The 288,358-nt window shown below is 41.0% G+C and overlaps 1 protein-coding gene and 1 long non-coding RNA gene across 2 annotated transcripts; both read left to right on the top strand.

The window, feature by feature from the left end:
* Positions 1 to 99,347: 99,347 nt before the first annotated feature.
* LOC149168224 (uncharacterized) lies at positions 99,348 to 128,506 on the top strand. The gene is made up of 2 exons (XR_016259325.1): positions 99,348 to 99,681; positions 128,428 to 128,506. It is a non-coding gene; the product is annotated as an uncharacterized LOC149168224 (long non-coding RNA).
* Positions 128,507 to 129,479: 973 nt separating this feature from the next.
* On the top strand, positions 129,480 to 287,382 carry LOC149168223 (proteasome subunit beta type-3). The gene is made up of 6 exons (XM_089428167.1): positions 129,480 to 129,657; positions 129,977 to 130,084; positions 211,152 to 211,241; positions 251,770 to 251,854; positions 251,990 to 252,084; positions 286,956 to 287,382. The coding sequence occupies exons 1-6, from the start codon at positions 129,509 to 129,511 to the stop codon at positions 287,002 to 287,004; spliced, it is 576 nt and encodes a 191-aa protein (XP_089284293.1). The 5' UTR covers positions 129,480 to 129,508; the 3' UTR covers positions 287,005 to 287,382.
* The last annotated feature ends 976 nt before the right edge of the window (positions 287,383 to 288,358 follow it).

Here is a 288,358-nt window from a genome sequence, read left to right as displayed (position 1 = left end):
TCTTGATGAGCTGGTGAAGAAATCTAAATATAACCCTTGGATTGACTTGTGCCTAGTTGACTCAAGCCCTGCTCACATCAAAATGGTAGAATTTGGTCCATCTAAAACATTGAAAATCAACCCCTCGCTCTCATCCCATCAAGAAGAGAAGTTGTGCAACATGCTGAGAGAACACTTGGATGCTTTTTCCTAGAGCTATAAGGAAATGAAGGGAGTGCACCCTTCGATGTGTACTCACCACATCTACATCAAGGAAGGTTGCAAATTAGTGTGCCAACCTCAAAGGAGAATGAACCTAGCCCTAAAACACATAGTCAAAGAAGAACTACAGAAGTTTTTGGATGTAGGGTTCATTTACCCCATATTAGATAGTGAGTGGGTGTCTCCTCTAGTTTTGGTCCCAAAGAAGAATGGAAAATGGAGGATCTATGTGGATTACAGAGAGTTAAACAAAGCCCCTAAAAAGGACCATTTCCCTCTACCTTTCATTGATCAAGTCTTGGATAGCTTTGCAGGGAAGAAGTTCTTCCCTTTCCTGGATGGATTCAGTGGTTACAATAAGATACATATCATCCCATAGGACCAACATAAAACCACATTCACTTGTCCTTCAGATAACTTTGCTTTGAGGTTCCTTCCTTTTAGATTATTTAATGCCCCTAGCACTTTTCAAAGGGTAGTTCTCAGCATCTTTGTTGAGTTAGTCCATGATTCTGTAAAAATCTATATGGATGATTTCACTCCGTATGGGTTTGATTTCCTAGAGGCTCTCTCTAACTTAGGGAAAGTATTAAATAAGTGCATTGAAATGAACCTATCCCTTAGTCCTGAGAAGTGTGAGTTCTTGATGAATGCAAGGATTGTTCTAGGTCACTCAATATCCTAGGAAGGGCTACAAGTGGACCCAAATAAAATTGTTATCATAAAAAGGGTCCTACTCCTCAAAAGCAGAGGGATGTCAGGGGTTTCTTGGGATTAGAAGGATACTATAGGATGTTTATCAAATACTTCAGCGAAGTAGCCTGACCATTGTTTGGACTGTTGGCTAAGAACTCTTAATTTTTCTGGTCAGAAAGTTGTTAAGAGGCCCTAGAAATCTTGAAGGACAAGTTGATCATTGCACCCATACTACGGGGCCCAAATTGGGGTCTTCCTTTCCACATCCATGCTAATGCCTCTGACAAAGTTATAGGAGGAGCTCTAGGCTAGATAGATGACAAGTTTCCTTATGCCATTTACTTCATTAGCATAAAATCTGCCCAAGGTTGAATTAAACTACACTGTGACTGAAAAGGAGCTCCTAGTTGTTGTCCATTCCTTGAACAAATTTAGACACTACATCACTGGTTATCAGACCTTTGTGCATACTGACCATGCTTCTATCAAATATTTGATGAACAAGTCTGATGTGAATGCCATAATTATTAGATGGTTTCTTTTATTACAACAGTTTGATTTAACTATCATTGATAAGCCATGTAGGGAAAATATAGTTGTAGATTTTTTGTCTAGACTTGCTTTACCTGCAGGTGAGGAAGGAATGGTCGATGATCGGCTTCCATATGAGCATTTATTTTCTATTTCAGTTCTCTCTCCATGGTTTGATGTCATATCCAACTACCTAGTTGCTGCACAGTTCCCTCCAAATCTGCCATCCGAGGAAAAGAGCAGAATTGTGAGGAAGAGCACCCCATTCACTTGGATTGGGGGCAATCTATTCAAGATAAACCCAGATCAAATTTTGAGGAGATGTGTCATGGAGGAGGAAGTCTTTGACATCCTTCTAGCCTGTCATGATGGGCCTTGTGGAGGCCACTTTGCATCCAAGAGGACAACCTTCAAGGTACTGCAAGTTGGCTACTACTGGCCCACTCTCCACCAAGATGCAAGAAGATACACCAGTCGATGTGATCAGTGCTAGAGAATGGGGAAACCTACTCCCAAGGATGAAATGACTTGCGACCTCAGGTGGCTCTAGAGTCATTTGACAAGTGGGGCATAGATTTCATTGGGCCCATTGATCCACCATTAGGGCAGAAAAAGTACATAATTGTATGCACTGATTATTTAACAAAGTGGGATGAGACCAAGGTTGTCAAGGTAGCAACAGAAGAGAAATCGGTTGAGTTCTTAAGGGAAAATGTATTCTACAAGTTTGGGTACCCTATATAACTGGTCACCGACCAGGTAGCTCAATTCACATCATAATTAAATGATAATTTGTTGAGGCGACATAAGGTCAAACACAGGAAGTCAACTTCCTATCATCATGTTGATGGTGTTGGACCCGCCAACATTCAAGGGATCACCTCAATATGAAGTCCCAACTAGACCTCACATCGTTTGGTGTAGGAGTCCCATCCGGTATGATGGCCCGGTTGCCATTATCTTAGAGATTTTCATTAGCTTTTTTTGTTCATCACATGAGAGTGTTATGCTTGTAACTTCAAGAAAGCGAGGTGAGTATGCCTAGTGAGTGCGTAATGTAACTTTCTGTCTGGGTTCTCTTACTATGAGGGAGAGGGTAAAACTGAGCCTCTAGATGAGAGGTAGTAGTACCACCCAGGGAGAGACACATGCTAAAACAACAAGGGTCTGTCCAGTATCCAGCGGAATAGTCCACAGCGGATGCGGCAGTCATTAAACCTAAAGTGCAAGTGTTATAGACATTTTTGGGCATTGCAACCCCAATCAAACATGTCCATAAACCAAGGGCTCCTAAGTCCCTAAAAGTGTTGTTCCATACCCTAAAAGAACAAGGTCAGATGATTACATCATGTCCCAGAAGTTCTCCATGAAAAACTGCTCAGAACTGGTCAAAACTGGACCATCTCACCTGCTCCATGGTCAAAGTGTGATGCATCCCACCTAATGCACACGGGAGGTGCGATGCATACTGAAAAGCCCTTCTATTTGGTGCGATGGGAGAGAGTGGACAAATGGCAAAGACAGTTTGCGAGGTGGATGATCATGGAATCTTCCAGAAACTTCTCCTGTGACACTTGCCTCTCTGAATTCACCCAGGGATGAGTAAGAGGTCATCAATATCCAAGTGGAATCAAGAACTATCAGAGAGAGGACACTAAACAAAATCCCAGAAGCTGACTCACCCCCCCTGCAATCATCTATATATGGATCCCTCATCCCAGAGATCCAGAGGCTAGAATTTTGTATCTTGTAAGGAAGTGTTGTTGGTTTCTTGTTGGAATATCATAATGTTGGGTGATCTAAGCTTTTCATGAGGTGAAAGAAGGCTTTCATGCTGGAGGGTGACGCTGGGTCAGAACAATTGGTTGTAATCCTCTTTGCTTATTCTTGATATTAATAAAGCTATTCAAGTTTTCCTCCACATTCTTGTGTGTTTGATGATATATGCATTTGTGTGGTCAATATACATCTGGTCCTATATTGTTTATGATTGTAGATCTTTGTTCTTCGATAGTATTATGCTGCTTTGATTCCACGGGTGCTCTTTGAAGCTAGGTAGACGAAGGAGAGGCGGCAAGGATCTGTCAGAAGGGAGAGGAACCGAGCAAGGAACCAAGCGCAAGACTGAGGTTGGTGTCCTTCATTCCACTCTCATCTACTTCTCATAAAGGAAAACGAAAGTAGTTTTAGTTTGTTTGTTTCTAAGATAGCTACCAGTATTAATGGGACTAGCAGATCTGAGTGGACACTAGATTTCCCGATAACAAAATGGCGACTCCACTGGGGAGCGAATAGATTGTTTGTTTGTCTATATTTTTTTGTTTTATAAACTTACAGACGGAGCCTGAAGTCAAGCTAGCTAGCCTTCGAACTGCATTTTCTATGCAAATGCAAAGTAGATCAATGTTGCTTCAGTCTATCTCCAGGTTTTGTTTATAAACTGAACAATCGATTTGCAGACTTTCTAATTGCCCTAGTGGTGCCTCTAGTAACCTCATTAGATCAACCCTTGTGATTTCTGTTTGTTGTACATCATTTTCTCGGCCTAAATCCCTGAACTGAGCTACAAATTGTGACCAAGAGCCAAGTAAAGTCTCGTCCTAGTACCATCACACCCTCTCTTCAAGGAAACCAGTATGCATCGCACCTCCCATGTGCAGTAGGTGGGATGCATCCCTGTTTCCCTGTGTTATAGGTGCGATGATCAGAAAAGGCTAATTTTGCCTCCAGGTCTTGGTTTTTCTTCACTCTTTTCAGCTCTATTCTGGAGTTTTGTTGTCTGTGATCAGTATACCATTGTGGAAACCCCCTTCCTTTCCATCATTCCACCTCCATTGTGCAAAGAACTGTGAATGTTTTTATGTATTTTCCGCCATTTTCAGTTCTCTTTTGCAAAGTAGTAGCATAGTCATACTGTCATCTTTTGATTTGAAAGTGTCGCAAGTGTCGTTTTCAGTCAAAGAAAAGAATTCTATTGTTCTTGATGGTCGATTATATAGTTACTCTTGTATTTGATTTGAATTAGTAGTTTTTCAAGTGTCGAAAGCAGTTTTCAATTCAAAATAGTAAAGTGTCATCATTATCTTCCTTTCGTTTTTGAAGAGAAATCTGTTAGTACTGTCACTTTGAAAAGATAATTCAGATTTGTACTTAGCATTCTTCTTGTCATTCACACATTAAGAAAGCTGAAAACAAATACATGCATGTGCATTTGCATTTAGATTGCTTGTTGGTTTGATTTAGGACAGTGCATCTAGTGTGTGCTCTCTGCTCTATGTTGAAAGAATATCATCTCTCTTTCTTTAGTAGCTAGGATTTTCATTGCAAAAAGAAGACTAAACCATTGTTTATCATCTTAGATTGCATTTTGGGAATTGTACATCTACATCACGCGGTGAACCTAAAAGGAAAATTTCTTAAGAAAGATCAATTGTAAAATAAATTTAATGAACCTAAAAACGCTTTGGAACCTAACGTACAACATCTAGAAGTCTAGGCTAGAGACGTATTCTGGCGTCGTAAAGCCTGGCAACTGTCGCTTTCACTGTTGGTTGGATGATTCCTCCTCTTTCAGACGACAAGTGCCAGTACGGACTTGTGCTCCCATGTACCGTCGAGTATATATTGGGAGACCACAATAGTCTATATCCTTTATCCATAGGAAGCCGTGTCTGCCGCCCTATCAATCGCAATGCACTGAACACAGCATTCGGGAAGATTGACTGCCGTACCGTAAATAGTATTCTGCAATTTTGCGATTGGTTTGGTAATCCCTCTGTCTAGATTTCCAGAGTAGTCTCTTTCGTTCCTTTTCAGACTCATTAAAGGAAAAGTTCCATTTGAGAACTTGTCACTTCAAGCTCATTAAAAATCGAAGGCAACTAGAGTCATCTTTTGTTTTTTCTTGACTCTTAAAAATTGAAAAAACAAGTTGTGTCAAAGCGTCTAAAATTCATTTAATTCGGAAAAATTTTCTCCTTTATTTTCAGTTGATCGAGTAATCCGCAATCGTGGAAGATATTCAATTCAAACCACGTCATTCGCGGAGACTTACGAGTCAACCGTCTTTGTCCCCAGAATCAAAACTATTCCGGATAAAGCGAACTCGTTTAACTAGCTCAAAGTCCCCTGGTCGGGTTGGAACAAGTGTTCCGACACCCTCAGAGACTCCGGTTACTCCAAACATTTCTGGTACCCCTGCGTTTACAGAAGAAGTTCCGCAGCCACAAGAGGACAGCAGAACTAATCCTAGTGTGAAGGTAAACACTTCTATACGTGAACCGACTCCATCCATAGTTGATTCAGAAGGTGTTGTTCCCTAAACATTAGTCGCTACAGAATCTATACCTTCTTCAGCACCAGAAATATTTTATGGACCTGACAGTCTACCTCTTCCACCCGGTTTGATTGCTATAGAAGAGATTGTAGAGGATCCACCATCTAGTACTCCATCGCAATTTTGAGTAGGGGTCACTCTATATCCTTCTTCATCAGAAATTAGTCTACCGTTATCGGAAGTTCCTGTAGAATCACTAGGAAACCTTTTGGATAGACTAGATATGTCTGAACAACCGTCGACATCTAGGACTGTGTCATCTGACACAGCAGCGGCAGAACTTCCTGCTGCTACTCCAACAATGTTCGCCGGCATACCGTCTGTCGCAACTAGCTCTCAATCACTAGATGGGATCCATCCAGGGGTTGTTTCGACGGTATGGTCTGTTCCCGTTTGTTCGTCCGGAATAATATCTGGAATCTCTTATGTTGAGTCTCAGCAAATTGATCCTTCGCAATGTCAATTTGGGCAGTCCGGTCCTCAAAGGCAAATAATTCCCTTAAGCACCGGATTACCATCGTATGGGGGGAAATATGCCCTTTCATTTTCTCCTCCAGGAGGTCAAACATACGAGATTTCCCAACAAAATTAAGGTTATGCTGGAATTACATCCAGTGGTTGGATGCCAATACTGCCTCAACAACCAAGAGTTGTACACTCAATGCAATAAAGTATGCCTATGTCAAATATTCCCACTACACCAGCTATTGTGACGGTGTCGCAGTACAAGCGTTACCTGTTGTATGCCAACCTCAAGTCTCTCAGGTTGCAATCCAACAGCCACTTGTCCTTGCGACGCCACCACAATCATTGGTTAGTGGCTCCTTAACTGGAGTGACCCAAGCTCAAACGGGTACCATTACCCCTCATCTCGGTCAAACAGCCAATATTGGGCAACAGCACATGGTCTCACGACCATGGCTGGTGCAATATCAACAACCACAATTCCAACAAGTTTACCAAGGATCTGAGCACCAAGTCTTTGCAAGTAATGGGCGGCCGTTTATTCAAAACGGACAACATCAACCATTTCATAATGGTTATGCCCATCAACCTTATCAAAGTTATCAGCATCAAATGCACTATGCTAGTATGCAAAGACCCACTGCTCAGGCGATCCCATCTTATCCTAGGTATGCTTCGCTGAACCTGAATCAATAGTTGCCCTTCGTGGCAACTTTAGAGTTACCAGATCTAAACCGGCTAACAAACGATCCAATCGCTTATGCCCCTTGGTGGCCAGCGATTCCTCATAAACTTCCGTCAGATATTCCTAAATTTAATGGAAATCTGGGTGAAGACTCGTCGAATCATGTGATGACCTTTCACCTGTGGTGTTCATCTAACACTCTAAATGATGATTTGATCAAGCTTCGCCTTTTTCAGTGAACGTTAACTGGTCTGGCAGCAAAATGGTATATCGAATTGCCTAGAGCTTTGTTTGATAACTTCAGCACCCTAGCCACAACCTTTTTAACCCATTTTCAGTTACCCATAAGGTACGAAACGAGAACAGAGCTTCTTACCAATTTCAAGCAAACGACGGCCACTCACATATCCGATCATATTCATGAGTGGTGACGTCGTCGTAGAATGGTAAAAACATATGTTCCTGATCAGCTATTGGCTGAATGGTTTATTAAGTCGTTGTTACCTTCTATTACGGAAGATGTGTGTTATAGGAACAAGGTCAGCAAACCACAGCACTAAATATCAGTTCTCCACCTAAAAACACTCAAAAACAAGCTAATTCTGGATCATGTCAACTGCTCTACTGAGCACCTGCGCTGAAGGTCAAACTGCCTGTGTACCACCTGCGCTGGACCAGTCTTGCCTTGTGCTACTGGGGTTTCCTGTTGTTTCTTGCCCTGTTTTCACTCTTGTTTTTGTAACCTGTTACCAGTCAATGTACCTATCCGAAACCAACTGTCCTTGCCACTATTCCGCCTCGGTTGTATAAAGAAACTGTGTTTGTTCTTTGTGTATTTCTTATATCATTTACAGTTTCCCATAACGAAAGTGAACTAGTCTTGATGTGGCCTCTTAGATCTAGACCTGTGATAAAGTGTCGTTCTGATCTTAAGAGTTAGTTTATTTGCTGTTCATAGCTGATTGAGCTTTTGCTTTCGTCATATGGTTTGAATTTATATATTTCTAGTGTCGAAACAAGTAAATCTTAAGGTGTCTTTTGATTTTGGACAAGCTTGTTTGCTTTCACTTGAAATTGAATTCGAATTTATACAACAGCTTTCTTTTTGTATTGCACCAACATTAAGAAAGAGAAAAGAAATACCTGCATTGTGCATGTGCATTATAAGTTTGTATGTTGATTTAGGGAAAAGTGCATTAGTGTGTGCTCTTTGATCTGTGTGAAAAGATGATGTCTTTCTTTTCCCTCAGTAGTTAAGATTTTCATAAGTCGAAAAGATTGAAAAAGCTTGCTTCTCATCTTAGACTGCATTTAGGAATTTGTATCAAACGTCTCGTGGTGAACCTTGAAAGGCAAACTTTAAAAAGATCAACTTAAAATATACTAAATGAACCTAACAACGCTTTGAAACATAACGCAAACACATAGAGGTCTAAGCTAGAGACGTGTTCCGGCGTCGTTAAACGTGATATCTTAGCGTTGAGTGGTTGGGTGATTCCTCCACGGTGAAGCGATAAGTATCAATACGGACTTGTGCTCCCACGTACCGTCGCGTATATATTGGGAGACCCCTATAGGAACAAAGCCTTTATCCATAGGAAACCGTGTCGGCCGCCCTACTGATCGCAATGCAGTGAACACATCATTCACGAAGATCGACCACTCGTACCGTAAAACGTATTCTGTGGTTTTGCGAAAAGTTTGGCACACCCTCTGCCTAGAACTCCAGAGCAGTTTCTTTTGGCCTTTTTCAAACTCTATAACTGAAAAATTTCATCCGAGCATTTGTCACTTCGGGCTCGTTAAAACATCGAAGGAGACTAGAGTCATCTTTAGCTTTTTCTCGACTCTTTAAAAGTGAAAAAACAAGTTGTGTCTAAGCGTCGTTAAAATTTATTTTAAACGGGATAATCATCACCATTCCCTCGTTGATCTTCGAAGTTAGTCTTTTGGCATCGTAAGTTCTTGTAGAATCGCTAAGAAATCTTTTGGATAGACTAGATATGTCTGAACAACCGTCGACATCTAAGACTGTGTCATCCGACACAGCAGCAGCAGAACCTCCTGCTGCTACTCCAACGATGTTCGCTGGTATACCATCTGTCCCGGCAAATTGTCAACAACAAGCCGGAGTCCAATCAGGGACGACGACATGGTTAGTTCCTATTTCTTCATCCGGATTATCATCTGGTATTTCTTATGTTGAAACTCAACACATTGATCCAATGTGTCTTCAAAGGCCAATTTACCCTTTAAGTACTGGATTTCCACCATATGGAGGGCAGTATGCTCTTTCATTGTTTCCCCCCGGAGAACAACCATATGGGAGTTTACAACAAAGTTCAGGTCAAACTGGAATTACATCCAGCGGTTGGGTACCAATACTGCCTCAACAACCAGGGGTTGTATATTCAATGCAACCAGTACGCCCTGTGTCGAATATTACCACTACACCTGCTATGGTGAATGCGTCGCAAGTACAAGCGCTACCTGTTGTATGTCAACCCCAGGTTTCTCAGGTTGCAATACAACGGCCTCTTGTCTCAACGACTCAATCACAATCTCAGGGTAGTGCCTCCTTATCTGGAGCGACTCAGGCTCAAACAAGTATTGTGACTCCTCATCTTGGTCAATCATCCAGTATTGGTCAACAGCAAATGGTCCAACAACCAGAGCTGGTTCAATCTCAACAACTGCCATTCCAACAATCATATCAAGGACCTGAGCAACAAGTCTTTGTAAGTAATGGGCAACCATACTATAATGGTTATGCCCATCAACCTTGTCAAAGTTGCCAGCATTATGTTGGTTTGCAAAGACCCATTGCTCAGGCGATCCCATCTTATCCTGGGTATGCTTCGCCTAACCTGAATCAACAGTTGCCCTTTGTAGCAACTCTAGAATTACCAGATCTAAACCGGCTGACGAATGATCCAATTGCTTATGCCCCTTGGTGGCCAATGATTCCACATAAACTTCCGTCAGATATTCCTAAATTTAATGGAAATCCGGGTGAAGACCCGTCGAATCATGTGATGACATTCCATCTGTGGTGTTCATCAAACACCCTGAATGATGATTCGATAAGACTTCGCCTTTTTCAGAGGACGTTAACGGGTCCAGCGGCAAAATGGTACATTGAATTGCCTAGAGCTTCGTTCGACAACTTCAGTACCTTAGCCACAACCTTTTTAACCCATTTTCAATTACCGATAAGGTATGAAACGGGAACAGAACTCCTTACCAACTTCAAACAGACGACTGCCACCCACATATCTGATCATATACATGAGTGGCGACGTCGTCGTAGGATGGTAAAAACGTACGTTCCCGATCAGCTATTAGCTGAATGGTTTATCAAGTCATTACTTCCTGCCATCACGGAAGATGTGGCAAAGGGGGGGGTCGTAACGGAAGAGCAGGTTATCGCTCGTGCGCAATATCTAGACTTGGTCTATACTCAGTCCGGCACGCTCTACGACAAAATACCTGACGCCCCTAGACCGGAATTCTCAATTCCTCCTCCTCCTAAATCAAACAATGACTCTCACGCCGGCGATGGCGTGATTGGCAAGCACAAAATTTATAGTCAAAATGCAAATGAAGAACTTCTTGCCTCAGAAGTAAATGCCATGTCGACCGACAAAGGCAAACAACTGAAGCAACCAGGGGGCAAGAAGAAAAAGAAAGGGAGAAAAAGGAAACCCCCAGCAGGGTGTCATATATGCGATGAGGATCATTGGACGAAAGATTGTCCACACATAGCTGAAGTTAAGAAACTCTTTAAGAGTTCAAAAACCCCAGCAGTATTGACTGATCCGTTTCCTAATCCAGGTCAAAATCTGGTTGCTAATCGAAATGCTTCCCGATCCCAAGTGCTTATGTTGTCTACCTCAAAGCAACAGAATAATGCTTTGACAAGGAATAAAGATTACGGGAATCCAAAGCTGTCGAACAACAAGGTTAATGAACGACCTAGTAGTTCAACAACAACTTTGACCGAAGTTGTGCCACCCATCGTTCCTGAGCCAATGATAAAGTCGCCAAAGGGAGTAGTACACAAATCGACATTTAATCCTCACGCCAGAGCGGCACAGCATTATAATATAGTAGAAGACCTGGCCCAATCGCCGTCCGCTATGTCGACACTTGAGGTACCGCAAAATTGCCCCTCCCAAGAGCAAGCTTTATTATCAGCAATAGGTGGGATTGGCCCAATGGATTCCAATCTTGTGGCTTTTGATCATAAAGGATATGACCCTCAGTTACCAGCTCAACTAGCTTTCCTTATTCAAGTGAAAGTCCTCAACAAAACTGTTCATCGAACAATTATTGATGAGGGGGCATCTACATGTCTTATGTCGATGAGTTGCTGGAAAAATTTAGGCTCACCACCCTTGTCGAAATCATCAACGACGTTAAAAGCATTTGATGGACGATCATACACTCCATACGGGATTTTAAGTAACTTGCAAGTTGAACTGGGGGGCAAAACAGTAGGAATTGATGTTGAAGTAATTGATGGAAACCTCGATTACAACATCCTACTGGGAAGGCCCTGGATATATGCCATGGCCGCAGTTGTGTCGACCTACTTCAGGAAGATTGCATTTCCCTTTCAAGGAGGAATTACAGTCGTCGACCAACAAACTTTCCTCCCCGACAGTTCACAAGTTACGGGAAGCATTCCAATGATCCATGGAAGCAATCATTCGCTTCAAAATATTGGAGTAGGTCTCCTAAAAGACCCTGCCTTAATGGGTACTTTTTCCCTACCGCCTCCAAGTAATCTGGCGGAAGTGGCCACAGTGGAAACCTACAAAATGAAATCTTCTATATCTAATGGATTTGGAAGATTCCTAAACATTTTGTCAGCATGGATCATCGCCCTAATGGAAATACTGTAAATACAGTGGGCTCCGAGGACGGTTCTTATCTTGTGTCAACCTCGTTAAAAAATGAAACAAGGAGTCATGAGGATAGTTCTTTTACTGTGTCAACCTCATTTAAAAAAAAAAAAAGAAATGAAACAAACCCCCTTTCCAAATTTCAAAGGGAAACCTTCATTCCAACCACGAAGTTGAATGCAATGAAGCTTGGGGGGCATGCACCTCGATCTGCATTATTATGCTGGGGGCATGCAAACTTATCATCGAGCAGTTTTAACACATAGTTCATGCTCGTTAAAAAATAAACATAAGATTGAGCAGTGTTTTGGCGCATTCAAGCTCGTTAAATAAAAAATGAACCTATCCCGGTAAATAACCATTGTGATCGTAAATTTATTAGCCATAAAAAGCCTTGGTCGTGTTTGCACCTGCCACCTCCATTTCATTTGGCTGATCGTTCACCTCCATATGATTGTTTACCCATTTTGAGGAACAGCTGCGAAGAGTGATTTCACCTAGCCATCCTTGTGACACTGCCGTGATTGGAAAATTCCAACCTGTACCTGGAATCTGCTGCTATCCATGTTTATCACTCGTTCCTCAAAAGACGAGTCTTCTTTGAGCTCTTTTCAACTGACTCGTAAAATATGAAAAGTTTGCCGAGTTTTGGCCTTCCAGCTCGTTAAAGTGACCGGAAGAGCTATCCCTCCTCTAGATTTTAATCTTTTTGGACCTGAGGGATTATTGCACAAAAAGGTCGAGCGCTTGTTTTATTCGGCTCGTTAAAATTATCGAAAACTCATCCCTTCTGTATTGTTTTATACTTTTTCGGACTTAAGGGATTAGATGACGAAAAAGGAAGTTTGGAGTTAACTTTTTGTACCTTTTCAGACTCTCTAAAAATGAAAAGGACCGAGTTTTCCTTGTCGTTAGACTCGTTAAAATGATTAAATAGCGACAAACTTGTCTTTAGACCAGAACGAGTTTCCCTATCGCTAGGCTCGTTAAAACGTAGCGATGGGCTTGCCCGAAGGGCAGGTTATAGAACAAGCATATGTTATCCTCCTCAAGCTTGACAAAAATAAAGAGGTACTGGTCAGAAATGACTGGGGAAAAATTGGGAGAACCTCAAAGCTGTAATGGTAGCAAGTCGCTCTTGAACATGACACTTTGTCCTCCGTATCACATCGGGTTGGGTTGTTTCATTCACCGGTCTCATCACCATGGTCCTCGCCAAACCATCCACATTTGGGGTAATGTTATCGATCCATCACATCAGTGTCGTTATATGTTCAAGAGATGTTGTTCAGAAAGAGTCAACCGTGTCCCATCCACTGCCATACATTATCCTTCATCCACCCATGATCGCCACCCTGAATCATATTTCACAGATTGTTTTCACCTCCACTAAAATCATTAGCTCCGTTCCGTGTCACTGATGTGGGATTCATTAAGGCCCTCCTTTGACGGATCGCTTCTTGTCGACTTCAGCTCATTATCCAAGAAGTTGATCTAGGGACAAACCCCCCAGTACTTTGAAGCTTGCATGCCTCAATGGCAAGTTTCTCACTTCCGGCGACAAGTATACATTAATGACCTTCGACCAGAAGATTTTGCGTGGTGTTCGACGCCAAGTCCTTTATTCACACCACGTGAATTGTACTGCAGTACCTTGAGGGTCATTATCATTATCGGTGATTCCTCTCGCGCTTGTTAACGGTTTACATTATTGACCGGTAATCAAGCGATGTCTTTCCATGTTCGACTTCAGCGCAATTCTCACATAGATCGACTTGTACTTAGAGTGAAGATCGAACGAGTTTGAAGACCCCGGATCTAGTTTCATCCATCCGGGCTGCGATATATATTCAGGAAATATAAAGACATTTGATATGTACATCATTACAGCAGATGATCATCCTACTCAAAGGATGATAATTTCAGCAGAGAATTATCAGTCTACCATCAAACGATTGTCTGTTCTATGTACCAAAATGAATTTATAAAGCTGAGCATGGGAATGCCCGCCTCAGCTAGATCATGAAAGCAGAATGAAAAATAATGTATTGTATTGTATTTATTACAGGTCACCTCTCAGCGATTGAATGAACTTCGGATCCTCCTGATAAAGCATTTCACCCGATAAACGACCTCATACTTTAGGGGGCAACTGTTATAGACATTTTTGTGCCTTACAGCATGAAGCATGAAATGTCAATAATCTGAGGGATCCAAAGTCCCTAAACATGTTGTTCCTACCCCTAGAGGAACAAGGTCAGCAAACCACAGCACTAAATATCAGTTCTCCACCTAAAAACACTCAAAAACAAGCTAATTCTGGATCATGTCAACTGCTCCACTCTGTACCTGCGCTGAATGTCAAAAGCAATGAAGGCTACCTGCGCTGGGCGAGTTTGGCCAAGTGGCACAGTCATTCCTCAAGGTGTCAAATGCCCAGGAAGCTTCCAAAATGACACTTGGATCAGGGAATTCGCCTTGTGATGAGTAAGAGGATCTAGATCTCCAAGTGGAAGCAAGAACCTCCAAGTGGACTCAAGAACTGAAGAATAACTGAAGTGGGAGAGGACACTAGTCAGCTCCATGCCAAGCTCAAGCTGACTCATCCTTTCTCCAAATATCCTATATATAGAGCTCTCTCATGAGGTCTAAGGAGGCTGGAATCTTGTGAATGTAAGGAAGTGCTGTTGGTTTGTGCATAGAACTATTGGGTGATTTGCTTGAAGGAGGTGAAGAGGATATTTCTTTCTGCTGGGAGGTGTTGTTGGATTGGGCCTCTTATGGTTGTAACACTCTCAGAACTTTACTTCTTCCATTAATAAAGCATTTGAGGTTCTTCTATATGCATGTGTCTCAATGGTGAATTGTTATACTTGTGTATTTGATTTATTCTAATCCTTGAATCAGTTATGAATGTATGTTGCTTGTAGTTTTCCTTTCTTGCCCTTTTGCAGGATCTTTGTGTAGCTGGGCCAGTGAAAGAGCAAGGAGCTGGGAGCAAGCAGCAAAGAGGGAAGATTGGATCAATCATTAGCGGAAGATAACGGTTAGTGGATCTCTTTCTCCCCTCTCTTACATCTCATAAAGAAGTAATCTTGAATAGCTTTGATTTCGGTTGTTGCTGAGGTACTATCACCCTTAGAGTGGGATAGGGTCATTCCGTATTGGATACTTTTCCCAACAACAATGTGGCAAAGGGAGGAGTCGTCACTGAAGAGCAAGTAATTTCTCGTGCGCAATATCTAGACTTGATCTATACTCAGTCTGGCATGCTCTATGATAAAATCCCTGATGTGCCTAGACCAGAATTTTTTGTTCCTCCATCTCCTAAATCAAACAAAGACTCTCAAGCTGGGGACGGTGTGATAGGAACGACCAGCATGAAAGCCGTAAAGGCTAAGTCGAAGAAAGCCCGTACGGTTTCAGGTCAAAATGCAAATGAAGAACTTCTCGCCTCGGAAGTAAATGCCGTATCGACTGACAAAGGCAAAGAAACCAAGCAACCAGGAGGCAAGAAGAAAAATAAAGGGAAGAAGAAAAAACAGGAAGAGTCATCCCCTGAAAAATCTTCTGCAAACCCTTCTGGAGATAGGAAACCAAATCGTCCATGCCTAATATGTGATGAGGATCATTGGACAAGAGAGTGTCTGTATAAAGCTGAGCTTAGAAAATTCTTCAAGAATTCAAAAACCTCGGCAGTATTGACTGATCCGTTTCCAAATCCAGGAACAAATCTGGTTGCTAGTGACAATGCTTCCCCATCCCAAGTGCTAATGTTGTCGGTTTCAAAGCAGCAAAATGATGCTTTGATATCAACAAGGAATAAATATTACGGGAATCCACAGCTATCGAACAACAAGGCCAATGATCAACCCAGTAGTTCGACAACAACTTCGACCGAAGTTGTGCCACCCATCATTCCTGAACTAACGATAAAGCCGCCAAAGGGAGTAGTACACAAATCGACATTTAATCCTCGTGCCAGAGCAACACAACATTATAATATAGTGGAGGATCTGGCCCAATCGCCATCCGCTATGTCGACACTTGAGGTACTGCAAAATTTCCCCTCTCAAAAGCAGGCTTTATTATCAGCAATAGGTGGGATTGACCCAACGGATTCCAATCTTGTGTCCTTTAATCACAAAGGATATGACCCTCAGTTACTAGCTCAACTAGCTTTCCTCATTCAAGTGAAAGCCCTCAACAAAACTGTTCATCGAACAATTATTGATGAGGGGGCATCTACATGTATTATGTCGATGAGTTGCTGGAAAACTTTAGGATCTCCACCCTTGTCACGATCTTCGACAACATTAAAAGCATTTGATGGATGAACATACACCCCATACGGGATTTTAAGTAACTTGCAAGTCGAACTGGGGGGAAAAATAGTAGAAATAGATGTTGAAGTAATTGACGGAAACCTCGATTACAACATCCTACTGGGAAGGCCCTGGATTTATGCTATGGTTGCCGTTGTGTCGACCCACTTCAGAAAGATTGCATTTCCTTTTCAAGGAGGAATTACAATCGTCGACCAACAAACCTTTCTCCCCAATAGTTCACAAGTTATGAGAAGCATTCCGATGATCCACGGAAGCTCTCAGTCGCTTCAAAATATCGAAGTAGGCCTACTAAAAGACCCTACATTGATGGGTACTTTTTCCCTACCGCCTCCAAACAATCTGGCGGAAGTGGCAATGGTGGGAACCTGCAATATGATATCTTCTAGATTCAGAAGATTCCTGAACATTTTGTCAGCATGGATCATCGCCCTAATAGAAATATTGTAGCAATCAATTTTCTTGGCCTGGGGGGCAAACTCAAGTCAACACTCATCGAGTGTTTGGATAAATAGGTCTAAGGAATATGGCACCTCTTCAGATCCTTGGTCGCATGTACACTCTACAGACGAAGGAATCATTCAATTAATGATGATAGGAGAGGCACCATGGGAAGATTACCACCATCGTTCCCATCTTCCGGATTACCACGAAGATTATTCCAACAACCTTAATCATCCTTCAGTTTTTTATTTTCTATCAAATACTGTAAATACGGTGGATTATGAGGATAGTTCTTTTACTGTGTCAACCTCATTAAAAAATGAAACGACTCCCTTTCCAAATTGAGTCTTTGATTACGATCTCATAAAATCCAAGTCGAGTCTTTCGAAGATCTCGAAGGTAAACCTTCATTCCAACCACCGAGTTGAATGCAATGAAGCTTGGGGGGCATGCACCTCGATTTGCATTATTATGCTGGGGGCATGCAAACTTATCATGAGCAGTGTTACCACAAGGTTCAAGCTCGTTAAAAAATAAACCCACCATGAGCAGTGTTACCGCAGGGTTCAAGCTCGTTAAAAAATAAACCCGCCGCAAGCAGTGTTACCACAGGGTTCAAGCTCATTAAAAAATAAACCCGCCACGAGCAGTTTTTATGTGGAGTTCAAGCTCGTTAAAAATTAAACATAAGCAATGAGCAAACATTCCCCCAGAGTTTAAGCTCATTAAAAAATGAACCAATTTCCGGTAAATAACCATTGTGAATGCATTACCAACGGCTTTTGAGCCCTGGTCGTGTTCTTACCATCACCTCCACTCTGTTTTAGCCGATCATTCACCTCCATTTGATTGTTTACCCCTTTTGAGGAACAGCTGCGAAGAGTGATCCTGTTAGCCATCCTTGTGACACTGCCGTGATTGGAAAATTCCAAACCTTACCTGGAATCAGCTGCTACCCGAAATTATCACTCGTTCCTCAAAAACGAGTCTCCTTTAAGCTCTTTTCACCTGACTCGTAAAATATGAAAAGATTGTCGAGCGATTGGCCTCTCCAGCTCGTTAAAGTGACCAGAAGTGTTATCCCTCCTCTAGATTTTAATCTTTTTATACCTAAGGGATTATTACACAAAAAGATCGAGCGCTTGTCTTGTTCGGCTCGTTAAAATTACCGAAAATTCATCCCTTTCGTATTATTTTATACTTTTTCGGACTTAAGGGATTACATGACGAAAAAGGATTATTGGAGTTTCCTTTATGTCCCTTTCAGACTCTCTAAAATTGAAAAGGACCGAGTTATCTTTGTCGTTAAACTCGTTAAAACCGAATAGTGACAAACTTGTTCATACAGACAAGAACGAGTTTCACTGTCGCTAGGCTCGTTAAAACATAGCGACGGGTTTGCCCAAAGGGAAAATTATAGAACAAGCATATGTTATCCTCCTCAAGCTTGACAAAAATAAAGAGGTACTAGTCAGCAATGACTGGGGAAAAATTGGGAAGAAAACTTGAAGAAACTTTATTGGTAGCAAGTTGCTCTTGAACATGACACTTTCACTCCTCATCCGAGTCGAGTTGGGTTGTTCTGTTCACTGGTCATATCACCATTGGTCCATCACACCATCCACATTTGGGGTTAATGCTACCAATCCATCATGTTAGTGTCGCCGGTATGTTCAAGAGAAGTCGCTCAGAGAATTCACCTGTGTCTCATCCGCTGCAATACATTCACGCTCCATTCTTTCATGACCGCCACCCTGAACCCTATATCATCAGATTGTTTTCACCCCCAAAATCATTTACTCAGTTCTGTGTCGTAGATGTGGGATTCATTAAGGCCCTCCTACAGCTAGTCGCTTCTTGTCGACGTCAGCTCATTATCCAAGAAGTCGACTTAGGAACAGCCCCTTCAGTACTTTGAAGCTTGCATGCCTCAATGGCAAGTTTCTCACTTTCGGCAACAGGTTTACATCAATGGCCTTCGACCGAAAGATTTTGCGTGGTGTTCGACGCCAAGTCCCTTATTCACACCACGTGAATTGTATTATAGTAGCTTGAGGGTCGTCATCATTATCGGTGAATCCTCTCACGCCTGTTAACAGCTTACATCATTGGCTGGTAATCAGGCGATGTTTTTCCATGTTCGACTCCAGAACATCTTTCACATGGATCGACTTGTACTCCAAGTGAAGATTGAATGAGTTTGAAGACCCCGAATCTAGTTTCATCCATCCGGGCTGCGATATATTCACGAAAATAAAGACATCAAATGTACATTGTTGCTGCACAAATGATCATCCGAATCAAAGGATGATGACTCTATTAGAATCATCAGTCTCCCGCGCAGACGGTTGTTTGTCTTATTGCATGGAAATGAATTTATAAAGCTGAACATGGGAATGCCCGCCTCAGCTAGATCATGAAAAATATTATGAAGATAATGTATTGTATTGTATCTTATTACAGGTCGCCTTCCAGCTCGAAAAAGCTTTGGATCCTCATGATAAAGCATTTCACCCGACACCAAAGATTAACTGTTATAGACATTTTTGTGCCTTACAGCATGAAGCATGAAATGTCCATAATCTAAGGGATCCAAAGTCCCTAAACATGTTGTTCCTACCCCTAGGGGAACAAGGTCAGCAAACCACAGCAATCCAAACAAGTTCTCCACTGAAAATTACTCAAAAACAAGGCAATTCTGGATCATGTCAACTGCTCCACTGAGCATCTGCGCTGAATGTCAACTGCTCCATGGACCACCTGCGTTGAATGTCAACTCCAACAAAGGCTACCTGCGCTGAGCGAGTTTTGACATGTGGAAGTCTCATTCCTCAATGAGTCAATGCCCAGGAAGCTTCCAAAATGACACTTGGATCAAGGAATTCGACTGGTGATGAGTAAGAGGTTCTAGATCTCCAAGTGGAAGCAAGAACCTCCAAGTGGACTCAAGAACTGAAGAAGAACTGGAGTGGGAGAGGACACTAGTCACATCTCAGGCTGACTCATCCTCTCTCCAAACTCCTATATATGGATCTCTCTCCCATGAGATCCAGGGGGGCTGGAATCTTGTGAATGTAAAGAATTGCTGTTGGTTTGAGTTTAGAACTATTGGGTGATTTGCTTTGAAGGAGGTGAAGAGGAGATTTCTTTCTGCTGGGAAGGTGATGCTGGATTGGGCCTCTTATGGTTGTATCACTTCCTGAACCTTACTTCTTCCATTAATAAAGCATTTGAGGTTCTTCTATATGAATGTGTCTCAATGGTGTATGGTTATACTTGTGTATTTGATTTATTCTAATCCTTGAATCAATTATGAATGTATGCTTCTTGTAGTTTCCCTCTCTTGCCATTTTGCAGGATCTTGGTGTAGCTAGGCCAGTGAAAGAGCAAGGAGCTGGGGGCAAGCAGCAAGGAGAGAAGATTGGATCAACCATTAGCGAAAGACATCGGTTAGTGGATCTCTTTCTCCCCTCTTTTACATCTCATAAAGAAGTAATCTTAGATAGCTTTGCTTTGATTGTTGCTAAGGAACTATCACCCTTAGAGTGGGATAGGGTCATTCCGTATTGGATACTTTTCCCAACGACATTAACGACCTCATTCTTTAGGGGGCAACTGTTATAGACATTTTTGGGCACTGCAACCCCAATCAAACATGTCCATAAACCAAGGGCTCCTAAGTCCCTAAAAGTGTTGTTCCATACCCTAAAAGAACAAGGTCAGTTGATTACATCATCTCCCAGAAGTTCTCCATGAAAAACTGCTTAGAACTGGTCAAAACTGGACCATCTCACCTGCTCCATGGTCAAAGTGCGATGCATCCCACCTAATGCACATGGGAGGTGTGATACATACTAAAAAGCCCTTCTATGGGGTGCGATGGGCGAGAGTGGACAAATGGCAGAGACAGTTTGTGAGGTGGATGATCATGAAATCTTCCAGAAACTTCTCCTGTGACACTTGCCTCTCTGAATTCGCCCAGGGATGAGTAAGAGATCATCAATCTCCAAGTGGAATCAAGAACTATCAGAGAGGGACACTAATCAGAATCCCAGAAGCTAACTCATCCCCCTACAATCATCTATATATGGATCCCTCATCCCAGAGATCTAGAGGCTGGAATTTTGTATCTTGTAAGGAAGTGTTATTGGTTTCTTGTTGGAATATCATAGTGTTGGGTGATCTAAGCTTTTCATGAGGTGAAAGAAGGGCTTTCATGTTGGAGGGTGACGTTGGGTCAGAACAATTGGTTGTAATCCTCTTTGCTTATTCTTGGTATTAATAAAGCTATTCAAGTTTTCCTCCACATTCTTGTGTGTTTGATGATATATGCATTTGTGTGGTCAATATACATCTGGTCCTATATTGTTTATGATTTTCGATCTCTGTTCTTCGATAGTATTATGCTACTTTGATTCCACAGGTGCTCTTTGAAGCTGGGTAGACGAAGGAGAAGCGGCAAGGATCTGTCAGAAGGGAGAGGAGCCGAGCAAGGAACCAAGAGCAAGACTGAGGTTGGTGTCCTTCATTCCACTCTCATCTACTTCTCATAAAGGAAAATGAAAGTAGTTTTAGTTTGTTTGTTTCTAAGATAGCTACCAGTCTTAGTGGGACTAGCAGATCTGAGTGGACACTAGATTTCCCGATAACAGCAAGGTAAAACACGTACATTGTCTAGCGGAGTAGTCCACACAGGGGTGACGGTCGTTACAACCAAGGAAAACAAGAATGGTTTGTCTAATGTCTTACATAGTAGTCCACATGAGTAAGACAATAGTTATAAACAATACAACACATCTTCAACAGTGTAAGTACTAAAATAACTAAAGTAGTTCAACTATCTTAGTACATGTTAAGCAAACATGCATTACAAACGTTTGAAGAGTAGTCTGACAAACAATACAAAACATTCATGAAAACGTGTTGGCCTGAGACAGGCTTTTGAATAAAGAAAAAGTTCTAAGACACATTTGTACACCGTACATGATTAGCCCTGGTAGTGGGACATTGGAGCCACTCCTCACTCCTCAAAGAACAGACTACAAACTCTCAAGGCTATGTGGGAGGAGCCAAGATGAAAATTCCTTTGCTCATACAATGAGGGGGTATATATAGCCAAGGGGGGTACTTTACCCTTGTGACTCTTCGACTTCCCTCATGATTGTTTGACTTCTTATGAATTTTCGACTTACATGACTCTTCAACTTCATATGTGCGTCTCTTGGACTTTCATGATGCATTACATTTTATTACAACAAGTATGGCCCATAGTAGTGATGTGGTCGAGACAATTCATGACACAACTCGACACGAAACTGTTGATATGTATTGGCTGATTGTGGTGTCCATGTCAAGCCGCTAAGATGTTGAGTAATGGATGTTCTCTCGGTGTGTTGTGACTTCACCTCTGCATGGTAAAGTCTTTCAAGATATTCGATGGTCTTGGTCTGTGCTTAATGGTGCATGTGTATGTGTCCTTTTCGCTTGTTGCTCGATGTGCTTCGTACATTCATTCAACTACAAGAAAATATTCTAGCATGCGCTCCTTGTTCATCTCATTCATCATCGCGCCATGTTTCATCAATGTACATGTTCCTGCAATCACTTATGATGAGACGACATCAAATCCAAATATCTCTTAGTTTAGCATGATGCATTGTTTTATGTTTTGGGTGCCGGTGACCGGATGGGAGCACAAGGCATTGAAACTCTGCAGAGCACAACTTAGGCTGGGATGAGGGGCTCTGGAGCACTGTCGGGAAAAAATACGCAGATGTCACTGGGAGGCAGATTTGTGCAATCTAGGACAGCAGTGACAGCTGCAAGGTAGAACCCAGCCGAGCAAAACTGCGCAATTCCTGGCAGGAAGACAAGGCAGGGTGTCGAGAGTAGTTGTTGGGCCATTCTGCATAGTTTTCAAGATGAGGAATGGGCAGGTCATCCGGGGATCCATCTTGGAATCTTCGCATTTTCTCTGAGCAAGACAGAGTGGGCAGCATGAGGCACTAGCAGACATTTTTGTGCAATTTTCCAGAGCAAGGCTAGATCGCGTTGCGGTGAGATGCTGGTCACAATTGTACAGTTTTAAGGGATAGTGTCGGACAGGCAGTAGGGTTCTTCCCGACACAACTACGCAGTTTCCGATATGAGTGTAGAGCGGGGCAACAGGGAGAGTGCCAGTCAAAACTGCGTAATTTTCAGGGACATAGTAGAGTAAGCCAACAGGGGGGCATGCCAATCAGATCTGCACAATTTCTTGGAACAGTGCAGTGTCCGGCAGTAGAGGCCTTGCTCACATGATTATGTAGCTTTTGCAGAAAATGCAGGCAGGCAGTAGGGCATGTCTGTGCAGTTTTGGAGAGCAATGCAACTCGGGGTCATAATGCAGTTCAGGTTTCTGGTATGTTAGGGTCCTATAATAATAGGATTCATAATTTTGAATTGAATACGATTAGACTTGTAATACTATACATACTTTTTCTTTCTGCAAACGTTTTCCCATATTAAAAATAAAAAATGTAAAGAGGGTGAAGTCCTAAAAGAAAAATCAAAGGCCAAAAAAAAAGGATCAAAAAAAGAAAATAAAATATGAACCCCACCAAAAAGAGAAAAAAATACATTATGAAAGTGATCAAATTCAAATGCCACTACTTTTTAATTTGCTTTGCAAAATAAGATTGTGTGCAGCTTGTCAAAAATGCCACAATCCATGATGGTCAAATAGTTTAACCTTGATTCATTCATGCTTTAAATTTCATGCTGATAGATAGAGAATAAAGATCTAGCCAAATTGTTTAATCTTGGCAGATCAGTAGTTAGGTAGAGAATAATAATGAGCTCATTAGTTTAATCTGAGCCATTGGAAGTTATAAGATTAGAATTAGATAGTTTTCTTATCAAAGAAAAATAAATAAAGGGTCAGCAAGCTCAAATGCACCCAATAAATGAATAAAAAATGCTAGGGTAAATAAAGGGTAGGTAAAAGAGGTTTTGGAAGGCATAATGTTGCTAGCTCAAATGCACCTTCATCATCCTTAATCCTATGTTTCATGTGCAGGAGGAATGGTCAAAGAAAGAGGACATTCACAAAAGTCATATATTATTTTGGGTATTTACCCTAAAAAGTTCTATATAATTTTAGGCCTGAATAATAAAGCCCATTCACTAATTTCTCCTCATTTCACTAAACCCCTTACATGTCTAATTTATTAATTTCCCTTCATTACCCCTACATTACTTTTCATTCCCTAATATTTTTCCCCTCCTAAAAACCCTTATTCCTTTCAAAATTCCCTTCCCCTTTACTAAATCCCCTTGATAAATTTTAATTGAAGACTTATTTTATTTAAATTCAAGCCCCCCACTTCATAACTCCTTGAACCTCACAAAATCTTTGTATAAATTTAATACCCGCCGCATCACTTATCCCTGGGCCCCACCAATCAAATCCTCGACTCATCCCTCGCAACTCCACCACGCAATAACCCTATGATCACCCACCTCCATATCCAACGGCTCGCATCCCATATCGCGCGCTCTGGCGTCCAACCTTTAATATCCCAAAAGCACGTGAGATTAGCGATTTTACCTGCTTGTCTTTTTGCTACATGGTAGCCCCACGTTATATCACGTGCTCTGAAAAAATGCCACCCTACCACTCAAAAGCGGTGCGATGAACCATAATACCACCTCCTCGCGTAAGATGAAACCGCCATTATTCAAACTTAGCCTCGCGCACAAAGGTTAACCACTATTGGTTAAAAACCAAAAATCCAACCTTTCCATTCTTTTCACTGTTATTCTGTTGCAAAGAACCTCTATCGACCAATTCTAAAGCCCAGAAACTCTGCTCAATTGTTTTAACCCATTTATGACTAGAAGACGTTGTAGACTCTGATTTGAAGCAGCATAAAGACCATGGAAGCCTCAGAAAGCCTCCACTACCCCCAGAGAACCCTTCTGCATACCAAAGCTTCATTTTCCAGGTATTCCTGAAGGGCCAAAGGCCTGTACTTAAGCTTTGCACAACATTTCTAATAGGTTAATCAATTGAACTAATTAAAAGCCTTGCCGACCTAAAGAAATCCACTGTGCATCCAAAAAAACCTTCTGCAAACTATGTTCATCTTTTCACACTATTCAGAGGTCCTAAGTCTACTCCTTAAGCCATATAGAGATTAATTCAATAAAATAAACAAATCTATGGCTTCCCAAAGCATTCTAAATGCAAAACCTCTGAAAACTCCTCACCTCAATATTGACCACCTCCCATTGGCTGACAAAGATTTCTAGATCTAAGACACAGCCTCCCCTAGCCATCTATTAAAACTCCACTACTGGAGTAAAGATAAATTCCTCAACCAAAATGATGACATTCAGCTATGGGAATCAAATTTACCCAAATACTTGTTCCCACAGGTATACTAGTTCCCTAAAATCATCCACCTATGCAAACTTTGTTATATCCCAAGTCAAAGAGCCATAGTCTCTCCTAACCAGTAAATTTTGTTCACAATCACTATAGGGTCAATAAATGAAATGTTGCAGATCCAGCCAAAGCCTAATGAAACCCCATTTTCTATTGAAAACCTACTTGATTTGTACCTAAAGCTAGACCTTCCCAAGGGATCCCAAATTTTTTAGACTTTCCTCCTAGAAAAGGTCCAAGTTCCTACAAACAGCCCTCCATATTCTGCCACCATTTTCTCTGAGAAAGCCAGACAAATTGTAACCATGTTGTCTTGTATTCTAGGATATACCACTGATGAACATGTAGATGAGCCTATACTTGGTTTCCTTTCTATTTTTTGCCCAGGCAAGCCTCCAACTACAGTTTTCAATTTTTCCCAATTCCTAGCAGACATAATCCATGATCAATCGATCAGATTGCCAAATGAAAGAGTATTCAAATACTCTTCAGTATTATTCCATATGTTTCTATACTTCCAATCAGAAAGGTTTACAGTTAACATCCAAAAACTGGACACTAAGGGCCATCCTAGATCTGTTACCTTTTGGACACCCTTAATCCAAAAATATTCCATTGTTTTCAGCTACAAGGAGTTCATTGATTCATTTGTTCACTCAGTGGTTAACATGCTAAGCAGTAGTAATCAACCCAGGGTCAGTGATGAAATAAAGAAAGTTTTACAGTTGTGAAAACAAATCAAAATAGGAGACTGGTATTTATTCCAGAACGACAGTGAAATTAGGGTATATGGATGTCAACTCACTCCATATAAGTTGCCCAAATATCTCCCCATGAGGATATTTGCATTAGTATATCAGGAAGATCATAAATTCAGATGATGTGAATTTTCTATCAGCCAGGAAGAAAACACAGTTTAAAATAAAAATAAAAAAACTAGCTTGGTCCTTTTATCTGCATTAATAGGGAGGCTAGAGAGGAAGCAGAGAGATGTTTACAAGAGATGAAGTTCAGTGATATTTTTAAATGGTAGTATGATCCTTTGGGTTTCATAAACAAACTGAGACTCAAATTTAAATTGAGCCCTTTTATGCATGAGTCCAAGCTAGAGATTGAAAAATATTCCAACCAGTCAGAGTGGTTGGAAAACACCTTAATGGATATGGAGAAACAGATGGATACTAGTTCCATTCTACATACTCCAGCCCTACAGGACAAAAATGCAAAAAGGACTAGGGAAGAAGGTTCTTGCTCAAACAAAGATACAACAGATGATAAATTTGAAATTATGTACAGGAAGAAGCCCAAGCTAAATCCTGTAAATGAGCAAGAAGAGATAGTTGAGACAATTGAAATCATTGATACTGACACAGTGGTTAAAGAGAATATAGCTCCAACAGTTTCAGAGGAAACTCATCAGCCTTCAACCTCTAATACTCATATTATTCAAAATCAGCATAGTATTGAAGTCTCTTCATCAAGCAAACCAGTGGATAAAGAAAAAGACATAAAGGAGAAATATAAAGAAATCAAGTTGAGAAATGAAGCATTGAAAGTTGAAACCTATGCCCAAAATTTCAAACAGACTCCTAGTGATCAGAATAGGTTACTTTCAGCTTTTGACCTTAAAACAGGGAAAATGCAGATGACCTTTTTGCAGCCCACAATACAACATCCTAAGTCATCATCAGATTACAAAAAGACAGAATTTGAAGTTTTGGCCAAGAATTTTCATCCTATAGATCAAATTGAGTTTCATAAGCAAGTAGGAGAAATGGTATACTCAAATATGGCCAACAAAGCTATGAATGTACAAAAACTTCAAAATTCTCTAGAGAATATCACATCACAGTTTAAACTAGAGAAGGCATCCTCACAAGCGAAGGATGACAGAATTAAATCACTAGAAGACTTGGTTATTGAGATTGGCTATAATCTAAATGACATCAAGGCAGTAGAAAAGCTCATAAAAAAGAAGAATGAAGACATTGTTGCATTGAAGAAGCAGCTAAAATTGCCTCCTTCTGAACATCCACAGACCAAGGAAGTTCTAGAGAATCAAAGCCAAAAAGATGAGATGATGGACCTCATTCTTCAGTTAAATGCTCAATTAAAATAAATGGAAAATGAGATGGATAAGTTAGTGCAGGAGAAACAGGCCAGCATGGAAGCAGTTACTGTCACTACTATTCCTACAATTACTACAACAGTTCCTTCTACTTTGGCAACTTTAGTGGCCACAGTAGCCCCAGTAGCTACAACACTTCCCATTGCATCAGCAACTACATCAGCAGCAGCTCATCCTAGTGCTGAAGCAGGTAAATTAATCAAAGCTATGCAGGATATTTCCATCCAAACCAATGAAATAAATAGACTTAAGAAACAAATAAAAGGTCTAGAGGATGAAAAGAAGTTGGCACAAATCATGCATAAAAATGAAACACAGAAGTCAAACAGATTAACTGAGAGAATACAGAAGTTAGAGAAAGAATTGACATTGAAAGAACCACTTTCCCAAGCAAAGCAGTAGCTATGGGCCAATATCATTAACTCTGTTAATGATATTTGGCCTTCTATACAAGTGATATTTGAGCAAAATGATTTGGTCAAAGAAGTTGGTGAGGCAATTCAAAGGGTAAGAGCCAAACGTGGGAATAAGGCAGAAGAAGCCTCAAGAATAATCTAGTTCCTTAACTCAGAGAAAAAGTATGAATTGCAAGAGCTTGGAATAGCTTACATAACTGAGACCATACTAGAAGTAAAGAAGGTAATCACCAAGAGGAACTTGATGATACAACTTGAGGAGAAATGCCAAACAATGGAGCTAGCAATAGCCAGGTTTATGGTGAAATTTGATGCTTTGAGGCAGAAAGGTCTGCCTAATCCATTGGTGATTAATGACAGGTTGATGGCACATGAAGACTATGATAAGAAAATCAGAGAAGTGGCAAAGGAACAAGCCAACAATTCCTCCATGAAAGGGATTCCTACAGGAAAAGTGCTTTATCAGACTTTTGAGAACCTCTTTTACCTCCAGCATGAGGTAAAACATCTCTTTATAAACAAGCCTACTTTTGCAAAATACACAGAAACTGATGAAATCTACAGAAGAATGGTAAATATTAAATTACCAGATGCAGAGTCTTGGGAAAAGTTGAATGATTTACTATGAAGATGAAAGGTAAAACAGAGCAGTCAAGAGAAGTCAAGGTAAAACAGTAAAGAGTAACAGAGTTTAAAGATGAAAGAGTATCAGTAAAAGGCAGTATAAGAGACAGTGAGCGAGAAAGCAAACATCAAGGGAAAAAAGCCGCATAATATCAAAGAAAAGCAAAAAACAAACAATAAAAGAGGGACAGCTTGCAACAGTTACATATCTGCCTCTATCTTCTTGCATGAAGATATTTCTTTTTCCTTGAATAATGCCTAAAACAGTTTACGATATTTTGTAATAGTTTTTTGTATAAATACTTCATAATTTGAAGTATTAGGTGTGGATTGCTAAACATTTCTATAGCTATATTGATCTAAAACCTGAGGGTTTATTGTAACATTTTCAAGTCAACAGACTGGAATGAGTAATAAAGGCATTGCATTATAGGATTCATGCATTGGACCACTTCACTGAAGTATCTTTCATTTTTTAAATTGTTATTTTCTTAAGTATTTCACATACTTACATGTTTTCCAATTTGAATGAAATAACTGGAATGTTACTATAGAATTTGTTTAAGTACACTCTGTCTTGAACAATTATTCATTTTGAAGTTTTCTTCTAATATCCAGAGTAGGGAATTCTTCATTTCTCCCTAGTTTCAATTGACCTCTTTCATTTCCCTTATTATACAATTTTAGGAATCCTTAACTGCGCCTTGACCCCGATTGAAAACCATTTCACCCTTCAGCCTAAAATATCTAAATTTTCTCAGCTACCTTGTCCTGTGGACACTTCCTTTAGAACTTGATTCAGTCATGTTTTCTCAACATCTTGACTCCATAGCCCAATGGTAAAAATACATTCATCTATCCATCGAAATCAGTGATTCCACCACCAAATCAAATCAAAACCCAATGAAGCTTAAATAACTAGCCTAAAATCAATCAATTCAATAAAGTTAAATTATTAAGAGAGAGCCCTCTCTGAGCATTAGGAAGGCTAGATCCTGATCTCAAAAGTAGGTTGGTGGTTACCTCTATTATTTCTTTAAACACAACATGACAACCCTAGGGAAATTTTAGAGTGATAACACGGTAGACCAGAGGGAGGCTTGATGAGTGATCTTGCGGGAAGAGTCGATTGGATCAGACTTGGGGACAACTTCTGTGCAATTCTGGGAGACAATCAACTTGCTCACTTCTAGGATTGCGCAGTGCAGGCTACCCTGGAGGACAACCTTAAGATTTGCACAGTTTTGGGCAGCAGAAAAGGGTCACTAAGAGTTGAGAATGCATAGTGCAACTTAGTTAGGGTCTAGTTGAAGGAGGGTTGTCCAGTCAAAAGATTTTTAGGAAAAATGGTTAAGTGTGAGAGAAAGTGAACTTGTGCATAAATGACATTGTGATCACACACTTAGCAGGTCTTGATGACAAGACACCTCAAACCAACAAGACAAAAAATTTCTCAGTGAGACTATCTTAAAGGTTAAGAGCGACAAGTGTGACACTTGAGATAAGTATTCAAACGACCGTGATGACACTTGTGCGATAGTGCTTGCAACTTTGTGTGGAGTACGACTGATGTTCACAGAGTGAAAACAACTCATGCACACAAAGACAAACCTTCAAAATTGCCAAAACAAGATCGCAGGGATGACATAGCAATCAACATGCCAAAAGACAACCAGTGGTTGACTAAGAAAAAAGGGTTTAAAGACTCGACAAGAGCTCATGGAATTAGCCTAAGTGTTTGCAGCCATTAGGGGAGAAACCAAGGAAGGATCTAAAATTTGGATGCAGGCCAAAATTTTGGAGGGTGTTGCAAGCGCTACAACACTTGGAGACACACTATTTGAATACCAGCTTCTCTATTTCGGTTCATTTTCAGCACAGGACCTTGGCCTTTCAGGGAGTATTGTTTTGTTGTGTAGGTTACTTTGGCTTCCCCACTTACCCCATGTACATACATGGTTCACCTTGTACCAACTCAATCACACACATCAAAATTTTCAGCTAGATCACAATGCTTCAAAATTGAGAAGGGTAGTTTGGCTCGCGGGCTTAAGATTTTAAAAGTATAAGTTTTCATTTTTGGTGTTGTTCTGCTACCAGCAGGCTTAGATAGTACCCTGATGTAGTCATGCTGAAACACAAGCATTGCTCCACTGCTAGGGAGCCTGGTCAGTACCCCAGTGGAGTTTCCTGCTTCACCTCTCTACGCAGGAAGCCTTTCTCTTATTTCACCTTTGTAATTTTTTGAAAGAGAACTGTGCATAGGTGGTGGGCTCTAGTATTGTAGCAATAATGTTGCAACTCCTAGGACTCCCTTCTTTACTTTTATCAACCCGGTAGTTCGTAACAAACTTGGAAGCAACGGTGTTGTATGCACAAGTACTAGCTCTTGCCGCAGCTGTCACTTGGTCAGCTAGCACAACTCCGCTAGGGGCTTAAGCCAACTTTTATGAGATCTTAGAAGAAGCTTTTTAACTGATGGATGAAAGCTAACTCAAAGGAAGCTAATCTACTTGCGGAAAGAAACTGAAAGCCAAAAAGTAACGCAAACCCTAGCAAACCCTAATTCTACCAGCTAGTCCTACTGATGCAAAGGAGAGAATGCAAACTACTGGAAGGGATGCCATTACTTCTATGAAGGTAAAATACATGTGTCTAGACTACCTCTACCTGAAGAAAACATCTTTTTGTATTTTTGAATAAGTTATTAGAATTATCATGCATGTGCTTTTAACTGGCTTTTTACTGTGCAGGGGTGGATCAAGGAGGAGAAATGCTTGGAAAAGGTTGGGAAGGTTCAGAGAGGGTCTAAGGAGTCCCTAACACCCTTCTGGAGAGTTTCACAAAGTTTGGCTATCAAGAAACCTCATTTGTGAGCTTCTACAGGAAGTCTGCAGGGGTTCTACAGGATGTTCAGAGATTTCTACAGGATGTTCAGAAATTTCTACAGGATGTTTAAAAAGTGGATTTTAGAGGATGGGTGAGTGAGGGAAGATGCATGAATGGATAGGGAGGTAGGATAGGGGCCTGGAGTGACCCAGGGACTGGTGGATGGAGTGGTGAGAGGGTGTAGAAGGCTGACTTGGCTTAAAGAAGGCTAAGACAATGATGGAGCAAGAAGGTAGGGTTACGTGGGCAAAAGGACAACTGTGGGACGAGGAACCTAGCTAGGAGATGGAACAGCTGGCTCTGATGAAGCTTAGGTGGATGAGAGAGTGGTAGAGATGCCCTGCACGGTGTACATTTAACTGAATCAACAAAGCCTTACAAATAATCAAAGTCCTAGCTAATCTAATCTAACTGTCAATAAAACGAATGAACAACGGCTTTATTTGGAAAAAAAACCATGTACATCAATCATGCAAAGAAACATTTCAAAGATCTGAACCCATAACTAACTTCTGCAAATGAAAACAGTACACTAAGGATTGCATGGTCAAGCAAACTAGTGTTTTTGTTGGGGCAGCACTATTTCTTCAATTCCAGCCCCTGATCCAATAAGGATGAGGTGAAACTGAGAGTTTTTTTGACCCTTTTCTTGGAGCTTTTTTCCTGTTATTATCCTACCAATCTATTTTAAACATCTGAAGCAATTCTATTCATAAACAGTGACCTATTTAACCAACACAACTAAATCTGCCCAACAGAAATACGTTTCAAATGCATAAAAGGAAAACAACGATGCATAAGGGAAAGGTAACAGTACAAAAAGGAAGCCCTAGGCTCTCAGGTTGGGCCCAACCCTGAGAGCTATGGCTCCTATAGAAAACTCAGAGTTGATATAAAATCGGACTGCTTCTCATTATCAAAAAATAGTCATAAGTCAAGAGTTATGCCAAAATGGCTACAAGAGAACAAAGTAAAGCTAACAGCACTGTAGTGAAAAATATGCAATGGTTTCAAAAGTCCCTTGCGAAGGCTGAGGCCTTAACATTTATACACCACGAGGGCTGTAGCTGGCCTCCTAAACCTGTGAGACTTGGCTGTCCAAACTGTGAGTAGACAACCCCTTCAAAAATCTGCTTGGCTGCCTTCTAGATCTGGTTCTGGTGGCCTTTGGAGCTCGGAGTTGGGGGTGAAGATCTCAGGGAAGGGCTATTTAATGCCATAGACAACCCCCCTACAAATCCTCACCTCAAGCTTGGCTATCTTCTAGCCCATGATTGCTCGGTTTTTCTCCAACATGTGTCAAAAAACCTGAAATGAGCACGTGTTAGCCACCTAGGAAGAGTGACTACCCTTATTCGTACAAATGACATAAACATACTGAAAATAATGCATAAGCTATGAAAAATGAAGGATTGAACAAGGACTGAACAAGGATAATTAGGACAAATGAACCCAACAAGTTACCAAATTTGGGGCTCATCATCACCCCCCTGCTAAAAGGGTTGCTCATCCTCTGAGCAACTAGTCTAGCTCCTCGCCTTTCATTGCTTTAATCACCACCCTCACATCCCAGGCTTCTGAATTAGTATCCTCCTCACTTTAATGGAATCTGGCCTTCCTTTCCACCTCTTCCCACTGCTTATGCTCTTCTTCTTCTGTGCCTCTTTCTAACAATCCCAAAAGCAAAGGTGGACTTAGCTTGAGGCCTATACAGCGGGCCTGGAGGTTCTGCATAGACTTCTTGTAGAGAGGCACTCATGCCAAGGCCTCCCTCATTCTAGTTTTTCCTTTGGCTTGGGAGAGGTACCTAGGGTGGCCAGCACAGCTGCTGCCTCCCTAGCTAGAATTTCAGCCAATTTCTCCTTCTGTTGTCCTTTTTCCAGACTTCTTGTAGAAAGTCCTGTAGTGGCTGGTTTCTGGCTTCCTGTAGAAGCCGTTTTGAAACGTCCTGTAGAAATAGCCTTCTGGTTTCCTGTAGAAGAAGATGGCACCGTTTTAGCCTGCTTGGCTGAGGGTGCTTTTTCCTTTAGCTTGGCTGAGGCTACCTTAGGGGTGTCCTCACTGGCTTGGACTTCCTCAGTCCTTTCTACCCTACTCTGTAGTCTTTTCTCCCTGGGTGTTGGTGTAATTTTACCACCCCTTGTTTTGGAAGCTTGGCCTTTTTCTTGTGTTCCTTTCTATTCTTTCTTTGGTGTTTTTCCCGGGGTTTCTTGTCCTTTAGCTTTCTTCTCTGCCTGAGTGTGCTCCTTCTCCTCGCTGCTGGAGGAAGTGAGCTCCTCGGCCAAAATTCGGATGTCATCATCCTTAGACATATTCCGGAAAATTTCCCAGGAGAGAGGGACAGTGTAAGTGTGGAGTGCATCTTCCACGAGGAGCTTGATAAGCCCATGATCGGCTAGCTGGTCTGGTGTCCCCTCTCTCAGTTTGGTGGTACACTCAATCATGGATTGCAGGAGGAAGTAAGGAATGCTCAATTTATGTTCTGAGGGTAGGTCCATTTGGTGCCTGAGTTCTATGAGCAACCGAAAATGATAGCCATATACGATGCTAAATCGCCCCTCACACGTAACATACTTAATAATTTGGAGGCTGACTTCACTCCAGAACGGTTGTAGTCTAGTTCTTCGAACTCCATTCTTGTCCTCTGAAAATTGTTCCTCTGGCAAGAAGAACTCTTTTTTAGCTTTCTAACCCAATTTTCTCTCCTCCTTATCCCAGGGTACCCCCATCGGTAGATCAGTTACTCTGCTAATGAGCTGTGGGGTGAGTCTGAGGGTCAATCCTCTAAAGTTGACAACGGCCAATGTCTTTGACTTTGGCTTCAAGGACCTTAGTAATTCTTCTGTAATTTCGTCATCGTGACCTTGAAACTTGTCACAGAATGACATCGAGTGTGCACGGGAAAACAAGTCCACCACCTCAGGGGTTTCCCATAATTTCTTGGAGTCCGAAGGTTCTTTTCTAATGAACCCTCCCGGCATGGTAAAAAAACTATGTTTTTATTGTTCTGAACTTGCCTGCTTGTGTACAGAAGGAGAACTTCGGGATTTCTCTACACAGAGCGCAGAGCTACGTCTCCGTTATGCACACAGTCATATAAAGTTCACAATTTTTCACCGGTGAGCCTTGACAGTATCTCAATTTTTCTAGAGGAGGGATTTTAATTCAAGACCCTGGAGAAAATCTCGCATGCAGACTACGAAGACAATTCCATGCAGCGATAAGAAAACGGCTTTTGAATTCATAAACAAAATTGCATTCACATTTTCCCTACCCCCTCAACATGTCGAATTCACCACCTTTTGAATTATTTGCATGGGAAAGTTATGTTCAGGCCTACCTCACTAAGAATTGCCACCCTCGACGTGAACAGTCCAAGCTTCTTCGTAATGTCGGGCTCCCTGTAGCGCAGCTTCCTGTAGAAATCATGCACGGCTTCTGGAGGACGTTACGGTGGTTCTGGATGAGTCTGAGCAGCAGCAGGACGTTGGAACAGACCGAGAACTCGGGCTAACAACTTGTAGAGGAGGAGGATGCGTACTCGGCTGCAAAATGGTTGTGAGTGTAAATGACTGCAGTGTATCATAAGTTATTCAACTGGCTGATTTTGAATTGCTGTGGAATTCATGGCGTGGGGGTGAGCTGTCCCGATCGATCCATTGGCCGACGTCACAGCCATCATTCCTCGGCGTGTCCCTGACCGCCGAATTCTTCCCTCTGCATTCACCACCTCCATTCCTGTCATATTGTCGCTTCTCCCTGACTGGACACTTCCCACGTGTCAATTGCCCATCTTTTCGGCATAACCAAGCCCATTCGGATCCTATAAGGCCGTCTGACTGGTTGTGGTGGCCAGTTGAATGGCTACCAGACTTGTTCAAACTGTCCATTCTCACAGTCATGCACATTTAGAGTATAGCTTATGTAATTTGATGAAATAAGGTTAGGCACTTACCTGTGCGGCCGTGGACGTGGTTTTTTCAGGTTTCGAGATGAGGAATGCTGGATCTGCTTGCTGTTGCTTCATGCACGGGTGCTAGAGCTCCTTTTCATTGGCTACTGCTGGCTACGAGACCTTAAGACCCGATTTCCTGGTGGTGAATGCTGCATGCACCAGCTTCATGAGCTGCTGGTGTCTCCATGGTATGTGCTCCAGCCGGATCAGCTGCTACAGGATTCTTGTAGGACATCTTGTAGCCATTTCTCCTCCTGGGGTGCATGCTGAAATAAATGAGTCGTGTTCACAGGTGCAGGGTCCTGAGGTCGCCTTGACAGGTAAAGTGTGCGAGCCTCTGCATGCTTTATTTCCCACTTTAAAAAAAAAAATTATCTGAGAAAATAGGGTTCTGGTATGACTGTGCAGGTATATTCAACCAGATGGCAACAATGGTGGTGAAAGGAGGTGAAACAAGTGGAGGATGGAAGAAAAGAGTGGTTGCATGCCTCCTCAACAGACTTCAAGCTTCAAATCCTTCTCCATAATCGATCCTGGCCCGCCCAAAGGCTCTACATGATGTTTCCTGTAGAAATACAGAACTTCCTGTAGAAAGTCCTGTAGCTTCCTGTAGAAGGCTAAACCATGACCAGATTGTGTCCAAACCTTGGAAAAAATGAGTGTTCATGGAGGGAGTGTTTGTGAGGTTGCCTGGTAGCTTGGTAGGGACCCTTGTCCTTGAGTTGAGAGGCCTCCTTTTTGCATTGTGTTCCTGCAACCTGCAACAATTTCCAGAGATTAAACTTGTTTTTTTCTGTTTCTTCCTTCTTCTTCTTCTTTTTTTCTTTTCTTTTTTTTTTAAGAGACAGCAGGGGCGCCTCAATGATGTTTTCACCCCTACTATCTGCCTTGGGCGCCTCAGAGAGGTTTTCACCCGAGGATCTTTTTATTCCAATTCTTTTTTCAGAGAGATAGCAGGGGCGCCTCAATGAGGTTTTCACCCCTACCATCTGCCTTGGGCACCTCAGAAAGGTTTTCACCCAAGGATCTTTTTTATTGCATTTTTTTTTTTTTTTTTATTTATAATGGTGCTCAGGGTGTGCCCAAAACAGAGGCAGAACCCTTCTCTATGACCAGCACTGGTTTTTCCACAATTTTGATGAACTCTTGCCTTGAAAGAGGTTTCCTGTAGATCTTTAGTCGATGCCCATTGACGAGCATGGGGATGGATTCTTCATCAATGGTCCAGATAAGGACAGAACCATTGTCGTTACACTTCTCCACTGCATATGGTCCTAGCCATCTTGTCCTCAGCTTCCCCTTGAAATCCTTATGTCTGGAATCATACAGCAGCACCCAATCTCCCGGCTGGAATTGTTTGTTATTGAGGTGCCGGTCACGCCATATCTTCCTCTAAAGTTGAACCACTTCTGAGTGGAGGAGACCCTGCATTCGGTGTTCATCTAACCCATTCAGCTGCAATAACCTTTCTTGTTGAGCATGGCTAAGATCTAGGTCCAACTGAGCTGCCATCCTCAATGTGTTGTACTCAAACTCGATTGACAGCAAAGCTCTCTTCCCATAGACCAGCTCATAAGGTGTGAAACTGGTTGTGGTCTTCCAAGTGGTGTTGTAGGCCCAAGTGGCCTCAACCAGGTGATCTGCCCAATCCTTTCTGCTGCTGCTCACCACCTTAGTCAAAATCCCTTCTAATGGTCTATTGGTGACTTCCACCAGCCCATTTGCTTGAGGATGATATGGGGTGGAAGTCCTATGCTTGATCTTGTGATGAGCGAGCAAGTCTTCAATTAAGTTGGAGGTGAACTGGCTTCCTTGATCGATGACTAACTCTCTTGGGTAGCCAAATTTGTAGAAGATGTTTTCTCTTAAAAACTCAGCCACCTTTTCTTCTGTTGCTGCTTTGATTGCCTTGGTTTCCGCCCACTTTGTCAAATAGTCTATGCACACAATGATGTAAGACCTTTGCCTTGAAGGAGGGTTGATAGGACCCACAAAATCCATACCCCACTTCTCAAATGGCTCAAGAGTCACTTGAGGTTGGAGAGGCATTTCGTCCCTTGGAGTCAGTTTCCCCATCCTTTGGCATCGGTCACATTGGCTGATATATCTTCTGACATCTTGATGAAGAGTGGGCCAACAGTAGCATGCCTGTAGAATTTTGAAGGCAATCCTCTTGGCTGCAAAATGTCCTCCACAAGTCCCATCATGACAGGTTAGGAGGATGTCAAAGACTTCCTCCTCCCTTACACAATGCCTTAAGATCTGATCAGGGCCAAGTTTGAACAGGTTGCCCCCGATCCAAGTGAATGAGGCACTCTTCCTCACGACTCTGCTCTTCTCCTTTGAGGATAGATGCGGAGGGAATTGTGCTGAGACCAGATAGTTTGCTATATCAGCAAACCACGGAGAGAGTACTGAGATAGCAAATAGATGTTCATCTGGCATCTGGTCATCCACTGTTCCTTCTTCACCTGTAGGCAAATCCAATCTAGACAAGAAGTCAGCAACAACATTTTCTTTACCTGGTTTGTCAACGATAGTCAAATCAAACTGCTGCAACAAAAGTAACCATCTAATAATACGAGCATTCACATCAGGCTTATTCATTAAATATCTAATTGCAGCATGGTCAGTATGTACAAATGTTTGATAGCCAGTGATGTAGTGTCGGAACTTGTTCAGGGAATGGACCACGGCTAGGAACTCTTTCTCAGTTACAGTATAATTCATTTCTGCCTTGGATAAGTTTTTGCTGACAAAGTATATGGCATATGGAAGTTTTTCTTCAACTTGTCCTAAGGCTGCCCCTATGGCTTTGTTCGAGGCATCAATGTGGATGTGGAAAGGTAGGGCCCAGTTTGGGCCTCTCAAAATTGGGGCGGACACCAACTTATCCTTTATTTCATTCAGAACCCTCTGATAGTCTTTAGTCCATTTAAACTCAACATCTTTTGCTAAGAGGCCAAACAATGGCGAGGCTAGCTTACTGAAGTCTTTAATGAATCTTCTATAATATCCCGCTAAGCCTAAGAAACTTCTAACATCTCTTACCTTCTGAGGAGGTGGAACCTTTTTTATGATAGCAATTTTATTAGGATCCACCTGTAATCCTTGGCGAGAAATGGTATGACCTAACACAGTCCCTTCAGTCATCAGGAATTCACATTTTTCAGGGCTGAGGGACAGGTTCATCTCAATGCACTTGCTTAAAACTTTTCCCAGGTTGGACAAGGCTTCTTGGAAGCTAGACCCGTAAGGAGTAAAGTCATCCATATAGATTTCCACCGAATCATGAACCAACTCGGCAAAGATGCTCAATACAGCTCTCTGGAAAGTGGCAGGGGCATTGCATAGCCCAAAGGGAAGGACTCGGTAGGCAAAGGTACCCCATGGACAAGTGAAGGTGGTCTTATCTTGGTCCTCCGGGCTGATTTGGATCTGATTATACCCGCTGAACCCATCTAGGAAAGAGAAAAACTTCTTTCCTGCCAGTCCATCCAACACTTGATCTACGAAATGCAGAGGGAAGTGGTCTTTCTTGGTGGCTTTGTTCAGTTCTCTATAGTCCACACAGATTCTCCACTTCCCATTGTTATAGACATTTTTGTGCCTTACAGCATGAAGCATGAAATGTCGATAATCTAAGGGATCCAAAGTCCCTAAACATGTTGTTCCTACCCCTAGAGGAACAAGGTCAGCAAACCACAGCACTGAAAATCAGTTCTCCACCTGAAAACACTCAAAAACAAGCTAATTCTGGATCATGTCAACTGCTCCACTGAGCATCTGCACTGAATGTCAACTGCTCCACTCTGTACCTGCGCTGAATGTCAAAAGCAATGAAGGCTACCTGCGCTGGGCGAGATTGGCCAAGTGGCACAGTCATTCTGCAAGGTGTCAAATACCCAGGAAGCTTCCAAAATGACACTTGGATCAGGGAATTCGCCTTGTGATGAGTAAGAGGATCTAGATCTCCAAGTGGAAGCAAGAAACTCCAAGTGGACTCAAGAACTGAAGAATAACTGAAGTGGGAGAGGACACTAGTCAGCTTCATGCCAACCTCAAGCTGACTCATCCTTTCTCCAAAACTCCTATATATAGAGCTCTCTCATGAGGTCTAGGGAGGCTGGAATCTTGTGAATGTAAGGAAGTGCTGTTGGTTTGAGTATAGAACTATTGGGTGATTGCTTTGAAGGAGGTGAAGAGGAGATTTCTTTCTGCTGGGAGGTGTTGCTGGATTGGGCCTATTATGGTTGTAACACTCTCAGAACTTTACTTCTTCCATTAATAAAGCATTTGAGGTTCTTCTATATGCATGTGTCTTTGTGGCGTATTGATGCTTGTATATTTGATTTATTCTAATCCTTGAATCAATTATGGATGTATGCTTCTTGTAGTTTCCTTTTCTTGTGCTTTTGCAGGATCTTTGTGTAGCTGGGCCAGTGAAAGAGCAAGGAGTTGGTAGCAAGCAGCAAGGAGAGAAGATTGGATCAAACATTAGCGGAAGACAACGGTTAGTGGATCTCTTTCTCCCCTCTCTTACATCTCATAAAGAAGTAATCTTGAATAGCTTTGCATTCGGTTGTTGCTGAGGTACTATCACCCTTAGAGTGGGATAGGGTCATTCCGTATTGGATACTTTTCCCAACAACACCCATTTTTCTTGGGTACCAACACCAGAGGGGAAACCCATTCGCTGTCCGATATGGGGTAGATGAATCCTGCATCCAACAATTTTTGCACTTCTTCTTTAACAATGTCCTTAAGGGCTGGATTCATTCTCCTCTGAGGTTGCCTGACTGATTTGCATTCCTCCTTAATGTAAATATGATGGGTACAGATCGAGGGATGGATTCCTTTCATTTCCTTGTAGCTCCAGGCAAAAGCCTCCAAATGGTGGGTCAAGAGGCTACATAGCTCCTTTTCCTGAGAGGGAGAGAGAGAGGAGAGTATCTTTAAAGTTATTTCAGGGCCAAACTCCACATTCTTAACTCTGGGAGTGGTCGGATCATTCGCACATAGGTCCACTAAAGCATTAGCTTGGGTATCTTCCACCAACTCTTCCAAGGATAGTGCACCAGGGGGAGGATTTTGGATTAAGTTCTCAATCAAATCATCCTCGGTTTGAGGACCTCCCCTAGTGGCCTCTACTGTGCATAATGATGCAGAGTAGACCTCATCCTCTTCTCCTTCTTCCAACTAGAGGGGTAAGTCATGTTCTAGTAGAGGTTGGGCAGGAGGGTATAGGACCAACTATTTGGACATAGGCCCATTTTTTATGGTCATGCTTCCTGCTCGACAGCTGATGTAAGCATCCGTACTAGCCAGCCAAGGCCTTCCCAAAATGAGGGGATATCCCGTGAGTTTTGCCTTTGCCTGAAGGACCAAAAAGTCCACAGGGTACTCCCAGGAGTCAACAGATACCAAGACATCTTCCACAATCCCTTTGGGAGTCACGGTGGAGCGGTCTGCCAATTGCAGCACTGTCGAGGTCTTCCTTAAGGAACTCTAAAGGTTGAGCTTAAGCATGGTGTCCCTGGTCATCACATTAATGGCGGCCCATAGATCAATCAAGGTGTGGGGTATGATGGTGCCATTAATGTGGACATCAACTACAGGACTCCCAGGGTCCAAATACTTTGGACAGATTACTTGCCCCAACATGAGATAGGACAGTTGTCCTATGACATTGATGGTTGAGGCATCTCTCTTTCGCCTGCCTGGGTGCCTGAAACACTTCTCCTTAATCAATTTTTTGTATATCGGTACATCTTTTATGGCCTGGAGAAGTGGTATTTTCACACACAACTGCTTGAGTTCTCCCAGAAGCTCATTCTCTTCTGGGTTGGGTTGTGTGGTTACTGGGAGTCGCTCAGGAAAGGGTGGAATGGCTTGGGTTTCACTTTCCTGTTTCTCTTCCTCCTCCTCTAGGGGAGGAGGTTGGTGCTCTGGAAGGACCTTCCCAGATCGCAGGTTGATCTCCCGGATCTCCAGAGCATATGTAGGGCATGTTGTCTCCCCAGTATATACCTGCTGGGCCTGTCTGTTGTTGGGGTTCGGGTTCGGTTGAGCAGGCATCTGGGGTTGTCTTGGAGGAGCAGGAGGTAATGGTTGTGGTTGAGCTGTTGGTGGAGGCAAAATGGCGGGAGGAGTGTTGTACTGGGGCCTCCACCCCGGTTGAGGTGCATTCCACTGAGGTTGTGGCTAGGCATGTGAGTGAAACGAATGAGAAGGAGGTTGAGTATGGTATGGAGATGGATAAGACCACGGAGGAGGTGTAGACCAAGAAGGATGAGCAGGGGGCCCCAAGAAGGTATATGAGCGGATTGGTTGGGGTTATAATAAGCTTGGGATGTCCCTTGCATCCCCTGTTGGTAAGGTCTGGGTCCATGTGGCCTCCTCTGGTTGAGGAAGTAGAGAGGTTCAGTAGCCACCTCAGCCCCTAGATACATGGATTTAAATCCAAGCAAGGTAGGGCATTGGTTGGTGGGGTGATCTTCCTCACAACGAAACATACCTCTACTGAGTGCAATGGGCACTCATTCTTGGGATGCTTCCTCGTGCATCTAGGACAAAAAATGGCCAAAGCCCTCTCAGATTCCTCTTTCTTTTGCTGAATTCAGAAGGTATCAAGTTGCATGGCAATAGTCTATCTCATCTCACTCTTGAGGTCTTCCATCTGGTTAGCAAACTCATGCTTGGAGAAGGTGGTACTAGCTGAAAGATGATTCCCCCTACCTCTCTTCCGAGCCGCCCTAGAATGGTTTCTAAACATGATCTTTATGTCCTCATAAGGTAGTTGGTAGATGTCTCCTCCAGACAACATGTTAAGGGTGTCTAGAATGTCTTCAGGGACTCCTCGGAGCAGAACTAGCTTCAGAGATTCTGGGTCAAGTGTGCACCTGGCCCATTTATAACTGAGTTGGAACCTTTCCTCGTAGTCTTCTAAAGAATCATCGCTTCCCATGGTCATCCGAAAGATTTCTCCCTTAGTTTCCTTGGATCTACAGTAGTCCCAGTATTTGGTATTGAAAGCTTGCTGCATCTGAGCCCAAGTGTTGATACTGTTTCCAGGTAACCCCATGAACCAGCGTAATGATGCATCCTTGAGGGTAGAGGGAAAGAGTTTCAACTTTTGCTCATCCTCAGCATAGTCATAAGTTCGACAAAGGACAGCAAACTCAAACAGGAAGGTATCAGGGTCTTCAGTAGTCAATCCATGGAAGTGAGGTAAAGCGAAGGGGCTTATGTTTTTCATTTTCATGTCTCCATTGGTCTCTCGGATGGGAAAGGCACCTTCTATTCTCTCATCTTCTCTTCTACCGTTTCGGCTTTCAGCCATGCCTTCAGATGGAGTGTTCTCTAACTCTTCTTCTGTTATAGGATCATCGTATATCTCAAGAAGTTCACCTATAGGTTCTTCTGGCTCACTGTCACCAGAGAAGAGAGAAGGTTGACTCAGTGATGTGGTGGGGGTGTTGGGTAAGAATTTGCCAGTTTTATCTCTGTTCCTACGAGGCATGAAATGCAAAGGCTTTTGATTGCTTTTGTTTTTTTTTCTTTAGTACCTGCAAAACTAAAATAGATTGAACTGCAACTAACTATCTTGCTGAAATGAAAATGCGGAATTGAAATGAAAGCACGAAAGGACTAATCTATTTTGCTCAAATGAAATTGCAGGAATTAAATGCTAGTCTACGCTTGCTGAATTAAAACACTAATCTACGCTTCCAGAATTGAAATTTCGGAATTGAAATGCTAATATATGAAAGCAGGAAATATCTACTCTACTTTTGTGGAAATGAAATGAAATAAACTACTTAGCAGAAGGTTGTAGGAGAAAATAGAAGAAAAGCAACAATCACTAATACTCTGACGCTTCCCCGGCAACGGCGCCAAAAAGATGGTGGGCTCTAGTATTGCAGCAATAATGCTACAACTCCTAAGACTCCCTTCTTTACTTTTATCAACCTGGTAGTTCGTAACAAACTTGGAAGCGACGGTGTTGTATGCACAAGTACTAGCTCTTGTCGCAGCTGTCACTTGCTCAGTTGGCACAAGTCCGCTAGGGGCTTAAGCCAACTTCTATGAGCTCTTAGAAGAAGCTTTTTAACAAATGGATGAAAGCTAACTCAAAGGAAGCTAATCTACTTGTGGAAAGAAAATGAAAGCCAAAAAGTAACGCAAACCCTATCAAACCTAATTCTACCAAGTAACATGCAGTATCCACCGCCTCTGCCCAGAATTTCTGTCCTAACCTGGCACCACTGAGCATGCTTCTTGCTCTTTCCATCAACGTCTTGTTCATTCTTTCTGCGACTCCATTTTGCTAAGGTGTATATGGAGTAGTCTTCTACCGTGCTATACCACACTTCTTACAGAATTCTTCAAATTCCTTGCTGCAAAACTCTCCACCATTATCTGTCCTCAACACCTTTATTTTCTTCTCTGTCTGATTTTCCACCAGAGCCTTAAATTCTTTAAACCTGTCAAAGACTTCAGACTTCTTCTTAAGGAAATATATCCATGTATTCCTTGAGAAGTCATCGATAAATGATACATAGTACACAGAATTACCCAGTGATGGAACTTTCACAGGTCCAAACACATCACTGTGCACAAGCTCTAATATATGTTTCGCTCTCTTAGCACCAGAGGGGAAACTCACCCGATTCTACTTCCCATATACACAATTTTCACATAAATCAAAATCCAGAGAGCTATTACTCATACCTTCTACCATACCTTTACCATGAAGTATTTGAAGGCCCTTCTCTCCAATATGTCCAAGCCTTTGATGCCACAGCATGGTCTTCTCTCCAGAGACCACTAGATTTTCAGCTCCACTTTCAGGAACCACAGAACTATTGCACCCATCAACAACAGTGCTACCTTGCAGCTTGTACAGAGTTCTAGTCCGAACTGCCCACATCAATACCAGTGCTCCCCGAACCATCTTGCAGGTATCCTTCTCGAACACTGTTTTTTCACCTGCATCATCCAACTTGCTTACAGAAATCAGATTTCTGGCCAATGCAGGAATATGCAGAACACCCGGAAGTATTCTAACCCTTCCACCTTGCAACTTCAACTTTACTTTTCCGCGACCAATGATTCTAGCCTTCCTATCATCTCCTAAGAAGACATCACCACCATCGTATTTCTCATACTCGCAGAACCACTCTCTATGGGGAGTGAAGTGAAAGGATGCACCTGAGTCAATCAACTATGCCTCATGATCTACATGTGTACTTGAAGAAGCCAAGTACACATCCCCACCTTCATCTGAGGTGGTTTTCACCTCTGCAGAAGGAGCATCATCAGATCCCTTTCATTTATCAGGAGCTTTAGATTTACAGTCCCTTTTGAAGTGCCCTTCCTTTCCGCATTTCCAGCACACGACCTTTACAGTTTTCCTGGAGATTTAGATCTCCCTCTAGATTTAGATCTCCCACTCGATGACTTATTTTTGTTTCTATTCTGGTACTGTCCACGTACAGACAAGGCATCACCATTCTGGCTCTCCATATTTTTCCGTCTCATCTCCTCCGTCAGCAAGGCTGAGACTATTTCATCAAACTGCAAAGCAGTTGCATTGCTACCTATTGCAATAACCAGACTATCCCACGAATCTGGTAGAGAATGCAACAAACTGATGCACTTATCTTCATCTGAAATTTTAATATCAACAGACGCTAACTGACTTACCACAATATTAAATGCATTCAGATGCTCTATCACCGAGTCTCCATCTTTCATCCTCAGGTTATACAGCTTTTTCCACAGGAACAGTTTATTCACCAAAGACTTAGATTGGTACAAAGTCCCTAACTTGTCCCACAAAGCCTTCATCGTAGCTTCCCCTGATACGTTCAGCAATACTGAATCTGAGACACACAATCGTATTGTGCTCTTTGCCTTCCGATCCAACTTCTTCCATTCTTCATCGGTCACTCATGTTGGTTTAGTACATGGATCTACCGCGATTCGCTGATCTTTATCCACCAACATATCCTCCATCTTGAGTTTCCACAACTCAAAACTCTGACCATTGAACTTCTCGATCTCTATCTTTCTGCTGCTCACCATCTTCTTTCACCACCAGAATCGATCTCGCAGATCTCCCACTGAACAGGGTCTACCACAGGCCCGAGCGAAACCCCTCAACAACAAAGGCATCCCCTTGAAGCCAAAACATCTCTGATACCAAATGTAGGTTTTAACCCCGTACAGAAATTACCTGCATACGAATTCTAAATCACAGAAAAATAAACAATGCGAGAGCATAACACATAAAACACATATACACAGAGATTTTCCCCTGGATCCCAAAATCGGGACTACCAGCTTGATTTTTCATTATATTCCTTTCAATGTTACAATACATATTTATACATGCCGAAGCATCCAATACCATGGACCGAAAACCATAGGTAGGTTCGCCCAACCTAATATAAGGTCCAAAAAAAAATTTCCCAGGGCGCTGCCCCAGACCCCGTAGAGGGGGGCTACCCGCCCCCTCTAACCCCCCGGTTCACTACGTAGGTTAGTCGTGGAAAGAATATAACACAACCCAACATGCTTTTAACTGGCTTTTTACTGTGCAGGGGTGGATCAAGGAGGAAAAATGCTTGGAAAAGGTTGGGAAGGTTCAAAGAGGGTCTAAGGAGTCCCTAACACCCTTCTGGAGAGTTTCACAAAGTTTGGCTATCAAGAAACCTCATTTGTGAGCTTCTACAGGAAGTCTGCAGGGGTTCTACAGGATGTTCAGAGATTTCTACAGGATGTTCAGAAATTTCTACAGGATGTTTAAAAAGTGGATTTTAGAGGATGGGTGAGTGAGGGAAGATGCATGAATGGATAGGGAGGTAGGATAGGGGCCTGGAGTGACCCAGGGACTGGTGGATGGAGTGGTGAGAGGGTGTAGAAGGCTGACTTGGCTTAAAGAAGGCTAAGACAATGATGGAGCAAGAAGGTAGGGTTACGTGGGCAAAAGGACAGGTGTGAGATGAGGAACCTAGCTAGGAGATGGAACAGCTGGCCTTGATGAAGCTTAGGCGGATGAGAGAGTGGTAGAGATGCCCTGCACAGTGTACATTTAACCGAATCAACAAAGTCTTACAAATAATCAAAGTCCTAGCTAATCTAATCTAACTGTCAATAAAACGAATGAACAACAGCTTTATTTGGAAAAAAACCATGTACATCAATCATGCAAAGAAACATTTGAGAGATCTGAACCCATAACTAACTTCTGCAAATCAAAACAGTGCACTAAGGATTGCATGGTCAAGCAAACTAGTGTTTTTGTTGGGGCAGCACTGTTTCTTCAATTCCAGCCCCTGATCCAATAAGGATGAGCTGAAACTGAGAGTGTTGTTGACCCTTTTCTTGGAGCATTTTTCATGTTATTATCCTACCAATCTATTTTAAACATCTGAAGCAATTCTATTCATAAACAGTGACCTATTTAACCAACACAACTAAATCTGCCCAACAGAAATACGTTTCAAATGCATAAAAGGAAAACAACGATGCATAAGGGAAAGGTAACAGTACAAAAAGGAAGCCCTAGGCTCTCAGGTTGGGCCCAACCCTGAGAGCTATGGCTCTTATAGAAAACTCAGAGTTGATATAAAATCAAACTGCTTCTCATTGTAGGTTTTAACCCCGTACAGAAATTACCTGCATACGAATTCTAAATCACAGAAAAATAAACAATGCGAGAGCATAACACATAAAACACATATACATAGAGATTTTCCCCTGGATCCCAAAACCGGGACTACCAGCTTGATTTTTCATTATATTCCTTTCAATGTTACAATACATATTTATACATGTCGAAGCATGCAATACCATGGACCGAAAACCGTCGCGTCCAAAACCATGGGCCGAAAACCATAGGTAGGTTCGCCCAACCTAATATAGGGTCCAAAAAAAAATTTCCCGGGGCGCTGCCCCGGACCCCGTAGAGGGGGGCTGCCTGCCCCCCTCAAACCCCCCGAACAGGGGGGGCTGCCACCCCCCCTGCGCAATCGGCGCAACGAAGGGGGGCTCCACCGGTTCACTACGTAGGTTAGTCGTGGAAAGAATATAACACAACCCAACAATCTCCCACTTGTTGTTTTCTTTCCACAAGGGGCCACAGGAGAGCTTAGTCATTTTTCTAGCCCTGAAATGCCCATTGTTTCTCTACACCAAGGGAACTTCTCAGAGCTCACAGATTTTGTCAATGCATCTGCAGTATTCTTCAAAGTGTCCACCTTTACCAGCAACACCTTTTTGTCTTCTATCATATCCCTCACAAAGTGATACTAAACATCAATGTGCTTTGTCTTTGAATGATAAGCAGGGTTCTTTGCCAAGAAAATTGCACTTTGGTGTCACAGTCTATTCTTATAGCTCCCTGTACTAACCCCATACTTGAACACAATCTCTGCAACCAAATTGCTTCCTTGCTTGCATGAGTGGTTGCCATGTATTCTGCCTCTGTAGTTGATAGTGCCACTAGAATTGTTTCTTACTCATCCAAATGACTGCACCTCCAAATAGGTTAAACACATACCCACTTGTAGATCTTCTCTGTTCCAGATCTCCAGCCCAGTCTGCATCAACAAAGCCACGAATATCCAACACTCTGTCCAATCCTGGTCTTCCTTGTTAGCGCAAACCATAATTACTAGTGCCACGCAAATACCTGAAAACCCGCTTCACTGTTGTCCAGTGCTCCTTCCCTGGTTTTGACATAAACCTGCTCAATACTCCCACTGCATGTGCAATGTCTGGTCTAGTACAGACCATTGCATACATCAGGCTACCGACTGCACTCGCATATGGAACATGGAACATGTCCTCTTCCTCTTCTCATGTCTTGGGACACTGTTCAGCAGATAACCTCACACCTACAGGAATAGGAACCTTCACCGATTTACTATCCTGCATATTAAACCTTTGCAGTATTGTCTCGACATACTTCCTCTGGTTTAACCAGAGCTTCCTCTTTGCCCGATCTCTTTTAATTTCCATGCCCAAAATATAGTTTGCAGCACCAAGATCTTTCATGTCGAATTTGGAGGACAATTGGGTCTTCAAGTCCTGGATAATTTCTTTGTCATTTCCAACCAGCAACATATCATCCACATACAAGACCAGATAAATAACACAGTCACCAATTAATTTAAAATACACACAGTGATCTGCTTTGCTTCTGGTGAAGCCAAGTCCCCGTATAAATGTATCAAATTTCTGATACCACATCCTTGGTGACTGTTTTAACCCATACAAAGACTTCTTTAACTTGCATACCAGTTCTTTCTTACCCTTCACCGCAAAGCCTTCAGGTTGCTTCATGTAGATTTCCTCTTCCAAATCCTCGTGAAGAAATGTTGTCTTCACATCCATCTGTTCTACCTCAAAATCAAAAGCAGCAGAAATAGATAAAAGTAACCTAATAGAAATTACCTTGGCAACAGGAGAAAAAACATCACCAAAATCAATTCCCGACACCTGGGAATAACCTTTTGCTACCAACCAAGCTTTGTATTTCTCCACCTTCCCTTCTGCATTTGTCTTCTTTTTAAACACCCATTTGCTGCCAATGGGTTTCCTTCCAGGCGGCAACTCCACCAAATCCCAAGCCTCATTTTTGTGCAAAGATGCAATTTCATCAACCATGGCCTCTTTCCATAGTTTTCCATCCTCTGAATCTACTGCTTCCTTCATAGTTCTGGGATCATCATCAGTAACAGACAAAGCAAAATTTGAACAGAAAGCAGAAGGACTATACCTTTCTAGCTGCCTTCTTTCTCGAATTGATCTTCTCAGAGCCAGAGTTTGTGGCTCTTCATCTTCTGATTCCTCCTCTGTTGTAAAGTCTGATTCTTCCTCCTTTAGCTCAAACTCTATCTTCTCAGGTTTTTTGGTTGGACTTCATGTTTAATAACATCTTTCACCTCTCTGAACACCACATCTTGGCTGTACACAACCTTCCTTGTTACTGGGTTCCAAAGCTTATAACCCTTTAAACCATCCTTATACCCAATAAAGATGCACTTTTCAGATTTACTATCCAACTTGGTTCGTTTATCCTTTGGAACATGTACATATGCATCACATCCAAATACCCTCAGATGTGAAAGAGAGGGTTTCTTACCAGTCCATACTTCTTGTGGAGTCTTATCCTCCAACGCTGATGAAGGTGACCTGTTGACCAAGTAACATGCAGTATCCATTGCCTCTGCCCATAATTCTTGTCCTAACCTGGCACCACTGAGCATGCTTCTTGCCCTTTCCATCAACGTCTTGTTCATTCTTTCTGCGACTCCATTTTGCTGAGGTGTATATGGAGTAGTCTTCTACCGTGCTATACCACAATTCTTACAGAATTCTTCAAATTCCTTGCTGCAAAACTCTCCACCATTATCTGTCCTCGGCACCTTTATCTTCTTCTCTGTCCTATTTTCCACCAGAGCCTTAAATTCTTTAAACCTGTCAAAGACTTCAGATTTCTTCTTAAGGAAATATATCCATGTATTCCTTGAGAAGTCACCTAAAAATGATACATAGTACACAGACTTACCCAGTGATGGAACCTTCACAGGTCCAAACACATCACTGTGCACAAGCTCTAATATCTGTTTCGCCCTCTTAGCACCAGAGGGGAAACTCACCCGATTCTGCTTTCCATATACACAATTTTCACAGAAATCAAAATCCAGAGAGCTATTACTCATACCTTCTACCATACCTTTACCATGAAGTATTTAAAGGCCCTTCTCTCCAATATGTCCAAACCTTTGATGCCACAACATGGTCTTCTCTCCAGAGACCACTAGATTTTCAGCTCCACTTTCAGGAACTACAGAACTGTTGCACCCATCAACAACAGTGCTACCTTACAGCTTGTACAGAGTTCCAGTCCGAACTCTCTGCATCAATACTAGTGCTCCCCGAACCATCTTGCAGGTATCCTTCTCGAACACTGTTTTTACACCTGCATCATCCAACTTGCTTACAGAAATCAGATTTCTGGCCAATGCAGGAATATGCAGAACACCCGGAAGTGTTCTAACCTTTCCACCTTGCAACTTCAACTTTACTTTTCCGCGACCAATGATTCTAGCCTTCCTATCATCTCCTAAGAAGACATCACCACCATCGTATTTCTCATACTCACAGAACCACTCTCTATGGGGAGTGAAGTGAAAGGATGCACCTGAGTCAATCAACCATGCCTCATGATCTACATGTGTACTTGAAGAAGCCAAGTACACATCCCCACCTTCATCTGAGGTGGTTTTCACCTCTGCAGAAGGAGCATCATCTGATCCCTTTCCTTTATCAGGAGCTTTAGATTTACAGTCCCTTTTGAAGTGCCCTTCCTTTCCGCATTTCCAGCACACTACCTTTACAGGTTTTCCTGGAGATTTAGATCTCCCTCTAGATTTAGATCTCCCACTCGATGACTTATTTTTGTTTCTATTCTGGGACCGTCCTCGTACAGACAAGGCATCACCATTCTGGCTCTCCATATTTTTCCGTCTCATCTCCTCCGTCAGCAAGGCTGAGACTATTTCATCAAACTGCAAAGCAGTTGCATTGCTACCTATTGCAATAACCAGACTATCCCACGAATCTGGTAGAGAACACAACAAACTGATGCACTTATCTTCATCTGAAATTTTAATATCAACAGACGCTAACTGACTTACCACAGTATTAAATGCGTTCAGATGCTCTGTCACTGAGTCTCCATCTTTCATCCTCAGGTTATACAGCTTTTTTCGTAGGAACAGTTTATTCACCAGAGACTTAGATTGGTACAAAGTCCCTAACTTGTCCCACAAAGCCTTCGCCGTAGCTTCCCTTGATACATTCAGCAATACTGAATCTGAGACACACAATCATATTGTGCTCTTTGCCTTCCGATACAACTTCTTCCATTCTTCATCAGTCACTCCCGTTGGTTTAGTACCTGGATCTATTGCGATCCACTGATCTTTATCCACCAACAGATCCTCCATCTTGAGTTTCCACAACTCAAAACTCTGACCATTGAACTTCTCGATCTCTATCTTTCCGCTACTCGCCATTTTCTTTCACCACCAGAATCGATCTCACAGATCTCCCACTGAACAAGGTCTACCACAGGCCCGAGCGAAACCCCTCAGCAACAAAGGCGTCCCCTTGAAGCCAAAATAGCTCCGATACCAAATGTAGGTTTTAACCCCATACAGAAATTACCTGCATACAAATTCTAAATCACAGAAAAATAAACAATGCGAGAGCATAACACATATACACAGATATTTTCCCCTGGATCCCAAAACCGGGACTACCAGCTTGATTTTTCATTATATTCCTTTCAATGTTACAATACATATTTATACATGTCGAAGCATCCAATACCATGGACTGAAAACCATCACGTCCAAAACCATGGACCGAAAACCATAGTTAGGTTCACCCAACCTAATATAGGGTCCAAAAAAAAATTTCCCGGGGCGCTACCCCGGACCCCGTAGAGGGGGGCTACCTACCCCCCTCAAACCCCCTGGACAAGGGGGGCTGCCGCCCCCCCTGTGACCCCCCCGCTGCGCAATCGGTGCAACGAAGGGGGGGCTCTGCCCCCCCTCTAACCCCCCGGTTCACTACGTAGGTTAGTCGTGGAAAGAATATAACACAACCCAACACTCATTATCAAAAAATAGTCATAAGTCAAGAGTTATGCCAAAATGGCTACAAGAGAACAAAGTAAAGCTAACAGCACTGTAGTGCAAAATATGCAATGGTTTCAAAAGTCCCTTACGAAGGCTGAGGCCTTAACATTTATACACCATGAGGGCCCTAGTTGGCCTCCTAAATCTATGGGACTAAACTGTGAGTAGACAGCCCCTTCCAAAATCTGCTTGGCTACCTTCTAGATCCGGTTTTGGTGGCCTTTGGAGCTCGGAGTTGGGGGTGAAGATCCCGAGGAAGGGCTATTTAATGCCATAGACAACCCCCCTACGAATCCTCACCTCAAGCTTGGCTGTCTTCTAGCCCATGATTGCTCGGTTTTGCTCCAACATGTGTCAAAAAACCTGAAATGAGCACGTGTTAGCCACCTAGGAAGAGTGACTACCCTTATTCGTACAAATGACATAAACATACTGAAAATAATGCATAAGCTATGAAAAATGAAGGATTGAACCAGGACTGAACAAGGATAATTAGGCCAAATGAGCCCAACAAGTTACCAAATTTGGGGCTCATCAATAGGCACTTATTTATTTTTGGGCGAAAGAGGGATATCGACTTATTGAGAGCATTAGAGGTTATTCCTTCAGAGAAGCATGTAAGACCTATGATTTAGGTTTGCTCGCTTAGATTTTCCCCTTCCTTGTTTCTACTAGTTGGATAAGGTTGAACACACGTAGCATAAGACTAAGTATAGGCATGGGGTTTCCCAGTTTGGACACAGGTTCATGGTTTGGCCAGAGCTTCCCTTACAGACGAATCATATTTTTTGTCAAGACTTCATCGGCCAAAAGTTACAACCAAGCACAAAGAAGACGGACATAAGACTGGCCAAGCACTGCAATGTCACAAGACTCCTGAACTTCAACCACATACTTATTCAAAAGCGAGAACACAGTGCAAGACAACACTTATTTACAAAATGAAGTGGCAAGACATCAAAACAAAGCAAAGTGAACCGAAGCAAAAACAACAAAGCAAAACAACAGAAAAATAATAAACATGTTATGTACATAGGGATGGTGCGGCCCCAGATCACTGAAAATAACATTTTAAACCTTGGCCATTGACAGGGAGGTTGTCAATCCTCCCGTCAAGTGATTGTAAATGATACGTGTGTTGGCTAATTTTTTCGTGAACCGTGAAAGGACCAATCCATGGGGACTGAAAATTCGTATGTTTTCCTTTGCCTTCATGGGGTTTATCCCACTTCAAGACTTGGTCACCCATAGCGAAGCTGGAGTTCCCTGTAGACTTTCTGTCGAACCATCTCTTGATACGGTTATGGTGGAGTGAAAATTTTTATTTTGCTTTCACTTCCTGTAAGTATTGTGTCCATCCTACGTTGAACCAATTGACACGGCTTGCCTTGGGATTCTTGGGATAACTGGAGAGCAGGCAAGTAGATATTTGGTGGGAGGATGGCTTCTTTTCCATATACAAGGAAGTATGGAGATGTGTTTTGTCTTTGAGGTTTCTACGAGTTTCTTGATTCTGTAGTGTAGCTTCTGGATACATCACATTCAGTTTGTTTATAGTCAATTATTGAATCTCTGCATCCCTTCAAGAATGTGAGTTTAGTCTTCTTCTTCGTTAAGAGCAATCTGTGTTGCTCAAATCTGCGAACTTCTTTCAACATCCCCCTTCCGTATCGGGTGAGTATTTTGTCTTTGAGGTTTCTGCGAGTTTCTTGATTCTGTAGTGTAGCTTCCGGATACATCGTGTTCACTCAGTCAGCCCAAAGAGAATTCATTAGAGCGGAATGCCATTTTTGTTGTTCAGAGTAAATGGTATTTTTTTTTATGTAGATAAGCTTTTTGTTTGTAGATTTAGCAAGACCATTTCCCTGCAGGTAGTAGTTAGCTGAATGCTTAAGCACAATACCATATTGCAATGCAAAGTCATAAAGATTTAATGAAGAAAAGTAAGTTTCATTTTCAAAAACAAATGATACAAGAATGTCAAGCCTCAAAATGATGTTTTGTTGAAGGAAGCTGATGACTTCCTGGTCATTCACTTGTTTGAGCGGAACTGTTTCTATCTACCGTGTGAAGTCATTTGTAGCAGTCAGGATGTAGAGGTGCTTCTTTGATGAATGTGGGAATATTTCCCCAATGATGTCTAAGCCACACTGTTGGAATGGTTCGTCCACTACAACAGGCTGCAGCAGGGCTGCTAACCTTCGAGTTATGTCGGCGCATCACTGACAGACCGAGCACTTGCGGGCATAAGTGTGTGCATCCTTGAACAATGTGGGCCTGTAGAAATAAGCTCTCATGACTTTATTCGTTGTTGTGTTACCCGCGAAGGGACCCCCGACTGGTCTGTCATGTAGATTGTGTAACACTCTCTTTGAGTCTTGTGCATCCAGGCACCTAAGAAAAATTTCATTGTTGTGCTTTCTATAAAGCACTCTGTGCACCAACTAGTAAGATAAGTCTTTAAGTCAAAGTGCCCTCTTCTGCCACATGGAAAAGTGAGAGGGCATGGTGTCATGCTCAAGGTACTAGTGCACTTCTTTGTACCAAGGGTTGTCGTGGGAAGTGGGTGGTGCTCGCTCTACATTATACATATCAATTTCTTGCTCCCATCCAGTGAGCTCTTCTTCTTCCTTTTGTGCGTGTACCGCTTCTGCTGCAAGTCTACAGAGATCATGACCCTTGATAGTGTGAGCTAGCTTGATATCAATATCATATTCTTGTAGTCTTGACATCTAGTTTGCACATCTTTCACCCAGCTCTTGTTGAACAAGTAGTGATCTGATTATTGGGTGTGGCACAAAGACTATGTAATGGTTTTTCAGCAGGTAGGGTCTAAAGTGTTTCACCACCTTCTATAATACCTATGCATGCTTATCCATGATGGGATAGTTGAGCTCAGGGCCCTACATGCTTGCACTCAAGAAGGAGATGGGACATTCGTTGTTCATCTCATCCTTCTGAGTGAGCTCTGCAGCGGGTGAAGTGTCGAAAGCAAAAGTATAAAGCAAGAAATCCTTGTTGAAATCTGGGTTGTATAGCGTGGGTGCATCTGTTATCGCCTGCTTGATATGGGCCAACGCATCCTTTTCCTTCTTTCCCCAGATGTAGACAGCGTCCTTCTTGATCATATCTTGGATAGGTTTAAAAAGTTGTGCATAATCTGAGATGAAATTTCGCAGGAAGTTGATCTTCCCTAAGAAGGAATGCATAGCTTTCTTGTTCACTGGGTGAGGAATTTGCGTGATAATATGAACTTGGTCTGGATCAACCTTGAACCCACTCTTGGCGATGATATGCCCAAGGAGGTTCCCCTCAGACACTGCAAATACGCCCTTCTTGGGATTCGAGGATATACCGTACTTGCGACATCACTCAAAGATCTTCTTGAGATGGCACAGGAGGTATGACCACTTTCTAGAAAGAAAAAAAAATGTTACGTCATCAAGGTAGACCACCATGCTCTATTTGATGAGTCTATAGAAGGTGATGTCCACGACGCGCTAAAAAGTTGCACCTGCGTACGAGCCCAAATGGCATTCTTCGATAAGCGAACGTAGTCCACTTGGTATGGAATGTAGTTTTAATCCTGTCAGGTTCTGCTACCAGAACCTGGTTATATCCAGAAAAACCATCAAGAAGAGAAAACATTTATGCTCCAGATATTGTCTGCAATATGTGCTCCATAGACGACACTTGGTAGTTGTCTTTTATCCGAGACACGATTAAGATTTCATAAATCTACACACAGGCGGATCTCCCCAAACTTCTTCCTCACAGGAACTAAGTTTGAAACCCAAGTAGAATGACGAACCTTGTAAATGATCCGAGCATCCAACAACTTAGTCAATTCTTTTTGTATGAGGGGTTCAAGTGATGGATGGACTTTTCTGAGCTTCTGTTGAAATGGCTTGACCCCTTCTTTGATTGGAATGATGTGTTGGATTATTCACGTGTCATATGTTTTCAAGTCATCATATGTCCATGCGAATACATCACAGTATTATCTAAACAGTCGGACAAAGGCTTGCCACTCTTCCAGTGTGCAACATGTACCGAGATTCATGAACTTCGGATCTCTGTCTGTTCCCAAATTAATATGTTCGTGCATCAGTGTGGAACTATGGGTTTTATTGTTCTTGGGTCCCTTGAAGTGGTTTTGCAAGTCATATAACTTCTCGAGTGAAACCACGCCCTTGGGGATGAGGTTGTATTTACTGTCATCATTTATGTCTTACAGAGACTGCTTGTGCACGTCTTCATCTATCGTTGCATACTTGAAGACGTCATCATTGGCCATGAAATGCAGTATCTGCTCACCATCATAAAAAACATGAAAATAGTGACGTTGTCAGGGATAGATGGCTTATACAAAATTTGAACAGAAATTCTATCCCTAAGTGGTGTCATCCTAGCAACTCCATTTGCCAGAGCATCTGCAACTGCATTTTCTAGAGCATCTGCAGCTGCATTATGGATTATTGGTACAGAGATGATATTGAAAGCTTGGAAGTTAGATATAAGCCACCATACCTCTTGTTGGTAGCTCTTAAGATGGGGTGAAACACATTATATGGTGTTACGTACCTAAGGTACCACAATATCTAAATCACCTACCACTTTCAGCACCGTAACATTGAGGCTGATGGCTTTCTGTAAACCTAAAACGAGTGCTTCATATTCGGCAGTATTGTTCGTGCACTCGAACTCCAAGTGGCTTGAGACTAAGTGTTTCCTTTGCCTTGGGCCTACCAAAACACACTCAGCTCCATATCGATCCTGTGTTTTGGATCCATCAAAATACAAGGTCCACAAGCCATATGTACAAGGACTGCTTGTCACGTTAGTACTACTAACACTATAATTTGCTACTATTGTTACAATGTATTATACATGTTTCATTTCCATCAGTTGGGCAAGGAAGGAGACCCAACTATGTATTTGGTGGGGTGGGGCTCGGTTGTGCCAGATAACACCCCATTGTGTTTCCAAAAAGCAATTGCCGAACAGAAGTTCTGCGAAATCCAACAGTTCATTTTGACCATTTAAGGGAGTAATGTTATGCTTCATATATCTCTCTAACAACACCTGGATCTGGTTGTTTCACCCTTGGTACAGAATCCATAAGTGTGACCAGTCTATAGCAAAATATCCTTGCAACTTATTGGACCAGTCCTTGCTAAGTAATAAGCCATATGCTTCCACGATGTCCACGATCACAATGTTATTGCACTGGTGAACTCATCCGTCGAACGATAACCAGATGATCATATCACTTAGTTCACCAATGGTTGGTACACGTGTTTGGTCAAGTTGGATGATCTGTGCAGTTGTACTGCTCCATTGTGCACTGATCTATTTAGCGATGGAGGGTGGCATGACATTGGTTGATGCACCAGAGTCAACCAAACGGTTATGGACATTGAAGTTGAATATTTCAAAAGATAACAAAAATGGTGCGCAGAGCGATTTCGCTTCTTCCATGGGAAGTGCGTTGAGCACATGTGCGAGTGATTCAAGAGACTTGCTTGGTCCCTTGCTAAAAGAGGCAACATTGCCTGTGGAGGTTTTCCCCAGTGCGTGCAAAAGAATATCCCGCTGATCGTGAGCTTGGTTAGCTCGTACAGAGAAATGTTTACACAGGTCATCTTCATGTCTTCAACAATATTGTAATCCAAAGCAAGGAGACTCACCAAGGTGTATGGAGGGAGACTTGTGTTTGTACTGTCTGGTGGATTGTTTTGGAGTTTCCTACTCATGGACGTGTCTTTCGTTGTAGCTGTCTTCCCAGACTTGCTTTGTGTTTTCGTGTTGAGAAGGCTGGCGAATCAACTATTTTGAGCAGTTGTCTAAATTTTTCTTTCGGTATCTCAAACACAGTGGGAGCCCCTTGACTTCTTAAGTTGTATCGATTGTTCTAATTTGGGGGCTCCTTCTCGGTGGTTGTTTTCTTTTGGGCAACGTTAAGACATTGATACATGGTGATTACATTCCCAACACTTGGAGCTTCATCATATGCAGCAGCCTCTTCTTCATATTCATCCTCTGGTTGAACCTGCTCACTAGCTTTAAAATGATCAGTCAACCTTCAAGCCATATTGCTGATAACTCGGTTCCATTCTAGACAAGAGTTCTCTGAATGTCGTTCTTTGTGGATCGTGTAGCAGTGATACTTCATAATTTGGTCCATTTGGAACACAACATTGGAGCTCTGCGTAGATTTAGCCAGGTGGCTATTGCAGCTACCTGATGTCACATTCTTCCTTTGCGCAAATCTAGGAGGTTTGTTGCTCACATTTTTCTCAGTCGTCCGTTGCTTAAGTTAAGGTGCTTCGGTTGTCAAGGACTTGAGAAGACGAGTAAGGTTCTCAATTTCACTTGCTTCCTTTTCCTTTACCTTACTCACAGTAGTCTAAGACCTCATGCCTGTGTCTTTAGAGTCCTATTGATGGTGTTGGACCCGCCAACATGTCAGAGGATCTCCCTGGTAAGAATTCCCAACTAGACCTCAGACCATTTGGAGCAGGAGTCCCAGCAGTGGGTAGTAAAGTTATGCCTTGACTGTGATAGCATGCAAAGGCAAGCAAGATATCATTGTCAGAAGCAAGTGTGTGACCTTGCAGCGAGTCAAGAGAGATGCATGGGGAAGTTCTAACACACGAAGGGGGAAAGGAGTGTGTCCCTTAGAAGCCTATAATAGTACACAGCCTGAAAGGAACACACAAGTTGAATGACATCACAAGATGGAAAGCAGAATAGTCGACAATCCAAACTAATGAGTTAAACCAACAACACGCTTCAATCAAATTCATACAATCACGTACGGAATATTCCATACATAAATGCGTAACTTAAAACTACATACATTGCTAAAGTAACCAGAATAGTTGAACTACAATAACAACACATGCATGAAACGTGTTGGCTCTGTTATATTATATAAAGTGAAAGTTCCATCCACACATACAACCATGACAGCCACTAGCCCCATTAGTGGAACGTTACAGTCAAGACTGCCTGCTCCTCTAAAGATATGTACTCGCTCTGCATTATGGAGAAGCTAAGGCTTGTCACAATACTCTCCAAGCCCTTCTCTAAGCAATGCCTAACAAAAGCTTGGCTCCCCAAAAGCTTGTTCTATGAGTTATGAGGTTCTATTTATAACAAAGGGTGCGGTGACTCTTGACATTCCCCTTTGTGACTCTTGGACTACCCTTATGACTCTTCAACTTCATTACATAACTCTTTACATTACATATGAATGTTTTCATTCCACTAGTGACACTTGGAATTTCACCTTACATCATGTTTACAAAAATGATACATTTTCCACATATACCCATGTGGGACAAAATTGGCTTGAGTCAGCTAGATAAGACAACACTAAGACTTGGACGGCTATGGAAAGACCAACTCATCAACCTCCTCTCTGTGATCCTCGGTGACGAACTGATGCCATGCTTGGTAGTGCGCAATGGTTTTTGTATACTCTTTCATGATGTCCTTTTGGAAATGAACTCTTGCCTCCATTGCTTCTGGGTATACTAATTTGAAACCTCGGTCCAACTCGTCCTATAACATGTGCAACTTAGTCCTAAACAAGGCTGGACTGATGATGTACATCTACATTTTATCTAGACTAACTTGCAAATCTGCGCTGGGGGCCATGAGCATCAACTGATCAAAGTACGCGTCGATCTCTAGCCTGACTTGGTTCTTCTCTTTGGCCTCGGAGAGCGTACCAATTGACGGGGTGTCATACTTTCTCGCCACGACATCCAAACTCCTATACAATCATGCATACAAAGCCTGAACACTGGTGATGAGTGGCGAGAGTCCCTCATAGTTCTAGATCAAACTCAGGATGCATTCTTTGTTCAACTCTACTAGTGGCTTCATCATCTCATGTGAGTGAAGCGGGGCTCCCTTGTACCTCATTTTCCATGTCTGTACATGATCAAATGCGACATGTATATTTGTGAGTGTTCGCATTATTTTGATGCAGCACTGTTGATGACCATGTAAATGGAAAGTTGCCTTGTGCACAGTGACGAACCTGTCATACAGTCTCTGTGTGACTGTCTCAAGAGCCAGTACTTCAGTGAGTATGGCTTTCTACATCTTTGCTATGGCGGATCTTGTTGATTGTTCCTCCCTCTGCTTGGTTGATTGCAACTCCTTAGCCATGTGCTCATTTTCTGTTATCAATAACTTAACACTCGAGCTCGTGGCTTCATCATAGGCCTTTGTAGCATCAGCCAAGGTGGCTGGATGTCTTCATACATATGAAAAAATCACCTGTTCTTCAAAGTGCGCAAGTGATGCATGCTCATTCGGGGTGCATGCACTACGTGCTTGTACAACCCTGTGTTGTGACTCATCAAAGGCTATGTTGTACACCTTTGTTCCCAGATTGTCCTCAACGAGAATGATATCCCCTTGTTCATTCATGACTTGCTCTGCTGTTGGAGTTGTTGAATCCTATGGAGTGACCTCGATTTCTTTTTGCATGAGGTCGGTATCTTGATCTTATTCTGGCTGCTCCATCTCCATATCCATGTGTTCTACTATCAGATCATCCTGCAGAGCAAGTTCATATTCCTGCTGCTACTCACCCTTTTCCTCGTCCATTGTTGGTTCAGAGTCTTCAACTTGTATCGACGTAGTTTGCGCTATCTATGCGCCTTTCACTTCCTCCTGTTCCTGTTCCTTTTCCTATTCGTGCTCATGTTGCGCTTCGTTCTCTCTTATGCATATCTCTTATTCTTCTTTCAACTTCTGTTGGACTTCCTGCAACTTCCTTTATGCATCTTCCAGTATTTGATTCTCCCTCTTTCTTTGCGTTATCCTCTGGTCCTGTTGTTGCCTCTTTGCATCTATCTCCAGAGCTACCTTTTCCATAAGTAGGTCTTCGTTAAAGTTGTGGCCTTGCTCCGTCTCTCTGCTTTCGGCAATATTCCTCTTGTCTTTGTCTTACACAAGTTTGCTGCTAGTTGTTGCGGTTGTTGTTGCTTCCCGTGGTGCTACTTCCTTGAGTGATACTAGCCACTCTACTACTATGTTAAATAATTCATTGAGCCTAGAGGAGTTATAACAATATCACCATGGGTCTTCCTCTGGCCAATGACACACCTTGTGGATCCAAGAATAGTACCCTCTCGCACAATGGTCCCTGCATAAACCATGTGGATCGTGTGAATTGAAACTCTTGGTGCTGAACTTAAACTTCTTGAAGTCTTCGACCTCAGCATCTGCTTCTTTCAAACTCTTGATCATGTACAACCTAATTCGTACAGGAAGCATAGGCCATGGTGCCTTCTTCTTCCTATGCAATCCAGCTAACAACCTTGTCGAGATGTGGTACACAACCTCTGCATGACTAGCTTGTCCGTGGCAATCCTCGACAACGCTTGCGAAGCTTTCTTCGCGTTGTACATTCTGATGAAGGTGCTAATGGGTGAAGCGTACCAATCTGCAATGTTTAGCAACACCTCCATTGATGCCTGAGACATGCAAGGCAGATCTTGTTCAAATATCATCTTGTACACAGGGGCGATGAAATGGTCAGATATTCTAGCCATGACTCCTCGGTAGCTGCAGTCTGAGAGAAACTTGAAATATACATTCACAACACTCTCTGAAGGTGTCCATGCCCAACCCATGCTAAGAAACTGTTGACAGGCATAGATTGCATCGACCAAATAGGCAGATAAGAAGAAACTTCCTTGTTGATCCTTAAATGAACTTCGGGCATTGGATACATGCACTTTCATCTCAAGAGCCAACATGTCAGAGCAGTTGAAAGGTTTGCCTTCACTTGCCAGTTGATCCAACATAGCAACCCAACTCTGCAGGAAGGTCTCTATAATCGCTTGGCCATACAAGTGACATGCGAAGATTCCCAATAACTGGTAAGCCTTCCTGAGTGTCTTCATCATGTATATCTAGTTGGGTGTCATCCTGACCTTTGTTGGCTCCTTTACCCAACACTTAAAGATGTCTCTTGTATTCATGTTGTTGTTGGGAGTATAGAACGATGCATCCATCTTGCTCACCGACAATGGAAAATGATACATTTGTTGATAATCTTTCTTCTTAAAGGAAACAAGCTTTGCTTCACTGACACTGCTAGGTATCATCGTCTCAGGATTAGTGTGTGAGACAATCCAGTGGATCACATCTACGCATGGGAACACAGGGAACCTGCATGCAACCTTGTACAATCCTGACTTATGAATATTGATGTAGACCTGTTGGTCCTCTAGATTCTCCTCAAAGTTGCCTGATAAAATAATGTTGATGTCTTACCATGTGATCTTGATGTCTTTCTCGATGAACAAGTGTGTGTCTGTGTACACGGGCAAGCTCATAGACTCCTATTCAACCACATCCCCAGTACTTTTTTCAGTTGTGTCTTTTGATCCATCTCTCTTGGAGGCCATGATACCTGTACTGCTAAGAAGTTTCTCAAAAATCTATGGTACTTGGAGATAGAAAAGACACTCACGGCAAGAAAATGCCAGCTAAAAAGATAAGCAACTCGAGAAACATTCAGGAAACAAATTGGTGATTGTTGGGAAAGATTGCGCAACATTGACTACAGGAAGCTAGGAGACTGTCAGCTAGAACTACGCATTTTGCAGTCTCAATTGCCAATGAGGTTCACTGCTAACTGGATTTACGTAATGCACAGTGCAGTGAGGTTGACTCCTAACTGAAACTGTGTAATGCACAAAATAGTCAAGTTGGGTTGCTGGCTATAACTGTGCATTATGCAGTTCCAATGGCCAGGACTGGGCACTGCCTCCTAGGATTGCATGGAGCATAGCTGGGAGGTAGTGTGAGCAATTCCTGGGGGCAAGCCAGAGCCTTGACTGCCAGGAATGCGTAAAGCATGTTAGGAAAGACAAGATTTGGGCCAGGACAGCCTAGATCTGCCCAATGGAAACCTAAAAACATGAAGGACTAAGTGTGTGTGCGAAGATGGTGCAGATTTGAGTGAAATAGACATGCATGCAATTCAATCAAGTGGAGAAATCAGTCACACAACAAAACCAAGAAGCTCATGAAGCGATTCACCACAATGACAACTGTGAGTGCAGAAATATTGTTATGTGTGTGATACTATGGAAAGGTAATGAAAAACTTGAAACAATACTTCTATAAGATAAAATAATTGAAATGCCAGCGTTCGTTCAATAAAACCAAGGAAATAGCACTCATACAAGACGAAAACTAACAAGCGACAAAAAAGTGGTAAAAGGCATGAAAAGAAAAACTTACCTAGAAAAATTGCGCAACTGTGCCAACAGTTCCTAGATGCCTTGGGAATGCTAGAGCTTCAATATCAAATGTGAAGAATGAGCTTTGAGGCGTCGTTTAAATAAATTTGGTGAAATTAGGGTTTATGACGTGCATGCCACAAATCTAGGAAAAAGTGACACTTGGCGGGGAATTTCTAAAAATGACTTTGCATGTAACTTCTACTACTAAAAATAGATCCCTAAAATCTAGGGATTCTTTTTCACTTTTTGCTCTCTTTTTTCGGGAAAAGTTGCCCGGCATGCAAGGAAGGATTCATTTTTTGCTCTCTTTTTTTCAGGAAAAGTTGCCCGGCATGCAAGGAAGGATTACACAGTTCTGGAGGGAACTGGGCAACCTACCGCCACATGCGACGGAGAGCCACTAAGGGAAAACTTTTGCGTTGTTTCTGGGATGAGTGGCCCTGTCTGGCTGGCCATTTCTACACAATTTTCCAGAGTAGTGATGTTGGGCTGCTCTGCACATTTCCAGAGACCAATGCATTTGCCCTGTTTTGCGCAATTCTGGAGAACAGTGCAATTGGCCTAGGTTGCTCTGCGCATATCTGGAGAGAAGTGCAGCTAGCCAGTTCTATGCATTTTTGGAGGGCAATGAGGCTGGCTTGGCCTACTCTGCACAATTATGGAGAGCAGTGCCAGCTGGCTGGAACTGCACATTTTTGGAGAGCAATGCTAGCTCGCTGGAACTGCGCATTTTTAGAGAGTAGTGCCGCCTAGCCTGCTCTGCTCAATTTCCAGAGTAAGGTTGGCTGGCCTGCTCTGCGCAATTTCTGAGTGCATGGCAGCTACTCTGTGAAATGCCTAAGGGGAAGACGAGCTGCCCTTCAGAATGGCGCAGTTTTTCCCAACAACCGATTGACCAGATATGAAACAAGTGTTGGATGTGCTTGTGGTTGATTGACGGTACAAGTGAATGAACACAAGTTGTTAAACGACAAATGAAAACAAATAAACACAAGTAACTGATTAGTGCAGGATAACTGCGATGATTTCGAGGAAGGAGGCTCGAAAACGAAGTGAAGGCAAAATTTTGGAGGGTAGTTGTAGCTGCTACAAAATTCCTTAGCTGGTTCATCATCTACAATGACTCCAATAAAGCGTAGGTCTTTCTCCACATCAATTGCTTCTTGGCAATTTTCTAAAAGTGTTGGTTTCACAGCCCACTTGAAAAACTACGCAATACTAGTCGGCAGTGCAAACGTGTAGTAGTCAACTGTGATGGAATCATGAGATTTAATGTCTGTAGTGAACTTGTTCAATATACGGTTAAACCTCTGGTTAAAATCTTTCACTTTTTCTTTCTGCTCCATCTTGAGACTACCCAACTCTTTCAACAACATGGCAGGGGTTTTGTCCTCAACAAAATTCTCAAAGAAAATTCTCTTGAACATCCCCGAGTTCTGAATGGAGTTGACAAGAAGGCTATGGTACCATACATCTACTCTGCCATCCAAGGTACATGGAAACAGTCTACATGCAACATCATCATAACGTACCTCGAGTGTCTGCAGATGTAGGTAGAACGTGTCTAGATGGTCTTTTGCCTTCATTATTCTGTCAGGGTCATACTTCGTTAACAGCTTCTTTGTGTGTCCTGGTATATTGTGCAAGGCACCCGAGAGTGCCAATGGGTCCTATGTCATCCATTCCAGATTTTGATCAGCCATATTGTCCTCTTATTCATCTTCCTCCTCTTCTTTTGAATCTGACGGTTCAACCTCTGAATTTGTTGGTTTGTCTCCCCCTCCTCCACTACCTCCGTCGGAACCTGAGCCCAAGAGTAAGTTGTTAATTTCTTCTCCTTTTAGGAAAATAGGAGGTTCCTCTTCGTTCTCAACATCTTCTGCCAGCTCTTCAAGAGTGGTGAGCATTTTTTCTTCAATAGATGAGACTACCACTCCTGTGGGTGTAGTCTTTTGTTTCCTTACGAAGAGGGAAGAGTGTGTACTCCTGGAATTAGTCCAACGCATTTAGCAAACTAACAGATGATGGGACGGATAACACGAATGTGATGATATGAAATTTCCTGTTCGGGTCTGGGAGGTGAGGAGTAACCAACTTCAGAGTTGCACATGGGAGAGAGGGAGTTCGTGTTACTGCCTTGACCAGATGATGGATAAGTGGGGTTGAGAGGACATTCAGCCATAAACTACTGGCGACCCTCCTTCTAGCGCCAGAAATGTTGATGGTGCTGGACCCGCCAACATTCAGGGGATCTCCCCAGTATGAAGTCCCAACTAGACCTCACACCATTTGGTATAGGAGTCCCATCCAGTATGATGGCCCGGTTGCCATTATCTTAGAGTTTTGCCTTAGCTCTTTTTGTTCAGCACAAGAGAGTGTTATGCTTGTAACTTCAAGAAAGCAAGGTGAGTATGCTTGGTGAGTGCGTAATGTAACTTTGTGTATGGGTTCTCTTACTGTGAGGGAGAGGGTAAAACTCAGCCTCTAGATGAGAGTCAATAGTACCACCCAGGGAGAGACACATGCTAAAAAAACAAGGGTCTGTCTAGCATCCAGCGGAATAGTCCACAGTGGATGCGACAGTTGTTAAAACTGAAGTGCAAGGGAAAACACATACACCATCCAGTGGAGTAGTGCACATGGGGGTGACAGTCGTTAGAACGAAGGAAAACAAGAATGGTCTATCTAATTTTTGGCGGAGTAGTCCACACAGGCAAGACAGTAGTGATAAACAATACAACACATCTCCAACAATGTATGTACTAAAATTACCGAACTAGTTCAACTATCTTAGTACAGGTTAAGCAAACATGCATTACAAACGTTTAAAGAATAGTTTTACAAATGGATACAAAGCATGCATGAAAACATGTTGGCCTGAGACAGGCTTCTGAATTAAGCAAAAGTTTCAAGACACATCTGTACACCATACATCACTAGCCCCAGTAATGCGACATTGGAGCCACTCGTCGCTCCTCAAAGAATAGACTACAGACCCTCAAGGCAATGTGGAAGGAACCAAGGTGAAAAGTCCTTTGCTCATACAATGAGGGGGTATATATAGCCAAGGGAGGTACTTGACCCTTGTGACCCTTCGACTTCCCTCATGATTGTTTGACTTCCTATGAATTTTCGACTTACATGACTCTTCAACTTCATATGTGCGTCTCTTGGACTTTCACATTACATTACATTTGATTACAACAAGTATGGCCCATAGTAGTGATGTGGCCGAGACAACTCATGACACAACTCGACATGACACTGTTGACATGTATTGTCTGACTCTGGTGTCCATGTCAAGTTGCTATGCTCATGAGTGATGGATGTGCTCTCGGTGCGTTGTGTCTTCACCTCTGCATGGAAAAGTGTTGTGGGGTCTTCAATGGTCTTGGTCTTTGCTTGATGGTGCACGTGTATGTGTCCCTTTCACTTGCTACTCGATGTGCTTCGTACATTCGTTCAACTATGAGAAAGTCTTCTAGCATGCACTCCTTCTTTATCTTGTTCATTGTCGCGCCATGTTTCATCAATGTACCCGTTCCTGCAATCACTCATGACGAGACGACATCAAATCCAAAAATATCCTAGTCTAGAATGATGCATTGTTTTCCATTTCGGGTGTAGGTGACCGAGAGAGAGGAAAAGGCACTGAAATTGCACATAGCACAACTCAGGCGGGGATGAGAGGCTCTTGAGCACTGTCGCAAAAAACTGTGCAGATGTCACTAGGAGGTAGATTTACATCTGGGACAGCAGTGATAGCTGCAAGGTAGAACCCAGTTGGCCATAACTGTGCAGTTCCTGGGAGGAAGACAATGTAGGGTGTCAGGAGGAACTGTTGGGCTATTCTACATAGTTTTTAGGATGAGGAATGGGTAGGTAATCCGAGGGTCCAACTGGGAATCTGTGCAATTTCTCCGAGGAAGACAGAGAAGGCATCAAGAGTCACTGGCAGACATTTCTGCGTAGTTTTCCAAAGCAAGGTGAGATCGGGTTGTGGGGAGTTGTCGGTCACAACTACGCAGTTTTCAGGGACAGTGTCGGACATGCAGTAAAGGCCTTCCTGACACAATTACGTAGTTTCTAGTATGAGTGCACAGTGGGGTAGCAGGGAGAGTGCCAGTCAAAACTACACAATTTTCAAGGATAGAACAGAGTAAGCCATCAGGGGGGCCTGGCAGTCAGATCTGCATAATTTCATGGAATAGTGTAGTGCCAGCAGCAGAGGCCTGACTCACATGACTATGCAGTTTCTGCAAGCAGTGAAGGGCAGGCTACTAGGCATGTCTGCGTAGTTTTGGAGAGTAGTGTAACCCGGGGTCACGATGTAGTTCAAGTTTCTGGTAGGCCATAGGGAAGCTTGATGGGTGATTTTGCGGGAAGAAAGATCACATGACATTATGCATACATGACATTGTGATCACACACTTAGCATGACTCGACAACAAGACACCTCAAACCAACAAGAAAAACATGTGCTCAGTGAGACTATCTTAAAGTTAAGAGCGACAAGTGTGACACTTGAGATAGATCTTCGAACAACCATGACGACAATTGCGCGACAACACTTGCAACTTTGTGTGTGAGTATGACCAATGTTCACAGAGCGAAAAAAAATCATGCACACAAAGACCAACCTTCAAAATTGCCAAAACAAGATCACAAGTATGACATAGCAATCAACATGCCAAAAGACGACTGGTGGTCGATCAAGCAAAAAGGGTGTAAAGACTCGATAAGAGCTCATGGATTGAGCTCGAGTGTTTGCAACCATTAGGGGAAAAACCAAGGAAGGCTCCGAAATTTTGATGTAGGCCAAAATTTTGGAGGGTGTTGCAGCTGCTACAACACATCCCCAAGCCAATGGACAAGTAGAGGTCACTAACAGAGCATTGGAAGGCATCCTCACCAAGTTTGTGAGTGGCAGCAGAAAATATTGGGTTGATCAACTTGTGGAGGCTACTTGGGCCTATAATACAGCTTGGAAGACAACCACTGGCTTCACCTCTTATGACTTGGTCTATGGAAAGAAGGCTCTGCGCTCCATTTAGTTTGAATACAATACTTTGAGAATGGCAGCACGGTTGAATTTGGATGTTACAAAGACACAACAAGAGAGGTCGCTCCAGCTCCACGGTTTTGATGAATTCAGGATGTAGGCCCTCCTACACACTGAATTTATTTAAGTAGAGAGGAAGGTTTGGCATGACAAGAACATCAAGGAAAAGTTTTTTCAAGAAGGGGATTAGGCTCTGTTATATGACTCCATGTTCAAGGACTTCAAAGGAAAATTGATGATTAGGTGGCTCAACCCATATTTGATAGAGAAGTGCCATGACAATATGGCTGTTCAAATTAGGACCATTGATGAGGAAGGTATCCTCTTTCTTGTCAATGGATGCATATTGGAAGCATATAAAATACCTCTATCAAGCAAAGAGTTCATCAATACCATTAGTAAGGAAGTAAATGTGATTGGAAGTGTCTTAGCTTCCAGATCACCCAATTCTTGAAGATTTTTTTTAGTTTTGAAAAAGAAGAAGAAGGAAAAAAACAATAAGGGACCTAGGTGAAAACCTCTATGAGGCATCTGAGGCCAACTCTTGGGTTGAAAACCTCCTTGAGGCAGCCCAGGAGTGAAAAAAGGAAAATAAAAATATCCTTGGGTGAAAACCTCCTTTGAGGTGCCTAGGGCAGGTAGACAGGCTGAAAACCTCCTTTCGGGTAACCTGTGTGTCTTTCAAAAAAAAAAACCAAAAATGGCATGGGAGGGACCTCAAACCTTCCCACTAATAAATTATGTGATTTTGCAGGTTTTTTAAGGCAATAAAGGACTCAGAGTTATAGGGATAGCAATCCAAGTATCACCTCACTTCTTCCTCCATCCACTTCATCTCATTCATTCCTACCATGTCCCCATCACTCATTTCCACTTTCAGGCATCAAAAATCAATTTTTGAGCATTTTCTAGCTTGCTACAGGATGTCCTGTAGCTGCTATAGGAAGATCCTGTAGCACTATAGGATGTCCTGAAATGCTACAGGAAAGGGATCCTGATAGGAAAACAACTATGCATGCCTATTCTAGGTTAATTTTGGACCCTACACCTCACCATCTCTCACCCAACATCAAGTCATATCCATACCTACCTCTGTGTCCATAAAAAAACACAGGAAAATGTGAAAATTAAAATTAAAAAAAAAAAAAAGGAGATCTAGAGGACATGTCCTCATTGGCCTCAACCATCCACCATTCCATTTGAGCCTTCATCACCATCATCAACCCCTACACCACTACCCAACCTCCCTCTAGTAAAAAAATCAATAAAAAAATGAAGAAAAGGCAGCTACAGGGTTTCCTGTAGAAACCTGTGTCATCATTGCAACCAGCCTAAGCCTACACCCTCGTTCAAAACCAAAGTAAAAAGGAGATTCAACATCTCTCAAGTCCTTATTTCTCCTCACTAGAGCTCTAGAGAAACAGCAGTAGCAGGGATACACCAAGCACCTGCACACATAAAACAACAAGAAAACAACTACATAAGTAGGAGGAAATCAACAAAAAAAATGACCAAGGAGGAACACTTACCTGAGCAAGTAACACAACAAGCCATCGTCCAGCATGCATCGACCAAGAAAGGTAGGCACAAGTATGGCACCTCATCCAACTCTTACCCGAGTAACAATATGATAAAAATGTATGAATGTTGAAAAAGTTATTTTTATAAGCTAGAGGTGGCTAGTTAACTTGGCCACCCTTAGCTCGAGATCAAAAAGTGAACTCCCAGTCAGCATGCCATGTTGGAGTGTCAAATCAATGAGCATCAGTAAAAAAGGTGGTTGATTCAGTTATGTGAGAGTGGGTGATGATTATGAGGGAGAGTGCATGATCACCAACGGTGGGCCAACGGTCCCAATGAGGAAATCTTGTACCACTGCCAGCCAACACAACGCTCTATAAATCAACCATAAATAGCATAAATTCCAAAATTTCATGCACCAATTGTTCATTTCGAGATCAGAGAGACCAAGACCACCTTGGAAAGCCATCAGAGAAGCAAACCCTGTTTTGGCCACCCTACAGGAACAGAGCTACAGGAAGCACTGGAATTCCAAAAGAAGTCTACAAGGGGGTGCCTAGGGTCAAATTGTTCAGCAATTCTCATCATCCCAAACATCACAATGAAAAGTTAGTGACCGATCTCTCTTGTGTTCATGGTTTGATAACTAAAAAGAGACTCTATTTTCTCCTAGCAATTATAGTGGGCTTGAGATTTAGACAGAATTTGTGGGAATTAATATAATTTTGTGATATAGAACAAGGTATAAATTGTAGTCATCTCCCAAAATACTATAAACTCTTAGCCACCTTGAACTCATACTGAAGCTAGCTTACAAGACTTCCTGCATTTAGCTAACTAGAGAAGAGAAATGGGAGGGGGATTCAATAGAAGAGAACCCACATATACATCCATGATTCACCTACATCCCCCTGTGGTAGATATCTTTAGGAGGCATCACTAGTTGGGCTTCTTTGAGTTTCTCAGGGGGTATGGCGATGATATAACCCATGAGTGTTCCATGACACTCAACCCTCAAGCAAGAACAAGTGCTACTAATGTGGTGAGAGGGTTTTCAATTACAATCAATCTTGAGGTGATCAACAGAGTAACCACACTTCCTCAAGGGGTTTAATGGAGAAGGGAGGACAAGGCTAGCAACACCTTTGCTAAGAAAAACTTCTTCCTAGATGATGAAGAGCCAATTGAGGATAAAAATGGGGTCAGAAGGGAGAGACTTCCTTATCCTTGGGATGAGGTGAGATACCACATCCTCAAATACATTTCTTGTGAAGGAAGGCTCAGTGTATTCTATGGCTACCAATTCAAACTCCTCCATTATTTGATATTTGGAGAAGATTTACCCATAAACCAAAGACTCAGTGTGCCTTATTTCTTGTTGCAGTCAATGATAGACATGAGCTAGAAGGTACAAGAAGGGAAACACCAGTAATTGGCACATCATGGACTCATTAAACTAATACTAGAGGATGCCTTGAGCCAATTGAGAATTCTTTTCTCTAGTCCACATTTAGAGACATGGACAGAGAGGTTGTCCTTGAAATCCAAGCCCTTGAATATGGTGGGACCCCAACCTATAGTGATGAAGAGGAAGCAAGAGAAGAGGAAGAAGAAGAAGCAAAAAAAGAAGAAGAGGTAGGAATAGACAAAGAAGAAGAAGGAGAAGGAGAGGAAGAAGAAAAGGAAGAAGAGAAAGAAGAGGAGGAGGAGCAGAAGGCATAAACCAGCCTTGAGGAACATACCAGAGAAGGGGAGAAATATCCAAGATTGTCTCCTGAGCACATTGAAAAGGAGGTAGTTGTTGCCTTAAGCACACCCATCAAGTCTAAGGGAAAAAGATAGAGGCAAATTCCTCTCTGTTTTAAAACAAGAAGAAGCACTAGGATCAAGCAGGGGAAGCCACAAACACCTACAAGGACTCCCATACTAATTGAAGAGTCACCAAGCAAGCGGGAAGAGCCAGGTTCCTTGGGAATGAAGAGTGAGGAAGGCACATCACAACAAGCAACCCTAAAGGCTCCCATCACCTATGTTAGGAGGCTTGTCACCAGGTCAACATCAGCAAACCAAACCAAACCAAGACACCTGTGACCCTCTTACAGAAAGGAAAAACCCTGCTATAGTATCCTCAGACAGTGCTACAAGAAACACAAAAAAATCTACATGAAGGAAAACAAGGGCAGAGAGAAGGCAAGGGAGCAACACCACAGGTGGAGGAAGGGGCAGCTTCTCCAAAAGCATCTCAAGGATATTTTCCAGAGTTGCAGGAGCCTAGCCCACAACCAAATCTGAGTTCTTACTACAAGTTCATTGAGGGAAGCGGAGATACCATGGAAATTTTCAATCCCTCTCTTCTTTGAGCTTGAAAAAGAAAGTGCAAGAACACATCATTGGATGCAGACTACCAAGCCAAAGAAAGTAGAATATGTGGGCCATATGGAATAAAAATACTAGATATGAAAAGGGAGTTGAGTGAGTTGAGAGACATATACCACATCATGAGATCTCAATTACAGGCAGAAAACACATGGTTGAGGAGGCAGTTGCAGGAAAAGGAGAGCCAATTGGCCACCATGGCAAGCCTCTCCATGGAGGCACTTCAGTGCAGGATGCCATCCAAATCATATGCACTATACCTCAAGGATCAATGGTTGCAGTTTCAAATGAAGACATTAGCACAACAGGGGACCATGCCATTCCAAGACTATAGACAATTCATAGAGCTATGTGACAAGAGCACCTTGGAAGACAAGGCCAAAATATATGAATTTTGCCTACGCAACTTTGCCTTGACATATTTGAATGTGTGGAACCCCAATACCAAGTTGGGTGACTTGCAGTTGATGGCCCTTGCATCATAGATGTGTCATGAAAAGGCCAGGGTTGAGGAATTAAAGGGAATAATAGAGAAAGAGGAAAGAGAGCCCCTCTACATCATAGCAGAACAGATAAATTCCATGGTTGTCATTAGTAACCACAACATCATTTCCAATGATGCCCAACTTGCACCAAGATACTTGGCTACACAAGAATAGGCCATCTCCCATTTTGAGAACACTTTAAGATTGTTGGGGAGTGAAAGCCAGCAAGCATGCCAGAGGAGATGGAGCAACTTGCCACACTATCTAAGGATCAAAGAGTACTATTCCCCTGAGAGGTTGAGAAATACATTGGAAAGGGCCCCCCTGTATAAGAATTCCATGCAGAGACTAAAGATCAATTGGATTGGTTTGAAACTCAGTCCACCCTTGCTATTGGGTATATCATAAGGTAGGAAGGAAGAAGAGGAAAGAAAGCAGTGGGAAGAGATAGAGAAACATGTAGGGTTCTATCCTTAAGAAGAAACTCCATCAACAGAGGCTTGGGTGTCAGAGAGGCCACTAGAGCTATGAACGATATGGATATAGACTAAGTTTCTCAGAGGATGAGCAGCACCTTCAATAGGGCGTGACAATGAGGCTCATCAATAGGTAAACTATACAGGTTACAATGCCACTCTACAGCTTATTAAAATTAACTTTTCTCACATTTATTTACATATTTTGTTATATTTTGCTTAGTGAGAAGGGTAAAGGTGAGTTTCTATGTCGTGTGGCCTAATATGTATTAAATGTGGGAATTGGAGTAGTTTTGGGCTAATTTATGTGCAGGAACTCGAGGTGGACAAGCAAGAGATATTTTAGGAGATTGATCTCCCACCTTTACTCCTCAAATCATTCGAAGATTCCTCCACCATATCTCATCAACTCAGAGTTACTAGCAACCAAGCAAGCCAAGTTCATTGGCAGCCAAGCCAGTGACAGTAAAAGACAAGTTATTCTCGAGTTAGGGAGCCAAGTCTCCCTATTTTTTAGGAAGTTCTAGGTAGCTTTAGTTTGTATAAGTAAGAGAGTCAAGGGACTCATGAGGATTCGATTTTTTGATGTAGCCTAGAGGAAATTTGAGTTGAAACATTATGACTGTTATTTGCTATGTTGTATTTGACATTTTGATGATAATGAGAAATTCAACCTTGATCCAACACTAAGTTGACTTAGAAGGCTGAAGCTCTTGGGTTAGAGGGCCCAACCCTAGTAGCAGAAGTTCCACTTTTTGTATTTGTATTCTTAGGTTAAGATGATAGTTAACTGTTGAGATTATTTATTTTTTGTTTAGCTTAACAAGTATTTGAATGATTGCTTAATCTTGTTCCCATTAGTTTGAAGAAGTAGATCAGTGGTGTAGTAGTGAAGGAAAGTACTTCAGAAAAGCTTGTGACAATGGCCTCTTCCTCATCTCCCTTGTGGGATCATGATTAGAGGGCCCCACTCTAACAGCCCCAAAAACAGAGTTTGTCTTTTGGTCATTACATAGATTAGGTTCCATGCTTAAATAGATCATTGTTTATGATTTCTTGGAAGCACCTGCAATTTTTATTTTGTTTCTTAAGTTTTCCATAGCTTAGAAGGCATTCCATTCCATAGATCTAGCCATTAGCAATAGATAGATTAGCTTTCTCAAAATTCAACTCATCTTTTCCATGTTGGTATATAATGATGCATAGATGAAGAGGAAAATAGGTTTTGTCGCAGGGATTGTTGATCTACAGGGAGGAAATCATCCAACCAACTTCACCTAAGTCTTCTCCACCTTCTTCCAAGGCATACTACCCTATAGTTCGAATCTCTGTTTTGTAGCCACAGTGAACAACCACCTTGGGCAAATCCAAACTCCCTCGAGTGTTGGCCTTAGCCTTGGGTAATGTGCACCTTCCTTACACCTTCTTTCACTGTCATACATCTCTCCAACACCTTATTCCACTATTCTTGCCCTCCTAAATCTTGCAGCTAATTTCTTGTATAAAACCAGGACATTTTGTAGCAAACTAGGGCATCCTATAACAGTTCCTATAGCAGCTACATGATATCCTGTAGCAGCCTGTTTGACCTTGTTTGATCAGAAATGCTAGTTTGAGTATAGGTTAGGCCCTCATCTTGGATTCCATGCCTATAAGTGCCACCTGATACCATCTCTCCCATGCCTTCCCCCTTGCAAGATTAGATAACATAACATTTTCATTTCTTAATTTAGAAATTAAAAGACTATTCTTCTACAAATGCAACATGAAACAGTTAGTGCATGCATATAGGATCATAAGATGATAGAAAAACTTCCCATGTCCAATTAGTCCAAATAGCTAGATCATAAAATGCAAGGTTAGCTTAGTTCTTTTCTGCAAGTAATTTGTGTCATTTCCTAGCTAGATGGTTCATGGCATTTTCCATTCAGTAACTTTCATTTCCTAAATAGACAAGCATTTAATTTCATGTATTAGAACTAGCTTTACATTCACTGTCAGAGACTCCTTCTAGTCAATAGAAAACTGGTTTGAAAACCTAGTGGTCTATCACCCCAGTTGAGAAGTGACGTGAGTAGAATGTTGCATCTACTATGCATATAACACTGTCACTTCCAAGTTTGTATGAAACCCCAAGTTGATAAAGTAAAGTTGGTAGCCCTAGGAGTTGCAACATCTTTGCTGCAATGCTGAGGCTCATCAAGGTGGTTGAAAACAATTCAGGAACTCTGATTGGATGCTCCTGGGAATGTTACGTGTGAAGAAATGAAGGAAGAAATCATGGAATATGCAACCATGGTAAAGGCAATCAAAATCCAAAAGACCAAGAAGATTTGACTAGGATATCTCCATGTAAGATATGAAGACTCTGATGGAGTTTGAAAAAGAAAGAGACCCTTTAAAATATATATCTTTGGGAGATGTGTCGATATGTATGCGGGATGTTGATGTAAACTAAAACATGTCATGATGAAAGACCATCTAAAAGGTAATGTTGATTTTAATGTTCATTCATTTTTGAAAATCTGGATGGGTTTATGCAGGGCTGCCAAGGGAAGATCTATGGATGTCTTCCACCACCGACGCACATGTAGTAGGATGAAATATTCTTAAGTAAACATAGCACGAAGAAAGCAACATGGCATGAAGGAAGGAAAGCTATGGATTGATGCATCCCTTTTCGATTATGACATGGCTAACTCATGGATGAAAGTGATGAATGGTCGATGCCCTATGTAGAAGTCCCAAACATGAAGACTCCTAGATAACAAAAAGAAGTTCATGACATCATGAAGAGGAGTATTGTAACAGCCCTGGTTAAAAATTCATATAAAATATATAAATACCATGGATGATGGGACACTTATTCCAAGCTTAATGTTGGGCAAGACATCCTAGGGGGTGTTCATTTGGGTGTTTATGGCTAAGGAAATTAGCAAAGGCAATGACTATGGCTTTGGAAGGGAAAAATGACATTTTTGGCACATTTATTTATGAAAAGAATGGAAATTAGGAGAAAATGAAGTTGAAAGGTCACATGTTACATGTGAGGAGGAAAATGAAGGAAAATAATGGAAAATGGAGAAAATAGAGGCCTCAAGGCTTCTGAGGATCAGTTAGTAACCTTTTGTCAGTTGAGTTTTTTACCTCTCTCATTATTCTCTCTCTCTCTCTCATACTCTTGGACACTTAGAATTTTCTTGGATCATTTTGGCATTGGAGCAGGAAAGGCAATGAAGGCAAGAAGAAGCAAAGATCAAGCAGGGAAAGGCAAGACCAAACAACTACAATAGGCTTCATTGTAGGTATCAAGTTTCATGTGTAATTTCCTTGCTAGAGTTGGCATGCATGACATTGCATGTGGTTATTTTCTATCATGGCATGGGTTTTGCCAGGTGTAACAGTGTTTTCAACTTAGCCATGGTGTGATGGGGTTCTCATGTTTTGGTTGAGCTGGATTCGAAGTTGAGTGAGGTGGATCACCGAAATGATAGAACACATGGCCTAGTAACCCCTGAGCCAGACTATGGGTTGCGGTAAATCTGAATTTTTTGCTACCTCGAATGGCCTAGGAATCCTTGTCGGTGAATGGCAGGATATACGGTAAAGCCAAGAGGTGGTTTTGTCTCCGTTTGGCCTAGTAATCTCGGGTTTGGGATATGTGGTAAAGCCTAGAGAGTGGGTCTCGGTTTAGGGCCTAGTGATTCGGGTTTGGATTGTGGTAAAGCTTGAGAGACTAGGAGACATGAAAATTCCTCACGGTGTAGGTGGATAAATCCAGTGGAATCCATGCTTGTTTGGCCTAGTGATCGAGTGGAGATCACGGTAAAGCCTATTATGATGTGTTCATTGTGTTGGCCTAGTGATCCAAGATGGATTACAATAAAGCATGATTTCTGTTAATGGGGGTGAGGTGGTTTATGTTATAGACATTTTTGTGCCTTACAGCATTGAGCAGGAAATGTCCATAATCTAAGGGATCCAAAGTCCCTAAACATGTTGTTCCTACCCCTAGAGGAACAAGGCTAACAAACCACAACAATTCACAGAAGTTCTCCACCAGAAACTGCTCAAAAACAAGTCAATTCAGGATCATTTCAGTGGCTACACTAGCTGTTTGCGCTGAATGTCAAAGCCAACACTGGCTACCTGCGTTGAATGTCAAAAGGAACACTGGCTACCTGCGCTGAACGAGAGTGGACATGTGGCAAGCTCATTTCTCAAGGTGTCAAAACCCAGGAAGCTTCCAAAATGACACTTGCCTCAGGGAATTCGACTGGTGATGAGTAAGAGGTTCCAAATCTCCAAGTGGAAGCAAGAACCTCCAAGTGGAATCAAGAACTGACAGAGGGAGAGGACACTAGTCAGATCTCAAGCTGACTCATCCTCTCTCCAAACATCTATATATGGATCTCTCCTCCATGAGATCTAGAGGCTGGAATTTTGTTATTGCAAAGAATTGTTGTTGGTTTGAGATTGGAATCATTGGGTGCTTAATGCTTTGAAGGGGGTGAAGATAGGAATTCCATTTGATGGGAAGGAGATGCTGGATTGGAGCCCTCTGGGTTGTATCTCTTCCTGAACCTTGTTATTCATCAATAAAGCTATCTTGGTTTCTCCTATATACTGATGTGTCTTTGATGTATGATTGCATTAGTGTATTTGGTTTATTTCTAATCCTAAACTAGTTATGAATGTGAATATCTATCTTTGTGTAGTGTTCTTCTCTTGTCGCAAGTAGCTGTTCTCTTGTGATCTTGCAGGAACCCGTTGAAGCCGGACAAGCAAGAAGGCAAGTAGTTGTTCTCTTGTGATCTTGCATGAACCTGTTGAAGCTGGACGAGTGAGAGGGCAAGTAGCTGTGAACTCCCAAAGAGAAGAGAGACCGGATCGAGGGACAAACGGAAGACACCGGTAAGTCTATTTATCTCTCTTCTTTCACATTTCATAAAGGAAGAAACCAGAATAGCTGTCCTTGTTTGTTGCTAAGGCACTGTCACACCTTAGGTGGATAGGATCGTCCTGCATAGGCATTTTTCCCCACAACAAATTGGCGACTCCGCTGGGGAGATTTGTTTAGTCATTTTATTTGTGTTTCTATCATTGTTTGTTTCATAGACTCGACAGCAACAATCGAACTGCATCTGCTTTTCTCAGATGCAAAGTAGACAGTTGCTGCTTTGATCCAATCACTGGACTTGTCTATGATCTGAACAATGGACTCACAAATGATTTGATGATCCTTTGTGATAGATCTTAGTACCCCCTCAAAGCATCCCTTTGATTGTACCTTGCTTGTTGCTTTGATTTGGCCTGAAACAGTGAATTAAATAGCAATCTGTGACCCAGAACCTGTGAGAAACGAGAGTTTCTCCTTCAGCGCAGACCCAGTGAAGGGATTCTGCATTTCAACGCAGGTCCCGTGAAGGCTACCTGCGCTGAATGTCAAAACCCCTGTGTTGAGGTTGCGCTGAACCAGTTTGCCCTTGTGCAGCTGGGGTTCTCTGCTCTGTTTTGCCTTGTTTTGATCTCTGATTTTTGCAGCCTGTAACCAGCATAGGTACCAGTCTGATAACTCCTTTTCTCTGCTTAGATTCCGCCTCCTTTTGTACAAAAAGACTGTGAGTGTTTTTATGTGTTTGTGGCATCATTTGCAGTTTTCCTTTGCATGAGTGAAATAGTCATCCTGTAGCCCTTGATTCAGATCTGTTGATTGTGATCTTAGGAGAGAGTTCATTGGCTGTTTGCAGTTGATTATACATTTACTCTTGCTTATTGGTTTGAGTTTGTCTCTTTTAAGTGTCGAAACAAGTATTCATTTCGAAAATCGTTAAGTGTTGTAATCTCTTCTACCCTCTCTGATTTCGAAAAAAGTAAACTTGTTTGTACTTGTCATTTAAAATCAAATTCAAAGTTGTACAAAAAGCTTTCTTTGTAGGCATCAATACTAAGAAAGCGGAAAACAAACACCTGCATTGTGCATTTGCATCTTGATAGTTTGCATGATTGATTTAGGAAAAGTGCATTAGAGTGTGCTGATTGCTCTTTGAGAAAAGATGGTGTCTTTCTTTTCCCTTAGTAGCTAGGATTTTCAAAGTTGAAAAGATATAAAGCTTGCTTATCATCTTTAGACTGCATTTAGGAATTGTATCATACATCTCGTGGTGAACCTTGAAAGGCAAACTTCTAAAAAAATATCAACCTAAAATAAATTGAATGAACTTAACAACGCTTTGCAACATAACGCACAACATAGAGGTCTAGGCTAGAGACGTGTTCCGGCGTCGTTAAGCCTGGTGATTGTCGATCTCGTGGATGGTGGGTGATTCCTCCTGAGGGACGATAGCGCCAGTACGGATTGTGCTCCCACGTACCGTCGCGTATATATTGGGAGACCCCTATAGGCATAAAACCTTTATCCTTAGGAAGCCGTGTCGGCCGCCCTACTGATCGCAATGCACTGAACACAGCATTCAGGAAGATCGACCGCCCGTACCCTAAAAAGTATTCTACGGTTTTGCGAAAAGTTTGGCACACCCTCCGCCTAGAACTCCAGAGCAGTTCCTTTTGGCCTTTTTCAGACTCTATAACGGAAAAAATCCATCCGAGCATTTGTCACTTCGGGCTCGTTAAAACATCGAAGGAGACTAGAGTCATCTTTAGCTTTTTCTCGACTCTTTAAAATTGAAAAAGCAAGTTGTGTCTAAAGCGTCGTTAAAATTTATTTTAAACGGAACAATCACCCTTTATTCCTGCGTTGGTCTTTAGGTTGAAAAAATGGAGCACACCAACCAAGGAATTCCCCTTGGTGGAAATCCTAGTCCCTTCTCCTCTTGGGGAGATGTTGGTGCGCCCCATATGGCCACATTGTCACTTCCAGGACTGACAATTGGCCTGCCGGTCTGGCTCTTTTCAACCAATGTCGTTCAGAACACCACCATTCCTGAACAGTCGAGTCAACAGTTAGACCAGACCAGAGTCGCCCACCAGCCTTCTACTTCATCTAATTCTTCCTCTCCTCCTTCCTCTTCGCTTGACGGAACTGGTAAAACAAAAAACCAAGTTCCTAAGGAGAAGAAGAAAGAGAAGAAGAAGAAGGAGCCAAAAGCGACTGGGGGCAAACGAGTGTCGTCTGACAAAAATCCACACACAGCACTGACCAGGCCTAAATCGCCATGTGTCATATGCAAGGGAGACCACTTCCACAGAGATTGTCCCTGCATCCCTCGGATACTAAGGGACTGGTCTCCCCGTTTGCACAATTCGGTAGCATCAACCTCTGATAGCCATGTTGACTGCTCACCGTCGACTAGTGAAAGTGAAGTCCCAGGACAGAGAGGGAAAGCTAGATTTCCCTGTAAACTGTGTGAAGGCGACCATGCCATCCACCGTTGTCCCTTCTTAGACGAGGCTAAAAGAGTTCTGGAAGATCGCCCGATTTTACGAGTGCAACTTCCTCCTGGATATCAAAAACTCCTGCCAAGTCCTTCACTAGTTGAGAACCCGGCTGGCCCGCCCAGGTGGTCAGCCGAAGCACCTATCATTGAAGATGAACCGTCTGGATCCATGCCTGACGAAATTCAAAAGGTTGAGGCGGCAGTTGACCCGGTTTTGCCTTCAGAGGCTCTATCTTCAAATGATACCATCACAGAGGAGAATAAAGACGACACCGTCCAAATTCTCTTCATCAACACAGACTCCGACGAACAAGGGGGCAACTTGCCCATTCCTTTATCGCAGGAAGGAACTTCGTCAGAGTCATATCCGGCCATCTATTCGGTCCCACCACCAAGCAACCTAGTTGTCTCGTTCGACTGGAACCAACTAGGCAGACCCCGGTTGCCGGCAGACATACCATTCAGAATTATCGTTTAAATATACATAATGGTAATGGCTGGCACTATCATTGATGAGGGGGCATCTGTGAGTATCCTTTCCTCTATTGCTTGGAAAGCGCTTGGTTCGCCAGCGCTTTTGCCTGAAATGAAAAATCTATCAGGCTTTGATAAAGGAACCAGTCGACCTTTAGGGATCCTCCCCGATGTGCCTATAACATTGAAAGGGAAGACCGTTCAAATGAACGTGATGGTCATTCAAGGACCCTTGGATTATAACCTACTCCTTGGACGAGACTATATATATTGCATGGGAGCTATCGTCTCCTCACTCTTTAGAGTAATGTGTTTTCCGCATGAAGGAAGAGTGGTCAAGCTCGTGGACCAACTTTTGTTTCCCGGATCACGCATCGCAAATAGTCATTTACCATCCCTAAATGGTCTATTCACTCAAGAAATGTCTCAACCCACGGTCCGTCCTCCTGATGAGCGCGAGTAATCCGGGAGGATATGACCGGAACCCAGGGGGCATGCGTCCTGGTCTGCTTCGGCAGGAAAACTTTGGGTATAGGGTAGGTTTCCGCGAGAGAATATGACTAGTCCGTACCCCGTCCGTGGTTGGAAGAGGGGTTGTTCTGGAATAAGATTCTCTTGTCAAAGTTATGTGAGAGGGCGGGTCTCGTCACTCACCTTTGTTTATCTCGGTAGACATCGCCGAAGAAGTGTTTTGTTGAAAGAATAACAGAACAATCTTTGGGTAGCCTGAAAGAGGTAGGCCTCTCCCGGTAAAACAAATGTTTTATCTGCAAATTGAGGGGTAACCTTGAAATCGTACTTTATGCCTGGGGGCATGCAAACCTTTTGGAGTGCAAGCAAGGAGCGGCTATTTATTCTTTAAACCTGTAGGTCTAACCCTTTAAACTCGTAGGATTAGTCGTTTCCGAACTTGCATAACGAAAGGATGCGGGGCATAGCTTTGTAAGATGAAGCTCCATAAAAAATAGAATCTTAATGAGACATTCTTATCATATGACTGGGTAATCGAGCAGTTTTAGCACACAGTTCATGCTTGTTACAAAATAAACGCAAGATCCGAGCAGTTTTAGCACATAGTTCATGCTCGTTAAAAAATAAACATAAGGTCGAGCAAATGTTTCCACCCGCGTTTAAGCTCGTTAAAAAATGAACTACCCGGTAAATAACCACTGTGAATGTAATATCATCAGCCATTAAAGCCTTGGTCGTGTTTGCACCGTCACCTCCACTTTTCCATTGGCCGATCGTTCACCTCCATATGTTTGTTTACCCATTTTGAGGAACAGCTGCGAAGAGTGATTTCACCTAGCCATCCTTGTGACACTGCCGTGATTGGAAAATTCCAATCTGTACCTGGAATCAGCTGCTAACCCTGTTTATCACTCGTTCCTCAAAAGATGAGTCTTCTTTAAACTCTTTTCAACTGACTCGTAAAATATGAAAAGATTGCCGAGTCCTTGGCCTTCCAGCTCGTTAAAGGGACGGGAAGAGCTATCCCTCCTCTAGATTTTAATCTTTTTGGACCTGAGGGATTATTGCACAAAAAGATCGAGCGCTTGTTTTATTCGGCTCGTTAAAACTATCGAAAACTCATCCCTTCTGTATTGTTTTATACTTTTTCAGACTTAAGGGATTAGATGACGAAAAAGGACTTTTGGAGTTAACTTTATGTACCTTTTCAGACTCTCTAAAAATGAAAAGGACCGAGTTATCCTTGTCGTTAGACTCGTTAAAATCATTAAATAGCGACAAACTTGTCTTTAGACGAGAACGAGTTTCACTATCGCTAGGCTCGTTAAAACATAGCGATGGGCTTGCCTGAAGGGCAGGTTATAGAACAAGCATATGTTATCCTCCTCAAGCTTGACAAAAATAAAGAGGTACTAGTCAGCAATGACTGGGGAAAAATTGGGAGAAACTCAAGAAAACTTTGATGGTAGCAAGTCGCTCTTGAACATGACACTTTTCCTCCGTACCACAATCGGGTTGGGTTGTTTCATTCACCGGTCACATCCATGGTCTCGCCATACCATCCATATTTGGGGTAATGCTACCAATCCATTGCATCAGTGTCGCCATATGTTCAAGAGAAGTCGTTTAGAAAAAGTCAACCGTGTCCCATCCACTGCCATACATTATCCTTCATCCTTTCATGACCGCCACCCTGAATCATATGTCACAGATCGTTTTCACCTCCATCAAAATCATTAGCTCCGTTCCGTGTCAATGATGTGGGATTCATTAAGGCCCTCCTTTGACGGATCGCTTCTTGTCGACATCAGCTCATTATCCAAGAAGTTGATCTAGGAACAACCCCTTCAGTACTTTGAAGCTTGCATGCCTCAATGGCAAGTTTCTCACTTCCGGCGACAGGTATACATCAATGACCTTCGACCGAAAGATTTTGCGTGGTGTTCGACGCCAAGTCCTTTATTCACACCATGTGAATTGTACTGCAGTACCTTGAGGGTCATTATCATTATCGGTGATCCCTCTCGCGCTTGTTAACGGTTTACATCATTGACCGGTAATCAAGCGATGTCTTTCCATGTTCGACTTCAGAACATTTCTCACATGGATCGACTTGTACTTAGAGTGAAGATCGAACGAGTTTGAAGACCCCGGATCTAGTTTCATCCATCCGGGCTGCGATATATATTCAGGAAAGATAAAGACATTGACATGTACATCATTGCAGCAGATAATCATCCTACTCAAAGGATGATAATTTCATCAAAATTATCAGTCTACCACCAGACAATTGTCTGTTCTATGTACAGAAAAATGAATTTATAAAGCTGAGCATGGGAATGCCCGCCTCAGCTAGATCATGAAAGCAGTATGAAAAATAATGTATTGTATTGTGTCTTATTACAGGTCTCCTCTCAGCATTGGATGAACTTCGGATCCCCCTGATAAAGCATTTCACCCGATAAACAACCTCATACTTTAGGGGGCAACTGTTATAGACATTTTTGTGCCTTACAACATTGAGCACGAAATGTCCATAATCTAAGGGATCCAAAGTCCCTAAACATGTTGTTCCTACCCCTAGAGGAACAAGGCTAACAAACCACAGCAATTCACAGAAGTTCTCCACCAGAAACTGCTCAAAAACAAGTCAATTCAGGATCATTTCAGTGGCTACACTAGCTGTTTGCGCTGAATGTCAAAGCCAACACTGGCTACCTGCGTTGAATGTCAAAAGGAACACTGGCTACCTGCGCTGAACGAGAGTGGACATGTGGCAAGCTCATTTCTCAAGGTGTCAAAACCCAGGAAGCTTCCAAAATGACACTTGCCTCAGGGAATTCGACTGGTGATGAGTAAGAGGTTCCAAATCTCCAAGTGGAAGCAAGAACCTCCAAGTGGAATCAAGAACTGACAGAGGGAGAGGACACTAGTCAGATCTCAAGCTGACTCATCCTCTCTCCAAACATCTATATATGGATCTCTCCTCCATGAGATCTAGAGGCTGGAATTTTGTTATTGCAAAGAATTGTTGTTGGTTTGAGATTGGAATCATTGGGTGCTTAATGCTTTGAAGGGGGTGAAGATAGGAATTCCATTTGCTGGGAAGGAGATGCTGGATTGGAGCCCTCTGGGTTGTATCTCTTCCTGAACCTTGTTATTCATCAATAAAGCTATCTTGGTTTCTCCTATATACTGATGTGTCTTTGATGTATGATTGCATTAGTGTATTTGGTTTATTTCTAATCCTAAACTAGTTATGAATGTGAATATCTATCTTTGTGTAGTGTTCTTCTCTTGTCACAAGTAGCTGTTCTCTTGTGATCTTGCAGGAACCCATTGAAGCCGGACAAGCAATAAGGCAAGTAGTTGTTCTCTTGTGATCTTGCATGAACCTGTTGAAGCTGGGCGAGTGAGAGGGCAAGTAGCTGTGAACTCCCAAAGAGAAGAGAGACCGGATCAAGGGACAAACGGAAGACACCGGTAAGTCTATTTATCTCTCTTCTTTCACATTTCATAAAGGAAGAAACCAGAATAGCTATCCTTGTTTGTTGCTAAGGCACCGTCACACCTTAGGTGGATAGGATCGTCCTGCATAGGCATTTTTCCCCACAACAGTTTAGCCTCGGTATGCCCTGGTTGGTTCTTTTGGTTTGACTCCCACATTCATGCTTGGAATATGGCACAGGGGTTAATGGTTGAAGAAAGATTTGGCTCAACCATTCTATGGTCGGGTGGAACGTGGTAGTCCCATTTACGGTTGGTTTATTACATTCATTAATGAGAAATTCATTCCCTTGATTTCCATGTGCAAATGTATTGATGTATATGTGGATTTTCATGGCTGATCAGTTTATGGTAATTATGTTCCTATTATGATGGTTATATGTATATTTTATGACAACAACTATGTATGGCTCTCAGCTTGTTTTTACTTGTAAATGAATGGATAATGTATCTATGGACTCATAGATGATAACGCAACAAATGACATGAGTGAACAATGGTTCATAGTGGTTCTCAGATAAGTATGAGATCCCTATAGTTAATTATATTGTTTACACCTGTAGGTTACATGTTGATGATATGTTTGACGAAATGCCTGACATGGCTAGTAGGGGTCTGATAAAGGTCTTGTTCGACTTTTTGCTTTTGCATTAATATTTCCCTGTATGTATACTGATTTCAAGCTATCACTCCATTTTGGGTAGTGGCCTGAGATTTAGGCCTGAAAAAGTGGCTTAAATCTCGGGGTCGTTGGCACAAAACTGGCAAATTTGGTCCCTGGTTGCTCCCTCGCCCATAGCATGAGAGTGACTATGGCCTAAGAGATCCAAAACAATAATGGGACCCAGGGACAGGCTGTCTGAGTGGCTGATTTGTCTCCTGAGGGTTATGTTGATGATGTTGGATGATTATGTCTGATGTTTCCATCGATTCCACTTCCTTAAAGTCACATACGAGGTCAAATATGATCATAGTATCCTCTTGTCTCATGTTTACCTGGTTGGCATGGTTACTTGGGTCGATGTGGGAGGAGGGTGTTATAGAGTGGTATCAGAGCATGGTTCAACTCTCAAACTGGATGAGCGGTGTGTGTTGGTGAGTTGCATGTGTGTCTCTTATACTTGCATTTCATGTGCTTGTTGCATTTGGTTGATGATTGATTGGAGGAGGGTGTTATAGAGTGGTATTAGAGCATGGTTCAGTTCTCAGACTAGATGAGTGGTGTGTGTTGGTGAGTTGCATGTGTGTCTCTTATACTTGCATTTCACGTGCTTGTTGCATTTGGTTGATGATTGATTATGGCTGTAGTATGGTTATCGTGGAGTTTGATATTGATTTTGTGGAATGCATCTATCATGAGTATGTGACTAGTTGTATATGGTTATATGTCGCTTACATGTTGATTTTATGTTGCCTACTTACATAGTTGTATGTCAGGTTACATTCTTGAATATTTTGATTACATGTATTAATCTTTTAGGTTGATTACAAGAATTGATCGATTATGCTCGACTACATGTGTTTATGTGTATGTGTAGTTGATTATGCATTTTTTATGCATGTTGATGGTTGCATGTGAAAATGTGCACAATGGAGTAATGGTTGTTTTCATGCATGAGGTCATGGTTTGTGAAGTTGATATGGTCATGCATTGATGACTGGACTCTAGCTAGAATGATGTGTATATGGTTTGGTACTCATGTGTTATATGTCCATATGCAGTTGTTATGCATGTATGGTCTTGGTTATAGTATGCATGAATAGTAGGTCAAACATGCCTTGTGAAGTCATGGTATGAAAGTTAGGTCATCATGGTGCTATTGGTTGTTATGATGCTAATATGTTGGCTGAGATAGAGCAGGAGATGTGGATCATCATAATGAGGTTGCAACATTGGACTTTGGGGTAAGAGCAGATCGTCATACGTGTAATTAAGTTAGGGATTGTTATATGCATTAGGTTTATATACATTAGGGTTATGTATGCCTTTTGATGTTATGGTTACATTCATGATAGATGTTAGTTGATTAGTGTAGTTATAGGCACATGTGTCAGATAGTCAATAATGATAGTAACCCGTAGTTGTATGCATTGATATTGTTGTTTTATGTCAGATAACTTGATGATTAGGTTATATGTTGTTAATGAGCATGATATGTAACTTATTGTTGTTATATGCTATTAACTTGATGATTAGGGTTATTCCATTGAGATCTTGATGTTGTAATTTGGATTGGTCATATGCATGATGGTTATGTTCATTGCATTGAAGATCTTGATGTTATATGTATTGTGTTAACCTGGTTTGACCTATGCATATGGTTATGGTTGCGATATTTAGGTATGAGTCGACATATTTGTGATATGGTGTCGTACTAATCCAGACTGGTCGTACATATGTGATTGTTATGCATGAACGAAAAATGCTTATGAGCTTATGGTGTGGACATGTTAGTTAATTTATGTTTGAGTTGATATGTTGGGAAGTTATATCTTGCTAACTAGAGTGATTGTGTAGATAAGATAGCCTCCCCTTAGATACATTAAGTTATGAGTTTGCTTATGTCGTATATTTGGTTCTTGATTGTTTAATTATGTTGTCTAGTTGATTTATTTAACATGGTATGTTGCAAGTTGGTTCAATGTTTGATGAATTGCATAATATGAGTATGTGTTCAAATGATTTTGTTTTAAGATGATTGTACTAACACATATATGTTGAGACAATTGATATGTACTTGAGTATAGTGGTGACAGTTGTAGCATTATGTCTAAGGACTATGAGTTGACTATGGGTTATGACATGATTGTTTGTAAAAGTTGATTTCATATTGATAGATATGATTGTCTTAATATTTGGAACGTGTGGTTGACATGTGTGAGCAGTTGCTGGAAACATGCTTGGTATTAACATGACGAGGTAATAGTTGATGTGTTTATATAACTAACAATTGGGTGATGTGATAGTACATAGTAAACCTCGATTGCAACAATGTAAAAAGGTAAAGGAAATGAATTGGGCAAGAACTCCTTTGGTTATGTTTGGAAACCCTAATTCCAAATGAATGAGTGTTTTGCATGCATGAAGTCTTCTTAACCTTGATTTGTTTGAAATTATGTGGATATGTGCTATATTCATGGACATGTATTTGACAATAATATTAGCTAGTCTCTAGTTATAGGTGGATTTGTTGAGGGAATTGGAGTCTCTTGAGAGATGGCGTGGATGTGTTCAGTTGCAAGCAACATGTTTGGCACAACAAGGTAAGGTACCTAGTATATCATTATGTTAGTTTGCACTAACAATTATGTGTTTATGGCAATATGATGCAGGAGATTGCATGGCAAAGAGGCTGCCATGAAATCGTGAAGAAGGCTCGAGTTGAGCTTTCCTTTGGAATCACTGGAAACCATGGGGATTGAGTCATGATGTTTGTTGTTAGTCTTGTGTTGTTGGTCTTTTGTGATTTGCTTGTGCTTGATTTGTAGTTTTTATTATGTCTGGTGCATAGTTATGCCACTTTATTGTGGTGTTGTATCGTTATTGGTTTTCATGGTTTTATTCTTGTTTGTTTCTTGGCTTACTTTTTATGTTTCGAGTCTTGGGAATTGGTTTGGGGAAGAGGAAGAGTTGATGGAGCTCGGGGAAAGTTGTGTGGTACCCGATATGTAATGTAAGACACGGATGAGGCTCGGTGCATGAGTAAGTGCAGCGGAAGGTAAGACTATGACAATTGGTTGGACTGGCTGGGTCCATTGTGGTAAATGGATGGTGGTAGTAAAGTCATGAGAAAGGTAACCAAAAAGGTAAAGTAAATGGATATGAGGCATCAGATGCCTTGGCTATGTTGGGAACGACTATTCTTAATGTTGTGATGGATAAAGGGAGTTATCTTCACCTTGACCTTGATATCTAGTAATTGTGTTATGATTATGATTATGCTGATGTTTATATATGTATACATGTAGGTGTGTATGTATGTCATGTTTGACAGGGTTGTCATGGATCATGACTATTAACGCTAACATTTATATGTATATATGTGTGTGTGTGTGTTGTTTTATGACAGAACCATGATTGTTTTATGCTAATGTTTATATATATGCATGTATCTATGTATCCATGTCACTGTCTAACAGGGTTTTCAGGGATCTTCTTGTGGAGGAATGATTGCTTACGTAGACAAATGACATGAAGAGGTTCCTGGTCTTGTGAGGAATCAAGTGGAAGAATATTCATGACAAATATATGAGGTCAGTATCATGTGAATATGAATTTATATGCTTGTATTATGCCTATGTTTATGTTATGATAGGTAACACTGAAGGATACATTAGCGGAATGAAAACAACGCTATCTGCGGCATGCTAAGACAAGCATGGATAAGACACTAGAAGCATGTTTTCTTGGTAGAGTTAATGTGGTTTTGGATGTGTGGTACTAATGTTGTGCATATGTTGTACATGTTGCATTTGTGATGTTGTGTGCACGCGGAGTGGTGTATAGTTAGTGTGTGTACCTATTGTTTATGCAATGTTATGTACAAGGTATTAGTACAGATAATGTTGTATGTGTTATCACCAAAATAGGACCCTGATAGGCTGCTGATCAAACTATCTTAGTGTAACTATTTCAAACCAATCTTTTAGCTAAGGCTTAGCCTCCTCAGCCTGAGAGGGCTCTCTCAAAGGGTTAATGATTTTGATTAAAGAATAAGATAGATGGCTAACTCTATGGTTTGTGATTGTATATGTTTATAGGTTGAAAGATGAAGGTTGGCTACCATTGGGCTATGGAGTCAAAGTATGTTCAGTGCCACAGCAAGATCAGATTAACATGAAGTCAGGGCATAGAGAGTTTTTATACATCAACAAAACAAAGATACAATGCAAGGAAACACAATTTATAAATACATGAAGGAAGTTAGAGCATCATTGATGAGTTCTAAGTAACATGTATTCATACCACTGCAAGTAAGTGAAAGAGGAAATCCATGAGACAATAGGACATTAAAAACTCTCTTTGAATCCTGAGTAGTGAAGCCAAAACATTCTACCTAGCATGGAAGTCAAGGCATTATAGAGTTCAAGTGCAGAAATGCAAATATAAAACAATGAAACACATTTAGTTTATCTATGAAGGAAGTAAGAGCATCATTGATGAATTCTGAGTATCATAAGTAAACATCACTGCAATGTAAGTATTGGAAGATGCCATCAAAACATGAACATACAAGAACTCTTCATGAATCTTGGCTTGTCTAAGTAGAAATTCTGCATTAGGTTAAAAATATACACAGTCTGCACATAGAGCAGCAACTGAGCCAAAAAGTCTCCAACCCCTTGCTAATTCGACCTCTTGCTCTATATATAGCATTTACAACATGTATTCCTTCATCCCTCATCAAGAGAATTCGAATTTGCTATGAGTGACACCTATTCTAACCATAAAACAAACTATTAAATACAAATGACAACAAACTAGCAGTCCTAGAGTCCTAATACAATTAGGAGTACAACTCCTTGTTATGATTACAACAACCTTATCTAAACATTGAAAGCATTCTTTGACAGCTACAACCTCATGAAGTCGAATTTGATGAAGCCTCCCACGTTGTCACCTTATTGCTGATGACAAACCCTAGAAATTAGGGAACATGTTTCCTTGTTTTTAGGTTTAGGATCTTTGAAAATTAGCACGTGGGACAGAGCCTTTATCTTCTCATCCACGACATATTTTTCGAAACTGAAGGAGGTTTTTGTAGTCAATGATGTCTAGAACAAAAACCTCTCTTGGTTTTTTAAAAAACTTCTCCAGTTGTCCAGAATCTGTCCTTGAAAAACACGTGTAAAACAGGAAAAATTCGTTTTTTGAAATTAGGGTCTCAATGAAAGCTTAGTATCTCCCAACTGAAAACACTTATGAAGAAAGTGAAATAGGTTATTGTAGATGGAGAGTTTATGAAGAGAAACCTCCCTCATAATTCCAAAATAAGTTTTCCTGTAACCAGAAACTGATCTTGAAAAAGACTGCTAAAACCAGAAGACAAAACTGCACCTACAACAGTTTCGTAGCGCAAGTTTAACCATAAATTTCTCCCACCTCAGAACGAATTTGAAAAAAATGAAAGAGGTTTTTGTAGTTTAGTACATTGGGAATAAAAGGCTCTTTCAGTTTTCAAAATTGAGTTTTCAGTTGCTCAGAAAACCTTTTGGAAGTTGAATAGTAAAAACAGTTTTTCTGTTGAAACTGGCTGCTTCAGGGGTTTTGTAGCAAGCCCCATATTAGACGAAGCGTTTCTTTCACATATGGGCCATCATTTTGGTCATTAGCCAGGTATCTAAGTGCATAAGGAGAAGACATAACTCCATAACACTATTCTACCACTACTTTATCCCACTCATTTAAGGTGTTAGTTTACTACTTTCGTTATAGGCGAATTTTATATAGTGAAGGTCTTCATTCGTTAATTAGAAGGGCCGACTTCCCGGGGCTATTCAAAGAATTCCCTGGGGCCGGACCTCCCTGGACTTGCCTGGATATATCCATCGCAGCAGTCAGTAACCACTCTACCTCACCTAACGACTGCCTTAGTGTTCGCGCAACCAGGATACAATAAGGTACGATTAGTGACTCCCCCGACGCAGGAGGGCGAGGTACGGTTAGTGACTCGCCCCAAAAAGGGCGAGGGTGAGGGTGAGCCTGTCGAACTCTCGACCTATGGGAGAGGAATAATTGCTCACTCATTCATATGGGTACAAAAACTCCTAGTTCAGTGATTTCGTAGCACAAAACTAGTTTTTTACACTGTCTGCACTACGAAAACGTGGATTCGTAGCAAGTTTCAATTTTTTTTCAAAATGGCTAAACACATGACTTTCAAAACATGATATGAGATCCATAAAGTGTAAAACAAGGTTGTTGAGCGTTATTTGATGATGGAAAGGAGACTCTAACCCTATGACTTAGACTCTAAAAACCATAAAAGTGACTTAACCACCATCTAACATTATGACTTAGGAACAAATGTAAAATGTAAACCTTGACACAAGCTGGACACATGGAAATAATGTGTGATGTGGGACCAGTGCTGGGCACGAACGGAGTGTTGACCCTATTTGACCATACCAACAAGACTCTTTTATAGATCTTAGACACTAAAGCAACCATGGAAAGACTAGACCAAATCTAACACCAATCCTTTGGAATAGAACTAATGCTCCGAATTTAGAAATCATTTCTTAAGTGATAACAATATGAATGTTGCATATTTAGTGCTATGTACAGATCATGCTATGTACGTGTTGGATATGCAGTGCTATGTACATGTCGTGTTGTGGGCATGTCGTACATGTGTTTCTATGTACATATGGTGTGGTGTGCATGATTGTACAAGTGGTGATGTGTGCATGTGGTGCTATGTACAAGTTGTACAAGTGGCGCTATGTGCAGGTGGTGCTGTGTACATATCATGCATGTGGCGTTGTGTACATGTTGTGCAGGTGGTGTCGTGTACATGTGATGTTGTGCACACGTTGTGTAGGTGTTGCTTGGTACATGTGGCACTGGCATACGTGTGGCATCAAGCACATGTCGTACATGTTATGATGTGGGCGTGCGGTATTATGTATGTGCATTGTGTAGTCATAGTATCATGACATATGCATTCATTGTCTTGCACTCTATATACATATTTGTGTTGTGTTGTACACCGGCTGTAGGTGTATGCGTTGTATGTCAGGTGTGAATGAATGTATTGCATGGTGTGGTATGTCGTGTGTGGTTGTGGGATGTACACTATATATACATGCACATGGTTTAGGATAAGGAACTGGGCATTTGTTTGGTGTAGCAATTGATCTAGAGTGTGTACGGAATACACACAAAGGTGGAACTAAGGATTGATGAAAGGATAAGTATCAATATTTTATTTAGTTTTATTATGCATATGATCTATGATTCTGGTTTATGATGGTTACATGTGATTTATGATGCTGATATATGATCGTTGTGTTTTCAGCGAACCAAATGTGATATGTTTATACATGATGTTTTTATCAAACAATTAGTTTGACTTGTTGTTTCAAGAAGCAAACAAGATTGCAAGTGTACCCGATGAGCTACCAATGAGGTATGATGCAAATTTATTTCAATTTATTTTAAATCTAATGGAAGTTATGTGCTTGATATAGGAAGCATGAACATACCTGGTTGGATGGTCGAAATCAACTACAAGAGTTAGCAGTAGCAGTGAAAGAAATTGGAACATGCAACAATATGTTGGTAGAGTACTTCAGGAGCAGGGCCATTGTGGGACACTAGTACCCAATAGTGTCCATTGATTTCCATGAGCATGATATGACCGGTATGATGGTTTTAAGGCAGGGATATGCCTTGGTTTTTGTATCTTCCGATGTGAGGAAGCCTTGCCAAGGGATGGATTGTTGGAAGGTGAGTGATTGAATGGAAGGGGGTGACCAGATTTCCTAAGGGACTGTGTAGCAGAGAAGGGAAGGTCACAGATATATTGGTTTTGGTCATTAGCATTGCTAGATGGAATCATATACACATTGGGAGTGCGCCCTAGAACAATGAGCTGGTAATTGTTCACTAAGAGGACAAGTGGCGCAGGATTATAGCGCTGGACATTGGATGCAGTTTGACTGTGGCAGTGGATTCTAAACTTCTTGGGAAGGAGGTGAATCCTTGTACTACTTTTGAGGGTGGAGGTGTGATCCTCTGGATTCCCTTATTGATTGATATAGACATCATATCCTTTTATTTGTTGGTTTAGCAAATGTGCATATGTGTATATGTGGTAAATACCGTAATGAGTTGTGTTGCAAAGCTCTAGTAAGTGGTATGGTTGTTATCTTGTCATGTTGTAATGATGTTTTGCTTTGAGCATGCCATTCATTGTAAAAACTGTATCAAGCTATGTTATAAAGCTCCATGGGCAGTATGTTTTCTTTTCAACAGTCTTACCGAGGTATATGTGTGATTGAACACCGAGGACAGTGTCCCCCAAGGGAGAGGGTTCTGTAATAGCCCCGATTAAAAACTCATGTAAAATATATAAATACCACGGATGATGGGAAACTTATTCCAAGCTAAATGTTGGGCAAGATATTCTAGGGGGTGTTCATTTGGTTGTTTATGGCTAAAGAAATTGGCAAAGGCTAAGGCTTTGGAAAGGAAAAATGGCATTTTTGGCACATTTATTTACGAATAATGGAGATTAGGAGAAAAGGAAGGTGAAAGGTCACATGTTGCATGTGAGGAGGAAAATGAAGGAAAATAATGGAAAATGAAGAAAATAGAGGCCTCATTCATAAAAAAAGGCTTATAAGGATCAATTGGTAACCTTTTGTCAGTTGAGTTTTGGAGCTCTCTCGTTATTTTCTCTCTCTCTCATACTCTTGGACACTTCAAGTTTTCTTGGAGCATTTTGGCATTGGAACAAGAAAGGCAAAGAAGGAAGGAGGAAGCAAAGATCAAGTAGGGAAATGCAGGATCAAGTAGCTATAACATTCTTCATTGTAGGTATCAAGTTGAATGTGTATTTTCCTTGCTAGAGTTGGCATGCATGGCATTGCATGTGGTTCTTTTCTATCATGGCATGGGTTTTTCCAGGTGTAACTGTGTTTTCAACCTAGCCTTTCCATTTCCATATAGCCATGTTGTGATGGGGTTCTCATGTTTTAGTTGAGCTGGATTGCCGGATAGATTTGAAGCTGAGTGAGGTGGATCTCTGAAATGATAGAACACATGGCCTATTAACCCCTGAGCTGGACTGTGGGTTGCGGTAAAGCTGAATTGTGTTGCCTCAGATGGCCTAGGAATCCTTACTGGTGAATGGCAGGATATATGTAAAGCCAAGAGGTGGTTTGCTCTCCGTTGGTCCTAATAATCTTGGGTTTGGGATATGGAGTAAAGCCTGGAGAGTGGGTCTCGGTTTAGGGCCTAGTGATCTGGGGTTGGATTGCGGTAAAGCCTGAGAGACTAGGAGAGAGGAAAATTCCTCACGGTATAGGTGGAGAAATTCGGTGGCATCCATGCTTGTTTGGTCTAGTGATCAGGTGGAGATCACGATAAAGCCTATTATGATGCGTTCATTTTGTTGGCCTAGTGATCTGAGATGGATTACAGTAAAGCCTGATTTCTGTTGATGGGGGTGAGGTGGTTTAGCCTTGGTATGCCCTGGTTGGTTCTTTTGGTTTGAGTCCCACATTCATGCTTGGAATATGAAGTGAATGGTTAAAGAGAGATTTGGCTCAGCCATTCTATGGTTGGGTGGAACATGGTAGTCCCATTTACGGTTGGTTTATTGCATTCATTAATGAGAAATTCATTCCCTTGATTTCCATGTGAAAATGTATTGATGTATATGTGGATTTTGATGGCTCGTCAGTTTATGGTAATTCTGTTCCTATTATGCTAGTTATATGTATATTTTATGATAACAACTATGTATGGATCTCAGCATGTTTTTACTTGTAAATGAATGGATATTTTATCTATGGCCTCATAGATGATAATGCAAAAAATGACATGATTGAACAATGGTTCATAGCGATTCTCAGATAAGTATGAGATCCGTACACTTAATTATGTTGTTTACACCTGTAGGTTACATGTGTAATTCATCAATTAGAATCTCTATAAGAAGAATTTGTTTGGGTTTTCCTCTCAAAGAGTGAGAGGTTTTGGCCCTGGCTGATAGCCTATATTTTGTGTCTCTTGTCTCTTTATGGTTGATGCATTGGTAGTTGTTTGATGAATAAGAACACTAATAACCTAAGTAAAAGAAAATCCTATCTAAAAGAAGTAAAAATCACTCACAAGCAGTTACTGATAGAAGATAAATCACTTAATCTCTATGCACTAGATTTCTCAACAAAGCGTAGATGTCGTACATATATAATTGTTATGGTTTATCTCAAGCTCAAAACTTGGATACTCTTTAATGAAAGCAGATCACTCTCCCACACCCCACATAAATTTTACCTCGCATAGGTTAATTTTAACCGTCACAATAGATCACCATTTGCTCGCTTCTGGATTTGTATGCTTTCAATTTGCTAACGATGCCCTAAGGCTTTTGCTCGAGCAACATTCACACAAGTTAACCTTTAGAAGCATGGGTTCACCTATACATTACTTTTGGGTAGAAGCCTTCTTCTCTGGACAATATCTAGCTCAATGTGAACAACAAACTGTAGGAAGAGGTATAACCTGTAGGACATGCTACAACGGTGAACACAATTTGGGTTGTCTCTACTAATTGGTCACACAAGTTATCTCAACCAAAACTCCACTTTGGACCTTCCATCTATCATTATTCTCTATGTGGTCTCACGCAGTGAATCTGAGCACATTGTTTACTTGTCCTTGTCAACAAGAGAAGGGACATTGTTGTGATATCTATGCATTAAAGTAGGCAAATCTAGATGTAAAAATTACATTCAATGTAGTGCTTGAGTTTAGACGAATCACACATTTTCATCACAGCCTATAGGTGCCACCACTTCTCTGCATTGAGTGAGTATTTTTTTGATCTCCGCAGCTCAATATTAATTTGAGGTAAGCAATGATCAAGCAAGAGGTACACCATGCTTTGTTGGTGATTCCCGCCATATGCGATCAAGCAGCGGTCAAGCGAGAGGTGCACCATGCTTTGTGGTGATGCACGCCATCTGCAGATGAGAATTGACCAAAACTGGAGAAACCACACGAATAGGATGCACATCCAGGATAGATCACGCCGTCCAAATATTGTGAAGGGCCCTCCTCGCTCACACCCTGCAGTGCCTCACGAGGCCGCGGTATCTCCAGAAGAGCCAATTCCCAGGAGGAACCCTCCAACAAGCCCACCAGGGAAAAATCCAAACAAGGAAAGGCCCTCTAGTCTGAAATCGGACAAAGACATAGAAGAAACAACGAAGCAGTATGCCAAGGAAAATGAAGAAACCAACCACGTCAAATTTGAATAGGTGGGAGGAGGACTAAATTTAAGTTCATTGATTCATTGTAGTGAACAATGTCTGAATAGTGACAGCTCGCAAAGAGAACGCCTTCGATGTAAAAATAAAAAATAATAGGTTGTTGTTTATTATTTTTTTCTTTTTTCCCATTGTATTTTTGTTCTTTCTTCCATATTTATTTGTTTATATATGAGTTATATGGCAATTTCTTATGGTTAAGTTTTTACATGTGCTTTGCATTTAGGCGATGGAGCATCTGACAAACATAACAGTGACTATTCTAGTGCATTCCTATGAGCAAGATGAGCTTCTTTAATTTATAACCCTGACCACATGATATTTTTTTGTTTGTGTTTGCTTTCATCTTATAAAAGGAGAACTAAGATTTCATTCAAAACCTTGGTCGCACGAAAGGAAGGGAGGGTTAAGATTAAAAACCCTGAGTTTAAATGTTCAAAATTTTTAGTTGTATGCAATGGAGGATAAAAGCCGTCTGTCAAATGGTCAGAGGAGACGTCTTTAAAATGAGCGGTTTAAGATTGCTGTTTTAAGAACCAAGCCAATTCGTTGCTTTCATCTTCTAAAAGGAGAACTAAGATTTGATAGAAAACCCTAGTCACACGGAAGGAAGGAGGGTTAAGATTAAAAAGCGTAAGATTTTAAATGTTAAAAAATATTTAGTCGTATTCAATGGAGGATAAAAGCCATGTATCAAATGAGTGGTAAAAGCCATCTGTGAAATGGTCGGATGAGACGTCTTTGAAACGAGTGGCTTAAGATTGTTGTTCTAAGAACCAAGTCAAATCGTTGCTTTTCAAATCCGAAAACCAATTGATATGTTGTTGCATTTCATAGTTTCAAATCCGAAGCCAAATTGAAGTGTTGCGTTTCAAAGTTAAAGTTATAGTTTTGCTTATAAAAGAGTGCACCACTCAATAATGAAATATCCAAACTCAATAAGATCACTATCCATATCCACATAACTATTGCTCACAACTCGATCAATGAATGTTATTGTTGTTGTATTAATATTATGTTTGTATTGTCATTCCTATGTAGTTATGTCAATTAACATATTTTTAATGTGTTTTAAATTTTTGATAAAGGTAGATGGTGGATTGTGAGTCTCTTTACTTGTGATTCGAAATCATATCATAACATGAATGATGACCCATTTTCGATTCTGGAATACGACTGAATGTTTGAAATAATAGGTGACGTTGACCTTTAAATAAAAATCGCCATGGTTGGTAAACAACGTTAATGATCACTTCGATTATCCCATTTCATAAATCCCATCAAAACGTTCGGGTTGGGTTTGTGTGCGAGGGGATGATGTCTTCTATAGACTCTCCATCACAGGGTTACAAACAAACAAACATTTGGTACACAAACATAGTTTACATGGGTTTTTGCCTTGTTTTTGTCCATATTCAATCCACCCAACTTGTTTGGTTTATATTCAATCTACTCAACTTTTAGTTTAAATTAATTTAAATTAATTTATTGAGAGGAATAGTAATATATGAATGGGGGCTTTTGTGACTAGAATTTCTTTCTAATCCATCACATAAATAAATTATTTAAATTGTTTATGAGTTTAAGTTAATATGGTTCATCCCCAGGAATACAATATTAAAATTTTACTATAATTATTTTATTTATTTTCCATGAAATGTACAAAAAAATCACCTTTGAAAACTCAGCTTAAAGATAGATTATTTATTTATTTATTTTTTCTTTTTTTTGAGATTTGAGAAAATATAATTTAAAATACTAAATATCAATATTTCATCAATAATAATTATCTTGAGTTTCTTTATGATTATTAAATTCGTTTTTGATTAAAAATATAATTATTATTTTATTAAAATTTCATGAAAAAGTCAAATGATCACTATGAAACTTATGCCTAATTTTAAGGGTGTTTTTATTAGATGGGAGAAAATTGTAATTTCCTTGCTATCAAATTTTGTGTAAAGTTTGAATTTCTTTTAATAAAAAATATAATTTAAATAACAAAGTATCAAAATTTCATTAATAGTAATTATATTGTGTTTATTTTTAATTAAGAATATAATATTTAAATTTATTATAATTATTTTATTAAATTTTAATGAGAAAGCAAAAAAAATTCATTTATGGAAACTATGCTTAAAAATGGAATATCCTTCTATAATTATTATTAGAACTAATATAGATCTATCTTTTATCTTCGGATTTATCAAGAGGGATCAAATTTTTTAATCTGCATACCTTTTTTCAAATTTATATTTAAAAAATTAGTTTGCACCTTGAGAGATCGGTTGTCTTTTAACTCTTGATAAATAAGAAATTAAAATAAATTTATGCTCTTTTAACTCTTGATAAGTAAGAAATTAAGATAAATTTATGCTCGTTTTATCCTAACATATTTAAACATATATTTTATTTATTTCCAATTTTGGAAATGAATATTATGATAATTTTTTTTTTTTGGGGTCCAAAATGGGTTAACTCAGAAAATATATGGTTTATAGTAAGCAAGAAAACAGACAAAAGAAAGTTGCAATATACATCCCAATTGTTTCACATTGAAGTACTCTGAATTGAATATGAGGTTAGCTTGATTGTCGAAGTTGTAAAAGGCTTCGTATTTAAAAGTCTCGCGATATTATTTTCCAGCTTACATTATAATATGATCATAAGTGATAAAGAAGTTCCCTTTCTCAAAGAAAGTGAAAGCGGTCAGAGCGAAAGCATTTTATACGGGCAACAGATGTACGAACCAGGGTTTTATTCACCTTCAAATAGTGCAACACAACAAGGTCGGCTCCCCATTGCTAATTTACACATGCCCATCTGAGTTCTTGATTGCAGTTTGCTTTCTCAAGGTGCACATGTCATTGTATTTCTTTGGAATCGCATTGTTTTCTAATCTGGACAATAGTGTTGGGTAGAACGTATTTCCATGTTGGATTGAAAGCAAAAGAAAAATGTAGAAGTTTACTTATTCACTATATTTTGTTGGAGTTCTCTAATGAGGCGGAGGAATTGCAGGGCCAAAAGTGGCCGGAATCCAGGTAAAAAAATTTCAAAAAATCTTGTAAAGACAGTGTTTGAATCATGTTTTTTTTATGGTGGAAATGGATTCATCATCATCAAGAACGTCTAGGACGACCAAAATTTTGAAGTTTAACAACTATAACTTGGATTTACAAAAATCCTTACCGGATTTTCTCTAAATATAACCCGAATTTTCATAAATTTCCAGACAACTCCTCCACCTCGTTAGACTACACCCATTTTGTCTTACAAAACCTCCACATTTGATCCTATAAGTCATTGCATTGGCACGCCAAAAGCCTGAGCTTTGGGTGTCGTAGGAACTCTACTTTTGGTCCTGTAAATTAAGTCTTGCACCAGCCTTTGATAAGTGACCACCTTAAACCCTACGTCTAATTGTTGAAATCTGTGAACACCCCCCTTACCTGCCTCAATACCCTTTTATTTCTATTTCCTATTTGAGAGGTTTCTAAATTCCAGAGAAGATCTGCCCTACAAGCGGGTCAGATATGGCTTAGAACCTCTACCAAGGGGTATTTATTTCGTCAATGTCACCCAGGACTTGCCCTGGCACCATATGAATGGAAGAAGACCGTGTTAACACTTGAAATGAAACTGCTGGGTTTTGAATCTGGCTCATCATCGCTGCAAGCTTTCCAACATGTGCTAAACCACAGCCCGACGGGCTCCTAGTTATGCTTTGCTACTCTCCTAGTTATGTTTTGTTACATGTTTTTGATCTTAATTTTTTTTTCCTTAAACGCTTTCCGGAAGGCAATACCAGCACAAAATAGATATTTTGAAAATGGCATTTGAAAAAATAAGCAGAACAGGATGACATTTGTCCAGAAAATCAAAGTCTAATTTTCAAATTAAAAATAAGTCACTGCTTTAAATTCAAAATTTAAAATTCTCATTTCCCTCGATAAAACCATTTGCTTGTATACCTGATTTATTTCATTATTATCTACTTGTTGACATTCTATACAAAGGAGTCTAGGTTTTGGCACTTTATGGGCACCCTTTTTAAAGGGCGGGTAGGGTTTTTGCTTATGTTTTCTAGCTGTAGAGAACAGACGGCCTTATTCTTTGTAGCCTGCATTACATAGAAGTTTATGGCTATTTTGCTCTAGTTTATTGTGAAATATTATGCGTTGGCTTTCAGTTCCATCCTTATGTTGCATACCCTCAGGTTGATTCCTAGTTTGTTGATTTGCTTGCCTCTTGATATCCGTGAAGTTGATTAACTTGGATACTTAATCCCATTAGACATTCATTTTGCTCATTGTCTCTGAGTAGCCCTTCTTAGTTCTTAAAACCTTGTGGAATTATGTGCTTAGAGTCGAACTATGTGAAGACATAGATTCCTCGATATGATTTGGGCAATTAAGGTCCCCAAACCTCTCAAATTAAGAAGAATTAAAGAGCCATTTGGATTATTTCTGCCTGATATGTGTGAAGATTATTAGTTTTTGGTAGCATCGAATGTGCTCTAGCCATGAAAATTGGTGGAGAGGCTAAGGCACATGAGTTCTAAAGAACCTAGAAATCGTTTGGTAAAATTCCACTTGGATTGTATTTTATTAAAATAATTAATATTTTAAATGGGGTTTCTAAGTCTAAACTTAGGAAAATTAAAGTATTAATGGGTATTAATCAAAATATGGGTGAGAATGTTCTAGAAAGTAGATAAGTCAAGTTTTTAATCTTAGCCGTTGATTAGAGACTTAATCTTGGCCGTTGAAGTTTCAACGAAAAAAGTATAAGAAGGAGGCTTGGGGTTCATTTAGAAACATACACGAAGAGAACGAGTTACTTTGGAGTTCGATTTCTGGGGCTAGGAAGCTGAGAAATTCGAATTAGTGATCAATCTGCAGTAGAGGGGCAGGAATAGTTCGGGAATACTGGGCAGAGAGGCGGAGAGCCACTAGTGGAGGCAGCGCAACATCTAGAGGGGCTGACGCTGGGCCAGTCTGGGCCCACGTAGGCTTGACGTAGAGCCAGAAGGGCCAGTGCAGAGTAGAAGCTACCCTCATGCAGAAAGCAGGAAATTGCCTAGGAGCTGCCGGAACAGTGGGATAGGTTGACGCAGAAGCTCTAGGAGGCAGAAGAGACAATGTAGGGCTGGCGCAGAGCCTGTAAGGTTGACGCAGGGCCTACGCAGGGCCAGCGCAGAGATAGCCGGGGTTAGCCAAGTCTGCTGCCGGATCAGCTGGAAACTACCGGGTGTAGTGAGGTAATCTCACTCAGTTTTTCCGCCATTATATTTTTCTCTGTAACTAGATTGTCGTGAGGGCATCCAACATTGTATTCAGAACTACTGCTTAATAATAGAAAACCCTCAGAGCTGCTGCACTGGTTTTCCCGCATTGGGTTTTTCCGGGGACTATTTTGTCCAAAAATAATTGTGTACTATGTATCTTGTTCTTGGTTCAGTTTCTTGTTTGATGTAATCAAATTAAATTGGTGTAGGCTACAAAAGTAATTTACTTCAGTATTATTCAAAAAATAACTTGATAATGTATATTAAAATCAAGTAGGAGAAGTAAATTTCAGTTTTGCTGCAGTAGGGGTTCCTTGAGTGTAGGAAATTTCACATGGTATCAGAGCATTGATTTTGAAACAGGAAGCGCAGATCTAGCGTTGAGTAGAGAGGCTAAAAGCTGCATTTGGCAGCGATTCGAATCCCCTTGAAGGGATTGCGCAATCCTTGCCGGGAAGCAAAGATTTTGAGGAAATCTCTCTCTAAGAGAGTCGACAGAGGTACGATTTCCAGTTCGTGAGTTTGCAGAGGCAGAGGGAGTGATGCAGAGCCTCAGCGTAGTGCTTGAAGGGCACAGTTTCTGTCGGGGCAGAAATCCGTCGGAAAAGAGCGAAGACACATAGAAGGGGAATTTTCTCCTCAGAGGACTTTTCTCGCCAAAAGTCCGAATTCTTCACTTGTCGGACAACAAATCAGTGCTGAGTAGTGACTAGAGGAGTCAATTCAACATTTTGGGTGAGATGGCATCACATGGGCTCAAAGATCAGGACACGTTGGAAGGAGCTTCCAACTATGTCATATGGAAGACCAAAATCTTAGCTGTTCTGGAGGAGTACGATCTCGAAGCTTACGTCAAGAGTGTTGTGGTTGTTCCCACGGACAATGATAAGAAGAAGAAGTACAAGGCCAAGCAAGGGAAGGCGAAGAGGTTCATACTCGATAGAGTTCGAGATCATGTGGTCTCACACTTGCAGGGCAAAGATATAACTCGAAAAATGTGGGAAGCTTTGTTTTCACTGTATGAAGGTTCTTCCGAACAATAGAAGATGTACCTAGAACAAAAGTTGCAGTAGACATTGATGCAGAAGGGAGAAGGGGTTAACTCCTATCTTCAACGTCTTAAGGACACTAGAGACCAACTTGCTGCAGTGGGGTCTACTTCTCAGTCTACAGCGATGGTAAGGACGACCCTGAATGGAATCTCGGATGAATGGCAAGTCTTCGTCCAAAGTATATTGGGCAGGGAAAGACTACCTTCATGGGAGGAGATGTGGGCAACCCTTCAAAAGGAGGAATTAAGAGGGATCTGGTTAAGGTCAACCTCAATGGCAGCAGTGGGAGTGGCACGAAGACGAAGGAGGAGGAAGAGAGAACACATCTCTAGCATCAAAGGGACAACAAATGCAGAAGCGAAGGAGATTTCGAAGGTGAAATGTTTCAGATGTGGCGAGATGGGCCACTTTGCATCTCAGTGTCCTTTGAAGCAAAAGGATAAGGATGAGAAACATGATCCTAAGGCTGCTTCAGCAAAAATTGATGAAGATGAGTTTGCCATGAGTGCCCACGCATCTCCAGGAGGGAAATGGGGTGATATAGAACTATAGTCGGGAGGACTACATGTGGGCAGGACCCTTGAGGAACCCACCTCTTTGATGAATTCCTTGCTACGGGAGCTTGAGATTCAGCAATAACGAGATGGACTTAGTGTTAGATGATGCAGTGGATTGTTTGAAGAGACAGTTGCAGTAGCCTGAGACTAGAGACTGATCAGTGCAGAGCAAGGTTGGCAGCAATGTAGAAGTTAGCAACAACGCAGAAGATTCAGAGGGTCAGAGACTAGTAGCAGTCAGATTCCAACATTCACATGGTATTATGTTGAATACAATTAGTTCAGTAATTTTGGTTGTTTTTCAGTTGCTTCTCTTAGCAACCGAGCTGCAGTTCGAATGCAATGTTAGCAGTGGCAATGCTAGCAGCATCGCAGATGCAACATTTGAGAGGGAGCTGTAGTACAGATGCAACAGTGGCAATGGAAGTGGCATGTGTAGCAATACAGTAGCAACAACATGTAGTGGGACATTGTTGCTTATGCACTTTCCTCGCTAAGAGGGAGTGTTAGTTTATTACAGCATCCGAAGTGCTTTAGCCATGAAAATTGGTGGAGAGGCTAAGGCACATGAGTTCTAAAGAACCCAGAAACCGTTTGGTGGATGCCCTCCCGACAATCCAGTTACAGAGAAAACCCGAATTGTCACTGGATTGCTGGGAGGGCATCCAACATTGTATTTAGAATTACTGCTTAATAATAGAAAACTCGGATTGTAACTGGATTGCCGGGAGGGCATCCAACATTGTATTTAGAACTACTGGTTAATAATAGAAAACCCTTAGAGCTGCTGCATAGGTTTTCCCGCATTGGGTTTTTCCGGGGACTATTTTGTCCAAAAATAACTGTCCTATGTATCTTGTTCTTGGCTCAGTTTCTTGTTTCATGTAATCAAATTAAATTGGTGTAGACTGCAGAAGTAATTTACTTCAGTATTATTCATAAAATAACTTGATAATGTATATTAAAATCAAGTAGAAGTAAATTCAATTTTGCTGCAGTAGGGGTTCCTTGAGTGTAGGAACTTTCACAAAGATGCTCCCTAAATCTTACTCTGGAGCAAGAATTTTCTAGACACTGGCTGGCTTGGCATCCAGGTTATTGTACTGTGTTTGGACTACTTGACCGGATGACAATGCCACTATTTGGCATTACATATAGTGAACTTGTGTTTGAGAATGCCACTTTCTGGCTCTAACTGCATTCATTATCCACTGATGTTTTTCGGGTCAAATCTGTGGAGGACTGCCATAGTAGTGGGTTGATTCCTAACAGAGGGTTGGAGGCCCCAACACCTGTTGAGAAATTTGCTGCATAACATAAATAATTACCGAGAGGAATATATATAAGAAATAACTAGCAACAACCTTAAAGTTTAAACACACATGTTTATCTGGGAAAACCCCAAATCCGGGGAAAAACCTGATCATAATGAAATTTCATTATCCTTGGCCAAAACCCTGGCCAACCCGGCCAAGTGAGCCTTCACCGCTCACCTCAAGGCCCTTGCATTACAATGAAATCCTTCCAGCCTTTTATAGGCTCCATTACATATAATACCACGGGAAGAATACCATGGGTGCACAATACCATGTGCCCCAAAACCATCACTGTTTAACCTGGGCAACTTTTGACTCTATCTCGAGTCAAGTTTACCTAACAATTCCCCCCTTAAACTTGACTTGGGGTTCCTTGACTAACTCCAGCCAAACCTGCTAAATGAGACAATCCCGCTCACTCTAGCTCTTACCCCCTCAGAGTTTTTACCCAGGGTATTGTTAACTCGACATCCCCCCTATCACCTAGGTCTAACCCAGACTTTACTGGTGATCACCGAGGAGTACACATGCCTTATCAGGTCTTACAGTAGTATGCCCATTTACATGCAATAATTTTGACTTCATTAATTTTTTTTTTGTTTATTGTTGTTGCTATTCTACCCATCCTCAATTTGATTTGCTCAAAAACTTCTATAAAACTGCTTGAATTCCCATCCAACATCACTGTAGAATTATCATCTACCATGAATTCCTTCATTCCTGTGTCGATTTTGACTCTCATATTCTGTGCACAACCCATCATCACGTGCTCAAGAGACTCACCCCAACATTGGTCTGGCCTTGCGACAACTGAGGCTTCCAAAACCCTGGGATGACCATACAACACATTCTCCACCTCGACGCTGCTAATATTCTCCCTGCCGGAGATAATGATGTGCTTCGACCGGTCCTTGATTTCGATATATCCATCCGAGTGCTTTACCACCAGGTCGTCGGAGTGATACCACCCACCGCGGAAGCTCTCCCGGTTAGCCTCCGAGTTCCTGAGGTAGCCCTTCATCAACATTTCCCCTATGGTGATACCATCGGCTGAGATGGGCACCATGCTGTCCGGATTCTCCACATCCAGCCCCTCCAGCAAGACGTAGCACACACCCTGGCGGGACTTCAGTCTGGCTCGATCCTGCAGAGGGAGCAAGTCCCACTCATCCTTCTTTCCTCCTCCTCTATTGTCGATGCCTCAGCCATGGATTTCCTCTTTACGATTATCTCTTCAGTCGTTGCCCACTTGGCAACGACTTCCAATAGTGGACCAACAACATTTATACCACGAAAGCCTCCTCGACAACCGCTTGTTGGAAGCATCTTTCATCAGGGCATCACCGCCTCTCTTTTCTCTGGTCCTCGGAAATAGCCATCAGCAAATAAAGCACAACCCATTTGTTCTCAATGCAACCGGGTCTCGTGAGAGCTGAAAAACGCTTGTATAAATTAGCGAAAGTTAGGGCATCAGAGGATCTACCTTCGTTCACGAGCTGGCACTTAATGGCCTCTACCATGGTGACCTCATCGTTGGCAAGGGATGGTATTATCCGGCTCCCCACGATCCGCATTGCGTATTTGAATGCCCGCTCCGCCATCAGGTCACGGTTTCCATTTCTGCCACCACCCTTCGCAGGAAGGATTTGCAATACCAGCTCTCGCACCAAACCTGCCACTTGGTTTTCTTCCATTGCGATGTGAAACTATCAAAATGGTTTTGTTGAAGAGGCGCCCCGCTGTTCTGGACGCCACCAAAACCACCCCCAACACTTCATCTCATTTCTTCAGCGAGCCAGCATTCGAATGACACTGCCTTTTAGTTCCGACGTTCCTCAGCTATTTCTTGGATAGATCCTTCAACAGCGCCAAGAGTAACAACCAACGTTTTAACGAACACTGCCAGAGCAAGGCGATGGCATGCACCGTGGATATTCGAACTTGGCTCCGATACCAGTTGTTGAGAAATTTGCTGCATAACATAAATAATTACCGAGAGGAATATATATAAGAAATAACTAGCAACAACCATAAAGACACATGTTTATCTGGGAAAACCCCAAATCCGGGGAAAAACCCGATCATAATGAAATTTCATTATCCTTGGCCAAAACCCTGGCCAATCCGGCCAAGTGAGCCTTCACCACTCACCTCCAGGCCCTTGCATTACAATGAAATCCTTCCAGCCTTTTATAGGTTCCATTACATATAATACCACGGGAAGAATACCATGGGTGCACAATACCATGTGCCCCAAAACCATCACTGTTTAACCTGGGCAACTTTTGACTCTATCCCGAGTCAAATTTACCTAACAAAACCCAACTCATACAGCTGAAGACATCTACGATTTCTCATTTCACTTGTAGTCACTCATTGTTAATTTTTCTTTGTTTCTCTTTGTGCTCATTTTGTGGTCAATCTTTCTTCAGATGGGATTTCTTTGAATATCCATAAAGCTAGGATTTTAGTTGAGGGTTTACTCATTTTCATATAAATAAATTATGTTTACCCGTTTCGTTATAACTTACGATTTGGCATATTTTGTCTTCCTTATAACCTTAAAAATAGCGGTGTTTCAACTTATAATGTCAAATTCATAACCTGTGAGAGTAATCCTATCATATTTAAGGTTTGTTTACATAAGTATGGGTGGGTCAAAAAATCTTAGTGTCCCCCACATGCCTTTCCCACTCACCCTCTCAGAAACCCTACCTCAATTAATATTTGAGCTCAAATTCTGTTATATTTTTGCTGGCTTTTTTAATGAGTTATTGTAGGTAACCTATGGAATTGAACTTTGAGTTTCCCAACGAGTATTGAATTTGTGCATATTGCTGAATTGATCATAGTTTATACAGAATCTATTGGAGTAGTGGTAGGTAGATAGGCATTATGGACCGTGTGGACACAAATGGAAACAAAGATGCTTTGTCATAGTCAGTGTTTATATTATAAGGAATGAGTCATGACCATTCTCTGGAAATGGACTGGGAATAAATATGTGTAATATCTTGATATTTAAACAATTGAAATCCAGATCCAGGGTTGTGGGCCGCTGCAATACCACTAGGATTGATCCAGAAACTTAGGAACTGTCACCTGCAAGAACACACACATTGGATGCCTATCGTTGAAACTTGAAACTAATCAGGCACAATGCGGATGTAATCATTGATGAGATCATTTTGGATATAGAACTCAAACATCAGTTCTGTCAATTAAGGCAAAATAAAATCTACGCCCATGGATAAAAATGGATGAATAAGATCAAGTTCTCAATGATGGCCAAGTTTAGCTTTACATCTTTATAGCCAGAAAAATCTATTCCATTTTGGAGTGTGGAAATTGTGATGGAAAACAGACTTCAGAAGATTTTAGTGGATACAACAAACTTTTTTCAGTCTTATCATGTTTATTTTAGGATAACAATGGTATGTTCTATGCTTAGAGCAATTTTACTAAAATTTCTTTATTAGACTAATATCAATATCCAATTTAGCAATCACATCAACATGATAATAAAATGCAGCTAGAACATAAACAATAACAATAGAAGACTAGCCAAGACAAGAGGACACAAGATATGGCACCAACCAGGGACAAACCCCAATGTGGGGAAACCCTTGATCAATTCTTCTTATAGTTCTTCAAAAGTTCAGCAGAGAGAGAGAGTACAATGTATAATATTCACTTGTCCAATTACAGTGAAAATTTGATCAGTGAAACAACAGAAACAAAAAACCCTAACCAGAAAGTCTACATTAGTCAACAGGGCAGATTTCTTCCTCAATTCAGCGCGAACAAATCCAGTCAACTTTGGCCTCCAACGGCAAGTCTAATCAACCTAAAACAGTCTGAAAAACTCCTGTAAAAATTGGTCAACAAAAGTCAACTCTGCGGCTAGCCCTAGTGCAGCGAGCGTTGGTCAAACAGGAGGTCAAATTGCCTCGGTTCTTGTGCCTAGAACTGCGGCCTGCTAGAACAGAAATCCTCCACCCAAAACCACACCTAAAACAAGTCAATGCTTGGTCAATACAGTCAAAACAATCTTTGAAATTTTTGGTCAAATCTAGTCAACGCTTGGAATAGAAAACCCTTCCTTCCCTTCGCACGTGTGGAGAGCAGCTTCAGATTTTCGTACCCAATCAATGCAGGAGAGAGAAGATGAGTGAGTGAAGTGTGTCCAAATGGGGAGGAGGCGTCATGTATTTATAGCAAGGTTGCACGAAACAGGGAAACGGGTACGAGTTTCCAAAACGGGAAGCGATACGAAACGCGACCTCCCCAAATTTTGGAAATGGGGAAACGCGAATATATATATATATATATATATTAGGACATTTAAGAAATATGTGCAATCATAAAGCATATATGATACATTCTAATTTATTACATTATGATAAAATTGTCAATACTTAAATTTACATCACATTTACCCATGAATAATCATATAATGAAAATAGAAATATCCAAAATAAGCCATGAGAAATTTCTAATTTTTTGTTTCGTGCTTGATTGGGAGTCTCCTCCTACATAGTCGAATGACCTTAGTGCTCTTGATTAAATACAAGTTTCATACCCTAGTACCCTACATTCTCTTGATTATTGGGAGTCTCCCCTGCATAGAGGGCTTGGTTCTCTCGATTAAATACAAGTTCCATACCCTAGTACATGATAAAATCCAATGGAAACATTGCAATCCCCCCAATCCTGAAATCCTGAAAAACAGATAAGTTTGCTGGATTTAGAGTGAGATCTAAAATTCTACTTTCTCCATATGAAATCCAATGAGGGCGAAACCACTCTCAAACATCCTGAGTCATTTCATGGTAATGTTAAAAATTTAAGTAAAAGGATGAAAATGAAAAATAAAGGAGAATATCACTTTTACTTTAAGAATTTAACATTACCATGAACTGCATATCAACACTAGGGCAAAAGTTCACTTTTATAACTTTAGACAGGCATCTGGAAGCAACTAGAAGTCACTAGGCTAACGTAAGAATAGATTAGAAAACAAATAAGAAAAAAAAATAAAAAAAACACAAGTAAATGCTGAAACGTGGGTCGTATGGCCCTGAAACGCGTTTCAGGCCGTACTGGCCACGTTTCAGTTTCGTGAAACGTAGCAGTACGTTTCAGGGCCGTACCAAACGCGTTTCAGCGTTTCGTACTCGTTTCTGTACGGAAACGCCCTCCTACCCCACGTTTCCTGCAACATAGATTTATAGGCAAACGTTGAGGATGAATAGATGTGACTGTTGGGCTTCTGAGCATACATGAGTTTGCTGGCCGACCTTGAAAATTTGTCCATAATCAAAATAAATTCATAACTTCATTTGTACATGTTAGAATGGGATGATCTTTAGATCAATCCTACACTTCTTGGAGAGAGGAATCCAAGAAGAATATGAGTTGCCTCATATGAGCTATCCAATTTGAAGTTTGGCCCTAGTTGCCAAATTTAACACTCCCTCTCAACTAGGGAGAACTTCACCTGCACAACTGTTTGACAATCTTTACCATCACTGTCTCTGCTTTGCTGAACTACGAAGAAAGAAGAAATGATTGAGAATGTATCATACCATTCTCCACTGCCCTGAAGTCAGTCTCCACTTAAAGAAAGTGTGTCATACCACTCAACATCCTAGCATAGGGAGTACGATAGTACATGATGCGTCCATCAGTAGTACTATGGTCCCTATCCTCATTTCCTACTCATTGGCTAGATGAGAGGTACTTCCCACGAGTCCCAGACAACATGGGTAGGATGTGCCGGCAGGAGAAGGTGAACCACTCAACCTATGCCTATGTCACCATGGGGTATCACAGGGGAAGGTGAACCACTCACCCTGTACATCGCGCACCAATAAGGGAAGGTGAACCACTCACCCTATGGTCATTCATCGCTCCAATTAGTACCCCAAGCCCCCTAGAGCTCCTAGAGCTCAACATCCATCTCATATGGGACTCTCATAAGAGGTTCTCTCCACGCCTCCAAGTCGTTCACGGAAGGTCAAGAATTTGTCATTCGCCAGGGGCTTCGTAAGAATATCGACGACCTGATCATCAGTCCCATTGTGTTGGAGCCTCATTGCTCCTCATTGTACCATATCTCGGATAAAGTGGTACTTGATATCAATATGCTCGGAGCGGTCGTGAAACACGGGATTCTCAGAAAGACGAATCCTACCTTGGTTGTTGCAGAAGATCACGATGGTATCTAGAATATGTCCAAATGGCTCACTAAAGAGCTTTCTCAACCAAACAACGTCACAGGAGGCCAAACTATTAACAATGTATTCAGCCTCAGCGGTGCTCAAGGCAACCGACTTATGCTTCCTGTTCATCCATGATATCGAAGTAGCACCTAGAGAGAAGCAACATCCAGATGTGCTTTTACGATCCACCACACTGCCAACCCAGTCTGCATCAGAGTAACCATGGAGCCTCACATTCCTGACAGTGTATCTCAGTCCATAAGTGATTGTGCCCCGAAGATATCTCAAGAGATTCTTGGCAGAAATCCAATGTATGTGATGAGGTTCGACTATAAACTGGCTCAATGTATTCACTACAAACCATATGTCCGGACGAGAGTTCACCAAGAACATCAGGGCTCCCACGAGTTGACGATACTCAGAAGGATTTCCCAAATCGGGCTCAGCAGCACTTCAGCATAACTTCTTGAAGTTAAGTTACATCAGAGTAGTCACAGACTTGTAGTCCACCATCCCAAATCTTTCAAGTAACTTCATAGTATATTTTCCTTGAGAAAGGAAAATCTCACCTGGCTTTTACCAAACCTCCAAACCTACGAAGTAATGCATCAGTCCTAGGTCCTTCGTCTTGAATTCGAAAGCCAACTCTCTCTTACATTGATGACTAAGTGGGTCTGCACCTGTCAGAAAGAGATTGTCCACGTAGAGTACCAAGATGAGAGGTCTATCATTCTCAACCTTGAAGTAAAGGTTCGGATCAACTTCACTTCTTGTAAATCCCAACTTCATTAGATAGCTATCGATCCTCTCATACCAAGCCTGAGGTGCTCGCTTCAACCCATAGAGGGCTTTCTTCAACTTGCATACATGTGTTTGACGATCTTGAACTTTGAACCCCTCAAGTTGTTCTACATAGACTTCCTCCTTAAGTGAACCACGAAAGAAGGTAGTCTTGACATACATCCAGTGAAGATTCCATCCTTGCGAGGCAGCAAGGGCTATAATCGAATGGATGGTGGTGTAGCGATAAACTGGTGCAAATATCTCATCATAATCTACACCTTCTTTTTGAGAGAAGCCTTGAGCAACGAATTTGGCCTTGAACTTTTCAGCACTTCCATCAACTACATGCTTGATCTGGAAGAGCCATTTTGAGGTGACAACAAATTTGTCCTTGGGTCTAGGGACCACATCCTAGACATCATTCTTCATAATCGATTCATACTCTTCGTTCATTGCATCCTTCTGAAATTGGTGTTTGGCAGCTTCTTCGAATGTGCAAGGCTCAGATTGAACAATGGTGCTCATTGCAGTTAAGTACCTACTACCCTTGGTACCTATTCGGCGTCTTGCTTTCACGAAATGTCCCCCTTGGTGCAACATGTCTCTCGGCATCTTCGAGAGTCTCCCTAAGCAATGAGGGTCTCCTTTCCGCGGAGGAGGGCTCATGAGGGGGTGGAGCAGTGGGATCCATTGGTCCTTCAACATTGAGCATCTGCTCATCATGCGGTTCTCCCTGCTTATCAGAATCTGCTTCTTTGTCCTTCCTTGGAAGAGGAAGGTTACTAATCTTCCCAAGGAAAGCATCCTCATCGAAAGTGACATCATGACTTATCTCCACTTCTCTTTGACTAGGCACATAGATTCTATATGCCTTAGAAGTGTCACTGTAGCCCACAAATGTTCCTTTCTTCCCAGAAGCATCCAATTTGCTTCTCTTTTCTTTCGGCACATGAAAATATACGGAGCTACCAAAAATTCTAAAGTGAGAAACATCAAGTTTCTTACTGGTGAAAACTTCTTCGGGAGTCTTGGAGTCTATTGGGAGCGGGATCCTTCAAGGGCAGTTTTGGGGCTAAAAGCCCATGTTAAGTCAATTTTTGAATATAATTGTAAAGACTCTGCATTTTGTGGTCGCGGAGCGCGAAGGTGTTGTGTCAGAAAGAGTAGTCCGCCCTTAGTTTTGTAAAGTAAAGTCGGATGTAAGAGACCTACCCATGATCTGCGGACCATGGGATTGTATATAAAGAGCTAAGCTTTAAGTAGTTTATAAATCAAGGAATAGAATGGCAGATCATGTAATAGAGTGATAGCTCTGAAGAAGAAGTCTAAGTCTTGGGTCGTAGTGTAGATAGAGGCTTTGCAGCTGAGTGCGCAGAGGCCTAGGGTAAAAGTCCGCAACTGAGTGCGCAGACCCCTGCAACTGTGTGTGCAGGGTGGATAGAGTCTGTAAACAGTTGGAAGATATTAATAAAAGGAGTTATTCTGCAATTTCCGTGTCTTTGTTTAGTTAATGTGCTTGGATGTCTTATGTATGAATTTCCTTTATTATGCTTATATGACTCGCGAATGAATGCGATTACATTGAATAATTGAATGCAATTACGAATATTTGCTTATGCGGTGATAATTTTAAGTACTTGACAAGATAAGCAAATCACTTAGAATAATTGAGGAATCTGCACGGCACGCTGCCATAGCAGCGCGAAAGTACCTGAGCCACAGGTGAGGGTTGCGCGAAGGTCGATCGTGTACTTTCGCAAAGGTATTGAAGGCCGGAATAGAGGATTTGTCTTGCAAGCCCTAGAGCGAAATCACCTGCGCGAAGGCAGGGATAGAAGAAATCAAACGACATCACAACCATCTCAGGGTGCGGAAACTTGGTTCCTGCACCCCCCATATTACTTCCGGTGAGACTTCAGTCCGTGCTTTGCGGGCTGATGCCGAAAGGACCAGTATTGTAGGGATTTGTTTGGCTAATTACGCTGAACTTGGGTCAGCCCCCCTCAAGCCAACAAATGGTTCCGTTGCCGGGACCAGAATCTACATAAGAGATGTGTGATGTCATATCACTGGAACCGAACTAAGAAGGAGATTGGAGACTGGTTGGATAGAAAGATCCACGAATTCGCGGCACAAGAGAATAGAAACCCGCGACTGACAAAGGAACAGTGGTTGGACAGATACCTGTATACAAAGATCCATGAGATCTTTTTCTGCTCCTTTCTTATTGAGCTATACGAGTGGATCGTGAAGCTAGCAGATAGCCAAGGAAGGTGGAAACTTGATGGTCCTATCGTGTGGACCACAGAGCTAGTGCGAAGGTTGGAAGCATTAGAGGATAAGATCTCCCGTGCTGTTGATCATCGGCTCGATCGTGTCATAGGAGGATTTGTGACTGAATTAGCGGTCGACACCTCAGTCAGCTGCAGCGAGGCGGAGCGACGCTTTTTCAAAGGACCGCGAGGTAAGTACGTAAAATCTTTTGAATATCTGGATTAAAATGCTGTTGTGCGATTAACGGGTTATGTAGCTACCTTGATGTTCGGGACTACGCGAGGTGGAAAAACTTACAGGAACGAAGGAAAAAAGGGTTCGGAGTATAGTCCCTTGATTTCATCTCTGCGAGGTGATGAAGAAGGGATAGCGAAGGTTTCTTCGCGAAGTGCTATTTAGTTAATAAGACAAGGATTCCCGCGAATACCACCTCCGACTTCACCACCATCACCTCCAACTTCACCCATACCACCTCCACCTCCACCGCGGTTCAGTATGGCAAATATAGTGAAGTTGCCTTTGTTCAAAGGCTTGGGAAATGAGGACCCAGACCAATTCTGGTTCGTTGTGAGGGCTGTATGGGAAGCTCAAGGTGTTACAAATGATCATATAAAGAAGGCGACACTGGTTAGTGCTCTGCAAGATCGCGCGCTAACCTGGTATATTAAGTACTCTAACGATAACCCGAATGCTGGAGTAGCAGACATGTAGGCCTAAATTTGAGGCGTAGTCGACTGTGGGATTCAAAGAGATCGCGATGCAACTAGGCGAGATGCCTTGGGAATTAGATCAGAGGCCGAAATGTACAATCCGCGAAGCCAACATGAATTTGACAAATGGACAACATCGCGAATGGTTTGTGGCTTCGCTACTACCACACTTAAGGAGTGCGCTGTCATAGCAGAAGATAACCACTCAGGCAGAGGCCTTGAAGATTGCCATGAGACTACATGAAACTCCGATGCAAGATCCTAATCTAGGAGTTCAGCAAATCCATGTGTAGTTGAAGAATCTGTGCCTTGAGATGCAAAGTCTGAAGCAGGACAGGATGGTTTGACCAGAGGTACGCGAGGAGGTATGGTGCTTGAAATGCAAGAGTCAGGGTCATGACAAAGACCATTGCCCGGTCTTTGCAAACTATATTGTAGGAGGAGGACCGATGCCTTTAAGGCCAGAAGCTCAAGCAGGACCTAGCGCGGGGCTTGCATTATGGTGCGCTATCTGTTAGGTAGCCGGAAAACATGCCACGGATAACTGTCACTTGCTACAGAAGTTTGTACAGACACCGCAACAACTGTTCTGCAACTTTTGTAGGTCGATAGGGCACGATGAGCGTACTTGCAGGAGCTATGAACTGATGATGGATAGAACTCCCGCCTATAGGGTTCAGGCCGAAATGCGGCCCCTTGACCAGAACGCAGGAATGGCGCAGACAGGATTTCAGGGGCGCGAAAGAGGCCGAGGTGGAGGAGGACCTGGTAGAGGTCGAGGACAGTTGATTTGCTACAATTGCGGAGGACCAGGACATTATGCCCGCGATTGCACTAATCTGACGCGTCCGTCGTGCAAGTATTGCACATTGTTTGATCATGAAACGAAAGACTGTCCTACACTGATAGCTACGATACGTGACAAAGGGGCGCTACCACCTCTTTCGACTCAGAACCTGCAGATGATGAGGTCTGGGTCGCGCGAGGAAGATCCAAACGTAAATATAGTGCTTAAAAGTGGAATTGCGACAAGAGATGACAAGGGGAAACAACCAAAAGACAGTACATGGGTTCGCAAAGCCCTGGCAAAGGAGGCTGAGTTCGATTTGGAGTGCGCACGTGAAACCTTCATGGAAGCTAAGAAGAGCTTCGCTAAGGCCTCCACTTCAGGAAGCAAGGATAAGCCTGAGTAGGAGATGGACACCTCTATGCTCACAACTTTCTTGGAAACCTGTATGAAGTTACTGCGCGACAGTAAGGCTGTGAAAGGGTTACAAGAACTCATCAATAGATGCGTTGGAACCGCGCCAAGTAAGCCGCGCGTAGTACGAAAGATTGGCAAGCATAAAACAAGGACGGGACGGGAGATGGATCAGGTCATTTTGGACCTGGGGTCAGATGCAAATGTCCTACCAAAGCAGACTTGGGAGTGAATGGGGAGACCTGCGCCACAATGGTCTCCGATTCAGCTAAGGATGGTGAATCAGCAGAAGATCATCCCCATGGGGTGGCTGCAGGGGGTGACCGTGGATATTGAGGGAGCGAGTGCGCTGGCTGATTTTGAAGTAATAGAGATAGTGGATGATAGCAATCTTTATCGTGCACTCCTGGGAATTGACTAGGCTACTGATATGAACAGGGTAATCAATCTAAAGAAGTGAAATATGATCTTTGAGAAGAAATCGCTGCGTGTAATAGTACCCCTCAATCCTGCTAAAGGATCGCGCTATATTGAACCTGTCCGCGATTATGAGAGTGATGACGACCTGGACTGTATCTATAAGATAACAACGCGAGACCAAGATTGGGTGAATCCCACCGCGGATGGACGGATTACATGGGATCGCGAGAGTTCCTGCACTTCGGACTCCGACGAAGAAATAGAACACTGGCAGAATCGGTTACATGAAGTAACTACGTTGAATTGCAACATGATGACCCGATCACTGCGTTGTGTGTCGTCAGAGGTAAGAAATCTACCTACTTATGATGGTTTGAATGAGGTAGATATCTTTTTGGATGCATTTGAAAGGGAGGTACCAGAAAAGCAGCGCTTCTAGGCCTTGGACTGGGCACTGTGTGCTACGCTCGCAAGATGGTGGGGTACACACAAGGGAATCTTTGATGATTGGCACGAGTGTAGGAGGATGATGAGAACACGATTTGGGAAGCCTAAGATGCGACTAAAAGACAAGTATGATGGGTAGAATGATCCGTGCGCGCATATGGCCAAATGGACCCAGGCTTATGGAGAAAAGCCCCAACTTGAGTGGGTGCACCTATTTTGTCATACCCTGGATGTTGTCCCCACGAATTGGTATATAGAAATAGAGCTCCGCCATGGGACAGGCGAATGGGATATCCTACGCGAAGGATTCATGATGACATTCAGTTTTGAGGACGGGTTTGACAGTATTGATGAAGCGCTACAAGAAGTGAAAGAAACAATCTTTAGGATACCGCAGGATCCTTTAGACCTGATTCGACCTGAATGGGCTACTCAGCTGAGTCGCGCACTGGAATGTTATAATGTAACTGCTGAAGAAGAGGACGAGGATCCGCGGAAGATTAACATTCCAGAAACAGAAGGTCACCGTGAGGTTCAAGGGCCGCAGATTGAGAACCCTGATATAATTGCGCTGTTGAAAACGAAACAAGTAAACATTGGTATGGAGGCAAAACCCAAATTCGCGAAGATTGGAGACTACTGGGACGACGCGACGGTGGATAAGGTCACTGAACTGCTCCGCAAATACCAGGACTTATTCCCTACCAAGTTTACGGATCTGAAAGGAATAATCGGGGACCTAGGAATGATGAAGATCACGTTAAAGCCCGACGCGAAGCCAGTTAAGCAAAGGCCTTACTGTCTCAATCTGAAATATAAGGAGAAGGTCTGCTTAGAGCTAGACAAGATGCTTGCGGCAGGCATCATTGAGCTTGTGGAAGAATTTGATTGGGTTAGCCCAATGGCGATGCAAGAGAAGAAGCAGAAGGATGAGATAAGGATATGCGTGGATCTCAGAAAACTGAATGACGCTTGTTTGCATGATCCTTTCCCGACTCCGTTCACTGATGAAGTGTTGGACAATGTAGGCGGCCAGGAAACATATTCCTTCTCTAATGGGTTCTCTGGGTATCACCAAATCAAAATCGCGCCAGAGGATAGGAGCAAGACAACCTTCGCAATTGAGTGGGGTTGTTTTCAGTATATTGTAATGCCGTTTGGATTGAAGAATGTGCCTGCAATCTTCTCGCGCGTGGTTGTTGCGACATTCAAGGAATTTATTCATAAGTTTCTGGAGGTATATTTTGATGACTGGACTGTATTTGGGCTGGTTAAGCGCCATGTAGCAAGCTTGCGCCTGATGATGGATACCTGTCGAAGCTACTAGATCACGCTCAATCTCAAGAAGTGCCTGTCTTGTGTTCCATTTGGGAACCTATTGGGTCATGTGGTTTGCAGACAAGGACTGATGGTAGACCCCGCAAAGATCGCGGTGATACTGAACTTGGAAGCGCCGAGGAGTGTGAAACAGCTGCGCGCTACTCTGGTACATACGGGATATTGCAGAAAGTTTATCGAGGGATATGCCCAGATCACCGCGCCTATGGAAAAATTGTTGAAGAAGGACTCACGTTCTGCTGGAATGATGATTATAGGAAGAGCTTGGATATATTGAAAGAAAAAATGGTTACCGTGTCGATTCTAGTCTTCCCAGACTGGAAAAAAGAGTTTCACATACATGTCGACGCGTCATGTATAGTGCTGGGAGCAGTATGGACACAGGCTGGTGGAGAAGGATTGGACCATCCTATCGCATTCGCAAGCCGCAGATTATCCAAAGTAGAGAAGAACTATTCCACCACTGAGCGCGAGGGGCTAGCTATGGTGTATGCGCTCTAGAAGTATAGGCATTACTTGTTAGGAGGCCATTTTAAGATGTATACGGATCACTCCGCGCTAAAGTACCTAGTCAATAAGCCTGTGGTGGGGGGGAGAATCTGCAGATGGCTCTTATTGTTCCAGTAGTACGATTTTGAAGTTGTGAAGCCCGGACGATTGAACGCGGGACCAGACCATCTGTCGTGCATCGAAACAGGGGAGGAACCTACTAACTTGGAAGAAGGATTGCCTGACGTGCAGCTATTTGCAGTGTGTGTCACGGATGGTAATTTTGAGGATATAATACACTTCCTAACAATAGGAACTGCACTGGAAGGATACACTGTCCAACAAAAGAAGGAATTAGTGGTGCGTGCGGCCGATTTCTCTGTCATTGCTGGGCATCTATACAAGATGGGGACTGATGAGATATTGCGATGGTATGTACCCGAGTTTGAAAGAAGCAGCATCCTCGTAGACGCTCATGGGGGCATCGCGGGAGGATATTATGCAGGGAGAGCAACCGCACAGAAGATTCTACGCGCAGGGTTGTGGTGGCCAACCCTTCATCAGGATTCAAAAGCATATTGTAAGGCGTGTGATGTATGTCAAAGAACGGGTAGGCCATCACGGAGGGATGAAATGCCTTTGAATCCACAAATGACGTTGCAACCCTTTGAGAAGTGGGCGATAGATTTTGTAGGATCCATTCAGCCACAAGGAAAGACAGGAGCAAGGTACATTATCACTGCGACGGAGTATTTGACTTGCTGGGCAGAAGTGCAGCCGGTGAAGGATTGCACGAGCTCGACTGCCGCGAAATTCCTATTTGAGTAGCTACTGACGTGATTTGAATGTCTGAAGATCTTGATGAGTGATCGTGGTATGCACTTCCTAAATGAGACGATCAATGCACTAACGGAGGAATTTCAGGGATAGCACCATAAGAGCACACCTTATCACCCACAGGCTAACGGGACAGTGAAGGCATTCAACAAAGTGCTTGAAAACGCGCTGACCAAGGTTTGCAATGCTCAGCGAAGTGATTGGGACCTACACATACCTGCAGTACTGTGGGCTTATCAAACGACATGCAAGAAGTTGACTGGACAAACCCCTTTTAGGCTTGTCTATGGTGTGGAAGCAGTAATGCCTATGGAATACATCGTGCCTAGTCTGCGCATAGCAGCGCTCACAGGTATGATAGATCACAGAGCCCTGGAGGAGAGGCTCGCGCAGCTGGATGAGCTTGAAGAAGAAAGATTTTTGGCTGGATTTCACCAGCAGGTCCAAAAGCAGCGCGAAAAGGCATGGCATGATTGACACATCAAGCTGCGCACATTTAAGGTAAATGACTTGGTTTTGTTATATGATAGTAAGTTTGATAAATTTCCAGGGAAATTCAGGATGCACTGGTTAGGGCCTTATGTTATTAAGAAGATTACCGACAGAGGAGTAGTACAATTGGTCAAATTAAATGGAGAACCCTTCCTAGGAAAGGTGAATGGTAGTCGCTTGAAGCCATACACTGGCGGTTTGACCATGTGACTAAATGAAAGTAGCACAGTCTTAGCGCTCTAGGCAGCTGAAAGGAGGCGCGGGACTATAAACTACACTGCCCGGGTTGGGGAGCTGCACGATTGGAAGATGGTGCGAAGCAAGGACGTGTCACTAGGTCCGCGACAACGTGGAGGGAGCTGCGCTACCGAGGGAGAAATCGCGCAGGTCGGTCAGAAAGTGATTGTTAAAGTCACTGTTCATGAAAAGACAACAGAAGTGAGGCCAAATGGAGCGGGCGATTGACATTTAAGACGAAATTTATGGCTTAGATCCTTGAAAATTTGTTGCCAATCTAGCATTAATGAACCGATTTTGGGGGGAATGGTCGGATTTGAATTCAAAATGCCCTATAAATTACAAGTGGCTGTCCAGCGAAAAACACTTGGCATTTTGAGTATTCAGCGGTTGAGCTCTCAAGCGCCTATGAATCGTGAGAAATACGAGCTTTTGATAGTTTCTGGGGTATTTGCGACTTTGCTGGCGGACACATAGGAATTCTTGCGGAAGATCATGTCAGCGCCCCCAGAAGTTATCAATACACAAGTAGTAGAGGAGCCGACATAGGAAATGGAGAGAGAGGCCGAAGTAGCTGCCTCGGAAGTGGCCAAAGTATTAGCGGAGGTCCCTAAATCTCCGAGAACGCCGAGACCGAAGCCAACCCCAACCAAGGAGACCATGAAAGACAAGAAGGGCAAGCAGCTTGCCATATTGGTGCACGCGTCGCTAAGACGAAACCCACCAAAGCCCACTACCCAGGAGAAAGGCAAGGCTATAAACCTAGAAGTAGAAGAGGAGGATATCGAAGACATCCCCATGGACGATGAGGATGTGGGAGTGGAAATAGAGGAGGTTGAAGCCTAGGGTGCGGACCCTATTACACGGTTGCCGGAGTATGTCCCTCCGCGCAAGCCTAAGTCCAAGGTCCCAAAGGACATTGATGAAAGTAAGACTCCCCTGCAAACCCCTCTGCTACCGGATGAAATCGCTTTTGATGGTCCACGTTTGGCACGAGTGCCGATATTGAAGCTCGAAGACTGGGACTTGGTGGACCACGAGAAGTTCCCGCACCTAGTGACTGAACAGCTGATGTGCTGCATCATAGACACGAATACGGGGATGAATGCATTGGAGCCGCGGAAGTGGCTCAGGGGAGTAGAGAAGGCAGGATTACTCAACCTGCTCTGGGTGCCGCACTATAACCACACCCCCGTGATAGTTTTGGTCATCAAGCAGCTACTGTGCTTGGTGCATGATGGGTGTCTGTGGCTGGAGGAGCCGATACCCATCACTGATATGTTGATTCAAAGAATAACGCGCATGCCGTATACAGGCGAAAATCTAGCTATGATCTTTAGCGGTAAGGGTGGTGAGCAGGTGCTCGCAGAATCAATGAAAGAGAAGTTCAAACTGGTGAAGAAGCCGCGCGAGTATGCTATCTCCAACATCTGCGACCCCGCTGTGAAAGTGGCAACGTAGGAAGGTGATGCGGAAGTGCCGCACCGATGAGGTGCTGGCGCCTGTCGTCACGCTCGCACAACAGTGCGCGGAAGGAGTCCAGTTTAACTGGTCGGACTACCTTCGCGGAGAGTTCCTGGCGAACTGCCGCGAAGCGCAAGAGCAAAGCAAGACCTTCCACTATGCGTGGCTCTTGCTATCGATCGTGCTGGTAGCGTGGGAGCTACCAGAGGAGAGCCAATTCCCCTCGGTCGCGCCAGACCTTCCTGAAGCAGTGAAGTACGCTTTGCTGTGGGCGACCAAGGACGCGGAGCGCGTTCGGGACAACAAGATCTTCTGGATCTTGATGGAAATGAATATCAGGATGGCTATCAATCGCAAGTCGCGATTGTCGCCCACAGTATATGCTAACCTGCAAAGCTATGTTGAGTTTAAAGCTGATTTCCATCGGATATCAATCAGGGTGTGGAAGGACCCTACGTAGAAGTGGTACAATTTGCCGTACCTAGCCACAGATGATGCCATTGATGCGGTGCTTGATAAATGGCCAGCAGAGTGGCGCACTACCACGGACTTGGCAGTGGGTGGAAGCAAGTCCGCCGCACAGAAGAAGGAAGAGGCGAAGTTGAAGATGGCGCAGCTGGTCGAGAAGAGGAAAAAGGAGGCCGCTGAGAAGGCTTAGACGAAACAGACAGAAAAGGAGGTAGGAAAACAGACAGGTGGCACAGAGCGGGGCTTTGACAAAGGCGCGCGGTCGCCTTCACCTGAGACTGAAGAGGAGGACACAGAGCAGCACGGCGCGGACCCTCAAGAGACGTCCGCCCGCATTAAGCGCCCAAGAGAGTTGGAGAAGGGAGGGTCCAAAAAGAAATCCAAGGCAACCAAGACCTCGCTGGACCCTATCACATTGACGGAGGGCGACTTATATGACATCAGTGACACAGTCAGAGATGTCACCGCGGAGGCCCTACAACAATTTGAAAAGCAGCAGTAGATCATCCTAGGGGCCATCCAGACCGGGCTGCAGGAGTTGCAGACCCGCGCGTCGCAAGCTGGTACGCTGTCCACCAGCTTGGCTATCGACACGTTAGAGGTTGCCGATATGCTGTGCACGAAGGCTTCCAGTGCGATAGTGCTGCTAGATGGAGCACTGACCATGGAAAATGAGGCTGACAGGCCCACTGTCAGCGCCTTGAAGGGAGTTGGACTAAACCTGGCAGCGCTTCCATGCGAAGCACTCCACCTCTTGCAGGATGGAGTAATTGCAGAGCTAAGGGCCTGTGAGCACTGCGCCCTCCAGGTGATCAGTGAACAGAAGATAAACAACGAGCAGATGGCCCTACAGAGGAATGCTGCCATCGCCGCTGAGGTCGAGGCGACCAGCCAGAGCAAGAAGATCATACAAGTCGTGGAGGAGGCATGCAAAATGGTCCCAGAGTTGGCCATTCCGGAGGAGGAGCCAATTGAGGTCCGCATTTGCAAATTGGCCACAGGGGTGCGCGACACTCGGACAAAGATGGCGCGGGTTCAGTTGGAGTTGAACCTACAGATTACAGAGCTCCAGTTGAGGGCCCAGCCTTCAACACCACCAGAGGTAAAGGAACAACGGGCGGTCGCTGTCACAGAAGCAGTCGCGACGGTGGAGAGTGCAGTAGCAGACTGCACACAGTTGTTTGAACAATCGTTTGAGGTCTTGACCAACTTGCAGGAGGACCCAAACATCCAGAGGCTAGAGACGAAAGCGCGCGAACTCCAACAACGCTATGATGAAGTTAAGGGCACAACGCGAACCGTCGCGCTGACACAAAGGTTAGCTAAGCTGTAGGAAGCCAAGCAGCTGAAGGAACAGGTGGACGCAGCGCTGCACAAGGAAGCAGTGCTGAAGGCGCGACTAAAGCCCTGGCTGGAGGAAGCTTACGCAGTCACATGAAACATTGAAGGCAAGCTTGTGACTCTGCAAGCGATGCAACAACAACTTCAGGTTGACAGCGCAGGGGCAGTAACCAAGAAAACAGTTGAAGATGCGAAGCAGGCAGCAGCTCAGTGCATGGCCGAAGTTGCGGTCATCAGGGTCGAGCTGGACGGGCTTCGTGCAAAGATCTCTGCGCCTACCGAGTGACTCGAGGGCGAGTCATGATGTTTGTGTTGGGGGCCTGTTGGGAGCGGGATCCCCCAAGGGCAGTTTTGGGGCTAAAAGCCCATGTTAAGTCAATTTTTGTAATATAATTGTAAAGACTCCGCATTTTGTGGTTGTAGAGCGCGAAGGTGTTATGTGTCAAAAAGGGTAGTCCGCCCTTAGTTTTGTAAAGTAAAGTCGGCTGTAAGAGACCTACCCATGGTCCGCAGACCATGGGATTGTATAAAAAGAGCTAAGCTCTAAGTAGTTTATAAATCAAGGAATAGAATGGCAGATCATGTAATAGAGTGATAGTTTTGGAGAAGAAGTCTAAGTCTTGGGTCGTAGTGTAGATAGAGGCTCTGCAGCTGAGTGCATAGAGGCCTAGGGTAGAACTCAGCACCTGAGTGCGCGGACCCCTGCAGTGGTGTGCGCAGAGTGGACAAAGTTTGTAAACACTTGGAAGATATTAATAAAAGGAGTTATTCTGCAATTTATGTGTCTTTGTTATGTTAATGTGCTTGGATGTCTTATGTATGAATTTCCTTTATTATGCTTATATGATGCGCGAATGAATGCGATTACATTGAATAATTGAATGCAATTACGAATATCAGTTTACGTGGTGATAATTTTAAGTATTTGACAAGATAAACAAATCACTTAGAATAATTGAGGAATCTGCATGGCACGCTGCCATAGCAGCGCGAAAGTACCTGAGCCACAGGTGAGGGCTGCGCGAAGGTCGATCGTGTACTTTCCCGAAGGTATTGAAGGCCGGAATAGAGAATTTGTCTTGCAAGCCCTAGAGCGAAACCACCTGCGCGAAGGCAGGGATAGAAGAAATCAAACGACATCACAACCATCTCAGGGTGCGAAAACTTGGTTCCAGCACCCCCCCATACTGTTTCGGTGAGACTTCAGTCCGCGCTTTGTGCGCTGATGCCAAAAGGGCCAGTAGTGTAGGGATTTGTTTGGCTAATTAACGCTGAACTTGGGTCAGGTCCCCTCAAGCCAACATAGTCCAACGCTTGATGAGGGCATCTATTTTGAACATACGTGACTGTGTTTGCAGCTTTGGCCCATAAGAACTTCGGAAGGCTTTGATCATGAAGCATGGCATAGATGGCTTCTACGACAGTACGATTCTTCCTTTCAACAACACCATTTTGCTCAGGAGTATATGCGGTAGTAGTCTCCCTCTTAATGCCAACTTCTCTACAATAATTTTTGATCTCATTTGATTCATATTCAGTTCCATTATCGGTCCTCAATATTTTGATCTTCTTCCCAGTCTGATTTTCAGCCAAAGCTTTGAAAGAACAAAACCATGAGAATACTTCGTCCTTCTTCTTCAAGAAATATATCCATGTCTTGTGAGATAAATCATCTATAAAGGTTGCATAATATAAGTATCCTCCCAATGAGTTCACGGGCATTGCACCAGATATATTAGAATGAATCAATTGAAATATGTCAGTAGTCTTGCTATCACTTGAGGGGAATGGTCCCCTTGTATGCTTTCCTTCGGCACACTCCTAACAAACACCTTCACATTCTATTTTAAATTCGGGCATACCTATCACCATCTTCCTTGCATCGGGTAGAACCTTATAATGTAGATGAGCAAACCTCTGGTGCCATAATTAAGATTGAAGTGATGTGTTGCAAGACATAGCTCCCAATGGGCTTCCTCCAATTTTATTTAGGCTATCAACCCTGAAGCCAAGTGTAAATGCATCTTTGAAATTTTTATTCCACACACATACCTTTCCATCGATGAATGCCACCTTGAATCCTTTGTCCTCCATCGTCGCGATAGACACCAGGTTCTTCTTTAGATTGGGTACGTATAGTACTTGTAGATGAATGGTGTTACCTTGATTAAATTAAAGAGTAACATTCCCAACTCCCTTCACGGGATAGGTGGCATTGTCCCCATGGATAATTTCCAAATTTGTATCCTCTTCAATCAGATTTGAAAGAGCTTCCTTATATCCAGTGAAGTGTCTTGAGGCACCCGATCAATCAACCAATTTCCCAAAGTGTCTGGAGGAGATGCAGTAGAAACGACAGATATAAGATAGAATTCTTTTTGCTTGTTATCAACAACATTATATTCATCATACCTGGTGTTTCTTGATCTCTTGGGAGGGTGACCATTTCCTTGATGAGAAACGAAAGCTTTCCTTTTTCCTTGATTGTTGGATCTGCCATTCCTTTGATTGTTGTTGCCCTTGAAATAGTTGTTGTTGTGGCTGTCATTATCATGAGGCGTATCCCTTCTATTAGGACACGCCCTAGCAAAGTGACCAAACTTGTTGCAAATGAAGCATCTTCCCTTCCTTCAATTTTTGAAACCCGACCTTCCTTGACATTGCTTCTTTGAATATGCAGTGTTTTTCTTTTTAGCATGAGCGGAGAATGCAGTAGGATCATTCCTATTTGAAGGCATATCTAGTTCCATCATCCTTGTTTCTTCTTGAGAGCATCTAGTCAGCAATTCTTCAAAACCTGGAATCCTATCGTTATTAAGAATAGTAGTGTTGAACACGTGCTATTCACGACAGAGTCCTCCAAGGGCAATGAGGGTAAGCCCCCTATCAACAATAGCTTCTCCAATAGAAAGAAGATCATTTTTTATCTCAGTAATCCTCAAGAAGTAAGATTGAATATCTTCATTTCTTCCTTTCTTTATATCCTTCAGCTTATTCTTGAGGAAAATAATTTGATTTGCATTGCTAGATTTGAACATGCCAACCAACTTGTCATATATCTCCTTTGAAGTGTTCAAATCGGAAATGTAAGCAACTAAATGCTTATGAATAGAATCCCTGATGATCTTCTTGGCTTTGACTTCACCCTTCTTGTACTTGGTCTTAGCAGTAGCCAATGCATTAGAAGGAGGTTCTGAAATCTTTCCTTGCACATAATCCATCACATCTTGCTCTTCTAATGTCAAATCAAGAGACATCTTCCATGCATGATAATCAGACTTATCATGAAGCTTATCATTAGACTTGAAGTAGGATGTGGAAGCCATTGAATCTTGTCTTTGATCAGTGATTGCTCTTCTCGCTCTTGCTTGGGCTTTGTCTTCACTTCAGCGTTGATACCATGTTAACGTTAGGATAACAATGGTATGTTCTATGCTTAGAGCAATTTTACTTCAATTTCTTTATTAGCCCAATATCAATATTTAGTTTAGCAATCACATCAACATGATAGTAAAACGCAGATAGAACATAAACAATAATAGTAGAAGACTAGCCAAGACAAGAGGACACAAGATATGGCACCAGCCGGGACAAACCCCAATGTGGGGAAACCCTTGATCAATTCTTCTTATAATTCTTCAAAAGTTCAGCAGACAGAGAGAGTACAATGTATAATATTCACTTGTCCAATTACAGTGAAAATCTGTTCAGTCAAATAGCAGAAACAGAAAAGCCTAACCAAAAAGTCAACACTGGTCAACAGGGCAGATTTCTTCCTTAATTCAGCTTGGACAAATACAGTCAACTTCGGCCTCCAACAGCAAGTCTAATCAGCCCAAAACAGTCCAAAAAAGTCCAGTCAAAACTGGTCAACAAAAGTCAACTCTGTGGCCAGCCCTAGTACAGTCAACGCTGGTCAAACAGGAGGTCAGATTGCCTCGGTTCTTGTGCCCAGAACTGTGGCCTGCTAGAACAGAAATCCTCCACCCAAAACCACACCTAAAACAGGTCAATGCTTGGTCAACACAGTCAAAACAGCCTCTGAAATTTTCGGTCAAATCTGGTCAACGCTTGGAACCGAAAACCCACCCTTGCCTTTGCACATGTGGAGAGCAGCTTCAGATTTTCGTACCCAATCAATGAAGGAGAGAGAAGATGAGTGAGTGAAGTGTGTCCAAATGAGGAGGAGGCATCATGTATTTATAGGCAAACGTTGAGGATGAATAGATGTGACTGTTGGGCTTCTGAGCCTACATGAGTTTGCTGGCCGACCTTGACAATTTGTCCATAATCAAAATAAATTCATAACTTCATTTGTACATGTCAGAATGGAATGATCTTTAGATCAATCCTACACCTCTTGGAGAGAGGAATCCAAGAAAAATATGAGCTGCCTCATATGAGTTGTCCAATGTGAAGTTTGGCCCTAGTTGCCAAATTTAACATATCAGCGATCTGTCCTGTAAAATAGAGGTGGATTCTCTGCCTTTGTAGTAGATTGGTGAGAATAGTTTGGGTGTTTACAACACGAAATATCAGAATGTCATTATTATCTCATGGAAGGCACTTGGTTTTCATGCTATACTTGTATGTTGCATGCCTGTAGGGCTCTTATACCATAAAGTTTGTTTTTCTCACATCTGTTGTGCTTTTTTCTTCAGAATAACTTCATTAATATACAAAGAAACCTAGCTGCAGCTTGGGGAGACAGACCCAGTTCTCTACACCCTCTACATCTGTCTCAGCAATGTCGGTAAGCTCTCAGCTTAGCAAAAACAAAAGTTTTCACCAAATTTGGAGTTATTAATGTTTGGGGCTATGGATATTTAAATGGTTAAAATATTATTGTTTATAACATTGATGCTATCCGTAGTTGGAAATTTAGATTAACTCAGTAATCTTGTTTTGTTCTGGGACACGCATTCTTGGTTTCATTTTTATGGTTTAGTCAAGTTTTATAAAGAAATTTATCGTTTTGAGGGTTCAGTTTGGAGACTTGAGAATGTGAATGTTGTTTATTTCTGCTGCTCTGACACTGAAGTGTCATAGATCAATTTATTTGAGTTTGAAGTTTGCAACTCTGCATAATGTTAAGAATCTTTTTGCTTGATTGAGGTAATGAATTCAAGCATTTGGGTTCGATTAATTCAGTAATCTTGTTTTGTTCTGGGACACGCATTCTTGGTTTCATTTTTATGGTTTAGTCAAGTTTTATAAAGAAGTTTATCGTTTTGAGGGTTCAGTTTGGAGACTTGAGAATGTGAATGTTGTTTATTTCTTCTGCTCTGACATTGAAGTGTCATAGATCAATTTCTTTGAGTTTGAAGTTTGCAACTTTGCATAATGTTAAGAACTTTTTTTGCTGGACTGAGGTAAAGAATTCACGCATTTGGGTTCTTTATTATTGTTCTACAGGGAAAAACTTGCCTTCTGCTTGTTCCTTTCTGGGGGTTTTAAGTCTTAAGCTGATTCAGTATAGTTGTGGATTTTCTGGACATTTTGGGGTTTTTTTGTTTTTTGCTTTTTGTTTTTGCCTTTTTTAATGAATTTCATTTTTCCTCTCTTCTCCTCGTGTGAAATTTTTACGTAGTTTTTGAGTGTTTAAAAGTGTAGAAGTAAGGTGAAAGTTTTTTTTTCCATGTGTGTTTGGAATCACTCCAATGTATGGATCACTAAAAGATCTGCAAATTATTAATTGTGTTTCCACAGATATTTGAATATAATGGAAGTGCTTTGGTGGCTATGGTTGGGAAAAACTGCTTTGCCATTGCCAGTGATCGCCGTTTAGGTGTGCAACTGCAAACAATAGCTACTGATTTTCAACGCATTTTCAAGATTCATGATAAGCTATATGTGGGTCTTTCTGGATTGGCCACAGATGTGCAGACTTTGTAAGATTTCTGCCAATATGTAAGACTTAGATAAATGAATATGCTTCTTTCTGATCTCTATTATTTTGTAAATTTTTGTCTATAAAGGGGCATCCCTTCAATTTCAAGATAAGGAAAAATTTCAAAAATGTAAATAAATTGATAAACATATGTTCACCTTGCATATCATGATGCGTGTTGGCTCACCACAAGGACATCCTTGCTGGCTGGACCATATACAGTGGTGATTGAGATGATAAGGCATGAATGCTGAGATTTGCAAGTGGATTGTGTGACATTCATATCGTGGATCAGCTTGAGTATCTTGTTTACTTTACAGGTACCAAAGATTTGCTTTTCGCCACAAGCTTTATCAGCTGCGTGAGGAAAGAAATATGAGGCCAGAAACTTTTGCAAGTCTTGTTTCTGCGTTACTTTATGAAAAGAGGTGGGTAGACTGCTTCAATATCCTGTATATTATATTTGCCGGTGTCATATTTAGTAATGAGTCCAATTTGGTGAGTCTCGTCACTCTATACACAAAATTGCACAGGACACAATGATGTGTGAAAGAAGTTTACCACAGCCTCACCTCAGTTTGAAAGCTTTCTATGTTTTTCGTTAACTGTATTATAATCTATGAAAAAATACTGTTTTCATATTTAGTCATTAGTCCAATTAGGTTGAACTCTCATCACCCTCAGATAAAAAAATCACAGATCAGAATGCCATGGGGCTCAAAGAAGTTTACCAGAAGTTCACCTCAGTTTGGGAGTCTGCTGTGTTTTTTGTTAAATGGGTTGCAATCTATGAGAAAATAATTGCTGTTAAGTTTGAATAATGTTGATTTTTTTGTAAAGGAAAGGTGAAGCTAAGGTTCTTAACTTCTTTATAATTTTTTCAAACATATCAAAAAGTTACTCATGTATTTACACGGATAGAAAATTAAATAATCTCCTCACATTTAACAAAATCCAGCTCTTGAGTTCATGTGCAGCGAAATGGCTGCTGAATGATAAATATACAGTTGATAGTTTTCTTTTTCACTAGATGTGTTTTCAAGAAGTCCAGAAGAGGGCTTCAATTGTATCATGACATCTATATTGTTGTGACGAGTTGACAGCCATAAGAGGACTATTGCTCCTACTTTCTCAGATCACTTTGAGAGGATCATATTGCATGTTTCGAGTTGCTGCAATTTTATGACATCAGTTCCTTCATTGAAATACATGAATTTCTGCGTGCACCCTGTTATACTCGTTTAACTTTCCTTGCTAAAGCTTTTTATGGAAGTTATAGTTGCTTACAGGAGAATCCTGAGAAAATTAAAAAGAATATCAATTAAGATTTCAGTTCCTCTGGCATCAATGTTCCCTTCCTTTATGCAAATCCTTGTTTTTTAATTTACAAATTACAGCTCAAATCTATGCCTGTCACAGTCTGTTCCGTTTCACACGTCAAGCAATGAATGTTAGAACTAGAACCCAGAGCTCTTTTTGCTGTACTAACAACAGATGTGGTAGAATGCTTTAGTTTTACAAAGGGTATCATCCAAGCTGAGTTTGCTGTCCATCATTTACATTTGGAGAGCATTTTTGGACTTGTTTTCTCCTTTCATAGGATCTGCACTTTGGAGGACTTTGCTTTTGGATGAGGTAGATAAGGAGATATCCTTATCTTGCTATTTCATTTTCCAATAAGATTGCCTTCCTAGACCTTTTTGGACGAAGATGACGTTGGTTCTTAGAGGCCACTTTGTTTGTTCATTCCATGGACATTTCTATAAAATGTCTCCCTCCTTCCATGTTTAGCTTTTCTTGGTTTCTAGAGATACTAACTGTTAAGCAAACTCCTTGGCCTTAGATCCTATTGGTGGCAGGTTTATGAGTCAGTAGACATCCTGTCGCTAGGTTGATAGATTTTCGACCTCCATGTGAGCTTAGAGCTGGTCCCACTCCTTATAGAGCATTGCTCATTGGATCCAATTGATCAACGAGACTTCCATCGTGAGTTTCATCTCCTTTGCCTCAAATGTTATGAGAGATGGTTCTTTTTGCTCCATAGCTACTCATAGGATCATCTAGCAATGCCCCCTCAAAGTTGTTAGGAATTGGACAAGGTGGAGAAACAATAGGTACAAATAAGATAAATATATTTTTATAAATTTAAAAAATAGGACTTATATAAAATATTTTTTTTTTCAATAATATAATTTAGATATTTAATACTTATATAAAATAATTGATTTATAATACTTATAAATATAACTAATCTAATAGATCAACTGTTTTTAAAGTTGCTATATATATGTTATAATTGCAATGAATTAAGAATTGTACATATGCATTAATCACTTGTTACTTACATATACTGTTTGAGGATGATAGGGGGTGGATTTTCTGTGCTTGATGTGATGCTGCTCCATGGTAAGCTCTATTTGTCACCTCCACCTGCTCATTTGTTTGAGGATGGTAGGGGGTGGATTTTCTGTTCATGATGTGATGCTGCTCCATGAACTCGTCAATCAAATTAGAGGTGAACTGAGCTCTTTGATTAGTGACAAGCTCCCTTGGGAATCAAAATTTATAGAAGATGTTCTCCCTTAAGAACTCTGCCACCTTTTGCTTTGTTGCTGCCTTAACTGTTTTCACCTCAGCTCACTTTGTCAAATAATCAGTGCATAAAATGATGCATCTCTTTTGTCCGGATGGGGGATCAATTGGTCCAATGAAATCCATGCCCCACTTCTAAAATGGCCCAAGAGTCACTTAGGGATGTAGTGGCATTTCATCCTTTGGTGTAGGCTTACCCATCCTTTGGCATTCATCACATCTAGCGGTGTACCTCCTGGTATCTTGGTGTAGAGTAGGCCAATAGTATCATGTTTGGAGAATTTTGAAGGCTGTCCTCTTGGCAGCAAAATGGCCCCACAAGGTCCATCATGGCATGTTGAGAGGATGTCAAAGACCTCATCTTCCCTCACACACCTCAAAATCTGATTAGGTCCCAATCTGAAAAGGTTGCCCCCAATCCTAGTGTAAGGGGCACTTTTTTTTTTGACTATTCTGCTCTTTTCTTTGGAGGAGAGGTTAGGAGGAAATCTCCCAACAACCAAGAAGTTTGCTATGTCAGCGAACCAAGGAGATAGCAATGAAATGGCGAAGAGGTGCTCATCAGGGAGCTGATCATCTATCATCTTTTCATTTTCTGCAGGCAATGCTCGTCTAGACAAAAATTCTGCAACCGCATTTTCTTTTCATGGCTTGTCAACAATTGTTAGATCAATCTGCTGTAACAACAACAACCATCTAATGATCCTAACATTGACATCAGGTTTGTTCATTAAATATTTAATGGCTGCATGATCAACATGTACAAAAACTTGGTACCCAGTGATGTAATGTCTAAACTTGTTAAAGGAGTGTACAATAGGTAAGAGCTCTTTCTCCGTAACAATGTAGTTGGGTTCAACTTTGGATGGATTCTTACTGATAAAATATATGGCATAGGGCGACTTACCTTCCACTTGTCCCAAAGCTGCTCTTACAACCTTGTTGGATGCATCTGTGTGGATGTGAAAAGGCAAGGCCCAATTTGGACCTCTAAAAATTGGTGTAGTGGTCAACTTCTCCTTCAGCGCTTCAAATGCTTCTTGACACTTTTCTGTCCAACAAAAATCAGAATCCTTGGTTAACAATCCAAACAAAGGTGAGGCCATCTTAATAAATTCCTTGATAAATCTCCTATAATATCTAGCTAGTCCTAAGAAACTTCTAACATTCCTTTGTTTATGAGGGATGGACCCTTTTGATAATGACAATCTTGTTAAGGTTAACTTGGATCCCTTCCTTAGAGAGGAAGTGACCTAGGGCAATCTTGGCATTCATAAAAATTTCACACTTTTCTGGACTTAGTGAGAGATTCATTTCAATGCACTTCTTTAAAACTTTACACAGGTTGGAGAGAGCTTCCTGGAAATCATTCCCATAAGGAGTGAAGTCATCCATATAAATTTTAATTGTATCATGAACAAGATTAGCAAAAATACTCAACGCTACCCTTTGGAAGGTAGTAGGGGCATTGCACAAGCCAAAGGGAAGGACTCTATAGGCAAAGGTCCCCCATGGACATGTGAAGGTGGTCTTATCCTGATCCTCAGGGTTGATCTAGATTTGATTATACCCACTAAAACCATCCAAGAATGAAAATAACTTTTTCCCTGCGAGAGCATCGAAAACTTGATCAATGAAAGGCAAGAGAAAATGATCTTTCTTTGTAGCCTTATTAAGTTCCCTATAGTCAACACAGATTCTCCACTTCCCATTCTTCTTGGGTACTATAACAAGAGGAGACACCCACTCACTATTTGAAATGGGATAAATGAATCTTGCATCCAATAACTTCTGCAGTTCTTCTTTCACAATGTCTTTAAGGGTAGGGTTCATTCTCCTCTGGGGTTGGCACACATGTTTACATCCTTCTTTAATGTAAATGTGATGGGTACAAATTGAGGGATGCACCCCTTTCATCTCTTTATAGTCCCAAGCAAAAGCATCAAGATGTTTCCTTAACATAGTGAGCAGTTGCTCTTGCTTTACTGAGAGGGAAGGATTGATTTTCAGGGTTTTAGATGGACTGATTTCCACAATCTTAGCATGACCTTGATCAGAGCCAACAATGAATAATTCTGCCCTTGGGTTGTTCTGAGGTTGCCTTAAGTATTCCTCTACTAGCTCATCATTTGGCATGGCAGCATGAGGTTGGTTTTGTAGAACGTCATCAATAAGGTCATCCTCATCTAGTTGTCTGCTTCCTACACTGGTTTCTAATGTACAGACTGGGTAGGGAGATGATTGATGAAAATCTTCTTCTTCTAACTCTACCCACATAGGGAAATCATGCTCAACAAGGGGTTGAGCAGGGGGGTTTAATACAAGCTGCTTTGTATGCTGCCCATTTTTAATTGTCATGTTTCCGACCCTACAACTGATGTAAGCATCAACAGTAGTAAATCAAAGTCTCCCGAAAATGAGAGGATATCCATTAAACTTGGTTTTGGGTTGGAGTATAAGGAAATCTGTGGGGTACTCCCAGGAATCAATGGAGACCATAACATCCTCAATAACACCCTTAGGGGCTACTGTGGATCTGTCTGCAAGTTGAAACACTGTGGTGGTTTTCCTCAAGGCTCCTTGGAGGTTGAGCTTCAACATAGTTTCCCTGGTCATGACATTGATTGCAGCCCCAAGGTCAATCAGTGTGTTGGGGACTACAATATTGTTAATATGCACATCCACTACTGGGCTACTAGGATCCAAATAATTTGGGGAGATGACCTTCCCAAGCATTAGATCAGCGAACTGCCCAACAACATTAGATTAGTCTCTTTTTCTTCTTCGAAGCCTCTTGAAACACTCTTCCCTAATAAGCTTGTTATAGATGGGGACATCTTTGATGGCCTAAAGAAGGGGTATTTTAACACACAAGTTCTTCAATTCTCCCAGAAGTTTAGACTCTTCTGGGGTGTGCTGCTTAGGTTGGACCAACCTTTTAGGATAGGAAGGTATATTGGCTCTTGGACACTGTCTTCCTTCTCCTCTTCAAGATCTTCAGATGGAGAAGGTGGGTGAGCATTTGGAAGTACCTTCTTAGACCTAAGGTTGATTTCCTGGATCTCCATAGCATAGGCAGGATAGGATGTTTCCCCACTATAGACCTATTAGACCTATTTGTTGTCCGGGTTCAAATTGGTTTGGACAGGCATCCGAGGTTGCTTGGGTGGATTATTGTGGGGTAGCTGTGGTCGAGGTGGAGCAGGAGGCATTAAAGCAAGTGGTTGGGTTTCCTGAGGCTTCCATCCTTGTGATGGGTTGCTCCATTGAGGAGGGTAAGACCAAGGCGTAGGCGCAAACCAAGGTGACCTGGTTGGAGGATACCAAGGCTAAAAAGGTGCACTCTGGTTTGGATTGAAAGAAGAGTAGTGCACACCTTGCTAATATTGCCAAGAACCTTGTGGTCTTCTCTGATTGACAAAACAAAGCTGCACCAAGCCACCCTCTGCTCCTTGATATTGTTGATTTTTGTGTAGCTTGGGAGGTACTCCAAGCCCTAGTGGCCGAGGTTTGGAGGGCAAAGCGCCACAAGTAGGCTTGTGGGCTTGGAACCCAAGCATGGGGTTTTGCACCCATTGGGATTTGGGCCACAACCATGATGAATTTGAGCATGAGAAAATTTGAGGTCATAGAGCTTGGCGTGCCAATTCCAATGCTTTGAAAATCACCCAAATAATATCTCTAGAACTTGAGTTATGAATTTTTGAAGTTGATAATTAATTAATGGACAGTCCAGTCATGTAGGCTTGAAGTGAATTGATCCAAGAGACGTGTCCCTTCATCAATTCGTGGAGCCTTCTTTATGTGTATATATAGAGGTGGATTGGAGTCATTCTAATCATCCAAAAGTGCAACACAAACATAATAGAACAACTCGTCGGAGAGGAAAGAGATCCTTGTTTTGGTCGCAGCTAGGAGAAAGGGATAGCAAGGGCAGAGAGGATTGTTTAGGGCTCGTTTTAGGGTGATTGAGCAGCTGTTGGATGACCGAGAAGCTAGATTGAAGGCCGGAACTAGGCGCTGTCTGTGTGTCTGTTTGTGGGCAGAAAGAGGTAAGGCAAGGTTGTTTTGGAGGGTTGTTAGGGTGCCGCAGAGATCTGTGGTAGGCCGCAGGCCTAGCCACTCCATAACAGGGTTGCGTGGAGGCTAGAGGGGCTGCAAAGTGCCCATAACAACAATACGTTTGTGGAGGAGCCTTTTGTGCCTAGGCCACAACAAAAGGGAGCTGTTTGGTGACTTGGTTAAGGGCTGTTGCAGCATGTGGGTGCCCTAATCAGTCACAATTAGGAACAACAACAAAGCAGACTTGAAGCAACAGTTTCTGTGGTGTGTTGGGTCATAGTTCATCGGATTTGGATTAATCTACATTGCAGTTTGTTGGGAGCCATTTGTTGGAGTTGCCTTGGGCATGAAGGAACTCAAACTAGGAGCAAATCCCGTTATGGAGTTATGTAGGTGTCCTAGTGTGGACATAGTTGTTGTAGCCCGTGGAAGCCAAGGAGGTAGCACTGACGTGGCATGTTAGAAGCCCTAACCAATGGGTAGTTTCATAGTGAAGTTTGCAACCTAGATTTGTGCAATAGCTCCTCTATTGCAGAGCAAAGGGCGGATGTGGAGAAGTCTGTGGGCAGCCATGTGTATGGGTCTACTAGGTGTGAGGATGCCCTAACTAGGTGTAGATGCTACAACGTGGACTTGGTCACTCGTGGACTGTTGGAGGGAAACATGAGAGTGGACCAAGTGTGAACGTGGATTGGGCACTTATGGTTTGCTGGAGGACAACGTGATAGAGTCCAAGTTGGAGCCCGTTGAGCAATACCTTGATGGACAAAGGTAGTTGCGAGAGAGGCAATTGTTGAGCTTAAGGGTCTGATCAACCAGGAGCGGTTTGTGGAGCCTGAGACTTGTGTGTGGGGAAGGACTTCTACAATAGATGATGGGCAGTCCTCCTAGCCCGTGTTCATTGTTGGAGATGGACATCTTGCAGTGGTAGGTGGCAGCGCTCGTGCCCTATGTTGGTCTTCATCAGAGCAGCGCAGGAAGACCATAATGGGCTGAAGTACTTGAGTAGTTGAGGAGCAATAGTGGGCAGATTGAGGGTTGTTCACAAGTGGAGATGTGAACAAGTCGACATGAGTCTCGATGTGTTGTGCCCTTGATGGACTGAGGCACAACTAGAGAGCAGATTGACAGCCGAGGTTTAGTGGTCAGATGGACTTGGAGCATTGTTAGAGGCAGGAGCTGTAGATTGGGAGCCGAAGGACTGGGCAGGTACAGGGTACAATCAAGAGGAGCTGAGAGAGCATATGACAACCAGATGGTCAAAGTATCTTGTTGAGGGTAGATTGGTTGTTAATGTACTGACACCAAGCCCCAATTTGTATCTTGTACTAGTGGATGTATGAGGGCCATTATCCATGGTACGAGAGTCCTAGATTGTTGTATTATATGTTGTTTAATATAACGAAGTTGGGTTGAAAATTGTAAAAAGTTGTCTATATTCAGTGCATGTGTGATTTAGTGCTGTTTATATTCCATTGTGCAAAGTAGTATCATTGAGATTCTTGGTTTGGTAGCGTCAGAGATTTTAAGATTCTATATTAGACCGAAGATCGTGGAAATTTAACATGGTATCAGAGCGTGTCTGAGCTACTTTGAGGGGCAATGAATCAGAGTGTGCACAACGAAGCAACTCAGAGGGAGTTGTGGGTGTCTGGATCATGGAGCAGAGGGTTCAATTGAAGACATGGAGATGTGGTCTCGATAGACTACATGATGAGATGGCCCAGGAGTTCTGGTGGATTGGTGGTGAACCTGGTGCACTTGAGTATGTTGTGTGGCGGTTTGTAGATCGTGGACTTCCTATGTCTTGTCATGGATGGTTGAGATAGCTGGAGGGTTTCTTTGGCATGGATGAGATCAGGTTGATCGAGATGGCTTCATGTGATGGACTGGATATTGGCAGGCTAGAATCTTGATCGAATCGTGATATTTCATATCCGAGATTGTTGGGATTTGCCTGTGTGGTATTTGATCCAGGAGGATGAATGCTTGCAGGATTGAGCCAGTGGAGATCATGTAGGCTCAGAGGGAGTTTAGCCTCTAGAGGAAGAAACCCTATGAAGGTTTGGGATCTTCAGGTTCGAATGTGATGAGGCAGAGGCAATATTGAGATTTTCGGATTCATTCTACAGGGTATGCTGCAGTGATGGATGCCAGATGAGCTAGTGTCCTTGGATGATGATGGTTACTTCGTAGTCTTGGAAGTACCTCCCTCACTAAGAGGGAGTGTTGATTTTTGTGTAGCTTGGGAGGTACTCCAAGCCCTAGTGTCCGAGGTTTGGAGGGAAAAGCGCCACAAGTACGCTTGTGGGCTTGGAACCCAAGCCTGGGGTTTTGCACCCATCAGGATTTGGGCCAAAACCATGATGAGTTTGAGCATGAGAAAATTTGAGGTGATAGAGCTTGGCGTGTTGATTCAACGCTTCGCAAATCACCCAAATCGGAGCTTTAGAACTTGAGTTATGAACTTTTGAAGTTGACAATTAATTAGTGTATAGTCAAGTCATGTAGGCTTGAAGTGAATTCGTTCAAGGGACACGTCCCTTCATCAATTCGTGGAGTCCTCCTTATGTGTATATATAGATGGAGTGGAGTCATTCTAATCATCCAAAAGTGCAACACAAACACAATAGAACAACCCGTTGGAGAGGAGAGAGATCCCGGTTTTGGCCGCAGCTAGGAGAAAGGGACAACGAGGGTAGAGAGGACTATTTAGTGCTCATTTCAGGGTGACCGAGTTGCTGTTCGATGGCTGAGAAGTTGGATTGAAGGCTGAAACTAGGAGGAGCTATCTGCGGGTCTATTTGTGGGCAGAAAGAGGTAAGGCAAGGTTGTTTTGGAGGGTTGTTAGGGTACTGCAAATATCTGTGGTAGGCCGTAGGCCTAGCCACTCCAAAATAAGGTTGTGGAGGCCAGAGGGGCTGCAAAGTGCCGAGAACAACAATACGTTTGTGGAGGAGCCTTCCTTGCCTAAGCCGCAACAAAGGGGAGTTGTTTGGTGACTTGGTTAAGGGATGTTGCAGCATGTGGGTGCCCTAACCAGTCACAACAACAAAGCAAACTTGAAGCAACAATTTGTGTGGTGTGTTGGGTCATAGTCTTGACTGGATTTGGATCATTCTACATTGCAGTTTGTTGGGAGCTATTTGTTGGAGTTGCCTTGGGCATGAAAGAACTCAAACTAGGAGCAAATCCCGCTATGGAGTGATGTAGGTGTCTTAGTGTGGACAAAGTTGTTGCAGCCTTTGGAAGCCGAGGAGGTAGGACTGATGTGGCATGTTAGAAGTCCTAACTGATGGGAAATTTCATAGTGAAGTTTGGAGCCTAGATTTGTGCAATAGCTCCTTTATTGCAGAGCAAAGGGCGGATATGGAGAAATCTGTGGGCAACCATGCGTAAGGGTCTCCTAGGTGTGAGGATGCCCTAATTAGGTGCAGATGCTAGAACGTGGACTTGGTCACTCATGGACTTTTGGAGGGCAGCGTGAGAGTGGACCAAGTGTGAATGTGGTTTGGGCACTTATGGGCTGTTGGAGGACAAAGTGATAGTGTCCAAGTTGGAGCCCGGTGAGCAGCACCTTGATGGATGAAGGTAGTTGCGAGAGAGGTAGTTGTTGAGCTTAAAGGTCTGATCAACCAGGAGCAGTTTGTGGAATCCGAGACGTGTGTGTGGAGGAATTCTACAACGAATGATGGGAAATCCCCTAGCCTGTGTTCATTGTGGGAGATGGATATCTTGCGGTGATAGGTGGCAACCCTCCATGCCCTATGTTGGTCTTCATCGGAGCAACACGGGAAGACCATAGTGGGATGAAGTCCCTTAGTAGCTAAGGAGCAACAGTGGGCAAATTGAGAGTTGTTCACAAGTGGAGATGTGAACAACTCGACATGAGCCTCGATGTGTTGTGCCCTTGATGGACTAAGGCACAACTAGAGAGCAAATTGACCGCCGAGGTTCAGTGGCCAGATGGACTAGGAGCATTGTTAGATGCAGGAGCTACAGATCGAGAGCCGAAGGACCTGATAGTCAGCCCCAATTTGTATCTTGTACTAGTGGATGTATGAGGGCCATTATCCCTAGTACGGGAGCCCTAGATTGTTGTATTATATGTTGTTTAATATAACGAAGTTGGGTTGAAAATTGTAAAAAGTTGTCTATATTATGTGCATGTGTGATTTACTGTTGTTTATATTCTGTTGTGCAAAGTAGTATCGTTGAGATTCTTGGTTTGGTAGCGTTAGAGATTTTAAGATTCTATCCTAAACCCAAGATCGTGGAAATTCAATAGATATACCATCCTCAAACCTGGAAGAGAGCAACATTTGTCAGTTTCATGGTCCTCTCCACAAATAGAGCAAAATTCTATGACATTCAGTGGGAACTCATTTCTGGGGTGCCTCTAAGGCAAAAGATAGCTAGTGCCCTTTCTACCCCCTCTTGCTTCTTTTTAATCTGCATGGTATCCATTTGTAAGGCAAAGGTATGCAACATTTCAATCTTGAAATCTTCTAGCATGTTCGCTATTTCATGTTTCATAACTGAGGTAGAGGGAGAAGAATTTACCAGGCCTTGACTAGATCTACCTCTCTTCCTTGCAGCCCTAGAATGATTTTTAGATACTCTCTTGATGTCTTCATAAGTCCGCTGGTAAATGTCTCCACCAGACAACATATTAAGGGTCTCCATTAAATCCTCTCTAATCCCCTGGAGAAGTACAAGCTTCAGTGACTCTGGTTCAAGGGTGCAATTAGCTCTTCTGTACTTGAGTTGGAACCTTTCTTCATAATCCTCTAAGGATTTATCATCAAATCCTCTCTAATCCCCTGGAGAAATACAAGCTTCAGTGGCTCTGGTTCAAGGGTGCAATTAGCTCTTCAGTACTTGAGTTGGAACCTTTCTTCATAATCCTCTAAGGATTTATCTAGTCCTAGCCTCTAGGGTCATCTTGAAGATCTCCTATTTTGTGTCCTCGGATCTACAATAATCCCTGTATTTCTGATTGAAAGCTTGCTACATTTAACCTAAAGTGGTGATGCTTCCTCCTTCCAAACTCAAGAACCAACGCAAGGCTACTTAAAGGGTTCTCTAATTTCTTTGTGGTCAGAGTAGAAGGTTCACAGTGACCAAATAAGAGTGATGGTTGATTGCTTGTAAGAGTGGAGGTTGTTGGAAAAAATTTCCCCAAGTTATCCCTAACCTTGTGAGGCATGAAAAAAATATGTTTTTTTTGTGGGTTTCTTCTCTTTTTTTTCTTTCTAGATAGACAAAGTCTGATGAAAAAAAATCTTTTTGTTTTTTAGGGAATAAAATGAAAAGGGAAAGGAAATCAAAGCATAATCAACACATACTTTGACACCTCCTCGACAACAATGCCAAAAGTGATAAGCTTTGGTATTGCAACAAGAATGCTGCAAATCCCAGGGCTATCAACTTTAATTGTCAACTCGGGGTTCATACAGACTTAAAGAGGTGACAATGCTATATGCACAATAAGCTAAATTCTACTTAAGTTGCTCTGAGACAGTTGTTCTGTTAATTTTAGATAACAATGGTATGTTCTATGCTTAGCACATTTTACTTCAATGTTCCATTAGCAACCTAATGACAATTTCAAATAATTTCCAGTAGCAATCACATTAACCATTAATCACATTGACAGTAAATGCAGATAGAACATAAAACATATGCAGAAGACAAGCCAAGACATGAGGACACCAAATTTGACGAATGCCAGGGAAAAACTCGTTGATCAAATCTTCTTATTATTATTCAATAGTTCAGCAGAGAGAGAGAGTACAAAAATCAATTTCACTTGCCCAATACACAGTGAAATTAGCCCTGTCAAATTCTACAATCAACTGCAGTCAAACTTCAGCCCTAACCAGAGAATCAACGCTAGTCAAAACAGTAACAATCCTTCTCCAATGCAGCACGACCTTCCTTGGGCAAACTCAGCCTAAACAGGAGGTCAAATGTAGCCCAAAACAACTCAGTCAAACTCGGTCAAAGGAGAGATAAAATCTGCTGTAATTTTCTACGGTCAAACAGAAGTCAACATAGGTCAACATGCCCAGAAAATCTCGGTTTAGTGCCAGTCAATGCGGCCTCCCAAAATCGGAATTTTGACCCTCAAAACGTAGTCAAACAAAGTGAAGAACCCTTCGGTCAACGTTGGTCTGAAGTCTGAAATTTTTGGCTTGTAATCTGTTCGAGAAACTCGTCCTTCATCCACTCGTGTGAGAGAGAGAGAGATGATCCCCAAGATATATGAACTAATCTGAGTAGGAGAGAGAAGAATTGATGAGTGAGTGATGTTCAAATGAGGTGAGAGGTCACTCCTATTTATACAATTCATTGAGAATGAAAGGACACATCTATTGGGCTTCTTGAGCCTACATTACGCTGAGGTCGACTTGAATAATTTGCACATGTGAGTGAATAAATTCAAAATTTCACTTCTGCTCGTTCGAATGAGATGATCTTTATATCAGACTTGGACCTCTCGAAAAGAGGAATCCAATGCAATAATCATCTCGATCATATGAGCTGTCCTAAGGTGGAATTTGGCCCTAGTTGCCAATTTTAACACTTCCTCTCAACTAGGGAGAATTCCACCTGCCAATCCATCTGTCATCATCATGCCATCCTGTCATCATGTACCATCTCTGTCACCATTGCTCTGCGCTGCGGAACCATGAAGTAATAATGAAGAAGAAGTGACCGAGAGTGAGTCATAAGACCTTATCACTCCCCACTGACACAAGTTAGTCCTTGATCCCAGATCACGTTGTTGAACACCATGCATCCTATTCATAGGGAGTACAACAGTACACGATGCGTCCATCAATAGTGCTATGGCCCCTAAACCACTTTTCCCAACTCATTGGCTAGATGAGAGGTACTTCCCATGAGTCCTAGACTCCATGGGTAGGATGTGTGCCGGGGCACCGACAAGAGAAGGTGAAACACTCATCTTGCTCATATGCCATAGGAGAAGGTGAACCACTCATCCTCTGCATATGTCAATCGTAGGGGAAGGTGAACAACTCACCCTACACACATGTCAATCATCATGGGGTATCACAGGGGAAGGTGAACCACTCACCCTATACATAGCGCACCACTAGGGGAAGGTGAACCACTCACCCTATGGTCGCTCATAGCTCTAAGAAGTACCCCAAGCCCCCAAGAGCTCTTAGAGCTTAGTGTCCAACTCATGTGGGACCCTCATAGGAGGGTCTTTCCATGATTCCAAGTCTCTCTCGGAAGGTTAAGAATTTGACCTTCCCCAAGGACTTCGTGAGAATATCTGCGATTTGCTCATCAAAGATATTGATGCAGACCCCAAAGAGAAGCAACACGTAGACATGCTTTTATGATCCACCACACTACCAACCTAGTTAGCATCTGTATATCCATGTAGTCTCAAATCCCTGATAGTGTATCTCAGTCCATAGTGGATTGTGCCCCGAAGATATCTCAAAAGATTCTTAGCAGCAATCCAATGAATGTGAAGAGGTTCGACCATAAATTGACTTAACGTGTTCACAACTAAGCATATGTCAGGACGCGAGTTTACCAAGAACATCAGGGCCCCCACAAGTTGACGATACTCGGAAGGGTTCACTAATTGAGGCCCAACAACACTTCCACATAGCTTCTTGAAGTTGAGTTCAATCGGAGTAGACATAGACTTGCAATCCACCATCCCACATCTCTCAAGCAACTTCACAGTGTATTTTCCTTGAGAAAGGAAAATCTCACCTGGATTTTGCCAGACCTCCAACCCTAGGAAATAGTGCATCAATCCTATGTCCTTCATCTCGAATTCGGATGCCAACTTCCTCTTGCATTGATGAATGAGAGGATCATCACTTGTCAGAAAGAGATCATCCACATAAAGGACCAAAATGAGAGGCCTGTCCTTTTCAACCTTGAAGTATAAGTTCGGGTCAACATCGCTCCTTGTAAATCCCAGCTTCATAAGATAGCTATCAATCCTCTCATACCAAGCCCTGGGGCTTACTTCAACCCGTAGAGGGCTTTCTTCAACCTGCATACATGTGTCTTTCAATCTTGAACTTCAAACCCCTCGGGTTGTTCTACATAGACTTCCTCCTTAAGCGAGCCATGTGAGAAAGCTATTTCGACATCCATCTGGTGTAGGTTCCATCCTTGCGAGGCAACAAGGGCTATGATTGAACGGATGGTGGTATATTGAGCAACCGGTGCAAATATCTCATCATAGTCTACTCCTTCCTTTTGAGAGAAGCCTCGAGCAACAAATCTGGCCTTGAACTTTTCAACACTCCCATCAACTCCATGTTTGATCTTGTAGAGCCATTTTGAAGTGACCACTAGCTTGTCCTTGGGTTTAGGAACCACATCCCAGACATCATTCTTCATGATTGATTCATACTCCTCGTTCATTGCATCCTTCCAAACTTGGTGTTTCATGACTTCTTCGAATGTACAAGGCTCAGATTATACAATGGTACTCATGGCAGCTAAGTACCCTTGGTACCTGTTCGACTTCTTGCTTTCACGAAATGTCCCTCTCGGTGCAATATGTTTCTCAACATCTTCAAGAGTATCTTTGAGTCCCAAAGGTCTTTTTCTTGAAGTAGTGGGCTCACTAGGAGGTGGAATAATGGGATCCATCGGGCCTTCAACATTGGGCATTAGATCATCTGTCGGAGGTTCATCCTGCTTTTCTGCATCATCATCATTGCCCTTCCTAGGGATAGGAAGATCTCAGAGTTTCCCAAGGGCAAAATGTTCATTGAAAGTGACATCATGACTTATTTCCATTTCTCTTTGACTAGGCACATATATTTTATATGCCTTTGAAGTTTCATTGTAGCCCACAAACGTTCCTTTCATCCCAGATCCATCTAGCTTGTTTCTTTTCTCTTTTGGTACATGAAAATATACGGGACAACCATAAATTCTAAAATGAGAAACTTCAAGTTTCTTATCGGTGAAAAATTCTTCGGGTGCCTTGAAGTCCAATGCTTGATGTGGGCATCTATTTTGAACATACACAACAGTGTTGGCAACTTCTCCCCATAAGAACTTCGGTAGGCTTTGGTCATGAAGCATGGCACAGGGGGCTTCTATGATAGTTCGATTCTTCATTTCGGCAACACCATTTTGTTCAGGAGTATATGCAGTAGTGGTCTCCCTCTTAATGCCAGATTCTCTACAATAGTCATTGAATTCATTTGACTCATATTCGGTCCTCAATATTTTGATCTTCTTCCCTGTTTGATTCTTGACCAAGGCTGTGAAAGAGCGGAACTATTTGAACACTTCTTCCTTCTTCTTTAAGAAATAGATCCATGTTTTACGAGAGAAGTCATCCACAAAAATATCATAGTACAAATATTCATCTAAAGATGTAACAGGCAACATACCTGCTAAATTAGAATGGACCAATTGAAGAATATCAATGGTTTGAGTTTCACTTGAGGGGAATGGTCCCCTTGTATGTTTTCCAGCTTCACAACCCTGACAAACACCTTCATGATCTAAGTTAAATTTGGGCATACTTATTACCATCTTCCTTACGTCAGGTAAGGCTTTGAAATGAAGGTGAGCAAATCTCCGGTGCCATAATTCGGATTGAAGAGAAGTATCACAAGTCATTGCTCCTAATGGACTTCCTCCAACCTGATAGAGACCTTCAACCCTGAATCGAAGAGTGAATGCATCTTTTGGGTTCCTTTGCCAAACACGAACCTTTCCATCAATGAATGTCACCTTGAAACCTTTATCTTCCATCGTAGAAATAGGGACCAGAGTCTTTTTCAGATCAAGTACATACAATACTTCTTGTAAGCGAAGGGTTTGACCTTGATTTAAGTGAAGAGTAACAATCCCAATTCCTTTCACGGGATAAGTGGCATTATCCCCAAGTATAATTTCCATATTCATCTTCTTTTCAATCAAGTTCGAGAGAGCCTCTTTGTACCCAGTGAAGTGCCTTGAGGCATCACTATTGATCAACCCGTGATCTAATATATCTGGAGGAGAGGCAGTGGTGAGGGCAGAAATAAGATAAAATTCCTTTTTCTTTTCACCAACATTAACTTCTTCATACCTGGAATTTCTCGACTTCTTGGGAGGACGACCATTTCCATTTTAAGTAGCGGGAGCATTCCTCTTTCCTTTGTTGTTGAACCTATTGTTCCTTTGATTGCCATTTCTCTTGTAGTTGTTATTATGGTTGTCATCATCTCTTGGAGTATCCTTCTTGTGAGGACACTCTCTAGCGAAGTGGCCAAACCTGTTACAATTGAAGCATCTTCCTTTTCTTCCTTCTTTGAGTCTCGACTTGAACCCTTGACGTTGTCTCCTTGGACCAACATTGTTCTTTCTTTTAGCATGAGCGAAGAAGGCGGTAGGATTGTTTCCATTGGAGGGTTTGTCTCCTTCCATGATCCTTATTTCTTCTTGAGTGCATCTAGCCAATAATTCATCAAATCCCAGAATCCTGTCATTGTTGAGGATGGTAGTGTTGAACACATCCCATTCTCTTGTAAGGTCTCCAAATGCTATAAGAGTGAGCTCCCTGTCACCAATATCTTGTCCAATAGATAGGAGATCATTCTTGATCTCGGTAATCCTCATGAAGTAGGATTGGATGGATTCTCCTCTTTCCATTTTGATGTCTTTCAACTTGTTCTCGAGAAAGAGAACTTGATTTGCATTATTAACTTTGAACATCCCAACCAGCTTGTCGTAAATCTCCTTAGATGTTTCTAAATCATAAATATAGGCAACCAAATTCTTGTGAATGGAATCAACAATAATTTTCTTAGCTTTAACCTCTCCTTTCTTGTACTTTGTTTGTGCAGCTGCGGATGCATTGAAGGAGGCTCCATCACTCTTCCTTAGACATAGTCCATAGCATCATTTTCTTCCAAAGTAAAATCTAGAGACGTCTCCCATGCATGATAGTTGGATTTGTCCTTAAGCTTGTCCTCAGATTGGAAGTAAGATGTTGTCGTCATTGGGACTAGTTCCAAGATCTTGTCCAACAGCTTCTCTTAGTGATTGCGTTTCCTCACTCTTGCTTGGGATTTGTCTTCACCTGAGCTTCGATACCATGTTAATTTTAGATAACAATGGTATGTTCTATGCTTAGCACAATTTAATTCAATGTTCCTTTAGCAGCCCAATGACAATTCTAAATTATTTCTAGTAATAATCACATTAGCCATTAATCACATTCACAGTATGCAGATAGAACATAAAAACATATGCAAAAGACAAGCCAAAACAAGAGGACACTAGTTTTGGCGGATGCTAGGGGAAAACCCTTTGATCAAATCTTCTTATTATTATTCAATAGTTCAATAGAGAGAGAGTACAAAAATCAAATTCACTTGCCCAATACATAGTCAAATTAGCCCTGTCAAATTCTACAGTCAACTGCTGTCAAAATTCACTGCTAATCAGAAAGTCAACGCTGGTCAAAACAGTAGCAGCCCTTCTCCAATGCAGCTCGGCCTTCTTTGGTCAAACTCGGCCTGAACAAGAGGTCAAATGTAGCCCAAAACAACTTGGTCAAAATCAGTCAAAGGAGAGATAAAATCTGCTGTAATTTTCTGCGGTTAAACAAAAGTCAACCTGAAGTCAACGCAGGTCAATATGCCCAGAAAAACTCGGTTTAGTGCCAGTCAATGCGGGGCTCCCAAAATCGGAATTTTGACCCTCAAAATGCAGTCAAACAAAGTCAAGAACCCTTTGGTCAACGTTGGTCTGAAGCCTGAAATTTTCAGCCTGCAATATGTCCCAGAAACTTGTCCTTCATCCCTAAGAGATGATCCCCAACCTATACGAACCAATCTGATTAGGAGAGAAAAGAATTGATGAGTGAGTGATGTCCAAATGAGGTGAGAGGTCACTCCTATTTATACAATTCGTTGAGGGTGAAAGGACACATCTATTGGGCTTCTTGAGCCTACATTACGCTGAGGTCGACCTAAATAATTTGCACATGTGAGTGAATAAATTCAAAATTTCACTTCTGCTTGTCCGAATGACATGATCTTTATATCAAACTTGGACCTCTCGAAACGAGGAATCCAATGCAATAATCATCTCCATCATATGAGCTGTCCCAAGGTGGAATTTGGCCCTAGTTGCCAATTTTAACAGGTTCAAACCAAGGTATACAAAGACCATGTTGCAAATTAAATCTAGATTCTACTAGAAGAGGAATTCTAATCTACTTGTAAGGAATCTAAATATTGCATAAAAGGAAATGCTAATTACTTGAGGGAAATGTAAATGTGTCGTGAAAGGAAATGTTAATCTACTTGTTAAACTCACATGGACAGGAAAACATTAGGAAAGATAAATCAGTGAGTTCATATTTTTATTAACATAAGATACACATTTATAGTACAATAGGTGACTCTTGGGATTCAGATCCCAAGGTCTCTTGGACTGCTTTGTCCATTCAAATTCCACGCTAACCCTTTAGGATTAGGTGTCCAACATTCCCCCCCTTAATCCGAAGGGTTATGTATGAGTCCAAGAAGAGAGCTGTAATACAAAATGTGCAAAAAATGCATGGCAGCACTAGGCTGAATGTGCTCTATGAAATGTTGGTAAAAAAAGGGCGGTGGTTTAAGGATGACCACCAACACTGGAACGCTTAGTGCAGTTCCCGGAACTCTTCCAATACTGGCAAGAAACTGAAGTTTTCTGCTAGAGGAAGTGTTCTCAATCTGTGATGGTTTAAGGATAACCAACAACTCTGTGTTTCCTGAAATGCTTCCGAAACTGGCAAGAAGCTGAAGTCTTCTGCTAGAGGAAGCGTCCCAGATTGCCAACTGAAGGCATGTTCAGGCATCTTTGTCTCTGGCTACAACTCTGAAACTGGTGTGGCAGGTTGTGGCTCAGGCTCGCTTGATGTGACTTTGAAGCTTGTAGATGACCATCATTTCCCCTCCTGTCAGGTACAAGGTGAGAAGATGGAGAAAACTCAACTGCAAGACTGTTCAATATTCTGGAACAAGTTCTGACATGTGTTTGGAATATCTTCTTGGCTGTTGATGCCCATTGCCAAGAAGCGATCCATCCAAGATGAATCTTTGTTCTTGCAGGACGTTTGTTTTTGAAGCATCTGTTTGAAGAATGGCTAGTTTTATGACAGTGCTCACATGGATGAAGATCAAAACAGTGATCTTTCAGATGGCCAACTCGGTCACAGTGTTGGCATTTCACGATCTGTTGTTGTTGTTGTTGCTGTGGAAGAGGGGTAGAATCTGGAACAGCTGAAGCTGATCTATCATGAGGAGCAGGTGAACTGTCATAAATAAATCCAGCACTTTGAAACTGAATGGGCTTTGAGTAGTCTGGAATATGAAAGGACAAGTCCTTGTCATATCCAAGACCAGTTCTGTGCTTGTTGTGGACAAGCTGGTCCCAAGGTCTGATGATGGGCTTGGGAAGTGCAGACTGAACCTCTGCATCTGCATGTAACTTTGCTGCTTTATTGGGCACTGGATCTGAATGAACTTCAGCAATATTGTTTTGCTGTTTATGGGAGTCTGTTTCATTGTTCTGAACAGAAACAGGTTCAGAATGATGACTCCACTGCTGTAATTCTTCTTGCTGTAGCTTTGTCTCCAACTGCAAAAACTCAATATTTTCCTGTGCATTTTGTAGACAGACCTGAATGTCTGTGAGAGAAACTTTGCTGACTTTTAATGCATCATGAGTAGTAGACAATATTAGAGTTCTGAGGAACTCTAATACTTCATTGATTCTGGCCATTTTCTCCAATGTTAAACTTATACTTTAAAATTTGTTCACAGCTATGAACCAATGTCACTGCAAGGTATTCTCAAAATTTGCTCTCCCAGAAAACTACAACAATCCAGTGATATTATTTCTTGAGGAATGAATCAAAAGCAAGATTTTAACTCTACAATTATTTTCCAAATCGCATTCCCAAACAATGAGACTCAAAGGCTACAACAAATAAATTATTTGTTTCTCCATTATGAATACTCTGAAATATATATCAGCAACGATGCAAGCTTTAGACAGTCATCTATTCAAGAAATACAGTGCAAATGGACTTCAATTGCTGGAGAATTTTTGAAAGAAATTTGGTTCTTAAGAATTTGGCCCCCCCCTTTTTTTTTCACTGATAAAACTTTGCTACTAAATCTGAAAAATTCAGCCTCTGATCCGATCCTCACAGAGCAGTAGTTTCCATGCACCAACAAACTATTCCTCAGCAGCAATAGATCCAACGAACAGACACCACCACGCTTTTACCACGTCTCAACCTTTAGGGCTTTACTACAACGCTCCACCAGATGGCATCCAAATAGGCGTGTAGAAACGTGACAGTCGATGAAGTCACGGCAGATGAAGTCTCGAACAGGCAATACACACCACGCTTCCACTACGCAGATCCAAGTCCCACTTAGCCTGGAAACGATTGCTTCTCTTCAGAACCGCAACAAACAGTTGGCAGAACAAGTGCTGAAGACATCAGAAGGATACCGTGCAGAAGAACGGCTAACGACACCAGATAGGCAGAAGGGTCTCAAAGAGGAATTTGTTTTGCTTGTGCAACTCCTGCTTCACTTCAAGGAGGAGATCAAGTGCCTCAAAGCAGATCCCAATAGAGTTAAAGAGCATAAAAAACTCAAGGAGGAAATAGCAGTGTTGCAGAATGAGAATAGTTTACTTATACAAGCGAAAAAAAAAAACTAAATGCAGACAGAGATGCCAGCATCAAAAGGCTAGAGGATGGAGCGCACTTGTCATTTTCCAAAGGTGAAATCCTACAGGACGAGGTGGCAGACATCAATATGGAGAAAAGCGCTATGGGGAAATCAGAATCCTGATTCACTTCTTTCTTCTACGGCTTGACACCAGGGCGACTTTCTTGATCAAACCGTCTTTCTTTTGTGACCCTGTCTCTTTCTCGTAAAATACATCCGGTATAAGGTGAAAAGTTTTATTTTGTGAGGGCGGGGGAGGGTTCAAGATCACGATACCCAACGAGAAAAAAACATCATCCGAAGCTTCTTCTGCCCGTGGAGTTTCAATTACTATTGCAAAGGTGAAAAAATGAAGAGATCAAGCGCTGGGACGGCCAAGACGCTTGAAAAACTGGAGAAAAGCGTACAAGCTGGAAACTATTATGAAGCTCAACAAATGTACAAATCTATTTATGCCAGATATATGGCTGCTCAGAAATATTTTGAGGCCTTGGATTTATTACAGTCATCAAAACGCAGTAACTATTCTCTTTCAAGCGCGGCAGAGAAAGCAAAAAGAAGTGAATCTTTGATTCCAAAAACATGGCCTGTACACAACAGCAGTCGGCTGGAGTATTCTTCGAAACAATCCTTCAACGCCAGGTCGATTCCGGCTGTGGACATATCTTGGCTTTATAATCTTAACTCGGAGTCTGCAATCTCTTCCTAGAAGGAAACGTGCCCGCCATGACACTTCAGATGTTATGTTGGAGATAAATGAAACTGCAGAAAGGTGCTCAGGTTTAAGCGATTTAGAGCTCGAATATGATTATACTGAAAGAACTTTCTCTGAATTGGACAGTGGAAGTGACTGTGACTTGGAATGGGGATGCGAACTGCATGCAATTTGAATAGCAGAGAAGAGAATCGATTTTGAATTCATATTGGATGGCACCTGAAGTCATTCGTCAAACTCGACATGGCTTGTCTGCGGATATATGGAGTGTTGGTTGTACTGTTATTGAAATGGCAGCAGGCAAACCTCCATGGAGCCAGCAATTTCAAGAGGTGGCTGCATTATTTCATATTGGAACAACAAATTCACACCCACCAATTGCGTTCAAACGTATGACTGTGAGATGAATGTCAGAGAATGCAGATGGAGCAGCGCATTCAGGCAAAAAATGGGCAATCTCTCAGAGAAAACGGATGCGCAGTCAGGTCAGAGGCAGCGCAGAGAGGGGCAGCGAATCGACAGAGTATATGGGCAGAGCGCAGGAGGTGCAGCAGAATAGAGCAGCGTTAGAATATTTCTTTAAATAGGGAAAGGACAGACAAATTTTGAAAAGAATGCAGCTGACATGGTATAGCCTTCCTCCGACTAAAACATTCAACCACCGCTCAAAAAGACCAAGAGACTAGGGTAATTTGTAGACTGTTAAATCTGCAAATTCGCCAGAGAAACGCTCTATTCACCATAAAGAACCTGCCCTTTTTTTTTTTCTTCCTTTTTTTTTGAATAGAAGGTAAATGGTCGCATAACAGTGTGCACAAAAATGACAGGTGCTTTTCTGCAAGACAATGTAATTGTGCAGGTAACGTTTCTTAGCACTGCTACAGAACTGGGCAGAGATTGCAGCTACAATTTTGCTGACAACATATTCATGAAATGTAAGACAGACATGCACAGAGATGCCAGGGAAAACAGGCCACTCATCATGGCTCTGATACCATGTTAAACTCACATGGACAGGAAAACATTAGGAAAGATAAATCAGTGAGTTCATATTTTTATTAACATAAGATACACATTTATAGTACAATAGGTGACTCTTGGGATTCAGATCCCAAGGTCTCTTGGACTGCTTTGTCCATTCAACTTCCACGCTAACCCTTTAGGATTAGGTGTCCAACACTACTTACAGAAAATGTAAATGTTGCATGAAAGGAAATGCTAATCTACTTATAGAAAATGTAAATGTTGCATGAAAGGAAAATGCTAATATAATTGCAAGAAATTAAAATGTTTGGAATGAAAACCCTAACTGACTGCATTCAAAGGAGGCTAATGGCAAAATTCAACAATTGCTTCAAAGAGTGACAAAGCAAACTATCCCTATACTATGAAATTCATGAATTCAATCACTAACCTAATTGCAGAAATGAAAGGAAAGGTCCTAAGTGCTCTCTTATCTTCCTCAAGCTTGGCTCCAAGGTCTAGGAGGCATTATGAAGGGCTAGGAGGCAAAAATCAAGCTAATGAACAATTCTGGTCAAGTTTTGAGAGCTTCTACGTGGTGCTACAGGATTGCCTTGTTTTGCTATAGGATTGAATCTGAAGCATTCTGAGGGCTAAAAAGGTGGTGGTCGGAAGGTGGGGAAAGGTAGTGGAAGGTGGGAGAAGGTTATGGAGGTCCTTGCCAAGCTTAGTACTCCTCAGGAGCCCATCTTGCACAAGATGGGAATGCAAACAGTGACCTCTAACAAATCTGTTCTGAACTGTCTATGTGCAAACAACTTGAAGACGTTGGTGAAGATAGAAAGAAGGGAATGATGGTAGGGTTGAAAGTGAAAATGGCAGTGCGCTGCCCTGCAAACCAATAGCATGACCTTCACACCATAAAAGTTACTCAATCTTGCAAAACATCTAAAGCATGCTAACAATGTTGATTGCTGAAAACTAAACTAGAAAGGAGAGGATGAGTTGAATTTTATTCAAGATCTATCTATTGCATCAAAGGAAACCTGTCTTTTTATGCTTGCAAATACAAAATCCACAATCACACTTTCCACAAGAGATGATTGACAAATTTGCAAAGACAACTTTTCATTTAAACAAAACTTGCAAGAATGGAAATACTACTAACCTAAGTACAGGAAAGAAAAATGCATAATAAAATGTACAAAGGGGAGATACTAGAGTGCTTGGGTTGGGCCCTAACCCAATGAAACTCAACCCTCTAAAACATACTTAGATTGAAGATGACATAATGCTTTTCATTGATATCAAACAATTCTCAAGTACATGATGAGAGAATTGAAAATGACAAGTACAAGCTCCTAGCTCTAACAATCTCTATCCTTCTCAAAAAGTTTGATTCCTAATTAGCTCGTGGGCCCTTTTGTTATAAAATGTAACTAGGTTTGGTCTTTATAATGACATGTAATTGTGACTTTTGTAAATGATGAAAAGAAGAGAATAAAATTATTTTTGTAAAGCTTGCTTCATGGGTTTCATGAGCAAGAGATTTTATTTATTAGTGGCTCCCATTGAGAGCCTTAGGATTTATCATTAGAGTCAAAGAGTCAATGTCATGTATGAAGAGCTCTTCTTGAGCATATGTCAAATAAATATTAGTCCATGTAGCCCTCGAACGACAAGCAGACAATCCTCTCTTCATGTTGGCTTCTAAATAAGGTGACAAACTCATGTTGGTTCACATTAAGGAGATCCACCCATTCGGATGCTCAAGTCGGCTTAAGTATATGGACGAATCACTATATATAGGAGGCTAGGCTTTTCGCATTACCATAGAACAAACTTCGCATATCTTTGAGTTTTTCGGTAGAAAAAAAGGTAGAGAGAAGTTTGATGATGGCAGAGTGAAGTTCAGATGGGTCCCTATGATTTCGGGTATATAGTAGCAACGAGAAGTTCGGATTATGTTGGAGATTAGTGTGAATGTCTCGGTGCCCTAAACACAGTCATATAGGTTGAATAAAAGGCCACAGTTCAAACCTTCTTGAAGTATGAATATGATCACAAAAAAGGGAACTCGGATTTGTCTCTCTATACTTCGGATGGGCAGTGACACATGAGATAACAGTTTGGAATGGTAAGGTGTTGAAGGGAAATCAGATCCCTCTAAAGTTTGGATCACAGAGGCAACAACACTAAAGCTTGGATCACAGTGGCAGTAATCTCAGTTATGAAGTTCGGATCTATGAAGTGGATATGATCACAGTATAGATACTACCTTGCAGTACCTCTGTCCCGATTTTACCTCAAGAGCAGTAAAGAGATGATCTCAGTTTATGCTATGAAGAAGATCAAAGTGGAAGAGTGTAAGAGAAGAAGAGAAGATGGAAAAAGGATGTGTGTCTTAGTCTTGGAGAGGCTACTAGGTCAAGGGCCTTGGTCTTGGTATTTGTCAATTGGAATCTCTATAAGAAGAATTTGTGCAGGTTTTCCCCTAAAAGGGTGAGAGTTTTTGGCCCTGGCTCATAGTCTACATGTTGCGCCTCTTGTCTATTTATGTTCATGCATTGGTTATTGTTTGATGAAGAAGAACACAAAGAATCTAACATAAAGAAGATCCTAATCTAAACAAGTAAAAAGCATTCATAAGCAGTCACTAATAGAAGAGAAATCAACTAATACTAATGCCCCAGATTTCTCATCATGTTATCAGAGCTAAGGTGTTGAAGTCAAAGGAAGGGCATCTAATCAAAGAGACATTCAAGGATCGAGTTTCAAGAAAGGCATCAAAGCAAGTCGAAGGTTATCAAAGCAAAAGATCAAGATCTACATTGAAGAATCAAACCCTAGATCGAAGAAGCAGTCTACAATAGCAAAAGTTTTGGATCCTATAGTCATCATCAAAAGACCACAAAGACCCTCATCAAGTTATCTACAAAGCAAGGTAGCTTGAAGTACTTTAAAGTTGAAGATCACATCATCTTGGAGAGAGTCGAAATCCTAGAAGCATTTATGATCTACACTACAAGAGAAGTCGAAGTATCTTGAAGGCGAGAAGGCATTATCATCATCTTCAAAGCTATAAGGCAAGCTCCCTATCATTGCAGCAAGGATCCCCTCCTTATCCTTGTAGAAGATCATCCGAGGAAACAACAAAACATCCTCATCTATCACCATCAATAAAGAGAGCTAGATCTAAAGGCGTTGTCATCATAAAAGGAGCAATCTCCTCTGACTGAAGAATGGGTTTTCATTTGGAAGAAGATTATCCAAAGGGAGAACTAATACATCTTCTTCAACCATCATCAAAGTGATCAAGTTGAAGATTTCATCTTCACTTGTCAAGTAAGTATCTTTCATTCTTTAATCAATTTGGTAAAATGACTTCGTGTTTGCAAGGAGATCTATAAGCTGGTTGGGTCATCGAAATTCCTTGCATGGAAAAGGAGGATAGACATAGTCCTCGAAGAAAGTGAAGTCATTGAACATATCAATGAAAAGGTCTCCTTTGAATACATGGAAAGGGATCAAAGGGCTCAAGGGATTCTTATGTAATCAGTCAAAGATCCCTCATCCCTATATAGCAGTATTGGAGACATCAAAAAGATATATATGATAGGTTGGTAGAGCTATTCTCTGAAGATGCGATAAAGAAGGTCACATCACTTAGATCTGATCTACACAAATTGAAGGTATCAAAGGATAAAGGGTTATCTTCATAAGATCTCAATTGCAAGATCTGGGAGAGATAATCCTCATTGTTTTAAATGCACTAACTGGTGAACAAGGTAACAATGTCTATTAGGATAAGAAGGCTATCCCATTGAACAACTTCTGGTTTCTATGCAAGATAGAAGAAGATAGGTTGAGGGAAAAAGTGTTGAAGGATCAAATGAAAGGATTCAAACATTTTGTTGAAAGGAAAGAAGAACATAGCTAAGATTCAATGCTATGAACATTACAAGAAAGATTGTCCTTAGCTTAAGAAGGACAATAACATGAAGAATATAGAAGAAGTCCATTTCACCAAAGAAGTGGAGGAAGCTGAAAGAAGGAAGTCCAAGGAAGAAATAATGCATTAGAAGTAAGAACTCGTGACATCACCATGAGAAATATGAAGGATGTTTGATAGTCAACTTTGAAGGATATAACTCTTGGTGACCTCATTGAAAGACCAAAGGAAGAAGTCATCTAGGACAAGTCTCATCATACATTAGTCAAAAGGGAAACATCTGCTAAGTAAGGATATGCAAAAGCCTCAAGATTATCTGATGGAATCCTCATCAGAGGATTCACTCATCTAGAGTGGAAGCAAGTGTTTCATCAGGAACTCCAACTTGTGGAATTCATGGGATGATGGTTTGATGACATAAGAGATGAAGCAGATCAAGGGTTTGAAGATCTTGTCAATCAAGGAAGCTGTTGAAAGAAGCCTAGATGACCTAAGGGTAAATGAGGTATGTATGCTTGTATTCGATTTTATAAAGTCATGTTGTATGGTTTTAGGTAACTAGGATCACTGCTCTATTTTGAGAAGCATGATCAAAGGAAAGGAATCTTCCCCTATGAAAGGATGCTGAAAGGCATGGTTCACACTAGATGAAATCAACATAATATGTCCTCATATGAAGCATGAGGTGGTTGACTACAATTGAGGAACTGTGATTGGAAGCTCCTAGGAAAGAAACATGTGAAGAAAGGAAGGAAGAGATTGTGAGATATGCAACCATGGTAAAGGCAATCAACATCTGAAAGACCAATGAGATTTGACTAAGAAACCTCTCGGAAAGAAATGAAGACTTTGATGGAAGTTCGAAAAAGATGGAGACCCTTGACAATGAATATCTTTGGGAGATGTGTCAACATGTATGCAGGATGTTGATGCCTACAGGAAGATGTCATGATGAAAGACCATCACAAAGGTAAGTCTGATTTAAGTGTTCGTTTCTTATTTTGAACAAGTATCTGGATGGGCTTATGCAAGATTGCCAAGGGAAGAACTCTGAATGTCTTCCTAGAGGACCATGTAGAAGGATGTAAGATCCTTCTGAAGAAGACAACATGAAGAAGGCAACATGACATGAAGCAAGACCAGATGAAGATTGATTGATCACTTTCTGATGAAAGAAATGATGACATGACTGACTCATGGATGAAAGTGATGGATGGTCTGTGCCCTATGAAGAAGTCCTAAAAGATGAAGACTCCGTGACAAAGAAATTCATGACATTGAAGGAAGGAGTTCTTCAAAGCAGCTGGTTGTCCCATTATCTCCACCTAAGGAGCTGTTGTAGGTCCCTAATTAAGAGGGAGCCTGGAAAACCAGTTTCTTACTTAGAAGAAACTTGGAAATTCCTAAGCCAAGAGGGATCTTAGGTACATTCCTTCCGTAGGAATGAGTACGTTCCATTATTGGAAGTGATATGTCCTCCCTAATTGAGAGGGAGTGATAAACACATCATTTTGGTCTTCACCTGGGAAGACAGAATGAGAGGATTGGGTAATCATTTGGCATCCGATACTCTTTGAGGATGAGATAGGGCATCCAAGATAAGAGTAGTCGTGGAGGACCAATATTCTTTGAGGATTGGGAATCGAAGATAAGAATATTCCTAATGGAACACACCTTGAGAACCCTTGTGGGGTATGTTCCGAGAGAGACAATGATGAGTGTGTCTATAAATCATTGGTCTCACTAGCATTGAGCTCAGATCTTGTAGAGAGATAGAGCTGTTAGTCAAGGCCTTGCTATGTGACAATGCTGGCTGATATGATGCTAAACAAATGGGTTAGCGATCCGATTCTTCTTATCGGAATTCTTCAGATTGAGAATGACCAAGTACCATTATGAATACCTCCCTAGTTAAGAGGGAGTGTTGTAAAATGTAACCAGGTTTGGTCTTCATAATGACATGTAATTGTGACTTTTGTAAATGATGAAAAGAAGTGAATACAATTATCTTCTAAAGCTCGCTTCATGGGTTTAATGAGCAAGAGATTTTATTTATTAGTGGCTCCCATTGAGAGCCTTAGGATTTATCATTAGAGTCAAAGAGTCAATGTCATGTATGAAGAGCTCTTCTTGAGCATATGTCAAATAAATAGAAGTCTATGTAGCCCTCAAGTGACAAGCACATAGTTCTCTCTTCATGTCGGCTTCTAAATAAGGTGACAAACTCATGTCGACTCACATTAAGGAGACCCACCCATTCAGATGCTCAGGTCAGCTTAAGTATATGGATGAATCACTATATATAGGAGGCTAGGCTCTTCGCATTACCATAGAATAGACTTCGCATATCTTTGAGTTTTTCGGTAGAAAAAAAAGGGCAGAGAGAAGTTCGATGATGGCAGAGTGAAGTTCGGATGAGTCCCTATGATTTCGGGTATACAATAGCAACAAGAAGTTCGGATTATCTTGGAGATTAGTGTGACTGTCTCGATGCCCTAAACACAATCATACAATTTGAATAAAAGGCCACAGTTCGGACCTTCTTGAAGTATGAATATGATCACAAAAAAGGGAACTTCGATTTGTCTCTCTATACTTCGGATGGGCAGTGACACATGAGATAACAATTTGGAATGGTAAGGTGTTGAAGGCAAATCAGATCCCTCTAAAGTTCGGATAACAGAGGCAACAACACTAAAGCTTGGATCACATTGGCAGTGATCTCAGTTAAGAAGTTCAGATCTATGAAGTGGATATGATCACAATATAGATACTATCTTGCAATACCTCTATCTCGATGTTACCTCAAGTGCAGTAAAGGGATGATCTTAGTTTATGCTATGAAGAAGATCGAAGTGGAAGAGATGAAGAGAAGAAGAGAAGATGGAAAACGAACATGTATCTTAGTCTTGGAGAGGCTACTAGGTCAAGGGTCTTGGTCTTGGTATTCGTCAATTGGAATCTCTATAAGAAGAATTTGTGCGGGTTTTCCTCTCAAAGAGTGAGAGGTTTCGGCCTGGCTCATAGCCTACATGCTGTGTATCTTGTCTATTTATGTTCATACATTGGTTACTGTTTGATGAAGAAGAACACTAAGAATCTAACATAAAGAAGATATTAATCTAAACAAGTGAAAAGCATTCACAAGCAGTCATTAATAGAAGAGAAATCAATTAATACTAATGCCCTAGATTTCTATTAAATTTGGCAACTAGGGTCAAACTTCACATTGGATAGCTCATATGAGGCAACTCATATTTTTCTTGGATTCCTCTCTCCGAGAGGTGTAGGATTGATCTAAAGATCATCCCATTCTGACATGTACAAATGAAATTATGAATTTATTTTGATTATGGACAAATTGTCAAGGTCGGCCAGCAAACTCATGTAGGCTCAGAAGCCCAACAGTCACGTCTATTCATCCTCAACGTTTGCCTATAAATACATGATGCCTCCTCATTTGTACACTTCACTCACTCACATCTCCTCTCTCCTTCATTGATTGGGTACGAAAATCAGAAGTTGCTTTCCACACGTGCAAAGGAAAGGAAGGGTTTTCTGTTCCAGCTTTTGACCAGATTTGACCGAACATTGCAGAGGTTGCTTTGACCAGCGTTGACCTGTTTTGGTGCGGTTTTGGGTGGAGGATTTCTGTTTGAGCAGGCCGCAGTTTTGGGCTCCTGTTGGACCAGTGTTGACTGTGCTAGGGCTCGCTGCATTGTTGAACTTTGTTGACCAGGTTTGACTGAACTTTTTTAGACTGTTTTTGGGCTCATAGACTTGTTGTTGGAGACTGAAGTTGACTGGGTTTGACCGAGCTGAATTAAGGAAGAATTTTGCTTTGTTGACCAACATTGACTTTCTTGTTAGGGCTTTTTGTTTCTGCTGTTTGATTGATCAGATTTTCACTGTAATTGGACAAGTGAATAATATACATTGTACTCTCTCTCTGCTGAACTTTTGAAGAATTATAAGAAGAATTGATCAAGGGTTTCCCCACATTGGGATTTGGCCCTGGCTGGTGCCATATTTTGTGTCCTCTTGTCTTAGCTAGTACTGTACAGTTATTGTTTATGTTCTATCTGCATTTTACTCTCATGTTGATGTGATTGCTAAACTGAATATTGATATTGGGCTAATAAAGAAATTGAAGTAAAATTGCTCTAAGCATAGAACATACCATTGTTATACTAAAATTAACATGGGATCAGAGTTGAGGTGAAGACAAAGCCCTAGCAAGAGTGAGAAGAGCAATCACTAAGAGGAGCAATTGCTGATCAAAGACAAGAATCAATGGTCTCCACATCTTACTTCAAGTTTGATGATAAGCTTCATGATAAGTTTGATTATCATGCATGGAAGATGTCTCTTGATTTGACATTAGAAGAGCAAGATGTGATGGATTATGTGTAGGGAAAGATTTCAGAACCTCCTTCTAATGCACCGGCTGTTGTTAAGACCAAATTCAAGAAGGGTGAAGTCAAAGCTAGGAAGATAATCAAGCATTCTATTCATAAGCATTTAGTTGCTTACATTTCCAATTTGAACACATCAAAGGAGATATATGATAGGTTGGTTGGCATGTTCAAATCTAGCAATGCAAATCAAATTCTTTCCCTCAAGAACAAGTTGAAGGATATAAAGAAAGGAAGAAATGAAGATATTCAATCCTACTTTATGAGGATTACAGAGATAAAAGATGATCTTCTTTCGATTGGAGAAGCTATTGCTGATAGGGAGCTTACCCCCATCGCCCTTGGAGGACTCCCTCGTGAATGGCACGTGTTAATCACTACTATTCTTAACAACAACAAGATTCCAAGTTTTGAAGAATTGTTGACTAGATGCTCTCAAGAAGAAACAAGGATGGTGGAACTAGATATGCCATCAAATAGGAATGATCCTACTACATTCTCTGCTCATGCTAAAAAGAAGAACAATGGAGGTTCAAAGAAGCAATGTCAAGGAAGGTCGGATTTCAAAAATGGAAGGAAAGGAAGATGCTTCATTTGCAACAAGTTTGGTCACTATGCTAGGGAGTGTCCTAATAGAAGGGATACACCTCATGATGATGACACCCACAACAACAACAATTTCAGGGGCAACAACAATAAAAGGAATGGCAGATTCAACAACCAAGGAAAAAGGAATGTTCCCGCTTCTCATCAAGGAAATGGTCACCCTCCCAAGAGATCAAGAAACACCAGGTATAATGAATCTAATGTTGTTGATAACAAGCAAAAATAATTCTATCTTATATCTGCCCTTTCTACTGCATCTCCTCCGAACACTTTGGGAAATTGGTTGATTGATAGTGGTGCCTCAAGGCACTTCACCGAGTACAAGGAAGCTCTTTCAAATCTGATTGAAAGGGATACAAATTTAGAAATTATCCTTGGAGACAATGCTACCTATCCCGTGAAGGGAGTTGGAAATGTTACTCTTCAATTGAATTAGGGTAACACCATTCAACTACAGGAAGTACTATATGTACCCGATCTAAAGAAGAACTTGGTATCTATCTCGACGATGGAGGGCAAAGGATTCAAGGTGGCATTCATCGATGGAAAGGAACGTGTGTGGAATAAAAAATTCAAAGATGCATTTACACTTGGCTTCAGGGTTGATAGCCTATATCAAGTTGGAGGAAGCCCATTGGGAGCTATGTCTTGCGACACATCACTTCAATCCGAATTATGGCACCGAAGGTTTGCTCATCTACATTATAAGGCTCTACCCGATGTGAGGAAGATGGTGACAGGTATGCCCGAATTTAAAGTAGAACATGAAGGTGTTTGTTAGGGGTGTGTCGAAGGAAAGCATACAAGGGGACCATTCCCCTCAAGTGATAGCAAGGCTACTGACATATTGCAATAGATTCATTCTGATCTATCTAGTGCAATGCATGTGAACTCATTGGGAGGATACTTATATTATGCTATATTTATGGATGACTTCTCTTAAGACTTGGATATATTTCTTGAAGAAGAAGGACAAAGTATTCTCATGGTTCCGTTCTTTCAAAGCTTTGGTCGAAAATCAAATGGGAAGAAGATAAAAATATTGAGGACTGATAATGGCACCGAATACGAATCAAATGAGCTCAAAGATTATTGTAGAGAAGTTGGCACTAAGAGGGAGACTACCACTGCATATACTCTTGAGCAAAATGGTGTTGCTGAAAGGAAGAACTGTTCTATCTTTGAAGCCACTTATGCCATGCTTTATGAGTAAAGCCTTTTGAAGTCCTTATGGGCCGAAGCTGCAAACACCGCCGTGTATGTTCAAAATAGATGCCCTTATCGAGCATTGGACTCCAAAACTCCCGAAGAAGTTTTCACTGGTAAGAAACCTGATGTTTCTCACTTTAGAATTTTTGGTAGCCCCGTATATTTTCATGTGCCGAAAGAAAAGAGAAGCAAATTGGATGCTTTTGGGAGGAAAGAAACATTTGTGGGCTATAATGAAACTTCTAAGGCATATAGAATCTATGTGCCTGGTCATAGAGAAGTGGAGATAAGTCATGATGTCACCTTCGATGAGGATGCTGCCCTTGGGAATATTAGTAACCTTCCACTTCCAAAGAAGGACAAAGAAGCAAATTCAGGAAAGCAGGGAGATCCACAGGATGAGCCGATGCCCAATGCTGAAGGACCAATGGATTCCATTGATCCATCCCCTCATGAGCCCTCCTCCTCGAAAAGGAGACCCTCATGGCTTAGGGAGACTCTCGAAGATGTCTAGAGACATGTTGCACCTAGGGTGACATTTTGTGAAAGCAAGAAGCCTAATAGGTACCAAGAGTACTTAACTGCAATGAGCACAATTGTTCAATCTGAGCCGTGCACATTCGAAGAAGTTGCCAAACACCAAGTTTGGAAGGATGCAATGAAGGAAGAGTATGAGTCGATTATGAAGAATGATATCTGGGATGTGGTCCCTAGACCCAAGTACAAATCCATTGTCACCTCGAAATGGCTTTTCAAGACATGGAGTTGATGGAAGTGCTGAAAAGTTCAAGGCCAAATTCGTTGCTTGAGGCTTCTCTCAAAAGGAAGTTGTAGATTATGATGAGATATTTGCACCGGTTGCCCGCTACACCACCATCTGTTCGATTATAGCCCTTGTTGCTTCGCAAGGATGGAATCTACATCAGATGGATGTCAAGACTGCCTTCTTGCATGGTTCACTTAAGGAGGAAGTCTATGTAGAACAACTTGAGGGGTTTGAAGTTTAAGGCCGTCAAACACGTGTATGTAGGTTGAAGAAAGCCCTTTATGGGTTGAAGCAAGCACCTCGAGCTTGGTATGAGAGGATAGATGGCTATCTACTGAAGTTGGGATTTACAAGAAGTGGAGCTAATTTGAACCTTTACTTTAAGGTTGAGAATGATAGATCTCTCATCTTGGTACTCTATGTAGATGATTTCTTTCTGACAGGTGCAGACCCTCTTATTCATCAATGAGGGAGTTAGCTTCTGAATTTGAGATGAAGGACCTAGGATTGACGCATTACTTCCTAGGGTTGGAGGTTTGGCAAAATCTAGGTGAGATTTTCCTTTCTCAAGGAAAATATATTGTGAAGATACTTGAAAGATTCGGGATGGTGGACTGCAAGTCCGTGACTAATTCGATGGAACTTAACTTCAAGAAGTTATGCGGAAGTGTTGCTGTGCTTGATTTGGGAAATCCTTCTGAGTATCGTCAACTCGTGGGGGCCTTGATGTTCTTGTTGAACTCTCGTCTGGACATATGTTTTGCATTGAATACATTGAGTCAGTTTATGGTCGAGCCTCATCACATACATTGGATTGCTGCCAATAATCTCTTGAGATATCTTCGGGGCACAATCACTTATTGACTGAGATACACTGTTGGGAATGTGAGGCTCCATGGTTATTCTAATGTAGACTGGGCTAGCAATGTGGTGGATTGTAAATGCACATCTGGATGTTGCTTCTCTCTAGGTTCTGCTTCGTTATCATGGATAAGTAGGAAGCAGAAGTCGGTTGCTTTGAGCACTATTGAGGCTGAATACATTGCTGCTACTTTGGCCCCCTGTGAAGTTGTTTGGTTGAGGAATCTTTTTAGTGAGCTGTTTGGACATGTGCTGGATACCACCATGATCTTTTGCGACAACCAGAATGGGATTCGTCTTTCTAAGAATACCGTGTTTCATGACTGCTCCAACCATATTGATATCAGGTACCACTTTATCCCGAATATGGTACAACAGGGAGCAATATGTGTCCAACACATTGGGACTGATGATCAGGTCGCCGATATTCTTACGAAGTCCCTGGGGAAGGTCAAATTCTTAACCTTCTGTGAACGACTAGGAGTCGTGGAGAGACCCTCTTATGAGGCTCCCTTATGAGATGGATGTTGAGCTTTGGGAGCTCCGGGGGGGCTTGGGATACTTATTGGAGCGATGAGCGACCATAGGGTGACTGGTTCACCTTCTTCTAATGGTGCGCGATGTACAGGGTGAGTGGTTCACCTTCCCCTAATGGTGTGTGATGTATAGGGTGAGTGGTTCACCTTCCCCTGTGATACCCCATGGTGGCATATGCATAGGATGAGTCGTTCACCTTCTCTTATGGCATATGAGCAAGATGAGTGGTTCACCTTCTCCTGTCGGCACATCCTACCCATGCAGTCCGGGACTCATGGGAATTACCTCTCATCTGGCCAATGAGTAGGGAAATGAGGATAGGGACCATAGTACTACCGATGGATGCATCGTGTACTACTGTACTCCCTATGCTAAGATGTTGATATTGATCTGGGATCAATGGAAACTGACTTCGGGTCAGTGGAGAATGGTACGATACATTCTTGATCATTTCTTCTTTCTTCATAGTTCAACAGAGCATAGCAGAGTAGAGATAGTGATGCTACAGATTGTCAGACAATTTGGTATGTGAAGTTCTTCCTAGTTGAGAGGGAGTGTTAAATTTGGCAACTAGGGCCAAACTTCACATTGGACAGCTCATATGAGGCAACTCATATTTTTCTTGGATTCCTCTCTCCAAAAGGTGTAGGATTGATCTAAAGATCATCCCATTCTGACATGTACAAATGAAATTACAAATTTATTTTGATTATGGACAAATTGTCAAAGTCGGCCAGCAAACTCATGTAGGCTCAGAAGCCCAACAGTGACGTCTATTCATCCTCAATGTTTGCCTATAAATACATGATGCCGCCTCCTCATTTGGACACTTCACTCACTCACATCTTCTCTCGCTTTCATTGATTGGGTATGAAAATCAGAAGTTGCTCTCCACACGTGCAAAGGAAAGGAAGGTGTTTTCTGTTCCAGCCGTAGACCAGATTTGACAAAAAATTGCAGAGGCTGTTTTGACTTGCGTTGACCTGTTTTGGTGTGGTTTTGGGTGGAGGATTTCTGTTTGAGCAGGCCGCAGTTCTGGGCACAAAATGTGAGGCAGCTTTGACTCTTGTTTGACCAGTGTTGACTGTGCTAGGCCTAGCTGTAGTGTTGACCTTTGTTGACCAGGTTTGACTGGACTATTTTGGACTGTTTTTGGGCTGATTAGACTTGTTGTTGGAGGCCGAAGTTGACTAGGTTTGACCAAGCTGAATTAAGGAAGAATTCTGCCCTGTTGACCAGTGTTGACTTTCTGGTTAGGGCTTTCTGTTTCTGCTGTTTGACTGATCGGATTTTCACTGTAATTGGACAAGTGAACTTTATAAGTTGTACTCTCTCTCTCAGCGGAACTTTCGAAGAATTATAAGAAGAATTGATCAAGGGTTTCTCCACATTGGGGTTTGTCTCTGGCTGGTGCCATGTCTTGTGTCCTCTTATCTTGGCTAGTCTTCTACTGTTATTGTTTATGTTCTATCCGCAGTTTACTATCACGTTGATGTGATTGCTAAACCGGATGTTGATATTGGCTAATAAAGAAATTGAAGTAAAATTGCTCTAAGCATAGAACATACCATTGTTATCCTAATATTAACAATTTCTCAACATCTTCTACTCATACAAAACGAGTGAGGGGGCAGCGTCTGTGGAAGGAGGATTGCTTCCCTCCAAAATCCCTATAAAAGTAGCTCTAGCTCCCTGAGATCCTCGCAACTGTCGAGTGGAGTAATTTTTTCAATAGTTTGCCGAGTTGATTGGTGAGTTAATGCAGGGAATGAGCCTCTTACATTTCATCCAGCTGCCTCCAACGTACTTCTGCACAATAAATGCACCCTTTTCCTGCACATTAATCATGTTAGGCCACAAGATATGATAAACATCCTTTAATCTCCCTAATAAACACATTATAGTAAAAAAAGGTGGTACCAAATGCAAGGGGAGAGGTAAATATACGCTGAAGGATGGCCAGATGGGCCTTAATGTATACCTATTAATGAGGTCCATCAAGTAGCTCGCCATTAAGCTGCACAACTCTAACCCTCAGCTCTCCTCCTGCACTGGAATCCCTATGCTTATGCCCATTCTGCACGAGTCTTTGTAACTCCATGCATTCTACAGAGCCATAAAACCACTCAATAAAAATGACTATAGGACACTTTGCTTGACAATTTCAGTAACAAGGTTTTTAGTGAAGCCAACGTGAGTTTGACTTACTTTGCTTGAGGCTGGAAATCCTTCCAGCTTGAGGTCAAGTGAATCAGGCGGCAAGGTGTTTGAAGGATCAATGAGTTTAGTGAAAGGACACCGTATGGAAAAGGAGCGAGATATTTAGACTAGTTTGATGGCGCTGTTTGTATACATAACCATTGGTCAGAGACTGTAAAGTACAATTTTGGGTATTCTCTATTTTTCAGCTCAGAGTGTGGTTGTTCTTCACTGTTTTGACCATTTATAGTGTGAAGTTATGTCGCAAGTTTGATTGGCCACTTAATCAACAGGTTTCCCACTCTGTGAAAACCCTTTTCTATCAGTGATTCCCTTCAATGCCTCATCCTCTTGCCACGGATAAAGAAAAATGATATCCTCTTGCCACGGATAAAGAAAAATGATAGTATTCTGAGATATTAGTGCCAAACTGTATACAAACTTTGGAGGTCATTCTACTTTCTGTCTCAAAATTACTGAGAGGTGTTGGGGCATACCGTATATAGCTGTTGAAGATGCCATAGATTTACTGATGGCTGGGTTTGGATTCTGTCTCAATGTTTTGTATGAAAAAGACAAAATTCTGATAAAGAAACAAGGTTGCACCAACTTTCTTTATTCCTGTTCGGTTGTCACTATTCTGCATTTTTATTGCCATATTTGCCTCCCCAGGTCATCGTGATAAAGAAAAAATTACAGGATTAAGGTGGCATTTGTTTAAGAATTGAAATTCAGAGTGCCGGCACACCAATTGAGTTGGCATTGGACAAAGTCTTATACTTGTACCTCTGTGCTGCCTCCGTACCTTTTTAACTGGGATATCATCGAGTTCTAACAGTGTTGCAAGCGTGTGGATTCTTCAACAGCTTTTTGAAGAGTCAGATTTATTGCCATCACCATTCTGGAAGAGAAACATGCATCACAGAAATTGAGTTTTCGGACACATCATTCCCTTTATGTGCATCAGTTTCAGCCTTTTCAGCAAAATCTAATTCCAGAATGTTCTTTCAGTGGTGGTCCTTTAATGACCCCAGTTAAGCCTTTTATGTGGTGATTTTGATTATTTTCCAAATTTGGGGTGCCTTTAGCAGGAATTGAAAATCCTTCTGTTTGACATGTTTAATTTTCATTTTGCTTTTGAGTTCTAGGCTAAGTTGCACGAAACAGGGAAACGCGTACGAGTTTCCGAAACGGGCATGGGTACGAAACGTGACCCCCCCAAATTTTGGAAACGGGGAAACGCGAATATATATATATATATATATATATATATATATATATATATATTAGGACATCTAAGAAATATGTGCAATCATAAAGCATATATGATACATTCTAATTTATTACATTATGATAAAATTGTCAATTGTCAATGCATAAACTATAAGTCTCTAAATTTACATCACATTTACTCATGAATGATCACATAATGGAAAATAGAAATATCCAAAATCAGCCACGAGAAATTTCTAATTTCTTGTCTCGTGCTTGATTGGGAGTCTCCTCCTACATAGTCGAACGACCTTAGTGCTCTTGATTAAATACAAGTTTCATACCCTAGTACCCTACATGCTCTTGATTATTGGGAGTCTACCCTGCATAGAGGGCTTGGTTCTCTTGATTAAATACAAGTTCCATACCCCCTAGTACATGATAAAATCCAATGGAAACATTGCAATCCCCCCAATTCTGAAATCCTGAAAAACAGATAAGTCTGCTGGATTTTGAGTGAGATCTAAAATTCTACTTTCTCCATATGAAATCCAATGAGGGCGAAACCACTCTCAAACATCCTGAGTCATTTCATGGTAATGTTAAAAATTTAAGTAAAAGGATGAAAATGAAAAATAAAGGAGTATCACATGAAAATGAAAATTTTAACATTACCATGAATTGCATATCAACACTAGGGCCATAGGCTTGAACATTCGGTTGCCCCACTCAAAAAACTCATTTTTTTTATAACTTGAGAGACATCTAGAAGCATCTAGAGGATATTTGAGTCACCCAATAAAAAATTAGAAGCGAAAAAATAAAAAAAATACAAGAAAACGTCAAGTTACAAGAGGAAACTCCGACGTACGGCTCGGAAATGCGTTTCCGGCCGTACTGGCCACGTTTCCTCCTCAAGAAACGGGTTAGTACGGCTGGAAACACATTTTTGGGCCGTACCGTACGGGTTTTCGCGTTTCCGTTTCGTTTCCGTATGGAAACGGACCCTCTGCCCACGTTTCCTGCAACTTAGGTTCTAGGTAAACCGTGCTTGGTGTTTTTCACACCTTGATCTCTATGAGGGAGAGTGTAGCATCTACTTCATTTGTACAACAGAGCATTCAAAGCATTTGTTTAGCTTGAGTTGTTGAGAAAATGGCCAAAATTAATGAGTTATTAGAGTTGCTAGATTCTCTAATACACTCTATTGTTGACAACATGGTCAAAATCAACAAAGCATCTTTCACTGATATTCAAACTTGTTTACAAAACGCACAAGACAAGATAGAGTTTCTGCAGCTCGAACCTCAGCTCTAATGATATGAATTACAATAGAGGAGTCATCATTTTGAACTGGTTCTTGTTCAGAATAACTCTCTTTTTGAGTTAGAGAAAGACTCCCAACGACAACTAGTACTTGATTAGATCAGTGAGACCATTTCAGGAGCAAACTTACATGAAGATGCAAAGGTTCAACTTGCACTTACCAAGCCCATCATTAGATCTTGGGAAGAACTTATCATCAACAGGAATAGAACTAGTCTCGGACATGAAAAAGATGTGTTCTTTCACATTCCAGAGTATTCCAAACCAATCTAGTTTCAAAGTGTTGGGTTCCTTCAGGACAGTTCATCTTCACCTGGTCCTGCTCCAATTACATAGCGACTTTAGATTATCAAATGCAAACATTTTGATCGAGTTGGCCATGTGAAAGGTCAATGTTTGAATCTTCACCCTTGTGAGCTTTGGGGAAAACATAGTCATCATTTAGACAGATGTTCTAGACACAAGACTCTTGCAAGAGCAAAGATTCACCTTGGATGGATCACTTCTTGGCAATGGTCTTCAACAACCAAGAAGATATATCAATCATACCTAAGAGTTCATTCTCGAGTATTGACACGTATTGTAGTGGAGATATCTTCATCTTCTCACTTAGTATTTGATAAGGGGGAAATTGATGGTCAGCTACTAGCTTCGAAGATATATTAAGTGAGCCTAAGTCAGAGCCAACTGCTAGAGCCTAGAGCGAAAGTCAGAGCTTAGCAAAAAACAATCATGTTTCATGAGCATGATTTGGTTGGTGGCTTGCCTTAAACCACTGTTTGTAGAAGACACCGACTTCTCCTACGCATTTCATCAGTTTATGGTCATCTTTAAACCATCATCTGGGAGCACTTCCACTTCGTAGAAGACTTTAGCTTCTAGCTATATCTAGAATTGTTCTAGGAATTGCTTCGATCCTAGTTTCAAAGTTGGTGGTCAGCCATAAACCACTACCAGTAGAAGACTTCGGCTTCTGATACCTCATTTGGTTTGTGGTCTACCTTAAACCACCATTTTAGAGAGCTCATCTAGCCATTGGTTTCCATGCACTTTTTTTATTTCAGCTCTTATACACCCCTTTGGATTAAAGGCAACAATGTTGGAAGCATAATCCTTTTGGGTTATGCAAACTTAGCAGATTCACTTGAGTGGAAGGCAAAATGCCTCAAGTGGAGGCCAACAATCATAGAAGCCCAAGAGACCTCTTGGAAGATGAAAACCAAGGGTTCATAAAATTGTGTTAATATGTATATCTTGCGAATATAATGCATCACACGAGTTATCCAAATTAGTCCATTATTTTTGTGTATGTTCAACATATAAATTAACCAATATTGGTTATATAAAGTAAGGGCTACTTTATAAGGTTATATCAAGACCCCAAATCATATCAACAACACGATACCTCACTTGATAAAGTTAATCAACCACAAGATATATGGTTAGTAGTATTAATATAACTATTGTTGTGGGGCAAATATAACTATATACAACGTAATCGTTGCACAAATATAGCAATATATAGCTGAAATTGTGGCACGACAACAACAATCATATTCTAAGTTTATTATTTTAAGTATATCTAGAACATCCAACATCATGTTACAAAGTTTGTTCATTGTTTCCAACAAACTCTTTCCCACATTGATTGCGGCTAGTGTTGAAGGTGAGCTTGAAATATAAGGGCTCCATAAGCAAATGACTAACAATTGGGGGATTATTACACTCTTTTATTTTTTAAATCCTCTTGAAGTTTGGAGTGTATCCTGGGTGCATTTGGATCAGAATCCATACATGATCTAGGGATCCATAGAGCAATTCCCTAGGGTAGATAGATCTAGTAAATAGAGATTCTTAGTGCTTGGTAGTCCCTAGAGGACATCATCAAGCTTTGCAATAGCCGCTTCACGATGTTACATCTTCTCCCTTCACCTCTCCTTCTCCTTATAGTTCCATGTTGGGGTTGAGTTAGGGCTTTTCACTTTTGTCTACGAGGTCCTCTTTCATTTATTAAAATTTGTATCTCTTTTACTATGTTAGTTTTTCTTGTAGTTTTAAGAGTGTTCTTTAATATTTAGTGTTCCCATCACTCCCATATGCCATTAATGACTACTTAATTTGAAATGCATCTTTATGTATTTTATCATCTATTTTGGTACTTCTGGGTGGAAAAAATTGAGCTATTAACTTGTTGGGCCCATTGCAAGGCTCTGTCTTGCTTTGGAGATTTGGGGTCCATAAACTTTTGGATCCTATAGGATGCCTTAAATGATTATTTTTGGGGTCAAAACTTTGCAAACAAAGTTTCTAGTGTTTGGATGTTGCTATGCATTTTGAAAGCTTTCCAACAATGTGAATATACCTCAATCATAATTTGTATGAGGAAATTATGCCTCTTGCAAGTTGACTTATCTTGTTAACCACCATGGATACCAAGTGGATGCCACATCAACGTACATTACTCACACATGTGGAGTTATTCATGTGTGGCGTTTCAAAAAGATTTTAGTGGGTCTAAAACCCTAACCCTAATTGGGAGTTGAGGCATGCGTGAATTGTAACCCTGATTCTAACATTGGACAACTATTAAGACATTGTAAAATACTAGGTTGCTAGGAGAGGAATGAGTTTCATTGTTGTATTGAGTATTGTTCCATAGTACAATAGAGCATTGACAATGGGATATTGAAGCAAAACAAAGGGAGTAGAAGATCCTGTTGCAATTATATAGGCCACGACATCCATGGCTGATTCGAATTGGATCCTCAAACAATTCCATGATTATTAAGAATGAATGACTGACTTCAAGAAATCTTATAACTATCAGAAATAACCTCTGAATAATGGTAATTTGCAGCCAACACAGAGCAAGGAGGACCTTCGGTCAAAGCGCGCTAACCGTTGGCCCATGGAGACTGTGCATGGCGCAAAAATGGCAGTTGAGAAGCTCAAACCCAGAAACGGAGGCTGTTTCTGATACACAATTAGTGTTGGGCAAAACCCCTCGAGAAGGAAAAGCCTCGAGCACTCGGTCACAAGGGAAACCAGAAAAACCGTGGGAAATCCCTAAAACCGACAGGCGGATCCGCGCTCAAAACGGGCGGAATATCGAAGGCATTTCGGGCGGTAAGTGGGTTTGGCCAAAGACCTAGCTATTCCATACACCGAGTGATGCGTGTCCAGCGGGGAGAGAGAAAAACCGCTTACATCGCGGACTAACGGTTGAGCAACTCAACTGCGCGATATAAGCGAAGACCGTAGGATCTGGGGGCTCTAGATCAAACGGCGAAGGTTCAACCCGATGGATGACCGGACCCAAGGGAGAAATAAGCTACGACACATAAAGATTTGAAGTCCGATTTGATTGATGAATCGATAGAAGGATCCGTTTCACAGGCATTTGGGAAATAATGGAAAAAATGACTGTTCAAGAAGAACTGACACTCAGTTCGCAAGGAGACAGGTGGCCACCTCTCTGCGAAGCATTACGCAGCAATGATGATGCAGGGCAGAGGAGTCCCAGCGGACAGAGGCAGGCAATCCAGAGAGCTGGGAAGCCGAAACGAATAGTCGAAGGAATGAACTGGCTTTAAAGCCACGAGATGACAGAGACAAGACAGAGAGACAGTGAGGCAGAGAAGCAGTGAAGAAGCCGAAGGCCGAGAGACACAGAAAGAGAGGCAAAGTTGCAGAGGACAGAGAAGCCGAGCTGACCATCAGAGTAAGGGCAGCATCGAGCAGACAGAGACCAATTGAGGTCGAAATTCGGTAAGGGGAGTCTGTGAACTCTAAGGACTTGGGAATTCCAAGTGCCATCCTACTGATCATCCTCTGTCAAGTGAGACTCAGATTGAGCTCCTTATTGTAAGACTCTGCTTTAAAAACATAATAAAAAGGCCACCACTAAAGGCTGGACCAGGAGACGTAGCCCAAGAGGATTGGGTGAACTCCTTATTAAATTTTGTTGTGTTTATGTTTGCTTACTGTGATCTCTTACTGTTTCAAGTGTCTGTGTATTTCGCAATCTTATCGATCCGTTGCACAAGATAACATAGACACACACACCAGCACATGAGTCTGTAATACCTTCATTAATTTCCTGAGGTCACCTAGGGGTGATTTCAGATCAAGTGGTATTAGAGCTATAGGTTGTTAAGGTTAGACAAGCTTGTGCTGGATTTAGCTGTTGAATGCTAACTAGATCAAAGCTCAAATTAGGAGAAGGAGAGTTGGTTGAAACTAATCTTGAAATTGGAAGAGTCTATCCTCAGAAGACAATGTTGGAGGAAGGTTTTGTGGGCCCAGACCCTCAATTTATAGATAGTTTCCTGGCCATGAGATCCATGGTAGAGGAAATGTATAAGGACTTTAGAAAACATAAAGATGAGGAATCATCAGGCTCCAAACAAGATAAAGGAGAAGAAGAGTCTCTCCTTCATGACCACTCAAAAGGCAAAGGGAAAGAAAAAAACTTTCTCACACTTCCTAATAGCCTTGAACATAAAAAGAAGACATCTTTGATTAAACTAGATGTTAAATTTGATTTGCCAATATATGATGGAGAGTTGAATGCAGAAAAGATGGACAATTGGATCAGACAAATTGATGTTTATTGCAGAGTGCAGAGTATCAACTCAGACAAGAGCAAGATTCAGTTGGGCAGCCTACGCCTTGGAGGCACTACCTTGGTTTGGTGGGAAGGCAGGACCCAAGCTGACATGAAGAGACATGGTAAGACTCTTTCTATTTGGAGTGAATTTGTTTTTGCAATCAAAAAGCAATTCTATCCACTGGCCTACATGCAGCAAGCCATGATGAGCTGGCAAACTCTTCGACAATTGAAAGGGCAAAGTGTACAAGGTTACACCCAAGAATCTAGGAAGAGAGCTTTGATTCTAGGAATCTCATTAGACTCACCTGAGACTCTGTTGAAGTACATCAATGGTCTACACAGCTACATGAGGCACACTATCCTCATGTTTAATCCCATTGGTATAGATGAGGTATCTATTCAAGCTACGCATCTAGAAGCTAGAGGAAAGAATGGGAACCCAAAAGTTGGGGGATCATCCCAACCCACTGCAAGCAAGAGTAAGGAGAAAAGAAACCAGAAATGGAAAGAGAGGAAGGCCAACACTGCACAGAAAAGCAAGTCTTCATGCACTCACTGTAAGAATGATGGGCATGATGATGAGCACTGTTGGATTCTGCATCCGTAGCTGAGACCTAAGAAGTTCGAGGGCAAGAAGAAGACTGTTGCAACTATTCAGAAAGATTTGGGGTCGGACTCAGGAGATGAAACAACCATTGCAGCCACAGGTATAAAAGGTAAGAATTCTGAAGCATCTACTAGTAATTTTGCACAATCTACTATTGATGAAGAAAATGAGAGAAAAAGACATGAGCTTTTCCATATTCGAGTTATTTCCAAACATCAAAAGATTGATACTTTGTTTGATAGTGGCTCACAAGTAAATTTAATTTCTGAAGCAATTGTAAAGAAGTTGGGATTACTGACTACACCTCACAAGAAACCATACCCATTAGGTTGGTTAAGTGATAAAGCACAACTACAAGTGACTAGACAATGCAAACTCAAGTTTTCTTTTGGGTCAGCATTTGTAGATGAGGTTGAGTTAGATATAATTCCTTCGAATATATGTGGAATTGTTTTAGGAAGTCCTTACTTGTATGACAGAAAGGCTATTTTCTATAGAGCTGAGAACAAGTATCTACTTGTTAAAGATGGAATCGAATACTTTGTAAGAGCTCATAAGCTCAAGAATAATTATACTCTCATAAACTCAGGGCAGATGAAACGAATTGTAAATTCATGCAAACAATTTTTACTGATAGTTGTAAAGGAAAAGAAACCTGATAAAACCAATGTATTTGAGGGTTGCAATGCTAAACAACAAGCTGATTTAGAAAAAGTTGTTTCAGAGTATGATATCTTGTTTCAAAAACCTAAAGGTCTGCCACCCAAAAAGGAAATAGTGCATGATATTAATTTGCAGCAAGATGCTCCATTGCTTAACATTGGGATGTACAGGTTGTCCGCTTTAGAGAATGCAGAAATCAAGAAGCAGGTGCAGGGGTTGCTCGAGAAGGGGTTCATCAGACCTAGCACATCACCATGTGGGTCACCAATTGTTTTGGTGAGAAAGAAAGATGGCTCATGGAGAATGTGCATTGATTACCGAGCACTGAATAAAATAACAATAAAAAATCGTGATCCCCTTCCTCGCATAGATGATCTATTAGATCAGTTAAAGGAAGCTGTTTATTTTTCCAAGTTAGACTTGCATAGTGGATATCATCAGGTCGGAGTTGCAGAACAAGATGCATGGAAGACTGCTTTCAAAACAAAGCAGAGATTGTATGAGTGGCTGATTATGCCTTTTGGCTTAACTAATGCTCCTGCTACTTTCATGAGAATAATGAATGATGTACTTTGACCTTTTCTTGATGATTTTGTTATTGTATATCTGGATGACATTCTTATATTTAGCAAAACATGGGAAGAACATTTAAAGCATGTTAAGCAGACACTAGATGTTTTGAAAAGAGAAAAACTTTATGTTAAACTCTCAAAATGTGAATTTGGCAAAACATCTTTAAATTATTTGGGACATATAGTAGGGGGTGGTGAATAGAAGATAGATCCCTCTAAGGTGGCAGTCACTGTAAACTGGCCTAAACCCAAATCTGCTACAGAAGTTAGAAGCTTCTGAGGAGCAGCACAATATTGGAGAAAGTTCATTTCTAACTTTTCCTTAATTGCAGCTCTCTTACATGCTTTAACAGGATTGAACAAGGTGTTTCAGTGGGGAGGCAAACAGCAGAAAGCCTTCGACACCTTGAAAGAAAAGATTAGTACAACACCAGTACTAGCACTGCCAGTTCTTCAAAGACTGTTTGAGATCCAAACAGATGCCAGTGACTATGCCATGGGAGCAGTGTTGATACAGCACGACAAACCCATATGTTATCATTCTGAGACATTTAATTCTGCAGTAGTTAACTATCCCACATATGATAAGGAATTGTATGCATTAGTACAGAGTGTGAAAAAGTGGAAAGTTGGAAACATTACTTAATGGGCAAAGAAATAGTTATCCACACTGATCATCAACCACTTCAATATCTACACTCCCAAACTAAATTGCAGCAATCAAGACACTATAGGTGGATGGGGTTCCTACATCAGTTTCATTTAGTCATCAGATATAAAAAGGGCATACATAATAAAGTCGCAGATATGTTATCTAGACCCGTTATAAATGCATCCACTAAAGCATAATTCTGTGTTACATGAGAGATACATTGAACAATATGCTCAAGATATAGACTTTAAAGATGTATATGCAACTTTAAGTCAAGGCAAATGAGTAGAAGAATTGGATTATCATATTAAGGACCGACTCCTATATCATTGTGGGAAGCTATGCATTCCACAAACTGAAAGAGTAAAGATAATTCGAGAAGCACACACTTATCTAATATCAGGTCACTTTGGGGTAAGTAAAACAGTTGCACAACGACAAAGATTTTGTTATTGGCCAAAAATGAACGAGACAGTTTCTAGATATGTAAGAGGGTGTACTATGTGTGCTAAAAGCAAGCCCAACAATAGAAAACTAGGCTTGTACACTCCATTACCAATTCCTTCTCATCCTTGGGAAAGTGTTTCCATGGACTTTGTTGGAGGATTGCCTAAATCTATGAAAGGTCATGATTATCTGTATGTTGTTGTGGATAGGTTCAACAAAATGTGTATTTTGATACCTTGTAATAAACAGATTACAACTGAACAAACTGTAAAACTGTTCTTTCAACATGTATGGGTTCATTTTGGATTACCCACTTCCATTATATCTGATCGAGACACTCGATTTGTGGGAAAGTTTTGGTCAAGTCTATGGGAACTGATGGACATCGAATTGAAGAAAAGCACAGCTTTCCATCCACAAACCAATGGCTAGACAGAAGTAGTCAACAGGACAATGATCCAGTTGCTCAGGGGATATTGCAGCAAGCATCCTAAGCTTTGGGATGAACATTTGTGTTATGTGCAGCATGCTTACAACCGAGCCAAACATTCTTCCACACAGAGATCTCCTTTTGAGACCTGTTTTGGTTTCACACCAAGGTCTCCCTTGGATTTTGTCTTTGGTAAGGACACAACAGTTGAGGGACACAACGATGTGGACAAGGCAACTAGGTTCATTGAACAAATCCAAGAGATCCATCAGGCAGTACAGGAACAACTGGAAAAGAGCCAGGCCAAATACAAGGCAAGGCATGACAAGCATCGGATGGAGCATAGTTTTCAAGTTGGTGATCAAGTTTGGCTGTATATTAGCAAGGATAGGATGCAAAGTGAAGGTAAAAAGCTAAAACCAATAAGGTATGGACCTTTCAGGATCCTTGAGAAAATTGGTGAGAATGCTTTTCGCCTTGATTTGCCAGCTTATATGCACATCTACTCAGTCGTCAATGCAGATAGCTTGAGACTATTTGAACCTTCGTTAATTGAAGATCTTGAAGAGCAGAGTCAATTGCCTTCTATTGATGACCTGTTACCTGAATATCTTAATGAATTGTAGGAAGACACAGTTTTGGACAGGAAGGTGAGAATGACGCGCAGGGGAGATGTTGAGTACCTCAGAATTGGGCTCAGGGGTTCAAAGCCAAGCAGTGCAAAATGGATAGAGATTGGACAGGTGAGAAAGTTGTATCCTCACTTAGTCGATGCTTGAAAACCAACTTTTGGTGGTCCAAAAGCTTTTTCAGTGGGAAGGTCGTGATCCGAATTGGATCCTCAAACAATTCCATGATTGTTAAGAATGAATGACAGACTTCAAGAAATCTTATAGCTATCAGAAATAACCTCTGAATAATGGTAATTTGCAGCCAGCACAGAGCAATGAGGACCTTCGGTCAAAGCGCATTGACCGTTGGCCCATGGAGACTGTGCATCGCGTATCACAAACAGCCTCCGTTTTTGGGTTTGACCTTCGCTGGGAAAAACCCCTCGAGAAGGAAAAGCCCCGAGCGCTCAGTCACAAGGGAAACCAGAAAAACCGTGGGAAAGCGCTAAAACCGACAGGCAGGTCCCGCGCTCAAAATCGGCGGAATATCGGAGGCATTTTGGGTGGTAAGTGGGTTTGGCCGAAGACCCAGCGATTCCATACACCGAGTGACGCGTGTCTGGCGGGGAGAGAGAAAAACCGCTTACATCGCGGACTAACGGTTGAGCAACTCAACTGCGCGATATAAACAAAGACCGTAGGGTTTGGGGGCTCCAGATCAAACGACGAAGGTTCAACTCGATGGATGACCGGACCCCAGGGAGAAATAAGCTACGGCGCATAAAGATTTGAAGTCCGATTTGACCAATGAATCGACAGAAGGATCTGTTTCTCAGGGATCTGGGAAATAACGGAAAGAACGACTGTTCAGGAAGAACTGACACTCAGCTCGCAAGGAGACAGGTGGCCACCTCTCTGCGAAGTGTTATGCAGCAATGATGATGCAGGGTAGAGGAGTCCCAGTGGACAGAGGCAGGCGATCCAGAGAGTCGGGAAGCCGAAACGAACAGTCGAAGGAATGAACTGGCTTTAAAGCCACGAGTTGACAGAGACAAGACAGAGAGATAGTGAGACAGAGAAGCAGTGAAGAAGCCGAAGGCCGAGGACACAGAAAGAGAGGCAAGTTGCAGAGGACAGAGAAGCCGAGCTGACCATCAGAGTAAGGGCAGCATCGAGCAGACAGAGACCAATTGAGGTTGAAATTCGGTAAGGGGAGTCTATGAACTCTAAGGACTTGGGAATTCCAAGTGCCATCCTACTGATCATCCTCTATCAAGTGAGACTCAGATTGAGCTCCTTATTGTAAGACTCTGCTTTAAAAACATAATAAAAAGGCCACCACTGAAGGCTGGACCAGGAGACGTAGCCCAGGAGGATTGGGTGAACTCCTTATTAAATTTTGTTGTGTTTATGTTTGCTTACTGTGATCTCTTACTGTTTCAAGTGTCTGTGTATTTCGCAATCTTATCGATCCATTGCACAAGATAACATAGACACACACATCAGCACATGAGTCCGTAATACCTTCATTAATTTCCTGAGGTCACCTAGGGGTGATTTCAGATCAATGGCAAGCCCATAGTGAATGCACTTTCTTTGTATTCACTTCTCATAATTGAGAAGATAAGATAAAGGCATAGGCCTCACTTTCTAGTTGGGTTTTTCCTATGTACATTTTGTGTTCATTATGTGTATGGTGTGTTATTTTCTTAGCTTCTTTCATTTAAGTTTCAGTTTTTAATATTTGTGTCCTAAGTTAGTACTATTAACTTTGAAATCTAAAATAAAACATCACATAATAAAAATTGCAAAATATTGTAAGATATGTTGTGATGAACTGTTATAGGGGAATATTTACAATAGTTTATAGATCATATTGGTATTGTTGAAATATGTATCTAGGTTTGGTATTCATAATTACATATGTAATCATGATTTTATGTATTTGATGTAAAGAGAAGAATAAAATGATTATTGTTTATTTTGAGGCATGGGTTTCATGCTTAAGGTTATTTGATTTATAGTTCAACTACCCATTGAGTGCTTCTAGGGCTTGTCATTGAGTCTACAAGTCATGAGTGTCATTGTCATGTTTGGAAGACCCTTTTGGGCATGTTACATATTGTAAAGAATATTTATTTGAGTCAAAGACCCTCTAAGACCTTGTCAAACAAGAAGCTGTTGATTTGTGGTAGCATCGGATGTGCTCTAGCCACGAAATTTGGTGGAGAGGTTGGGGCACATGAGATCTCCAATACCCAAAAAGGGTTTGGGCAGATTCTAAATAGTTTAGGAGATATTAAAATAATTAATATTTTTAATGGGGACTTAGCGAAATTAAAATATTAATGTGGATTAATATAAAAGTGTGTTAGAATGGTCCAAAAGACATGGATCAAGCCAGATCTAATGTTAGTCGTCGATTAGGGACTTAATCTTGGCCGTTGATATGTCAACGAGAAAAGTATAAGAGGAGGCTTGAGGGTCACTTGGAGAGTACACCAGATGATCAATCATTCTATTCTGTAGAGCGGGGTTTGTTAAGAGAGATAGAATTAGTGATCGAAGTTGCAGCTGAGGCGCAGTGAGTACAGAGAGAGAGAGAGGCAGAGATAGTGTCGGGAGATAAGCGCAAGAGCTAGAGAGAGTGACACAGTAGCAACCAGGGCTCACGTAGGGCCACGTAGAGGCAGCCAAGAGCTGTGCAGTGCTTCAGAGAGGCCAGCGTTGCTGACGTAGAGGGCCAGAAGGTTGACGCAGGGCCTCCTGAGGCTGACGCATGCCCATTTAGGGTGATGCAGGGCCAGCGCTGGGTAGAGAGAGGCTGACGCAGTCCAGAAAGGCAGATGCTGGGGTTTCTGGGGCAAATTGGAGCCGAGGAACTGTTGAAGGGTTTATCCGGGGTTTCAGCGGGGACATTTGTCTCAAACTGAGAGGTACTACTGCCAAGGGCATTCTCTGTTGGGTAAGCTAGATTTAGCACTAAAATTGTACTCTGAAATTGCTTAATAAGAAAACCCTCAGATAGCTGCACCGATTTTCCCGCATTGGGTTTTTCCAGGGACATTGGTCCAAAAATAACGGTGTCATTTTGTGTGCTTGTATTTGTTTCCTTCAGTTGATGATATGTAATATGTTGAGCATGCACTAGTGTTTATTTTCAGTATTTACATTGTAAATAACTTAAGTAACGGAACAAGTAGGTAGGAATAAATCAGTAAAGTGCATGGAGGGTTTCTAACTGGTAGAATTAGAAACTTCAACAGAAGCAACAAGTCGGCCTTCAAGAAAGAACAAGTCGGCGTACAAGGTGACAAGTCGACCTTATGAAGGGGCTATTCGACTTGCCAGGAAGACTATATATAAGAGAACTAAACTTCATTTGGAGAATCATCAATTTAGCACACAAGAAGTTCGATCTAAAAGGAGATCAAGACCTAGAAAGAGGGAGAAAGAGGAGAATTCAAGGAGAAAAATCGAAGCAAAGAAGATTGTTTTTGGGCCAATTTCTCTCACACATGTGGACTGCAGCTAGGGTTTCTAAAGTGAAAAATTGTAGACCTCAAAAGAAGCCGAAACTTAGCATTAAAGGATCACTCTTGCAAGCCAAATTTATGAGAAGAAAAGTCCAAGCAAAGCGAAGGAGAGAAGCCTCTTAATTATGCCCTAATCAACTCACACTTGCGAAGTAACAATCATTGCAGGTGGTTGAAAATTGCAGGCTGAAATTACAGTCAAAGTTGCAGGTCTGAAAATTGTTTGGTAGATGTTTGATGATAAGAACACTAATGATAATCAAGTGAAAGAAGAAGCTAATTAAGTAAAGTAAAATTACATCACAAACAATTATCAAAGAAGAGAAATCACCTAACATAGCTACCCTAGATTTCTCAACAAGTATTAGAGCAACTTTCGTAGAGGTTTTTGTGGGAAGTTGCAGCATAAGAAAGAAGTCTTAAAACCTTAGCCATGGTAGATGGGTATAATCAAAATCCATGGGAAGAGTCGAAGAAGGGATTTTTAAAGTTGAAGCACAAGTCATTGACATCTATCACAACATGGTTGTCCTCATGGCAACTCTAAACAATACATTTTTGGACCTTTAGGGAATTTGGTAGCTCTAACTCAAAAGGTGGCTTGGATGATAAATCTGGAGATAATGAAGACCTAAAAAAAGAGATGAAAAAGAGTTAAGAGTTATAGAAAGAGAAACCAAGTTCCCCATCTTTTCTTTCCAATATCTGTTTAAAGTGGAAGTAAAAATGGACATCAATCCCTACTAGGGTGAGATTGATGTTGTTAAATTGAATCAATATTTGCAAGTTGGAACTATTAGAAGTTTATTCAATTTTTATAACATAAGAGTAAAATATTTCATTTGCTTGATTAAAGTTAGAGGGCCATGCCTAAAACTGGTGGGAAAGTCATATAGAGACACTAAGGTTGGAGATTGATCCCCCATTATTCAAAGGGGAGGTGTTTAAAACCTTCATTGAGTCTCAGTTCTACCCTATTTGGTCCAAAGCAAACTATTGGATTTGTTGGCATTAGTTTTGGTAGAGGCAAGGGTAGAGTGTGCAAGAGTACACCATTGACTTCAAAGAACAAACCATTATGTTGGATATCTTTCTCAATAACCTGAATGTACTCAAGTATCTAGGAAGTCTTCATAGCAATTTAAAGAGGCATGGGATGCTCTTTAAAGTTTAAACCTAGTTGATGAGTCTTGTTGTGCAAGCACAATATTTGGATAATGTGGGTAAGAATAAATGAAAACCAAGTGGTTCCAAGCAAACAAACCACCAAGATGCTTCCAAGGAGGGAAAGAAGTGGAAAGGAAGGGGCAATCAAACAACAACCACTACACATCAATGCAAAGATCCAAACAACCACTGTAACCATTGCAATATTAATTATCACACCAAAGATGAGCATTGGAAGCAACAAATCCAAAGAATTGCAAAAAAGATGCCAAGTTGTGGATTTAAGAAACTAGGTAGAGAGCAACTTAGATGTAGATGAAAATATTGTTTGCACTATAATGGGGAAGGAGGTGAACCTGAGTAGCCTCCATCCCAAGGAAGAGAAGGGATGATTGAACTTTACCATAGTAATATTTGGGTCAAGGAAGACAAAGGTGGATGCCCTTTTTGAATTTGGTTCACAAGCCAACCTCATAAAAGAAGATTTGGTCAACGAGCTTGGATAAGATGTAGAGCTTAAAACCATTGGGTTGGGTAAATAAGGATGCAGAGCTTAAGGACACTAAGTAATGTAAGTTCAAATTTGTTATACATACAAACTATATTGATGAAGTGGAGATGATGGAGTAGCACTTGATATGTGTATTGCAGTATTTGGAAGGAGAGTGAACCAATACTACTTGAATCAAGGATGGGATGCCCTTCATCATCAATGCACATAAAGGTGAATCTAAGATCTCTTTGACAAGTGCTAACTATGCCAAGACATTGATCAGTTATAATAGCAAGTTTGTATTACTCTTCTTAAGAGAGAATTGACCAAGAGATGGGTGGGTAAACTTAAAGGCATAGCATAAACATCAGTTGGAGGAGCTTCTACAAGTGTACAAAGTGGTGTTCTAAGAGCTAAAGGTTACCACCTTAAGAGGGAAGTGGAGCATAAGATATAGTTGTACCTAACTCTCAATTGCCAAACATTGGGTTGTACAGATAGTCCATATTGGGAGCAGATGAAGTAAGATAAAATAATAAAATAACTTATCAATGTCTAACAAATGACCACAAAAGTAGGAATGGAATTGAAGAGTACAACTAGTATGAAAACAATGTGGAATTGCTAGTGGAACTCCTAGAAAATGTCAAAAATAATACAAGGAAAGAAACCTATATTTATCTATAAAACTGTGACGAAGGTATAGTGATTTAAAACGTTAAGTGAGTTTGTCCAAGACTGGAAATGTAGATAACCCAACACAAGAACCTAGAGAGAGAGAGATTGGACAATGGGGCCAATGATGTCAAGGGCGTCTGAGTCTGATGGTTGGGTGTGAGGCTTGGGGGGGTGGGGGGAGGACGAAATGGGCATTGGCTTATTGTCAGAGTCTTTTGGAACCATTAAGGAGCATAGTTTCGTATTCCTAACTACCGAGCTTGAAAGAAGGAAATTCTGAATACATCTCTAGTTGCTCCTCAGGATTATGGAGGTAGTTTGATGGGCGACGCTTGCTCTACCTAGGATCCATCTGGATCTGATCTTTCTAATCTATTGAGAACGTGTGGATTGATATACGTTCCAAAAATCTTCGAACTTGTTTGAATTATATAAGGTGGTCTCCTAAAGGGGGAGGCTAAGGAGAAATGGGGGGTCTCACCATCTTGTTGTTGGGTGCACTCCATAACTTTTACTGTGGTTTGTTGCTTTGATTTGATTGATCAATAAGGAAGTATGAGGTGGTATGGTCATTAATGAATATTGGAGTAGGGAGTAATCGGACTAAGCACCTCATCTTGTGGGTCACTTATCATCATGATACCCCAGAAGAATGGGACTTGGAGAATGTGTATCAACTATAGGGGATTTGATAAGATCGACCTCAAGAATTGATACTCTATTCCTAGGATCGACATCCTCAAGTGCCCTACTGTTGCTGATGTTAGTGAGTTTTGAGTACCTACAAAACTTTATAGCACCCTTTTCAATGGTGGCTGCACCACTCCATGCAATAACAATGAGTGGCAAGGGTTTCTAGAGGGGAAAGAATTAATAGAAATATTTTGAAGATAAGAAAATAAATATTAGTCAAGCACAAGTTCTCGCATTGCCCAATTTAAGCATTTTGAAGTAGAGATGGATGCATGTGGATATGCTATGGGACTGGTCTTTATGCAGGGAGGTAAGCTAGTCTACTATTACCTTGGAATGTTCCCTGGCAAAGCTTGAACTACCCTACATATTGCAAGGAACTCTAGGCTCTAGTTCAAGTTGTTAAGAAATGGAAGCCCTATTTGATGGGCAAGGAAACCATTATCCACATTGATCACTAGCCATTGTAGTATTTGCAGCCTCATAGTAAGCTTCAACAAACTAGACACTAGAAGTGGATGGGTTTTTATAACACTTTTATCTAATCATCAAATATAAGAAGCGCAGTAGTAATAAATAAATATGCATGCTTTCAAGGTCACTCACATCTAAGATCATCGGTTTGGGAATTGTTATGCTCATGGAGCCTTTCACTCATGATGCATACAAAGAGGCATATGTAGAAGATGGGGACCTTAGAGAGGTGTTTTAACAGCGATAGGGCCAAGTTTGTGTAAAAGTTGATAGTAAGGCTGACTATAATCTCTAGGATGGGTTGCTTTACAAGTTAGACAAGCTTTGTGTTCCTAAAGATGAAATGTTATTGCTTTCAGAGAGGCTCACACATCCAAAGTTGTAGGGAATCTTGGTGGTGGCAAGATAGTTGCCAACTTACAGAGATATGTGTATTGGCCTAGAATGAAAGAGGATGTAGCTCAACTTATTAGAGGATGCATACTTTGTTGTATAAGCAAACCAAGAAACAAAAAGAAAGGCTTATACCATCCCTTATGTGTATCTACTAAACCATTGGAGAGCATATCCATGGATTTTATGGGAGATTTGCAAAGAACTAGGAAGGGACATGATTATCTATTTGTGGCAGTTGAAAAGTTGAGTAAGATGTGCTTTCTCATGTCTTTTAAAAATTTAAAAGGCCATCAAGGGACAAGATGCAACAAACATGTTCTTTGAAAAGGTTTGGGTGCACTTTGGGATACCAAGGAGCATCATATTAGATAGAGATACTAGATTTCTTACTGACTTTTGGGCTACACTTTGCGTGCAGATTAACAATAAGTTGAAGAGATCTACAACTTTCCATTCATAGATAGGTGGGTAGACCAAAGTAGTGAATAAGACATTGGTTCGACTTTTGAGGAGTAATAATCACAAGCGTCTACGATTTTGGGATGTAAACTGGATTTATGTTGAGTGCTCTTATAATGTAGCAGTCCACACTTCTACTATTATGCCCCTTATTGAAACTTGCTTAGGGTATTGTCCTTCTTCGTCCTTAGATGTTGTATATGGATAACAAGGAGTGAGGGAAGACACCATAGGAGTAGCATTGAAGGCTAAAAAATTCCTTGCTAAGATCAATCAGATCCAGTTGCAAGTGTAAGAGACATTGATGAAGCCATAGGAAAAGCATAAGGTCCAACATGATCAAGACAAAATTGAGAAGACATTCAAGGTGGGAGATATCTAAACAATGAAAAGCTACATGGTCTTGGTGAGAAGATCAAGGCTTTGTGGTATGATACTTTTGAAGTGTTGGAGCAAGTGGGTGATAATGCCTATAGACTTAGCCTACACCCAGATATGCTGAAAAAGTTGAAATTATATGAGCCTTCCATGTTAGACCAAGAAATTGATGAGAATGTCTTGACTCTTATCTACTACACAATACTTAGTTGCAGATTTTTAGGTATGATCCAAAATGAATCATTATATAATTTTCTCATCTATTTTGGTACTTCTTGGCGAAAAAACTGTAGCTATTGGCTTGTAGGGTCCATCTCAACGATAACCTTGCTATAGAGATTTAAGGTCCAGTGTAATGTTGGCTATTACAATTTAACCAAATAAGCAAATTTCATGTAAATTCTATCAAATTAAATACAAGTACATCGTTGTTTCTCCCGTTTGATGTCAATCCCTGACTGTAGTTGCTCCGAGTCCTTTGCGTTCGTTACCAAACCGACTGATTCCTCCCTGTATATTTGGGATCAACCTCGTTGGTTTCTAGATCCAGAGGATTTCAATATCAAAGACTTTTAGCCCTTGTGCCCAAAACTCCAAGAACAACTCAAGTTTCCCAATTTCAGTTCGAATCAAGCCCATGCTTGTCCCTAAGAATAGTCCTTCCATAATCTCGTGTGACCCTCTTCCCCTCCTCCCCCCACCTCTCCCCTTTTTCCCTTCTCCCTCAATCTCCTTATGTCAGTCCTTTTCCTTCCTTCCCAAGCCACCTCTTCACCGTCCTTTGATAAAAAAATTCTGAAATTCTTAGGCGGTTGCCACCATTTGACAAAGTAGTTCATCCATTTGCTTAAGTGGTCTCCGCCTTCATTATAGTGGACAACTGTGTATTTTCATTATTCCGAATGGTCGAGAGTTATAAATTCCTTATAATGTTTATGTCATGGGTCCTTTTGATTGTATAACATATATATTTAGTTCCTTCTTATCTAATATTATATTTATTTTTGGTTTTGTAATGTAATATATATATATTATAATTTCTTTTTAGTTAATATAATATAATATATTGTAATTCCCTTTTTATTTTGTATAATCCATTGTATTTACCTTTTATTTTGAATAATGTATTAGTTATATATTATGATGGTGGTACACATATTAAGTACCCCGCTCAATATATTCATTATATTTTGGTGAGTTAGGTATTTACTTAGTACTTTAATAATTAATTCATTTACCCTAGACTTGGACATTTTTCGTAATCAGTTATAATGCATACTAGTGTAGTGCATGTGATGCATGCATATGTAGCTATCATATGCATGCCTCATTGCATGCTAATATTCCTATGTTGCCTGTGATTTGAGATGGGTCATTATGTACACTGCTCCTTCAGAAAACTTCGTCCTGAAGTTAGGGTTTATATAATATATTAGTAATTACTTTAGTCTTTAGTATAATCATGTAAGGATTGTGTTCCTTGATTGAATTTTCCCTTATAATGTGAGGATACTTTTAAGATTTGTTTTGAACATTTATGCACTGCCCTAGCAGAGTTCCCAAGCCATACTAGAATCATCCTATCCTTCCTAATCTCTTATGCTCCCTTCTTATCTATTCTCTACTAGAATATCCCATGGTGTCAGCTATATTGACGAACCATCCAAAAAACTCCAAGGGTGGGAGCGTCGACTACACCGACCTAACTTCCCCAGTAGGCATCTGACAATTATCATCACACGTCTCGTACAATCCTCCCATGAATTCAGGTTTGGAGGAAAAATGGTGGGCAACACCTCCACCCCTCTTAATAGGACCAAGGTCAACACCCTGCCATGGAATCTCACTGAGCCTAAACTGTTCTTGGAGTTTTGTCATCACATGGTCAATTTGGATAACGATATCATCTGTAATATAAACACTTGTCTACACATTATAACATAAGCATCAATATATTTAAAAACACAATGTATTCAACTAACAGTTCCTAGCATGCATTTTTGCTGACATCTATAGTATTGGTCTTTGAGTTCACCTAACATATTTGGCTATGTCTAGCCAATATACCTGCTGTTAGCCTTCACATTAAGTAGTCAAGTGTGATCACTATACTTATATCCATCTCATCAATAATAAAGAAAAATATGTGTTCTTTAACCTCATCACACATGTTGATAGGTAAAACATAATATGCAGACATTTCATTCATGACATAACATATTGGTATCCTTGTACTAGCAACATGTACATATTTAATCATAATCATTTGAAATAACATTCTTTTTCCAAAGGAAAAAACGGTAACCTTTTATTAAAGAATTAATGAAAAGTTACACTAGTAGTTGCAATGAAGCATTTTGCAGTCTGCCACATGGGCTCGCGTGGTTACACAACGTTAGAAGACTAACGTGCTCAAAGAAGAAGAAAAGAGAAGAGGAAAGAGCAAGAAAAAAGGGGGAAAAACTGAATTCCAGCAGTGAAGTAAAGACTCATGCTTCAGGTTTTTCTCCCCTTTTTCTTTTCGACCTTACGCCACTCTCCTTGAGTGGGCTCGGTCGAAGCAATGACTAGCTGTGTTCCTGCATTCTGTGTGCCTATTTCTTTGTCTGAGTCTGAGGTATCTGAATGGTGATGCCGTTTGTTGGCTCCCATGCTTTGATCCATGCTTGTCAAATCTGCCTGATTTTGGTGGGTCTCTACCTGTTGTGGAGCCTTGTTTTCTGATATGTTTTCCTTCTGATTCCCTGTTTCCGCTTCCTCTATGATGGTATCATCCTCTTCTGTTTCTGATTCTTCAACTTCTGGTGTCGGAGAGGCTTTCCTTTCCGCGGCTCTCTTCTTTGCGGCCTCATCTATGTTCTGCCAACCTTTGGGCTTCCTTTGTTGTGGCTTGCTCTTGTTGAGGCTTTTGCATGCATTGTACAGATGACCTGTTTGTTGACATCCCCTACATCTGAAGGCTGTATTCTCATAATCCAACGGTTGTTTCCACTGTGAGTTGTTGAAGTTCAGAATGATGCTTTCAGGTAAACCTTGGCTAAGATCTACCTCGACACATATTCTAGCAAAAGTAAAGATTCCTTTTATGTGTCTCTCTGAATCAATCTTTAACATTCTTCCAAGGGTATTCCCTATAACTATTAAGGCCTTGGAGTGCCAGAAATGTATCGGAAGATTATGCAGCCTTACCCATACAGGCATCCTTGATACCACCATAGTATTAGCATCGAACTCCGGGAACCATGGAGTAACAAACAGTCCCGCACTGCCCCAAAACCATGGCCCTTCATTGAGAACTTTTTCCTTTTCTTCTTCTTCGAGGAAAGTTACTATGAAGAAACCCTTAGAGCATAGGTGAATTTGGCAATTTTTTGTCCAGACCGTGTGAATCCATTGGTACAATGCATCGGTTCTAGGCCAGAAACCGTTAAATCTACATATAACAGCATTTTTCTGTAGATCTGAGAATATGTACTTTACCTCTGGTAAATCCAGAGAGATAGAAGGGCTCTCTGGCACTTGGTCCACGATATACTGTCCTGGAGGTGCATTTACAGCTATTGATTCCTTCCCCTTTGAAGGCTCTTTCCCTTTGGCTGCATCGCGGTATGAGCTTGTAGGTTTTGAGGTAGATCCCTTAGATCCACCTCGCAATCGGTGATTGAGTATGATTGTTGAGTCCTTCGCAACCTTGTAATGCTGAAGTGTGTGTTGATCCTGCATGCAAAACCCTGAAAATAAAAGGATTTGTAATGCAGTTGGGATTCCGAGTTTGTCTTGGATCTCTTTTTTTAACTCCAGAATACTCATCCGTTCCCAGATCTGCATACAAACGTGTCTTCCTTCTGTTGATCTGATGAAGATTTGCTTCAGATCCGCTGTGTCTGCCTTGATCAAAACCCGTTTTTCTGAATTGTTTTCTGGATCTAGCGAAAACCCCTTTTGCCTCTTCCTGGATCTGGCCAGATCTGGTGAGTCCACCCCGGTTCTGCAAAGTTTGGCCCGATCTAGTATGCCATTTCCCAGATCCGGACTACTATTGGGGCTATCGCTCATTTGCATGACATAATCTTCGAGCCCTCTGTTGAAAAGCTGCGTCGAGGTGGTAAGAGCCCAGATCTGCACTGCAAAGATCATAGGAGCCTCAGAACACCGCGAAACCAGGTCCCTACTCCCACCCCATACTTGATCTACGGCTTTGCCATTTATAATCCGCCCTAGATCTGCAGATCGAAACCACGGCGTACCAAAACGGGGCGTGGGAGCTGGCATGCGCCTCTTTTCTCCATAGTCGCAGACAGATTTGCCATCCCTGTGCAGCGCGTTCTCGTAAGCTGGCGTATCAAGACGGGACAGGGTAAGGGCCGTTTGTTTTGGAGTAAAAAACTCCGGACAAAAGATTTCTGGTGCCGCCGTGAGGTAATCTATCTGCACCTTGAAGGAGGAGGGGCGCACCAGTCGCAGTTTGCTGTGGTTCGATTCATAAAAAACCTTTTCACCCGCAGATCCGATCCAGAACCCATGTAAGGCATCGAGCTCAGAGTATCCCGCGGCCAGGCATCTAGCCGATCCAAAGCAGATCAGTTCTTTTGGGACCGCGGCGGCGCAAAGATTGCCTTCTGAAACCCTAAGTTCAAACGCCTCCATCGCTCCAGTTTTCATGTTTCCCCCTAAACTCCTTGAAATAACATTCTTACATGTAACTCTTCGTAGTTATAGATAAGTTCAAAATGATAGTCTTATGTACCTGGCAAAATAAAGTATGGATGTACAAAATAAAGTTTTTAGTCTTTCAAAAATCAAAACAGGTTGGGATAATTTTGGCATATGGTCTCTGCATCCCAAGTACCAGACCTATGACTATACTTGTCCCATTGGACCTTAACTTGGTCCACCAGGTGATTCCTGAGTTATCGAACCCTACATTTCGGTATACATAACAGTTCGACCAAAATGGTTCCCTCGTCTGATACCTGCAGTTCCTTCCATTGAAGGTTATGAGATTCGTCAACTATGTAGTGTCTTAGTATAAATACATGAAAAACATTATGAATTTTATGCAAGTGGGGTGCAAGGTGATAGGCGACAAGTTCGACTCTTTCCAAAATTTTAAATGGCCCAATAAACATGGGTGACAACTTTGTTCCCTTTCAAAAGCGGATGGTGCTTTTGTTTGGTTTAATATGGATAAAAGCCTGATCACCTACTTCGTAATTCCTATCCGTCCTGTGAGCATTGACATAGCTTTTCTACCTATCTTATGCCTCTTTTAGCTGTTGCCTAATTTGTTTTACTTGTTTTTCCATATATTGAATTAATTCTAGTCCCACTACTACTTGGTCCTCTAACCTGTCCCAACTTAGCGATATTCTGCAATGTAACACCCTCCTCCCACATCTACCCAAGTAACCATGTCAACTTGGGTAAATATGCGACGAGAGACTACTACGATTGGATTTGACCTCCTATGTGACCTTAAAGAAGAGGAATCGACGAAAACATAACAAAAACATTTAACATCAGCTTTAGGACCCTCAAGAACCAATCTAACACTTTAGACAGCTTGCCCTTGGGTCTTATTGAAGTTTTGACGAACTTAAGGCTCAATCGCTCTCATGCTATAGGCATGACAACGTCCAGAAACCCAGGGTCGCTCTCACAGGCTTGCCTGCCAGCATCCAAAGACTCATTTTTCTATTTCTGTGCCAACGTCCCTAGGATTTGAGCCACTTTTTCAGGCCCAGAGCTCAAGTCATTGCTTACAATGGAATCATAACTTAGGAGCAATAAGAGAGCAGGGAAACAATGATGCAAAAGCAATAAGTTAAACAAGACCTTAATCAGCCCTCTACTGGCCATGACATGCATTTTGTCAAACAAGTCGCAAGCATGTAATCTACAGGTGTAACCAACAAAATTAAACATAGGGATCTTGTACTTATCTGAGAATCGTTAAGAACCATTGTTCCCTCATGTCATTTGCTGCATTACCATCTATTAGACCATAGATACATTATCCATTCATTTACAAGTAAAACCACGCTGAGAGCCATACATAGCTGCTGTCATAAAGCACACATATAACTAGCATAATAACAACATAAATACTCATGAAAGTACAACCATATAGACCACATATAATCTATCAAAATGCTCATAGTAGTGTTGCTTGGGAGCAGGAGCGACATTGTCGGAAGCTCCCGGTTTGGGAGCGAATCTCGGAGCGTTTTATATATATATATATATATATATATATATATATATTTTGATACATATATGTCAACAAAAACATGTGGAATAATGAATTAGATATAAAAACATAAAAAAACAGAGATTGAACCATATAACAACAATCATCTAGAAGTTATAATCTTCATCAACCACGTCCACAAGTTAGTAACATAGTAACATACAACATATTGAGTCTCACGATTCATCAATTTTAAAGTTTCAAGCTTTCAAAATTCAATATATAACATTTATCATCATTGATCACTAAAGTTGTACTTGTCAGCTAAGTGTAACCATTACAACAAATAATATCTAACATGAAATGAAATGTTATAAAATGAAATGAAATGAAACAACTTTCAACTTTCATGAAGCATCATATTCATAATTCATTACTAATGAGTTATAATTGCCAACTTCAAACTTAAATTGTCATATATTGTTTAAAAAAATATCATAATAAATATGAAAGAGTCAATAGTTATAAAAGCTACTAGAAACTAGAAAAGAGAAGAATCTATTATCTATTGCTTATGCTTGGGCCTCTTGCCACCACAATAAATGTATAATATTTTAGTTTTGTTGGAAAATCAGGATCTTTGTCATTAATATGACCCTCTAAGCATTAACATAAGATAGAAAAAGCATAGCATGTCAAGTCAAGATTTTGTTTGAGTGATGCGTACATTTTTAGGAGGGTCATTATAGAGGAGTTCGACAACCAATGTCACTAACATCAAGGTATATAGAGGGATTGGTGCTCCTGATTAAATACGAGTTCCATACCCTAGTACATGACAAAATTCAATGGAAACATTGCAATCCCCCAATCCTGAAATCCTAAAAAACTAATAAGTCTGTTGGATTTTGAATGAAATCTAAAATTCTACTTTCTCCATATGAAGTCCAATGAGGCCGGAACCACTCTCAAACATCCCGAGTCATTTCATGGTAATGCTAAAAAAATTAAGTAAAAGGATGAAAATGAAGATTAAGGAGAATTTCACTTTTACTTTAAGAATTTAACATTACCATGAATAGCATATCAATACTAGGGCCATAGACTTGATCATTAAGCTGCTCCTCTAAAAAATTATTTGTTTCTTACAAAAAAAATTGCATTTCGAACATTACTACAATTTTTTTTTTGAAAAAAGGCAAAACGCTCCCGAAAAGGCAGGGAGCGAATTTTTTTTTAGGGAGCGCGCTCTCGACCCGCTCCTGCGCGGATTGGGAGCGGGATTCGGGGGGGGGGCGCTGCCCCGCAACACTGAACATTACCATGAATAGCATATCAATACTAGGGCCTAGACTTAATCATTAAGCTGCCCCACTAATTTTTTTTTGTTTCTTTAAAAAAAAATTACATTTCAAACATTACTACAAAAAAGAAAATTGCAAAAAAGGCAAACGCTCCAGAAAACGCAGGGAGCGAAAATTTTGGTAGGGAGCGCGCTCCCGACCCGCTCCTGAGTCACATTACCATGAATAGCATATCAATACTAGGGCCTAGACTTGATCATTAAGCTGCCCCACTAAAAAATTATTTGTTTCTTTAAAAAAAAATTGCATTTCAAACATTACTACAAAAAAAAAAATTGCAAAAAAAGGCAAAACGCTCTTGAAAACGCAGGGAGCGAAAATTTTGGTAGGGAGCGCGCTCCCGACCCACTCCCGAGTCGCTTCCGCCCGGAGCGCGGATTGGGAGCAGGATCGAGGGGGCGCACCCCCGCAACACTGGCTCATAGAAATACAAGGAGAAATAACCTTTCATTAATGATGCAAAAACCAAACTCGGGATGGGACTTCCATGTTCCACTCGAACATAGAATCACTGAGCCAAATCTCTCTTCAACCATTCACCTCCATGCTATTGATTTGGGGTAGCATGGGATGTGCTCTAGCCACAAAAATTGGTGGAAAGACTAAGGCACATGAGATCTCCAATACCCAGAAAGGGTTTGGGTAGATTCTAAACAATTTGGGAGATATTAAAATAATTAATATTTTTAATGGAGTCCCCAAGTCTAAATTTAGGGAAAATAAAATATTAATATGAATTAATATAAAACTGTGTTAGAATGGTCCAAAAGTCATGGATCAAGCCAGATCTAATCTTAGCCATTGATTAGGGATTTAATCTCGGGCGTTGATTTGTCAACAAGAAAAGTATAAGAGGAGGCTTGAGGGTCACTTGGAGAACACACCAAGAGATCAATATTTCAACTTTTTGGGGCTGGGTTTGCTGAGAAAGTTGAGAGAGTGATCATAGTTGCAGTTGAGGGGCAGTGAATACAGAAGCAGAGATGTAGAGATAGCACCGGGAGGATCAACGCAGTAGCCAAAGAGAGGGACGCAAAACTAGCCAAGGGTTCACGCAGAGCTAGCCAAGGCTCATGCAGAGGCAGCCAAGAGCTGCGCAGTGCCTCAGAGGGTTAGCGTGAGTGACGCAAAGGGCCAGAGGACTAACGTAGTGCTTCCTGACGCTGACGTAGGCCAAGCCAGAGTGACGCTGGGCTAGAGAGAGCTGACACAATCCCTAGAGGCTAACGCTGGGGTTTTGTGGGGCAGATTGGAGCTGTGGAGCTGTCAGAGTGTTTATTCGGGGTTTCAGCCAGAATATCTACTTCCGAGTAGAGAGGTACTACTACTGAGATTTTTCTCTGTTGGGTGAGCCAGATTTGGCACCCAGATTGTATTCTGAAATTGCTTAATAAATCAAACCTTCAGATAGTTGCATCGGTTTTCTCGCATTGGGTTTTTCCGGGGACATTGGTCCTAAAACAATGGTGTCACTTGTGTGCTTGTTTTGTTTCCTTCAGTTGATGATTTGTAATGTGTTGAACATGTACTTGTATTTATTTTCAGTATTTACATGGTAAATAACTTGTTAATTAATCAGAACAAGTAGGCAGAAATAAATAAGAAAAGTACATGAAGGGTTTCTAACAATTAGACTTTGAAATTCCAACACCTGCCATATTCCAAGCATGAATGTGGGACTCAAACCAAAAGAACCAACCAGGGCATACTGAGGCTAAACCACCCCACCCTCATTAATAGAAACCAGGGTTTACCGTGATCCATCCCAGATCACTAGGCCAACACAATGAACACATCATAACAGGCTTTACCGTGATCTCCACTCAATCACTAGGCCAAACAAGCATTTATGCCATCGAATTTCTCCACCTACACTGTGAGGAATATTCCTGCCTCCTAGTCTCTCAAGCTTTACCGCAATCCAAACCCGGATCACTAGGCCCTAAACCGAGATCCACTCTCCAGGCTTTACCGCATATCCCAAACCCAGGATTACTAGGCCCAACAGAGAGAAAACCACCTCTTGGCTTTACTGTATATCTTGCCATTCACTGACAAGGATTCCTAGGCCATTCGAGGCAACACAAAATCTGGCTTTACCACAACCCACAGTCCGATTCAGGGGTTACTAGGCCATGTGTTCTATCATTTCGGAGATCCACCTCACTCAGCTTTGAATCCATCCAGCAATCCAGCTCAACTAAAACATGAGAACCCCATCACACCATGGCTATCCGGAAATGGCAAGGCTAGGCTGAAAACACTGTTACACCTGGCAAAACCCATGCCACAACAACCAAAGAACCACATGCAATACCATGCATGCCAAATCTAGCAAGGAAAATACACATGCAAATCGATACTTGCAATGAATCCTGTTGTAGTTGCTTAATCCTGATTTTCCCTTCTTGATCTTTGCTTCCTCTTGCCTTCTTTTGCCTTTCTTGATCCAATGCCAAAAATTGCTCCAAGAAAACTGTAAGTGTCAAAGAGTGAGAGAGAGAGAGATAGAGAATAATGGAAGAGCTCCAAAACTGAATTGACAAAAGGCTACCAACTGATCTTCAGAAGCCTTTTTATGAATGAGGCCTCTATTTTCTTCATTTTCCTTTATTTTCCTTCAAATTCCTCCTCACATGCAACTTGTGACCTTTTACCTCATTTTTCTCCTAGTTTCCATTATTTTCATAAATAAATGTGCCAAAAATGCCATTTTTTCTTTCCAAATCCTTAACCATTGCCTTTGCCAATTTCCTTAGCCATAATAAACCAAATGAACACCCCCTAGGATGTCTTGCCCAACATTAAGCTTGGAATAAGTGTCCCATCAATCATGGTTATTATTTTTGCCTTTATTTACTTTTATTACATGGAATTTTCACCAAGGCTGTTACAGATCCCCCCTCGAGGAACATTGTCCTTGGTGTTAAACCACACCAATACCTCACCAAAATCGTTGAAAAACAAACATACTACCCATGGAGCTTTATAACATAGCTTGATGCAATGTTTACAATGATCACCCTGCTGAAAAGCAAACAAACATCATAACAACATGACAAAATAATGACATGACACCCATATCGCTTATTTACATCTATATACATATGTACATATAGCAACATCACCAAGACATATACCAAGACATATACCAAAACATATACCAAGACATGTACCAAAACACCACACCAAAACTGCTTTGCCTCAATCGGTAAACAAGGAAGGATGCATAGCCCTCATCTAATCCGCCATCTCCTATGTAACTTCATCAGGCCCAAAGTGCTTCCACTGCACTTTAGCTTGCTTGATTGCCCGGTTCCGAAGTACGAGCACCTTTTTCTACAATATACATTGAGGCTTCGGCTAGAATTCTCCATTTGGTTCCACCTGCAATACAGACCAGTCAATCACATGATCAACATCTTTAACATACTTCTTAAACAATGATACATGGAAAACGTTATGGACTTTCACTGTCGAATGCAGTGCAAGTCGATATGCTACTAACCCAATCCTCTCAACAATGCTGAAGTGTCCACAAAATCGTGGTGCCAACTTGGCACATGATCCAATCCATAAGGAGCTCTTCTTCGGTTTGATGCACAAGTACACCTGTTCCCCAACCTGGAACTCCTTGAACAACTTGTTACGATTTGCATAACTCTTCTGCCTATCCTGTGCTGCTTTTAGGTTCTTCTCGATCACCTCCATTTCTTGTTCCATGATACATGGAAAACATCATGGACTTTCACTGTCGGATGCAGTGCAAGTCGATAGGCCACTAGCACAATCCCCTCAACAATGCTGAAGGGTCCACAAAATCGTGGTGCCAACTTGGCACATGATCCAATCCCTAAGGAGCTCTTCGGTTTGATGCGCAAGTACACCTATTCCCCAACCTGGAACTCCTTGAACAACCTGTTACGATCTGCATAACTCTTCTGCCTATCTTGTGCTGCCCTTAGGTTCTTCTCTTGATCACCTGCATTTCTTGTTCCATGTCCGCCAACATGTCTGGTCCAATCAACACCCTGTTAACTGGATCACTCCAATTGATGAGAGTGTTGCAACTCCGCCCATACAATGCCTCAAAAGGATTCATCCTTAATGACTCCTGATAACCATTGTTGTATGTGAACTCTACTAGTGGAAGATACTCTTCCCACTTCCGCTGCGGATGCATCACATTCATCCTCAACATGTCCTCCAATATCCTGTTGACCCTCTCTATTTGTCCATTTGTCTGCAGATGATAAGATGTACTGAAGGCCAACTCTGTGCCCAAGCCCGCAAACAACTCCTTCCAAAACTTGGAAGTGAACTTCTCATCCTTGTTTGACACAATCTTCTTTGGAACACCATGCAATGTAATCACATCTCGGATGAATACCTGTTTTTACATCGCTAGCTGAGAATGTAGACTTCACTGGAATGAAGTGTGCAACCTTTGTCAACCTGTCCTCAACAACCATGATGGAATCATGCTGTCTCACTGTCTTAGGCAACCTTGTGATGAAGTCCATGGAAATGACCTCCCATTTCCACTCTGGAATCGTGATCGGCTGTACAGTCCACATGGGTGTTTACACCCTATCTTCACACACTGACAATGAAAACACCTAGCCACAAACTCTACTACATCCCTCTTCAGATTCGGCCAATAGTAAAATCTCTTCATTGTTGTCAGTGTCTTCTGATAACCTAGGTGGCTTGAATACGGTTTCACATGAAACTCTCTCAAGATCACCTTTTTGAGCTCGCTGCTATCTGGTACATATATCCTGTCTCTGAATCTGACCAATCCATCCACTGTAAGACAAATAATCCACACCCTGTGCACCTGCACTTGTGCCTGTACTTGTACTATCACCTGTACTTGTACTCTGTTGCAACCTGTGCACAATCTCCATATACCTGACATGCTGCTTACCTGCCTGCAAGATCCTATCCTGTAGCTCTATCCCATAGGAGCTCATAGCTGCCAAGTGATTTACCTATACCCGTCTGCTGAGAGTGTCTGCCACCCTGTTCTCTTTACCTTTATCGTAGCACACGCTTTGCTGCTTGCCAATGATCAGCTTTAGGAGCTGACATGAAGCGGGAAATGTAGCTTACTGCAAAACTGATGTCAGGTCTGGTAGCAGTAAGGTAGATGAGACTGCCCACTAATTGCCTGAATAAAGTTTCATCCACAAGGGAAGAGGATGACTGTGCTGAAAGTTTGAGCCCTGGTTCCATAGGAGTCGTGGCCGGTTTGCAATCTTGCATTCTGAACCTGTCCACAAGATTTTTGGCATACTTGGACTGAGAGAGAAAGATCTGATTTTCAGTCTGCCAAACTTCAACCCCCAGACAGTAATGAAGAAGTCCCAAGTCGGTCATCTCAAAAGTTCTGCATAAATCTTGTTTGATCCCATGGATCAAATGTGCAGAACTGCCAGTAATGATAAGGTCATCCACATAGACAACCACAAACAAGATATCATCACCAGTATGCTTGATATACAGATTTGCATCAGATGGACTCCGCTGAAAACCCTGATCTGTCAGGTACTGATCAATTTTCATGTACCAAGCCCGAGGAGCTTGTTTCAATCCATAGATTGCTTTAGCTAACCGACACACTTTCTGTTCTTGACCAGCAACCTTGAATCCTGGAGGCTGCGTCATGTAGACTTCTTCTTGGAGATCACCATTTAGGAAAGCACTCTTTACATCCATCTGATGAACTTTCCAATTGAACTGAGCTGCTAGGGCAAGCATAAGCCTTATGGTACTCATCTTGGCTGTAGGAGCAAAAGTCTCCTCATAGTCAATGCCTTCCTTCTGTGAGAACCCTCGAGCCACAAGACGAGCTTTATACTTGTCTATGGTTCCATCAGCTTTGTATTTCACTTTATACACCCATTTGCAACCTATGGGTTTTTTTTCTGCAGGAAGATCAGAAAGTGTCCATGTGTGATTCTTCTGAAGGCTCTGGAATTCGGCTTCCATAGCCTGTTCCCACTCAGATGTACCCTTAGCCTCTGAATAGGTTTGAGGCTCAAAAGTACTGTGTAGGTTAGCCATAAGAGCAAAATTGACTGTAGACTGTTGTCTGTTCTTATGTCTAGAAGTTCTACCTTCAAGGAGCTCATCATCCCGGAGATCACCAATGGTTTTAGCCCACCATTTAGGCCGAAGAGTAGAAGAAGCAATATCAGGAGTAGAGGAACCAATATCAGGAGGAGGTGGAGAAGACTCAAGAGCAATAGGGGCCGCAAGAGGAGGGTTATTTTCTGGAGGAAGCTCAGATAGAGTATTATCAAATACTGATGCTACATCATCCCTCCCATCAGGTGGACCGACCGGAAGAAGAACACTGTGAGGCTGATCCTCAGAACACTGCTCAGAAGAAGAAGACTGAAAGAATCCTCTGTCTTCATCAAATACTACATCCCGACTGAAGCTAAGACGACCAGTGGCTATGATGCCTATAGGCCTTGTGATGATCACTGTACCCTGTCATCATGAGTTTCTGGCTTTTGGAATCCAACTTAGAGCGCTTAGCAGCTGGAATCCAAACATATGCAACTGAGCCAAATACTTTGAGATGACTGATCTTAGGCTTACGGCCAGACCAAACCTCTTCAGGAGTCTTCCCTGTAACAGCCTGAGTGGGTGATCTGTTAAGAAGATAAACAGCAGTAAATACTGCTTCAGCCCAGAATTTGTTTGGAACACTCCTGTGTTGTAGCATGGAACGAGCCATTTCAACAACCGTGCGATTGCGACGCTCGACAACACTGTTTTGCTGAGGAGTGGTTAATTGACGTTTGATGCCATGAATATCACAGAAGTTGGCAAACGCTGAAGAACAAAATTCCCCCCCATTGTCGGTCCAAAGGGTCATGATGTTACAACCAGATTCTTTTTCCACTAAGGTTTTAAACTTCTGAAAGGTACTAAGAGCATCAAATTTATTTTTTAAAAAATATACCCACATCTTTCTACTGAAATCATCTACAATAAGTAAAAAATATTTGCAAGCAGTGATAGAAGCTGTATTCATAGGACCGCAAATATCAGCATGAAGTAACTGAAGTACCTTAGATGCGCGCCAAGATTCTCCATTTTTGAATGAAGACCGATGTTGCTTTCCCGCTTGACAGGCGCTGCATACCCCCAACTGCTGAGTCTGAATATCAGGTAATCCAGACACAAGTCCCTCCCCAGAGAGCTTACAGAGATACTGCATATTGAGATGCCCATATCGCTGATGCCATAGAGTGCTGATAGGAGAGATACGTGCTGCTAGAGCCACTTCTGGAGAGTCACCGGTGTCAAGTAGCCTGTATAGACCATGGTCCTCTAGGCCAACAACAACTGTTAAACTAGTCTCCCTGTCAATAATGGAGCACTTGTGGGTACTGAACACTACATCAAGTTGAGGAGAATTCCTCATAATCTGGCTGACAGATAGCAGATTAATTTCCATACCAGGAACATAGTATACATTCAGAAATATAAGTGTGCGCCCACCAGACTGAATTTGAACTGTACCTCTGCCAGCTACTGTGTACTTTTCACCTCCGCCAAATACCACGGAATCACTGAAAGGTGAGAAGTCAATAAACCAGTCACGCCTGTGAGAGAAATGACGTGATGCGCCAGAATCAATGTACCATGCAGAGGAAGGAACAGGATCTGAAGACCTTTTAGCCATAAAGGCGTAAAAGGCAGACTCTGTCTGCTCGGAATGTTCTGCAACATTTGCTGTCTGATGTGGCCCTCCCTGTTTCCTCTGTTCAGAAGCAATCCTCTGTCGGCAATCTTTTTTCATGTGACCGAACCTGTGACAGTAATTACACTGCACACTTTTCTTCCTAGCAGGATCAAAAGGCTGAGAGGAGCCTTTCTGCTGAAAGGATTGAGAGGACTGATATTTTGCAGAAAATGCATTTTCCGAGGACACTGATGAAGCACTACTACCAAACTGCTGTTTCCACCGATCTTGCTGCAGAAGTTTGGTACATAAATCTGGAAACTTCAGATCAACATTTGTGGTGGTAATGTTGAGAGTTTCTATGAAGTGTTCATAAGATTTCGGTAGACTTTTCAAAGTAATGACTACCATATCTTCTTCCTCCATGGTCCGACCAATGGCTTCGAGCTGATCTCGAATGTCTTTAATTTTGTTGAGATGTTCCTGTAAAGACATATGTTCGTCCATCATGATGGAGAACAACTGATTTTTGAGAAAAAAAGCTCTGCTTTTGTCAGATGTCTCATGCAGTTCTTTCAACTGTTGCCAGATTTCGGCAGCTGTCTTGCCAGAAGGAATCTGTGGTAACTGATCATCAGCGACAGAGAGCTTGAGAAGCATAACAGCCTCTCGATTTCGATCATCAAATTTATCTTGATCGGTCCCAGCTGTACCGGGACGAAGCTCTTTGCCCAAAATGAGCTGATCAAGACGCCTGTATTAAAAAATGGTCAACATTCTTTGTTTCCAAATGTTATAGTTGCTGCGATTAAAGCGTTGATTTCCTTCTAACATCAGAGTGGTGAGCGTGGCCATTTTCCCAAAGAAAATACAGAAGTCTGACACACAAAAAAAATGTAGCTGCCTATTTATCCTGGTGTAAATTAAAAACAGACTTTGTTCTGCTAGAAAAAATATTTACCCAGCAAAAATATCTCCTCAGTCTAAAACAATAGCAATACTGCTGTAACAAATAACACAGGACAGAGCTTTAATAAATGTGACAGGTCCAAATCATAAGGTAAAGTTTGAGGTTCCTTTCTCTGTCCAGATCTGAGTTTTGTCCTAAGATAAGCACAGGTCAGAGAATACAGTCTCCCACAGGTTTGAGAATGCAAATCTACCACAAGTGTATACTGCTGCAATGTCCGAGCTATAAACAGGTGTCACAGGTATGCTCAGGTCCGTGGAGCTGCACCATAATCCGAGCTACAACAGGTGATTTCAAGTCTGAGTTGTAATGGAGGCTGTCATGATCACGATGGAAAAAAAAATCCGCTGATTGGGAAAACACTGCCGGAAAACAGGACCGTTGATGATAAAGCAAATACGTAGATTTAACAAAAGTGGACCCACGTGAGCCGTCAAAGCTTCACGTCTCAGCTACGTTCCGCGGTATAGTTCCACAGGTCCGAGGTGTATCCACGGGTTTGAAATATAACCCTTCAAATATCCACGGGTTTGAAATATAACCCTTCAAATCACGAGTTCGAGCCTCTAACGCTGCTGGTGAAATCCGTAGTTCTCTGTCTCAAAATCCGTAGTGAACAGGAACCGGCCTCGATACGCGTGTGTTGGTTAATTATCGGTCTTTAATTACAAGAGCCACGATGAGGTGACAGGAGTTAAAAAAAACAAATAGACTGTTGCCCGCAGAGCGTATTTTCAGACCACGACTCCGATTTTCAAAAACAAATGAGATTTGAATGAGAGAAAACACCTGGGTCACTTTTGCCGAAGAAAAGTAGTCCACGTGAATATCCGTGGATACGTGTTGAGTTCGAGTAGCCGCCAGGCGAAGAAGAAAATAGCCGGATTCGATTCACGATTCCAAACCGAAAAAATGACTTTCACGATTCCAAGCAAACTGGCCAGCCAAAAAAAAATCCGCTCCCACGAAACGGTCACCGCCACAAAGTTAATTCCTTAGAAAAATGATCATGCAAGGGAAGAATCCATTTCTGTATCGAGATGGACGACTGTAAGCTTTTATCACAACGATCAAAGCCGAGGCTAAGACTCAGTGAAGGCTACCTGGCTTACAGAGGGCTCGACCTTAGAAAGGACTCAAGAGATTAAGATGCAGAGAGAATAACTGTTCAAGAAATCTCTTAACCTTGCTCTGATACCATAAAAGAATGTTGAATGAATTAATTTGGAATGAGCAAACAGCTCAATGATAATACAGAGATATTTACAATAATAGAAACATCAGGTTTCTATGTAGAATATAGAAACACTCAGTTTCATCTAAGAAACTGCTAAAAGAATACAAATAGCAATAGCTAAAAAGAATGAGCATTAAATACTAAATAGGAATATTCTAATAATATGATCACTCATCAGTACAAACCTCCTACCAAGAAGAAGATAGTGCCTCCACATCTTCAATGCATGTATAATCGCTGCCAACTCAAGATCACGCGTGGGGTAGTTTTGTTCGCACTCATTCAATTTTCACAACTCATAGCATACCACCCGTCCATCCTGCATAAGGACTCCACCAAGTCCTCTCTTGCAAGCATCTGTACATACTCCAAACTCCTTGTTTGGATCTGCAATCTGTAGGACTGGTGCATGTGCCAACAACTGCTTAAGCTGCTCAAAACTAACCTCACACTCCTCTGTTCATTCAAATTTATTACCTTTCCTCTGCAATGATGTGATATGATAAATAATCTGCGAGAAGTTCTTGATGAACCTCCTATAATAGCCTGCCAAACCCATGAAAGATCTCACCTCATCCACATTCTTAGGAGCTACCCATTCCATGATAGCTCATATCTTTTCTGGATCCACTACAATGCCCTCTTTGGAGACAACATGTCCCAAGTAGTGTACCTCAGTTTGCAAGAAAATACACTCGCTGAGCTTAACATACAACTGATGCTCTCTTAACAACCTCAACATTGTTGCTAAATTCTGGACATGCTCTTATTCATTTTTAGAATATATCAATATATCATCTATGAATACAATAACAAACTTATCCAAATATGAATGCAATGCACTATTCATCAAGCACATAAATGTAGTTGGAGCATTAGTTAAACCAAATGGAACAACAACAAACTCATAATGCCCATACCTGGTCCTGAAGGCAGAGTTGAAGATATCTTCTTCCTTGATGCATACCTGATGGTATCTCGATCTCAAGTCAATCTTGGAGAACACTGCTGCTCCCTTCAACTGATTGAACAAATCATCAATCCTCGGTAAGGGTACCTGCTCTTGATAGTCACTTTGTTCAACTGCCTGTAGTCAATGCACAATCTAAGAGTACCATCTTTCTTCTTCACAAACAATACCGGTGCGCCCCAAGGTGATACACTTGGCCTAATGTATCCTTTGTCCAACATTTCCTTCAACTGTAGCTTTAACTCAACCAACTCAGGTGTGCTCATCTTGTAAGGTGCTTTTGATGCTGGAGCTGCCCTTGGCACTAACTCAATAGAAAAGTCTACCTCCCTGTGCGGTGGCAACTTTGTAATGTCCTTAGGAAATACATCCTGAACTATTGCAAAACTGGGTACCTGCTCAACACATCTGCATCCTCAACCTCCTTACCCTTGTCACTAGAAATGTGCACTGTGAATAGCATGCACCCTTTCCAACGGCTATGCTTTGCTTGCATAACTATCACCATCCTAATTGATGTGGCTTTCTTGCGAATAGCATGCACCCTTTCCTACGGCTACGCTTTTGCTTGCATAATTGTCACCATCCTAACTGATGTGGCTTTCTTCTTACCTTGCAAGACTCTTGGTTCTCCATTGTCATCAACACACTCAATGGCTTTGTCATAACAATCTACCTTGGTTCTCTGAAGATACAACCAATTCATGCCCAACAACATATTGTATGATGCCAACGATAATACATTCAGATGTGATGCGGTAGACATACCATTCAAATCAAATGCACAAGCTCTTACCCAATGTACCTGTAGCCCACTGCACTAACCAAGACTCTGGATGCAATTCCTTACTCAAACCACACTTATCCACCAAGTTAGGACTAACATAGCTATAATTAGATCTAGGGTCAATCAAAATAGAAATAACTTGATCACAAATATTACCATCCTTCTCAATGATAGATGCCTACTGTTCTGCCTTCTTGTTGTCTACGGCCGCATAAATACGAGGAATGCTCTGGCCTACTGTTATCGGGAAATCTAGTGTCCACTCGGATATGCTAGTCCCACTAAGACTGGTAGCTATCTTAGAAACAAACAAACTAAAACCACTTTTGTTTTCCTTTATGAGAAGTAGATAAGAGGGGAATGAAGGACACCAACCTCAGTCTTGCGCTTGGTTCCTTGCTCGGTTCCTCTCCCTTCTGACAGATCTTTGCTGCTTCTCCTTCGTCTACCCAGCTTCAAAGAGCGCCTGTGGAATCAAAGCAACATAATACTATCGAAGAACAGAGATCTACAATCATAAACAATATAGGACCAGATATATATTGACCACACAAATGCATATATCATCAAACATACAAGAATGTGGAGGAAAACTTGAATAGCTTTATTAATAATCAAGAGTAGCAAAGAGGATTACAACCAATTGTTCTGACCCAGCGTCATCCTCCAGCATGAAAGCCCTTCTTTCACCTCATGAAAAGCTTAGATCACCCAACACTATGATATTCCAACATGAAACCAACAACACTTCCTTACAAGATACAAAATTCCAGCCTCTGGATCTCTGGGATGAGGGATCCATATATAGATGATTGCAGGGGGGTGAGTCAGCTTCTGGGATTCTGATTAGTGTCCTCTCTCTGATAGTTCTTGATTCCACTTGGAGATTGATGATCTCTTACTCATCCCTGGGCGAATTCAGAGAGGCAAGTGTCACAGGGGAAGTTTCTGGAAGATTCCATGATCATCCACCTCGCAAATTGACTCTGCTATTTGTCCACTCCCACCCATCGCACCCCATAGAAGGTTTTTTCAGTGTGCATCGCACCTCCTGCGTGCATTAGGTGGGATGCATCGCACTTTGACCATGGAGCAGGTGAGATGGTCCAGCTTTGACCAGTTCTGAGCAGTTTTTCATGGAGAACTTCTGGGAGATGATGTAATCAGCTGACCTTGTTCTTTTAGGGTATGGAACAACACTTTTAGGGACTTAGGAGCCCTTGGTTTATGGACATGTTTGATTGGGGCTGCAGTGCCCAAAAATGTCTATAACACCTACATCTCCAACAGTCTGTGCCTCCTGTGCACTATACATTTGAGGCCTATCACCTTGATTCTGTGGACAATCTCTCTTAAGGTGCTCCTTGCCGCATGTCCAACACTCCAATCGACTATTACCAACACCTCTATGCTGTTGCTGCGACTCATGTCCTTGTCTAGCTGCATTAAACCTCTTTTGTGGTGCCACATTTTCTTTCTCATCTGCATTCTGAGGCCTTGTCCTCTTAGGCTGCCATTTACCTTGTCTTTTCCCTTCCATCCTTGCTGAGATTCATTCTTACGCTTTGACTGTTCATAGCAATGCTTCAGTTTTCTAGGGTACATCTTGTGTTTGCTGTGGATGGTGTGTTATTTGTTTAGCTTTTTTAATTCCAGGTTCTATTTATTTCAATATTTGTGCGCTAAGTTAGTATTAAATTTGAAATCTAGATTCTAAAGTAAAAAATTGCGGGAGAAGAGATTTCAGGATATTGTAAGATCTGTTGTGTTGAACTGTTCTGGTGGAATATGTATGGCAGGTTGCAGATCACTGATTGTACTTTCTAGTTCCATTGATCTTTTCCTTGGTCATTTATGGACAGCAATAAGATAATCTTATATGAAATCCCCATTATAAATTTGTGCCCTAGCAGTTAGCTGGTAATTAGGTTAAACATTGGTGCAAATTTGTACCCTAATTCCCCTCATTTTAGCGAAATTTGAAATCTAGATTCTAAAGTAAAAAATTGCATGAGAAGAGATTTCAGGATATTGTAAGATCTGTTGTGTTGAACTGTTCTGGTGGAATATGTATGGCAGGTTGCAGATCACTGATTGTACTTTCTAGTTCCATTGATCTTTTCCTTGGTCATTTATGGACAGCAATAAGATAATCTTATACAAAATCCCCATTATAAATTTTTGCCTTAGCAGTTAGCTGGTAATTAGGTTAAACATTGGTGCAAATTTGTCCCCTAATTCCCCTCAATTTAGCTCAAAAGGTAGAAAACATGTGCTAGCTTCTGTTGCTGTTAAAATATATTGTATGTAGAATGACAGAAGGTATGTTGCTGTAGTTGTGACTTAGCTGCATGTTGGTGGTTTCACTGTGAAAAAAAACCTTGTGCAAGAGCAACTCTGTTTCACTGCAAACAGCTAAAAATGAGCTAAATGTGCCATTTTGTCATTTGATAGGGTAGGGTGTTGAGCTGAGCTGTTAAGAGCTGAGTCTGCTGGGTTTGGTTGGGTTAGGTTGATTCCAGGCTAACCCAGTTAGGTTTTGGGGCCAAGCTAGGTCAAACTGCTTGTTTGGGTTTCTCGTAACACTGTTTCTCACTCATACATGTGATTCATGAATAAATATGTCTGTGGTATAATCTCTTAATTTATATTGAAATGTAAAGGAGGGTAGGTTTTTGACTGCCTGATGCCAATGATCTCATTTAATTGAATTTCTTTCTTTAATTGTCAGATCGATTCCCTTAAAATCTTCTCGAGAAGTATGTTATCCCTCGCACTGCAGTTGGAATTTATGTGGAATGATGGTGATCAGCTTCCAAATCAGAATTAGCACCAAATGCACTCTATTCGAGCTGAAACCCCAATTTGCTTTTTCTACAGAAATCCCAAATTTTGTGGAATCTGGATGATCCGGTTCTTCTCTAATCTGGATATGATGTGTGATTCAGGTATGCTTATACCTGGATACCTTTTGTCGATCAGGATACATTCTGAGTCTGGATATTTCCCTTTAATCTGGATTGTCCCCAATCCAGATACTTCTTTTTGTTTGACTAATCCTTTGATACAGGGATCCGGATATCTGGCCCCTTGGTCTAACTTACTGCCATTTCCAAGCTGGATACTTCACTAGCCCTGATAACTGTGGCCACTTCTAGTGGGGTCCATGCCTTTTGATCTGGGGATCCAGTCAAGACTTTGCCGCTCGCACTATGGTTGAACCGGATAACGTTCCAGATGGATTGATGACAATTCTCGACAGATATATTCATGTTTTTGTCAATTGACTGATCCCGTGTTTGTCAATAATTTAAATGGATCTAGTCAGGTCTTCACACATCACTGCAGACTCCAATAACCATAACCCTGGAACTCTGATCTCTAGTCTGTGAATCGATTATCTGTAATGATTAATTCTTTCTGTAATAGATACAACCCAAATCCAATCACACAGGAATACGCACAATGAGATACACGCTGATTTATGTATTCAATAACAGAGGAAAGTTTACAGATTTACATGACTGTGTACAGTCCTCTTTTACACACGCACTTAGACCCCAAACTCAGAATCTCTTGCACTCCTGTCCAAACTCCCAATCACATTGAAATCTATCACAATAGGCTCTTGTACCCAGATTCAACAAACTCGATCTGTTTCACTGAATTATCTAACAAATACCTAAATTGGCTAAATCTATCCCTTAACATAGCTATCAAATGACACTAATCCTATCTTCTTTAGCAATATAGTTTCTTTTAGATTACAACTAGGAAAATAGTACAAATTAAATAAATTAAACAAAAAACTTCCTTTGGTAAATATGTTTTGACCTAAGATAGTAAAAATGGTTTTAACTGGTAGATGCTCCTGCATCACTGCCACACCTTATTTTCTAGGTGCTTTTGATTGGACAGTGTTAATGCCCTTTCTTAGATGCACTCAACGTATCACAAGTCTTTTCTACCTATTAGACACTTTGAAGGGCTTATGATGGAATATGAAATCAATCATTGTTGTATAAGTTTTTATATACATTAGACAAGTACATGCACTTTAGGACAATTTATTTTAATCCATTTCGTGGTGATTCTGTACTTAAATTAATTGCATTTTTTTCAACGCTGCTTTGCATAATTGACAGAGATGAGTGAGTCTGGTTTTTATGATTCTGTTATTTTTGGATGTAATCTATACTATATGCAAACTATATGGAATCTTAAGCAAGTTAATTTTGTGGACTACCGGAGTTGGGGTAGCCAAGCAAGATTTGTTCAAATTATATGAATGTTAAGTTTATAACAATGCACAGGTCTAGGGGTTTTAAATGAACCCGCTTTTGATCAGAAAATGTGGATGCTGAGGACAATTAGCATGAAATTTGAATGACCACAAATAAGTTTTTCATGGCTTTGTTACTGCTTTTCAACTCACTTGTTCTCATTGCTTGTGTATGTTTCAGTCTACACTTTGTGTCTCATTTTTAATGTATGGTAAACACGGAAATAAGCATGTCCTAGCATCCTGCATTCAAGTGAAGAATGGGGTTGCTGGTACCTCACCAGCACCATTACAGTAGTATGCCTGAAGTCTACAATAAAATAATTGGTAGCAGGTACACAGCCCAAGATCAATAGCCACATCTGGCAAACTCCGTGCAGGGGAGGAGCATGCCTGCCATGTTTTGAACCTAGGTCATTGCCACAACAACTGCTCCAAGTTGTTGCTAGACCAAAACCTGATGGACATATGTTTCAGCTTAATTCATATCATGTTCTATTTTTGAATGGATTGTTTCAAACATTCAACACTTGGGGTTTGATTATTTCTCATGGTTTATTTGTTCCTTGTTTGTGCTATATGTTATATATTATTCATATTCTATTTATATTCTGGAAATGAACCAGAGAGTTTGGTCAATAACAGAGAAAACCTATTATAAGTATTACTGATATAGTTTTTGGGAATAGTTTCATTATGTTGATTAATTTTGAAGGTTAGTTCATGTCTTTTAAATAAGTCTTTTAAAATGTTGGTTTTATGCTGAATTTTGGTGAGTTATAAACAAATTTCTAAATTGTAATTGGTCACTTTCTCTATGATGCTTATGATTATTTGTTTCTGAAGCATTGGTCCAGATTGTTTGGTATTTACTGCTATGGAATCAAGATATTATCATTGAATTGTATATCATTCTTGAAACATCAACTGGATTTTTTTTTTTTTTCTCAGGTTTGGTCCTTACTTTTGTCAACCAGTGATTGCTGGATTAGGGGAAGATGATAAACCATTTATCTGCACCATGGATTCGATTGGTGCCAAGTATGCCCTCTTCTTCTTATATGAATTTTATTTGATTCATGTAGTAGCTGTATTTTTCAATGTATTCGTGGCCACTAAAATCAAATATTGGGATGCTTGTGAGCTTAAAAAGATTGCATGAGGAAGATGTTATGTAACATTATTATTAATATTGTTAAAAAAATGGATTGGCATTTATACCCTTGGATAATACATCTCTGGATTGCTTTCTCCACTGTTAAAATTAGCATCATCTATTACAAAATACAGAATATTTTAAGGTCTGGATATCTTTTGGTGTGGGAACATTACAAATATCTTAGTTCTATTATTGTTAGAAACTGTAGCAAGAAAGACTCAATTTGACTTGTGCCTTATCAAATTGAGTAATTCGATTTTCCACATCAGCGGCATGACTTGGATTGCAGTTAGCTTGAGTGACATGGTCTTGTCACTTAGATCAACAAATTCTAGTTTGTAGGCTTGGAGTAGTGTTTTGCATGTAGTGATTGCTAAAATTTAACAATCTAGTTCAGTTATTTTTAGTTGAACTTAGTTAACTGAGCTCTAGTCATTAATTGAGTCAGTTGAAGGTCAATTGAGTAGTTATGACTGTTGTTAACTCACTGATCTCTCAGTTAACTAGTCAATCAGCCAAAAATAGCCTAGACATGCATGGAATTCAAATTGCCTAGTTGGAGTGGAGGAAAAGGCACATTGTAATCATCAATTGTATACTAGTTGAGTGTACATGCTTGGCAATTAAGCAAGTGATCAATTCCCTTGGATTTGCGCAAGGAAATAGGGAATTCCCCTATTCTTTAGGAGCTCAATTTCTCTAGGATTGCACAAGGAAATAGGAGGAAGATGGGGGGCTTGAATAGGCTAAGTGTTGGCTAGAGATAGTCATTCAACAGGAGAATAGTTTTATAGTGCAGGGTGTGCTTTAGAGCTTGAAGCTGACATTGTAATAGTTTCTCATTCTCATCTAATTAATGAAAAACAATGAAGGGGTTTTTCCCAGTTGGGTTCCCCTGTTAAATCATTGTGTTCCTTGTGTTTTGATGGTTGCATGTCATTGCATGTGTTTCTATCTTGTGATTTTCTATTCCGCAGATTGTAGAAGAAATTTGTATCTCTTGATTTTAGTTCGAATTCATTAGTAGTAGCAAATTTTTTTCCATTTCTACATGGTATTAGAGTTACTGAAAACACAATAGAAACTAGTGAATAGATCTTCTCCTTCAGAAATTTCGATTTGCAGATTCAGTGAAGCAAATTTCTTTCATGCGGGGAAAATGTCTTTCAACGGATTGAGATTGGAGTATGCTCTGAAGGGAACTTCGAATTTCATAGCTTGGAAGGACAGGATGGAAGATGTACTCGATGATAATGGAGTGTTGGAATACACCAAAACTGACATTCGAAAACCAACAACATCAAATGTACAACAGTTAACCCAATGGAAGAAGGATACTGCAAAAGCTAGGAGGATCATCCTGGAGGGTGTGAGAAACCATATAGTCTCGAATTTACATGGCAAGGAAACTACATTTACTATGTGGAAGACCCTCACTGAATTATTAGAAAATAGCAGTGATGCCAGAAAATTGGCATTGAGGGACAAGCTCAGAAACTGTTATGTAAAAAATTAGTTTATTTTAGGTTATTGTTTAATTTTAGGTTTAGTTAGATGAAAGGGCACGATCATAAGATCATGCCCTTTCCCAAAGGGTGTCCGTGGCGGTATATAAGCCAGGAACCCCATTGTAATCAATCATCATCTGTCTATTCTTTTATTAATAAATTATTTCTATATATATTTCTGTTATCCAGAAGTTTTTACACTTCATCTGGTATCGGAGCGGCGAATTCTTCCCTGTGCTGGTTTCAGGCATCCGTCTGCTGCCATACTTCACGTCCCTTGCACTTGTTCTTATTCTTCGGCATACCCGTCGAGATTTGAGAAAGCAGGTTAAACGCATAAAGAAGTTACAGTATACCCGTCACCATCCATCCGCTGTGCGTACTAACCCTGTCCGCTTCCGCCCTTCCGCCAATCGTTTTTTTTCTCGTGCGGCCCTGTCTGGTCGTTCCATCCACCCACGCCAACTCCAGCACTCCGTAGGCACCGTTAACATCTTGTCCAGCCGCCGGCCCCGTTTCCCAATCAACGCGTCCACAGGTCAACCTCTCAAAGTCACGGGTCAACAATTCAAATTAATTGAATTATCAATTCATTCATTATTAATAATATATATATCTTATGATAATTGTTGAGCTTTGTCTCTTCCATCTGATAGCGAGTTGATTGTTGGCTTCTTGTTGTCTGTACAACGCTTTCACACCTTCACCGTCGTTGTCCCTGTAAATTGTTCGCTAAACCACGACCCTCCACCCCGACGCTGCTTCATCCATCTACACTCCACTGACGCGCACACCCAACCGTCGAAAATCGTTGAGCCACCGATTCATTTTTCCATTGCGGTGGTATTTCGATATTCTTTTGGACAGTCAACCGGTTCCATCAAGAAACGTGACTGTTCGATAATAATATCTAATATAGTTATATCGTTATTAATATATATATATATATATATATATATATATATATATATATATATATATATATATATATATATACATAACTTTATTTATTATATATATATATATAATATATATAAATTTATTAATTAAATTTATTTTAATTAATTAAAAAGTTATATATATATATATATATATAAATTAATTTAATTAATTAAAATTATTTTAATTAATTAAAAAATATATATATATATATATATATATATATAAAGTTAATTTAATTAATTAAATTTATCTTAATTAATTAAAAATTATATGTATAAAAATTATTTTAGATAAAAAAAAAAAGAGAGGAAAAATATTTTAGCTGGCAAATAAATACACGCCTCCGCAAACCCGCTCAATGTTGACAATGACAATGGCGGATTGTCAAAAAAGGTTGTTGGATGCAGAGCAAAAGATAAATAACAACCACGACGAGGTCAATAAAAGATTAAATGAAGTCGAGAGCAAGCTTGGGGAGCAAGCGGACAAAATCAAAAATCTTGAAGATACGACAAATCGAATAGAGATAAAAATGGAAAGTCAACATGTCCAAACAGAAGTAAACTTCAAAGAGGTCTTAACAATGCTAAAAGTTCTGTGTAAAAGGTCGAATTGTACGCCCGAACAACTACTGAAAGAAGGTGAAGAGAATCAAGAACACGTCTCGTCGGATTCAACTAAGTCCACAGACTCTCATGACAAGGTTGAATCCCCAATAAAATCAGCGACACCCCACTAAGAAGCAAGTAACACAGTCTTTACAAACAAGCAACTCTGGGATAACTTTACCAATCAACACCCTTTTTTCGCTCAACCAGTGGCAACATACCAGCGAAGGGAAAAAGTCGAGATGCCTAAGTTCGATGGAAACGAAAAAAACAATGTTGCATGGATAAATAAAGCAGAAGAATACTTTGAGATATATGACATCACTGACGATGACGAAAAGCTCAGACATGCATCCATGAAAATGGAGGGAGAAGCATATAACTGGTATATGTGGTGGAAAAAGACAACACATGTCATTAACTGGAGGAAATTTAAAGATACATTCTTCAAAAGATTCCAAGGTGTAAAGGAAGAAGAGTTCTTTTCAAAACTCATCAAACTACGACAAAAAGGAAGTGTCGATGAATACACTCAAGAATGGGAGACCTTAGTAACACGAGTACCTGGGTTATCAGAATCTCGTCTAATTCAGTCATACATCTCGGGACTCAAAACCCATTTACAAGCAGAACTTGAGATGCATGATATTACATCTATAGAAGAAGCAAGACGAAAAGCAAAAACAGCCGAAAAGAAATCCGAACCAATATTTTGGTCAACAGCGGAGAAAGCTTATGCAAGACGAAGGATACCTCAGTATGTGGACTCAAATAATACAAGATATGTTCCACCACATCGTCGTGAAGATGAAAAATCTAATGTGGAAATGCAAAGGATAAAAGAGGGTAAATGTAAACGCTGTGGTGAGAAGTGGGACCCCAAACATAGATGTGTTAAAGGAAAAGAACCAAAGAACCTATATAATTGTGAAGCAACCAATGATTCAAACAGTGAAGATTATGACGTAGAAGACACAGAAGATGCCCCAGAAGTCTCACCAGAACTAGATGATGGAAGTATTCCACAAGTATCATTATCAGCTATGACTGGTATATCACAACCTCAGACCTTAAAGTTAAAAGGACACATAAAGAAGAACAACGTAGTGGTTCTCGTCGACTCTGGAAGCACACACAATTTTTTAGATGCAACCGTGGCAAAGAGACTCAATATATTTTCATTTCCCTTACCAAACATGAAAGTGATGATAGCTAACGGTAAGAAGATTGAAAAGGTGGGAAAATGCCATAAGGTTAAATTGCAGATTCAAGACTTCAGTTTAGAGTCTCCGTTTTTCACAGTACCGTTAGGAGGAGTAGATGTAGTCTTAGGTATCCAATGGCTACAAACTTTAGGTACTTATGCCGCCAACCATCAAGTACAATTTATAAAATTCAAATGGGGAGGTCAGAAGTACAAGCTACACGGATTCCAAGCACCAGAAAATCAAGTTACATCATCATCCCAGATGATGAAGCTGAGTCGGAAAGGAGCATCTACTTATGTAGTACAATGTCACCAATTAGAAATGTTATCTGCAAATATGACCAGAGAAGAATCACCAGAGATTCAAGACCTACCTATGAAGATGCCACCTAATAGGGAAATTGAGCATACAATAGAAGTCAAGGCAGGGTCAGACCCTGTCAACATCAAGCCATACCGATATCCACATCACCAAAAAATGGAACTTGAGAGATTAGTCCAAGACCTTTTAAAGTGTGCGACCTTGATCATCTTAGAATATCTGATCAAGTGGAAGGACTTACCCGAAGAAGACGCTTTCTGGGAGAATGAATCATTCTTCAACAACATCCGTCGTTATATATGCTTTGAGGACAAAGCATTCTTTCGAGAGGAAGGCAATGTTATGTAAAAAATTAGTTTATTTTAGGTTATTGTTTAATTTTAGGTTTAGTTAGATGAAAGGGCACGATCATAAGATCATGCCCTTTCCCAAAGGGTGTCCGTGGCAGTATATAAGCCAGGAACCCCATTGTAATCAATCATCATTTGTCTATTCTTTTATTAATAAATTATTTCTATATATATTTCTGTTATCCAGAAGTTTTTACACTTCAGAAACCTCTGAATGCAGAAAAATGAAACCATTCCAAAATACCTCTCTAGATTTATTCAGGTTCGAGATGAACTTGGAGGAGTAGGAGAAAATGTGCCATCTTCTGAACTGGTGACCCTAGCTCTTCCAGGCCTTTCGAAATCCTAGCACAACGATCAAGACTTTGTAAATGGAAGAGGGACAAATTACCAAATTGGGAGAGACATTGGTCTAATTTGGCGCAGAAAGAAATCTGAAGGAACACTAGAGTTGGAGTAACATCCAAAGCCGAGGAGGAAGAAAATCTTGCCTTGGTAGGGAAGGGAAAGAGCACCAAGGGCTTGAAGGTCCAAGGCAAGTCTGAGTCCAGCGAGAACAATGGCAAGAAGAAGGACCTCAACAAGATAAAATGTTTTCACTGTCAAGAATATGGACACTATGCAACCAAGTGCCCACACAAGAAACCCAACAAGAAGCCTTCAGGAGGAGCAAAAGGTGAAGCCCTCACCTTACAATTTGAATTGGACTTCACCCTGATTGCATGAATGGAAAGCACTGTAATGGGGAGTTTGTGGTACCTAGATTTAGATGCCTCATTCCATATGATAGGATGCAAAGAATTCTTCAGTAGCCTAGAGGAGAAGGATCTCCAGATGCACATAGAACTTGGAGATGATGGGAGGTATAGTACCAAAGGAATTGGTACTGTCACCTTTAAGAGGGAGTCAGGCTCCCATCTTCATCTGAAAGATGTTATGTATGTACCTGGGCTGAAGAAGAATTTGATTTCTGTAGCTGTATTGGAGGATAGAGGTTATGATATTGTGTTCAACAAGGGAAAATATTTTCTGAAGCATGTAGCTATAGGGCAAGTGAAACAGATTGGAGTTAGAGTGAAAAATCTCTACAAACTTGAGGTGGATGCTTGCGTTGCACTAAGTAGCAAGGCAAAATATGTGTAGAGTTGAGATGTTGGAGAACTCTGGCATAGGCATAGGCACAGGCACATGGGACACTTACACCATGGGGCCTTAAAAATCATGCAGCAGATTACCACCGGTCTTTCGAAATGCACCCTTGACCAGCATGATGTCTGCAAGGGATGCACATTGGGGAAATATGTCAAATCCACCTTCTAGGGCCGAGATAACAGAGCTAGAGAAATCTTGGAGCGAGTCCAATTTGATGTATGTGGACCATTTTCTACAGCCTCTATAGGTACTATGTGATTTTTGTTGATGACTTTTCTCGAAAATGCTGGATCTTCTTCATGAGGAAAAAGGATGAAGTTTTTTCCAAATTTGTTGAATTCAAAGCATTGGTTGAAAAGGAGACTGGTCAGAAATTAAAAGCCCTGAGAAGTGATAATGGAGGAGAATTTGTATCTAACACCTTCAAGGAATTTTGTGCCAAAGAGGGTATTAGAAGAGAACTGATAGCACCTCATAACCCACAACAAAATGGGGTGGCTGAAAGGAAAAACATAAGCATAGTGGGAGTAGCAAGAGCCATGTTGCATGATCAAGGGTTGCCATTACATATTACATCTATAGGCAAAAGCATGCAACACCACAGTTTATTTACAAAACAAGAGCCCTCACAGAATACTTGGCATGATCACACTCAAAGAAGCTTTCTCTCGGAGAAAGGCAGATGTATCCCATTTTTGAATTTTTGGAGCTACTGTGTATTGTCATGTCTCCAAGGATAGCAGGAAGAAATTGGAGCCTATAGCTAAGATGGGAGTCTTTGTAGGATACACAAAGACACCACATAATTACTGGGTGTATTTTCCCTCACTCAGGATGATAGTGGTGAGGAGAGATGTCAAATTTGATGAGGAGAAGGCTATGAGATGCTCTCTAGAGTGAGAGCTGAGTATCCCACTAGAGGAGGAGCTTCTAGCTCCAAAGGAGGAGCCTCATGCAGAGCTTCAAGATGTTGTGGAGCAACCACATGTGGAGGAGCAGACAAGAGGTCGAGTGGAGGCACCCACTCAACCAGAATCTTCCAGAGAGGGGAGGAAGAGAACCAGAGAGGCTGATAGGTTGGTGCAAGATGCTAGGGAGCATGTGGGAGCTCCTACATCCTTGCACAAGTAAAGGAGGTCACCAGACATATACATTGGTTATATGGTTCTCATGACATAACTCATTGAGTTAGAGCCTTCTTCATTTGAGGAAGCAATTTCTCAACCAGTGTGGGTTGATGCCATGGTGGAGGAGTATGACTCCATCATGAAGAACAGTGTATGGGAGGTGGTGCTGAGACCAGAGAACAAGTCAGTGGTTGGTTCCAGATGGATTTACAAAGTGAAGCATGCAGCTAATGGGAGCATTGAGAAGTACAAGGCCAGATTTGTGGCCAAAGGCTTCTCACAGGTAGAGGGAGTTGACTATGAGGAAACATTTGCCCCTGTGGCAAGATATTCCTCAATCAGAAGCATTGTAGCATTAGCTATGTAGATGGGGTGGAAGATCCACCAGATTGATGTGAAGACTGCCTTCCTCAATGGAGTGGTTGAGGAAGAGATTTACGTAGAGCAGCGTGAGGGTTTTGAGACATATGACAGGGAGACACGTGTGCAGACTTAGGAGAGCCCTTTATGGTCTCAAACAGGCGCCCCGAGCATGGTACACTCAGATTGAGTGTGGAAAAAGTTTGGAAAAAATTGGGATTAAATCCCCAAAACGCGATTTTTTTGGCTGGCCGATTAAATCGGTTGATTTTTTGCTGATTTTTTCACTCCTGAAAAATTTGGGATTAAATCATAAAAGTCCCGATTTAATCGGGAGTCGACCCAAAAAGTCATTGAGACTTCCCAGGGCACAGATAAGAGGCGGAAAAGTGGAAAAAACCCATCATTTTTCGCTGTTTTTGCTCCCATTCGTCCTTGTGGAAAGAGGAGATGTTTGCCATTGCTCGAGAAGAGGAGATTTGCTAGTTTTATGGTGGTGATTTGGAGATTTGTCCACTGCTCAATGTGAGAGATTCAAAATGCCGATTTGCTGCTGCCAGGGATGTATTTTAATTTCTCTCTTAGTCTTTGTTACTCAAATGGCTGCTTAAATCTTTCTATAATTCTATTAGTTTGTTTTTATCTTATTTTTGCTTAGAATTTTGAATCAAAACATTGTTTAGAATCTAGATTGAAGCAAAACTTCAACTTTCAAGAATCAAATGACAAAAATTCAAACCCTTGTTTAGTGAATCTGAGTGTGTTCAAGTGAGTGAGAAGAGGTATTTAAAATTTAAAATCAACAATTACATTTTTGTTTGCTTCCTATGTGATGGGCAATTTTTTTTTTTTTTTTCAATTTTATTTTGTGCCCAAGTTCAAAGTTTTAAACAAAATGGCAAGGCTTTTGGACCCTATGTGGGAATATGGTGAACTTGATACTATACCCGAATTTGGGGGGTCAATTGAATGTATTTGACTAACAAGTTGTGTGGCAAGCGTATGTCAGGGGGTATCAACAGATTAAAATTCCATTTGGGGCAAATTTTGGGGCAAAATGTAGACATTTGCTCAGATCCATCTCCAGAAATCATTTGGCAGGTCATTAAATTGTTGATGGATAAAGAGGAGTGCAAAGACACCAGGGCAGCGCTAAAAATCCATCTTGTAGGGGCCTCAAGAGTGGGTGGAAGTGAGAGTGGTTCTTCAGCATCACTTTCCACACCTACATGTCCCAACCCCTCAACTTTCTCAACTTTTTTTGTTCCTAGAACCACACCTGGTGCACAACCTGGCATCAAATCGACACTTAAAAAAAGGAAAAGGTAGAAGCTGACAGGTTGGTTAGTAAGTGTCTTCTATGGAGTGATGTTCTTTTCAACATTGCTAAGACAAACACATTCTACCAACCTATGTTTGATGTTGTTGTTGTCGTTGGCCCGGGGTACAAAGCCCCTACCTTTGCAGAATTGAGAGGGCCTCTTCTTCAAGATGAAAAGACTGATTGCACTTCTAGATTGGAGGAGTTTAGGGCATCATGGGAACACACTGGATGCACAGTCATGTTAGATGGTTGGACTGACTAGAAGGGTAGGACCCTTCTTAACTTCTTGGTTAGTTGTCCCAAGGGGACAATGTTTATGAAATTTGTTGATGCATCTGCACACATTAAAGATGCACATTTATTATGTGAGTTGTTGGACATCTTCATTTAGGAACTAGGTCCATGAAATGTTGTCCAAGTCATAATGGACAATGCTGCAAATTATGTTGCAGCTGGCAAGTTTCTTATGGAGAGGTATCCTAACTTGTTTTGGACACCTTGTGCTACTCATTGTATTGACTTGATGTTGGAGGATATAGGTAAGATTCCTCTTGTGAGGGATATTGTTGAATCATCCAGGAGCATAACAAAATTTATATATAATCATGCATCTGTGCTTAGCTTGATGAGAAGATTCACCAACAACAAAGAGTTGGTGCGTCCTGCCATTACACGATTTGCCACTACTTTCATATCTCTTCAGTCTCTGTTGAATTCTATGTGGGATGTGAAGAGCATGTTTCTTTCACAGGATTGGTGTGCTTTATCTATTAGCTGCAAACTAGAGGGAGAGGGCATATGTAGACTAGTTTCATATGATCAAAGCTTTTGGGCAGGAGTAGAGGAGGTGTGTGCCATTTCAGAACCTTTGGTAAGGGTTCTTCAATTGGTTGATGGAGACAAGTTTGCAATGGGCTCTACTTGTATGAGGCCATGGATAGGGCCAAAGAAGCCATTCGTTCTTATTATGAAGATAAGGGAGACGAGGGGTTAGAGAAACAATAGGTCATATGGAGAGTGATTGATGAGCGATGGAACAACACCCGCCATCACCCCATTCGTGCTGTAGGTATCTACTTCAACCCCACATTTGCTTACTCTTGTGGATTTAGATTTGATGCCTAGGTGATGGATGGATTCTTCACTTGTGTTGAGAGGATGGTGGCATCTGAGCAAGAACTGAAGATATTTTTAAAGAAATGGAGGTATATAGGATGACAGGTGGCACATTTGGTTTTACCATGGCTATTAAGAATAGGACGACTAAAATGCCAAGTAAGCTTCAGTTTGTTTCAAACTTTCAAGTTTAGAATTTCAATGTTTTAACTTTTTTTTTTGTATGTTTCTCATTTTTCTTTTAACTTGTAGATGCTTGGTGGACAAGCTCTGGTGGCAGAGTACCCCATCTCCAAAAGCTTGCCATTCGAGTGATCAACAAAACATGCAGTTCTTTTGGGTGTGAACGCAACTGGAGTGTATTTGACAAAATACAGAGCAAAAAGCGCAACAGGGAAACAAATTTCAAATTAATTTTTTGAATTCATTGGATTATTTTTAATATTTAAATTTTCTAAGTACTAATATACAATCTATGACCATAATACAGATTGGAGTCCCAACACGTTAATGACATGGTCTACGTCTACTACAATCTTCGATTGTGGGTAAAGGCTGAGTGGAAACTCCTGATGTGGAAGCCATCTCATTGGACAATATTGATACCACTGCTGCATGGAGGGTTGAGACTGAGAGGCCAACCATGGACTCGATCCTTGATTGGTTAGATGTGGATCCAGAGGCACTAGCGGCAGAGGAGGAAGCGGTTGCAGGGGAGGGAGAGCCAGAGGTAGAGGAGGAGGAGCAACCTCGGGGTTAGGAGGCAAAGCAAGAGAAGGATGATGAGGAGGTGACACCATCTAGGATGGGCAACAACAACATAGGAAAAAGGCCACCTCTTTTATTGACTTCTAGAGGATGATTGAGTCCATTTGTATCCCAAGGGTTGGGCCTTCTTCCTCTAGAGGAAAAGGGAAAGCCATTCCTTATTCTCGTAAAAGGGGCAGAGGATTTTAGTCACTGATTACTTTTATGACATGTAGATGACTCATGATATGCATTTATTATATTTTTTGTTGATATTTTGACTCTTGAGAGTTGAGACTGAGACAGGACTTAAGATTCAGGAGTTGATTCACTATTTTGATATGTGATGTAGCACTAGACTTCATATGCATATTATATATTAGATTTCTTTACATCTTTATGTGGAAATGCATTTATTTGATGTTGTGGATACTTTAAACGCTAAATAAAACAAAAAAATGAATATTTTTGTATTTTTTTTTTAATTTTTTCGACTTTTAAAAAAAACTCTTGACCTTAATGAGTTTTTCAAATTTTGGACCCTTGCCAATTTAATCCCGACTTCGGCTTTTTCCACATTGGGATTGACACACATCTCAGTGGATTGGGCTTCACCAAAAGTGAAGCAAATGCCAATCTCTACCATATTGTGGTAGGTGGCAAGTTGCTTATCTTGGTATTGTATGTTGATGACTTGATACTTACAGGGGATGAAGAATTAATACGCTCTTGCAAGGAGGACCTTGCAAGAGAATTCGAGATGAAATACATGGGCTTAATGCATTATTTCCTTGGGTTGGAGGTCTGGCAGGGAGATGGAGAGCTGTTTGTGAGAGATTTCATATGCAAGACTGCAAGCCTATGGATACTCCTCTAGCGACAAACTAGAGGAAGGAGGATGCCTCTTCAGGAGAGGCAGTAGATGCTACCATTTACAGACAGTTGGTGGGGTCCTTGATGTATCTGGTGAACACAAGGCTTGACATATGTTATGCAGATAATCAATTGTCAGTTTGTGTAAGCCTATCAAGCTTCACTGGAAAGCTGCAAGCATGTGCTCATATACCTCAGAGGCACATCATATTATGGGTTATGGTACAGGAGGACAAATAGTGTGAAGCTCCAAGGCTTCACTGATGCAGATTGGGTAGGGAGTCCATCAGACAGGAAGAGTACTTCAAGAGCTATCTTCAGTGTTGGGTCTGCAGCTATTTCCTGGCATAGAAAAAAACAAAGGTCTATGGCACTCAACTCAGTAGAGGTTGAGTACATGGCTGCAAGTCAAGCAGCATGTGAGGCCATATGGATGAGGAAAATTCTTGTTGGTCTTTTCAGTCAGGAGATGGATCCGACAATGATTTATTGTGATAATCAAAGTTGTATCAAACTCTCTGAGAATCCAATATTTCATGACAGGTCCAAGCACATTGATATCAGGTATCATCACTTGAGAGATTATGTGTAGAGGAGAATCATGATGTTGTAGTACATTCCCACTGAGGAGCAGGATGCAGATATTTTGACAAAGGCATTGTCAAGAGGCAAATTCGAGTTCCACAAGTGCAGGATAGGGGTGGTGCAAAATCCCTTTCTTGCTAAGAGGGAGTGTTAGAAATTGTAGCAAGAAAGACTCAATTTGACTTGTGCCTTAGTCAAATTGAGTAATTTGATTTTCCACATCAGTAGGATGACTTGGATTGCAGTTAGCTTGAGTGACATGGCCTTGTCACTTAGTTAGATCAACAAATTCGAGTTTGTAGGCTTGGAGTAGAGTTATGCATGTAGTGATTGCTAAAATTTAGCAATCTAGTTCAGTTATTTTCAGTTGAACTCAGTTAACTGAGCTCTAGTCATTAATTGAGTCAGTTGAAGGTTAGTTGAGTAGTTATGACTGTTGTTAACTCATTGATCTCTCAGTTAACTAGTCAATCAACCAAAAATAGCCTAGACATGCATGGAATTCGAATTGCCTAGTTGGAGTGGAGGAAAAGACACATTGTAATCATCAATTATATACTAGTTGAAACTTGAGTGTACAGGCTTGGCAATTAAGCAAGTGACCAATTTCCTTGGATTTGCGCAAGGAAATACAAAATTCCCTTATTCTTTAGGAGCTCAATTTCTCTAGGATTGCGCAAGGAAATAAGAGGACGCTGGGGGGCTTGAATAGGCTGTGTTGGCTAGAGATAGTCATTTAGCAGGAGACAACTTTATAATGTAGGGTGTGCTTTAGAGCTTGACGCTGACATTGTAATAGTTTCTCATTCTCATCTGATTAATGAAAAGAAGCAAAGAGGTTTTTCCTAGTTGGTTTTGTTACCCACCATTTTGTGGGTGATATCCCTAGGAGATTTTTTTTTTCCAAGATGGTCCTCAGCTGGCAGCCAACAGCCCCTTGTAGCCACTAGCTAGCTCATTGTGCCATTTCTCCGCTACCTGAGCCAACCATGTGGTCCCTCGCCCATTTTACATGATCGTATGTTTGAAGGTGGGCCTCCCGAACCTAAAGGTATTCCTTGTCATTTGGTAATTGAGTATTGTAGTTTGCTTATCATGGACACTTCTGGGCATGGATTAATGGGGGGATTCGGTGGAAAGAATGGGCTAGGTCTGTGCTCTTGTCCCCTAGACCCCTTTTGGATATTAACCTTGGATTCTAGTCCTGTGGGATCTCTTTTACTGAACATTTGGCACTAGGGATGGTATTTCATGGGAAACATTGATTTTGGTTGCGTGGTCCCGCTCCTTATCCGCACATATGCCCCTTTCCACTCATTATTACCCCATTCATCATTGCTCTCACCTGGGTCCACGTTCCTCCACTGGGTCCACATAGGGTTAGCTTACCCTTCCCCTTGTCCACACCTTGGGTCAGGCTTGGAATGATGCCCTAGAGTTTGATGCAACTAAAAAGAAAGATAGAAGCATATTTGGCCACATTCAATTGGAAAATGTACCACAAAATGCAAGAGATGTCCGAGACAAACACATTTAGCACGTGGGCAAAAACGAATACATGAACTCTACCCGATCATCATGGCCATCATCCTGGTTCCTATAGGTTCTATGAGCCTCCTCCATCATATAGAAACCCATGATTGTCCCAACCCCTGGTGGGCAATGAAATGTCCTACCTTAAAAGGGGGTATTCATTGCTATATCTTATACATCATGATCTTACCCCTTGAGCCCTGAGCAATTAATCAAAGAAAATCATGAAAAGACAAAATGCATATAAAAAAGGGTGAAAAATCAAGGTCGGGGCACCTCATGTACTGCGATTTCTTCCTCCTATACATTATAAACTTAAGTGTGCGCTTCCCTTGTACCCCAACATGTGGCCCAAGGCTGCCCCTTCTCATCCCCTACTTCATTCACTTATTTGTCACATGCCACCACCTTTTGAAGGATGTACCTTGAACACATTATCCCCTTTATAAGTAGAAACTACCTAATAGGATACTTGGTTAACCCCATTTGGAGTTTAGGAGACATTGGCATATCCCAAAGCCCATTATGGAAAGGCAGGCCATTATAAAGTCCCCACCTGTGGTCCATGGTTGGTAAACTCATTTACTCGATTTCTCTAATGACTTGTTGTACTGGAATACTAGGGGAGGCATTAGATCTTATGTAGGATTGCAGATGGTCTCCATCTTGGGTTTGGTCTCCTTATACGGGGTCCTAATCCTCAAGAGGGCTACATTGGCATATGTAGGGTGTGTGTGGAGAGCCATGGGCCTCCACAGCAGTAGACTACATTCCATGGATCCCCGAGGATGGTCAGAGATGCTCGAGATGTTCTTATTGGACGAGGAAGATGCACCTAGTTCACTTTTGCCCAACTGGCCCCACTGACGTACCATGCACTTGGCAGCTAACCCAGGACTTGTAGGATGATGTGGCATGCCCTACACCACCATCAGAGCCCTTATAGGCGATCTACATGCATCTTTGACTCATTTGGAGACCGATGAGGTTATTATTGTTCCTCCACACCCATTGGGAGCACCACAAGTTTATTGTTTGGAGAACAAGGGGCCAACCGTTGTCCATCACTTTTGAGGGACCTACTCTTCATTATGGCACCTGTGGACCTTATCAGGTCTCTTGGAGGGCCCTACGAAATGTATTATTCATCATCGAACCTCTTAAGAGGCTTATTCTTTCATTTGTGAGCTAGTTTGGTGGGCTTGTCACCAAAAATTAGATTATTAGAACATTTTTTTTTTTTTGGGGCTTCTGTAGGCCAAGGAGGCTAATTCAAACTCCTCATCAGTGTATAAATACAAGTGAGATGAGTTCATCCTCTCATCATCACTTTGGAGTGGATCTCTTCTCTCATGAGAATTTCACACTTTTTCTTGGAGCATGAATTGGAGCTTTATGGATGAATTTTGATGTGTGGATTTGGTTTGTCTTGTCTTGGAGCTTCTCTATTGTCAAATTGCGGATGGTTGGATATACTCTATTACATGTAAGTACTTTCTTTTGATGTTATTCCTGTTTTACTGTCATATACATTGTACTGAGATTTTCGCTATTTTTAGGGCTAATTGTTGCATGCATTTACTGCTGAAATTGTGGAATTTTGTCTCCATATAGCATCTCTCAATGTATGGGCCATGTAATTTGAATGAAATCTTCTAGGGATAATTCTATCAACGAATTCATCTTGATAAGCCATCACCTTATGCACATCGAAGTATAAAATCTGCAAGATTTGCTTCTATTTGACCTAGAAGGCTAGTGAAGTGGTCATGAGGCCTCCTTGACCAAGAACCAAATGTCGTCGCTCATATTTATCATAGAATCCATTCTCCCAAGACTAAGGCACTGATCTACTAAGAGGTGGTTACCTAAAAGTAAACCTTTTTCACCTTTTCCTAGGTCTAGCCAAGTTGGTTCACCTAGGGCATCAATTCCCAACAAGATAGCCCTCCAAAAAGTTCGATCTCCTAGACCCTCCTACGCCAGTGTCTCCTCAAGGCCTCCCCCAATTTTGAAGTTGTTTCGACAGTGGAGTTGTGAGAAAAGCCAAGCCCTAGCTCCGATATCAAACTTTGCTCTAGTATCGCCAAGGCTAGTGCTTCATAGGATCAATTTAACCCTTTGAGTGAATATTCTTCTTTGATCCTTTCCCCCACCTTGTCTAGCTTAAGAACATCATTGGTTGGTAAACTCTTACCTCCTAACCTAGGCTAGGTCCACTTGGTCTCGTGTGGTCTTATTCCTTTGAAAAAACAATTCTTTAAGAACCATTCAAGATACCAATTTGAATAAGGATTTTAGGGATTGGGAAACTCTTCCACAAATCATATCCCCTAAACCTAACCCTCAAATCCTCTCATTCCTCTCCTAGAAGACATTGTACCTTGCTTAGAAAGCAAGCAAGCTCTATCCTTCAACCTCTTTTAGAAAGGGATCATTTGGGGTCACTCCACATCCACTCATTGATTTATCCTTCATTGGCGACTTCATAATATATCGAGTCTCCTCCCATCGGCAAAAGCTCGTAAATAGTAGGGAGCCTTAGCTGAGGTGACAATGGGCGAAGTCTCCGTTTATTGCCCTTGGTCTAGCATTTTCCCTTTAGAGATCACCTTTAGGTCCCTTGCTAATTTGAGCGGTAACAAGGTTCCCCTGTAACATCATTGTGTTCCTTGTGTTTTCATGGTTGCATGTCATTGCATGTTTTTCTATCTTGTGATTTTCTATTCTACAGATAGTACAAGAGATTTGTATCTCTTGATTTCAATTCTAATTCATCAGTAGTAGCAAATTTCTTGCCATTTCTACAATTATCCTCTCAAAACTAGGAAAATCAAAAAAGTATTTGAAATATGGAGGTATAGAGAAGAGTGGTAAATTGAAATCAATCACAAAATTGATGCCATGAATTATATAAAAGTGAGTTGGTTGAAGATTGTAAATATTTCGTGATTTAAATTTGTAGCCTGCTGTTCAATTTAGGTGTTGAATTTTCCTTATGCCCTAGATCTGGTCCGAGGCTAATCACGCACACAAACACACCAGGAACCCACAACTAACAATCACTTTGCACAGTGGGAATCTTCAGTAGTGAAATCAATTTTGTACACAGTGATTTGAGCCCAAAGCTTGATTATTTTATTAATCCATAAATAAAAGAATCACGGGGCTCCTGTACGAGGGATTACGAACCTCGATCACTAATACAACTACTGTACTTAATATACAACACTAGGGCTTGCAATCTACAATATCAGATCTGCAATTTGCCTAATGAGAAATAGACAAGAGAAAACACATCTTGTTGAAGTAGCCCATCTAGTTCAACCCTTTTTGCACTTGTTGTCCTTGACACATGGCAGGTCCTTTTGCCTCCTTAGATCAGCTATTCGCAAGTGTATTTGCTGCTCCAAAATACACTATATACTCAACCCTAATAGATCTGCTTCTCACAGTGATCTTGCCCATCAAATCACTGTATAATCAACTCACTATAAAATCAACAACTCACAGTGAATTAGTCCTCTAATTCGCTGTATATCAATCCTTTAACACTCTATTCATAGCTCCTACACCTCAGCCTTGTCTAGATCTTGATTCCATTTTCTTCTAGTGATGTGTTACTTGGTTAGTTCTACTTGGATCTATGTCCAAGTCTACCAAACCCATAGAACCATTTATCTAGACCACTGCTGCCCAATTTCCACGTCCGATCTGCTACAAGTTACAACACTTTGTTCAGACCCCTAGCTCTCTTGATCTGTCTCTCAACACCCTTGATTGAACCCATGGAACCTCAAATTTGATCCTTGGTTTACTAGATCCAACACTCGACTATCTAGATTTGAAGCTCGACACCTTTGTCTTAGCAGTGTTAGGCCATACTAGGCCTTAACCACCTTGTGACCTTCTCTAACCCACACCAGACTACTAATCTTTGCCTCGACCTTCATCTCAAGGCCTCAACCCTCCAAAATTTGCTCTCTATGGATCTACGACCAACCTAACCGGCTTGTGGCTCCTCTCCCTTCTACGTATAGTCTTGAGGAGTCTTGACTCCTTTTCAGCTGCCTTAGAAGACTTACGCTCTACCTGCAACAAGAAAACTAGGGCTTAGGTCCTTCTCCAATACTCAAAATAACACGCTGTTAGGTCTCTAACCTCCATGACCTTGCCTTAGCAAACTTGGGCTGCTCACATTAGCTTTCCACCTTCATTAGGGTCTGTGGCTTCATGAATAGAACTCGACCCTCCGATGGCACACTTAGCACAAGAGGGCTACACCTCTCTTTCACACAATGTATCTTATGAACCTCGCCTTAGGCTCCTTTTATACATTTCCTTGGGCCACTTAGGAAACCTTTTAGATCTAGGGTTTTAGCCTCTTTGACCATTAGAATAATTAATTATTTCTCTTTTGATCCTAAATACACTGCTTGGGTCCAAAACCCCACTTTTGGGTAAACTGCCCAACAAACAACTTATTGGTGGGTTGTCCTCTCTGAGAAATACCTTTCGAGCTACCCAAAATCTTTCACCCCTTCTTAGTAAGGAAGGAATTGCCTTAACGCTTTCAGCTCTATGACTTTCCTTGCATGCCCATGACCTTCCTCGCATGAGTCATTACTTTCCTTTCATAGCCATATTTGTCCTTGTATGTGCCACGACTTCTTTGTACTAGGCCTAGCTTTTCCTTGCATGATGCATGAATGTTCTCGCATGCAACATGACTTTTCCTTGCGTCACCATGAATGTTCTCGCATGGTCAGTGACTATCCTTGCATGGGCTAAAAACTTCTCGATCTCGTTAGAACTTGAAGATTCAAGCTTCCATAGGGCAATTGACAATCCTTCATAGTCTCCTTCTGAAGCTAGACTCCCTTTGAGTTTACATAACCTTCATTGGTACACTCTGCTTCTTGCGCACACTCTGATCCGTATGCCTTCAAAGTAGATCTGATACCATATTGAATTTTCGTTAGGCCCTAGATTTGGATTTAGGCTAATCATGCACACAAACACACTAAGAACCCTAAACTAACAAGCACTTTGCACAACGGAAATCTTCATCAGTGAAATCAATTTTTACACAGTGATTTGCGCTGAAAGCTCGATTATTTTATTTATCCAATACTAAGAGAATCATGGGGCTCCTGTACGATGGTTCATGGCCCTCGATCACTAATATAACTAGTGTACATGGTATACAACACTAGCTTGCAATTTGCAACATTAGATTTGCAATCTACCTAATGAGAAATAGATAAGAACAAACACATAACTTGCTGAAGTTGCCCATCTAGATCAACCCTTTCTGCACTTGTTGTCTTAGACACCCGACAGGTCTATTTGCCTCAGATCAACTGCTCACAAGTGTATTTGTTGCTCCAAAATACATTGTATACTTGCCCCTAGTAGATCTGCTTCTCATAGTGATCTTGCCCACCAAATCAGTGTGTTGACCACTACGTGTCAACAACCCATAGCAGTACACCCCCTTTTTTCGCAAAAGGGATAGTGCTTGATTGACGTGTTCGTGCCATCCAACTATCATCATCTTATAATGTAAACCCATTCTGCATCTGTATAATGTAAATAATCTCAGCAGATCCATGTTGTGTATGTAATTACCTAGGTAAACCTACTTTTCTGGTGATGATTTACATTCCGGGAGGTTTTTTGTCTCACAAATCCATTCTCGGATGGTCGGCATAGTTTTCCTTCAATATTACCCCAAAGCCAGAATGGATTTTGTCACTGAGATCTTAGGTGAGTCCTAGTGTTATAGATCGAGTCTATGTAAAAGTGATTTGGGAATATCCTAACTATTTGGTTAGGTTATTTTGTTACAAATTGCTTGTTCTGCTGGATTATATTTGTGTCGTAGAAATGGGTTTTCCCTCTTATGATGTAAAATATAAAAATTATGATGTAAAGTGTCTTGAGGGTTGGAAAAAATAATTTATCCTCTCATAGGTTAATTAATTAAAATTTCTGGCCAAAAAAATTAATTAAAATCCTAAGCCAGAAATTTAATTAATTTTAGGTCCTAGGTAAATTTAAATTTTCTGAAGGCAAAATTAGTTGGTTCTTCAAAATTAAATTTTAAGAGGTCCGCGGACCAAGGTAAATTGATTATTTTGCTAAATTTTAAGCCTTTGGTTCCTGGGGTTAAGTCAAAAGTCAAAATTTTGAGGAAATTAATTCAAAAATTTAATTTTTGAATTAATTAAAATGCATTTAATTGAAAAATTCGAATTTCCTCAAGAATTTAAAATTTCGACGGATGAGATTAAAAGGAATTTTGATCCTCATCAACGGTCGAGATTGCTTTAACGAGGATCACTCGAACTAGCCATTGGAGGATGTATCTTTAAATAGGAGGTCATTTTTCAGTTGATCCATCCGATCTCTGGATCGTGTACTAAGATCTCAAGCTCTTTTGTATACTTTTTTGAATTAATTCAAAAGTCTTTGGGGTTTCAACGTGCTGTAGTGTTCCTCTTCATGAATTTATGGTAACATTGTTTTAGTTTCTGCTTAATATTATGTGAAAACTGTCAATTAATAGCTCTCTTAAAATGATTTGAATACAAGTATCTTATTCAGTTTGTTGGATCTAGGGTAACATTTTTAATTTTGATTTTAGTAGCAGGTATCTCTATTTCTTCAGAATTTTATTGCTGTTCTATTTCTCTACTTGATTTGATGGCTGATCTAGTGTTTGCAGAAGATCTCTTAGGTTCTCATTGAGCGTTTGGGGATAGTCTTTGGTTGGACCAGCCAACTCTCAACACATATTTTCTGAAGAGCTTACTTCATATAAACCTCAGGATTTATCTAACGATAATCATTTTCTGCAGGGTGATTTTGCGCTATACCTCTTTAAAATTCCAAAATCTTTTAAATATTTTGTGGAAATTTTGATAGATCTGGTTATTAAGAGCCTTAGATTATCAGATATGGGAGCGAAATTGGACTCATACTCCTCAGATCTAATAGATCTGTAAATTAGCTATATAGATCTGTTATTTACTTGTGTAGATCTGAAATTTTGTAACATAATTTTGAATTTTAACACTTCAGTTGTTGGGATTTTCTCTATTTTTGTACATATTGGGTATTGGGTTTTTCTCTTTTCACTTGTACAGGGATAGATATGAGAAATCAGCAAAGGAAATCTTCAAATCTGAGCTAGATCTAGACCCTGGAGGGCAAGATCTAGGCTCAAAGATTGTGTGCAGGAACAGATATGAGAAATCAACCAAGAAAATCTTCAGATCTGAGCTAGATCTAGACTCTGGAGGGTAAGATCTGGGCTCAAAGATTGTTTGTAGGAATAGATCTGGGAAATCAACCAAGTAAATCTTCAGATCTGAGATTTTTTCAAGCAGATTTGGGGTTTTGAGACAGATGTAGGCCCTGGAGGGCAATATCTTGTCCCAAATATTTTTGCAAGGCCAGCGATTAAAGATTTTGCAATAAATCTGAAGATCTGAAGCAAAATAAATTTTTTTTTTTCAGAACAAGGGTTTCAAGTTTTGGGACTCCTAAGCCCAAATCCGCCTTCTCTTAGCCCAACGCTAGTTCAATTGGGCCTAGTGTTAGCTCTCATTGGCCCTAGATTCCCCTTGCTCCATTTCTGATTTGAATATTTGATTTTTTGAAGCTAATCATTGGTGGGTTTTTGCAGAAGATTTGGTAAAAATTTGTGTTTCAGGCATTGATTTTTTTTTGGGAACATGGGCAAGTGATCTTCAAGATGTAGGGCCTAAGGGTTTGATCTCTAAACCATCTTTTTCTTCACTGTTTGCTACAACAGTTATATACATTTCTAATAGTGGTGAAAAACACATCTAAGTGGTTTGAAATTAACTAAAAAATTTGCTAAATACATTAATAAGTCATTTATGTTTGATGTGTATAAAAAAATTGGCGTAGATCTACATTTTGGGTGACTATTATCTCTGAATAATTTTGTTTCTGAAGTCTGAAATATAACAGTGGAAAAATTTCATGTGGGTTAGCCTAAAATCAGTTCCTAAGTTGTCTAATACATTAAGGAATTAATTTCTTGAGTTGGACATTCATCGTTAGTCTTATTTCATGTTTTAATTACTGGTTGTAATAAGTATATCAGGTCTGATATAATTCTAGAACTCACATCATAACAGGCTGAAATTTCTTGATAATTCATGTGGGCAAGTTTGGAAAAATTTCAGTAAATTTTTGGCATAAAGATATCGTTGATAGCTTACTGTTTTCATTGTCATATTGCTGCTGTCATATAGTTTTTCTTACTGCTGTCCTAAAAACTAATTTATGAAAATTAAGTACTCTGTTATGGAATTGTGATAAAATGCATATCTTTTGTTTCATAAACTGAGTATTTTTTGTTCATCTGTTGACATTGATTGCAAATAAGCTTTTGTTCTTTAAGTCTTCATCTAATAAAGCGAGCATTTTATTTTGGTGATTAAGGGCTTTTGCAACACAAGTCTTTATAATCATTGGGTCTAACTTCTTCTCATCATCTGGTGCATTTGCATATAAGTTAGTTTTGCATAACTAAAATTTGCTTCCAAGCATAAGTTTGGTCGATAGAGAGATAGGTATCCATCCATCTTTGCTTGAGAAGCTTGCCTTTAATAGTACTTAAAACGGTGATCTTGTAGTGGTCAGAGCCACAGCTCTCTGCAGTGCCAAAGGCACCGGGTATGTTAGATTTTCAGGAGAGGTATCGTTAATAACACCTTAGTTTGCTTCCCTTATCTTCTCTCTGCCTATTACTACGAAATCAGGCTCAACACAGAAAGGATTGAAGGATTCACATTTAAATAGGCATTTAACTAAAATTAACCAAGATTCTTGCATCTCACATTAGCTTTAGGATCTGCATTTCATATAAGATAGTCATTCATCTCAGCAGCAATTTCTAATTGGTTACTTGGTCTTAATTTCCTTAGAAAGATCGTTGACTCATAATGCACTGGTATCAATCATTTAAAATCTAATCAAATCCTATAAGTCTTGCTAAATCTTAATCAAGTACTTGATCGCTTCACTGTGTCTCCCGAACTGGTTGGTTCCCAACTAGTTCTTCTTCATTCTATTTTTCCATAGAGTCTACTCCCCTTAGCTTGTTGTAGGGAGACAACCTAAGTCACCTGACACGGGGATTCGGGATTCGTAGGATACGGGGATTCGAGAGTCGGATTCAAACACGTTGACCCCCCGAAACAAGACACGTAGGATTCGTTATATATTATTTTATTAAATATATATATATATATATATATTAAAAATTAGATATTTTTTACACAAATTCTCATTAATGATACAAATTCATTGATTTGAAACATAGATCATCTAGATGTTAGTTTTACTGTTTACAAAGAAAGTTAGTAATAGTAACATTATGCCAATTAGCATGCATAATACATACAAAATTCAAATACATGTCACATAAAATGATAAATCATGATTCATAAATGAAAGACAACTTACAAGATAGTAAGATAAATCGGGACACGTTGTGTCCTAACGGGACACGTACAGGATTCGTACGTGTCCTGTTAGGACACGACGTGTCCCATTCTGGGATTCGAATCCCCAATGAATCGTGTCCGATTCATGGGATTCGGACACGCAGGCCATTTCGAGCGAATCCGGTTTCATAGGAGACAACTTAAACAAAGAGATTGGGGATCAGGGTGACAGCCCTCGATCTGAGTCGTTGTCGTGGTGCCTAGACATTTTGTGCGACAACACAATGTATAATCAACTCACTATAAAATCATCAACTCACAGTGACTTGTTGAAATTTCTAAGTCTATTCGTTAGAAATTTTATTTGTATTCTTTTGGTTTATTTCTCCTACTTGTTAATTACCAACAAGTTATTTAATTACATAAACATCGAAATAAACACAGTACAATCTCAACCATCTATAGATCAACAATTGAAAGAAATAGCAAACACAAGTGACATTGTTATTTTTGGACAACTCATCCCTGGAAAGACCCAATGCGGGAAAACGATACAACAATTATGAGGGTTTATTATGCAGTCTATCCTTGAGTATAACTGGGTGCCAAACTGGCTCACCCGACAGAGAAAAATAACTGGCAGTAATACCTCTCTATTCGAAAGCAGGTATTCAGAAAACTTGCCGCACGAAACCCTCTCTAGCACCATTGAAGCACTGCGTCAGCCCTTCTGGCCTCTGCTTCAACCTCATAACCCTCTATGTCAACCCTCTAAGGCACTGCGTAGCCTCTGAGACCCTCTGCGTCACTCCTGCTGCCCTCTGCGTGGATGACGCAGGTCCTTCTGGCTCTGCGCTGTCTTTGCTAGGCTCTGCGTGGCCTGCGTTGGCTTCTGTGTCTACCTCTCTACGTCTGCGCTGGTCTCTCGGCACTATCTCTGCCTCTCTGTCCGGTTTTCATTGCCCCCCGCTATTGATCACTGATTCGACGTTACTTAGCAACCCCGCTCTAGTAAATCGAATCACTGATCACTTTGGTGTGTTCTCCAACTAACCCTCAAGCCTCTTTTTATACTTTTCCTGTTGGTCCTTCAACGACTGAGATTGCATCTCTAATCAACGGCTAAGATTAGCTTTGGCTTGATCCATGTCATTTAGAACCTTCTAACCCGGTTTTATATTAATACACATTAATATTTTATTTTTCCAAAGTTTAGACTTAGGAATTCCATTAAAAATATTATTATTTTAATATCTCCCAAACCGGGTACAATCTGCCCAAACCATTTTTTGGTCTTGGAGATCTCATGTGCTTTAGTGTCTCCACCAATTTTCATGGCTAGAGCACATCCATTGTCACCCCAAATCAACATGAATTAGTCCTCTAATTCACTGTATATCAATGTTTTAACATGTTCATAGCACCTAGACCTCGACCTTCTTGTTTAGATCTTGACTCCATTTTCTTCTAGTGATGCGATACATAGTCAATTCTATATGGATCTGTGTACAAGTCTACCAGCCCCACGAAATCATTTATCTAGACTACCGTTGCCCTATTTCCATGTTCAATTTGCTACAACACTCTGTTCAGACCCTTGGCACTCTTGATTTGTCCCTCATTACCCTTGATTTGACCCATGGAACCTCAGATCTGATCCCTTCGTTTACTAGATCTAACCCTCGACCCTCGATATTTGAAGCTCAACACCTGTCTTAGCAGCATTAGGCCATACTAGGCCTTAACGACACCATGCTACTAATCTTTGCCTCGACCCTCCAAAATCTTCCATCTACAGTCCTGCAACCAAACTAACCAGCTTGCAACTCTTCTCTCCCTTTTGCATATAGTCTTGAGGAATCTCAACCCCTTTTTAGTTGCCTTGGTTGAGGAATCTCAACCCCTTTTTAGTTGCCTTAGCAAACTTGGGCTGCTTGCATTAGCTTTCCACCTTCATTAGGGTCTGCTGCCTCATGAACACAACTTAGCCCTCCTAGGGCACACTTAGCACAAGAGGGCTACATCTCTCTTGCACACAATGTGTCTTATGAACCTCACCTTAGGCTCCTTTTATGCTTTTCCTTGGGTCACTTAGGAAACCTTTTAGATCTAGGGTTTCAACCTCTTTGACTTAGAATTTGGTCCTAAACCCACTACTTGGGTCCAAAACCCCACTTTTGGGTAAATCGCGCAACAAACAACTTACTGGTGGGTTGTCCTTGTTGAAGAATGTAACTAGGTTCGGTCTTCATAATTGTACTTGGAGTAAAAATGTAATATATTTGTCAAAAGAAAAGCAAAAAGAATTTTTATTATTATTGAATTGACTTGTTAAAGCATGGGTTTCATGCTTGGGTCAATTGTCATAGGTCAAGCCTCCATTGTAGGCTTTAGGATTATTTATTTGGGTCAAAGTCAATTTGTTTATTAGTCAAAGACTCCTCCATCAAGTCTCCTTCTGTCAGCTTCAAATAGATTATCATCATGTTGGCTTCGTTCAATTGAAATCATGTCGGCCTAATCTAAAATGATGACACAACTATTCACAAAGTCATGTTGGCTCATTTTATGATGAACAAACTACTATATATACCAACATAAGGACTTCGCATAAATCATAAAAATGAACTCGGATTTCAGAGATGTATTTCGGTATTCTCAGAGAGAATTTCGGTGATCACAGAGAGACAAGTTCAGATTTCAGAGAAAAGGTTTCGGTGCTATTTCTGTGAGACAAGATGATTTCGGTGGAGTAACAAGATCTAAATGCTATCACAGTGAAGATGGTTTCGGTGCAGTAACAAGATCTAAATGCTATCACAGTGAAGATGGTTTCGGTGCAGTAACAAGATCTAAATGCTATCATAGTGAAGATGGTTTCGGTGCTGCCACAGTGACAAGGTCTAGATGCAGTGAAGAAGGTTTCGGTGCTGCCACAGTGACAAGGTCTAGGTGCAGTGAAGAAGGTTTCGATGCAGTCACAGTAATAAGGACTCGGTGCTCACACAGTTTCAAGGATGACTTGATGGAGGATGTCTTGGGTCTAGATTGTAAGGGTTTTGGTCGTCTCATTTTGAATCTACTGAAGGAAGAATTTTGACTGGGTTTTCCCCTAGAGTTGGGTTTTGCCCTGACAGCGTGCCTACATCTTGTGTCCTCTTCTATTTGTTGATTGGCATTAGTCTTGATGATAATGAAAAGATAAATTGAATGAAAGAATAATAATATTAAACCATCACAAGATAATGTCACAATAAGAATAATCATTTAATTGCCATGGTTTGGATTTCTCAACAGTCCTCTCACGGAAATACCTTCTGAGCAACCCAAAATTTAACTCTAGGAGTATGTTGAACAATTGTTTCTGGGATAAGAGACATGTACAAGGAATTTAAGTTGTCAAAAGGAATATAAATCTAGATGATGAGATATAAAAGAGACCATTATCAGGGCTTTTGACAGTAAATTTTCAGGACTTTTCAGATTCAGTAATGCTTTATGTGACATGATATAAACTATATCACTCTGCTCTAGAAATTCTTTAGAGTATCTATTGATCTGTTGATGAGGATGGCTCTATCTTACCATATGACATTGTTTTGGTCCATTAATGAGGATGTTTTTATCTTTTTTATTTTTATTTTTAATATTGATATATTGATGAATTTGGCTTGATGGTTTTGTTAATTTCTCTAACCCCAGCTATTGGCAATTTATTAACCTGGCAGATTCCTTGCTGTAAATTAATTGCAGATCTATTGAATAAAACGTATTGTCGAGGTTTTAACATGTAAAATAAAAGATAGCAGCGGAAGCAAAATAATACAACAATATCAAGCACATGCACACATAAAATTTTGCCCTTCAAATCAGCTGCTTCATTAAATTAATCTTCAGCGTATAAGGCTTACTAGGATAATGGCCATCTGAGGAAAAACAAAAATACAACAAAAACTTGAAGTTACCCCTTCTCCCTTGCCACTTCTTGCACTCTACCTCGAATCTTGCACACTTGGATCAATGTCATTCTTCACCTAATCACTGAAATCTCACTATCTCACTGTTGTGTGCTCACTACATGCAGCTCCTCCCTTAGCCTAACCTTCCTTCCATAAGTTTGAGTAATTTACCGAACCCACAACCCTAATCTTCAAAGTATTTGACAGTTGAAATTAGATCTCAATCTCACTTGAGTTCCATGTTTGAGATTCATGTAATTCATTAATGCAAATAACTTTTGCATTTCATTAGATTGACTCACTTTTCCTTATAAAAGCCAATTACTGTTATAATTCTTTTAATTAAAGTAATTGCTAAGGCCAAGTGTCCTTTGGACAACTTCCACATGGCGAGACATTTAGATCTGTGTGGAAGTACCTGTCTGATGTAACTATCATCAACACCTCCTCTTAGCGAGAATGTAATTTTGGAAGAACCACTTGGAATTGACTTACTCTCTGGTCCTAGCACAATGTCCCCCATGCATCATCATTCACCATGGATTTCTTCCAAACCTTTCAGTCTGTTGCCTCCCTAATGTTAGTCATCAGTGACATGTAGTTCAGAAATCTCTTTGGAGGCTTGCTCTCCCTGAATGTGCTCCTAGGAGCCTCCACATGCTCCTGAGCATCCTTTAATGTCTGCTCAAACCACTTGGGCCATCGGAAAGAATTGAAAGGAGCTATTGACTCGTCCCCATGTGAAGGTTGATTCCCTGCACAGGAAGTCTCTAAATGCTCTATTTTTAGTGCCCGCTACTCGTCCTCTGTTAGATTGTCACTGTTGGTGGCAACTCATGAGACTTCCTAGATTCTAAGTTCTCCTCGAAGTTAACATCTCTTTTCACTATAGTTTCCCTCTGCGCTAGTATGAAGCCTGTAAGCTGTTGAAGTCTCGTTGTAGTCAACAAATATTCCCTTCTCTCTTGAAGGATCCAACCTCTTCCACAAGCACATGGAGGTATATTGGACAACTAGAGATCCTCAAACGTCCTATCTTTGGCTCCAGTCTTGTGAATGCCTCCTTAGGAGTCTTGTCCTACAATATCTTTCTCTCTGCAACACCATTCTATTGAGGGTTGTATGAGATTATCATTTCTTTCTTGATCCTTGCCTCCTTGTAGAAATCCAAGACCTTGATCTTCTTGCGTATTTGGTTCTCCACCTGGGCCTTGAACTCCTGTAACCGGCTGAAGACCTCATCCTTGTTCTTCATGAAAATCTAGGATTTCTTGGAATAGCCATTAATGAACGTGACATAGTACTGTGCTCTCTGTATTAATGCCACTGACATTAGTGGACACACATATTAATAAATGAGATCCAAGATGGCCTTGGATCTACTCTTGTTGCTTGGAAAAGCAACCTTGGCATTCTTGGCAAGTGCACACGCTCTGCACACGCCTTGCTTTTCAACACTAAAATTTGGAAGACCAGTTGGCAATGACCATCTCCCTCAAGGTTGACAACGCCTTGTAGTGCAAGTGTCCCATCCTCCTGTGCCATAGTTCACATAGGTTGTCATTGTCATGTACCAAGCTTAAATAGGTTTTCCCTTCAACCTGTATAAGTTTCCCACTATTGTGCTTGGGCGAGACTCCTTTGGAAGAACGAGCACCTGCTCATTTTTGAACATAACCTCATATCCTTTGTCTTTAGTTACTGAGACTAAGAGCAAGTTCTTATTCAATCTTGGTAACGACAACGCATCTGTGGCTTCCACTGTCCCTCCTAACTTTCGCTGGAACTTAATGGTTCCCTCCCCCTTCATTGTATACTTGGCATCATCACTAAAATCCACTTGAACCCTTGAGTCTCCCTCTTCAGACTGCGAACAACTCTCGTGCTTTTGCAATATAGTGTGATGCACCACTGTCCAAGTACCAAGCACTTCTGGTGTTGTGCTGGTAGATTGATAGGAGACCAATGATAATTCCTTCTTGGACTTCATTGCAAAATCATCGAGCTGTACCTCTGCTGATGCTGCTATCCATTGTGACTTCCCCCTCCCCTTCTTCTTTGGACACTTTGCCGCTTAGTGCCCATTCTTGAGGCAAATTAAGCACTTGCGCTTGCTCAAGTCATCCTTCTTCCTTGGTTGTGATCCTTCACCATTACCTATGGAACCCTTCCCTCTGTCCTTCTTGGCCAAACTGACCAGGCCAGGTTCTCCTCTCCATCTCCTTGTCTATTGGCCTTAGATTTTTCCTGAGTCTCCTCGTGGATGCAATCATCCCAAAGTTTCTCCTATTTGGGAAGTTCCTCCCAAGTGCAAACTCCATTGACAAATGGTTCCCATGGCTTGGTGAACCCATTTAGTGCCACATTCTATCTCATCCACCTTCTCCCCAATGGCTGCAAGCTGATCCTGTATCTCGGTGATCCTCATGAAGCAACTGGTAGTGTTATCAGACCTTGACATTTGGATGGATCTGAGCTTGTTCCTCAAGATCATCTTTGCTGTTCATGTTGTCACTCTGGAATAAGTTCAGTGGATCCTTGAACGTCTCCCTGGTTGTCTTCTTCTCTGCCAAGTGAGGGATCAAGTGATCTGTCAGGACATCCATGATGACCAGTTAAACTTTAATGTCCTTTTCATGGAATTCCAACTGCGTTGCATATGTTCGTAGTTGAATTTCCTTATCAACAATCTCCCAGAGGTTATTTTCTTTCAGCAACAAGGTAACCCTTGCCTTCCAGGGCAGAAAGTTTGAAGCCCCATCCAACCTGTCTTCAACCCTAAGACTGGGTATGGCCATTACTAGATCTGATCATTTACTATCTTGTGCTAAGTCCTTTTAGCACCCACAAGAGTAAATGCTGTTGCTGCTTTAAAGATCTGCTAAGATCTCCTTGTGGATCTGTGTTTTGTTCCTTTAAAACACCCATAAAAATTAATTTGCCCAAACCTTTGACTGATATGGCCTTCCTCTCTCCCTTTGAAGAATGATCTCCACCAATCACTGCTAGCTGCACTCTGAAAATCTGTGTCGTACAGACCTGTTCTGTCACTTTGTACCACACGTATGGCCGCTGTCCTGCATACCTTGCTGCTTACCGTACCTGCTTACTGTTCTGCATACCCCGTCTCTTCCTGAGCGTGTCACTTCGCACACCCAACACAATATGGTCACCAGTGGCTGCTGGCTTTTCAACTCCCTGCTGCTGTCACGTTGCCATACTTGTATGGTTGTGTCTTGATTTACTGTTGTATGACAGCCATTCTTTGTTGACCCCACACGTCTGCCACACCTGTATGCACGAGTCCCATATATATTTTTTTTAATAATTTCGTACGGCTGCTTCCGCACATACGGTGGCTGTGCTTGTTGCGTCACTTACCCTGCCTGTGTCTGCAGCTACATATTGCTGCAAACTGTTGTGCATACGCACGATTCTTTCTCTGGTTGCTAGCGGCTTGTATATGACCATCCCCATTCTTTTTGTTTATACTTTTCCATTTCTGCAATTATTTCACTGTCGCACTTCGATGTACGACATATGGCCCCCTGTACCATAGTGCTGTCCCTTTTTTTTTTAATTTTCAATGTATGACCGTGACCCCTACTGCTTCCAACCTATCTCTCGTGCGTGCTTGTATGATCCTTGATTGCTCAGGCCCCTACGACTCCTATAAGTATATGGTTTCTGTTTGTGTGTGCAATACTTCAGACATTGGTACCTCAAAGACAGTACTCTAATACCATGTTAATTTTTCTAACCCCATATGTTGGCAATTTATTAACTGAGTAGATTCCTTGCTGTAAATTAACTGCAGATCTACTGAATAAAAAACATTGCTAAGATTTAAACACGTAAAATAAAAGATAACAGCAGAAGCAAAATAATGCACCAATCTCAAACACGTGCACACATAAATTTCTGCCCTTCAAATCTGCTGTTTCATTAAATTAAATTAATTTTCTGGGTACAAGGGCTACCTTACTGGGATAATGTCTCTCTGAGGAAAAATACAAATACAACAAAAACCTGGTGTTATTTCGGATCTGTCCTTTGATCTTGCTTGGCTAAACTGGATCCTTCTCCCTTGCTGCCCCTTGCATTTTACCTCAAACCCTGCACACTTGGATGAATGTTTTTCTCCTTTCAATCACTGATATCGCACTATCTCACTGTCTTGTGCTCACTAAATGTGTCTTCTCCTTTAGCCTAGCTTTCAATTTACAAGTTTGAGTTATTGATCGAATCCACAACTTTAATCTCCAAAGTTATTGACGGTTGAGATTAGATTTCAATATCACTTGAGATCAATGTTTGAGATTCATTTAATTCATTAATGCAAATAACCTCTGCATTTCATTAGATTAACTTATAAAATCCAATTACTTTAATAATTCCTTTAATTAAATTAATTTCTAAGGTTAAAGTTAAGGTTTCTTTGTGGATTTTGTCATCTATCCGGGGATCTATTTATCCCAGTTGCCTCTTCTTGAAAGTCAAAGGATTTTGCTCTCAATTCTGCAATAGGAGGAAGTAACCTATTTATCCTGTCTGCCTCTATTTGAGGAGAAGGTAGTTTTATTCCAGGCATAGTACGTTGGATTCCTATGGTTCTGTTAAGTGCTTGGCTTTAACATATATGCAGTTAAAATGCTTAACCCAACAACCTTGGGTTTAGACAGTTATAGGTATTCTTAAATCCTGTTAATCCTGTTAAGCATAGTATGTTGGATTCCCTATTATTCTGCTTGGCTTTGACATATATTCAATTGAAATGCTTAACCTTATGACCTTGAGTTCGGACAGTTTGAGATATGCTTAAATATGTAAATTCAGTGTTTGGTCAATTCAATGTCCTTGAATTGGAAATCATAAATTGTCAACCAGGGTGTGTAGACTAACAAAGTATAGGTGCATAATATATGCTTAGAAGCTATCTTAGTATGTCATTATGTATTTGTCAGAGTCTAGTCCGAGGGTGGAGGTGATGTTGTTAGTTGAACTAATGTTGTCATTCTTAAGGATAAGTTTCCTAGGAATCAATCGTTGTTCAATCAGTTTGTGGATGATGTGAGGGTGGTTTTACTTATGTTAAGTTGTTTGGAGTTTGATTTTAAACCTCTTGCTGCAGCTCCTAATCTTCTAAGTGTAAAATAGAATCTTACTCTAGCATCTATGAAGGAATTACTTTTGAACTCAATTGTTTTAGGAGAAGTCTTCTCACTTGTTCAATTTCTGTTCAAGCACTGTAATCCAAGCAACATTTCTGAATTGAACACACTCAATTATGCTGGATAATAAGCAAAGAAAATAACTGTGCAGTACCAGGTATAAAGCAAAGTAAACAGCAGTCTAATCTAGGTATAAAGCAAAGTAGAATTCTTATGCAGGTAACGATTTGAAATCATTATACGGCATATTCACACAAAACAGAGTAATTGAATAATTGAAAGAAATCAGATTGCATTCAATCAAAACCTGACACTGATTGCAAGGGCCTTCGACATAGCAGTTTAGAGCTTTAAACCAGTACAATACTTGCACACAGAAACCAAATTCATTCACATGGAAATCATAAATTGTTCAGAAAACATTTCATACGGCGCGCACCCAAATACCAGTGCGGCCATTGAATTTATAACATGTCTTTTGCATAACTGTATGAGAATTCTAAGCCTAATATCTCTTAACCCTATCTAATCTTATATTGTGAAACCGTCGTTTTGCTATTTTGAAAGCAAAACGATAAGGTTTCAGCTTATCTCGGCTCTGTGCTGCGTTAATTTGACGGTTGACTCGGGGTTTGACCACGATCTCCTGTGCCACCTTTGGAAAATGGTTTCGAGTGAATAGGAAGGTATTCATGAGGGAATCACCTTCTATCCATCTGCACCTTTCGTTACTGAACTGGAGCTCTGAAACCTCGCGAACAATGAAGGCAGCTACAGAATCCTGGACTAGCTGCGGAAACACGTCAATTCGGTAGCTAATTGCAACTTTAATTAAAACAATAGGGTATTCAGCTGAATATGAACAAGAAAACATACTAATGCATACCTTCATCAAAACCTTGGAGATATGGCTTTATTAAGTGGTGCATATATATGAAAAAGAGAGTATTATTGGGCAAAAAGGATGTCATGGTAGGGCAATCTTCAGACTCCACATTCAGATTTAATGTAAAGCTATGTAACTGTTGTATGCCTTTTAAAGACGTCTATTTTTTCTCTTGGTTGTGCCTTGCGACTAAACTTTCCATTATTTCTCTATTTCTGTAGCAAACTTAAAATATCTTCGCTGCTCTTTTTCCTAACATTAGGAAAATAGTAATCTTTTTAGAAAATTAAGAATTCCAGAGTTTAGCCTTCATGATATTTTCTTCAAACAACAGATTTCTGATTGTAAAATAAGCTAGTAATATCTTGGTGATAAGTGAAATGCAATGCAAGACAGAGATGAGACAAATTTAAAGTTTCAACCTATATTATACAGTTGAATTTCCCTAATTCCTCATTGATATTAAGGTTTCCATCACATGTTTTTTTTTGAGAGATGGATCATATATTACTTAGTAGAACAAAGAGAGTCACAACAAGCTAACAGCATGATGACAAAGGATTCTGTCCTAGAAAGGACAATAAGCGAGCATATGAGCTTTTGCTCAATTAGGAACATAGTTGTGGAAAAAGATTCCCATCCTAGAGAGGACAAGAATCGAACATATGAGCTTTTGCCCTGGTAGGAATGTATTTGCAGAGAAAACTGAATTTGACTTTACCAAACAGAGTCACTTCCTTCTTAAAGAGCATCAACTCCCTAGCCTAAGAGGGGATGGTTGCTCATGAAAAGTAGCTTTACGTGGGTTTTCCACATAAAGCCAATAGCAAACAACTGAACTCTGTGCCATAAAGATCTGCAGCTGTCCTTAATCATCCAACTGTTACCTAGAAGAGGACCTTTTCGAAGGAAGTGGATTGGTAAAAAGTCAAATTCAGCTTGAAGTCACATCCAAAAGGTGCTGTTGGAGGGGAATGTCCATAAGACACGCTCAACCATTTCATCCCCACCACAAATTGTGCAACATTGGTAATACCAACTTTATGAACCATGGTCTTGACTCTTTACAACAAATCGTTAATGAAGGATAAGCCACCCACTTACTGTGTGCTGGAATAAAGAGTGAGACTTCCAAATGGATTGCCACCTCATTGACCAATATGCTTTGGGATCTGTCATCACCCCATGATTTGTTCAAGCGAGAGGCAATATAAGAGTTTTATCTGACAAGGTCATGAAGGTCCTTTGCCAAATAGATGTAGAAAGGTCTTACACTATTCCATCTCCAATCCCTCTAGAGCCACTCTGACCCATGGAGTTGCATTTTAAAAATTAAGCCTTTAGGATTCAGGCTATAGATAATCTCACATACAATTTTGTTTAAAGAATTTAACTTTTTAGCTCAATTATGCATCTTCAGGCCCCTTAAACCACCGCAGGATAAAGTCAGATACTATTTGCAATGCAGTGCACATCCTTTTAAGTCAAGCTTATATAAAATCATGAGGGCCTTAGCATTATCGATTATGTCACATAGCTGAAAGGGGACTTTAATATCTTGAATGTAGCGAGCATGTCGATTTCAGTGATAGAATAAAGTTGCCAAGGGGCATCCCTCCACTACTGATATACCCATTTATTGACAAGAGCAATGCCTTGAGCTCATGTTGGGGAGGCCCATTCAAATTGATCTTTATTGCAAATGCCACAAACCACTAGAGGAACCCCATTCACTCACTTTACCAAAGAAAGCTTCGAGGACCTTCTCTAACATTTTATACATTGTTTGAGAAGGGAAAAGACATGAGTAATGAATATGCCCTGTTGCAAGGATTCTATCAAAAATTATAATCTTCCTGGCAATTGGAAGATTGATATGACTTCAACTGAAGAATGATGTGACTTCAACTTGAAGTTAATTTTCAAACCTGACCATTATCCACTTCTCCTAACCTCTCTGACAAGCAAAATATAGAGAATCGAGATAACTCCAAGTTTATGTTTCAAAGTTGTCTTCTATCCACTTCCACTGATTAGCAAGTGAGTTGCATACCAAAGAGGATGCCTAAATAATGAATGATCTCCTCAGGTTTCATAATCTTCCTTTTATGATTTAGCCAATTAAGGTGGTCAATCTAGCCAATATGGAAGATCTCTCTTTTTTTCCTCATTAACAATTGTTCTGATTGTTTTTACAAATGTGTCCAACAAAAGATTAGCAACCTTCACATATTGCTAAGTAAATTTAGGTTTCAAAGTTGAGTAATCAGTGAAATGAACATTGTGAAGCTGGTTGCTACCAGGTAAAGAAATTTCTCTGATTTGTCCTCGCACTTAAACAAAATAAAAAAAATAACCTAGAACATTTGTTGTAGTCACATAGAGATAAGGAGCAAGAGGGAATCCTTGTCAAATAGATCTCTATAGACGAATAGGATTGGAAAGTACACCATTCAGACTAACCCTTGTTGAGGCTGATGAGAAGAGACTCTCCACTGATTGATGATTGAAGGAACCAAACATTCAAGCAGGTAAAGAAATTCCTCTGATATGTCATTGCACTCAAGCAACATCCAACAGATAAACTAGAGCATTTGCTGCAATCACATAGAAATAAGGAGCAAGAGGGCATCCTTGTTAAATAGATCTCCGCGGAAGATTAGGACTGGAAAGTACACCAGTCATACTAACCCTTATTGAGGCTTGCAAGAAGAGAGTCTCCTCTGATTGATGATTGAAGGAATCAAACCACAACCAATCCAACGTGTTAAGGATGAAGCACTATACAATATTGTCAGAGGCGTGATCAAAATCACATAAAAAAATAGCCTATTGATCAATATCCTTATCTCACCTCTTAAGATCTTCCTAGGTAGTGATAAGATTATCAAGAATAATTCTTCCATGAATAAAACTGGGTTCATCCTTTTGGATTATCTGGCCAATTGACAACCTAATCCTCTCGGCCAATGCTTTTGCTAGGATTTTGTAAGAAACATTGCGGAGAGTGATTGGATGCAAACCACCTACCAAATTCGTTTTAACAGCTTCAGTGGTAAGCTTGATAATGCTTGCATTGATAGGTTCTATCAAGCAACCACTATTGATTGATCCAATATGCGAGACTAACCACATCCCACATCCTCTTATAAAATTCCATTGATGCTAGAGTGAACCAACATTGATGCCCACTGGGCATAGAATAGTCAGCTATACGGTGTATTGTTAAAGGCATGGAGATTTTACTTTCTTGAGGTCTTTCATGGGTGCTTCCATTTTGTCCAACTCTATTTGCCTAGAAAGATAAACCTTCCCATAAGATTATATTCTCTGGGGGACAACTTGATTAGCAAGCTTTGTACAAGCATCACACGGAGGTTCTGAGCATCTTGAAGTGATAATTCTTTGGAAATGCTCTTGAAATTTTTTCAGATTTCCATCTCATCATCTATAAGGGTGCCAATGGGACCTTGCAAAACAAAAAACCATTTTTGTTGTTGTTTTATGTTTAGTCTCTAGGGATATAATTTAAAAGGTACATCCTCATCTGCCATCCATTGCATGTGCCCACTAATTATAATCCCTCTTTCTTTAAGATCTTCAAATACATGGAGCCATGATTTCAACTCATCGGCTATCTGTTGATAGAATTCATTAAACGAGTCCACTTCCCAATGTTGCTGAGCTTGTAGAATTGGATTTCGAACTTGCTTTTCTTTTTCTGGTCCTAGATATCATCTTACCCCAACCCCTAAAAGACTTCAGTGTGTGTTGTATGACTCTCTCACACCATGAAATCCAATCATTGACTCCTACTGGAAAAAGCACCAGATACCAAACTCTTGCAACAAATGGTTGACATTCTTCGGACTGAGGAAGAGAGATGTTCAACTTCAAGGATGAGTGAGCCTTAAATGCTTTATTGGCAATGGGGGGCAATTAAGCATAAAAATGGATGCAAGAAAATGATTGAACCCAGTTATAGTCAAACTTACATGGACAGATTGCTCACCACTGGGGTAGAAACTGATGATATGGGAGTTTGCTTAGAACTGTCAAGCGTAGCCTATTCCCTGTGATTACCCACTTGTTTATTGACCAAGTGTATTACCTCATTGGGTTTGCAACATTTCGTTGACATTCTTTAGTCTTAAGGATAAGTATTCAACTTGAAGGAAGAGATTGCCTTAGCAATCAGGGACAATAAGCATAAAAGTGGATGCAAGAAAATGATTAAAGCTAATGATAGTCAGATTCACATGGATAGATTGCTCAGCATTGGAGAATGTGGTAGCATGGGTGTTTGCATAGAACCTGTCAAGCCTAGCCTGGATCCTGTGATTGCCACCTTCTCTATTTGACCAAGTGTACCACCTTGCTGCAGCATGGTTCTTCTTTCTCCACATATGTCAGACACACCAAGCATACATTTGCAATCATTCCAGGCTTCTTGTTTGTCCAAGTGGAGAGGTATTTGTCTTTTTGACCTATTGTGCCACCTTGCTGGAGCATGATTCTTCTTTCCCCACACTCAGTCAGACACACTGAGCATCCATTTGCAATTATTCAATTTTGTTGTTTGTCTGAGTGGAGAGTTGTTTCACTCCTTCCCACATGGTCCCCATCCCATTCAAACATGTTGAAGGTGTTGAAATTTCCTTGCACCCTAGGTCTGGTCTGCCCTAGCTAGGAACACAAACACACTAGAGATGCCCAACTTTAAATAAATTTGCACAACGGAATATAACAACAATGAAATCAATAACAGTACACAATATTTTGGCCAAAAACCCATTTCTTATTTGTCCATTAACAAGAAAACGTTAGGGCACCTGTACCAGGGATCATGGCCCTTTACAAACCCTAGTGCAATGCTAATATACACAGTCAGTCCTTTGACCAATACAACAGGGTTGAGGCCAATTCCTTTAGGTCCTCATCTGCCCTATTACAAATACAATCAGCTGCCCTTTGCCTACAAAATACATCCAGCAAGAGCTTGACTTACCTGGGCTTGTTCCTTTAGTCCACAGTCCTCATATCAGCCTTGCTGTACCTTGCTGTAGCCCACTTCCTTCTGCTGCTGCAGACTTCTTTTGTCCACATGGTCTGCTCCAGTAGACCACTGCTCAGCTTTCCTGTAGCCTTGGCCAGCTTTTTTAGGCCTATCGCTACCTTGCTGCCTTCTGTTAGTCCTTTGGCTCACATGTTCAGTCCTCTAACAACTCAGCCAGCCTTCCTATCTGCTTCTGAGGCTCACGGCCTGTCTGTCCTAGCTGTTGTTGACTTTATCAGTCCTTCTTTAACCTTAGAACAGCCCTTAACTATTACTGTTCAGCCTGAGGCTTGCCTGGTCTATCTTTTCCTGCCTGTGGCAGCCATTTATCAATCTCGTCCCACTGTTTAGGCCCTGCGGTCCTACTTCAGGGACTGAGGTAGCCTCGGCCCTTGGCTCTGCGGCCTTCTCCTGAAGCCCCTGTGGCCCTTCCAACAAGACCTAACAGACCTCAGTCCTCTTTGCTGTGGCTGCGGGTAGCCTCCCTTCTTGCTGCGGCTACCTCCTTGTGGCTGCAGCCTAATTCAAACACGTTCCAGCCCCTTAACCAGATCTCCAACAAGACTTCCTAGGCCCTTGGACAGATCACATGGCCTCCTTTACTTGCTACCTGTGGCTAGGGCAAACCAGCCCTTCCTTTCCATAGATCAGACTTCACAGAACCTCGTACTTCAAGCTCCTACTCGGCCTCCCTCTCTTGGCTGCGGCTGCTCTAGGGCTGTTCACCACAAACGAAGTCCTCCCTTTTTGATTTCTAGCCTTTCCTTTGGCCTATATTTATACTTGGGCAAGGGGTGTGAAACCCCAAGGGTCATGTCTCTTGGCATTGCTGGCCAACCTGAACCTACATGACTCAAAATTAAATTAAGTTCTTTTTCTTGGGTTCCAAACCCTCTCCATTGGGTCCAAAATCCCAAACTTGGGTACTTTGCCCACAAACTCTCTTTTCGTGGGTTTTCTCCACTTGGAAATACCTTCCGAGCTACCCCTATTTCAACAGAAGGTCCCCTCCAAAGATCCACTCAGCATTAGGCAGTGATTGGGCCATCCATTGCTAAAGGTGTTTTATGCCAATGGGATCATTTGGGGCATGCTCTTAACAAAACCTTGCACCGTGGCAGCTAGTATGTATGATGGTTGCAACACTAAGACATGGGATCTTGCCCCGTAATCTTGCCCCTTATCTAGGATATAAGGAACTAGTCTAGAGCCAATTGTGGAAATAGCCCTTCCTGCCCGCCCTCCACCCCTCGCGGCCTTCCTCACAAGTAGCAGCACAGTACATCAGCAAGGGCAACTTGAAGCCAAGAACTTTAACCTCTTGAAGGAAGAGCACATCTGTATGCAGGCAGCAGATTGGCCATGAGGGTTCTAACTTCTAACATTGGTCTATCTATCATCATCAGTGGTTCCCATAACATTCTATGCTGAAATCTTGATTTGTATGGGCAACTTTCATCAAGTTCCTTATTGATGACTGCAAATGTGCTTTTAACAATAACATATATAGATAGGGGCTGTCTAATGGAGCATGCAAAACTGTTGATTGAGTAGGAGGCTATCAGGGGCATGTCTGCTGCTGCCTACCAAATTTTTATGGCAGTCTGTTGGCACTCCCTGTGATTGGTTATCTGTTTTACTCCAATACAAATATCATTCCCAGGCTCCAGCAGTAAACCAATTAGTGATTGCAGTGGAATATATCCTAGAAATGATGAAAATTTTCAAATAATTGCTTTCCTTGTTTGAGACAGTTCATGAGTCTCATGACCAAATAGCGGCTTTTCTTTGAATAGAATTTAGTCTTCTTTGAAAAGGTACAACTCCCCAAGTATATTTCTTTCATGATAATTACAAATGGAACCTGGATATGCCTCTCAGGCAATTATTTCCTTATCTGTGAATTGTTGACTTTGATTCAGCATTTCATTTGTTTTTATTAAATTCAGGGGGGTAAATGAAGTAAATTTTGGATCTCTTGGAAACACATAGGAGCTTATTTTGTGTTATTGAGAGATATATGCTCTTGACTCAGAAAATAGTGAATGCTGGATTTGGATGCCTTTTCTAGATCTTGCTAACTGTTTAGTTCACAGGGAACTGGCAAAGGACTTTGTTGTGGCTGGTACTGCTGCAGAGTCACTTTATGGTGCATGCGAGTCTATGTATAAGCCAGACATGGTTTGTATTTTTCATGAATACTTATTATTGTCATTTGTGTCAAACTGATATTTGGTTTGGATTGTAAGGCTACAAGGTATAATTTTTGTTGTCATTAACTTTGAGTTTTGTCGTTGATAAATTCTTGGATATTAGGAACCGGAAGAGCTATTTGAGACGATTTCCCAGGCTTTATTGGCATCAATTGATCGTGATTGTTTGAGTGGCTGGGGAGGCCATGTTTATGTCGTGTAAGCCTTTATGTTTTTAACTAGAATTACAAGGTTTCTTTATAAGTTTGTTCCATGAAATGTAAGACACACTTAGACCGTGCAGAATAGCATGATAAATTTTAAGCATAAGAGAGTGGAATCTATATTGTGAAGCCAACAATTGATGGGGTTGACTGTGACATAGATTTGAACTTGGAGGTTAGTCATGAGCTGTAAAGGTGTTATTCGTTTTCCTAGATAGTGTGAATGATCAATGCTGGAGTTTTGTAAAAGTGTCTATCATTACTTTTCCTAGATAGCTTGAATGAATCATGCTGGAATTTTGACAGAATAATGTGTCTTTGGTCATAAAATATTTGAATTTTTTTAATAGCCTATTAAAGTATGATGTATCTTTTGAATTTATGAAATTCTTGAATGACATTTGGAGCATCTACATCTGGAAAAATCTTTGTATCACAATTTTTCCTTTCCACTGGAAATAATCCTCAATATGAAATTGGAGAGAATTTTATTACAAAATGGACCTGTCTTGAGGTCAGCATTGTTAAACTACGTGTCTAAGTTCTACTAGATAAGCAGAATACAGTTTCCAGTTCTACTAGATAGGCGTGCTTATATTATGGGAAAAATATTTTGCAACTTACAGATTTTAATGGCTGGAAAAGGCAATTTTATACATAGAAAGGATGAATTTGTAACCACTATTCCCATCTCTAAGTTGTGGGCATGTAGTCCAAGATTTCTAGGTTTTGTTACCAGTGTAGTAAATTGCCAAAAATTTCATGATTAACTTGTACATTTTTCCCCTGTTTGTTACACAGGGATCTATCCATGAGGGTAGGCTCTGTTACCCACCAAAAGTGGGTACCTGTAGGAGAACTTTCTCCTAATCATCTTCCAGCTGGCAGCCCCTGACAGCCACCTTGTAGCCGATGTAATGTGCCATCTTATCTCCGCCACTTATATCAGCCATATGTTTCCTTGCCCGTTTGTCAAGAGCACATGTTAGAAGGTGGGCAATCCGATCCAAAAGGTGTATTATTTATTGTGGAATCGAGTGCTTATTCTTGTTTTTCATTTTGGCATTTGACATGGATTATTGGGTGACTTGGAAGAAAGAAGGGCTTTGACCGTGGTTTTGTTCCCTCACCTTAAATGAGGGGTTAATCTTCAATTTTAGTCTAGCGGGACCTCCTCTAATGGCCCGTGGCTTTAGGAAGGGAACTACTTGGTAAACCTTGATTGAGATAGCGCGGTCCCGTTTTCCCATTCCATATTTATCACTTCCCCCCGTACATTATGAGTCCTATACTCCATCTTCCCTCTTTGGGTCCACATGACCATGGGTCCAGTGGGTTCTATGCACACCCCCTTCCCTTGTTCACATATCTGGGTCGGGCTTGGAAGCGTTGCCCTGGGAGGTTGATGCAACTAAAAGAAAAGTAAAAAGCATATCATGGCCACAAGCAAGAAACACCAATAAAGAAAATTATAAAATGCAAAAAATGGTTGGGACATTAAAATTAGCACATGGGCAAAAGTTGAACATGAGCTCAACCCTTTATCGTTATGGCCATCACCTAGTTCCTAGGGCCAATGTTGCTCCATCACATTGTAAAAGGAACCCTTGCATGTCCCAATCCCTGGCAGGCAATGAACTGCCCCACCTTTAACGGGGTAACCACTGCTACACATCATTCACAACATGCTCTCATTTCCTAGAGCTTTGAGCAATGATACAAAGAAAAATCAAGAAAAGGCAAAAGGCAATAAGAGAATAAAGGTTGGATTACTCATGCATCCACAATTACTCCCTCCTCACATTTGTATGCCCAAAACATAGATTTCCTCATTATTGCTACCCCTTTGACCATGGCATATGGCCTTGAGACCCCTTGTTCCCCCTTCGTTCCATCATTATTCACATGACATCTATTGATTGAAGGATGTACCTAGGACCTGTCTTTCTCCTTAGGGGCTGGGAACACCTAATATGGTTGTCTATTAGCCACTCCTACTTACGGAGGTAACACTATTACGTATTCAAAGCCCTAAATTTGGAAGGGAATCCCTGTCTGAAGTGTCAATTTGCCCTTGACTAACAAGCTTGGTCCACTTAAATGCACTAATGATTATTGTACCTAATGGTGAAGATGCAATATTGGACATTGTGTGTGATTCGCAGGTGGTTTTCATCATGGACTGGGCAACTTAACTGGAGTCCAAGTCCACTAGAGGAGCATTATGACACCACATAGGTGAAGCGTTGAGTGCCACGGGACTTCTATGATTTGCAGAGCATTGTTCCATTCCATGGGCACCTACAACACTCCAATAATCTACACTTTGCCCCACATTATTTACGAGATGATGCACTTGGACCAGTGTGACCCAATCGACTTAGTAGTGATCACATAGTCTGGCAGCTGATCTGAGGCCCAGATGAGGTTTGTCTGACCCCTTGAAACACGGGTGGCTAGCACCATCCTCATAGCCCTCAAGTCGGAGCAAAATCAGGCTATTCTATCACCAGGAGACTCATGAGACCCATTTTGTGCCCCAAACACAAAAATGGGGTCTGTAGGATGATTTGCATGGAGATTTAGGGGCCGACCCCTAGATCGGGATATTTGGAGCCCTTTTTACTCACCTTGGCACTAAAGGAGCTCAACGTATACCCTAGAAGGGCATACACATGCATGATGTCAACATTTCAACCTCTTTGTGGGTTAATTGTTATGTTTTTACATTGGCCATGAGATTGGCTTGTAACCTCACTTAGTATTTGCCCATTATTTTATGGCTTGGGGGGCTTTAGGCTAAAATTAGAGATCATTGGACATGTATATATTGGGAGAAATCATTTCATCTCTCATCATCATCAAACTTGTGAATTTCGGACCTCTTAGAGTATTCACACTTGCTTCTTGTGGGTGATTTTGGAGATACTTGGATGCATTTTGATGTATGGATGCTGAGTTTGTCATTCTTTGGAGCTATTTCTTGGTCTAATAGATGGATATACATGTTATCTCGTAAGTGCCTATTGTTGAAGACTATTATTTTGAATTGTCTAATGTATGGAATTGCTGCTTCTAGATTATTCTTGTTTGTGCCCTAATTTGTTGAAAATAAATTCGAAAGGATATCTAGTTGAGTATTGCATATGTTACTCATTGTATAACATGTTATGGATGTTTCTTGTGGAGTACTTATTGTTATTCTCCATAAAAATCTATTATTCGATTAAGTGGGTAATTGTTGAATTTTGATAGCTAGGGCATTAAATTTTGATCTCCATGGAAGGGAATTAGGCTTATCTAGCACATCCTTGACTCCATATCCCTATAGGACAAGGCATTGGTCCAATCACTTGATGATCAACCTTAAATTTTCTCCATAATTTTCTCTTCTCAAATTCAGTCCTTTAAGGTTAGGGCAAAAATTGAAGGCTTGGAGCGAAATTTTAGGGAGGAGGCTTTTTGGTGATTCAATAGCCTAAACATCAAGAAATAGGTCTAGGCTACCTAGCCTATCAATTTGGTGGGCATCCACTCAAATTTCATCCATAAAATTTCTTACCCTGTGTGTTGCTCTAAGAGGGAAACAATAGTTTCTTCTCTCCTCAATTTGAGGACTTTCTTGAGGGTTTTATGCAGTGTTGCGAACATCTCGATAACATCCCAATTTTATGTTGAAATCATGATATTTTGGCCAAGGCGATGTTTGCCGATTTTTATCGATATTTTCCTGATTTTTATGGTTTTTTTGGTTTTCCAAACCCTTGCCGATTTTATCCCAATGCCGATGTTCGCAACATTGGTTTTATGAGCCTTGGCTCAGTTGAATATCATTGTAAGAAATCCTTTCCTTCAGGCCTTGACCTTGTGAATACCTCCCATTGAAAAACTCAAAACCCTAGGTCACGAGCCTTCCTTTCTAGGGATTTTCATTTAGAGTGTTTTTCTTCTTTGAAGCCTTGTACCTTTAGTGTGCCTCTCTCTGAATGAGCTTTAGTGGGGTCACTTTGTACCTACCTAGACTTCTCCCATTAGTGAAAACCTCTGAAACCGGATTCGTCCATAACAGGCCACATGTTCGAATCCCACGAATCTGACACGATTCGATGGGGATTCGAATCCAAAAATGGGACACGACGTGTCCTAACGGGACACTATCGAATCTCGGTCGTGTCCCGTTAGGACACATTGTGTCTCGATTTTGGGATTCGAATCCCAAAAAAGTGAGGGTTTATGAGGTTTATGAGGGAGGGAGGGTTTATGAGGTTTGTGAGGGTTTATGAGGGTTATTTTTGTTAGAACCGTACTGGCAGCTATGTACCCATAAGGATTTTTCAAGACTCGATTTATTTTAGTCCTTGTCATGATTGCACTACCAAGGAGTGTTATCAGGACCAGTTGATCCACACTGGTACAGATGTTCAGTCTTCAAACCAGTAGCTGAACCAGATCAGGGGGCTAGTTCAGACCCATTCACAACTGGTTTGGTACTGACACCAGCTGGTTCACACCAATTCACACACTAATGGACTGTGGGAACACCAGTGGTTCCAGGGAGGGGAATGAAAAATAAGGGGAAAAGAGAAAACCCTTCCTCCTCACTCCCAAACCCTGAAATGCGCAAACTTTACATATTGGTGCCTAATGGTTAAGATATACCTATGTGTGTGTGTGAATCATTAAATTCTGCATATTTTGTGTTTTTTAGTAGACTGGTTCACGGGCCTGTTCTGGTTCTGTACCAGTCTGACTGTTGGTTGGTTCTGGTTCTAATAACATTGACTAAGTGTGGACAAAATCAAATTACTAAAGTCAAAGTATATATTATATTATTTTAGCACAGCCTTAGATATCATCAAATCTTTACCATTAGACATGTTATCTTTTAACATTGCATTCTGCCACCAATGTCTCCACTGCCAGTGATTCTCTGTATGCATGATTTGTCCATGCTATTGACATTATGTGGTTTAGAATCTGATGAGTAAAACTGTTGGGAACCTATCTACATTACAGTAAAACTAACATCTAGATGAAGATCTATGTTTGAAATCAATGAATTTGTATCATTAATGAGACTTTGTGTAAGAAATATCTAATTTTTAATATATCTATATATATATATATATATATATATATATATTAAAATATATATATATATATTTTTAATAAAATAATATATAACGAATTCTACATGTCCTGTTCCGGGGGGTCAACGTGTTTGAATCCGACACTCGATTCCCCGTATACTACGAATCTCAAATCCCCGTGTCAGGTTACTTAGGTGAAAACCCGTAAAGAGCAGGGGGTTTTGGCTGAGGTGATAGTGGGCCTCTACCCCATTGTTAGCACTTTGTCTAGCTCTTGTCTTTTATGGTTTCTCTTTCCAAGGCCTATTACATTTTGTGGTAACACGCTGTTTAACTCTCACCAGTTACCGATTATCCTAGATTCAAAAAAAAAAAACAAGCTCCAAAGGGGATGTAGTAGGGAGTATACTCCCCAAAAAAATGATAAATTTCCCTAAAAACGAAATGTTCCCTTTGCCCATGGACACTCCCTTTGGATTATGTAGAATTTCCATGAAATTCTGATATGGTGATAAGAACGATCTGAAAAACACTTTCTTTTCTTATAAACACAAAATTTCTCTACTCAATTTGCAACAGAATTAGGAACAAAAATAAAACACAGTCACACAATTCAAGACAATTTTTTTTTTTTTTACTAGGGAACCTGACTGGGAAAAACCCTCTGCTTGATGAGAATTTTATTTATAGCAAAAACTGGGCAAATGATCTCTTACAAAATACAACTGTTTCAATTTGAAAGACACACTTGTCTTTTCTACTTGATCTAAGCTTGAAACGTTTGCAAGACTACTGATCTCTGCTGCCCTCTACCAACTTGTGCATAAGCTACTCTTGTACACTATTCCTCTCACAAGAGCGACACATAAACTTGTGCTTCGTATTGCTTGGTCTCACCAACTCATGCTCACCAAAACAACAATTAAAATTGTGCCCTTATTCCTCCTTTTAAAGGCAATTTGAATGGTTAAAATTAGTGAGTTCTATTTATTGACCACTTCGTGTCAACTACACTATAGTAGTGTACATTTTCTCAAGAAGATTCTATCATGCTCAGACAGTGAAGATTATCCAGATTTCATCATTATCTTCAGTCATCATTTTGTTAAAGGTGTAAACCCATTCCGCATGTTTATAATGTAAATGATCCTAGTAAGACTATCTATGTATCTTACGACCTAGGTAATCCTACTTTTTTGGTGACAATTTCTATCGTAGGAGGTTTTTTGTCTTATCGATTCATGCGTGTTTCTAAATACAAATGATCGACAGAGTTTTTTCCTCCAACCTCACCCCAAAGTTAGGGTGGATTTTGTCGTCAAGATCTTAAGTAAGTCCTAGTGTTCTAGTCGAGTTTTCTATAAAGTGATTTGGGAATAATTTTAGCTAATTCACTAGATTATTTTATTACAAATCACTGGTTCTACTAGATCACATTTGAGTCGCAGAATTGGGTAAATAATTGAGGGTCTATAACGAACGGGTTTTCCCCCTTCATGTATTAAATTGTAATATCTTGATGTCAAAAATATTTTAGTGCATGGTTGCTCATACTTAGACATCATGGCTAAAATATTTGAGGGTTGGAAAAATTATTAATCCCCTTATGAGTCAATTAATTAAATTTTCTAGCAAAAATAGATTAAAATTATAAGCCAGAAATTTAATTAATTTTAAGTCCTAGGAAAAATTAATTCTCCAAATTAAAAAATTCGTGGGTTCTAAAAGAAGTAATTTTTGGAGGTACCCAACCAAGGGAATATTGAAAATTTCAAGATTTGGACCCTTGGGCTTTGGTACTTAAGTCAAAGTCAAATTTTTTGGGAAATCAACTCAAAATAATTAATTTTGAGCTAAGTCACATGACACGAGGACATGAGACACGGAGGACACGTAAATATGAGTATTCGACACGAGAGATAGCGACCCTGGAAACAAGACACGAGGGACACGTTTTATATATATATATATATATATATATATATAAAATACTGAAATATAGTATTAGTTTATTAATTTACTACATCAATGATGCTCATTGCTCACATTGCATTGTTCATTCTTGAATCTTCATGTTATTAACTTATTAAACAAATTGAGAACCAAATCAAGGATCTCAACAGGGGCATTCTACGTATGGCACATGTACATCAGACACTAATATTTTCTTTCTCGGTAGTTCTAGCTCTCTTGTTGACTAGTATATGAATCTGACTTACTCAAGTTGCACATCCTGGAAAATGTGGGAAATTGCAAGACAAACTGAACTAGGTAGAGCCCTATATAATTAAGTCAACTCTCTGTAGCCATTTAACTTTGCAATTAAAACAATACAATAGCTATATATGCATTCTTTCTTCATTGTTCAAACTTGGAGATATGCAGGGAGTCAGAAAATGTTTTGAAGAGTGGGAATTCGATGGCCTAAGTTATGATATTAGAGTGCCCAATGTACTAATTGATGCCTATATCACAAAAGGAATGATTGAAAAGGCAGGCCGCAGAGTTTTTCTTGAACATGTTTTTGAAAAAAGGAGGAAAACTAGTGTTACTTGGGAGCGGGAGCGACATTTTCAAAAGCTCACGGTTTGGGAGCGAATCCCAGAGCGTTTTTTATATAATATATAATTTTTATATCTTTTATATTTTGATACATATATGTCAACAAAAACATGTAGAATAATGAATTAGATATAAAAAACATAAAAAAACATAGATTGAACCATATAACAACAGTCATCTAGAAGTTATAATCTTCATCAACCACGTCCACAAGTTAGTAACATAGTAACATACAACATATTGAGTCTCGTGATTCATCAATCTTAAAGTTTCAAGCTTTCAAAATTCAATATATAACATTTATCATCATTGATCACCAAAGTTGTACTTGTAAGCTAAGTGTAACCATTACAACAAATAATATCTAACATGAAATGAAATGTTATAAAATGAAATGAAATGAAACAACTTTCAACTTTCATGAAGCATCATATTCATAATTCATTACTAATGAGTTATAATTGCCAACTTCAAACTTAAATTGTCATATATTGTTTAAAAAAATATCATAATAAATATGAAAGAGTCAATAGTTATAAAAACTACTAGAAACTAGAAAAGAGAAGTAAATCTGTTATCTATTTCTTATGCTTGGGCCTCTTGCCACCATGAGAAATGTCTAATTTTTTAGTCTTGTTGGAAAATCAGGATCTTTGTCATTAATATCACCCTCTAAGCATTAATATCCAGAGGTATCTTTGTCATTACCTCTGTATTTGTATAGGGATCTTTGTCATTAATATGACCCTCTAAGCATTAACATAAGATAGAAAAAGCATAGCATGTCAAGTCAAGATTTTGTTTGAGTGATGCGTACATTTTGGAGAGGGTCATGATAGAGAAGTTAGACAACCAATGTCACTAACATCAAGGTACATACAGGGATTGGTGCTCTTGATTAATAATAATAATAATAAAAATAATAATATCCATTTTTAAGGTCACAACCAAGCTAGAAACCAAATTGGTGTATGAGACCCCTTTGTTTATGGGACAAGGGACCCACCTCCGCGCAATGATTTGACTGCTAAGTCTACGAAGGCATACATACTCTACTCCCCTTTGGTTTTGAACCTATGACAAAATTCAATGGAAACATTGCAATCCCCCAATCCTGAAATCCTGAAAAACTGATAAGTCTGTTGGATTTTGAATGAAATCTAAAATTCTACTTTCTCCATATGAAATCCAATGAGGCCAGAACCACTCTCAAACATCCTGAGTCATTTCATGGTAATGTTAAAAATTTAAGTAAAAGGATGAAGTGACATTCTCCTTAATCTTCATTTTCATCCTTTTACTTTAAGAATTTAACATTACCATGAATAGCACATCAATACTAGGGCCATAGACTTGATCGTTAAGCTACCCCACTCAAAAATTATTTGTTTTTTACAAAAAAAATTGCATTTCGAACATTATTACAAAAAAAAATTGCAAAAAAGGAAAAATGCTCCCGAAAAGGCAGGGAGCATAATTTTTTTTAGGGAGCCCGCTCCCGAGTCGCTCTCGCCCGGAGCGCGGATTGGGAGTGGGATCGAGGGGGGGGGGGCTCCTCCACAATACTGAGGAAAACCAAATTTCAAAACATGGGAAATGTTTGTGGATGGATATTTAGAGAACAAGCAAATGAATCGAGCTATAGAGACCATGAAGAAAGCTATTTCAAAAGTTAAAAATTGTGAATGGCAGCTAGCACCTGAAAAGGCTCTTGAATACATTGATAGAAATTATATAGGTATGGGCGTATGGAATACAAGAAAATGTTGACCTGGTCCCCACACGCTCAAAAACAAGAAATTTAAGCCCCAAACCACGAGCTCCAAACCATGAACGCTATTATCCAGGACCCAGGTCGATGTGAAGTTGACAGTTGGGAATCGCTAAAGGAACTTCCAACACAACCCAAGAACGACTCCAACAAGCAAACACTGACCAAGTTCCAACACATCAACGACTCCAATGAGCTTCAACGGTGAAAAATGACCGAAAAAACCAAAAAAATGAACCATGCGCGGGCTTTATGAGTGACCTTTTGTGGGACACGTGTCCTAAGGGGCAAAAACGTTAGGGCACATTTTTGCCACGTCGAAAACGCGTGTCACGATTGGAGGACATGATAAAAAACGTTTTGGACACGTTTTAGGTCGTATTTCGTGTCCGACACGTGAAATACGGGACATGTGACCCTGAGGGACGTGTCTTGTGACTTAGATTTTGAGTTGATTAAAATTCAATTAAATGAAAAATTCGAATTTCTTCAAAAATAAAATAATTTCGACGGAGGAGATTAAAAGATAATTAAATCTTTTTCGACGGTCACAATCACTTTGACAGAGATCAAGCCAACTAGCCATTGGAGAATTAATCTATAAATCAGAGGTTTTGACAAAATTCAATGGAAACATTGCAATCCCCCAATCCTGAAATCCTGAAAAACTGATAAGTCTGCTGGATTTTGAATGAAATTTAAAATTCTACTTTCTCCATATGAAATCCAATGAGGCCAGAACCACTCTCAAACATCCTGAGTCATTTCATGGTAATGTTAAAAATTTAAGTAAAAGGATGAAAATGAAGATTAAGGAGAATGTCACTTTTACTTTAAGAATTTAACATTACCATGAATAGCACATCAATACTAGGGCCATAGACTTGATCATTAAGCTACTCCACTCAAAAATTATTTGTTTTAAAAAAAAAAATTGCATTTCAAACATTACTACAAAAAAAAAATTGCAAAAAAGGAAAAATGCTCCCGAAAAGGCAGGGAGCAGAATTTTTTTTAGGGAGCGCGCTCCCGAGTCGCTCTCACCCGGAGAGCGAATTGGGAGTGGTATCGGGGGGGGGGGGCTCCTCCACAACACTGAGGAAAACCAAATTTCAAAACATGGGAAATGTTTGTGGAAACATGGGAAATGTTTGTGGATGGATATTTAGAGAACAAGCAAATGAATCGAGCTATAGAGACCATGAAGAAAGCTATTTTAAAAGTTAAAAATCTTGAATGGCAGCTAGCACCTGAAAAGGCTCTTGAATACATTGATAGCAATTATATAGGTATGGGCGTATGGAATACAAGAAAACGCTGACATGGTCCCCACACGCTCAAAAACAAGAAATTTAAGCCCCAAACCACGAGCTCCAAACCATGAACGCTATTATCCAGGACCCAGGTTGATGTGAAGTTGACAGTTGGGAATCGCTAAAGGAACTTCCAACACAACACAACAACGACTCCAACGAGCAAACACTGACCAAGTTCCAACACATCAACCACTCCAATGAGCTTCAACAGTGAAAAATGACCGAAAAAACCAGAAAAATGAACCATGCGCGGGCTTTATGAGTGACCTTTTGTGGGACACGTGTCCTAAGGGGCAAAAACGTTAGGGCATATTTTTGCCACGTCGAAAATGCGTGTCACGATTGGAGGACATAATAGAAAACGTTTTGGACACGTTTTAGGTCGTAGTTCGTGTCCGACATGTGAAATAAGGGACATGTGACCCTGAGGGACGTGTCTTGTGACTTAGATTTTGAGTTGATTAAAATTCAATTAAATGAAAAATTCGAATTTCTTCAAAAATAAAATAATTTCGACGGAGGAGATTAAAAGATAATTAAATCTTTTTCAACGGTCACAATTACTTTGACAGAGATCAAGCCAACTAGCCATTGGAGAATTAATCTATAAATTAGAGGTCATTTGTCATTCGAAAGGATCCAATCATTGAGTCGTGTACTAGCTTTTGAAGCTCTCTTGTAATTATTTATTTATTTATTTTTTTGGTAATTTTGCTAGAATAATACAACACAAAGTCTTTGGGGTTTTATTTGATGGTAGTTTTCCTCTTCGGTGCTTTATGGTAATATTGTGTTTAATATTCTACTGATCTTATTTGATAAGTTGTTGGTTAATAGCTTTCGTAGAGTAATCTATTGCACAAGTATCTTGTTTAGATTATTGGGTTTGAGGTAGCATTATAATTTGATTTGATTAGCAGGTATCTCTAATCTTTGAAAATTTAATCGCTATTTTGTATCTTTATTGATTTAACAACTTAAATTCTAAGTGTGCAGAAACCATTCGTATTCAGAAATTGGGTGTTTGGGAAAGTCCTCGGTTGGACCAACAGATTCCCGAAATATAAGATCTGAAGAGCCTTCCTTATTAAAATCTTAAGGTTATCTAACGAATTTCTTCTTGCAGAGATTTTTTGGGATAGTACCTAAAACTAATTTTTTTATTTATCTTTAATAATTTGTGCTAAATAGTTAGATCTAGCTAAAAAGAGCATAAATCCACAAATTTGGGAACGGAGTCGGACTCATACTCCTCAGACTGCCAATTTAATTGTATAAATCTTTAGAAATTTTAAATTTTATTTTATGACTTGGGATTTGGGTTTCAAATTTCGAATTTTTGTATATGTGGGATCTAGGGTTTTATTTTTGTTTTGTGCAGGTTCAGATCTGAAGATTGTCAAGGAAAATTTGGGGTTTTGAGGTAGATCTAGGCCCTGGAGGGCAAGATCTAGCCTCAAACTTTTGTGTGCAGGGATCAAACGACGAAATCATCTTTTAAAGGTTTAAATCTGAGGTTTTCATAGTAAATTCTGAGAACAATTTGAAGTAGAAATACATTAGTTTGAAATATAACTTTTGGGCAATTTTTTAAAATTTTTTAGGGCCCTTGTGCTACCATTTTATCTCCTATCCGCTGCCTTGAAGATTTGACTCTCTATTCCCTTGTACTCGAAAAGCCCTTTTCCAATCTCTGCGTTTTTCCTTGCTGCTTTCCCCTCCATTCCTCTGCATTTTTTTTTTTCTAACCCTCACGTTCTTCCCCCTGCTCGCAGCTAACCCTCAACCTTTTCCTTTCTCCGTGCGAGTCCCTTCTCCTTTCCTGGCCTGCGTCCGTCTTCTTCAAACCGCGACCCTAATCTTTCTCCTTGCGTCCCTCATTTCTGCTGTCTGTTTGCTGCTCGATCCATCTTCTCTCCCATTCGCATCCCTATCCCTTGCTGCTTGTTGTGTCCCTTTATCCCTCGACCCCTGTTCGCTACCAGCTCCTCCAACCTCTTTCTCTGCTGCATGATCTCCATCGCTCTCCCTGCTCCATCGACCTGCATACACATTCCCTCAATTATTCTACCTAACATTTCAGTTTAATTTTTTAAAGTGGCCGTTTGGCCCTCTAAAAAATTAAATTTAATTATTTCATAATCATTTATCACATTTATCTTTTAATGCGCCGACCCTTTTTAGAAAAATCAAATTTTTATGACCATTATCACCTTGAATTTAATAGAAGTGTGACATAAAATTTTAAATTGAAGTTCCTTTTTTTAAAAATTTTTGTGATAAAGGTTTCTTATTTTTGGGCCTATAATCTTTAAAATCTTTGTAATTAAATTTAATTCTTTCATAATCATTTATCACATTTATCTTTTAACGTGTTGGCCTTGTTTAGAAAAATCAATTTTTTATGACCATTATCACTTTGAATTTAATAGAAGTGTGACATAAAATTTTAAATCTAAGTTCCTTTTAATTTTTTTTTTTGTGATAAAGGTTTTTTATTTTTATTTTTGGGCCTGTAATCTTTAAAATCTTTGTGGGGTAAAAATTTAAAATTTTCTATAGTCAAGGCAACATATATATATATATTTTTTAAATTTCTCTAAGTTTGACTATAGGAGAGGAGATATATTTTTCCTGGATATGAAACATTAGAAAAATAAAGATTTTCTAGAATTATTTGAAGAGTTGTTTTGGCATTAATTAGCATATAAATTTCATGGTTATCTTGAATATTAAATCATTGAAATTTAAGTGCTCAGGCTTTCATTATTTGCATGCTTCAGTAAATTTTTGTGATCACTGGTTTTAATGCTTGATAATTATTGAGATCGCTCATTATCTAAAAAGGAAATTAATTCTAAGTTTGGATCTATTTACTTGAGTTATTGGATGTTCCTTGAATAATAGTTTTGAGAATTTTCAAGTAATTGTGATCAACATTTTTATTGAATACTCTATCGTGGACTTATGGAAAATTGTATATCTTTCGGTTCCTGAAATTGAGTATTTTGAGCATCTGCATAATTGAGATTTTTCATTAAATTTTTGCTTGAATAATTAGCATTTAACTTAGAATAAATAGTAATCTAAGTGTTTTAATTCTTTAAAATCTCGCGTCACTAAGACATCTTCTAAATCCTCCTTGCATTCTGCATTCGAGATTAATCTTGCATTTAATAATCAACCTCCAAGCATAAGCTTGGTTGAAAGAAAGATAGGAACACCTTTGTGTCTTCTCTTGAGAAGTCTAGTCTTTTTAGTGTCTAAAACAGTGACTTTGCAGTCGTCAGAGCTACAACCTTTGCAGCGCCAGAGGCATGTGCTTCACCTTGTCTTTGCTCTGCCATTTACTATCAAGTTTAGGCTCAATACAAACAAAGATCAAAGGACATATTTAGAATAGGAATATAATTAAAATTAACCAAGATCCTGCATTTCACATTAGTTTTAGGAACTGCATGTCATATAGGTTAGTTATTCATCCAAGCAACAATTATCCATCCAATAGTTGTCCTAAATTTACTCAGCAAGATAGTTGACTCTACAAGGTATTGGTATCAATCATATAATTCTAATCTAATCTTTTAAAATCTTGCTTAATCTAAAACGAGTATTTGGTCGTTTAACTGTCTCCTGGATTGGTTGGTTCCCAACTTGTCCTTCTCCCATCCATTTCCGTAGGGTCTACCCCCATTAGTCTGGTGTTGGGAGACAACTTAAATGGAGAGATTGGGGATCAGGGTGACAACCCCCAATCTGAGTCGTTGTTGCAGTGCCTATACATTCTGTGTGACAACACTATGTTTGGAAAGTCGAACTAGTGCTTTTCTAGTTAACAATAATTAACACAACTTGTTAACTTGTTAACCTGTTCCACTTGTTCTTTCAATTTTCAAACTAACTTACACTAGAAAATCAAGAACTTGACTTTCAATTTCAATACATTAGTTAACTGCCTCATGTACTCCTAATTTTGGGGAAACTCCTAAATTTTAGGAACTCGATGCACAAAAAATGAACTTGAATTTGACTCCTTGAATTAAGGCACAAATCAAGGAATCTCTTGTCTCACTAATTTCAACATTCACTCTTATCGAAGAAGGTGTTCCTGGAGGAATCTCATCCACTTGGATTTGTCCCCAACACTACCAAGTTCTCCGCTGTTACAACTGCTCCCTCTGAACTAGAAGACTTCCTTGTGTTCTTCTACAGAATTTGCTATGTAGATCTATTCTTTCCCACCATACTGTGTGAACTCTTCTCCTCTTCGTCATCCTGCTAGTCAACTCAATTGCCAACTAGCTTAGATTGAAATTGAGATACCAACTGAGGCTCCATCTTGAGCGCTGTATCCTGCTCTCGCTCAACCATCACTTCTCTACTCTGTGCACTACCTGCCTTGCTACTCAAGGCTGCAATTGTCTCTACCTACAACTTGAGAGATTCTTCACCCTCACACTTATTTGCTTCTTACATCCAAAAACTAAGTGCTGGAGGTAAGCCTTACCTCTGCAGAAGATGATATCATAACCCTCGTCCTCAAGGGTAGCTACCAAAACAAGATTCTTCCTCAATCCTGGAACATAAAGAACATCTCTGAGATGAAGGGAATTACCTGACTCCTTCTGAAAGCTGATAGTACCAACTCCTCTTAGCTGCATACTGACCATCATCTCCTAGCTCAATCTAAACCTGCATGTCCTTCTCTTTCAGGTGGCTGAAACTCTTCTTTTCCCTGGTCATGTGGAACACTACTAAGGCTTGGTGTCAACAACTATGACCACCAATCTTTCCCTGAACAAAGTACACTTGACCTACTTGTTGAAGGTTCACACTACAGTCCTTTCAGTGCACGTAACTTGAACACATCTGGTAGGTGCTTTTCCTCCCCATCTGCTGCTTCTGCATTTGCTACTATCAACTACTCTTGGTTGCTTCAAGATGACTGAACATAGGCTCATTGATCTGCCCACTAGCTGCCCTCCTGCTCCTTCAAGATCATCAACTCTTAGGGACTTCCAAGCTGCCCACTGACAATGTTTTCTGCTGCTACAAAGGATCATGTTCTTAGGGTTTGTGTCGAACTGCCCTCTTATTAGTGAGCTGCCTCCCTGCATTCACTGCACAAGGGCTTCACCAATCTACCTCCTAACAACTCATTAGCTCCTCCAATGAGGACTGTACATGAGGTCTTTAACTCTGACCACTTATCGACCTCCTGCCTCACCAAGATGATGTACTTAGGGCTTAATATCAACTAACCCTCTTGAGTGAATTTTGCTCCTCAAAATATTAGTCCTTAGGGCATATAATAGCTGCTCACTTCACTGCTCCTTTAGTCCTTCAAAGTATCCAGATGCTTGGGCTTCAATATATTTGCCACTCCTAGCAGCCTTGTTGTCCTTTACAAGTCTTGCTCTTAGGGCACTTTAGGACAACTCCTAACAACCTCCCTCTACACATGAACTGTCCACCAACTTTGTCCAATTTGGACTCTTCAGATCTTCCCACTAAGCATCCTTTCTACCCTTCTTAAAGAATTTCATCTAGGGCACCCACAAGTCTACTGTTGAAACCCTTGAATAGACTTCATCAAACACATTCTTCCTTGCACTATCAACCCTAACCTCTGTCCTTGTCACTGTTGTTTGCGGCCTGCAATATCAGACTTTAAGGAGCACACCTTTAGGGAGATTCTATGCACAATAAGCAACCCTTACTAGAGCATCAAAATCAGACCTCTAACAGTGATCAATCTTCCTACCTTTCACTGTACTTAGGTACCTATACTACTGTTGTTCCACGTCCTGAAACAACTCTTCAATAACTTCTCTTTGACTGCTCCAAATACTGTCCAAAACTTGGACTCCAATCCTGCTCCCTTCCTCCTTGAAGACGCCCACTTCCGCTCTCCAAAAAAACACCTTGGATCTGAGCAAGACTACTCTGTGGAACTCGACCCTATCTAGGGCATCCTGTACCTGCACAAAACATAGAAATTCCCCACCCATAAACCCTTGTCTTTTGTGCTCTTGCTGAAGAAGAATGCGGCCTAGTCTAGGTAGCCTTCTAGATCACTCAACCTCCCAAAACAGGGCTTTCTCCCACTTGCAGTCACAATAGAATTTCTCGGCCTGCTACAGAGAAATTATCACTGCTTTTATGCCTTGAATTACACTCAAGAACTTATGCCTGTTCTTCTACAAAGCCTTCTCTCCTTTGTTGCCTTAACTTGCCCAAAACAATGATAAGGACAAACCTTCAAGCCTCGTCCTATTCTTTCCCTCGCTCGGGCTTCTAGGGCTGCGACTATCTCAAGATACTCTGCCTCCTATTTAGTCTCCACGAGGAACAAATGCCTTGATTGGATATATCAAGTTGTGCGGCTTAATTCTATTCCCAACTCTAATACCATGTAAAATTTTCACGAAATCCTGATCTGCTGATAAGAACACTTTAAAAAACACTTTCCTTACTCAATTTGGAGTGGAATTAGGAATATAAATTAAACACAGTCACACAATTCAAGACATTTTTTTTTACTAGGGAACCCATCTGGGAAAAACCCTCTACTTGATGAGAATTTTATTGATAACAAAAACTGAGCAATTGATCTCTTACAAATTACGACTGTTTCAATTTGAAAGACACACTTGTCTTTCCTGCTTGATTCGAGCTTGAAACCTTTGCAAGGTTGCTGATCTCTGCTGCCCTCTACCAACCTATGCACAAGCTACTATTGCACACTCTTACTCTCACAAGCTGCACGCACAAACTTGTGCTTCCTATTGCTTGGTCTCACAAACTTGTGCTGACGAAAACAACAATTAAACTTGTGCCTTTGTTCCTCCCTTTAAAGGAAATTCAAATGGTTAAAATTAGCGAGTTCTATGTTTGGAAAGTCAAACTGGTGCTTTTTTAGATAACAACAGTTAACACAACTTGTTAACTAGTTCCTCCTGAAATTTAGGAGGCTAACTCCACTTGTTCTTTCAGTTTCCAAACTAGCTCACACTAGAAAATCAAGAACTTGACTTTCAATGTCAACACATCAGTTAACTGCCTCATGCACTCCTAATTTTAGGAACTCGACCATGAACAAAAAAGGAACTCGACTTTGACGCCTTAATTCACACAAATCAAGGAATCACTTTTCTCGCTAATTTCAATAGATTGGGTTGTTTGTTTTGAGGAAAACGAGAAAGAACACAATAAAAAATAAAAAAACTTTTTGAGACAACCTACTCTTCAAAACCTTAAAGAGACAATCTTATTGAATTTTATTTCACTGGTTTGTTGTGAGTGTGAAAATTCCTGAATCTAACACATTAGAAACCCCTACTGCAATTACTGGTTTACAATCTCCTAGTTATTTACATTAACAAGTTATTTAATTGCATAAACATCGAAGTAAACACTATTGCAACGTTCACAAATATACAGATCATGCACTGAAATAAGCTGAGACAATAACACAAGGGACACTGTTATTTTTGGACAATCGTCCCTAGAAAAACCCAATTTGGGAAAACCGGTGCAGCATATAGAGGGTTTGTACTGTTAAGCAGATTTCATGAATACAACCAGGGTCCAGAAATGGCTCACCCAACAGAGAATATCCTTGGCATTAGTACCTCTATCCAGAGACAGATATTTCGACAAATCAACAAGCGGATGATCAAACCCCACAGCGGCTTCGGCTGTTCCTTATGCTGGACAACAAAAGCTGCTCCAAGCACTGCTCTGGAACTGCGTCACTCATCCAGGAGCTGCATCACCCTTTCTTGACTCAGAATTTGCTGATTTGCTCCCAGTTTGCCCCACAAAATCTCTCCAGCGCTGCCTCTGAGGCCCAGCGTCAGCATCTGCAGCTTCTGTGTCTCACTGCGTCAGCCCTCTACGTCCTCTGCGTCAACTTTACGGCCTCCGCGTCAGCCCTTCTAGGGCCTGCGTTGTCTCTCCCAGCACTGCGTTGCCTCTTTGCTATGTATTCTTCAGCCTTGGATGGAAATCCCTTGTTGAACTGCCCCTCGTTGCAACTCTGGTCACTAACTTGATTTCCTCAGCAAACCTCGCCCCAGAAAATCATATTCTTTGATCAATTTGTGTGTCTCCAACTGACCCTCAAGCCTCCTCTTATACTTTTCTTGTTGACGTTTCAACAACCGAGATTAAGTCCCTAATCAACGGCTAAGATTAGAACTGACTTGATCCTCGTCACTTAGAACTTTCTCACCCATTTTATATTAATACACATTAATATTTTTATTTTCCTAAGTTTAGACTTAGGGACCCATTAAAAATATTAATTATTTTAATATCTCTTCATCCGGGTGGAATTTCTCCAAATGATTTCTAGGTCTTGGAGATCTCATGTGCCTTAGCGTCTCCACCAATTTTTATAGCTAGAGCACATTCGATGCTACCCAAAATCAACACTCCCTCTTAGCGAGGAATGTGCTCTAGCAATGCTTCACCATAGAAGCATCACATTGATCCTCCACATTGGTCCTTTGTGCTGATGCTTGGCCTACTGCCCAACATCCATTGCACTGTTGCTTCCTGTACTGCTACCCATGACACTGCCATTGTCACTGCTACCTTTGTATTGCAACTGCCTCTCAACATGCTGCATCATGCTGCCCATAGCACTGCCACTGCTAACTGCTGCACAACGACTGAGTTATCGAGAAGTAAGTAGCTGACTTCACCCAAACATTGACATCCTGGTTAGTCTAGAAGCCTCGTGATGTTGAAGCCACCTCTGCTGCTATTCTGTGCTCCCTCTGTTGCCATTGTGTTGCTGCAACCTCTTTTATGCCTCTAACACTGCTGCAACCTCCACTGCACTGCTACAAATTTCAACACTCTAGCTTTGCCACTGTTGCTCCATCACACCTTGCTCCACCCGACACTTGTCATCATATGCTATCGTTGTTAAGGGCTCCCGAAGCTGTATATGATCCAAGAGTTTGGGCACCCCAAGGATCCTGCCCCACTTTCTGTAGTCCCCTTGACTACAACTCTATGTCACCCCACCTCTTCTCTAGAGGCGCATGAGCACTCATGTCACAATCATCATCAGTGTCGACATCCTTCTTCGCCTTTGTTGGAGTAGCTTTTGAGTCAGAAGCTTCTCCCCTGCCTTTCTTCATGGGGCACTGAGAGACATAATGTCCCAGTTCCCCACAGTTGAAGCACTTGACCTTGGAGATATCTTTCTTTTTCCTCTTCTGAACACCCTGCTGTCCCGCATATGCTAAAGCTGCATCCTCCTCCTCTTTCTTGATTCGAACTCCCTTACTGCTACTCCCCGTCTTGGTCAATCTCCTGAGCTCTTCCTGTCGAAGAGCTGCCCACATCTCCTCCCAACTAGGGAGAGTCGCTCTGCCCAAAATGCTTTGGAAAAATGTCTCCCACTCCTCGGAGACTGCATTCAGGGCAGTGCTTACCATGAATTTTGGATCCAGTGTAGACCTCACGGAAGTAAGCTGGTCTTGAATCCCTTCTAACCTGAGAAGGAAGTGATCTATCTCCTCTCCTTTTTGCATCTGATATGACCTCAACTGATTTTCCAATAACATCTTCCGCTACACGGAAGAGCCCTGGTATAAGGTGGTCATGGTCTGCCACATCTCCCTTGCTGTGTTCTTCTCAGCAATATGTGGTATGACATGATCCTTGACCCCGTCTAGAATCATGCATTTCGCCTTTTCCTGGGCCTCTTCATACTTCTCATTAGCATTAGGGTCAACTGGGACAACTACGGTTCTCATGGCATAATCTTTGATGCGATGTTTATCTAGGATTCCCAGGATCCTGGCCTTCCAGATGACAAAATTGGAAGCCCCGTCCAATCTGTCGTGATCCCTCAATCCGTTCACTGCCATCTCTGCTCCTCTTCTCTAGACTCCCTTTGAGTCCTGATTTCTCTCTCGAAAATCCTCCGGCCAACTGTCGGATCACTCCTCTCCAATCCTCCCTTTCCGCTGCAAACTGGATCTAGATTTCTTGGCTAGAAATCTGTCAAAGTAGTGCTTCCCTCCACCTTGGTTCAATCTCCTTAGACACTGTTCTGCACGGATAGACACAGCGTCCTGCCAGCTCCTCAAATCAAAATCTGCACAGCTCCCTTAGCCCTGGAAACTCGAAGAATCTGAGCCCTTCAGGCTCTGCGCAATCTCTGCGTGGGCTGAATCTGCTCCTCTTGGCCAATTGTGTCAATCCTTCCTGGCTCAGAAAGATGACGTGGCTCTGCGTGACCCTGATCTGCCCTTCTCTACCTTTGCGATGGCCTCAATGGCTGACGCAACTACAGCATGGGTTCCTCCTAGCTACTGCGTCTTCCTCTCCCGGCTCAAAATGCCGGCGCATGCACTGCCTGCGCCTCTGCGTCACGTCTTCTGCATTGCATCACTCCTCCTTCTGCCTCTCCGGCTTTGGAACAACGCTGTCTCTCGGGACATCTACTTCTCTACTGCAAACTCTCAGATTTCTTGGCTGATGTCTTCAATCGCCTATGACCTGCAATCGCTCTAATACCATGTGAAAATCACTGAATCTAACACATCAGAAACCCCTACTACAATTACTGGTTTACAATCTCCTACTTGTTCTTTACATTAACAAGTTATTTAATTGCATAAACATCGAAGTAAACACTATTGCAACCTTCACAAATATACAGATCATGCACTGAAATAAACTGAGATAATAACACAAGGGACACTGTTATTTTTGGACAATCATCCCCAGAAAAACCCAATTCGGGAAAAACCCAACAGAGAATATCCTTGGTAGTAGTACCTCTATTCAAAGACATATATTCCAGCAAATCAACAAGTGGATGATCAAACCCCACAACGACTTCAACTATTCCTTATGATGGACAGCGAAAGCTGCAACAAGCACTGCTCTGGAACTGCGTCACTCCTCCAGGAGCTGCGTCACCCTCTTTCGGCTTAGAATTTGTTGATCTGCTCCCAGTCTGCCCCACAAAATCTCCCCAGCGCTGCCTTTGAGGCCCAACGTCAGCGTCTGTGGCTTCTGCGTTTCACTGCGTCAGCCCTCTACATCCTCTGCGTCAGGTTTACGATCTCTGTGTCTCATTGCGTCAGCCCTCTACATCCTCTGCGTCAGCTTTACGATCTCTGTGTCTCACTACGTCAGCCCTCTGCGTCCTCTGCGTCAGCTTTACGATCTCTGTGTCTCACTGCGTCAGCCCTCTACATCCTCTGCGTCAGCTTTACGATCTCTGTGTCTCACTACGTCAGCCCTCTGCGTCCTCTGCGTCAGCTTTACGGCCTCTGCGTCAGCCCTTCTAGGGCCTACGTTGTCTCTCCCGGCACTGTGTTGCCTCTTTGCTATGTATTCTTCAGTGTCAGATGAAAATCCCTTGTTGAACTGCCCCTCGCTACAACTTTGATCACGAATTCGATTTCCTCAGCAAACCTCACCCTAGAAAATTGAATTCTTTGATCACTTGGTGTGTTTCGAACTGACCCTCAACCCTCCTCTTATACTTTTCCTATTGACGATTCAACGGTCGAGATTAAGTCCCTAATCAATGACTAAGATTAGAACTGGCTTGATCCTCGTCACTTAGAACTTTCTCACCCATTTTACATAAATACACATTAATATTTTTATTTTCCTAAGTTTAGACTTAGGAACCCATTAAAATTTTTACTTATTTTAATATCTCTTCATTCGGGTGGAATTTCTCCAAACGATTTTTGGCTCTTGGAGATCTCATGTGCCTTAGCACTCCACCAATTTTTATGGCTAGAGCACATCCGATGCTACCCAAAATCAACAGTGAGAAGAGTTATTGTGCATAGAAGAGGTCGTGTGATCAGTCGAGGACATTGTTGGGTGCAGTTATTGCTGCTAGGAGAATACCTTGAACTCAATTTTAATATTGTTGGTTGAATTGTGATCTTGTTGTTGGGAGAGAATACCTCAAGCATTATTGTTGACTGTGACCTTGCCGCTGGGAGAGAACTCAAAATACTCTAGTAAGGAATAGCCGTTGTTGGACATTGTTGGGTACTGACTACTCATAGTAGACTTTGCTGATGGGAGAGAATCCTCAGAGTATATATTATCCTTTACAATTTTTATTTTTTATTTTATTTTTATATATTTTCAAAAGAAAAAAAATGTATATATTTGGAAGTAAAATATATACATAAGTTGTCCACCGACTGATATTTAGGATATCAAGTCAGGTTTTTCTGAATTCTAACATAACATCAAGACTAGTAATTCCTTTAGGAAGCATCTAGTTCTAAGAAATTTTAAGAACCCCCGACACTATCCAATTTATAATCCACTTGTTACAAAAATCAAAAGAGAGGAAAACATAAAGAGCTGCTAGAAAGGGAGGTTGGATTCCATGGAATCAGTCTCAACACCATCTGCAAACTCGTAAATCCCAACTAATCCAACCGGGAGCACAAGGGCATCCTTTGAGAGAACGTCTACTTCCAAGTTTAATTCGCGAAGGATGTGCCTGAAAAATGCTTGGTTGAAAGAGCTCGCAATAACACGAATGCCAAAAAACAGAGAATTGAGACAAATGTTGGAGACCTCTGCCTTTTGGTCTGCCCAATTGATGACTAATTTGAAATATCCAAACACTTGTAATCTGGGAACACCTTTTTTCCTTGCCAATTCCAACAAGCACCATAGAGCTGCAAATTCAACATTGTTGTTTGAACCCTTGCCCGACACATAGCAACAATGAATGAAGTGAGAGTGACTAAAATAGAGGATGACCCCGACGTTGCAACAAGGAGGGTGTGCCTAACTAGCGCCATCAAAATACCCCCAAGGGGTGTCATAATCTAGTGCTAGCATAATTAGATTCCTGTGTTTGGTTGGGTTTGGATCTGTCTTGAATTCACTAGCCACAACTGCCACCTTAGTTGCACATAACTCAAGAGGCATGAAACAGTCCTGAAAAACCATGAGATTTCTAGCTCTTCAAATGCATGAGACTAATATGCATGGAAAACCATCAAAGGATATCACCTACTTGTCAAATCACGATGCGTAAAGTGCATTGCAAAGGGATAAACTAGTCCAAACAACTTTTGGCTTGAAAGAGAACCACACGGACTCACGAACCTTTGTAAAAATATTTTCACTTAATAAATAAATGCAAGTGAGATTCTTCATGTTCACTACACAAAGGGCATCGATTTGGACCAATCCACCCTCGCCTCAATAAGTTATCCCAGGTGAGTAATTTACTGTTGAGGGCCAGCCAAACAATGAACTTGGCTTTCAGAGGGCTCCTTACTCCCCAAATAACTTTCCACCACCACTGTTTTTGAATGTTGAAAGAGTCCTCAAATCAAGATATGTACTCAAGCTTCGCAATGAAGTAACCTGTGTGTGGATTTTTTGTCCAACAAATCATATCTTGTACATTATCCTTGAGATGCACATGATTCTCGACCAACAAGTTGACAAAATTTCCCCATTCCATTGGAAACGCCTCCATAAACCCAGGGATGTTGCAGACACCCATCTAGCTCGACCTTTAGCTTGTGGATCCTAGGCCTTAGCAGCCTGTGTGTGGATTTTTTGTCCAACAAATCATATCTTGTACATTATCCTTGAGATACACATGATTCTCGACCAACAAGTTGACAAAATTTCCCCATGTCATTGGAAACGCCTCTGAGAAACCCAGGGATGTTGCAGACACCCGTCTAGCTCGACCTTTAGCTTGTGGATCCTAGGCCTTTGCATCCGCAAGGACTATGATTTGGATTGCCTCAGAGCTTCCCACAAAGGAGCATATAGCCCATAATTGTCCCTAGCCCCAAACCATGGGTCTAGACTGATTTTGATTTCGCGTTCATCCCTGCACACCATGCTAATTGTTTTTGCACCAATGGAGCTGCTTGGACCAATCGCCTTCCACACGTTAGATCCTTCGGTGGAATTGTTGGGAATATTTAACCAATCCACCAAATATTTTCCTTTGAAATACTTAGCCTACATTACTTTGAAATGAAGAATTTTCCGTTGAGAGCTGCCATAGGTTTTTCCCTACCAACGCCTTAGCGAAGAGGTTTTAATCACTAACCTCCGAGCTCTTTTGGAGCAGCAAGATGTGTCCAACTAACCAAGGCCATGCCTTTTTTGATCGGGTTCCTCGCCCAAAGGAAATGGAAACTGACTTTCCTAATCCTCAAGAGGATGCTTTTGAGCATGACAACAATGGAGTTCCAGTACAATGAAATGTCTCCAAAACTTCCTTGCACAAACCTACCTCCTTTAGAGATAAATCTGTTTTCCATTATGGACATTCTCTTCTCAACCTTCTTTACCATCCATGACCAATCTACTATCTTGTATTTATTTGGTTTGAAGAAGAAACTAAGATATTTCAAATTGTTGCCCAAATCCTTGACAGGAAAGGTAAATAAATCCCTTAGATGAGCCAGAGGAACACCTGGAAGACCATTGTTGATAATATAGGAATTGTGTTGATTGATGAGCATTCCTGTATGTTAATTTTAGGTATGTTCTATGCTTAGAGCAATTTATTTCAATTTTCACAGTTAGCTGAATATCTTTTCTAGATTAGCAATCACATCAACATTAAAGTAAACTGCAGATAGAACATAAACATAAATCGCAGAAGACAAGCCAAGACAAGAGGACACAAGATGTGGCGCTAGCCAGGGATAAACCCCAATATGGGGAAGCCCTTGATCAATTCTTTTTATATGTTCTTCAATAGTTCAACAGAGAGAGAGAGAGAGAGATAGTACGTTTACAACAGAAGTCAACACTTTGACATATCTAGATAAGAGCATAGATCATCTCTAAGAAGATGATACATGAGATCAGTTGAAGACATGCTACTTCAACTGATTTTCAAGGTGACTCCTTCACCTATCGTTGTGCTGCATTTCGTCATCATGCTGCACCTCACCGCGCTACACCATGCTGCACCCATCATCATTATGCTGCATCTCATCACGCTTCATTAATCATGACTGTACCCATCACTGTACTACATTATGTGCCATTGCTACACCATGTTGCCGTACTGACCTATGCTCTGGCTGCACCTTGCTTGCTTGCTATCCCTGGCATGCTTTTTGTCCTTAGCATGCTTGCTGTCCCTAGCATGCTCGCTGTCCCTTGCATGCTAGCTGTAACATTGCATGCTTGGTGTATTTGTTGCTAAGTACCATACAATTGTCCCAATGTTAGTTAGTTGTCCCTTGCATGTTGCTCTCCTTCGGAGACAGATGCTCTGATAGTTCCCGGTAGTTCCCGCTGTTCCCGACAGTTTCGACAGTGCCTGACAGTTCCCGACAGTTTCGACAGTTAGGCAGTTTCGGCTGTTCTCGACAGTTCCCGGCAGTTACGGCAGCTCCGACTGTTCCTGATTGTTCCCGACAGTTCCCGCTGTTCTTGTAGTTCTGACAGTTCTCGGCAGTTCCCGGTAGTTCCGGCAGTTCTGACAGTTCCAGCAGTTTCGACTGTTTTGGTAGTTCTGGCAATTCCGGCTGTTCCTGACAATTCCTGGCACTTCTCGGCAGTTCCGGTAGTTCTCGGCAGTTCCGGATAGTTCCAGCTGTTCTTGGCAGTTCTCGGCTGTTCCCGGTAGTTCCGGTAGTTCCCGGTAGTTCCAGCTGTTCCGACTGTTCCCGATAGTTCCCGGTAGTTCCCAGCAGTTTCGGCAGTTTCGGTTGTTCCGGCAGTCCCTGTTGTTCCCGGCAGTTTCGACAGTTCCGGTAGTTCCCGACAATTCCGGCAGTTCTGGCTGTTCCAGCTGTCCTGGCCGGCAGTTCCAGCAGTTCCTGCTGTTCCCGACAGTTCCAACAGTTCTGGTTGTTCCCGATAGTTCCCGGTAGTTCCCGACAGTTCCCGGTAGTTCCCGGCAGTTCCCGCTGTTCCAGTTGTAATGGTAGTTCCTGGTAGTTCCCGGCAGTTCCAACAGTTCCGACTGTTCCAGTTGTCCCGGCAGTTCTGACTGTTCCCGACAGTTCCAGCTTTTCCCTCTAGATTAGGGCAGCGTTATCCCTTAGGATCTCTCCTCTATTAAAACCCAAAGACAAGTAGAGAGGAAGAGATCCCAAGTGTGTTGAAAATGACTTGAAGGCCTCCTCTATTTATACTAAAACGTTGAGCACAAGTGGGGTTTATTTGGTTGTTGGTTGACCTTGACGAGTTGCCCCATAACACAAATAAATTCATATCTCCATGAATACTTATCGGAATCGGATGATCTTTGGATCAATCCTACACCTCTCGATGAGAGGGATCCAAGAAAAACATCAGCTTCCATTAATAAGATGACCCACATGGAGTTTGGCCCTAGTTGCCAATTTTAACACTCACTCTCTACTAGGGAGAACTCCATCCGCTGATCCATATGTCCGACTGTACTATCTCTGCCATCAGTGCCCTGCACTGCTCTGCTCTACTGAACCATGAAGAAGAAGAATTGATTGAGAATGTCTCATACCATTCTCTACTGACTCGAATTCAGTTTCATCTGAAGAGAGTGTGTCACATCACTCTTACCGACTCGAAGTCAGTTTTATTGATCCCAGATCAATATCACAAGAGAGTGTCTCAAACCACTCATATTGATCCCAGATCAGTTTCATTGATCCCAGATCAATGGAGGTTATCCTAGCATAGGGAGTACGGTAGATACAAGGATGCGTCCATCAATAGTACTACTATGGTCCCTAACCCCATTTCCCTGCTCATTGATCAGATGAGATGTACTTCCCATGAGTCCCAGACTGCATGGGTAGGATGCCTCGACAGGAGAACTAATCATCTCGTTTCACAGTTGCCACGGGAGAACTAATCATCCCGGCCCATAGGAGAACTAATCATCCTGTTCCACAGTTGCCATGGGAGAACTAATCATCCCGGCCCACAGGAGAACTAATCATCCTGTTCCATAGTCACCACGGGGTATCACAGGGGAAGGTTGAACTTGTCATCCTGTACATAGCGCACACCAGGGGAGGGTGGGTCGCCGTGTGGTCGTATGTTGCTCCAGTAAGTACCCCAAGCCCCCAGAGCTCCCAGAGCTCAATGCATGCAACATGCAGGACCCTTATAAGAAGGTCTCTCAACGACTCCAAGTCGTTCGGGAAAGTCATGGAGCTGACCTTTCCCCGGGGCTTTGACAAAATGTCTACAACCTGTACATCAGTCTAAATGCGATGGAGCCTCCTCGCTCATCGACTTACCATATCCCATATAAGGCAGTATCTGATGTCTATCTGTTGGAGAAATCATCGAATACGGGATTCCTTAATAATCGAATCCCCCCTCTGGTTGTCACAGAGAATCACAGTGGTATTCATCATGTGTACAAACAACTCACTTAAGAGCTTCTGCAACCATGCAACTTCACACGAGATCATACTCGTAGCTACGTATACGGTTTCAGTGATGCTTATAGCAACCGACTTCTGCTTCCTGCTCATCCATGATATCGAAGCAGAATCCAAAGAGAACTAGCACTGAGAAGTGCTCTAGTGATCCTCCACACTGCCTACCTAGTCAGCGTTCGAATAATCATGCAGTTTCATATTTCTGAGTGTATCTCAATCCATGAGAGATTGTGCCCTGAAGATATCTCAGAAGATTCTTGGCACCAATCCAGTGAGGCTCAACCAAATATGAGCTCACCATGGTAACTGCAAAACATATGTCTGGACGGAAGTTCACCAATATCATCAACGCGAATGAGTTTATGAAACTCAGAGGCATTTCCCAAATCTAGTCCGACATCACTACCATATAACTTCTGAAAGCTAAGATCCTCGAGGTAGTCACAGGCTTGTAGTTTATTACTCCAGATCCGAAATCCAACTCCCTCTTACTTCTGCAAATGAGAGGGTCTGCACCTGTTAGAAATAGGTCGTCCTCATAAGGTGCCAGTATGAGAGGTCTGTCATGCACAACCTTCGGGTAATGGCTTGGATCGGATTCACTCCTAGTGAATCTCAGCTTCATCAGACAGCTATCAATCCTCTCATTCTATGCCCGGGGTGTTTTGCTTCAAGCCATAGAGGGCTTTCTTCCACCTGTATACATGAGATTCCCGATCATGAATCTCAAACTCCTCGGGTTGTTCCAAACTTGTGGACTTGCTGCATGAGGGGAATGGTCCCCTTGTAGGATTTTCCTTCGATACATCTCAAACATGTACTTTCATGCTCTTTTTGAATTTAGGCATCCCTGTCACCATCTGACTCACAGACCTCCTGTGCTATGTGTTAATGGACATGGGATACAACCTTGAACTCAAAAACATCTTTGAAAATTCTATTTTCAAACACGTACCTTTCCATCGATGAGTACCACCCTGTAACCTTTGACTTCCATTGCCGAGATGGACACCAGGTTCTTCTTGCGATCAGGTACATAAAAAAGATTCTGTAAATGAATCAAGTTACCCTCATTCAATTGAGGGGTAACATTCCCTACACCCTTTCCGGGATAGGTGGCATCAGCTCCAAGTATAATCCCACGATTGTTTCCATCTCTACCAAATTAGAGAGTGCACCCTACTATCCGATGAAGTGCCTTGAAGCACTACAATCAATAAGCCAGATTCCCAAAGAATCTGAAGGAGAGGGCCAATACAAGATAACGCTTCTTTATCTTATCAAAAACAACATTTGATTCTTCATACCTGGGGTTCCTTGCTTTCTTTGAAGAGTCGGCCATTTCCTTGATGACTTGCATTACCTGTCATTCCTTTGATCATTGAAGATGTCCTTGGAATGATTGTTATCTTCATCAAGAGATGTGTCTTTGCCATTCAGACACTCCTTCACATAATGGCCGAACTTATTGCAACCAAGGCATCTGCCTTTCCTTCCACCTTTAGATCCGGACTTCACAATGAAGTGATCTTTATGTAGGCCATCAGAAACTTCCGCTGCGCCATTCTGATAATATTCTCTGCTTTGAATTCACCCTCGGTGAATTTGAAGAGGGATGAGGAATCTACTGATCCTTTTGTCCTTTCCCAACTGTCTTCGGTGAATTCTCTTTCACTCTTGCTTGGGCATTGTCTTCACCTCAGCTTTGATACCATGTTAATTTTAGGTATGTTCTATGCTTAGAGAAATTTATTTTAATTTTCACAGTTAGCTCAATATCTTTTCTAGATTAGCAATCACATCATCATTAAAGTAAACTGTAGATAGAACATAAACATAAATCGCAGAAGACAAGCCAAGACAAGAGGACACAAGATGTGGCGCTAGCCAGGGACAAACCCCAATGTGGGGAAACCCTTGATCAATTCTTCTTATATGTTCTTCAATATTTCAGCAGAGAGAGAGAGAGATAGTACGTTTACAACAGAAGTCAACACTTTGACTTATCTAGATAAGAGCATAGATCATCTCTAAGAAGATGATACATGAGATCAGTTGAACACATGCTGCTTCAACTGATTCTCCAAGGTGACTCCTTCACCTATCGTTGTGTTGCATTTCGTCATCATGCTGCACCTCACCGCGCTGCACCATGCTGCACCTATCATCATTATGCTGCATCTCATCACGCTTCATTTATCATGACTGTACCCATCACTGTACTGCATTATGTGCCATTGCTACACCATGTTGCCGTACTGACCTATGCTCTGGCTGCACCTTGCTTGCTTGTCCCTAGCATGCTTGTTGTCCTTAGCATGCTTGCTATCCCTAGCATGCTTGCTGTTGCATGCTAGCTGTCCCTTGCATGCTAGTTGTAACATTGCATGCTTGGTGTATTTGCTGCTAAGTACCATACAATTGTCCCAATGTTAGTTAGTTGTCCCTTGCATGTTGCTCTCCTTCGGAGACAGATGCTCCGATAGTTCCCGATAGTTCCGGCTATTTCCGACTGTTCCTGACAGTTCCGACAGTGCTGACAGTTCCAGCTGTTCCTGACAGTTCCGGCAGTTCCCGATAGTTCCGGCAGTTCCAGCTGTCCCCGATTGTTCCCTATAGGTTCGACAGTTCCTGACAGTTCCCAGTAGTTCTCGGCAGTTCCTGCTATTTTGGCAGTTCCGATTGTTCCGGCTGTTCGGGTTGTTTTGGCAGTTCCGGCTGTTCCCGGTAGTTCTGGTTGTTCCCGACAGTTCCCGGTAGTTCCGGTTGTTCCCGGCAGTTCCCGACAGTTCCCAATAGTTCCGGCAGTTCCGGTTGTTCCCGGCAGTTCTCGGCTGTTCCCGGCAGTTTCGGAAGTTCCGGTAGTTGTCGGCAGTTCCGGCTGTTCTGAACACCCAACAGTTCTCGATAGTTCCCGACAGTTCCAGCTGTTCTGGCAGTTTCGATTGTTCCTGGCAGTTCCGACTGTTCCCAGCAGTTCCCGATAGTTTTCGGCTGTTCCGGCTGTTCTGGCAGTTCTGGCTGTTCCGGCTGTTCCTGGCAGTTCCGGCTTCTGCCCTCTAGATTAGGGCAGCGTTATCCCTTAGGATCTCTCCTCTATTAAAACCCAAAGACAAGTAGAGAGGAAGAGATCCCAAGTGTGTTGAAAATGACTTGAAGGCCACCTCTATTTATACTAAAATGTTGAACACAAGTGGGGTTTATTTGGTTGCTGGCTGACATTGACGAATTGTCCCATAACACAAATAAATTCATATCTTCATGAATACTTATTGGAATCGGATGATCTTTAGATCAATCCTACACCTCTCAATGAGAGGGATCCAAGAAAAATATCAGCTTCCATTAATAAGATGACCCACATGGAGTTTGGCCCTAGTTGTCAATTTTAACACTGTAACCTTACAAAAGAGATCAATGCGACACTTGAGGGAGATAATATATCTGCCTTCCCCAGAAATGCAACATAGCATGTCATCAACAAAGAGAATATGGGAAATTTCCACCTCATTCTAGATCCTAATGCCATGAACACTACCTCTAGAGCGATACCCTTTGATTGCTTGTTGAAAGCCTCGACTATAATAAGGAACAATAAGGGCGACAAGGGATATCCCTGATGAAGCCCATGAGTGGAATGGGAAAACTCATAAGGAGTCCCATTGATCATTATAGCAAAAGAAGTCGACTGTAAACAACCCATAATCCAATTTACCAATTGTAATGCGAAACCTAGTTGTATAAGGACCAGGCGGAGGAAGGTTCAATCGACCCTATCGTAAGCCTTAGACAAGTCCAATTTTAATATAACTACTTTCAAGTTTGATGATTTAACTGAATGGAAGACATCTTGAACCAAACCAACAACGTCTTCGATTTTTTTTTTATCTTGTAAAAGGTCGAACTACTCTTGTGAAATTATAGAGCTGAGGATCGACTTGATTCTCCTTGCTATGATTTTTGAGATCAATTTATAGGTCAAATGACAACGTGTAATTAGCCTGTTGTCATCAAAGGAAGTGCCTTCCTAATTTTTTGGGACGAGACAAAGAAAGGAAGAGTTGAAAGAGCCTAGAGCCTTACGAACACTATGGGACTCATCGATAACCTTTAAAAGATCATCTTTAATATGATCATAGAAACCTAGGTAGAGCTCAATAGGGAATCCATCGGGCTTGGGGCACATAGACTTCTGCATAGAAACGAGAGCAGAGAACACTTTCTGTTATGAGACTACCTCCAGAAGGGACACATTCATCTCCTTCGAAATTACACTGGGAATTTTGTTAACCACTTGGAAAATCTCTTAGATAGGACTACCTTATGGGGCTGAAAAGAGCGAGTGGAAATAGTGGACACCTTCAACAACTTTATCCTCAAAAGAATGAAGCACAAAACCAATAGAATCATGTAGATGCCAGATGGTATTAACCTGCTTTCGAGCGTTTGTAAATTGGTGAAAAAACCTTGTGTTGCCCCACAAGGATAGCCAAATTGCCTTGCTTTTGAGCTGCCAATGCTCTTCCTCCTCAAGTATAATGGAATGTCTGTCCTCCTCAATGTTACTTGGGAGCGAGAGCGAAAGCGGGGAGCGGGAGTGAAAACGGGTGCGGGAGCGACATTTTCAGAAGCTCTCAGTTTGGGAGCAAATCCCAGAGCATTTTTTATATTTTTATATTTTGATACATATATGTCAACAAAAACATGTAGAATGACGAATTAGATATAACAAACATAAAAAAACATAGATTGAACCATATAACAACAATCATCTAGAAGTTATAATCTTCATCAACCACGTCCACAAGTTAGTAACATAGTAACATACAACATATTGAGTCTCATGATTCATCAATCTTAAAGTTTCAAGCTTTCAAAATTCAATATATAACATTTATCATCATTGATCACCAAAGTTGTACTTGTAAGCTAAGTGTAACCATTACAACAAATAATATCTAACATGAAATGAAATGTTATAAAATGAAATGAAACAACTTTCAACTTTCATGTAGCATCATATTCATAATTCATTACTAATGAGTTATAATTGCCAACTTCAAACTTAAATTGTCATATATTGTTTAATAAAATATCATAATAAATATGAAAGAGTCAATAGTTATAAAAGCTTCTAGAAACTAGAAAAGAGAAGAATCTATTATCTATTTCTTATGCTTGGGCCTCTTGCCACCACAAGAAATGTATAATATTTTAGTTTTGTTGGAAAATCAGGATCTTTGTCATTAATATCACCCTCTAAGCATTAATATCCAGAGGTATCTTTCTCATTACCTCTGTATCTGTATCGGGATCTTTGTCATTAATATCACCCTCTAAGCATTAACATAAGATAGAAAAAGCATAGCATGTCAAGTCAAGATTTTGTTTGAGTGATGCGTACATTTTTAGGAGGGTCATGATAGAGGAGTTCAACAACCAATGTCACTAACATCAAGGTACATAGAGGGATTGGTGATCTTGATTAAATACGAGATCCATACCCTAATACATGACAAAAGGCAATGGAAACATTGCAATCCTGAAATCCCGAAAAACTGATAAGTCTGCTGGATTTTGAATGAAATATAAAATTCTACTTTCTCCATATGAAATCCAATGAGGTCGGAACCACTCTCAAACATCTTGAGTCATTTCATGGTAATGTTAAAAATTTAAGAATTTAACATTACCATGAATCGCATATCAATACTAGGGCAATAGACTTTATCATTAAGCTGCCCCACTCAAAACTTACTTGTTTCTTTGAAAAAAATTGCATTTGGAACATCAGTACAAAAAAAAAAATTGCAAAAAAGGCAAAATGCTCCCGAAAAGGCAGGGAGCATTTTTTTTTTAGGGAGTGCACTCTCGACCCGCTCCCGAGTCGCTCCCGCCCGGAGCGCGGATTGGGAGTGGGATTGAGGGGGGAGGGAGGCGTTCCCCCACAACACTGTTTAATGCTAACATAATGTTTGTTAATGACTTCAGTTACTAGATTTAAGGTTAATTAATCATGTTTTCTATAGAATGCTGGTTAGTCTTTCAGTTTAAGTGTTCCATGGGGCTAGGTAGGAATGGGTATTTGCCCAAGGCCTAAAGTGGGGTGTTCATTAATAATGGATAATGCTTCACATATTTATTTGAATGATATATGCCATGTTGAATCGATTATTACTTTCAGTGTTTGTTGGCATGTTCCATTCTCCGAAAGTGTCATATTTTTATCAACCTATTTAAGTTCTGTGTTCTCCCTCTTCAGATAGGAATATGAGGATACTAGGAGAGATACATCTTTCTCATTAGGAGCTACTCCCTATCTCCACAAATTTTTTCCCATATGACATTGCCAAACAGTTTTTTTGGGGAATTTAAAGCTATTGGTGGTAACAAATGTTATTTGTGACTTCCCACAATTGCATCACTCATCGGGGCTTTTCTTATATGGAAGTTGCGAAGGCTAAAGTGCATATTGTTTTCCTTCCTTCTATTGACAGTTTTTATAATTTTGAACTGATTTTGAAGAGGCCTTGATGGAATTGATAGTTACGAGAGGGTTTCGGTCACCTTTGTGCATCAAGTAATTTTATATAGTTTAATTTTTTTTCAACGTCTTTCATTTCCAACTAGTTGGAACAAGATTTACTAACATAAGTACAACGAACCAAAATGTGTTTTAGTAAGTGGCTATGGATTACAGACAAATGCTAATTTACTTGTAACAAAAAATGCAGGTCACCAAATCAAGTGATTGAGCGCACATTGAAGGGACGCATGGACTGAGCTGTTTTTTTGCAAGAGAAATTACAGGTCTTAGCAATGTTATTGGTGGCTATTAAATGAGCAGAAATGTACTTTAGTACATAGTGGAGTCGGAGTTGTTGAAAACATTAATACATTTGATGTCATTGCACAAGAAGCCACCTAGGCTTTCATTACTTGCCTCAGTTAAATCCTCCAGAGTCCAATGCAAACTGAACCTTTTCCTGCATCTCTAATCAATTTGCAATCAAGTTTTTCTATGGACCAAGCACACAATCAAATTTCACTTATCCTAATTTTAAATTGGTACATTTTGAGGGAGCAACATTTTCTGAAATTTTGTACTCCTATGTGAGATACTGATTTCTTTGCTTGTTATAAAGTGGTGTTCCTTTTCCATGTATTGGCATTCAGAAAGTAGCTACCCAGTCAATAAAATTATTGCTCCGTGAAATATTACACCAACTATTTCACATCTGCAAATGAGAACCTTCGGTGCTGTAACATTTGTGAAGGAAGTATTTGGAAAATGTGGTTATTTTTTGTCATCTGCTGCATATAATGTTACATTTTGCTTTGAGGTTTATCACATATTAGAGTTTGTCATGTTTTATTTCTTTGGAGATATCTGGTAGTTTATTAGAAATGTTTGGATTTAGAGAGTAACTAGATTTACTAAGTGAAATCACAAATTTGTTGGTTAATTGACAAGGATTATCTTTAATGCTACATGCTCACATAAGGTGGACAATATTTTCTGTATGGTGACGTAGGTGCCTTGGATTTGGGAAAATGTTATGACTACTGGCCAAATGTAAAGGATGTGATCCTCAAGTTGTAAAATTTTGTAGGCAATTAGCTGAGTCTCATCAAGTATCATACATGATAACCTATCTATAGTCCTGTGGCAGATTTCACATTTGACTATTGTAGTTTCATGGCAATGAGCATATTCGCTTGCTTTGGAAGTAACACTTTATATTCTCCCAGATTGTGTTAAATATAGTTCACTGGGGTTTTATCACACCAATAATACCAGGTATATTCCTTGGTTCTCAGGTTTAGTTCTAAAGTTTTCCTCTTATGTTTCATGTTTTGTCAGTTTAAGAGACATTACACAAGAACCTCCAACATAAGTCACATGGTTCAGGTTCGAGTTTGGGTTTGGCAGTGATTAGGTTTGGTTCAAATTTGGAATTTTCAACGAGGGATTAATGTAGAAATACACTTTGCCCTGTACCATTTTTAAGAGAAAAAGCTATTTTATACGGTGGATGACCACAAAATGGTCAAATGGTTATCCAATAGATCATGCATGTCTCACGACAGAGCTTAAGCTCTCTTGATGTAGAATTAAAAAAAAGTCCAAAGAAAT

This window comes from Pinus tabuliformis, chromosome 4_2 (genome assembly GCF_031772625.1).
Source record: "Pinus tabuliformis cultivar Carrire ecotype Pingquan chromosome 4_2, CPIR1, whole genome shotgun sequence".
NCBI lineage: Eukaryota > Viridiplantae > Streptophyta > Pinopsida > Pinales > Pinaceae > Pinus > Pinus tabuliformis.
The sequence above is the reverse complement of the archived record's forward strand: the minus strand, read 5'-3'. Positions and strand labels throughout refer to the sequence as shown.

Coding starts and splice junctions, on each gene's coding strand:
- LOC149168223 (XM_089428167.1), top strand. CDS start 129,509: ATGGTTGGGAAAAACTGCTTTGCCATTGCCAGTGATCGCCGTTTAGGT. Junction 211,242..251,769: donor ATGGATTCGATTGGTGCCAA/GTATGCCCTCTT, acceptor TTTAGTTCACAG/GGAACTGGCAAAGGACTTTG. Junction 251,855..251,989: donor CTATGTATAAGCCAGACATG/GTTTGTATTTTT, acceptor CTTGGATATTAG/GAACCGGAAGAGCTATTTGA.